The sequence below is a fragment of the Amblyraja radiata genome, chromosome 27 (genome assembly GCF_010909765.2).
Source record: "Amblyraja radiata isolate CabotCenter1 chromosome 27, sAmbRad1.1.pri, whole genome shotgun sequence".
NCBI lineage: Eukaryota > Metazoa > Chordata > Chondrichthyes > Rajiformes > Rajidae > Amblyraja > Amblyraja radiata.
Window position 1 is genome coordinate 29,865,087 of NC_045982.1, and position 257,797 is coordinate 30,122,883.

Below are 257,797 nucleotides of genomic sequence, written 5' to 3' on the forward strand. Positions count from 1 at the left end.
CAATAACAAATCAATTAATGAGTCATTGAGTCGTGCCGTGTGAAAACTGACTTCTCCACCCACCAAGTCCCCCGCTGATCATCAGGCAGTCATTTGCTGACACAAATCCCATTTTATTCACTTTACACATCTATCAATTCCCCCCACATTCTACCACTCACTTACACACCAGGGTCAATTTACAATGGGCAATTAACCTAACAACCCACACATCTTTAGCACGTGGGAGGAAACCCACGTGATCACAGGAGGAATGTAAAAACTTCACATAGACAACTGCAGATGTCAGGATTGAATGTGTAGGAAGGAACGGCAGATACTGGTTTAAACCGAAGATAGACACAAAAAACTGGAGTAACTCAGCGGCACAGGTAGCATCTCTGCAGAGAAGGAATGGGTGATGTTCGGGTCAAGACCCGTCTTCAGACTGGTTTGAGATAAGGGAAACGAGAGATGTAGACGATGATGTGGAGAGATAAAGAACAATGAATGAAAAATATGCAAAAAATAAACGATGACAAAGGAAACAGGAAGGTAGACAAACATTGCTGGAGAAACTCAGCGGGTGAGGCAGCATCTATGGAGAGAAGGAATCGGCGATGTTTTGGGTCGAGACCCTTCTTCATGGGGCTGACATAAGCAGTAACATACACTAGCAGTGGGCTGGGTTTGTTGAGGATGATGTCATCCCGATAACCTTGCCCTTAGAATTCTATCAAAAAAAACAATTCCCACATTTAACTTAACATTAAATCTAAAATAAGTCCATTCTAAATATTTATGGCCAGCTTTCTATCAGAGAAATTCTGTGGGAAATTAGCAGCATTTTATCAGACATTTGAAAACTATTAATAGGTTTTAGGGAAAGGAAAAATGAATATACAAATTACTAGAGAGGAGCTCATCAGAGAAACAAAGCAATATCAACTCAGAATTGATGAGTATTTAATCGACAGTTCAATGTTGAAATCTGGCCAATTTAGATGTAAATTATGTGCAAATTGCATTGTAGATCCATTTTCATTAATGCTTTCTATCCACTGTGGATTGTGAAGTAACTTCACACATTTGTTTTAATTTTTAAAGCAGAGATAGATAGATTCTTGATTTGTACGGGTATCAGGGGTTATGGGGAGAAGGCAGGAGAATGGGGTTAGGAGGGAGAGATTGATCAGCCATGATTGCATGGCGGAGTAGACTTGATGGGCCTAATGGCCTAATTCTGCTCTGATCACTTATGACCTTATGACCTCATGACTTGGTACAGATTGCTTGCCTCCTTTGGTAAAATTGTAAATCTGCATTTGTAACTTGCCCCATCTTTCCTGGGTGCAGTGCTGTACTGCACGATGCATTTGTCACGGTTGCAAGGAAGGTGCCCACCAATGGAAGTGATTAACATTCAATAGATGTGGACCAAGATACCATTCCTGTGACGTTGGCTCTGCAAGATCCTAGTTGAACATGTCCTCACGTTGAACAACCTTCTCCAGATCAAACATAAGGCAGCGGGCACTTGCATGGTCGCAGCCTACAACCATGGGATACATGGAGGGGTCTTTGTTTCAGGCCAACTTAGACCCACTCCCTCAGTGCCTTTTTCTCCGGCACCTTGACAACTGCAATCATAAAGAACTCAAAAACATTAGTGTTTGCTGCCAATGTCCATCCTGGTCTCACCTAAACATGGGTACACAAAATTGCTGGAGGAACTCAGCGGGTGCAGCAGCATCTATGGAGCGAAGGAAATAGGCGACGTTTCGGGCCGAAACCCTTCCTCAGACTCCGAAACATGGCTCATTTCTGAATCTTTGTTTCCCTTTTTGGATCTCCCCATCTCTATCTGAAGGGGAGAGGTTAGTCATTAACATCCATTACAAGACCACAGTGAGGTTGACAATATATCTCCCCCCCCCCCCCCCCTATCCCTCCTCCATTAAGAACGTCATTCCATTCTCTCAGTTCCTCCATGTCTGCTGCATTTTCTTTGATAATGGGACATTCCTCAAAGTGTCAATGAGGAGTCTTCCTTCTCTGTCATCTGTGGTTTTCTCTTCTGTCACAGTGGACGTTCCCTTGACTGCATTTCATCTATTTCCTGTGTCTTTGCTCTCAGTCCCGCTCCCCTAGGACAGAACAAGACCAGTGTTCTACTTGTCTTCACTTACACTCTGCGATCATTCTCCTTCCACAGTTCACCCCTTGCAGTCTGTATCAGCTTAAACAACTGGGAGGTCATGTTGCAGTTATCTATGACATTGGTGAGGCCTCATTTAGAATAATGTGTTCAGTTCTGGGCACCATGTTATCGGAAAGATGTTGTCAAGCAGGAAAGGGTGCAGAGAAGGTTTACGAGGATGTTGCCAGGACTCGAGGGCCTGAGCAGGCTAAGGCTCTTTTTCCTGGAGCGCAGGAGAATGAGGAGTGATCTTATAGAGGTGCATAAAATCATAAGAGGAATAGATTGGGTAAACACAGACTCTCTTGCCCCGAGTAGGAGAATCGAGAACCAGAGGACAGAGGTTTAAGGTGAAGGGGATAAGATTAATAGGAACCTGAGCGGGCACATTTTTACACAAAGGGTGGTAGGTGCATGGAATGAGCTGCCGGAGGAGGTAGTTAAGACAGGTACTATCACAATGTTTAAGAAACATTTAGACAGGTACGTGGATAGGACAGGTACGTGGCTAGGACAAGCATGGGCAGGTGGGACAAGTGTAGATGGCACATGTTGGTCGGCATGGACATTGGGCTGAAGAGCATGTTTCCACGCTGTATGACTCGATGACTCCACAATTCTACCATTAGACCAACCCCCCCCCCTTTTCTCTCAGATCTTTTCCTGCATTGTTCCCTTCCTGACTCCCTGGTCTGCTCTTCCACCCCCATCAACCGCTCCTCTCTTCCAATGTAATGATAGGAGATGCAACACCTGTCCTTTCACCTCTTTCCTTCTAACCATCCAGGTGATGTTACGGTTCGGTTGCTCTTCCAACAGTCCACTGTACTGTGTAGGAAGAAGGGACTCGACTTCTTTACTTCACCGACTTCTTTTTGCCAGAGATGCTGTCAGACCAGCTGAGTTACTCCAGCAATTTGTGTCAATCTATTGATCTCCATGTGGTACTCGCAACGTGGCCTCCTCTCCACTGGAGAATCCAAACACAGATTGGGCGATTGCGTTACAGGAGTGACTCTGAAATTGTACTTGCCATTTTAATTCCCCAATCCCCTCTGACCTCTCTGTCTATGACCTCCTGTGCTGTTACATTGAGGCACAATGCAAGCTTGAGGAACAGCACCTGGCGCGGAAGGTGGCACAGCGCCAGATATCCGGGTGCTGCCTGCATTTAATTTGTACGTTCTCCCCGTGACATGCATGGGTTTTCTCCGAGAACTTCAGTTTCCTTCCACACTCCAAAGATGTACAGGTTTATTGGCTTGGTATAAATGTAAATTGTCCCTAGTGTGTGTAGAATCGTATTAATGTGCGGGGATCGCTGATCGGTGCAGACTCGGTGGACCGAAGGGCCTGTTTCCCCGCTGTATCTCTTAAATGAAACTAAATTAAACTAAGCATCTCAATCTCCATACGGGCATGTTGCAGCCTTATCAACGATGAGGAGGAATCTCTTTAGCCAGAGGATTGGTTGAGCCTCCCCCTCCTCCCAGCCAGTTCCTCTTTTCTGCAACCCCAAACACAATCCAAATGCAACTGGATCAGATCCAGACCAAGACTGAACATCAAGGGCGGCACAGTGACGCAGCTGGTGGAGCTGCTGCCTCACAGTGCCAGAGATCACAGTTTCTGTCTGTGTGGAGTTTGCATGTTCTACCTGTGACCTACCTTCCTCCGGATGCTCTCGTTTCCTCCCGCACCTCAAAGACGTGTGAGTTTGTCAGTTAATTGCCTGCTGTAATTTGCCCCTAGTGTGTAGGGATGTGGGTGTGAAAGTGGGATAACACAGAACTAGTTTGAATGGGTGATTGATGGTCGAGATGGACTAGGTGGGCTGAAGGGCATAATTCCATGATGTAACTTTCAATCAGACAAACTTTGTTATGCAGAGGTTTGCTCCTGATAAAGCATTTAGTAAGTCAGTATGCACTGAAAATTTAGCACATCTGTGCAGGTGTTGATCAATTTCTAACCTTCTTTTTGTGGAAATGCATAAGTAAATATGTAATTTTATTGAAAATAGTTGCGTATCTCAGTAACAGCAATGAAGAGGCAGAATGTTCTAATTCAGTGTTTGGGGAGAGCCTTGCCAAAATGGAAGTGTTCCTCATGGAAGGTTTACTTTTCATGCTCGGTGAGATGGGTGAAATACGTAGCTTCAATCATGAGGCAGTGATTGTTGTGGGCACATTTCAGGTAGCTTTCTCCCTAAATGTGTTTTTCAATTAGCCAAGTGGACAATGATTTAAAGTGATTGCTAAATAATATTCAGGATTTAGTTAACGGCCAAACAATGTGGGGATATTTATTTATAGAGTCGTAGGGTCATACACCATGGAAACAAGCCCTTCGGCCCAATTTGCCAACATGTCCCAGCTACACTGGTTTGGCCCATATCCCTCCAAGCCTGTCCTATCCGTGTACCTGTTTAACCGCTTCTTAAATGTGTCAACTACCTCCTCTGGCAGCTTGTTTCATGCACCCACCACTATTTGTGTGAAAAATGTACCCCTCCGATTCCTATTAAATATTTTCCCCTTCACATAAAACCTATGTCCTCTGGTCTTTGATTCCCCTACTCTGGGCAAGAGATTATGTGCAATGTGCATCTACCTGGCTTACTCCTCTCATGATTTTGTACACCCCAGTAAGATACTTATATTTAATAGTGATTAAATTCAGCACTAGACCTTAGAAGTAGAAGTCCAGGACGAGTTGTAGCTTAATTTGCTGGATGGGAAAACATTGATGAAACATGCCTAGCAAAACTGAACATATTTTCCAATGGGATCTGCTCTCTCATCTCAACCCTTCACGATGTTTATAAATAATTTGGCAAGGAGTTTGAGAGATGTGCATTGATGCTTGCTGACAAAATGAAGTCAGGTGGCAGAGCAAATGGTGTAGGGACAAGGCTCAAGACATAGATAGATTGGATGAGTGGGCAAGACTCTGGCGTTCAGTGTAGGTCATTCCTAATCAGATTAAAGTTAGATGGCATGCGGTATTTCTATGTAATGCGAAGCTTGGAAGTATAAAAGAATGGAGAATCAGGAGTCTAGGTACATAAGCACTGGACACTTACAACAGCATGAAAACAAGAACATTGGCTGTTGCCTCAAGGGAAATGAAATACAATGGGGAATGGGGAGGCAAAGGCTCTTACAATGCTGTAGTTAGACCTCATCTGGAAATCTCTGGTCTCTGGTGGAACATGACATTAAATATAATGCTAGTAAGAGTGCTGTTATGGTCTGTAGAACCAAAGAGGATAAATGCCTAAAATATCCTGTTTTTAAATTGTCTGACAACAATCTTAGTGTCTGTAATAAGATAAAATATCTAGGGCATATTATTACAGAACAAATGACAGATGATGAGGATATTTATAGGCAACGACGCATGCTGTATGTACAGGCAAATATCCTCTTGCGTAAATTTGGTGCGTGTGCAGATGTGGTGAAGATGTCGCTATTTAGAGCATACTGCACACCCCTCTACACTGCACACCTGTGGTCGAACTATTTAAAGACAAGTATGCAGAGACTAAAGGTGGCATATAACGATGCCATGATAACACTGCTAAGGCAACCTAGATGGTGTAGTGCCAGTAATAAGTTTGTGGCTGCAGGAGTCAGTACTTTAGAAGCTATCCTAAGACACCATATGTATAAATTCATTTGCAGGATAAATGACTCTAAAAATGTGCTTATTGTGGCCTTGACAAACATAAGGGTTAGCACTACACGCTACGAATCCCAGTTGTGGAGACACTGGTATCGTTGTCTCGTTGTAGGACATTGATCATCTTTTAATCTGGATTTTTAACTTAAGTATTGTGGGTTTTTGTTAAATATAAATTATGATGTTTTTATGTGATATACCAAGATTTTATATATATTTATGATATTTGATATGCAATGCATTTTTAATGTAATGTTGTCCCTTGTCTGGACCTTGAGTCCGTAATAAAGTTTATTATTATTATTATTATTATTATTATTATTATTATTATTATTATTATTATTATTATTATTATTATTATTATTATTATTATTATTATTATTATTATCTAGGTACCAAGTCCTACGAAGGTTAATTTGGCTTTGACAGGATCTATAACACTTAAAGCAAAAAAGACAGGTTATGTTACCTTTCATATTTTACATTGAATGTATAGACAATAGACAATAGACAATAGGTGCAGGAGTAGGCCATTTGGCCCTTCGAGCCAGCACCGCCATTCAATGTGATCATGGCTGATCATCCCCAATCTGTACCTCATTCCTGCCTTCTCCCCATATCCCCTGACTCCACTATTTTTAAGAGCCCTATCTAGCTCTCTCTTGAAAGCATCCAGAGAACCGGCCTCCACTGCCCTCTGAGGCAGAGAATTCCACAGACTAATTAAGTATATTAAGGATGATCTAATCGAGGTAGTTAATATGTAGAAAGGAAGAACTGCAGATGCTGGTTAATACACAAAAGGATTCTGATTGTTAGTTAGTTAACATTATAGTTCATATGATTGAAACATTTCATGGAGGCAATAAAGGAAGGTTATTTATGTTCCCATATCAATAATTAGTTTTTTTTTGTTCAGAGTTCGGCTTACCTCAGCTTCCTTCTGTCAAATATTATATTAATATACAATGTCTGGTAGTTATTTTGTTCCACCTGGATGATTTGCTTGGGTTCTGCTTCACATCACACCAGCAAAATCAGGAAAGGAGTGTGTTGCTAAACAGCAAACATAGACCTGTGATCCCAGTCTTTGATGAATCACATTGTTTGGCTCCTGGGAGACTCGACAGTGCAGATCAATAGTGGAGATTCCAACTTTCAATATAAAGGATTGATTACTCATTTACGATGCCTCTTGCCTGGTGCCAGTTGCATCGGTTGGAAATGAGGACTGGTAGCCATTGTTGTCAATGATAACACTTGAACAAATGGGATGGCTTTCACGACTAAAAACAGGAGTCAAAGAACATTGATCCAAGGTAGATCAAAGCCGAATCCAGTGCCGCGCTGAATAATTCATCACGTAGAGAACAAAGTGAACAAGCAGCCAATTAGGAAAGCAAACAATGTGTTGAATTTTATTGAAAAGAGGTTAGAAAAGATGAAGAAGGAAGCTTTGCTGAGGTTGTACAGGACTTTGGTAAGACTGGGGCATTTGTTCAACTGTTTACTCTGTATATTGTGAAGGAGGAAATTCAGCGGGTCAGGCAGCATCTCTGCTGACAAGGTATAGGTGACCTCATGGGTTGAGACCCTTCAACGTGCTCTGAAGAAGGGTCTCGACCTGGAACGCCACCTATTCCTTTTCTCCTTTTCTCCAGAGATTCTGCCTGACCCGCTGAGTTATTTCAGCATTTTGTGTTTGTCTTTGGTGTAAACCAGCATCCGCAGTACCAGTGGGTGGTCCCAGCTGCTCCCCACTCATACAATAGTCCTCATGCCCTCCTCCTCTCTGAACACCCACCATCCCCCCCCCCCCCCCCCCACCAGACATCGCCTCAGCCTCTGTCTACTCATCTGCCTTCCTCCGACCCCAATCCCCACCCTTGTGTGTTCACCATCCCCCCTGACCTCCCCCTTTCTGATACGGAACGGTCTGTCCTCAGCAGTGGACTCACCTTTGTTCCCCTCCACCCCCACATCAACGAGTTCCAGGTCTGCCACGATGTAGAGCTCTTCTTCCGTCGCCTCCGTCTCGTGCCTTTTTCTATGGGAAGGAGTCCTCGCCCCCCCCCAGTGATGACCCCTTCTCCCATCTCCAACCGGATCCCCTCCTCTTGGACTCCCCCTGATGGCCCTTTACCTTCTATACACCTTTTCATTTCCAACTGCCGGCGGGACATCAACCGCCTCAACTTCCCCACTCCCCTTTACTCACTCTAACCTCTCACCCCCCCATGAACGTACAGCCCTCCGCTCACTCTGCAGCAACCCCGACTTGGTATTCAAACCCGCTGATAAGGGCGCTGCCCCCCCATTCGTAACAAGGACAGAGTTCCCATTGTCCTCACCTTCCACCCCATCAGCCATCGCATAGAAACATAGAAACATAGAAAATAGGTGCAGGAGTAGGCCATTCGGCCCTTCGAGCCTGCACCGCCATTCAATATGATCATGGCTGATCATCCAACTCAGTATCCTGTACCTGCCTTCTCTCCATACCCCCTGATCCCTTTAGCCACAAGGGCCACATCTAACTCCCTCTTCAATATAGCCAATGAACTGGCCTCAACTACCTTCTGCGGGAGAGAATTCCAGAGATTCACCGCTCTCTGTGTGAAAAAAGTTTTCCTCATCTCGGTCCTAAAAGATTTCCCCCTTATCCTTAAACTGTGACCCCTTGTTCTGGACTTCCCCAACATCGGGAACAATCTTCCTGCATCTACCCTGTCCAACCCCTTAAGAATTTTGTAAGTTTCTATATGATCCCCCCTCAATCTTCTAAATTCTAGCGAGTACAAACCAAATCTATCCAATCTTTCTTCATATGAAAGTCCTGACATCCTAGGAATCAGCCTGGTGAACCTTCTCTGTACTCTCTCTATGGCAAGAATGTCTTTCCTCAGATTAGGAGACCAAAACCGTATGCAATACTCCAGGTGTGGTCTCACCAAGACCCTGTACAACTGCAGTAGAACCTCCCTGCTCCTATACTCAAATCCTTTTGCTATGAATGCTAACATACCATTTGCCTTCTTCACTGCCTGCTGCACCTGCATGCCCACCTTTAATGACTGGTGTACCATGACACCCAGGTCTCGTTGCATCTCCCTATTTCCTAATCGGCCACCATTCAGATAATAATCTACTTTCCTGTTTTTGCCACCAAAGTGGATAACCTCACATTTAACCACATTATACTGCATCTGCCATGCATTTGCCCACTCACCCAGCCTATCCAATTCACCTTGCAGCCTCCTAGCATCCTCCTCACAGCTAACCTTGCCCCCAGCTTCGTGTCATCCGCTAACTTGGAGATGTTGCATTCAATTCCCTCGTCCAAATCATTAATATATATCGTAAATAGCTGGGGTCCCAGAACTGAGCCTTGCGGTACCCCACTAGTCACTGCCTGCCATTGTGAAAAGGACCCGTTTACTCCTACTCTTTGCTTCCTGTCTGCCAGCCAGTTCTCTATCCACATCAATACTGAATCCCCAATACCGTGTGCTTTATGTTTGTATACTAATCTCTTATGTGGGACCTTGTCGAAAGCCTTCTGAAAGTCCAGATATAACACATCCACTGGTTCTACCTTATCCACTCTACTAGTTACATCCTCGAAAAATTCTATAAGATTCGTCAGACATGATTTACCCTTCATAAATCCATGCTTACTTTGTCCAATGATTTCACCACTTTCCAAATGTGCTGCTATCCCATCTTTAATAACTGATTCTAGCAGTTTCCCCACTACCGACGTTAGACTAACTGGTCTGTAATTCCCCATTTTCTCTCTCCCTCCCTTTTTAAAAAGTGGTGTTACATTAGCTATCCTCCAATCCTCAGGAACTACTCCAGAATCTAAAGAGTTTTGAAAAATTATCACTAATGCATCCACTATTTCTGGGGCTACTTCCTTAAGTACTCTGGGATGCAGCCTATCTGGCCCTGGGGATTTATCGGCCTTTAATCCATTCAATTTACCTAACACCACTTCCCGGCTAACCTGGATTTCACTCAGTTCCTGCATCTCATTTGACCCCCGGTCCCCTGCTATTTCCGGCAGATTATTTATGTCTTCCTTAGTGAAGACAGAACCAAAGTAGTTATTCAATTGGTCTGCCATGTCCTTGTTCCCCATGATCAATTCACCCGTTTCTGACTGCAAGGGACCTACATTTGTTTTAACTAATCTTTTTCTCTTTTTCTCTTCACATATCGCATACAGCATATAATCCTCCAACATTTTCACCACGTCCAACGGGATCCCACTACTGGCCCCAACTTCCCATCTCCACCACTTTCTGCTTTCGGCAAAGACCGTTCCCTCCGCAACTCCCTGGTCAACTTGTCCCTTCCTACCCAAACCACCCCCTCCCCAGATACTTTCCCCTCCAACCGCAGGAGATGCACCACCTGTCCCTTTATCTCCCCCGTCGACTCCATCCATGGACCGCAACAGTCTTTTCAGGTGAGGGAGAGGTTCACTTGCACCTCCTCCAACCACATCTACTGTATCCGCTGTTCCAGGTGTCAATTTCTCTACATCGGTGAGACCAAGCACAGGCGCAGCGATCGTTTTGCTGAACACCTCCGCTCAGTCCGCCTTAACCTACCTGATCTCCCGGTGGCTCAGCACTTCAACTCCCCCTCCCATTCCCAATCTGACCTTTCTGTCCTGGGCCTCCTCCATTGTCAGAGTGAGGCCCAGCGCAAATTGGAGGAACAGCACCTCATATTACGCTTGGGTAGCTTACACAACTCAGAGATGTTAAGTCCACAGGCACCCGCGGTGGAGCTCTCAAATTCGGTCTCCAGCAAAGGCCGCCAACTCCTCGATGTTAGGCCGCAGTGCTCACAATACTCCAAATGCGGTCTGACCAGTGCCTGAAAGAGCCTCAGCATTACATCCCTGTTGCAGGTTTAGTTTGGTTTAGAGATACAGCGCAGAAACAGGCCCTTCGGCCCACCAGGTTTGCACTGACCAGCGATCCCCACACATTAACACTATCCTGCACACACTAGGGACAATTTACATTAATACCAAGTCAATTAACCTACAAAGCTTTATGTCTTTGGAGTGTTAGAGGAAACCGAAGATCCCAGAGAAAACCCACGCGGTCACGAGGAGAACGTACAAACTCCATACAGACAGCAGCCGTAGTCAGGATCGAACCTGGGTCTCCAGCGCTGCAAACACTGTATGGCAGGAACTCTACTGCGTGTCACCGTGCCGCCCAGGGTCTAAACACAATATTTATTTTGTTGATTTACTTATCTTTTTTATCTTTCGAGGGATTTAGCCACCTGCCTTTGTATAGCAGACTAACATTTTTTTAAATTCACATTGCTAGAAAATCCTTGAGGGACATTTTTCGTTATTGATTGTATATATTTGCCAACTTTTGCTCTTTTGTTTTGCGGGAGGAAATGTCATTTTTAGAAACCCATCAACTGGTTTTCTGTTGATTAAATTATGTTCCTGCAAGTCTTTATGCAGAAATTATTCTGAGCATAAATCTTCTCTGGAAGTAATTTACAGGTTGTAATCTAATAGACCTTCAGATGGTTTCCAGATAAAATAATGGATACCCCGGAGTGATTACAAGCTACAATCTAATCAAAATGTTCAACTGATGACATATATTGTTCAAGTGATTTACAAGCCCATCCAGACTTATAGTTGAGATCATTGTGTTGAAATTAGACCCAAGTCTTCATTGCTCTTTGTCAATGATAAACTGAGAGCTTTTATTTCCTTCCATTTGTCCATACAACAATGAACAGATAACCACTAATATTTAGGTAGGAAAGAACTGCAGATGCTGGTTTAAATCGAAGGTAGATACAAAATGCTGGAGTAACTCAGTGGGACAGACACAAAATTCTGCAGCACCCCAGCGGTATGAACATTAACTTCAAGTAGCCCTTGCTTTCCCTCTCTCTCCATTCCCTCCCCCTTCCCAGTTCTCCCACCAGTCTTACTGTCTCCGACCACATTTTATCTCTGTACCACCCACTCCCCTGACATCAGTCTGAAGAAGGATCTCGACCCGAAACGTCTCCCATTCCTTTTCTCCAGATAAGCTGCCTGGCCCACTGAGTTACTCCAGCATTTTGTGTCCACCACTAATATTTAATCAGCAGGACAGTAGAACTAGTCAGAGAACTAGGCTGGAGGAGGGACGGAGCGAGAGGGAAAACACCCTTGCTTTCCCTCTCTCACCATGCCTCCCCCATCCTAGTTCTATCTAGGTGTATGCTGCGCTGTCACCTTTCTCTCAGCTAACAATGAACCATTCTACATTTCCTTATCATATGCTTTGATCAGTCATTTTCACACCTTCTATATCACTAGTCTCCCGCTCCCCTGACTCTCAGTCTGAAGAAGGGTCTCGACCCGAAACGTTCCTTCTCTCCAGAGATGCTGCCTGTCCCGCTGAGTTACTCCAGCATTTTGTGTCTATCCTCGGTGTAAACCAGCACTTGCAGTTCCTTCCTACACAATGAACAGATAACATCAGGGATAAGAAATAATGCATTATATGAGGTGGAAAGGTTGTGTAGGAAGGAACTGCAAATGCTGGTTTATACCAAAGATAGACACAAAGTGCTGGAGCAACTCAGCGTGTCAGGCAGAAATTCCAGGATGGGTGACGTTTTGGGTAGGGACCGACTTCTTCGGACTAGAAAGGTTGACTGAAGAGAAGAGGTTTTGGCCTGGAAATCACACAATGTCCATGTTAGGATGGGCATGAAAAGGCTGTGGTTGCTCTCGTTGGAGCAGAGAAGGTTGAGTGGAGATTTCACAGCTTGCAAACCATGGAAGGTTCTCGACAGGGAAGATGGAACCATGCCCTTTACTGACCGGACTGTGAATTAAAGACACGGAATGAAGGCACAAGAATCTGCGGATGGTGCAACCTTGAGCAAAGGCAGCACAGTGGCACAGCCGGTAGAGCTGCTTCCTCACAGCGTCTGAGACCCCGATTTGATCCTGACCTCGGGTGCTGTCGGTGTTGAGTTTTCACGCTCTCCCAGTGGCTGCGTGGGTTGCTTCATTTTACTCCCATGTCTCACAGACGTGCGGGAATGTAGGTTAATTGGCCTCTGTAAAATACCGTGGTGTGTAGGGAGTGGATGAGAAAGTGGGATCACATAGAACTAGTGTGAATGGGTGATTGATCATCCCTGTGGACTCTGTGGGCCAAAGATACTGTTTCCATGCTGTGGTTTTCAATCAATTGAATGAAAACTCAACATGTTGGGGGAGCTCAACGAGTCGGGCAGCATCTGTGAAGGGAATCGTAGACAACATTTTGAATCTTCAGACTCCTTGAAGCACAGAATTATAGTGTTTGCAATAAGAACTAAAGGTGATATGAGGGATCCATTTTTTGATTCAGCCATGCGTTCAATCATGGTTTCCAAAGAAGAATCGAACATGTACCAGAGCAAGGTCACGGGCAAAATAACAGGCTATGCCTCAACTTGGATTGCCTTTGTTGAAATCTGGCACTCTCTCTGTGGGCTGACTGTCGCCTGGTCTTCAACAATTCCTGGACAAGATTTCGGCAAGAGCAAAGTGAAGTTCGCGCTTAACATCAGCTCAGCACAGAGGGAGAAAGGCTGATTGGTAATTCCGAGAAACTCAATCAGAAATTTGAGAATGTCAATAACCGAAAAAGCATAGTTTAGTTTAGTTTAGTTTAGTTTGGTTCAATTCAGCATAGTTTAGTTTAGTTTAGTTTAGCGATACAGCATGAAAACGGGTCCATCGGTCCACCTAGTCCACTCTGACCAACTATCACCTGAACGTTAGTTCTAAACGACACTAAGGAGCAATTTACAGAAACCTATTAACCTACAAACCTGCATGTCATTGGAGTGTGGGAGATTTAGATTTAGTTTTAGAGATACAGCGCAGAAACAGACCCTTCAGCCCATCGAATCCGCGCCGACCAGCGATCAATCCATACACTGGCACTTTCCTACACTCTAGGGACAATTTACAATTTTATTGATGACAATTAACCTGCAAATCTGTTCGTCTTTGGGGTGTGGGAGGAAACAGGAGCACCCGGAAAAAACCCAGGTGGTCACAGGGAGAACGTACAAACTCCGTACAGACAGCACCCGTAGTGAGGATCGAGCCCGGGTCTCTGGCGCTGTGAGGCAGCAACTCCACCGTTATGCCTGGATGAAGTCTAGAAGGGCAGGAAATGCAGGCAATGATGGCAGGTGGTCCTCTCTACAAGCCCGGACCATGAGTGATGATGTGATGTGAATTAAAAGCTTTTAATATTTAATTGATACTTTGATACCAGGTAGCACAAAAAATAGTTTATTTCTTGCTATTAACTATTCATCCCCCATTTTACATTCAATGCATTTTAATCAGTGTTCCATTGAATCTAATTTTTGCTGCTACAGCACTTAGCTACGTGTGCCAATTTGTCTCGAACAGCAGCCGACCTGACACCTTGAAAGAGGTATTTAGATAGTCCGATAACTAATTCTGCTCAACCCTGGAGTTGTGCATTTTCACAGCTGATGATGGACGACTTGCCCACAAATGCTGATAGCTCAGAAACCAAACAGTAGATCATTACAAAGCTCTTCTTCGCCTTTTCATTAAGGCCAGTTGCAAAATTATTATGGAAAGCACCCATTGAGTTTCTCCAGCAATTTTGTGTACATTAAATTGCTATGTTGTTTATTAATAAAGCCTTCATGAGCTGCCGCCAGATGTTCATTAAGAGGTTTATGTTGCTGACTAAGGTGATCAACCTGTGAGTGGAATATTTACCTATCCGGGTAGAGACTGTATAAACCCTCATCTCCAGCATTTGTGCATGGTGTGGTGAACTGCTCATCCTGATATTTTCTTTCAATTTATGGTGCACTATTGTTAATTTATTTTTTTATTCAGTTTAAGTTCAAGTTCAAGTTCCATTTATTGTCACATACACCAATTGGCACAATGAGATTTGAGTTACCATACAGCCATACGAATAAAAAGAACACAATACACAATAGAGTTTAACATGAACATCCCCACACAGCGGAATCAACATTTCCCACTGTGAGGGAAGGCAGTAAAGTTCAGTCATCTTCCTCTTTGTTCACCCGTGGTCAGGGCCTTTGAGCCCTCCGCAGTCACCGCAAGGGCGGTCCGATGTACAGGCCCTCTCGCCGGGATGATCGGAGCTCCGGGATCGGAACGAAAGAACACACTCAGCGGTTTGGAGTTTCTGAATTGGCCACTTCCAATCGGAGACTGCGGCTTCCGAGTCCACAGGCCGAGCTGGGCTTACAGGCAGCACCCGTAGTCAGGATCTAACCCGGGCCTCTGGCACTGTAAAGCCCCTGTCGCACTTTCCCGAGTTACTCACGAATTCTCCCGAGTTTTCCCCTTGATTCAAACTCGGAGAATGTCCGTAGCGAGTCCGTAGGAGTCCATAGCGAGTCTGTAGATATATTATAGCGGCTCGTTATGCCAGCTGTAGGTACTCGGGGCATCAGGTAAGTCGGGACATTTTTTCAGCATGTTGAAAAATGTCCACGAGTAAAAGCAATAGCCGCTTGTACCTACGGCTGGCATCTCCGAGTTTGAATCAAGGGGAAAACTCGGGAGAATTCGTGAGTAACTCGGGAAAGTGGGACAGGGGCTTAAGGCAGCAACTCTACCGCTGTGCCAGTGTGCCACGTCCAGCTTTTTAAGCAGTTTCTTCGGTCACGTTTTCCACTCCAATTCTATGGATTATAGGGTCTGTGATGAGGGGCAGGTGGGATGGGTGAGTGGGTATGTTTATTTATTTGTACACTTCTTTCATTGTTTGCCCATGGCCTTCGTAAAGAGGTTCAAGCAACTCAGTGCCTTCCCAGGTGCTCCGTCTCCATTTTGAGTACTCTAAGGATTTCCTGTGAAATGGCGAGGACGTTATTGATTGATTGAATGATACGGCACAGAATCTGGCCATTCAGCCCATCGAGTCCACTCTAACCTTAGATCACCCATTCACCCTAGTTTTATGTTATCCCCCTTGATGTAATTGTAAATCGTCCCTAGCGTGTGTAGGATGGTGTTAGTGTGTGGGGGTCCCTGGTTGGTGTGGACTCGGTGGGCCGAAGGGCCTGTTCCCACACTGTATCTCTAAAAACTGGGGGTAATTTTACAGGCACCAAATATCCTACAAACCTGCGTGTTTTTCGAATGTGGGAGGAATCTGGAGGACTCGGGATAAACCCGTGCATTTACAGGGAGAATGTGCAAACTTCACACAGACAGCAGCCGAGGTCAGGATTGATCTTTGCTTGCTGACTATGTGAGGCAGCAGCTCTACCAGCTATGCCACGAGGCCATTATATTTTGTCAAGATATATACTTGAGAATATCCTTGAGGTTGAACAGCTTCCCACTCTCCTGTAGACTTTAGACTTTAGGGATACTGCCTGGAAACAGGCCCTTCAGCCCACCGAGTCTGCACAGACCAGCGGTCACCCCATACACCAGCTAGGCCAATTTACAATTTTACCAAAGCCAATTGACCTACAAACCAGAACGTCTTTGGAGTGCAGGAGGAAATCAGAGCACCCGGAGAAAACCCACGCGGTCACAGGAAGAACATACCTACGTCACACAGACAGCACCCGTAGTTAGGATCGAACCCGGACCTCTGGCGCTGTAAGGCAGCAACTCTACCGCTGCACCACTGTAGTTTGCATCCAGTACAGCAGTAAGCTATGGGTAGGGGCGGTACTACGGTTAAGGTGCCGTACCGCGGTTACGTCAGAGCAACTGAGGTCACATCAAAGGTTTCATTATATATTTATTATTAGACCGTTGAAAACATTAGTGACGCAGTGGTGCTAGTTTCCGACAGGCACGGTGACGAACGCACCACACATCTCTGTCCTCCATGCAGCTGGCAAGCTCCTCTTTTGTCTCTACATGCGTCTTCCATCAACGTCTTCAGCATCGTCTTGATTGGCCGTCCCGGGTCACGTCGTCCATGTTTGTTTGCTGGCATCTCTGGGTGGCCAGCAAGCCTCATCCTTCTCCACCTGATCTTCTCAGTCAGAGGTGGAATCTCCCCATAGAGCTGGGCGTTGGTGATGCGGTCCCTTCAACTGACATTTTGAACCTTTCTGAGCATTCGGGTGTAGGTACTATCGAGGGACTTGGGCAGTGGTCGAGTGAGAGTCTATGCCTCACACCCGTACAATAATATGGTCTCTACAGTTGCATGGAAGAATCTCAGTTTGAGACCTTTAGACACCAAACTTCCTCCTCTTTATTTTCCCGTGGTCGGGGCAGCCCAACCATCCGTTGTCAGGGCCATCGAAGCTCCTGCAGCCAGCGGTCGAAGCCCCTGCGTCGGGGCGGTCGAAGCTCCTTTGAGCTCCTTGGAGCGCCCCAAAATCGGTCTTTATCCGGAGACCGTGAGCTCCGCGATGGTAAAACCTGCAAGCACCCACGGTTGGAGTTCTGAAGTCGATTCCTGGGAAAGGGATCATGGTCACCGTGATGTTAAAGTCCCGTAGGCTCCCCACGGTGGAGCTCTCAAAAGTCGGTCTCAGGCAAAGGCCACCAACTCCTCGATGTTAGGCCACAGTGAATGGGAAAAAAATCGCATCTCCGTCGCGGTAAGAGATTAGAAAAAGTTTCCCCCCAACCCCACCCCCACAACCCCACATTAAACAAGCTTAAGAACACTAAAAACACATACTAATAAAACACAAAGAAGGAAAGGACAGACAAACTGTTGGCGAGGCAGCCATTGCTGGCGCCACCTGGTGGTAAGGAGAGGTAAAGAATAGAGATCACAGGGAGAGGTAAAGAATAGAGATTCACATGGAAACATGAGAGATCGGAGATGCTGGCATCCATACCAAACCATAACGATACGTCATCTGTCTATTTCTCTCCATGGATGCTGCCTGGCCTGTTGAGTTCCCTGGCACTTTGTTCTTTGTTAGAGATACACTTGGTCACGCCTGCAAACCACTTCCAATGTCGTGGGAGAGGGCTGTCGGTGAAGGCTGATTTCAGCAATGAAACCCACCCCTACACCTATGGGTCAGCGTGGTCTTTGGCCAGAGGACCTGAAACCTTGTTCACCGAACTGTAGTGATCGCAGACCCCTTGTACGCTGTGCTATTGTGGGCAGCCTACAATGGGCATCCCAAAGCGCTGGAGAATTACTCCCAACACTGCAAATCTTCCAAAAGGAAAGGCTACCTAATATACCACACAATCAAGTCAAACTCCAGTACAATAGGTAGAGCAAAGGGGAAGAGACAGAGTGCAAAATACAGTTCTCAGTATTGTCAGAAACAAAGTCCAATGTCCACGATGAGGTAGAGGTGAATCGGACAGTACCCCAGCTTATGTAAGGCCAGATCGGAACCTGACAACAGAGGGGAAGGAGCTGTTTCTGAATCTGGTAGTGCGAGCTTTCACGCTTCTGCACCGTCTGCCCCATGGGAGCAGGGAGTAGAAGGAATGACCGGGGTGGGACTAGACTTTGGTTATGTTGGCTGCCACAGGAAGTGTCATGACCAGGGTCATCCTCAACATCCTCACCCAGTCGCCAAAGAGGTTCTGTGAGGGCTTGCAACGTGCAATTTACCCACCACCAAAGTGATTGAAAAATAAAAACACACATCACCTGTTGAATATTTATCATCAGTTGAATGTATCCTTCCATTAGATTCACCTTCCCAGTAAAGCATTAAATTGTTTGAACATTTTTTTTAAATGAAAAAGAACTATAGCTAAGATAGACACAAAATGCTGGAGTAACTCAGCGGTGGAGGCAGCATCTCTGGAGAGAAGGAATAGGTGACGTTTTAGGTCAAGACCCTTCATCTCCCCCAAGATAAGATGTTCCATACCAGGTTTTTATTATATCAACTGACATCTATTATAAACCTACTGACTCCCACAGCTATTTAGACTGCATTTCTCCCTACCCAGCCTCCTGCAAAGGCTCTATCCCCGATTCCCAATTCTTCCGTCCACACTGCATCTGCGCCCAAGACGAGGTGTTCCATACCAGTTTTTTTATCAACCCATCCCTTCTCTCCAGAGATGCTGCCTGACCTGCTGAGTTACTCCAGCATTTTGTGTCTATCTTCGGTGTGAACCAGCATCTGCAGTTCTTTCCTACACAAGATCCATAGCTGTTTGATTGCCTTTCTCACTGGTCCAAAAGACCTTCTGTAATTGTGTCCATGTATGGAAACAGATGCCCAATTAAATGGAAGATGTTTTTGCTTTAAACTGATTAATTAACTAACAGACATGTTGAGTCATGGTTTCAAAAGGATTTAGTTATCCTGATACTCTGCTCTTATAATGTTCTTGACTTAACGTCACTGCAGTCATTTCCTCCATGATAAATAGACCATCAGGTCACTTATATATCATCTCTATAGATCGATCACATCATTTGATTTCCTTTCCTTTTCTGTACAGAAGGCATTAGTTTAATTTAGAGATACAGCACGGAAACAGGCCCTTCAGCCCACCGAGTTCACACCGATCAGCGATCCCTGCATATTAACACTATCCTACACACCCTCGGGAAATTTTACATTCATTCCAAGCCAATTAACCTACAAATCGTTGGAGTGTGGGAGGAAACTGGAGCACATGAAGAAAACCCATGCAGGTCACGGGCAGAACGTACAAACTCCGTAAAGGCAAGAGCCCGTAGTCAGGGTCGACCCCGGGCCTCTGTTGCCATAAGCAGTGGCGGACTGGTCAGGATGTCAGCTTGCGCAATGGCAAGAGGACCCCTGATGAAGTGGGCCCCATATATCAAGTGGGCCCCTGATGAAGTGGGCCCCCTATATCAAGTGGGCCCCTGATGAAGTGGGCCCCCTATATCAAGTGGGCCCCTGATGAAGTGGGCCCCCTATATCAAGAGGACCCCTGATGAAGTGGGCCCCCTTTGTCTCCTGGCAACCAATATTTTTAGACCCAGTCTGCCACTGGCTATAAGGCAGCGACTCTACCGCTGCATCACCTAATGTGTCTGCGCTTCTAATGTTTCTGCCATGACCACTTAAATGATGAAACTTCACAGATAAGAAATGTGCAGCGTTATTTTCAATGTGGATTTGGTAGGCACGTGGGTATGCAGGGAATGGAGGGATATGCATCATGTGCAGGCAGAGGAGTTGAGTTTAGTTTATTGTCACGTGAACCGAGGTTCAGTGAAAAGCTTTGCTGTGTGCTAACCAGTCAGCGGAAAGACAATACATGATTACAATCGAGCCGCCCACAGTGTACAGATACACAATAAAAGTAATAAATAATGCTGTGAGAGACATTTAAAAGAGTGGAGTGATTGTGATTGCAGATCCACTTCTGTGACCAGCACACCAAGAGTCGCCTGGCATGGGCGCCATCTTGGATCTGTCTGGAGACCATGTTCAGCATGGACATTGTGGGCCGAAGGACCTGTCCTGTGCTCTACTCTTCTATGTTCTGTATTATATAAAACATGTTACTATCTTGAGACTTCAGGTGTTAAATGGGCTGATCAGTAGTATTGATTTCCTTTGACTTTGTTTCCACAGGGATGAAAGTAAGTGACAGACATCTTTTTAAACTCTATTTAAACTGAGTGATTGTAGATGTGTCAAGTCAGTGAGAGATCACCCTCCTTGTCCTAGAGAAAAGCTCCATCATCTACTCTGCCTCTAAACACAGATTTCTCGCCATATCGCCACACTGACTTTCCATTACTAACCAGACTTTTAAAATGCAAAGTACTGTGCTTGCTGGAAATTTAAAATAAAAACAGAAAATAGTGAAGATATTCAGTGCATCCATATTGTTCTGACCTCAACTTTTGCAGCACATAACCACTGCCCCTGGACAACAAGGGCTGGGACTTGTAGAAACAAGGAACTGCAGATGCTGGTTTATACCAAAGATAGACACAAAGTGCTGGAGTAACTCAATGGATCAGGCAGCATCTCTGAGAAAAAGGATGGATGATATTACGGGTCAGGGCTCGACTTCAGACTGAAAGTTTAATTTAGTTTAGTTTAGTTTATTGTCACCATATACCGAAGTACAGTGAAAATTTTTGTTATCGGTCCCATTAACAACTCCATTCCTAACTTTTGTTATTTTACTTCTCCCAATGCCATCTTCTATTAATGATATAAACTTTCCGCTCTATTATAGAATGTTTGGTTGTTCTTTCATTTATCTCAGCTTAGTAAAAAACGATTGTATCTCGAACCTCTCCTTTCTACTGTATGTTGAATGAAAAATCATTATCATGGCATTGAGTCAGAAAGTTATGCTGCAGCTTTTTAAAACTTCGGCTAAGCTGCATTGCGAGCGTAGTCACAAAGTGCTGGCGTAACTCAGCGGGCCAGGCAGCATCACTGGTGATGTTTCGGTTCGGGATCCTTCTTTAGACTGATTGTAGTGGGGAGAGTGGGGAAAAAACTGAAGCGAAGAAAAACAGGAATAATCGGAGCCTGCAATAGATGACCTTGGGCAAAGAGGTTCCCTGATACGCCAATCGTTGGCTCGAGACAGGCGTGAGCCCAAGTGGGATACATCGATGCAAACTGTGGAACTAGTTCACCGACCTTTACTGGAGGAAGGGAGAAAAGAGTTGGGGAGAGGAAGGGGAGAGGGGAGAGGGAGGTGTTTGTAGAAGTTACCTAAATGTTTCTCCAATTTGCGTGCGGCCACACTCTGGCAATGGAGGAGGTCTAGGACAGCAAGATCAGTATGGGATTAGGAAGGAGAGTTAAAGTGTTTACAACTAGTAAATCCAGTGGGGCTTTGGCATACCAAGGTTAAGTGTTCAGCGAAATGGTCGCCGAGTCTACACTTTGACTCGCCGATGTACAGGGGGCCACATCTGGAAGACTGCAGGTAGTAGATGAGGTTGTGAACCTCTGCCTCACATGGAAGGACTGCTGGGGTCTCTGGTTGTAGTCGAGGGTGGAGGTATAAGGAAAGGTGTTGCATCTTCTGCAGTTGCAGGGGAAGGTACATGGAGAAAGGGTGATTTGAGTGGGAAGGAATGAGATATCCAAGAGATCATCCATTGCTGAATGATCGGTCTCTGTGAAGTGAAGAAAAAACATCGTAGGAGACAGACTATCAACTGACGTCAATTACAAACCAACCGACTCCCACAATTATCTGGACTACATTTCTTGCAAAGATGCCATCCCCTAATCGCAATTCCTCAATCACCGCCGCATCTGCTCCCAAGATGAGGTTTTCGATACAAGGACATCCGAGATGTCTTCATTCTTTTGTGAACGTGGTTTGCCCCTTTCCATCATATATGGACCCTCACACCCATCTCCTCTGTGTCCCATAGTTCTGCTCTTGCTCCCTCTCCACTCCCCAGACGCAACAAGGGTAGAGTTCTCCTGATCTTTCCCTTTCACCCCACCAGCCTCTAATGATGTCCAACACATCATTCTCCGACATATCCGTCACCTCCAACATGATCCCAGCACTAATCACAACTTCCCATCTCCGCACCTGCCTGCCTTCTGCTGGGACCGCTCCCTTCATTGACTAGCTCTGCTCCAAGGATATACACCTGGTAAACTCCAGTAGTGCAGGAGATAGACACAAAAAGCTGGAGTAACTCAACGGGACAGGCAGCATCTCTGGAGAGAAGGAATGGGTGATGTTTTGGGTCGAGGCCTCTCTTCAGACTAGCCTCGCTGAGTTACTCCAGCTTTTTGTATCTATCTTCAGTTTAAACCAGCATCTGTAATTCCTTCCTACACATCCAGGATTGTCTTTGTCTATAGAACTGGTGCATGACAATGCTGAGAACTAGATTCCACACTCTGTATCTTCTCTTTGCTGCATCTGAGTTTGGCTTTATTGTAATGTATAATATGATCTAATTTGATTGGATATCATAGAAACATAGAAACGTAGAAAATAGGTGCAGGAGGAGGCCATTCGGCCCTTCGAGCCAGCACCGCCATTCATTGTGATCGTGGCTGATCATCCCCAATCAATAACCCGTGCCTGCCTTCTCCCCATATCCCTTGATTCCACATATCATATCATATCATGCTAAACAATAATCTGTCGTGGACAAACGACATTGATGGATGCTATACTTGATCTGTTTGAATAGCAGGCAAAGCAAAACTTTTCACAGAACCTCAGTACATGTGACTATAATAAATCTAAACCTAAACTAAGTCGGAACATCAATAGATAAAGAGCTAATGGCAAATCTATGACTTCCATATTTGTGTACACTTGTTCAGCTATTAAACTTGCTGCCACCTTCAAAGGAGATCTATGCTGGCTGAAAATTCCCATTAAGCCTTTGAAGTCAAGACACATTTAATGGAAAAATCATTCAGCGCTTGTACAATTCTACTGACAGTGGTTTACTTGTTTAAAAACTCTGACTTGGCAAAGTATGCAGAGCATTCCAGAACGTACATGATTCATTGGAATATGAAATAAAATTCCATTTAAAAGCAGCTATCAGTATCCAGCATAGCTTCATGAGGCGTTCCGCTGTCAGAGAACTGAATGTGAAGACGTTTTTTTCTTGTGGGAGGATCTAGAAGTCAATTCAATGCATTGACTGGAAAATAAAAGGTTCACACAGAGCTGACTCATGTGATAAGAATATGACTAATAGGAATCTGAGGGGTAACATTTTCACACAAAGGGTGGTGGGTGTATGGAACAAGCTGCCAGAGGAGGCAGTTGAGGCACGGACTATCCCAACATATAAGAAATGTTTGAAGAATGTACAGAGAAGATTTATGAGAATGTTGCCAGGACTAGAGTGTCTGTGCCACAGGGAGAGGTTGAGTAGGTTGGAACTCTATTCCTTGGAGCGCAGGAGGATGAGAGGTGATCTTATAGAGGTGTTTAAGATCATGAGAGAAATAGATCAGGTAGATGCAGTCTCTTGCCCAGAGTAGGGGAATTGAGGACCAGAGGCCATAGGTTCAAGGTGAAGGGGAAAAGATTTAATAGAAATCTGAGGGGTAACTTTTTCATAAGTGGTGGTGAGTGCATGGAACAAGCTGCCAGAGGAGGTAGTTGAGGCAGGGACTATCCCAACATTTAAGAAGCAGTCAGACACGTACATGGATAGAACAGGTTTGCAGGGATATGGACCAAATGCGTGCAAGTGGGACCCGTGTAGATGGGACATGTTGGCCGGCGTGGGCAAGTTGGGCCGAAGGGCCTGTTTCCACACTGTATCACTCTATGACTATGACTCTATGAGATACAATATAAAGCTGGCTAATTTTTTTAATTGAAATAAATGTTGTTCAGAGTAAAAAATATATATACAAAACCTATATACAGGACTGTGCTAAAATTCTTCCGACAGTCTCAGGGAAAATACATATATTCATTAGCGCTGTCTGGTAATGTTCACAGAAATGTCATTATACCTGGCACCCTTGCTACTCATGTGGCCCCCCTGCGGTGATATCCATTCGCTCCTTTGAGGGGACTCTCCACCACACTCTACCCCTCAACGTGCAGCAGCAGAAGGACCCGAGACTGTGGTCCTTCCCCATAGAGAATTGGCGTTGGCTGCACTGAGCAGTCCCTCAGTACGTACTCCTGCAATCTGGAGCGGGCCAGTCGGCAACATTCGCCGACGGACATATCGCTCCGCTGTGGGCTACACTGGGGAATGCATCAATGGGTTGTCGTGTGCAGTTGTAATGTAGGCTTAACCAACTGGTTATGATATGCAGCAGACCAATAACCTATGGTGTGCAACAGTTGATTGATCAATGGCCTAATGAAGAATTATCCAATGGACAATCTGCTGCTCTCCAATGTGTTGTGGTGGACACCGCAATTTGGCTGACACGGTGGTGCAGCGGTAGAGTTGAAACGTCGCTCCTTGACACCAGGCACGTGCCGTCAGGGTGGGCAAGGTAGGCACTGCCTATCCTGACTAAAATTATGAAATGGTAATTGTTAAATATAAATAGTAAAGGCATGGGAGAATTATGCCTATCTAAGAGATTGATCTCTTAGGTAGGCATAATTCTCCGTGCCTTTCATCCGCAGCACTTGTAACACGTGAAGGTCTGTGCAGCCCACGTGCCGTCGATGCTGCTTCAAGCCGTCAATGACAAGCGGGGCTGAAGGCAGCTGCAATTCTGCCTTTGCAGTACCGTGCATGCTCAGCAACCTACCGCGCATGCGCAGCGCAAGGTCCTTGGCGGGTTTTTCAAATATGGATTGTGATTATTTTAAGAATATCTTAGGAAACAAAGAGAGAAGAAGGGAGTTCGTGTACCGATAATGTGGCAAGTAAATTTCTTGGTGCTATATGTTTTTAAATACCATACTTCCCAGGGTCGGGGATATGTCAGTAACTTCACAACACTCCTACCCTCCCCGCAACTTTACCCCTGGCACAACCTCTCCGCACGCTGTGAAAGGAACTCCCGTTTTTCCCACCATCTCTCCATCTGCCTTCATCCTCCATCCCCCACCCATTCAGTAATTTAAAAAATGAAGGAGATTTGGAAGCCTTGGGCAAATTGAATTGTTACTTATTTTTATTTTTTATTTTTACGGAGAGAACAATCTGCGCATGCGCAGTTTAAGATTTTTTTTAAAAGCCGACTGACTGCCTACCTTGAGTAATCACTCACGGCACATGCTTGCTTGAGACGTACCAACCCCAGCTTGAAACGTCATCGATCCATGTTCTCCAGGGATGCTGCCTGACCCGTTGAATTACTCCAGCACTGTGACCTATAAAAACATATAAAATTCTTAAGGGATTGGACAGGCTAGATGCAGGAAAAATGTTCCCGATGTTGGGAGAGTCCAGAACCAGGGATCACAGTTTAAGAATAAGGGGTGGGTCATTTAGGACTGAGATGAGGAAAAACTTTTTCACCCAGAGAGTTGTGAATCTGTGGAATTCTCTGCCACAGAAGGCACTGGAGGCCAATTCACTGGATGTATTCAAGAGAGTGTTAGATACAGTATAACTCTCAGGGCTAGTGGAATCAAGGGATATGGGGAGAAGGCAGGAACAGGGTACTGATTTTGAATGATCAGCCATGATCATATTGAATGGCGGTGCTGGCTCAAAGGGCCAAATGGCCTACTCCTGCACACATTTTCTATCTTTCTATGTCTATGTTTCTATCTTTCTATGTGACAATTTCTTGTAAACTAACACCTGCAGTTCCTGGTTTCCGCACTCTCCAAGGTGTCCAGTCCAGTGTTAAGGTCGATATCAGGTGGCATGCGCAGTGTTGTTCTTGTTGTGCTTTGACATTGCAATCTTCCAACAACTGAGTGGCTCCATCTGTCATTTCGACCGGGACCTGTGTATCATTGAACCAGATGAGTTTTAATGATGTCCCCATAGTGAACTGATACCATTACAGAAGCTAATTATTCTTCTTTAATTCCAGATTATTTAATGAATTGAATTAATTAAATTCACCGGCTATCATCGTGGGATTTGAATTCATGTCTCCAGATTGTCATCCAGGTCTTTGCATCACCAGTCCAGTATCGTAAGCACTATAGTATGTCCTCTTCATCACTATATGTTGTTGCTTCGTATCTCCTTTGCAATTTTCATGTTCAGTGGATGTGTTGGATTTTAATCCCTTGGCAACTTTGATTGTAAAGAGACGCATCAAAACTCTCTTTTGATTTTGCTTTTCCTTTGTGAAATTAGCCCCACATATCACTAGTTAATTTTCTCTGTGTGAACAACTCTTTGCGACAGATTTGTGCTTTCCACATATTATTGAAGAAGTAATACTTCTGGTTATTTCCACTAACTTCCCCCAGTGTCATTTACTGTCAGCCTTTTCAGTTTTGCTCCATGTACCTTTTAAAGTTAAGTCATAACTTATAACCATGTTTAAAACATGATGTAATAAACAGCTAAGAATTCAGAAATTGCATTCAATCCAGGGACCGTTGCCAGAGGCAATAAATGGTCAACATTTGCTAATCTAATTTAAACTCTGAACAACTTGAAATAAAACACAGGGACCTGTAGTTCTAAGAATGGAATATATTTAATTAGAATGTCAGCACAGTAACACTGGCCAAATTACTATCTCCTCACGTTTAGTTAAGTTTTGATTTAGAGATACAGCGCAGAAACAGAGTCCGCCCCAACCAGCGATCCCTGCACATCCAACACACACAAGGGACTTGTACCTAGCCAATGAATCTACAAACCTGTACGTCTTTGGAGTGAGGGAGGAAACCGAAGATCTCGGGGAAAACCCACGCGGTCACGGGGAGAACGTACAAACTCCGTACAGGCAGAGCCCATAGTCGGGATCGAACCTGGGTCTCCCGCGCTGCAAGCACTGTAAGGCAGCAACTCTACCGCTGCACCACCGTCCCACCCTTGCTCCACTGTAACCATCTATTGGAGACTGAAAGTGAGTAGAGATATAGTCAAGACCAATGGAAAGGTTTTTATAACATTACAATTGGGAGAATTATTTTTGTTAGATCCCAACACTGATCCATAGAAACAGAAAAACATAGAAAATATGTGCAGGAGCAAGCCATTCGTCCATTCGAGCCAGCACCGCCATTCAATATGATCAGGGCTGATCATCCAAAATCAGTACCCCGTTCCTGCTTTCTCCCCACATCCCTTGATTCCATTAGCCCTAAGAACTAAATCTAACTTTCTCTTGAAACCATCCAGTGAATTGGCCTCCACATCCTTCTGTGGCAGAGAATTCCACAGATTCACAACTCTCTAGGTGAAAATGTTTTTCCTCATCTCAGTCCTAAATGGCTTACCCCTTATTCTTAAACGGTGACCCCTGGTTCTGGACTCCCCCAACATCGGGAACATTTTTCCTGCATCTAGCCTGTCAAATCCCGTAAGAATTGTATATGTTTCTATAAGATACCCTCTCATCCTTTTAAATTCCATTGAATATAAGCCCAGTCGACCCATTCTTTCATCATATGTCAGTCCCGCCATCCCAGGAATTAACCTGGTGAACCAACGCTGCACTCCCTCAACAGCAAGAATGTCCTTTCTCAAAACAGGAGACAAAAAATGCACACAATACTCCAGGTGCAGTCTCACCAGAGCCCTGTACAACTGCAGTAGGACCTCCTTGCTCCTAAATTCAAATCCTCTCGCAATGAAGGCTAACATGCCATTAGCTTTCTTCACTGCCTGCATGCTTACATTCTGTGACTGATGCACAAGGACACCCAGGTCTTGTTGCACCTCCTCTTCTCCTAATCTGCCATCTTGTTCTTGCCACCAGTGGATAACCTCACATTTATCCACATTATACTGTGCCTGCCATGCTTCTGCCCACTCGCCCAAGCTGTCCAAGTCACCCTGCAGCCTCACAGCATCCTCCTCGCAGCTCACACTGACACCCAGTTTTGTATCATCCGCAAACTTGAAGATGTTACATTTAATCGATGATCCACTTGTGATTCTCCTGCATGTTTTATTCTGCACCTCCTCCTCTGCAGATGTGCTTTCATTTGACTCTATTAGTTGTGACTAATCTTCCGTTTATATGACTTGTAAATGAGCCCATATGTTCCATCATTTCCATCAAAACCACGTTAACTACAATATAACTCATGTAAATGAGAGCTATTCTGGTGAGGCAGTGGGAACAGATTAGTGTGAAGGCAGAGACAAGGAACCGCAAATGCTGAAATCTTGCGTAGCACGGCTGGAGTAACTCAGTGGATCAAGGAACATCTTTGGAGGACATGTTTTCGTGGAGTCCTGAAGTCAGGACGTTTCTTCAGACTCCTGACTTCAGACTTCAGAGCCTGAAGAAGGCTCCCAACCCAAAATGGCATCGTCCCATGTTATCCAGAGATGCGTATTGACCCGCTGTTACTCCAGCACTCTCAGCTTGAAGGCAAATTAACTACTTGAAGGGTTTCGGCCCGAAACGTCGCCTATTTCCTTCGCTCCATAGATGCTGCTGCACCCGCTGAGTTTCCCCAGCAATTTTGTGTACCTTCTGCTATGATAGACTGGGTCACACAAGTGGATAGCCAGTGCTTCAAAAGTCAAAAGTGTTTTATTGTCATATATCCCAAAATGGAAAAATGAAATTCTTACTTGCAGCAGCACAATAGAATATGTAAACATCGTACTCTGTAAACACCATAAACAAAAAAAAGGTCAGTATATATATAAAACACAAAGTTAATAATGCAAAGACAAAGATAATGCCACAAATTCTATTTAGCTCGGAGCTTATTTGCAGGTTGTAGTGTTTAGTAGCCTAATGGCTGTAGGGAAGAAGCTACTCCTGAAACTGGACAGTTTTCAGGCTCCTAGATCTTGTTCCTGATGGCAGGAATGAAATGAGAGCAGGGCCAGGGCTCTGGTGTGGGGCTCTGATGATGCTGGCTGCCTTTGAGACAGCGACTCAAGTTCAAGTTCAAGCTCAAGTTCAAGTGAGTTTATTGTCATGTGTCCCTGTATAGGACAATGAAATTCTTGCTTTGCTTAAGCACACAGAAAAATAGTAAGGCATTTACTACAGTACAGATAAATGTGTCCATATACCATGATATAAATATATACACACATGAATAAATAAACTGCAAATAAAGTGCAAATAACAGAAAGTGGTTGTTAATAATCAGAGTTTTGTCCGAGCCAGGTTTAATAGCCTGATGGCTGAGGGGAAGTAGCTATTCCTGAACCTGGTTGTTGCAGTCTTCAGGCTCCTGTACCTTCTACCTGAAGGTAGCAGGGAGATGAGTGTGTGGCCAGGGTGGTGTGGGTCTTTGATGATACTGCCAGCCTTTTTGAGGCAGCGACTGCGATAAATCCCCTCGATGGAAGGAAGGTCAGAGCCGATGATGGACTGGGCAGTGTTTACTACTTTTTGTAGTCTTTTCCTCTCCAGGGCGCTCAAATTGCCGAACCAAGCCACGATGCAACCGGTCAGCATGCTCTCGACTGTGCACCTGTAGAAGTTAGAGAGAGTCTTCCTTGACAATCCGACTCTCCGTAATCTTCTCAGGAAGTAGAGGCGCTGATGTGCTTTTTTGATGATTGCATTAGTGTTCTCGGACCAGGAAAGATCTTCAGAGATGTGCACGCCCAGGAATTTGAAGCTCTTGACCCTTTCAACCATCGACCGGTTGATATAAATGGGTAGATCTCCTCTTGTAGATCCCTTCGATGGTGGGGAGGTTAGTACCCGTGATGGACTGGACAGTTTTCACCACTTTCACATCATTCATCTGCTGTGCCAGCACATGCTTGTATATGTAATATGGAGGTTCAGGGCACTTTGGTTGGGTCGGGTACAGATCTATTGAGACCAGGGCCATTCTGTGACATGATGCTGGATACACATCCCATCCAGCCCCGGGCTTTACACCAGTAGTAGGTGAGGAATCTTGCCGGGCATTATTTATCTCAGTTCAATGGCTCACCTGTACTAGGACGGTGTGAAAGGAACTGGTTCATTTTTTAAAATTGAATATTAATGAACCTAATTTTATTACATTAACTTTTTTAATTGTTTTATTAAATTTGCATTAATTCATGCTTTTTATTTTAGTAATGTTTCATATTCTTAGTTACTTAAATGATTTTAAATTGTATTGAACTATATGTTAACTCAAGATTATTAAAACAAGGTGAAAAGAAGCTAGTGCGATGATGAGCAACACACAGAGTGCTTGAGGAACTCACTGGGTCAGGCAGCATCTGTGGAGGGAATGGATGATGACATTTTCGGGCGGGACCCTTCTTCATGTTGGGACTTTTCACACTTGTCCCAGTACCATTCCCCAACGTTTTCTCCGCTTCATCAAATGAGTGCTCCAAGGCCACCTCCCGCTGAATGATTTTGTCAATTTTACTGCTAACGTCCACCCTGCCCCAGGAATTCACTCACACTATCACTGACACCTCTCTTCCCTGTCTAGGTTTCTCAATCTGCTTCAAAGGGGACAGACTACCGACTGACACCTACTACAAAACTGCTTATTCCCACAATTACTTTGGCCACCCTGGTTTTAGATCCTTCTGAAGAAAGGTTTCCAACCCTAAACATCATCTATCCATTCCCTCCAAAGATGCTGCCTGACCCATTAAGTTACTCCAGCACTTTACGCACTCTGTAAGATTCCAGCATCTGCAGTTCCTTGTTTCTCCATATGTTTTGTCGTGATCCTTACCAAGTCATGGATATTGACCAGAACTCCATGGAAGTACCCACCCTCTTTAATCTCACACTGTCTAATGTATATCCACCAACCAACATGATTTAGTACTAAAATATATTAATGGAATGGAATATTTCATTGCCACATGTGACAATGTGGCCACATAAACAGTGCAGACAAAGTTCGAATGTATCCCACGCCGGCTCCTCCTTTGTTCTCCCCCCCCCCTCAATAACATCAGAAAGACAGAACCTCTAACAGTGCTACACTCTCCCACTTTGCCACTCCAGCCCCAGGCATAGATGTTTATTCTCTCTGTACCTTAGACTGAGATTCAAAATGCCTGGTCCAAATTCAGGAGCACAGGGAAATAATCAGTTTAAGGATATGGGTAGGCCATTTAGGACTGCAATGAGGAAAACCTTTTCCTGCCACAGGAGGCAGTGGAGGCCATTTCACTGGATTGTATTCAAGAGAGAGTTAGGCACAGCTCTGAGGGCTAACGGAATCAAGGGATATGGGGAAAAAGCAGGAACTGATTCTGGTTGATCAGCCATGATCATATTGAATGGCGATGCTGGCTTAAATGGCTGAATGGCCTACTCCTGCACATATTTTCTATGTTTCTAATTAATAATTACTATAGAAAAAATATATATTTTCCACTACATAAAATTAAAAAATATGAATTCTGGGCATCTGTGTTTAGTGATATGCTTTCCTGCCATGTTTTTTTCTGAAGAAGGGTTTTGACCTGAAACATCTCCTATTCCTTCTCTCCCGAGATGCTCCCTGTCCCGCTGAGTTACTCCAGCATTTTGTCTCGAACTTCGGTGTGAACCAGCATCTGCAGTTCCTTCCAACACATGTTTTCTTTAACTGTGTAGGAAGGAACTGCTTTACACTGAAGACAGACACAAAGTGCTGGAGTAACTCAGTGGGTCAGGCAGCATCACTGGAGAAAAGGAATAAGTGACATTTCAGGTCGAGACCGTTCTTCAGACTGAGAGTCAGGGGAGAGGAAAACAGAGATATGAAAGGGCAAAAAGAAGAAATGAATGAAAGGTATAAAAAGAGCAAATCAACCGATGATCAAGGAAAGGTGGAGCCCACAATGGTCCATTGCTGGCTGTGGAAAAGGTGATAATGAGTGGAGTAAATAATCGGAATGGCAGTGAAACTAGTAGGCCAATTAGGGTGGGGGAAGGACGGAGAGAGAGGGAATGCATGGGGTTACTTGAAATTAGAGAAATCAATATTCATACCACTGGGGTGTAAACTGCCCAAGCGAAATATGAGGTGCTGTTCCTCCAATTTGCATTTGGCCTCAATCTGACAGTGGAGGAGGCCCAGGACAGAAAGGTCAGTGTGGGAATGGGAAGGGGAGTTAAAGTGTTTGGCGACCAGGAGATCATGTAGGCCAAGGCGGACTGTGAAGGTGTTCAGCGAAACGATTTTTTAACTGTATATCTCAGAAGATAAATCATAAATTGAAAATAATTTTAATTACAGATGTGATGGCTGTCCCAATATAAACTTTATTTGTTTGCGGTGTTACTTTAATTGGTAGAGAAGCTGTGTATAATAGCAAGCCAGATGGAGAACAGCATATGGACAAAGTGTCTGAGGAGAGAGGCATCATTTAAAAAGAACAAATTATTGCTCAGAAGCTGACAACTCCCCTAAAAAAACCCACAATTGGTAATTAAGACCAAACATTCAGCATCAGTCTTCCTCTCCTCAGCCATCATCACATTTTTTTATTAGTAATTTATCTAACCCAGCCAAGAGTAAACATTACATTGCAATTGTTCACAGCAGGGTTCCATACTAACTTTCCTGAGGGAGAATTTATTTACAGCCTTATTTCCCCAGGATATACTAATTGTTGTCATTTTAAATGCTCCCACTGGTGAGCTAAATAGCACCCTAGGTAGACGTTATTCATTGGCTGCAGATGGCCCTACAGACACTCATTTTCACTATTTTCTTTACAGGTTTGTTTTATTTTATTATTGTCATGTGCACTCATTAAAATGAGCGATGCGTTTTTTTATGGTCTCCAGCGAGTTGCAAAGTTCTCTGTTTAAAAGCACAAGAGTTCGAAGCTTTCTCTGGATTGGATTTTTGGCCTCCTGGTGATTGGATTTTGGATTCTTGTTTCAGAACCTTGTATCATCTCCCTGTGATGTCACCGGTTCTAAACAATTTGCTTTCTTTGTTGAAAAAATTACGCTTAATGCTTCGCTTTGCATCAAAACAAAGTCATTGCAAACGGTTCAAAAGTAGCCAGAAAGTGATCAGTCTTTTTTAATTGGGAAGGATTTTGGCAATTCTGTAAATCAGGATTCTGAATTATTGAGATGCGGATGCTGGAATCTAATGTGGATCCCACAGTGCTGGAGTAACTCAACGGGTCAGGCAGCATTTTTGGAGGACTTGGAGATGTTTCAGGTGTGATCCTTCCCAAAGACTGATAATTGCAGTGCAGGGGGCAAACCTGGAGAAGTGGTGGGGGTGGCACAAGGTTTGTAGCATGGAACTGCAGATGCTGGTTTGCACCAAAGACAGATACAAAATGCTGGAGTAACTCAACGGGTCAGGCAGCATCTCTGGAGAAAAGGTAATAGGTGATGTTTCAGGTTGAGGCCTTTCTTCCGACTCTTTTTTAGATTTTTAAGTCTATTTCCTGTGATGGAGATAGTGAGATTGAAAAAGGGAAGGGAGGTGTCGGAAATGGTCCAAGTGAATTTGATTGCAGGATGGAGGTGTAGAGTGACTGAATGTTTGGAAGAAGGGTCTCTGGCACTGTAAAAGGCAGCTACTCTACCGCTAGACCTGGGTTCGATCCTGACTACGGGTGGTGACTGTACGTAGTTTGTACGTTCTCCCCGTGTCCTGCGAGGGTCTTCCCAGAGTGCTCTGGTTTCCTCCCACATCCCAAAGACGCGCAGGTTTGTAGGTAAATAGGCTTCTGTAAATTGCCCCCTAGTGTGTAGGATAATGTTAGTGTATGGGTCATCACTGGTCAGTGGAGATTCAGTGGGCCGAAGGGCACTGTTTCCATGTTGTATCTTTAAACTAAACTAAAGTCCTTTTGCATAGGAAGGAACTGCAGATACTCGTTTAAACCAGAGATAGACACAAAAAGTTGGAGTAACTCAGCAGGACAGGCAGCGTCTTTGGAGCGAAGGAATGGGTGATGTTTCAGGTCAAGACCCTTCTTCCTCCTTCTGCCTGTCCCGCTGAGTTACTCCAGCTTGTTTTGTTTACATTCCTTGTGCAGCTCTCCCAACCTCTGACGACAGTACAAAATGGAGAGACGTAAAGAAGGCTCTGCACAATTGCTTTTACATATTTTCCATTTTCGTTACAAAGTCAAAATTGAGTAAATTGACTCAGAGCCTTGCTCTCCACACAAGGTTTGCACTTCCTTGGAGATTAATTCCGTTTTTAAATCATATCATAACCTTTAATGAAACTTGCTGCAGCTCCACCCCCGATTTTCCAGCACCCTTGATTCCAGAGCCTTGGCATATTATCCATTTTGCCAGACTAACAGAGGTCATGGTCTTGAGGGGGTCGAGATACCAGCCCATAAAGTCAGCTGCTGAAGCCGGCTAAGAGAGGCCGGCTGGAGTTACAGAGCCCCGACTACAGGTGGCAAATTCGATCCGTTGATCAGCTGCAGAAGTCCGGATGAGGTTGAGATCGGCCATCTTACCTGGCCTAGGCGCCAGATTTTCAGGGGAGAGGGACTGTCAGGGAAAATTTCAAGTGCGCTCTCGTAATTTTATCCGGATTAAAGGAGATGCCGGACCACCAGTTGCCGGAAATCTGGCAGACCTGCTCCATCATTGCCACTCAAGTGTTCAGACAACAGGATGGCCCACCCAGCAGCCTCATAATTTGTACACTTATTGACTCATTCAGGGTTCAGTGCTGTTGACCCCAAAGATCCTATAGCGAGCAAGATAGCCCACTCGACGAAATAGACGTAGTACGGTCATGGGCAGATTCATGGGTAATTTTCGGCCCCATTTCTATAACCAGCTTCTGTCTCCGCACCAAATATCCCATAGAGACTAGATATCAAAGATACTAGTGCGGAGACGATAGCTGGTTACGGAAACATCCTCGTAAAAATAAAAGTTCTTTGGTAAAAATCTTCACCTCATTTTCAGATTTATTATAATTAATAATAAATTATAATTTATTAACACAAACTGTTCCCCCGCAACATTGATTACACTGCGAGTCGGGTCCGGTCGGGTTACTGAAATGGATGAAAAAAAGGCCCACGTTCCGCTCCGTTGCGTACTACACGTCAGCCCATTGCATTTAGCAGGAGTAGTCTATCTTGCTCCGCTATCTTGTACCGGAAGTGGTGGCGCTGTTGAACGGCTGCCGTTTGTTTTTACTTTTATTTGGTGCTTTTTTTGTCTTGTTTAGTTAAATTTTTGGTTATTAGGTTGTGTTGTGTGTGTGGGGGGGGCTGAAACAGGGCTTTCTGTCTCTCCCTTCGGGGGAATGCGACTTTTTTCTGTCATATCCCCCTTCTCTGCCTCCGTCTGCGCTGAGGCCTAATGGCGGAGCTGGCGGCCTCCAACCTGCAACCGACCTCGAGGCTCCGGAGGTAGAGCCAGCCAGGACTCACCAAGCTGGCCGTCTTCGAGCTGTGGCGGCGTTCGGGCACTCCAGTGGCAGCGGCACGACTCGGTGCTCCAGTGAGGGCGGCCCGGCGCGGGGCTGAGACGGTGCTGGCTGAGACGCTCCGGTGGCAGCGGCACGACTCGGGGCTGGGACAGCGCTCCCGTGAGGGCGGCCCGGGGCGGGGCTGAGGCGGTGCTCCAGTGGCTGAGGCGACGTTCTGGCGGTGGCGACCTGAATGCGGGGCTCGGCCGCGGGCCAGTGGACGACATCGTCAGGAGCTCGCAGGTCACAGGCTGGTGCCTGTTTTCCAGAGTTCCCGCGGCAACAGCTGCGTCCGCTGGACTGGAGGGCGGCAGCTATGACCACCCCGGGCCGCGGAACTTGAACCGGCCCGTTCGCAGAGCTCCGTGAGCCGCGGGACTGATTACCATCGCCCGGTAGGAAATCGCCTCAGCGCAGAGGGAGAAGAGGAGGGAAGAGACAGTAACCCTAAGATTTTTGCCTCCATCACAGTGAGGAGGTGCCTGGTGAACTCACTGTGGTGGATGTTAATTTGTGTTTATTGTGTGTTTTGTTGTTTATTATTACATGTATGGCTGCAGGCAACGACATTTCGTTCAGACCGAAAGGTCTGAATGACAAATAAAATATCTAAGTCTATAGGATCTTTGGTTGACCCAGATTATTTGACCTTGCATATCCCCGTCCACTGTTCTTTCTGCCTTCTCCGTTAAAATACAGTTGGTATGTTTTGTTTAGATCCATTATAATCTGAGATGTGACGTACCTCTCGCGAAGTTTAATGATGTATTTCCCTCCTGCATTTCTTCTCACGATTATATTATTTTAAGAACTTCGCCCACCGGTATGATTGTATCCATTGAGTTTTGTTGTGTGAGTTCTGTCAACTTCCTGCGTCCTGCAGTGATCCATCAAGCCGCAACTTCTTTCCTTCACTGGTTTATTCCAACATATGGCAAAGAAGCCACCAAGATAGAATTCTAGGATTACCTAAAAATCACGTGTTGCAGTGATTATTATACTTTGAGGATACTTACATGTGACCTGTATCATTCAATTCCAAGGTTACACATCATGGATGGCCATTTTCTTGATGAAAGTAGTTATTACTCTTAGTTATTACTTCATGTATTAGCAATTACACTAATTGTACCAATAATAATACTCGACCAACTTGAGATGAACCTACTGCCCCATGTCAGCATATGATCATAAAATAATATCCTTTAGATTCTATCAATCAAAGTCGTATTGCACCAAAATGTAGACATAAGGAATTTCAGGTGCCAGTTTATAAGAAAAAACACCAAGTGCTGGAGTAACTCAGCAGTCAGGCAACATCTCTGGAGAACATGGAGAGGTGACATTTTTGGTTAGGAGCCTTCTTCACACTAAAAACACTTCAGACCTCAGTCTAAAGAAAGGTTCCAACCAGAAACGCTCTCTAGACCAGTTCTTCAGAGAAGCTGTCACATTCCACCAAAGGTCATTTATATTCAACAGGACTATGTAGGAAGGAACTGCAGAAGCTGGTTTAAACCAACGATAGACACAAATGCTGGAGTAACTCAGCGGGACAGGCAGCATCATCTCTGGAGAGAAGGAATGGGTGATGTTTCGGGTCGAGACCCTTCTTCAGACTGATTGTATTTCAGACTGAAGAAGAGTCTCGACCCGAAATGTCGCCCATTCCTTCTCTCCAGAGATGCTGCTTTTCCCGCTGAGTTACTCCAGCTTTTTGTGTCTATCTTCAACAGGAATGTGTTTAATGGCCATGTTACTCTGAAGACCATTGGTGTTCACAAAACCTATGTCCCTACCCTACATTCCTGCGGAGCACATTACTGATGGACTTCCTCGATCTTCTTTACCTCTGTTATATCCTGTAACACTCCCATGCCTGGCCATCGATGGACAATAGGTTAATAACTACAATGTCACAGCGGCAGAGTTGCTGCCTCACAGTGCCAGCGACCCAGGTTCAATTATAACTACGGGTGCTGTCTGTGTGGAGTTTGCACCTTCTCCCTGTGACTGCGTGGGTTTCCTCCAGGTGCTCCAGTTTCTTTTCACATTCCCAAACACATGCAAATTTGTAGGTTAATTGACTGGTAAAAATTGTCCCTAGTGTGTAGAGTAGAATTATGCATGGGTGAACTGGTCGGCACGGACTCGGTGGGCTGAATGGCCTGTTTCCACACTCAATCCCAAAAAGCAACCGTGGACATTATGACAGACTCCTAGAATCCTGCGACCTAAGAAAATATTTCAGAGGCTACCTGTTTGATTTATTTATAATCTCACCAGAACTGATTTGCTTAACAAACAAGAACATGTGATCCACAACAATATGGCCAACTGCATCATTGAACCAATCAGAATATTCTCTAAAGATGTTCTCTGTCAATACAGGTTTGTAAGTTAATTGTAGGCTTCAGTAAAAATTATATATTGTCCCTAGTGTATAGGATAGTGTTAGTGTACGGGGATCAATAGTCAGCGCGGACTCGGTGGGCCAAACGGCCTGTTTCCACGCTGTATCTCTAAACTAAACTAAATTAAACAAAATTAAAATGACCTGCTATTTACAGCACAGGCTACTCACAGTTGGACTGCTTCATATTCTTGTGTTTGTTACACTCACTACATGATCACACTTCATGGGAAACTATTAATGGCTTATTCGTTTAATCACTTTCATAAAAGTTCTACGTTACATTTTCTTTGGACATGGATTCCTGCCACAATCCAGCTGTGGTAACTTTTATTATCTTTAGTCTATCTATAATAATTGTTCTAAATTCTCTCAAACAAATAAAGCAGGTAAATGTGACCAAGGAGGATAGGAGAGTAGGAAGGAACTGCAGATGCTGGTTTACCGAAGATAGACACAAAAAGATGGAGTCACTCAACGGGTCAATCAGCATCTCTGGGGAAAATGAAAAGGTGACGTTTTGGGTCGAGACCCTTCTTCAGATGCTGTTCTGAAGAAGAGTCTCAACCCGAAACATCACATATTCCTTTTCCCCAAAGATGCTGCTTGACCCGCTGAGTTATTCCAGCATTTTGTGAATATTTAATCAGAATCAGAATCAAAATCACACTTTATTCACCATGTATGTTTTGCAACATACGAGGAATTTCATTGGGCAGGTCTGTCATACAATTAAAAGTAACAGATCACTTCAAAAACACATTTTAACATGAACATCCACCACAGTGACTCTTACATATTCCTCACTGTGATGGAAGGCAAAATAAAGTTCAAGTCACTTCTCTTAGTTCTTCCTCGGTCGTGGTCCTCAAGCCCCTGTTGATGGAATGATCTTAACTCCGTAGCCGGCGGCGTTTGGGCCCTCCGTGTCGAGGCAATCTGCTCCCGCATCGAGGGGGATATCAGCTCCCCCGCGCTGGATGATCGAAACTCGCCTCGGGGCTGGTGAACCTTCCGCGAAATTGCAGCTCCCGACTCGGCCTCACCCGAGACTGCGAGCCCTTGATGTTGATTCCGCAGTGGTCACGGTGGGAGTGATCCCAGGCAAGGGATCAGCTCCGATGTTAAGTCCACGCCCTGCGGTGGGGCTCACGACAGTCCGAGGTGGCCTCCAGCTCCATCGATGGTAGGCCGCAGAGCCCGGAGAATGTGATCCAAAAATTGATCACAACTCCGGGAAGGTAAGAACCTGAAAAAGTGTTTCCCCCGATCCCCTCCCCGCTACCCCCTCCCGCCATATAAAACAAACCGAAGAACATTAAAACAAAACGTTAAACAAACTAAAAAATAACAAAAAAAGTGAAAAGACAAACAGACTGCCGGCAGGGCTGCCATCTCCCCGGCGCCCCTAGTGGTCTCTTTTAAGCCATATTCTTTCCCGTGAATATCATATTTCACAGATTTGTGAAAGAACTAGGTAGATGGCATTTAGGATATCCATTTAATAGGATACCATTTAAATATATTAAAAAGATGAAAATTGCATTCATAAGTGTGAGTTTTTCTAAAATAATTCCTGTGGGTAAATTGGAATAAGCCACTAAAGGACCTGTCCCACTTTCCCGACTTAATTCAAAACCTCTGCCGAGTTTAAAGGACCTAAAAAAAAAATCAAGATCGTGGTAATCTACGAACTCCTCCGACCTTCCACGACTATGTTCACAAACTCCTACCAGTATGTCTCCGAATTCCCACGACTATTTCGATGCCCTCCTTACGAGTAAAAAGTTGCAATTTCTTTCATCCCGACCATTTTATTACTCGTGGACATTTTTTATCGGGCTGGAAAAAACGCCCCAGCTTACCTGATGCCACGAGTACCTATGGCTAGCATAACGAGCTGCTACGATATATCTACGAACGCCTACGACCTCCTACGGACTGGTTACGAACATTCTGCGAGTTTGAATCAAGGGGAAAACAAGTGGGACAGGCCCTTTAGTTGTGATTAACCAATGGAGATAAAAATAGATAGATAGATAGATAGATAGATAGATAGATAGATAGATAGATAGATAGATAGATAGATAGATAGATAGATAGATAGAAAGATAGATAGATAGATAGATAGATAGATAGATAGATAGATAGATAGATAGATAGATAGATAGATAGATAGATAGATAGATAGATAGATAGATAGATAGATAGATAGTTAATTGGTAGCTTTATATTAAAGATGTTTACATTCTTGCACATAAATATTTACAAAGGCAACATTAGATAGCCAGGCTGTGAAACATCAGAACCAAGGGGTGTGAGAGATGTAACCACCTCCAGGCACACCCCAATCTTTTAGTCTTCAAACACCTCCTGCAGTCAAAGAAAGACTGGTATGTGATGGTTAGGTGGTGGTGAGTGTGCAGAAATGTTTACTCTGCCCGTGAGACAACCAAAGTATAGAAATACTTAATGGGAATCATACAGAAGGGCAGGTTTAAATGTGCACACTTGAGTAAGAATCTCATTGTTCTATCTGGGACACATGACAATAACACAATCTTGACTCTAGGCTCTTGACAACATCACTGTCTGAGGTAATTCTGGTGCTTCAGGAGCTAAGCCAGCTTTGACAGTGGAGGCCCTTCTCTGAACTGTATGGAAGGATGTCTAGAGTTAAACTGGAGCCTATTGGAGAAAATAAATGAAGGAAACATGGTTGCAGATTTAGATAAGGATATTAGCTTTGTAGAAATGTTTAAATTTGTTCTCCAGAGATGCTGCCTGACCTACTGAGTTACTCTAGCACTGTATCTTTTTTGGTTTAAAACAAGGCCTTCCATATCAATACCAAAATTATCAGTGTCATAGGTTATGGAGAGAAGGCAGGAGAATGAGGTCAAGTGGGGAAGATAGATCAGTCATGATTGATTGGCGGAGTAGACTTGATGGGCCGAATGGCCTAATTCTTTTTTTTTTAATATATTTTTTTATTAAAGGTAATCAATTACAATGCTTCAAACAACTTTATATCAAATTAATTCAATTTGCATTAAGTAAAACACTAGTAATACTTATCTACTATTTTTTTTAGAAATAATGATAGAAAAAGAATAGAACAGTTATAAATCATTAAGAGAGTGATTAAATAATAATTCTACTCCTATCATTTAGGACCTTATGACCTTATTAACCAAGTGGTATACAGAACAAAACACAAAGTACTGGAGGAACTCAGCGGGTCAGGCAGCACCCAGGGAGGGAATGCTTGGGCAACGTTTCCGGTTGGGACACTTCCTGACCTGAAACGTCACCTTTCCATTTCCTCCGCAGATGTTGCCTTAGGTGTTGAAAATTCAGCACCTGCAGTTCCTTGTGTTTACCTTTAGAACATACTAGTGTAATAAACAATTTAGTTTTAGAGATACAGCACGGAAACAGGCCCTGCAGCTCACCGAGTCCGCACCAACCAGCGATTCCCGCACATTAACACAAGCCTACACACTATACACACAAGGGACAGTCTACCCGTTACCAAGTATACAAACCCAAGCCAATTAACCTACAAACCTGTGTCTCATTTGAGTGTTGGAGGGAACTGAAGATCTTGGAGAAAACCCATGCGGTCACGGGGAGAACACACAAACTCCGTACAGTCGGGATGGAACCTGGGTCTGTGGCACTGCGTGCTGTAAAGCAGCAACTCTACCACTGCGCCATCATGCAGCCCCACCATCACCATCATTCTAAGTACCAAGGCTCCCTGTTTTACAAATGACCTGACATGTCAATTACGCAAATTTTTTAAGTATTTTTCAGGTTAGTAATAATAATAATGGGTCACGTTATTCATATATGAATGGATACAATATATATATTTCATTATTACAGGCAGTGTTAGGATGAATATTCAATAAAATTTGATGATTAGAGCAAATTAATGTAATTTAACATGGGTTGCGATATAAATGGACATATCTGACTTATGGTGGAACTACTGTAAGACCGTTCTTGGGAACAGAACCTACACACTGTCTGGGCACTGCCTGTAGAAATTAAGGCCGCGGGAACTCCTAAACAGAGTTTACAAACATATGGCAAGACTCAATCTATAGTTTGTGCTGAAGGTCATCATTCTGTTTCTCTCTTCCCAGATCTGCTTGACCTTCTGAGAATTTCCAGCATGTTCTGTGTGGGTTAATTTTGCAAAGTTTGTTTGTGCCTATAAATGTAACCATTTGTGACAATAAAAGGCATTTGTTTCAAAGGAGGAGCAAGTTAATACCATACATGTTTTGAAATAGAACACTCTTCTTGTATAAGGGAATCGTGAAATGCTCACTTTGCAGCAGAAATCAGAATAATCTAGAAGAGGAACTTTTAGGTGCAACATGTACTTATTTTCGAGGTTAATTATTCAACCTTCTTCATCTATCTATCTATCTATATATTAAAACTGTGTGTGTGTGTGTGGGTGTGTGTGTGTGTATGTGGGGGTGGGTGTGTGTGTGTGTGTGGGGGTGGGTGTATGTCAGATTCCATTTTCAGATATTTTGTTTTTGGCCTTTGATTCCTTGGTCGGCCAAAACCACATGCTCAAATTTCGTTATTTTTTCCATTTCGGTAGAGATTTCACTTTTACATTCTCAGATCCACTCCTCATTCAATTTCGTCTTGTTTAAGTATCCATTTTTAATAAAATCCTTTCCCCCCCCCCCCCCCGCTTCTCTCTCTCTGTTCATTTGGCAGCCCGGCTCCCCTCCTCCCCCCCGCCCCCCCCCCCCCGCCATGCCAAGTACGGCGCGCCACGCCTCCCGCAGCTCAACTCCCGCCCGCCCGCTCCAACCCCCCCCTCCACCTCTCTCCCCCTATCCTCCCCTTCACCCCCACTTTACCTGTCTCCCCCATCCTCAAGACCTCTGCATTTGGGACGCTGATGTCGTTTCGTTGACGCGTGCTCGGCTGCCCGATCGCTTCCTCCTCTCCCCCTCCTCCTAATCTACACACCCCTTCTCGCTCGCAAGGCCTTTGAAAAAAACACGCCGTCACAAGAGAGCGAGTGATTATTGCATTCAAGAACCAGCCCTCACCTCTGACGACGCGCACCCCCACCCCTCAAATTCCCCCCCCCCCCATAATCGGGGTCTGAAGCGCCGAGGATGCGAGCCCATGGAGCTCAGAAATATCATGAGAGTTCTGCAGAAGCCTGCCCGCCGCGGCCTTGCTCGGGGTCAACGCCCGTCCACATCCTCGCTCGGGTCCAGCGCATGGTGGGGAGGCTGCTGCCGCGGGCCAAGCCCGGCTCGACGCCCGCCCACCCACCGCCTCGCTCGGGGTTCTCAGGTCGATCCCCGCCCGTGGCCTCCCTCGAGTCCATGTCCGCCGCCCAGCGCCTGGTGGGAAGGCTGCTGCCTGGGCTGGAGCAGAGCCTGGGCTGGAGCAGAGTCTGGGCTGGAGTGAGGGTCAAATCCGGGGTTTGGGATGGGGCCGTGACCGGGGCCAAAAAGAAGCCGCCCCACGCCCGCCAGCAGTCTCTCTGTCTCTGCCCTCTCTCTGTCTCGGCCCTCTCTGTCTCTCCCCTCTCTCTCTCTGCCCTCTCTCTCTCTCTCTCTGCCCCTCTCTCTGCACTCACACCCCCAGAAAACAGACCTTCATGGTCAGGTCAAGACCTCTGCACTTAGGACGCTGATGTTGTTTGGTTGAGCGTGCTCGGCTGCCCGATCGGTTCATCCTCTCCCCCTCCTCCTAATCTACACACCCCTTCTCCTCTCCCCCCCCGGGGCCTGAATCCTGCAGGCTGGAGCCTCCCCCACCCCCTTCCTCCGGCTGCCAGTCGCGTCGCTCGCAAGGCCTTTGAAAAAAACAGGACGTCACGAGAGAGCGAGTGATTATTGTGTTCAAGAACCAGCCCTCACCTCTGACAATGCGCACCCCCACCCCCCAAATTCTCCCCACTCCCTCTCCCCCATCCGCTCTCTCACCGCCCCCTCACGCTCCCTCTCCCCCCTCCTCCCACCCTTCCTCCCACCCTTCCTCTCCCCCTTCTCTCCCATCCCTTCCCCCCTCTCTCTGCACACACTCCCCCTCTGCACCTCTCTCCCCCCTACCCCTCTCCCCCTCCCTACCCATTCTTCTCCCCTCTCTCCCCCCTCCCCCCCTCTCTACCTCTCTCTCTCTCATCTCTCCCCCCTCTCTCCCCCTCTCCCCCCTCTCTGCCCCTCTCTCCCCCTCTCTCCCCCCCTCCCCCCTTTCACTCCCCTCCCCCCTCTCTCTCCCCTCCCCCCTCTCTCCCCCTCTCACCCCCTACCCACCTCTCCCTCTCCCTTCCCCCACCTCTCCCCCTCCCTTCCCCCCACCTCTCCCCCTCTCTGTCCCCCTCTCTCTGTCCCTCCCCTCCCTCTCCCCCCCTCCTCCGTCTCCCCCTCCCCTTCCCTCTCCCTCTCCCTCTCCCCCTCCCTCTCCCCCCTCCCTCTCCCCCCTCCCTCTCCCCCCTACCTCTCCACCCTCCCTCTCCCCCCTTCCTCCCTCTCACCCTCCCTCCCTCTCTCCCCCCCTCCCTCCCTCCCCCCCCTCCCCCTCTCTCCCACTCCCTTCCTTTTTCTCCCTTCCCTCCCTCTCTCCCCCCTCCCTCCCTCTCTCCCCCCTCCCTCCCCTCCTTCCCTCTCTCCCCCCCCCCCCCTCTACCGCACGTTCGGGGAACAGACCCAACGGCTCTGCACTTGGTCTAGTATACTTTTAAAATTCTGTGTGTGTATGTGTGTGAGTGTATGTCATTTTTTTGCCCTTTGATTCGATACTCCGCCAAAACCACACAAAAACGCCGAGGTTTTTACCATTTCGCTAACGATTTTACTTTTACATTCACTCATCCACTCCTCATCAAATTTCGTCATTTTTCTGTAAACATTTTTAATAAAATCCTTCCCCACCTCCACTCACCCATTTTTTCGCCTCCTGCTGGCCAGCGACCATAAAGGCTGCTGCTGCCCGGCTCTCCTTCAAAAATGCCGACATTTTTCCCATTTCGCTAGCAATTTCACTTCCTTCACTCCCCCCCCGGCCCGACTCTTTCATGCTGGCCGAAGCCAAAGATCGCTTGCACCCCCCGCTGCTTTTCGCCGTCCTCGCTGGCTTGCACTCTCCGAAAATCCCGCACGACGGGCGTATGCAGTGTCTTGACGTGTATGCAGCGTAATGACATTGTACCTGGCGACTTGATGGTGTACGCCTAGTGCGTGGCATTGCGCCATGACGTCAGGCCGCCCCTCGTTGCAACCACGCGTTGCGGGAACAGACCCAACGGGTCATCACTTGGTCTAGTAAAGTATTATTATTCTTGGACATCCATTGCATACACTTGTGTGTATGCACCAAAAACTGACTTTCAAGGCACGTTTCTAGATTCTTAATGCCATCTTATTTAATGCTTTGACATTTTTTCCATGCTGAATGACTAGAGCAGCCTTTGTAAAAACTGATTTATAATTGGTTATTTTATGCTGAAATATTAACCTGTACCAATGTGTTTACTCAATGTAATGAATTGGTTTCAGCCTATTTAGCAGCAAACTACCCTTATACTTTTCCATATTATTTAAATTTAGGGTATCATTTGCCAGTAATTTATCTTTGATGCACGATAAAATATTCAGAAATGAAACCATACCAACCATCCAATATTTAACTTCTACAAATTTCAGACAGGTTGAACTTACAAGTACACACTTAACCCTACTGTTTCCTATTGCTTTATAATGTCGAACAGATATCCTCTTATGATGCATAATTGAGTGCTTTTATCTGTTTTACTGGAACATTTTATTCTCAGTGCCATTGCAGATGCAATGCAGTTTCAGGAACTAGGTGTCCATCATGTCTGTGTGGACTTTGCACATTCCACATTCAAGATTCCCTGTACTTGCCACGTCTTTGTTGATATTAACTCCATAAGGTCAAAATGATGCAGTGGTACGTGACAGGTCTACCGTCTCTCACAAAGGCAGGGACCCAGGTTCGATCCTGACCTCGGGTGGAGTTTGCACATACTCCTGGTGACCATGTGGTTTTCTCCCCACATCCCAAACCATGTGTGAATTAGTAGGTTTGTCAACCACTTGCTTTTGGTCGGTAACTGAATGGTTGAATCTGGGGAGTGTCATCCTAAAGGATTCGAGGGTCTGAGCTATAGGGAGAGGTTGAGCAGGCAAGGACACTATTCCTTGGAGCGCAGGAGGATGAGGGGTGATCTTATAGCGATGTACAAAATCATGAGAGGAATAGATCCGGTAAACGCACAAAGTCTCTTGCGCAGAGTGGGGGAATCACAAACCAAAGGACACAGGGTTAAGGTTTGGGGAAATAGATTTAATAGGAACCCGAGGGGTAACTATTTCACACAAAGGGTGGCAGGTGAATGGAAGGAGATGCCGGAGGAGGTAGTTGATGCAGGTACTACCGCAACATATAAGAAACATTTGGACAGGTACAGGTTTAGAGGGATATGGGCTAAATGCAGGCAGGTGGGACTAGTGTAAATGGGACATGATGGTTGGTGTGGGCAGGTTGAGCCAAAGGTCCTGTTTCCACACTGTAGGACTTTATGACTCTATAGTTGATAAGAATGTGGGTTGCAGGGGAAATTAGTGGGGAATAGGATTGCTCTTTAAGCCAGCAGAGTCTCAATAGACCAAAATCACATCCTTGGCTGTGGTATTGAGATAAGGTGCAGTCAATATAACTGCTGCCTTCAAACCCCAATTATGTAAGTGCTGGTATGTGGGTGGATAGGCTACAGGGAAAAATAGCGGGGAACTGCGACTGGTCTGTGAGTTGAAGGCTTCCTTCCATAAAGTAATGTGTTATGTAAAAATGGAAAATCAACCAACGTTCCTAGGCCGAAAAGCTATTTGTATTCATTGTTGTTGTTAATGACTGTGCCAGTGAGGTGCTTATTTCGACCAGTCAGTAGACATTCCATCCATTAGTTCTTGTCGTAAATCTCGCAACATTAAGAAAGTTACTGAGTATATTATACCCTGCTGAGTATATTATAACTGTCATGGTGGCTGGTTGCAGAAATGTAGATCTAAATAAATATTTTTCAGTTAATTTATCAACGGAGTAGTCTGCAACTTGCAGAAAAACCTTCTGGGGGGGTTCCATCTTCATAATGGTGCCATCAATCATGGTCTTATATAGGAGCCAATTTCCTCTCTTGAAAATATATGGATTAAGCTGAACATAAAACATTGTCAGTACAGCATAGTAACTGGCCCACAATGTGCCTAGCATGATGCCAAGACCAACTCTGATCTGCTTGCACATAATCCATATCTATCCATTCTTTACATATCCATATGCCTATCTGAAAGTCTCTTAAACGTCACTATCATATCTGCCTCCACCACCATCCCCAAACAGTACGCACCACCCTCTGTGGAAACACTTGCCCCACCTATCTCCTTTAAACATTGCCCCTCTCACCTTAAAGCTATGCCCTTTAGTATTTGAATTTTTCCATCTTGAGGAAAGGGTTCCGATTGTCTACCCTATCTGTGCTTCTCAACTTCAACCTCTGTCGCTCCAGAGAAAACAATCCAGGTCTGTTCAACCTCTCCTTGTCGATAATACACTCTAATCCAGGTGTGTTCAACCTCTCCTTGTAGCTAACACCCTCTAATCCAGGCAGTATTCTGCTAAACCTCCTTTGAACCTTTACCAAAATCTCCACTTCCTTCCTATGTTGAAGGAAATGTTGTTTTTGACCTTTAAGATTCCTAAATACAAATCTGAATATGCAAATGTACAACAGCAACGTATAAACCTAAACAAGTAAAAAAAAGTAAATCCTGCGATAATAATTAAATGTAAAAATATTCACTCAGATCTGTGGTTTACAATTCATTTTTCTCTTAGATTTTATGCTCTCTTAATATCTTCTGACATTTCTTCAACATCTGCCAGATAATTGCGATATTAATGAACTGGGAAGATATTGTAGCGGCATCTGCTGGTGCTCGCAGGTAGTCGAACCCTGCGGTCAGGTGCCTCGGACATGTGACTTTGGGGAGGGGTTATGTTTTGCGCGCTTTCTGGGCGATGCCCCTTCAATCGCTCTGGACCAGCACTGTGGCTGAATCTGTTTATTGGTTTTGTTGAGATACTTCGTCAGTTTACTTGTTTTGTTAATAAACTCGTTTGCACAATCGACTCTCGTCTCATCCGCCAAAATATCATAAAATGCTAGCTCCACCCTGATATCTCTCATGAGGTTAACATCACTTGGAGGCAGATATGATTGTTGTGCCAGGACACCTCTTTATTAAAGGACTACCAGAGATCACGAGCCATCGGAATCAATGTTAATTCGCAATCTATGTCAGTGCAGAAGAAGGGTGTAATGAGGTGCAGGAATTCACCACAGGCATCATTACATTGTACATCAACTGCTGTAACTAAACCAGTATAATCTCCAAATTAATTTGGCAATCTGTCTCTTGTGCAACATTTCAGCTGAAGATGGCATTAACTAATGTCCCTCTCTCGGACAGATTTAGTTTAGTTTAGAGATACAGCGCGGAAACAGGCCCTTCGGCCCACCGAGTCGGCACTGTCCAGCGGTCCCCACACATTAAGACTACCTACACGTACTAGGGATTTTTTAAAAAACATTTGACACCAAGCTGATCAACCTACAATACTGTACGTCTTTGGAGTGTGGGAGGAAACCGAAGATCTGGAGAAAACCCACATGGGCCACGGGGAGAACATGCAAACTCCGTACTGACAGCACCCATAGTCAAGGTCGAAACCGGGTCACTGGCGCTGTAAGGAAGTAGCTCTACCATTGCTCCACCGTGCCGCCCAATGTTAATTTATCTACAGACTTCACTAACTGATGTAGATGTCGAATAACAACAGCAATTGTAGAATAGATCAAGTTTCTGAAATTTATTTAATGAAAGAGGATTTCAGCTGTAGTTTATTTCTAGATATATTTAATTTAGTTTATGGTCACATGTACTGCGGTCCAGTGTAAAGCTTTTGTTGCGTGGCAGCCAGTCACCAGAAAGCCAACACGTGATTACAATCGAGATACAAGATAAAAGGAATAACGTTTTGTGCAAGATAAAGTCCAGTAAATTCCTATTTTGGTTAGTCAGAGGTTCTCCAATGAGGTGGATAGTAGCTCAGGACTGCTCTCGAGTTGTTGAAAGGATGGTTCAGTTGTGTGATAACAGCTGGGAAGAAATGGGCTGGAAAATGAGATTTTAATCCAGTTAAATATGATTGTGACATTTGGGAATATCAAAGAGACGAAAAGGAGCACCGTGACTGGGAGCATCTTAGAGATAGTGAACAAACAAGGGAGCTCGGTGTACAAATATAAAGGTCCTTGTAGATGGCAGTGCAAGGAGATAACAAACATGGTTAAAGAGGAAGATGCGATGCTGGTTTTCATTAGTTTAGTTTAGTTATGCAGCGCGGAAACAGGTCCTTCAGCCCACCGAGTCCGCACTGACCAGCAATGCACGCACATTAACACTACCATACACACACTCGGGACAATCTTTACATTTACACCAAGCCGATTAATTTACAAACCTGTATGTCTTTGGAGTGTGGGAGGAAAGTGAAGATCTTGGAGAAAACTCACGCAGGTCACGGGGACAAAGTACAAACTCCGTACAGACAGCACCCGTAGTCAGGATTGAACCCAGGTCTCTGGCACTTTAAGGCAGTAGCTCCACCGCTGAGCCAACATACCGCTAAGTTGGGACATTGAACATTGGGACATTAGTTGGTAAATTTAACACATGAGGAACAAGGTTATGCATGAAATGTATAAAACATCAGCTGTAGTCTTGCATGTATTTCTGTTTGGCATGCTGTAGGAAAGATGTGATAGGTCAATAGGTCATAGGAGTAGAATTAGGCTATTTGGCCCATCAAGTCTACTCCGCCATTCAATCATGGCTGATCTATCTTCCTCTCCTAACCCCATTCTCCTGCCTTCTCCCCATAACCTCTGACACCTGTACTAATCAAAAATCTATCTATCTCTGCCTTAAAAATGTACATTGACGGCCTCTACAGCCTTTTATGGCAACGAATTCCACAGATTCCCACCATCTGCCTAAATAAATTATTCCTCATCTCCTCATCTCCTTTCCAAAAGAACATCCTTTAATTCTGAGGATATGACCTCTAATTAGACTCTCGCACTAGTGGAAATATCCTCTTCACATCCACTCTATCAAAGCCTCCATTCTGTATGATAGACTGGAAAGGCTGAGGAGATTCAGTGGTTCAGTTATGAGCAGAGATTGGAGAGGTGAGGTGTGTTTCCCCTGGAGATGAGGAGGTGAAGAGGGGGCGATTAAGATATATAAACTTATAAAGGGCCTGTCCCACTAACGCGACTTTTCAGCGACTGTCTTCGACCTTCAAGCTCGAGGGCACGCACCTAAAAAACCTCGAGCTGGATCGACCGTCAGCGATGAAACAGCGAGCTGGATCGACCGTCTGCACACACACGCACACACACAAACACATTGCAAAGGCGGGGGCCAGGGAAAACGGGGGAGCGCTGTCTGAAATTCACACCCGCAATGAACAGGAAGGTAAAAGACGGCTGGCAAAGTTACGGTAAGTCCTTTAGAGAGCGCGGGGGGGGGGGGGGAAGAAGGGGAGAGAGGGGAAGAGAAGGGGAGGGAATGGGAGAGAAGGGGAAAGAAGGGGAGAGAAGGGGAGAGAAGGGGAAAGAAGAGGAAAGAAGGGGAGAGAAGCAGTGGAGATGCTTTTAAGAAGCCAGACAACTTTTAATAAAGTTTAGCGGGCATTTAACATTACTGGTCGGTTTACTTACCTTTTTTTTCTCAACGAGCTTTACCTTCGATTACCTTCGATTGACTTTGATTACCTATGATAGCATTACGACCTACTACGACCTACCTCGACTAAACCTACGAGTAAAAAAAAATAGATTTTTTCCATGGCGACCTTTTTTACTCGCGGGCATTTTTAAGCTTGCTAAAAAAAACGCCGCGACCAAACTGAGGCCTCAAGTACGTGGGGACTACTCTTGAGCATGAAGGAGAGTTACAAAGACCTCCTAGGACCCTGTGTCGACCATGCTGCGAGTATGAGTCGAGGGTAAACTCTTCTAAACTCGCGGATTAGGCCCCCGCAGTGGGACAGGCCCTTTAGGTGTAGAGATCGGGTAAGCTACAGAAGATCATTCCTCATTTAGTTTAGTTTAGTTTAGTTTAGAGATACAGCGCGGAAACAAGCCATTCGGCCCACCAAGTCTGCGTCAATCAGCGATGCCCTCACATTAACACTATCCTACAGCGACTGGGGATAATATACACATGCACCAAGCCAATTAATCTACAAACCTGGATGCCTTTGGAGTGTGGGAGGAAACCAAAGATCTCGGAGAAAACCCATGCAGTCAGAGGGAGAATGTACAAACTCCATACAGGCAGCACCCGTGGACAGGATCGAACACAGGTCTCCGGCGCTGCAATTTAAAGCAATATTCAACATTTTGAGGAATAGTTGAGGAATACATTTCAGCGTGGAAAACCACGTGGTCTCGTCTGTACCGTGTGATGGGATACTTTATGTCCACTGGGCGACAGGTTAATGCGCAGCCTCAGTTGGTCTAGATTTTTACAGTGAAGATGTGATCAACCGCCAGAAAACAGCTGTCAAAGTCCAATAGAAATAGGTCAAGAACCTCAAGTGGTGCAGCTGGTGAAGTTGCTGCCTCACAGCGCCAGAGAGCCAGGTTCGATCCTGACCTCGGGTGCTATCTGTGTGGAGTTTCCACCTTCACCCTGTGACCGCATGGGTTTCCTCCAAGTGCTCCAGTTTCCACCCACATCCTTAAGAGGTTTGTAGGTTAATTGGCCTCTGTAATTGTCGCTAGTGTGTAGGTAGTGGATGCAAATGTGTCCTACATTCCGTGCCCTCAAGGTTGACTGCGGGAAGCACGCCCGGGACACAAAGGTTCCGCATGGTAGGCTGCTCTGGAAGGTTAGATCGCATGGGATCCAAGGAGAGATAGCTGAATGGATAGCAAATTGGCTCCATTTAAGGAAGCAGAGGGTGATGCTGGTAGGTTGCTTCTCAGATTGGAGGCCTGTGACTCATGGTGTACCTCAGGGTTCGGTGCTGGTCCCGTTTCTGTTGGTCATCTGCATCAATGATTTGGATGAGAACATACAGGGCAAGATTAGCAAGTTTGCTGATGATACAAAAGTGAGTGGTTTTGCAGATAGTGAAAATGGTTGTGAACGATTGCAGCAGGATCTGGATTGATTGACCAGGTGGGAGAAGGAATGGTTGATAGAATTTAATACAGAGAAGTGTGAGGTGTTGCATTTTGGGACATCTAACAAGGCCAGGACATACACAGTAAATGGTGGGCCTCTGGGTAGTGTTGTGGAGCAGAGGGATCTCGGAGTACAGATGCATGGTTCCTTCAAGGTCGAGACACAGGTGGATAAGTGGTCGAAAAGGCCTTTGTAACATTGACCTTCATCAGTCAGAGTATTGAGTATAAAAGTTGGGAGGTCATATTGCAGTTGTACAAGACGTTGGTGAGACCGCAGTTAGAATATTGTGTTCAGTTCTGGGCACCATGTTGTTGGAAAGATATTGTCAAGCTTGAAAGGGTTCAGAAAAGATTTACGAGAATGTTGCCAGGACTAGAGGGTGTGAGCTATAGGGAGAGGTTGAGTAGGCTGGGTGTCTATACCTTGGAGAGTAGGAGGATGAGGGGTGATCTTATAGAGGTGTACAAAATCATGAGAGGAATAGATCAGATTGATGCACAGACTCTCTTGCCCAGAGTAGGGGAATCGAAGAGTAACTTTTTCACACAAAAGGTGGTGTGTGTATGGAACAAGCTGCCAGAGGAGGTAGTTGAGGCTTGGACTATCCTATCATTTTAGAAACAGTTAGGCAGGTGCATGGATAGGACAGGTTTGGAGGAATATGGACCAAGCGCAGGCAGGTGGGACTAGTGTAGCTGGGACATTGTTGGCCGGTGTGGGCAAGTTGGGCCGAAGGGCCTGTTTCCACACTGTGTCACTCTACGACTCTTTGACTATGACAAAGGTTGAACGATGGATGGGACGACGGTTTGTTGGCCGATGTGTGGATCTGGACGGAGGCTACGGCTGGAGGCCCTGCAGCAGCCTGGGCTCAAGTGGATCGGTCACCGCTCCAGAGAACGAGCACACGGACCAGATATAGCCTGCAGCAGCACAGTGTGGTGGGGTAGCGGTGGAAGACACCTACAACTTTGTTGGCCAGGCCGTCCCTGCAACATTGCCAGGCCAACGGGCCTTTATGGCCTGCAGCACTTAAAGCAACTTGGACTTTGAAAATTGAGCCAAAACCTGTCAACTTCTGTGTATTGTCTAAGTGGACTACTTTCCGGCAACTCATGATTCAGCACCTCCTCTAACCCGGACAAAATTACTGGGGCATTGCATGTGGCGCAAACTGTTATGTGACTTCATCCTGAAGGTGTTAATGGTTTACTTCTTTGTTGGGTGTTAATTTGGTATTTAAGTTTGCAGTTGGTGGTTTTGAGCTACGGGAGGGGTTTAATTAGTGGGTCGAAGGTGCATTGTTGAATTATTATTACTTGACCTCTCTTGGTCCGGTAAAATGGACAAACCGGCAAGATTCTGGAACCAAGTGTGTTGGAAAATCAATGGTGTACCTGTACTTAATCTAAGGTTGTGCTTTTGTAGAGTAATACCTTCCTATACTGTCTGTGCAAACAATAATAATTTCACTGTGCTTCAGCACAGATGACAGGCTGTAAAGAACCATTGAACCATTGGTCGATGGTCAGTGAGGGCTCATTGGGCCAAAGAGCAGGTTTTCATGCTGTATCTTTCAATCAATTATAAATATATTGACCAACAAAAGCTCCCTCTAGCAACATGAAACAAACCACAAAGCAGCTTATTATTGATGTTTTATCTTTTCATCTGGAACTGTAATTCTAGGCTGACTAATGTTTTAAACACAATATGTTCTTTTTTTAAGGCATTCTGTTTGTAGCGATTGAATGAGAATCATAGAAATATGTTACGCAGAAGGTGGATATTTATCCCATCGTATCTTTGCCATCCAGTATCAAATATATTTAGACAACCCCCTTGCCAGCCTTTAGTTCTTAATATTTCTTGCACTTAGTGGGTTGTCCACTATGTCTTGGACATTCTAGTGCTGTCATCTACCTCTACAGTGTGTTCTGGGTTTAAATCATCCTTTGAGAGAAAAAAACTCTTCCTCAGAACCCTTTTAAATGTTCTCCCCATTGTCATAAACCTATGGTTTCTGATTACAGAGAATTGTTTCTTATTAAGTAAGTAAGTAAGTAAGTAAGTTTATTGGTCAAGTATTCACATACAAGGAATTTGCCTTGGTGCTCCACTCACAAGTAACACCATGACATACATTGACAGTTACGAGTGACTCAGAAAACACTAAACATTAATAATAATAAACCATTAATGATAAAACACCATTGATCATGCATGTGAACCAACAAAATATCAGATCAAAGGGAGGCCACAGATTTTTGGCTGTTGAGTAGAGCAACTACTCGTGGATAAAAACTGTTTTTATGTCTGGCTGTGGCAGCTTTGACAGTCCGGAGTCGCCTTCCAGAGGGAAGTGATTCAAAGATTTTGTGGCCAGGGTGAGAGGGGTCAGAGATGATCTTGCCCGCTCGCTTCCTGGCCCCTGCAGTCTATCTATCCTATCTACACCCCTCATTGGAATCTGACCTGTCTATCTAAGGAAATAACAAGATCAGATTTTAGTCTTAGTTCTAGATTTAGTTTTAGAGATACAGCATGGAAACAGGCCCTTCGGCCCACCGAGTCCATGCTGACCAACAATCAGCTCTTACGTTAGCACTATCCTACACACTTGGGACAATTTACAATTTTACTGGAGCCAATTAAATGCACTTCTTCGGAGTGTGGGAAGAAACTGAAGCAACCGGAGAAAACCCATGTGGTTATGGGGGGAATGTACAAACTTCATCCAGACAACGCCCGTAGTCAGGATCGAACCCGGATCTCTGGCGCTGTAAGGCAGCAACTCTACTGCTGCTCCACCGTGCTGCCATTTCATTCCCAGTCAGATGTGATGAACAAGATGGCGTCGCGTGCACAACGTGAGGCTCTGCGTCTCTACAGTTTTCACAATTTAGTAGTATTCTGGTTACTAGTTTCAGTACTTTTCACTCGGTACAGTTGTGCAAACACATCATATGGCCGTCAAGAACTTTTGGATCTCGGTTTTCTTTGTACAGTCAGTACATTAGACGACCTCCAACTACCACCGGAGATCACCAGGACACCGTGTTCTAGCGTGCCAGCTCCTCCGACAGAAAGTGCCCGGAGGCGGCGCAGAGACTGTAAACAAAGACGTGGGAAGCGGGGAGGCTATCGGGCTAGACTAAAGCTAAACCTTCACCAACCAGCTCTGCCCAGCATTTTCCTCGCCAACGTTCGGTCTCTGGTGAACAAAATGGACCAACTACGACTGCGGATCACCTCACATAAACGGATTACAGGCTGTAACGTCATGGTCTTCACAGAAACATGGCTCAACAACAACATCCCGTACAACGCCATTGAGCTGGATGGGCGCACTGCCTTCAGGGCCGACAGAACAGCGGAGGACTCTGGTAAGACCAAGGGCGGCGGACTGTGCATTTATGTAAACAACGCATGGTGCACGGACACTGTTATAACTGGTAGTCACTGCTCTGCTGACCTGGAATACCTGATGATAAAGTGCAGGCCCTTCTATCTGCCCAGGGAATTCATCGACTGTTATCACTGCAGTCTATGTACCCCCGGACGCTAATGCCAGGCTAGCAATGGAAGAGCTGCAAGCTGCTATCAGTAAACAACAAACTGCACACCCAGAGGGGGCTTTTATTGTTGCGGGTGATTTCAATCACTCCAACCTTAAAACTGTACTCCCCAGGTTCCATCAACATGTCTCCTGTCCAACCAGAGGAGACAATATTCTGGATTTAGTGTACACTAACATTACTGAAGCCTACAAAGCCCTCCCATTCCCCCATTTCCTGCTCCCCAAATACACACCTCTCATCAGACGTGTGAAACCAACTGTGAGGACAGTGAAGGTTTGGCCTGAGGGGGCTGTCTCTGTGCTACAGGAGCAGTTTCAGCAAACAGACTGGAGTTTGTTTGCCACTCAGACCACCTTTGACTCTCAAGTGGACATTGAAACATACACCTCATCTGTTTTGGACTACATAAAATCCTGCACCGACAACGTCACAACCCACAAACAAATAAAGACCTTCCCTAATCAGAAGCCGTGGATGAATAGAGAGGTCAGACTTTTGCTGAAGGCCCCCCCCCCCCCCCCCCCCAGACAACGCCAACCTTCCTGACAAGCTAAACTACTTCTATGCTCGTTTTGATCGGGACAATAAAACACCAGCCATCAAAGTTGCTCCACCCCCGAACGAACAACCCCTCAGTCTCTCCACCTCTGCTGTACAAGGCGCACTGAGCAAAGTGAATGAGCACAAAGCTACCGGGCCCGAAGGCATCCCTGGGCATGTACTCAGGGCATGTGCTGGACAACTATCCCTGGTCTTCACTGACATTTTCAATCTGTCACTGGCCCAGGGTGTCATCCCTACTTGCCTTAAGACCACAACCATCGTGTCAATGCCCAAACAGTCAGCTTCAGGGAGTCTCAACAACTTCCGCCCAGTGGCACTCACCCCCATCATTGCGAAGTGCTTTGAGAGACTGATCCTGGCTCATCTCAAATCCAGCCTCCCTCCCACACTGGACCCCCATCAGTTTGCCTATCGGCCCAACAGGTCAACAGAGGATGCCATATCTGCGGCCCTACACTCTGCCCTGACCCACCTGGACAATAACAATTCCTACATCAGGTTGTTATTCATTGACTTCAGCTCTGCATTTAATACTGTCATCCCCGCCAGTCTGATCACCAAACTCAGCAGCCTTGGCATCAACACCTCCCTCTGCAACTCGATTTCCTCACTAACAGACCCCAGTCTGTTAGGATCAACAACCTCACCTCCTCCACTCAGACACTATGTGCTCAGCCCTCTCCTCTACCCTTCACCCATGACTGCGTCCCTATGTATGGCTCCAACTCCATCATAAAATTCGTTGATGACACCACGGTGGTAGGACTGATCAGAGACAACAACGAATCAGCCTACAGGGAGGAGGTCCAGCACCTGGCAGCTTGGTGTGCCAACAACAACTTTGTCCTCAACACACAGAAGATGAAGGAAATCATCGTGGACTACCGGAAGACCAGAGGTGGCAGACAGACCCCCATCCACATAAACGGGGCTGAGGTGGAGCGCGTCTCCAACTACAAATTCCTCGGGGTACACATCTCTGAGGATCTGTCCTGGTCCCTCAACACCGCCAAACTGATTAAAAAGGCGCAGCAGCGCCTCTACATTCTGAGGAAGCTTAAGAAAGCTCACCTGTCCCCTCAGATCCTGTCCAACTTCTACCGCTGTACCATAGAAAGCATCCTGCACCACAGCTGACAGGAAGGCACTGCAACGGGTGGTGAAAACTGCCCATCACATCATCGGTGCCCCGCTCCCTGCAATGGATGCCCTCCACCGCACACGGTGTCTGAGACGGGCTGGCAAAATCATTAAGGACCCCTCACACCCCAACCATGGACTGTTTGCCCTCCTCCCATCAGGGAGGCGGTACAGGAGCCTCAGGTCTTGCACCAGCAGGCTAAGGAACAGCTTCTTCCAAAACACCATTACCCTGCTGAACTCACAGGCCCGGTGCTAGCAACCACCCCCCCCCCCCCCACTTCTCATCAGTATTTTTTATAGTTTATACAAATTACTGTTAAGCTCTATTCACCAGAATATAGCACATGTCAATCTTTTATCTGTATATATTTATTTGCCTATGTACTAGATCAATATATCCTCATTTGTATATATTGTTTTAATCAGCATTTTACACTCTGATTAGATGCTAAACTGCATTTTGTTGTACCTGTACTCGTATTTGTGCAATAACAATAAAGTTGAATCTAATCTATAAATCGAACCCTGATCTCTGGCGCTGTGATGTTGGGCTAAATCTATTCCTTGTCCAATTAAGATAATCAGAGAGCCACACTGCATCAACTGAAAAGCCAATATTGCTCTCGATCCTGCCGTTTTTTTTAATCTGATGAGTTAAATTGAAATGATTCTCTCGTTTGTGGGACAAACAATCTGTGTGTATAAATATATCTCTACATGTGAAGTTGACTCTGATTGCTGCATACATTACTTCAACTTTCATTTGCAGTCCGGAGTTAGAGTGTAAGTGGCATCGGCAACGGAGGTATTGCAACAATCCCATCAATCAGCAGGTGCTCTGAATTTACCACCTTAGACAGACGGACCACAAGGTCATATTTAGTGGAAAATAAGCCTTCCATTGTATCTCGTAGCTTTCTTCCTTTTTAATGCACTGTATATTAGAACTTCATCAGCTCATCTCCCCTTCCTGCCTCCGTTTCTTAACGTAAATGGTTTCTGTCAAAGTCTTCTGGGACTGGAATCTCTCTTTGGTACAGAGTCTAATTAAAGATGAAAGGTAATAGCCTTTGAATTTTGAAATGAACTGGCATAGCAGTCTAAACAGCAGTGTTCATCATATAATTTTATCCAGGGACATTTGATATAAGCTGAATTGAGCTTTGGGTCTGTTTTGAGATACAAGTCTTTTACAATAATCTTTTGTCATAAAGTTGTCCTTGTTTTGTTGTATCTCTAGACTTAATGCATGCTGTTTCCATTCACATTTCATAAACTCATAAGTTGTAGGTGCAGAATTAGACCATTCGGTCCATCAAGTCTACTCCCCCATTCAATCATGGTTGATCTATTTTTCCCTCTCAACCCCATTCTTCAACCTTCTCCACACCCCCCCCGACACCAAACATAGAAACATAGAAAATAGGTGCAGGAGGAGGCCATTCGGCCCTTTGAGCCAGCACCGCCATTCATTGTGATCATGGCTGATCGTCCCCAATCAATAACCCGTGCCTGCCTTCTCCCCATATCCCTTGATTCCACTAGCCTCTAGAGCTCTATCTAACTCTCTCTTAAATTCATCCAGTGATTTGGCCTCCACTGCCCTCTGTGGCAGGGAATTCCACAAATTCACAACTCTCTGGGTGAAAAAGTTTTTTCTCACCTCAGTCTTAAATGGCCTCCCCTTTATTCTAAGACTGTGGCCCCTGGTTCTGGACTCGCCCAGCATTTGGAACATTTTTCCTGCATCTAGCTTGTCCAGTCCTTTTATAATTTTATATGTTTCTATAAGAATCCCCTTCATCCTTCTAAACTCCAGAGAATACAAGCCCAGTCTTTTCAATCTTTCCTCATATGACAGACCCGCCATCCCAGGGATCAATCTCGTGAACCAGTACCAATCAAGAATCTATCAATCTCCACCTAAAAAATATCCATTGACTTGGCCTCCACAGCCGTCAATGGCAATGAATTCCACAGATTCACCACCCTCTGACTAAAGAAATTCCCCATCTCCTTTCTAAAGGTACGTCCTTTTATTCCCACTAGTGAAAACATCCTCTCCACATCCACTCTATCCAGGCCTTTCACTGTTCGGTAAGTTTGAGTGATGCAAGTTACTTTATGCAGAGCATTGCAAGGCAACGGCATGGAAACTATAGCCAGGTGTACAAATGAAGGGTAGAAGACCACACAAAAGAGCTTTGTAGAAGTAAATCTGGAGTAGGTGTAAAAATAAATGATGATTTAATTAGCAGAGTGGCTGAGGGGGAGAATTAGTAAAGGGCCTGTCCCACTTGGCCGTCATTTGTGTGTAATTTACGTTACGCGTCACGACGCACGACGCGCGCATGGTGCGCATTACGAGCGCATGGTGAATGATGACACAGGCAGTGACGCTCGGCATCGCAGGATTTTGTGATGTACAAAATCTTCACGCGCCATCTGCGTGACGTGCAAATGACGGGCAAGTGGGACAGGCCCTTTAGGCTGGGATTGGGAAAAGCAAACAGGATAGAATTAGTGTGCGGATGATTGTGGCTGGCATGCATTCAGTGGGCTGGAGGGCCTATTTCCACACTGTAACTATAAAGAAATAATTTATTTTCACCCATCAGAAAATTCTAATTGGTTATGAGATGAAGTGATTTGATACAACTTTTGCTCGGCCTTTTCTGAGGATCTTTACTGTGGGTCTAAAGCCACATATGGTGCAGAATAGCTGATGTAATTCAGCTATTTGTTCTACTCTGGAAAGGTCAAATATAAAGGGAAAGTATATAGATAATGGCATAGATTACAGAAGGATCTTGGGGTCCAAGTCCATAGGTCCCTGAATGTGGTAAAGAAGGCATATGGTATGTTTGCCATCATCGATCGGAGAACTGGGTACAAGAGGCACAAAGTCATGTTGCAGCTTTTGGTTAGGCACGATCTGAATTATTGTGTGCAGTTCTGATCGCCTCAATCCAAGGAAGGGAGTGAAGGATTTGGAGAGGGCACAGAAGAATGCTGCCTGGATTAGAGAGTATTAGGTGTAAGAAGAGGTTGGACAGACTTGGATTGTTTTCTATGGTACAGCAGAGGCTGGGGGTAGACCTGATAGAAGTATATACAGTTATGGGAGGCATAGATAAGGTAGAATTTTTTTCCCATGATAGAAATGGGGGGGGAGATGGCAACCTTCACGTGGTCCACCCTGTTTCGACTAATGCAATCAACCCGTCGTGCACAAACAAATAGATCAAATAGAACAAGTGGACTTACAACTTTAGGCTGTGCACGCCATACGCAAGAAGAAGGGTAGAAATGTCAATGACGAGAGGGCATGGCTTTAAGGTAAGAGGGGCAAAATTTTAAGAAGATGTGTGGGGCAATTGTTTTTCCACAGAGGTTGGTGGGTACCTGGTACGCACTGCCAAGGGTGGTGGTGGAGGCTGAAACGGTCATGGCATTTAAGAGGCTTTGAGATAGACACATGGTGATGTAGGGAATGGAAGGATGAGGATCACGTACATACTGAGGAAATTAGTTTAACGGCATCATGTTTGGCTTAGATATTGTGGGCAGAATCCCTGTTTCTGTGCAGTCCTGCTCCACGTTCTAAAGAATATAAATAAAGATTAATTAAACGGGTCCTTTATGACAATCGAACACTTTCAGCATGGAAACAGGCCCTACAGCCCAACTTGCCTACACTGGTCAACATGTCCCATCTACACTAGTGCCATCTGCCTATGTTTGGCCCATATTCCTCCAAACCTGTCCTATCCATTTATCTGACAAATGTTTCTTAAACGTTGAGATAATCTCTGCCCCAACTACCTCCTCTGGTAGCTCATTCCGTACACCCACCAACCTTTGTGTGAAAAAGTTACACCTGAAATTCCTATCAAATCCTTTCCCCTTCATCTTGAACCTATGTCCTCTGGTCCTTGATTCCCCTACATTTATCCGATCTATTCCTCTCATGATTTTATACACGTTCCTAGCTATTATTATTTGTTACTGTACATCAGTACACGTGACAATAATAAACCAAAAGTAATTAAGTAATTAACTGAAATGAATGTGGAGATAACCAGAGTTATTTGATCAATTAATCCTTTGTGGGACTCAAAACCGACAAAGTGAAAGATTCTATATTATTACTTCAGCAGCTTAACGACTATAATGCCGTTTCACTGAGTCTTCTTGGCAAGAACTGAAGAAATACTTGACAACAAGATGCTTGGTTCACAACTACCATTTAAATTGCACAGAAAGTAAGGTTTCGTACTGAGCCTCCTTGCTGTCTCTTACAATTACATTGCAATTGATTACAAACACAAATTGCAAGCAGTTGTATTGTCTAATTCCACCCAGTCTCATTGCAATCAGTAACACTTCCAGCTGGGCTGTGGCTGCAGACTAGGAATGCGGCTGAAGGCCTTTATCGAGGTGCCGCCGTCTCGGTGCCTCCAGGATGGTCGCGGAGAAGCTCGGGTCGACGGAGCACGGGGCAGGGGCCCGAGTCGGCACCACTGAGGCCACAGGAGAGGACCCAGCAGCGCTGTGGCGAGGTTGGGGTGGCAGCCGATGACGGCGCCGACCGACGGACGTGATGGACGCATGAAGAATGGACGTCGCTGCCGAGGAAAGGAACAAAGGAGGATCCGGCGTGGGGGAGGGGGGGGGCCGCCGTGAGGGAGGGGGAAGAACAACAGGGACTTGTGAGAGGGGGAGGGTAGAACAATGGACAATGGAGACCCGGCGTGTGGGGACCACCATGAAGGAGGGGGGAGGGGAGAAGAACAAAGGGGAAACTGGCTCGGGGAGGGGGGGGGGTGGATTTGGCACTTTGTAAGCGCACTTCATGGGCGACTATTGCATACGTTGGCATGGTATGCAACCTTGGCAAGTCATGCCAGCAAAGAATGTGACACATGTGACAATGAAGTTTTCATTCATTCATTCAGTTTACAAATTAAGTTTTAAATTCTCCATTTTAAAGTCAGAAATGCAACCCCATTTCCAGCACCCAACTTCAGTAAATTAAGTCGAGTTTATTGGCGTATACAGAAGCATGGTCAGGTGCAGGCACAATAAAAAATCTCCTAAAGCAGCATTATTGGCACATAGTCTCAGACAGCACACACAAACATAAATTATATATGAGTTTGTATAAATGTTCACACAAAGGGTGGTGGGTGTTTCATACAAAGCATGGTGGGAGCTGCCAGGTTTGAGGCAACGTTTTAGAAACATTTCGACAGGTACATGGATAGGACAGGTTTAGAGGGATGCGGGTAAAATGCAGGTAGGTGGGACTAGTGTAAACAGGACATGTTGGCCGGTGTGGGCAAGTTGAGCTGAAGGACCCGATTCCACGCTGTATGACTCTGTGACTCAATGACTCTTAAACATTCATTACTCATTCTAATAGGCAATTAAAATAAAAAGATTGCAAAAAACTTTAATGCAACAACACAATTCAAAAACTAGTTTATGAATTCTTTATTGTCACATGTGACAAGTCACAGTGAAATTCTTTGCTTGCCTACCCAAGGTATGCAAATAGTCGACACATAAAGGGCACGGACAAATTTACAAAGTATACACAGTATCCACACCAGGTCCCCCTTTGGATCAGTGGTCCTCCGGCCCCACCCCCTCACGGCAGCCCCACAACACCAGGTCCTCCTTTGTTTCTTGCCTCAGCAGCAGTGTCCTTACTTCCACGTGTCCGTCCTCGTCCATCGGTCGGTGCCATCATCGACTGCCGCACTGGCCTCTCCACTAATGCTGCCGGGTCCTCTCCGGACACCTTCGTGACGCTGACCCAGGCCGCAGTCGTGGGCTCCATCGACTCGCGGCATTCGGGCTCTGACCTCGGCCACGGGCTCCACCGACACCGCCGGCTGCGGGCTCCGACCCGTGGGGTCTCTTGCCTCCCAGTAGGCGTCTGCCACAGTGGCCCGCCTATAGTTGTAGGAAACTAGCTGTTCCTGAAGCTGTGGGCGTTGAGACTTCTGTACCTCCTGCCTGGTGGTAGCAGTGAGGAGAGAACACAGCCCAGATGAAGAGGAACCTCAATATGATGTTGCCCGCAGCGCCTCATGTAGATGCTTTTGATGGTGAGGAGGGCTGTGCCCATGTTAGACCGGAACGTTAGAGAAAGTGCAGCTCAGATTGGAAATATCAACGATTCTAAACTTGGGCATCTAAATAATTCGTCATTTTAAGCATCAAAAGGAATTGAGAACACTGTGATGCATTGTCAACATGTTGAACTAACGATTAGTATAGCATAGTTTAGTGATACAGTGAAGTAACACGCCCTTCAGCCCACCAAGTCTGCACCGACCAGCGATCCACACACGCTAACATCATCCTACACACACCAGGAAAATTTTTACATTTACACCAAGCCAATTAATTTGGCTACTAACCTGTACATCTTTGGAGTGTGGGAGTGTTCCGCCGACCAGAACGCAACCCTGTAGGCCCGACTCACCCCACAGGCCTCCCAGTAGAAGCCGGGCGGCAAGGCCTTTCTGGGCCAAAGGGGCCTCAGCGGCGGCAGCGTGAGCCTCAGCGGCAGCATGAGCCTTGGCAGCAACGGGAGCCTTGGCGGCAGCGTGAGCATTGGTGGCAACGGGAGCCTTGGCAGCAACGGGAGCCTTGGCGGCAGCGTGAGCCTTGGCGGCAACGGGAGCCTTGGCGGCAACGGGAGCCTTGGCGGCAACGGGAGCCTTGGCGGCAGCGGGAGCCTTGGCGGCAGCGGGAGCCTTGGCGGCAACGGGAGCCTTGGCGGGAACGGGAGCCTTGGCGGCAACGGGAGCCTTGGCGGCAACGGGAGCCTTGGCGGCAACGGGAGCCTTGGCGGCAGTGGGAGCCTTGGCGGCAGCGGGAGCCTTGGTGGCAGCGGGAGCCTTGGCAGCACCGGGAGCCTTGGCTGTTGGTGACAGTGGGGCCTCACGATCGACCTGCGATCAGTGGTCGATGAGTGTTGAGGGGTGGAGGGGAAGACAACGGGGTCCCGGCATTGGGGACTGCCGTGAAGAACAGTAGAGGACCCGGCGTGGGGGGAACCGCCGTGAGGGACGGTGGGAGAACAAAGGGGGACCCAGTGTGGGGGAGGGGGGGTGCACTCTAGTTTTAGAATCCTCTGCCCAGGGGATAAGTCTGCATTTGTTTGTTTGTTCGTTTGTTCCGGTGAAGGCGCTGTGCACACGACAGCCAGACAAACGTCGCTTGTCTTTTTTTTATTGGTTTCACTTTTAAATTCAAGTTTTCATATACCTTGTAACTGTGGACAGACCAATTTCCCTCGGTGGATGAATAACGTTCTATCGCATCGTATCGTATCGAAACCGAAGATCTTGGAGAAAACCCACCCAGGTCACGGGGAGAACGTACAAACTCCGTACAGGCAGCACCCGTAGTCAGGATTAAACCCGGGTCTCTGGCGCTGTAATGCAGCAACTCTACCACTGCGCCACCATGTCGCCCGTTTTTCAATCAGCCAAAAATGTTAGTCAATCAGGAAGCCTGCGTAATGGAGAAATGTGAAGCACAAAGGTGACAGAAACTGTTTGCAATTGAGAGACCAAACTGCAGGCAGTGTGAAAGCAGCAAGAGCTGAATGCATCATCGTGCAGAGCAGAACCACAAATTAGTTAGAATTAGAACTAGTCAGAATTAGAACTAGTCAGAACTAGAACTAGAACCAGAACTAGTCAGAATGAGAACTAGTTAGAATTAGTTAGAATTAATCATAGCAGAACGATGAATTAGAATCAGAGCAGCATAGTCGTGTCGAGCAGACCGATGAATTAGTGGCAACTTCAGGGCTGGGAAATTGATTACTTTCAAGCTTGCAAAAGGGAACAGAATTTGTCAGTGTCAGAAACATCAGCCTGAATATAAGCCCATGGAGAAATTGTCCTTTTTATTTATTCCACTGATTTAGATCCTATTAATATACAGAATCCGACTGCTGTTATCATTTCTACTTTCTTTCTATTGATTTTTTTTGCGGCTGTTCTCTGAGATTTCCAGGAACCCAGAAAGGCCAGCAGGCCTGAAGTGTAGCCCTATGCAGTTCACGCCCTGTATCTCGAAACTAAATTATAGGGCACAGGTCATCATTTCTCTGTGTAACATAAGATTCAATCATAACAGCCATGAATATGCCATGCCCAGCAGGTAAGGAACCCCCGTATACAGTCATAGAATCATAAAGGCAGCACAGAATAGGCCCTTCGGCCCAACTCGTCCATGTTGACCAAGATGCTCCATCTAAGCTGGTCCCATGTGCCTGCAGTTTGCACATATCCCTCTAAACCTTTCCTACCATGTGTAGTCACAGAAAATGTGGGCAAACCATTGGTGTTTGAGCTAAGATTAGATTTCTCAGCATCAAATGAGAAAATTAGATTGCTTTCTTTGGTGAAATTCTGATAATTTGGCACCCTTATGGGCCTGTCCCACTTACACAACTTTCTCAGCAACTTTGCCGGAAATAATCGCAGCAAGTCGCCGAAAATTTTCAACATGTTGAAAATCCAGCGGCGACCAGAACAAGGTACGATTCTTTGGGCGACTACTCACGACCATACAGGCTTCACCCCGCGACATGTCAACATGGTGTCGACTGTATGGTCGTGAGTAGTCTCCTAGTCACCCAAAGTAGTGTCTTTCTGGTCGCCGCTGAATTTTCAACATGTCGAAAATTTTCGGCGACCTGCAACAACCTATGACAGGTGCCAGAAAAGTTGCATAAGTGGGACAGGCCCATTAGGACCTTGTTCTTGTTGCAATTAAGTATTCCCAGGATCTCCTGTGATTGCAACTCCACCGTCATTCCTGCTAGGGTCCAATCAACTTTATTCAGCTCCTCCCTCATGCCTCTGTAGTTACCTTTACTCAACAGTAACACCAACATATATATTGACTAGCTCTCATGTATACTGCTATATAGTGGCGGCATATGCAGAATGTAAAGGAGTTAGAAAGTGATGGAGTATCTCCAGCAGGTCAGGCAGCATCTCTGGAGAACATAGATAGGTGACGTTTCGGGTCGAGACACTTCCTCAGTACTGCTATATACTGGCAAACTGTACTATTTCAGTGGGGACATCCATCCAACAAGGGAAGGGATATCACCCCAGGGGTCCACATGGGTGACAAGGGTGTTCTTGTTTAAAAATTGGTGTGAACATGGCTCAGTTTGACAATTTTTGTTTCGTATTAGTTTTAATTCTGAATAAAGTTTACTTTTGAAATAAAAAAAAAATACTTTCCAGATTCATCTGTCTCTGATCTAGACTTGAAATGTCCACCTAAACCTTTTGCCTCCACAAATGTTGCCTGACCAGCTGAGGATTTGCACCGTTCTGTTTTAGTGCTAGATTCCAGCATCTGCAGTCTCTTTTGTCTTACAGTCCAGGAAATAGCAGCTGCTATTTGCTAGATGTAATGGAGTTACATCTCTGGAGAACGTGGATAGGTAATGTTTCGGGTTGCGGCCCTTCTTTAGACATCTTCTCCAGAGATGCTACCTGATCTGCTGAGGTACTCCAGAACTTTGTGTCCTTTTGTGTAATAACCCGCAACTGTGGTTCCCTATTTCTACAGCTGTAATTTGTTTACTGCTAAAAAATTATAATTGAATACCTGAGGCCAGCCTGGTTCACAAATAGTACAGATAATTTATTGAGTTTACTCACTCTATGTGCAACTCCAAACTCATAGGGAAGATAGATACAAAATGCTGGAGTAACTCAGGGGAACAGGCAGCATCTCCAGAGAGAAGGAAAGGACTGAGCGTTTAGGAGCGAGGGAGACAGAGATATGGAAGGATAAGGTGCGACAACGAGAGACCAAAGGGGATGAAGATCGAGGAGAATGTAGAATAGATCATTGTTAGCTAGGGGAAGGTGACAACGAGGCATACAAAGATAACATTTAATCAGGAGGACAGTCCAACTAATCTGAGAACAAGGATGGGGGAGGGATGGAGAGAGTGGGAAAGCAAGGGTAGTTTGAAGGTAGAGAAGTCAATATTCATACCGCTGGATTGTTAAGCGCCTCGAATTGCAACGTCACCTATTCCTTTTCTCCAGCAATGCCGTCTGACCCGCTGAGTTACTCCAGCTTTTTGTGTCTACCGCTGGGTTGTAAGCTGCCCAAGTGAAATATGAGGTGCTGTTACTCCTATTAGCGTAGGGCCTCACTCTGACAGTGGAGGAGGCCCAGGACAGAAAGGTCAGTATGGGAATGGAAGGGGGAGTTAAAGCGTTTATCAACCGGGAGATCAGGGAGGCCAATGCTTTAACCTTTTAACTGGTTAAAGATCCCAGTGTCTTTTGTCTGCTAGTTATTCAAAAGACCATTCTTCAGACTCGTCCCAAAAAGTCACCCATTCCTTCTCTCCAGAGATGCTGCCTGTCCCGCTGAGTTAATCCAGTATTTTGTGTCTATCTTCGGTTTAAACCAGCATCATCTGCATTTCCTACCTACACATTTCTACATTGGATATAGATGCAATGGTGTCATTTCATGTGCCATATTTTATTAGAGTCATAGAATACAAAGCGGGCCAACCATCAAGCATCTCGCAACACTACAGTAATTCACTATTCTCCCCACATTCCTATCAATTCCTTTCTCCCCATTACAATTTTACCAAAGCCAATTAACCTACAAACCTGAACGTCTTTGGAGTGTGGAAGGAAACCGAATCACCTGGAGCAACCCCACGCAGTCACAGGAAGAACGTACAAACTCCGTACAGACAGCCCTGGACAAAACCCCCATAGACATAAAAAGTGAACACGCAGGAACTAGGTAGTGGAGGTTTTTCTCTTGCATCTCCAAAGATCAAATATTGGTTGGATTATGGTTTCTCAGATGCCAGACAAGGGGTACCTGGTGACCAGAGTTTAGGTAATACAGATCAGTTCAACACTGAGGATTTTGGAAGTCCATGAATCATTAGCTACTACTGTTTAATACAAAGAAGTCACAGTTATAGCGTGTTACAGCGTGGAAACAGGTCCTTCGGCCCAAAATGCCCACACCAACCAACATGTCCAATCTACACTAATACCACCTGCCTACGTTTGGCACATATCCCTCTAAACCTGTCCTATCCATGTACCTGTCTAAATCCAAATAATTAAAAGTGTTGCCTTGACCACTTCCTGTCTGCACTGTACAATGATTTTAGAAAAAAACGCTACCATATATCAGTATGAATTTTGGCCATCTTACTAACAATGCTCCTCCACTGAGCAGGCCACGGGGATTTTTCCCATCGATGAAAAATAAAAAAGTTATGAGTGTTTAAAAACCTTGAGATCCTCTCGCCTGTCAATCACCGCGATGAAGGTAACGCCTATTCCGGTGGGGGGGGGGGGCAGTACTACAAAACCCCGGATGCTTGGACATGACTCAGTCACTCTGCAAGTTTGCGAGGGAGAGGCCACGATTCTCATTCTAAGCTGTGAATCAACTGAACTGTGAGTCTGCAATGTACTTGCAATAAATGATTTGTTAGCCCTTAATGAAAATGAAATGAGCTGCTTCGCCGGCCCTCTGCTTGAAACTGCAATGGCAATGGAAATGAAATGAAAATGCAATGAGCTGTTTGGCCTGCCCTGTGCTTGAAACTGCAATGGCAATTGAAATGAAATGAAAATGCAATCAGCTGTTTGGCCTGCCCTGTGCTTGAAACTGCAATGGCAATGGAAATGAAATGAAAATGCAATTAGCTGTTTGGCCTGCCATGTGCTTGAAACTGCAAAGGCAATGGAAATTGCAATGAGCTGTCTGGCCCGCCCTGTGCTTGAAACTGCAATGGCAATGGAAATGAAATGAAAATGCAATGAGCTGTTTGGCCTGCCCTGTGCTTGAAACTGCAATGGCAATGGAAATGAAATGAAAATGCAATGAGCTGTTTGGCCTGCCCTGTGCTTGAAACTGCAATGGAAATGGAAATGAAATGAAAATGCAATGAGGTGTTTGGCCTGCACTGTGGTTGAAATTGAAATGGAAATGAAATTAGTTGTTTGGCCTGCCTGAAACCATTAATTTCGGCCCACAAGGCCCCTATTAGCTGAGAAACCAGTCCCTTTTGCTCAAAATGCCCGTATTAGCCCAGAAGGAGCATTTTGGCCCAAAAGGCCCGTGCCAGGCTAGGAATAGTCCAGAAAAAGTGCCTTTTACTGAGATTTCACTCAGATATTTTTTTAAAGAGCTCCTTCAGCCGTTCAGGCCTGTACTAGCCCAGGAGGAGTCCCTTCGACCAATCATTAAGTATTCCCCCTGCAAGTATTAAACCTCACCCAGTATTTTTCTTCCTCCCTTCATTGGCTCCCTGTGAGATCCAGGCCAGGATAGACTTTCCTCTTTCATTGCTGCGATCTGCAGAAAAAGATGAAAAATGTCTAATATTGATTCTCCACCCTCTCCCCCTTCTCTCTCTCACAGAGTCTCTCACCTGTTTTGGGCAGAATTTCTGGCAGTTTCTGAGCTTCCAGCCCATCAGGCCTGAGTGACTGGGCTGCCAGCTCAAGAATCCATTCGGCCCACATACTAGCCCTCTGGAAACCAGTACCTTTGGCCCACAACACCCATACTAGCGCTCCAGAAAGCCCCCCCCCCACTGGCCACCAATATTGGAATTGGTGGAGAGGTGGAATATTACGTTGGGGGGCCAACCCTCCAATCTGAACATTGGACCCAACGGGTCCCATTTCATCTAGTGGTTCTTAAATATTGCGATAATACCTGCCTCAACTACATCCTCCGACTGCTCGTTCCATACACCTACCACTATTTGCATGAAAAGGTTACCTCTCAGGTTCCCATTAAATGTTTCCTCCCTCACCTTAAACCTAAATCCTCTGGTTCTCGATACCCCTACTCTGGGCAAGTGACTCTGTGCATTTACCCGATCTATTCCTCTCCTCATTTTGTACACCTCTATAAGATCACCCCTCATCCTCCTGCGCTATAAGGAATAGAGTCCTGACTTGCTCAACCTCTCCCTGTAGCTCAGGCCCGCGAGTCCTGGCAACATGCTCGTAAATCTTCTCTGCACCTCATTTAAGAGGTAGATCGCATAATCTGCAGGATCTGCTCTGCACCCTTTCCAGCTTGACAACATTTTCCCTCTAACATGGTGCCCAGAACTGAAGATTATGCAACTGTAACATGCCTCCCAACTTCTATACTCGATGCTCCGACTGAGGAAGGCCAATGTGCCAGAAGCCTTTTTGACCACCCCATCTAACTCCGTACTTGAGCAATGTGCAGAAGATGGCAGAAGAAAACAACATGGTGTGAACATTGCATCAATCAGTCATCCACTGCCAGATAAATGACAGTGTAGATTCCCAACTCTGCCTGGAGTTTTGCATCCATTATCAATCTTGATAATGTGCCCATTAACTATGTTGATAGGTTGGAGGGGAGCCACAGACAATGTGCTCGCAGCTCAGCAGACAAACCATCTGCTAAAGGGTGCAGAAGGAGCAAGGCCTTTGTGCAAGGTGTCAGTAATGAGCTCCAGAAGAGATGTTGCACTGATTCTTGGACAGGCATTACCTTTGGAATCAGTAGAAGCCATTGCTATAGCAACGTGCTGGGTCACTGAATTCTCAATGACCTGCCGAGTTGAATAGTGGTTACACGGCATCAGAGTAGAGCATTAAAATATATCCAGACCGTAACTAAAAACTGAATATGTCGTAACCAAAAAAACAAAAATTATGGAACTACAACTGTGGCATGGTGGCGCAGCAGTAGAGTTGCTGCCTCACAGTGCCAGAGTGACTACGGGTGCTGTCTGTACGGAGATTGTACATTCTCCCCGTGACCTGCATGGGCTTGCCCCGGGATCTCAGTTTTTTCCCCCACACTCCAAAGACGTACAGGTTTGTAGGTTAATTGGCTTGGCATGAATGTAAAATTGTCCCTAATGTGTCGGATAGTGTTAATGTGCGGGGATCGCTGGTCGGTGCGTACTCAGTGGGCCGAAGGGCCTGTTTCCGCGCTGTATCTCTAAACTAAACTAAAAGACGAAAGACTGAACATGATTAGCCGACAAAAGACACTGGGATAAAACATACTGGACATTTAATTAACAACTTTCACACAGAACACACTGCTGAAAAACAGGCTTCCTTATCTATGTAGTGATACATAGTATCTACAGACTTAAAACATTAATTATTTATTTATCTGTAGATACGCCTGGTCTGCTGAGTGTTTCCTGCAACGTCTGATTTTATTTCAGATTTCCAGCATCTGCACTGCTTTGATCTTTCTTTCTTGTAGACACAAGGAACTGCAGATTTCTTTCTTGTTCACTTATTGTTTACAGATGTCATACAATGCTGGTGACTTTATTGTGGAGAGGATTTGACAATTAATCAAACCACGAGATTCTATGCTTTTCTTACAAGAATGTTCCCCTCATCCATGAGTTGCTGCCTCAAAAATGCAGCCACACCACCCTGTCAACGCACGCATTTCACCACTGCCATCGGGAAGAAGGTACAGGAGCCTGCAAACTAATGTCCAGATTCAGGAACAACTTCTTCCCTACAGCTCTTGAACACTACAACCACCAATGAGCTCTGAACTACATAGACTGTTATTGTTATTTTACGTGTGTGTGTGTATATATATAGGCACAAAATGCTGGAGTAACTCAGCAGGACAGGCATCATCTCTGGAGGGAAGGAATGGGTGACGTTTCGGGTTGAGCCCCTTCTTGACCTGAAACGTCACCCATTCCTTCTCTCCAGAGATGCCGCCTGTCCCACTGAGTTATTCCAACATTTTGTATCTATCTTTGGTTTAAACCAGCATCTGCAGTTCCTTCCTATATATATATATATACATACATGGGTGTGTTTGTATACAGATATTTTTTCTTGTTTATTATATTGTTTACATATTCTGTTGTGCTGCTGCAAGTAAGAATTTCTCTGGCACATATGACAATAAAACATTCTTGAATTTTGACTCCTCTTTTCAGCTTTTGAAAATATCAACTAGAATATCAGACAATTCAATTCAAAGCGAGTTATTGTCACAAGCACAAACAGGTGCAATTACAAATTGCAGCAGCATCACAGACACAGCCTCAGACATGGTGGCGCAGTGGTATAGTTGCTGCCTTACAGTGAATACACTGCCGGAGACACGGGTTCGATTCTGACTACGGGTGCTGTCTGTACGGAGTTTGTACGTTCTCCCCGTGACCTGCGTGGGTTTTTTCCGAGATCTTCAGTTTCATCCCACACTCCAAAGACGTACAGGTATGTAGGTTAATTGGCTTGGTAAATGTAAAAAATGTCCCTAGTGGGTATAGGATAGTGTTCATGTACATGGATCGCTGGCCGGTGCGTGGTCGTTGGACCGTTAGGGCCTATTTCCGTGCTGAATCACTAAACTAAACTAAACTAAACACACAAAAACACAAAAATGATATCTAAATCACATGTAAGTTAACTGCATTCTTTGTAGAAGTAAGAGGTCCTGATGCAGGGTGTTCAGCCGAAGCGTCAAAAATGCCTTTCCCCCCACAGGTGTTGCTCGACCCGCTGGGTCCCTCCAGCAGTTTGTTATTTGCAGATGCAGGGATCCTATGAATGTTACCACATCACCATTGATAAACTCAGGACTGTGACAGGGAAGAACTCTGTGGTTTCTGAAAGGATCGATTGTACCAGCATTTTTTTTGTGAACTGCAGCGGTAAGAGTGCAGAACAGTTTACGAGGATGTTGCTGGGACTTGAGGGCCTGAGCTATAGGGAGAGGTTGAGCAGGCTAGGACTCTATTCCTTGGAGCACCGGAGGATGTGAGGTGATCTTATAGAAGTGTACAAAATCATGAGAGGAATAGATCGGGTAAATGCACAGAGTTTTTTGCTCAGAGTAGGGGAATCGAGAGCCAGAGGATATACTGTAGGTTTAAGGTAAACGGGGAAAGATTTAATAGGAAGCTGAGGGATAACGTTTTTACACAAAGGGTGGTGGGTGTATGGAATGAGCTGCCAGAGGAGGTAGTTGAGGCAAGCACTGTCGCAAGTTTAAGAAATATTTAGAGAGGTACATGGATAGGACAGGTTTAGAGGGATATGGGCCTAACGCAGGCAGGTGGGACTAGTGTAGATGGGACGTGTTAGTCGGCTTGGACAAGTTGGGCCGAAAGGCTTGTTTCCACACTGTACAACTCTATGACTCTACAACAGGAAAGGTTTGAAGCTCTAGAAGTAGAAATGAGTGTTTGTTGTGAGATAAGGTATCATAAACATAATTTTCACTGCCTTTCTAATGAAGAAGAATTAGTTATCAGGATGTGACTGTTTTCACTGCAAAAATTGTTATGCAGACTGCGAAGCTGTAACTTTGATCATTTTAGATGCCAAAAGTGATTGCCAACATTATGCTGATTCACAGATTCGACACCAAAAACATCATCCAGATGAGCAGTCATCGTTACTATGAGTGATGGGGAGTCATGGTGATTTTGAAGATGGAAAATATTCATAAAATGTTTCTGATGAAGTCTGCCCATAATATTCAACACTTTTGAAGCATCTCCAAAGAATATCATGTCGGTATAACCCTCTGCAATCTATGTGTAGGTAGGAACTGCAGAAGCTGGTTTACGCCGCAGATACGCCCAAAATGCTGGAGTAACTCAGCGGGGCAGGCAGCATCTCTGGAGAGATGAATTGGGTGACGTTTTGGGTGGAGACCCTTCTTCAGACTTCTTCACATTTCAGAGTCTGAAGAAGGGTCTCAACCCGAAACGTCACCCATTCCTTCTAACCAGAAATGTTGATTATCCCACTGAGTTACTCCAGCATATTGTGTCTATCTACACTGCAATCTACGGCGCCTTAAACATATTGGTTTGGATTTTGATGGGCTTTGCATGTTGCTTTTAGTTTGACTGCTCCACAGATAAAGTCCCAAATTTGCTGGGCATTATTAATCAGTTAAAATGTTTTATTTAAACAGGGGAGGGCCATTCAATAAAGCAGGGGCGGGCCATTCAGCCCTTCAAGCTTGTTCTCTCAGCAAATGTCAAATGCTATCCCTATAATGACCTTCAAAGCCTCCATGGCCAGAAATCTATCAATCGAAAACTCCCTCACTGGTATCCACCTGTTACTTGCTGGGCTTTGTCCAACCACACCTCTCTTCCAATATTCTCCCCCCTACTAGGGTGGCACGGTGGCGCAGCAGTAGAGTTGCTGCCTTACAGCACTTGCAGCGGCGAAGACCCGGGTTCGAGCCCGACTATGGATGCTGTCTGTACGGAGTTTGTACGTTATCCCCATGACATGTGTGGGTTTTCTCCGAGATCTTCGGTTTCCTCCCACACTCCAAAGACATACAGGTATGTAGGTAAAATAGTAAGATTAAACGAGAACTTACCAGTTTGAAGTTTGATCTTTATTTTATGAGGAGTAACGTTGAGGGATTACGTGAAGACCCCGCCAGTACGCATGCGTGTCAATCTTCAAAGCAGCGGTGTGAAATCACAGACAACAGTTATTGAACTGAACATAGTAAGATAAGAGAACCATAATACCAGTTGACCTTTATGATAGAGGGCTGGGAACGGAGGGTACGTAATCCCTCAACGTTACTCCTCATAAAATAAAGATCAAACTTCAAACTGGTAAGTTCTCGTTTAATCTTACTATTTTACTTCGGAGTCACGTGAGTGACAACGTGAAGATTTTAAAGCTCTGTGATTTCATGCCGTGGAAAACGAGTCCAGGCGTCATACACTGCATCAGTAGGCCAATGATGAGTGAACATTAATATTGCATTCAGACATGACATTGATATAGACATGTTGATGCTATTAATGAACAAAAGTGCAATAGTAACCTCCCTCAACCGGGAGGAAACATACCTAACATAGAGTTGGCAAATACCCCCAATCTGGCAATGAGTTTGATCTGAATATTTGGACAGATCAATAGTTTGACCGCAATAGTTTGCAGCCGCTAGGATGTGATCCATAACTCTGCTGCTGAGGTATAGCGGTCCTGGTGGAGTGAGACTCAAAATGTCAATGTTCACTCCAGTATATGCCAGACCCATTTAATCCTCTGGAGAAGGTTTGTAGTGATTCCTTCTAACGAGGTTTATGTAACTAACAATATAGCTAGTCAGAGTCTATAAGACTCTTAAGGACCTTGACATACTGGTGTAGATGCGTGATTACACTCAACCCAAGGTCCATGGGATATGCAACATCTAGTTTGGTCTTATGTCCCTGTCTACTCTGCTTGACTAATCATGAACAAAACATGTTTATTATAGCCCACAGATATGATCTTCCTATCCAGTGCAGCAATGACTGGACCCGTAGCGCTGTACTCAATGCTATGGCACAACCACTAGTAAGTGAGTTTGACCAAGGACAGGGATGTTGCTGGTGCCCATCGGCGAAGTGACGTAGCACAATGTTAACAACCCATATCTCTGCGTCCCTAGACCTGGGAGGTTTTTAGTTGACGATACCCTTCATAATCTAGATGTCAGAGGGTGAGACCGGACAGAGTGGTTTATGTTCACCGCAGCCAAATGATGAGGAGGTACTTCAGGCACAGTAAATGGAATATTAACTTAATGTTATAATCCCATAAGACTGAATTTCAAGATGTCAGTCATCCGTGCCGAGTTAAACGTAAAGAAGCATAAACAATACTTCCCATCTCCTATGAGGAATGCTGCTATTTGATGCTATTCCTGCAATCTGCAGTGAGCACTCCCAATGCTTTAGGTTTGACAGCCCGAGCCGCAGGAACGGTCTCTCAGAGTCTGTAAGTCAATGAATTGATTATATCATGCAGAGGATGGTTTCAATATCACAACTGAACCAGCATCTTTGTGCCCAGAAATAACCATGTAAGGTTTTATGCTCATTCCCCACATTAGCGGGAACCATGCGTAAATCACCCAGGCAGGCACTATGAAAAGCCGGAAGCGGGAATTTTGCATGACCCATCTTATGAGGCCAAATGGAGGAAGACATAAAAGACCATTCCTTGTGTAGCGAGAATGCACCCTTCGCCACTGATATGCCTCGTATTTTTGCAATTGGTGATTGAGCCTGGATGCAAGCATCTCGATCGTTAGTGTTCCATCGATTCACAATGTCATTAAATACCTTGTGATCGCACATTCATTCTGTGTTGTCATTGATTTGCATGATAATACACCAGTGCTAAATGCGGTTAGGTAAAACTATCACAGGATACTTTGATTTGATTGTACCTTAGTGATTAACATATTCCACCACCAAAGTGTATCACCTAGGACTTGTGCATGCAGATTATGCATATTCACACACCCTTTAATGCACAGAACGCACCTGGTGTCCATTGGCAGTTGATACCATGACTGAACAATTGATAACTCGTGCTAATCCCATCTGCCTCCGTAACTAGAGATGGTATTAGTAAATTCCCTAGCTTTGAGCAATAGCATCAGTTTGTGAATGACTGAAGATTTACGGATGAGAGGTTTAGTGGAGCAACGCTGAATATTGTTCATCCACCATTGTGACTTTGATAGTTTCAGCTGCGAATAGCAGATGTCTAATCTTTTGTCTCAGAGCCGAATCCCAGACAAATAAATGGATTGATTGTATTCCAATAATCAATAGTTTCAGTTGGTATCAGCTTGATTTAAATTTAACTGGACAGGTTATAACCCCAATTTATCAAATATAGCTATGTGGCTGATAGGCTAATTTAGTAAAATTCAGTATGTTCAATATCATCCAGATTGGCCATAACACTTATTTGTTAGATCTGTGCAGTCAAAGCACTGATTGTAGTGATTTGGTAAATAATCTGGAAACTGAAGTTAGCCCATCCCAGGGTAAATATTCAAACCAGTGTAAATATTACCAACTTGTATCCGCGACAGGAGACATCATGATGTGGCTCCCTACCTTCACACCGCCGGATGGGGAACTTCCAGGAGTTGCCTCAATCAGCTTCATCCTTCCACATCCGAATGGGAGGACTTATGCAACCCTACCCAGGAGCTCCCTCAACCATGTGTGCATGATTTTGCACTTCTGCTCCTGGGAGGTCGAGGAGCTCGAGTACGGGGTTGGCGCATCTTTCAGGAAGGCCGTTCTGGGCTGTGGCCTAAAAAGACCTTTGTCCTGGTTGTACGGCCTTCAAGCTTTCACCAGCTTCAGTGTATCATGGTTTGCTGGTGGGTGCGTAGGGGTGCTGCTGCTGGAGATGTGAGGTCTTGCGTGATGATGTGGCCTTCATGAGCCCAACGGCCCTTGTCGAGCTTCTTGACTTGTTTCATCAGGTTGCCCAAATGGCAGTATCCCCCTGATAGCTGTTCACCGCAGGGACACTGAGCGAAATACAGTTCCCTGGTGCTGGGTATTTGGTAGTTGTTATTCACAGCCTTCTCCTACTGCTGGTTGTGTTGTTCCTACACCCCGAGCACACTTGTGGTATCTTCAGCCAAACCCCTGTCTTCAGAGTCAGCCCAGAAGTGACTCCTAATGCTCCCCTCTGTCGAGGGAGATGCATTATGCAGCCCTCGATAAGGTGCTGCCATGGGCGTCCTAGGGCCCCATGGTGACTAGAACTCCATATACCGGAGCATGTCACATTGGAGCATCAGCTCCATCAACCGCTCCATGCGGGATATGCGATCATAGTCACTCCCGCCGGCGGTGAGTCTTCACAGCCCGACTCGTCCGAGTTTTCGGGCCTGTCCGACTTCTGCTTGGCCTTCCCGCCAGTCTGTGGCGTCGATTCCGACTGTGCAGGTGCCAGGTCGGAGACTGCTGATCAATAGCGATCCAGGTGCAGCCTACCGCTGCTGACTGCCCGCTATTCCGCGGTCCTCCGCAGTCAGTCTGGATGCGGTCCATTCCTGAAACATTCTCATGAAATAGCACAAAACAACCTTTGAGTTAGGATTTTACCTGCATGTCCTGTTTTAAACCTTCCGCTGCAGGGGCAACGCTCCTACCGAGCCTGGTCTCCTGGTCTTAGTTGTTGCAGCTGGGGTTCCCTCTGTGGTCTTTGTAGAAAGGTTTCCATGTTGGGTATTTCTCCCCCGAGCTTTAAAGGGCTTTCTCACTGTGCGACCTGAAGCAAGACTTAACAAGATTTAACATCGTGGGAACCTTCTGCGATAGCAGTACGGCATTCGTGGACCACCGAGAACCTCAGTGGCGCTAACGGCAGGTAGTCGTGTGACTTGGTAAGGTCGGGAGAAAATTCAAACATTTTTGAATTTCTCCAAGAGTGCCTAGAGCACTTTTTGGTGAGCGTTGCAACATTGTATGAACGCAGTGGCCCGTGCGATATCCGTAATAACTCTTGCGGGTACCGTGGGAACTCCTGCGAACGGTGAGTAACTGAGCAGTTTGATTGTCAGTGCTTGTTTTACCTCATTGTTAAATAAATATATTTTTTACTATCAGATTGATGTCTGCAATTCTTCATTAACACATCACTACAAGATGAATGTCTCTAATGTTATAATCCCTCTCATGCTGAAACACAAAATAGTTGAAGGGAGGTGAAATAATCACATTTTCATTCTTTTTCATTTTTGAGTGTTCAGGTACCTCACTTGCTGAGCTATTTTACTCCAGCAGTTTGTGTCTCTTTTTGTCTAAAGCAGTTTCTAAGACTGGAGGAACTCCGCGGGCCAGGCAGCATCTACGGAGGGAAATGGACATGCGACCCTTTCTTCAGGCTGCCTTATCTCTCCCCCACCCCCCCCCCCTCCCCCCAACTCCCACCCCCACACACAAATGCTAGAGAAACTCAGCGGGTGCAGCAGCATCTATGGAACAAAAGAAATAGGCAACGTTTCGGCCCGAAAAGTTGCCTATTTCTTGTGCATGTGTCGGAAGGAACAGCAGATGCCGGTTTAAAGAGAGTGCTGGAGTAACTCGACGGCAGGCAGAATCTCTGGGGAGAAGGAATGGGTGACATTTCGGGTCGAGACCCTTCTGATATGCTGCTTGTCCCGCTGAGCTACATGTTGTGTCTATCTTCGTTTTAATCCAGCATCTGCAGTTCCTTCCTGGCCGAACCCGATTGAAAGATGAGAGGCTGGGTGATAGAGCACTGGGTCTGACAAGGATCAGGCTTCAGTAAGCAAAGTAAAGAGAGGTGGCAACGTTTTGGAAATGAAGCGGGTAATCCGAGTGATGGCGAGACGGTATCCTCTAATCATAATGTGTCGGAAAGAACTGTAGATGTTGGTTTGCGCCGATGATAGACACAGTAATACTGGAGACAGACATAACATCATGGACCTGGATAAAAGGAATGGGTGACGTTTCGGGACGAGACTCTGAAGAAGGGTCTCTAACCGAAACGTCACACATTCCTTCTCTCCAGAGATGCTGCCCGTCCCGCTGTGTTACTCCAGCATTTCGTGTCTATCTTCCATATGCTCTGTGATGGTCATCTCGGAGTCAAGTGGCAACTCTGGTCTGTAGACACGAGGAACTGCAGATGGAGGAATCACGAGCAAAACACAGAGCGTTGGACGAGCCTGACCCTTTGAGTTCCTCCATCACTTTGTGTTGAAGTCAGGTCTGGACATTGCTTGGCTCAGTCTCAGGCGCCGGCTAACTAGGAACGTTGCCTATTTCCTTCGTTCCATAGATGCTGCTGCACCCGCTGAGTTTCTCCAGCATTATTGTGTACCTTCGATTTTCCAGCATCTGCAGTTCCTTCTTAAACACAAATGCACCGAGTTCCTCCAGCACTTCGTGTTTTGCTCAGTATTCCAGCATCCGCTGTCTCCCGCGTCTCCAATAAAACAAAACTACTGTCAAAAGGGTGAAGAATAGGGGCAGAGATAGATACATTCCTGATTAGTGCGGCTGTCAGGAGATTATGGGGAGAAGGCAAGAGAATGTGGTTGAGAGGGAGTGCCCATCTGTTACTATTAATTGGACAGTTCGGTCTGTGAAACGCAACACGCCAGCCCCGACATCCAGCCCGGTGGTCAGTCCTTTGAAGATAGACACCAGTTGCTTGGCGCAACTCAGCGGGACAGGCAGCATCTCTGGAGAGAAGGAACGGGTGGCGTTTCGGGTCGAGAGCCTTCTTCAGACTGAAAGTTTCACCTCTCAGTAGATAATAAAATAAGACAATCATCACGGTCAATGTGAGACAAAGTCTTTATTCATATTTGACAAAATAAAAAGACGACTTCTTGCACATATTGAGAGAAGGTGCATCACACCAAACAACATTTGTCTAAAAAAAAACAGATTATTCTTCAGCTCATTAAAGAGCTCGGGTAAAAAAAACAATATAGTGTGTGAAAAAAAGTAACATCATTTGTGCCACGTGATTAACAACACTACAGTCCACGATGTTCATTCAAGATTAACGGGAAAGATCGGGAGACGGACAAGTCACTCGCACAAATAACAGAAATGCCGAGTACCGTGGGAACTCTTTATCTACCCCCCGTTATTTCGTTCGGAACTCGTGCTGGACCACGACCACTTCACTCGGGTGACATCTTGCTTCAGGTCGCACCGTGAGAACTGGCCATTACCTCCGCGGTCCCTATAGCAGGGCTTCTCCGCGATGTTCTCCAGTCGGGGCTCCCCCCCCCCCCCCCTAGAGCTGGGTATCCCCGCAGTAACTGCAGCCGGGATATCCCCGCGGTCCCTATAAAAGGGATAGCCGCGATTTGCAATGTCGGGGGGGGGGGGGGGGTATCTGCTCTGGGTGCCACCAGCACCAATATGAAGCCGCTGGTTTTCTGCCAGCGGCTCGGAAGGCGCATCCACCGCCGCCCCCTCCCCGCGGTCTCCGGAGCAGTTCTGCAGGTGCCCCCGGCACCAATATGAAGCCGCGAATCCACCGCCGCCCGCTTCCCGCGTTCTGCGGTCTCCCGAGCGACTTGGTCCGTGGGCAGGCATCCCCGTGACCGGGGTTCCCTGGAAGTTCGTGACTGGGGTTCCCCCTAGTCCCGACTTTGCCCCGGACTTTTAGCAGGACCTCTAAGTGGAGGTTCCTGCAAGAAGATGAAAAACCTGAAAAAGTTTTTTTTAAACTTACCTCAGGTCTGTTGCTGGCAGGAGAATCACGTCCATCCTGCCAGTCGTCACGCAATGCGATAGACGATATGGACACGCATGCATACTGGCGGGGTCTTCACGTAGTCACTCACGTGACTCCGAAGTAAAATGTCCCTAGTGTGTGTAGGATAGTGTTAACATGTGGGGATCGCTGGTCGGCGCGGACCTGGTTGGCTGAAGGGCCTGTTTCCGTGCTTTATCTCTAAACTACTACAATCAGTCTGAAGAAGGGTCCTGAACCGAAACATTGTTTGTCCGTTCCCTCCGCAGGTGCTGCCTGACCCACTGAGTTCCTCCAGCACTTTGTATTTTGTTCAGCATTCCAGCAGTTCTTTGTGTCTGCAGAAATCTATCAATCTCTGATTTGAGCAAACGCAGCCACTGAGGTTTCTAGGTGAAGAGACTTCTTCTCACTTTCGTCCTAAATGATCTAAGTTCTAGGAGCAGAATTAGACCATTCAGCCCATCGAGTCTCCTTCGCCATTCAATCATGGCAGATTCATCTTTTCCTCTCAACCCCATTCTTCTGCCTTCTCCCCATAAACACCCACTAGTCAAGAAGCCTTAAAAATATTCACCCTTTATTCTGAGACTGCGTTCCATAATTCCAGGCTCCTCGGACAGGGATGTGTAGGAAGGATCTGCAGATGCTGGGTTAAATGGAAGGTAGACACAAAAATCTGGAGTAATTCAGCATGACAGGCAGCATCTCTGGAGAGAAGGAATGGGTGACAATTTGGTTTGAGACCCTTTCTTCAGCCGGAAATGTCATCCATTCCTTCTCTCCAGAGATGCTGCCTGTCCCGCTGAGTTATGTCCCTGTCCCACTTAGGAAACCTGAACGGAAACCTCTGGAGACTTTGCGCTCCACCCAAGGTTTCCGTACGGTTCCCTGAGGTTGCAGGTGGTTTCCGGAGGTTGCAGGTAGTGGAAGCAGGTAGGGAGACTGACAAAAACCTCCGGGAACCGCACGTAAACCTTGGGTGGGGCGCAAAGTCTCCAGAGGTTTCCATTCAGGTTTCCTAAGTGGGACAGGGGCATTACTCCAGCTTTTTGTGTCTATCCTAGGACAAGGAAGCAGTCTCCCAGCTAACTAGCTTGTTAAACTTATAATAATTTTGTGTGATGAGATCTCCGCTCATTATTCTAAACTCTCTAGAGTTGGACTTACTGAAGATCATATATTGATATAGGTGGGAGCTTCAGGGAGGAAGTTACACCGCAGATGCTGCCAAATGACATGTAGACAACCAGCGGTGGGGAGCTATGGAAGTCAACCTTTATTATCATGGAGTCTAACGGGATACTTAACACAAAAGTAGCTTTGCAGAGCATTTTGTGCAATTCCGCAAACTTGGGCGAATGTTGCAAACTCAGTAAAACCCCTGTCTCACGGTGCGAGTTGACCCACGAGGTACCCCGAGTTAAAACTCGTGGTAATAACGTACGATTAACGTAGCTGTAACGTCGGAACTCGTGGACGCAACTTAGAGACTCGTGGCGCTAACAGCAGGTACCCGTGAAACTTGTTAACTCTTGGAAAAATTCAAACATGTTTAAAGTTTTCCAAGAGTAACATATACTGCTGAAGTTAAAAATTGAAACATTTAAACTCGTTTTAAGAACATAGTGGCCCGTGCGTTTACCTTAGTGTCTCGTGAGTCTACCGTGGGAACTCTTTAAAGTAACAATCTCCGGATGTGTGCCGGGCTGAACGAACGATGAACACATTGACCTACTGAACTTGTGTACATCACCACTGGACTACTTAACGTTTGTACATCACAAGAGTCATCTTTGTGTATAAAAATCTCACTGTGCCAACAAACTTTGGAGATGTCATCGCAGCCTTTGACCTATGGGGAGAAGGCAGGAAAATGGGATTAGGAGGCAGTGATCAGGCATGATTGAATGGCGGAGTAGAATCGATGGCCCGAATGCATGTCCCATAATGCATGCAATAATCCATGTCCCTCCGTTCCCTGCATATCCATTTGCCTATTGAAACGGTTTTTAAATGGCACGGTTATGTTTGCCTCTACCACACCCCTGGTGGCGCATCCCAGGTGCCCCGTACTCTCTGCAAAACCTTGTCCCACACATCTCTAATCTTTGCCCCTCTCGCCGCACAGCTTTGCCCTCCAGTATTTGAGTTCCTGCAAAGTGAATGTTTGCTTTTAATTGTATGACTGACCTGGCCAGTGAAATTCCTCGTATGTTGCAAAAAATACTTGGCGAATAAAATCTGATTCTGATTCTTCTGATTCTGATTTGGAGACAGACAGAAGGTATAAAAGCAGGACTGCTAGGGTTGTAATCTCAGGTTAGTCCGTGTGGCACACGGTAGTGAGGGTCGGAATAAGAGATGGGGCAAGTGACTGGGCTGCTGAGGAGATGGTGCAGACAGGAAGGCTTCAGCTGCCGGCACTATTGGGATCTCTCTGGGCCACAGGTAAGTAGTAAGTGATGTTTTGGGTCAAGACTCTTCTTCAGACTGTTTGTGGCAGTGGGGAGAACTACACAAGCGGAATATGAGGAGGCTCGGGACAAAAAGGTTGGTATGGCAATGAGAAGGTGAATTAGAGTAGTTAGTAACTGGGAGATCTAGCAGGCCTAGTCATTTGACAAATTATGTGAAATTACTCAAGGGTTGTGGCTGTGTTTGGTGATGTCTCCCTAAGCATAACACTAGAAGTACAGACAATGAAGGGAGGGAACAGCCCACAAACAAAACATAGTTGGATAATATCACACTCATGGATTCAATGCCTCAGCTGGGCACCTATTTCATGATGTGTGACCTATTCCTCTCTTTCCGATTCTCAAACCTAGTCCAGTACATCACACCTCCAATCAACTTACTTTAACGGAGTCCAAGGGGAATGGGCTGCATCGGGAGAGGACTAATATCCCTGTGGGCGATCTACTAGTGTTACTTTGGAGGGTTTAAACTTGTCGCCCCGATCAACTGGACTCTGACAACTTACATTCATTTTCCAGACACACTTTGTTTACTTGTGCAGAAGGAGAGCATTTAGGGGCGGCACGGTGGTGCAGCGGTAGAGTTGCTGCCTTACAGCGCTTCCAGCACTGGAGACCCGGGTTCAATCCTCACTACGGGTGCTATCTGTACGGAGTTTGCCTGCTCTCCCCGTGACCTGCGTAGGTTTTCTCCAAGATCTTCGGTTTCCTCCCACACTCCAAAGACATACAGGTATGTAGGTTAATTCTCTTGAGGGTATATGTGTAAACTGTCCGGATAGTGTTGAAGTGCAGGGATCGCTGGTCGGCGTGGACCCGGTGGCCCGAAGGGCCTGTTTCCGCGCTATATCTCTAAACTAAAAACTAAACTAAACTAAACTAAACTAAACTAAATCACAGCCCCAGTAACCAAACGGCTCAGAAATTCTACTCGGAAATGCCAGTTTTTGTAGTTTTTTGACCAATTAAATTGTGCATTCTTCATTGTTATATGTAATTACCAATCTGGATATTTTCTGATAAGTGTTAATAACTAACAAAAACTTATATTCGTATTAGGAGCCAATAGAATATACATGTGTAGGATGGAACCGCAGATGCTGGTTTACACCGAAGATAGACCCAAAATGCTGGAGTAACTCAGCGGTACAGGCAGCATCTCTGGAGAGAAGGAGTGGGTGATGTTTCAGGTTGAGAGCCTTCTTCAGAGGGTCAACTTATCTTACTCCAGCATTTTATATCTATCTTCCATAGAAGTTGCATTCTAAAAACTAATCCAAATATATTTTGATAAATATTAGTAACCAGTGAAAGCCATATGCTGTACAGCATGGAAACAGGCCCTTCAGCCCAACTTGCCCACAACGACTAACATATCCCATCTACACTAGTCCTACCTGCCTGCGGTTGGCCCATTTCCCTCTAAACCTGTCCTATCCATGTACCTGTTTAAATGTTTCTTCAACTTTGCGATAATACCTGCCTCAACTACCTCCTCCAGCAGCTAGTTCCATGCACCCACAACCCTTTGTGTAAAAAAGGTACCCCTCAGGTTCCTATTAAATCTTTCCCCTTTTCTTTTAAACCTATTTCCTCTGGTTCTCAATCCCCAACTCTGGGCAAGACACTCTGTACGTTTACCCGATCTATTCCTCTCATGATTTAGTACACATTTATAAGAATGGACAGGCAATGTTTCAGGTTGGGGCCCTTCTTCAGAGTCTTTTTCTAGACAGATGCTGCCTGATCCGCTGAGTTTATCCAACACTTTGTTTTTTTCTTAAGTCCAGAAGGTTCTTCAGGCAGGGGCAGGACAGGGAGTGTGGAACGTCTGATAGACTAAACTACATTTACTTTAATGTAAGAAACCTCGCAGCTAAGGCAGGTGAACTAGGGCATGGACTGTGGAATTTGAGCTCTTGCGGAAACATGTTTGAGGTATGGGTTGGACTGGCTGCTGAGTGCATAGTGAATAGATGAGAAAGTGGGATAACACAACTATTGTGAACAGGTGATCGATGATTGGCGTGGACACGGTAGACCGAAGGGCCTGTTTCTATGCTGTATCTTTTAATCAATCGATCAATAAAAAAGCAGTAGCATGGAGAGCAGAAAACTGTTCATTATAAGAGAGGGCAGCATGGTGGCACAGCGGTAGAGTTGCTGCCTTACAGCACCAGTGACCCAGGTTCGATCCTGACTATGGGTGCTGTCTGTACAGTGTTTGTACTTTCTCCAGGTAACCATAGGTTAATTGGCTTGGTGTCATTGTAAATAATCCCTATTGTGTGTAGGATAGTGTTAATGTGTGGGGATTGCTGGTCGGTGTGGACTCGGTAGGTCGAAGGGCCTGTTTCCGTGCTATATCTCCAAACTAAACTAAACTAAACTAATGGACCTGTCCCACAGGCGATTTTATTCGGCGACTGTCATGGTTGTAGCAGGTAGCCGAAAAAACGGCGACTGGACCCCCCCCCACGACAATGTCTACAACAACCTACCACCTAGCCGACGTCAAGCTACGGCAAGCTACCGACAATGGTCGACCCATTAGGACGTCCACCTACGACCACACCTACGACAACCTACGTCCACCAGCGACAAGCTACGACAAGGCAAGACAATTCAGTCGGTCAACCTGTTGACGTAGGTAGTCGCCAATGCAATTCACCGGTCAGCACCGGCCATAACCTACGTCATCTTGGCAACAACCTACGACAGCACCTACGTCAGGAGAAGTCAAGCTACGCTCATTGGCGTCAAGCCAACTGTCGCCGATAGTCGCCGAAAACTTTTGAACATTTCAAAATCCAGCGGGACCAGAAAAACGCTACGATTCTGTGGGCGACTGAGAAGACTACTCACGACCATACAGACGACACCTCGGCGACCATGTGGCAACAACCTAGCCCCCTGTAGTCGCCTAAAAAATCACCTAAGTGGGACAGGGGCATAAGATATATTCGGTGGGCGGCGCGACTCTCGTCAGCAGCGGCCTCTGCAGTCCGTCTGTGTTTTATTATTTTTTGTCTCGTTTTTATGTAGTTTTTGTTATTTTTTTTGTTGGGGTATGTGTGTGGGGGGGTGGGGGGGAGGGGGTAACTTTAAAATCTTTCCCCTGCACGGGAGACCCGACCTTTTCTTTGTCGGGTCTCCGTTGTCGTTGGGGCTGCAACGTGGAACGGCCTCCAACAGGAACGACCTGGGGTTCCAGCTGCGGAGCTGCCGACTACTCACCGTCACGGGGCTGGCCGAGTCCAGAGCGGGTGGAGCTGTGGTGGACGCTGCTGCCACCCGACCTCCGGAGATTCGGAGGCTGCAACTGCGGGTTTGGCAGACGGCGGCACCGGGAGCCCGCGGGTCCCTGCTGGGTTCCCGCTTTTCGGGGCTTCCGCAACGGCGACTTCTCCCGCCTGAGTTGCTGGGGTTGAAGAGCACCTGAGCGGGGCCTTACACCATCGCCCCGCGCGGCTTGGAATGGCCGCGGGACTTTGCGAGCGCCCGCCGGGGGCTCTAACACCAAGACCCGGTGCGCGACCTTGCATCACCCGGCGTGGCTTTAATGGCCGCGGGATAATCGCCATCTCCAGCCGGGGGCTTTGACTTTGACTCTGACTCTGACATGGGGGGGGAGAGTGCAGTGGAGAGATAAGTTTTTTTTGCCTTCCATCACAACGATGGGATGGATGTTTGTGTAAACTGTGTTGTGTCTCGGGTCTTTTTGTTTTGTAATGTATGGCTGCAGAAACGACATTTCGTTTGGACCTCAAGGGGTCCAAATGACAATAAATTGAATTGAAATGAAAATATCAATTATGAGAAATTGAATTAGGCGACTTTTTCTAAATTTTTATTTTATACTGCTTTTGAGATGTTGATACTATGAAAACCTTTCTTTAATAACTTTTAACCTGTTCAGTGCCACCCCTGAGTACACTCAGGTAATGGCCAATAGTTTAAAAAAACTTGGCAGTGAACAGGTTAATAGCATTAAAGATTTGCACATTATAAAGTGTGGGGGGAGGGGGAGAAAAAGATTAAAAGCAACCATTTAACCAGGTATCGTCTACGCTGATGAGGCCTTGTTGTGTGTCAGAGAGAACTGCAGATGCTGGTTCTTCCAAAGACAGACATAAAATGCAGGAGTAACTCAACAGGTCAGGCAGCATCTCTGGAGAAAAGGAATAGGTAATGTATCGGGTCGGAGCAAAGTTTAGGTCAGCTGTTCAAAGCAAGTCTGCTTCTCAATCTCAGCACACGAGTACTTTGGAATGGGATGCACGGCGTGTCGCAATGTGTAAGATAAATTCAACTCTCAGAGGCTTACAGGATCATCTATTACTCAGCAGGATTCCCTCTGTACCAAATTAATTAATCTGGAGACAGCATTGTCATCATCCAGCTGCAAATCTCCTGTTTCCACTCCGAGTTGGCATTTAATAAAATTCATAAACAACAAATCATCTCTCAGTAACACTGGGAGATGGCATTCACTGTCCAACCAAGGAACCTTTGAAAACCACTGCAGTGTGAACTTAATTTTCCCAAATCTTTTTTTTTCATGGAAAGGCGAAGAGAAACAAAAACTTCACAATTAATCTGCCAGCCGTGGTCTTTATTTCATCTCGTGTACAGGCCCGATGTTCCTCCACGATAAATAAAAAGTCACAGAGGCGGAAAGGTAGTGGTCTCATTTCACACTACATCAGGAAGCTGAGTGGCCTTCCAATCAGCCGTGACACCATTGTCAGGCCTGAGATGTAAACATTGATGAAAAGGTATCAAAATACGCTTCGAGCTGTCTTTTTGCTTTCATTTCTTATTGAATCTGGTGACAAAGAGTGGCATTTGCACAAGAAACAGACACCAGAGGAGGCCGGCACCCATTAACAAGCGACCCCATCTGTCCTTTTGAGTTACTTGTTTTTCTCTCTTCTCCTCTTCTCTTTTGCGGGAGTGTTTGAGTTTTTTTTAGCGAGTTATTGGATTCAGTGAGGATGCTGCATATCACCAAATATGTGTCTTGCTTGTTTTTAAATTGTTTCAATCAAACCCCTAATGGTAGGCACACAATTATATTGTAGTAAATAGAATATGTCAACTAGGATTTGTACTTTTTCCTTTTAACTTGCTAGATATCATTCCTTTAATGGAAAATGACCACAGACAAACAATGTCACCTCTAAATAGTTTGATGTGTTGAAGATCAAGGTTTGCAACCAAGGCTGGGGGAGGGATGGTGATTATTTGATAAACATAAATACGTCACCAATCCGAAATATGAAATGTATTTCCCTCTTTTCAGATGCTGTATGACCTGTGAGTTCCAGTATAATCTGCCCTTATTTCACATTTACAACATCTGCAGTTTTTACTTGGTTTAGTTTAGAGATACAGCATGAAAACAGGCCCTTCGGCCCACCAGGTCCGTGTCGCCCAGCGTTCCCCGCACAGTAACGCCATCCTACACACACTAGGGCCAAGTTTACAATTTTACCAAGCCAATTAGCCTACAAACCTGTACGTCTTTGGAGATTGGGAGGAAATCGGAGCACCTGGAGAAAACCCACGCAGTACACGGGGAGAATGTACAAACTCCGTACAGACAGCACCCGTAGTCAGGATCAAACCCCAGTCTCTGCCACTGGAAGGCAGCAACTCTACCGCTGTGCCACAGTGCCGCCCTTGTCTTAGGTTATGAGTAGGGGTTAGGGTAGGGTTAGGGATACTTAATTGTTGGTAAAACCCTTGCCCTATTGTTCTGAAAATAGTGAGAAATGTAAATCCTTCTTTCATTTCGGGGGTACCGAGTCTTAATAATTTTTTTAATAAGTTCTGACGAAAGGTCCCGACCCAAAACGTCACCTGTCCGTTCCCTTTCCAGGTGCTGCCTGACCCTCTGTGTTCCTTCCTCCAGCACTTTGTATTTGGCTCATTTTTAATATGCTTTGAATGGAAGGATACAGCAAGGAAACAGGCCCTTCAGCCCATCGAGTCCACGCCAACCATTGATCACCTGTTCACAGGGTTCTATGTTATCCCACATTCTTATCCACCTCCTACACACGAGGGACATTTTACAGAGGGCAATTAACCAACAAACCCGCATGTCTGTGGGGATGTGGAAGAAATCAGGGCACCCGGAACAAATCCCGTCACAGGGAGGTCATGCAAATTCCACACAGCCAATACCTGAGATCAGGATCGAACCTGGATCTCCGGTCCTGTGAGGCAACGGCTCTACCTGCGGAATGTGAGTGTTGAATGTCTGTACTTTGTATCTCGTGGCAGCAGGCCCGGCTCGCCCGCCACGGACCATAGACACGCTCACCGAGGACGAAGGACCTGGCCACCACGGACTCCGAACTCAGCCCCGATCCACCGCACCACCGAGACTGAGGAGGGAACCGCAAACAACAAACAACAGCGTTGGGGGACGGTCGAGAGCGAGGGGGGATTTTTAAAACAAAAATAATTTAAATCAATTATTTACAAAAGTGCTATTTACAACACAAAACAATACAAACAAACCCACCACCATAATACAAAATAAAGCAAATATTCTTAAACAATAACCCATTATTTCCCCATCCTTATTGAGGATACACTCCGACTCCCCCCCTCCCCCCCCCCACCCCCCGCGGTGCCCAGCGGTCCCGGAAATCCCCCAGAGCCCCTATGGACAGCGCATAGTCCCTCTCTAGTCGGGCACGGACGTACCTATGAAAAAGGGGCAGGCAGCCGGCTCGGGCACAGCCCTCTTCCGCCTGGCGTCATGACCCGCGGATGGCCAGCTTGGCCAACTGTTGACAGTGCAGGGGGACCATTGAGAGTGAGGTGGACATGGAGGTCAATGGCGTGTTCCTCATGGTCACCGACCCCGTCGACCTGCAGTGGATGCGCGAGTGCCAAGGTGCCTTCTCGGCCGCCTCCTCTGCCAGGATCAACTGGGGGAAATGTTCCGGATTTTCGGTGGGTCCCTGGCAGGTGGACTCCCTCCCAGAGGAGTTGTGGCCATTTCATGTGGAGCACCACGCCCCTCCTCTACTTGGGAGTCTACCTGAATTCCATCCGCCACCTTTGCTGGGATCATCCAGAAGAAGTTGGTGGACTTCTTCTGGGGCAACGGAAAGCACTGGATCTCTGCAGCAGTCCTGAGTCTCCCGATCGTGTGCATTCGCACCATGGTGCCTGCCCCTTTCCCGGGGTTATGTCCGTGCCCAGGTGGTTTTAGCGCTGTGCATGGGGGATTTCTGGGACCGCTGGGGGTGGAAGTCATCCTCAATAATGATGGTGGTACAGTTGTATAATAGTTTATTTAGTATTTATGTTTGACTTGTATTATGGTGGTGGGGTTTGTTTTTACATTTCATACTGATTTAAATTATTTTTGAAAAAAAAGAGGTAGACAGTTGACTTTTTTAAATTCTTGTTTTTTAACCTTGCAGAACAGTTGAGTCATTAAAATCACAAAATGAAAGGTACTCTCACAAAGTAACGATGTTTCTCAGTGTCTGCCTACAAGTAAGATGCGGATGTCTGAGGAAAATCACACCATTAACTGCCTGTTTCATGAATGATTCCTGGGTACTAAACTCTCCTGCCCGACACATTTCAGGCATACGGTGACAGATGTGGGTAAATAATAAAGCAACATTAATTCTAAGTCCATAGTTTGAACCTGCACCACATGGAACATTAAAATTTAAACCAAAGAGAAATAAATTGTATCTGTGTCACGTCTGTCATTGCCACAAGGTGATTTACAGCCATTCAGATATATTTTTTTTAATTAACATTGCCGTTGCAATGCAAGGCATACAGCAGCAAATATGTGCATACCAGAGTGTCACATACATACTATATGATATACTCAAACTATGTTGCCTTAGTGTTTAGTTTAGAGATACAGCACTGAAACAGGCCCTTCAGTCCATCAAGTTCGCACCGACCAGTGATCCTCGCACACTAACACTATCCTACACACACTAGGGACAATTTACACTTACACCAAGTCAATTAACCTACAAACCTGTAGGTCATTGGAGTGTGGAGGGAAACCGGCGGAAACCCACGCAAGTCATGAGGGGAAAGTACAAGGTAGACAAAAGTGCTGGAGAAACTCAGCGAGTGCAGCAGCATCTATGGAGCGAAGGAAATAGCCAACGTTTCGGGCCGAAACCCCATCTTCAGACTTCTGTCTACCTTCGATTTTCCAGCATCTGCAGTTCCTTCTTAAACAGGAGAAAGTACAAACCCCGTACGGACAAACGCCCGTAGTCAGGATCGAATCCGGGTCCCTGGCGCTGTAAGGCAGTAACTCTCCCGCTGCGCCACTGTGCCGCCTTTGATAAATTAAGGAGTGAACATATTCTTCAAATGGAATTGTAGGTCTTTTATATCCATCGGGTAGTGAGAGCATCAATTTAACATTAGGCGGTACAGTGACGCATCTAGTAGAGCCACTGCCTCACGGCACCAGAGACCCAGGTTCGATCCTGACCTCAGCTGTTGTCTGCATAAAGTTTTTATGTTCTATCTGCATCTGTCTAGGATTCCTCTGGGTGCTCTGGTTTCCTCCCAGATCCTGCAGATTAAATGTCCTCTGTAAAATTGCCCTTAATTTGAAGGGAGTGGATGAGAAAGTGGCATAACATAGAAATGACGTGAATGGGTGATCAATGCGTGGACACAGTGGGATTAGGGTCCTGTTTCAATGCTGCATTTTTAAACTTTATAACAATTTTAAACTAAACTTCTTCTATTTTCTGTTTTTGTTTCAGATTTCCAGAACTTGCTGTTTATAGATTCTGAATATCTTATAGTTATTTAACTGAAAGTAAAATATTAGGTTTGCATCAAGTTACTAGTTTCAGTAAATGCAATATTCTGCACAAATCCTATGTGCAATGTCAACACTTGATTTGCTCATTTAAAAGACACTATGAAGTTGCCATTACCAGCTAATGAAAATATTTATTTTTAACGTTTCCTAATAGGAACTAAATTTATTTAAATGCTTTGGAAACTCGCTTCTTGGGGGCATTTAGTGTCAATATTATGCATTGAAACTGTTGGAATAACGAACAAACGTTGATTCAAAGATGTGATCAAAATGACTGTGACAAAAGGCAGCACCAGACCAAGGAATATTGGGAGTTACAGGATATAGAGTCAAGAGTCACACAGAAACAGGTCAACTCATTCCTGCTGACCAATCTAAGTTAGTCCCATTTGTCCATGTTTGGCCCATATCCCTCTAAACATTTCCAATCCATGTAATGTCCAAGTGTCTTTTAAAAGCTAGTATAGTCCCTGCCTCAACTACCTCTCCAGGCAGCTCATTCCACACACCCACCACCCTCTGAGTGAAAACATTTACCCCTTAAATTCCTATTAAATTCTACCACTCTCACCTTTAACCTGTGTTCTCTGGTTCTTGATTCCCCTTCCCTGGGTAAAAAGACTGTGCATGCACCCTATCTATTCCCCTAAATGATTTTATACACCTCTACAAGATCATCCCTCAGCCTCATACACTACAAGGAATAAACTCCTAGCCTACCCAACTTCTCCCGTAAGAATGCTGTTCATCGATTACAGCTCAGCATTCAACACCATTATACCCTCTAAACTGATCACCAAACTCGGTAACCTGGGCATCGACCCCTCCCTCTGCAACTGGATACTGGACTTTCTAACCAACAGACTCCAGTCTGTTAGGTTAGACAAGCACACCTCTTCAACCCTCACCTTGAACACCCGCGTTCCACAGGGCTGTGTGCTGAGCCCCCTCCTCTACTCCCTCTTCACCTGCGACTGCACACCTATACATGGTACAAACACCATCATCAAGTATGCAGATGACACAACGGTGATTGGCCTCACCAACAACAACGATGAGTCGGCCTATAGGGAGGAGGTCCAGCTCCTAGCAGCATGGTGCGCTGACAACAACCTGGCCCTTAACTCCAAGAAGACCAAGGAGCTCATTGTAGACTTCAGGAAGTCTAGGGGCGGCACGCACACCCCCATCCACATCAACGGGACGGAGGTGGAACGTGTTTCCAGCTTCAGGTTCCTGGGGGGTCAACATCTCCGATTACCTCTCTTGGACCCACAATACCTCAACTCTGGTCAAGAAGGCTAACCAGCATCTCTTCTTCCTGAGGAGACTGAAGAAGGTCCATCTGTCTCCTCAGATTCTGGTGAACTTCTACCGCTGCACCATCGAGAGCATCCTTACCAACTGTATCACAGTATGGTATGGCAACTGCTCTGTCTCCGACCGGAAAGCATTGCAGAGGGTGGTGAAAATTGCCCAACGCATCACCGGTTCCTCGCTCCCCTCCATTGAGTCTGTCCAAAGCAAGCGTTGTCTGCGAAGGGCGCTCAGCATCGCCAAGGACTGCTCTCACCCCAACCATGGACTGTTTACCCTCCTACCATCCGGGAGGCGCTACAGGTCTCTCCGTTGCCAGACCAGCAGGTCCAGGAACAGCTTCTTCCCTGCGGCTGTCACACTACTCAACAATGTACCTCGGTGACTGTCAATCCCCCCCCCCCCCCCCCCCGGACACTCCTCCCACAGGAAAAACACTATGACTGTATGCATGTAAATAGATTTATTTATTGAAATCATATTCTGTCGCTCTTCCAAGGAGATGCTAACTGCATTTCGTTGTCTCTGTATTGTACACTGACAATGACAATTAAAGTTGAATCTGAATCTGAATCTGAACATCCTTGTAAATCCTCTCTGCACCCTTTATAGCTTAATGACATCCTTTCTATAGCAGGATGACCAAAACTGAACACAATACACTCACCAATGTCTTGCACAACTATAACATAACGTCCTGACTTTTATACTCAATATCCTCCCTGACTGATGAAGGTCAATTTACCACATTATCTACATGTGACAACACTTTCAGGGAATTATGTACCAGTACTCCTAGTTTGGCTTTAGACTAGAGAATAGCATGGAAACAGGCCCTTCGGCCAACCAAGAACACGCCAACCATCGTTAACTATCCTACACACTGGGGACAATTTACAATTTACAGAAGACAATTAAACTACAAACCTGCACGTCTTTGGAATGTGGGAGGAAATCGGAGCATCCAGAGAAAACACATGCGGTCTCGGGGAGAAGATACAAATTCCGTAAAGACAGCACCCATACTCAGGATCAAACCTGGGTTGAATCAAACGCGGCACAGTAAGGCAGCAACTCTACCGCTGCGCCACCGTGCCACCCCAATGTCTAAAGTCTACTCCTAGTTCCATCTACTATACAACACTCTCCACTGCCCGACCTCTCAATGTGAACCTACTGCCCTGAAATGTTATCATAGGAGATAGTTTAGTTTAGTCTACTGTCACGTGTATGAAAGTACAGATTAAAGCTTTTTTTGCATGCTAACCAGGTAGTAAGTTGCAAACTTACAAGGTATCCCGATAACCATGGCAATTACTGATATTATTTGAGCGAAATACAACTTGAAATGTTAGCCTGAATTTTCAGCTTAAGTTACTGTCCCTCGCTAATTAGTTCCACGATTCAGTCACATTATGGTCGATATACAGTAGAGTCATAGAATCGTAGAGTGTGGAAACAGGCCCTTCGGTCCAACTTGTCCACACTGGCCATCATGTCCCAGCTACACTAGTCCCACCTGCCTGCGTTTGGCCCAGGTCCCCCCAAACCTGTCCTATTCACGTACCTGTTTCTTAAACATTGGGATAGTCCCAGCCTCAATTTAAACGTTTCCCCTTCATCTTTTCCCCATAAACCTACGTCCTCTGGTCCTCGATTCACCTACTCTGGGCAAGAGACTCTGAGCATCTACCTGATTTATTCCTCTCATGATTTTATACACCTCTATAAGATCGCCCCTCATCCTCCTGCGCTCCAGGGAATAGAGTCCCAGCCTACTCAACCTCCCCGAAAGCTCAGACCCTCTAGTCCTGGCAACATCCTCGTCAATATTCTCCGTACCCTTTCCGGCTTGTAGATATGTGATCCTTTTAATTCACAGCTCCTATTAACAAATCTCTATCTGCTTCCTTGGTCTTTTTTCTTTGAGAACTGCCTTTAGGTCCAATTGGCACTGGCTCACCGAGTGATCTTTGCAACCCCCACAAAGGTGAAAGAGACTTAACCAATCCGCGGCAGAATCCCACATGTATGTGAAGTGGAATCTCCCAGTCCTGGACCCAGGCCAACTTACGGAAATGATCAAGATAAAGAAGCCTAGAAATAAGTCGTGGTTGCTTTTATCAACATCCGTACATCGTTCTCTTGAGCAAGTCTGTCCCACGTATTGATTTCTTTATTCATTAGTGTTTTTAACGATAAGATTTAACATCCCCGCACACACACTGTCCTACACACCAGGGACAATTTACAATTTTACCAAAGCCAATTAACCTACAAACCTGCACATCTTTGGAGAGCGGGAGGAAACCGGAGCTCCTGGAGAAAACCCACGCAGGTCACGGGGAGAAGGTACAAACTCCGCACAGGCAGTGCTCGTAGTCAGAATCGGACGTGGGTCTCTGGCGCTTCAACTGCGCCACCGTGCCGCCCAAGTCCAAGTGGGATTAATTCCCATCCAAGTAACTCAACCATAAAATTCAGGCTAGCATTTTACATCAAGCAGCAACTCAGAACAAATGGGGTTCAGAACCCCACAAATAAAGCTCCACCATTGCGTCCCGGTTACAATTCGATGCTTGGCACGACAAACAAACTAATCAAACCTACAGTCCCGCTGTTTCTTGTGCCTCCATGTTTGGAGTTCTGCCAGACTCAAGTATTGGGTGGGAGTGGAACAGAGGGGAGAGTGAGATTCACCTATAAAGCTGCAGGGAAATGAATCTGCACTCAGGCAGTCCAGAGACAGTGGCTGCTCCTGAAAGACTCCATCATTCACACGTGTCAAAAAAATAGTAAAATTAATGGGAATATTAAAAATGCTAAAAATTAGAACATAAAATACAGGAACATTTTACCGAGCTCCATTAATTAAACAAAGTGTAAATGATTGTGTTCTATTATTGTTTGACAGAATGATTAAAACTGTGAATAGCTTGTGATTAAAAATTTTAACCCCACAATTAATGTTTTAATCCTCAGATACCTCTAGTGATTTTTTAAGTCTATTCATCATCAGATTGCTGGCTTCACTCTAATGGTGGGATTATTATGTCAGCTGAGAATGGCCACTATATTACTTCTTATACCGCAGGTATTGGTCTTGACAAAACTAAATAGCTTTAAAATCAATTTTGGTGGATAGTTAAGAGGAATGCAGAATGACGAACATTGTTCATTCCCCAGAGCCAGATAGTAAACATATGATTTTAGAATGACCTTGTCTTCTACAAACATATTTCATGATACAATACCAATCATAGAACAGAGAACAGACACACAGTAATCAACAGACCAGGCAGCATCTCCGAAAAAGGTCGACACAAACTCAATGGGACAGGTAGCATTTATGGCGAGAAGGAATGGGTGACGTATCGGGTCGAGACCCTTATTCAGACGTCTCTGGAGAACATGGATGGATGTTGTTTTGGGTCAGGACCCTAAAACTTACATGTAAACCAGCATCTGCAGTTCTTTCTTAATCCATAGAGAAGTACAGTGCAAAACAGGGCCAATGTCCCACAATGTATGTGCCCTATATAATATTTAGATAAACTAATCTCCTTTGCTTGCACATGATCCATTTCTGTCCACTCCACTCCTTGCATATCCATGTACGTATCTAAAAGCATCTTAAACATCACTATCATACCGGCCTCCATCACAACGCAGCAGGTTCCAGGCATCCATCACCTTCTGTGTAAAAACTTGCCACACACATCTCCATTAAACTTTGCTCCTCTCAACTAAATGCTATATCCTCTAGTCTTTTAACATTTCCACCCTGGAAAAGGGTTCTGAGTGCCTCTCATAATTTTACACACTTCTATCAGGTCTCCCCTCAACCTCTGGCGCTCCACAGAAAACAATCCAAGTCTGTCCCATTTGTCCATTTGTAGCTAATACCTAGTTAATTTTATCTATCTTCCGTATTTAGAATTGTTCCCAAGTCTGACAAACAAGTCACAGTCTGAAGAAAGGTCTCGACCTGAAACGTCACCTATTCCTTTTCTCCCGAGATGCTGCCTGTCCCACTGAGTTACTCTTTGGCGGTCTGAGAAACGATTACTGGAGTTTTCAACAAAACTTTATTAGAAAGCTCAAGTTGCAGCATACAGGTTAATCAGACACGTCTGCCCACATCGGTGGTCAGCGCTGAACTAAACGCGCGCAAGGGAAAAACCGCGCAAAAATAACAGCCCCTCCCGAGTCCCGCGACCGCGGCTTCCGAACGCGGGGTTCGATATCTGCGTGCGCTAGCAGGCGCCGCTACAACTTCAGCTTTTTGTGTTTGTCTTAAGTCACAGACTTATCAACAGAAACAAAGAACTAAAGATGCTGGTTTATACCAAAGATCGACGCAGAGTGCTGGAGTAGCTCAGCAGGTCAGGCTGAATCTTTGGGGAACATGTATAGTTGATGTTTCAGGTCTGGATGCTTCTTTATTTCAGTCTGTCCATGTTCTCCACAGACAGGGCGGCACGGGGTACAGCGCCAGAGACCCGGAATCGATCCAGGCTACGGGTGCTATCTATATGGAGTTTGCACGTTCTCCCTGTGCCCTGCGTGAGTTTTCTCCAAGAACTTTGGATTCCTTCCACACTCCAGACGTACATTTTTGTAAGTCAATTGGCTTGGTAAAGAAGTAAAAAGTGTCCCTGTTGTTATTGTGCGAGGATCGCTGGTCGGTGTGGACTCGATGGGCCAAAGGGCCTGTTTCCGCGCTGTGACTCTACACTAAACTAAACAAAAGCTGCTGCCTCACCCGCTGAGTTACTCCAGCACTATGTGTCCTTTATTTGTGAATGAAACCAAGGGGCAGTCTGACATCCAGCGGAGAAATGCAGAACTGCAGGCTGGAAGCCAGCCGGGTTACTTCCATTTAGGGAAGATATGCAAATAAGAAGGACGAACACAAAGCATTATTTTTTTTAAAGTACCATAAGTTCATAAGTTCATTTATTGTCACATACACCAATTGGTGTAGTGAAATTCACTGGCCAGGTCAGTCATACAATTTAAAAAAGCAACAGACTCAAAAAACACATTTTAACATAAACATCTATCACAGTGACTCCTACACATACCAGTTGTTTAGACGAAAAAGAATGGCAATACATAAAGTTATACTTAGTTTCTAGGTAGTGAGTGCCTAAGAAGATGCGATCTAAGTTTTGTAATTGCGGCCCGTGTTGGATTAAAGAAGTGGTGATAGTGGTTGGGTGTGTGTGAGCAACTGCTACAAAGCATACTTACCTGGCAGGGGAGAATCGGTGGTCACGATGGCCGATCTCCCAGGACGAGGCTATCCCATTGCACTTCGGGTGTGCTGACGCCTGCGATGTCCCCAAATGCGGGATACTCTACTGCAAAATTTGTGGTAGTGGGGGACTGCGTTCGCGCTCTCCCCTGATTCTCAATTTAAAAACAGAATTAACTATTTATTGTAGTCTTATCATTTCATCACCCATTCCTCTTCTCCACGAATGCTCAACAAAAGGGAGGCTAGATAATCCGTGCAACTCATTGCCACAGTGTAGCCGTTAGCTGTGGAGGCCGGATCAGTGGATATTTTTAAGGCAGAGACATATTCATTATTGATTACAATTGATTGGGAACAAGGGGAACAAGGATTGCAGAGTGAATCGGTGACAATGGCAACAGCAACTGGAGCAGGAGTACAGGGTATCCTCAATACCCTGAGAATCAGCATTAAGTACCTCAGCGAGGGGCTTCCCTTCTCACGAGACCTGTTTGTGAAGAAGGTCTTGCTGGAGACCTGCAAGTTTGAGGCCAAGGACATCTACTGCCTCCAGGACTTCCCGGGTAACGGATACTTTGATGTTACCTTCAAGTATCCGACGGGATGGCAAAAGTTGATGGAAGACTTCAGAGAGAAGGGGAATGAAGCTCCGCTGTCGTTGCTGAAGGTGCAGCCGCTCTTCACCCTCCCCAACCAGAAGGAAAGAACGAGCACGGTGCACATGTTCAACCCACATGTGCCCGTAGTGGATGTCCTCACCTTCCTTGCTCGCTACGTCGAAGGAACAGGGAACTGCGTGGACGTGAAGGACCTGCATGGGATTTGGACGAGCAAGCGACAAGTCAAGGTAAAGCTGAGGGTGGACAAAGACAGAGCATTCCTCCACCCTCCCTCGGTGTTCGCGATTGGAGGAAACCGAGGATACATGAGTTACGTGGGGCAGCCCAGACTGTGCAGGAGATGTAACAAGCCTGGGCATGTGGTGGCCCAATGCAATGCAGTGGTCTGCAAAAACTGCAAGACAGAGGGCCATGAGACAAAGGACTGTCAGGCCAGCAAGAACTGCAACCTGTGTGGGGAGGCAGGCCACCTTTACAGGGCCTGCCCTAAAAGAGCCTGCACTTATGCACAGGCGACAAGAGGGGCGGCTTCCAGCACCCCTCAGGGTGGGTGAGACACCCCCCACCACTGCCAAGTCCCCAGCAGAAAGAGGGAACAGGGATGAGGACAGCCCAACCACCTCAACCACCTCGAGCCCCCAAGTGCCAAGAGACCTCCAGCACCAAGCCCAGGAGGGAGAGTCGATGGAGGACGGGGAAGAGCAGGAGAATTGGATGACGGTGACATATGGAAAACACCAGAGGGTTCAGCACAAGGAGCAGAGGCCGGAAGGGGCTGGTAAGTCCAAAAAAAAATCCCAAAATAAGATCTCTCTCCCTGACAGAAGGCAGCAACCTCTCCTCATCGGAGGATGACGCGACCGGGAAGTCCCAACGACGGAGGCAAAGGAGGAAAACCAGGGAGGAAATGAGAAGGGCAACGCCGATTGTCCCCCAGCCACAGGAGACCGAGAGCAGAGCAGCGGCCAAGGGGCTCCAGCCCCAGGACATCGGGAGCAGTGCAGCAGCTGAGGGGCTCCAGCCCCTGGAGACCGGGATCATCGCAGCGGCTGATGAGGCCCAGCTCTGGGCGACCGGGAGCATTGCAGCGGCCGATGGGCCCCAGCTCCGGGATACTGGGAGCAGTGAATTTGCCACCGTACCCCAGCTACAAGAGACGGAGGAAGCGGCGCACCCAGAAGGGGGTGGAACGAGCAGGCCCCCCCCAACGACATGGGTTACGCCACAGGAAACCCACCCTGTTGAGGATGCCTGGTACCTGAGTCCAGGAAAGGTGAAGCAATTCACCAAAGCGGTGGGCATGAGGAGACAGGAGAATGGTCAGTGACTCGAAAGACAATGGCCCACTGCAGACTGCAGGAGTTTGTGCTGAGAGACTCACTGAAGCTCGGTGCAGCCAACGCCAAGGCTCGGTGGGAGAGGGCCACAGACTAGGGTCCTTCCGCTGCTGGACATGGGGGGCACGGAATGGTGGAGACACCCCTCGAAATAAGGGAAGGTAGCCCACGCCATGGGGCCACATGAGTGGCATGGTTGGGCAACAGTTTCATGGAATTGAAAAAAAAAATGTATAAACTGTATTGAACAATTTGTATAGCCTCCGAAAATGTCGGATGAATTTATTTCGCACGAATCATGCATTATTACTTGAATAAAGTCTATTTTTAAATTATAAAAAAAGGCCGATCTCCCAGGACGAGGCTATCCCATTGCACTTCGGGTGTGCTGACGCCTGCAATGTCCCCAAATGCGGGATACTCGACTGCAAACTTTGTGGTAGTGGGGGACTGCGTTCGCGCTGTCCCCTGATTCTCAATTTAAAAACAGAAGTAACTATTGCTCGTAGTCTCATCATTTAATCACCCTCTTCTCCCCAAATGCTCAACAAAACGGAGGCTATTTAATCGCTGCAACTCATTGCGTGAAGGCCGAATCAGTGGATATTTTTAAGGCAGAGACAGATACATTATTGATTACAACGGGTGTAGAGGGTTGTGGGGAGTAGGCAGACATCAGCCAAGATCCAATGGCTCATTCTACTCCGACAATTTCTCTCAACTTGTGTTTTGTTGATACAACAATTACATTTTTACTTGCAGCAGTACAACAGAATATGTAAACATATCAAAGATCCTAGAGCGGAGCAACACAGTCCACTCGACGAAAAAGCCGTAGTAGGGTCATGGGTAATCTTTAGCGCCATTTCCGTAACCTGCTTCCGTCTCCGCTCTAGTATCTTTGCTTTGGTCATGGCGTCTTCATACATAAATCATATTTTTTTTTATCAGCTGCAGGTGATCATTTTGATATTCCTGCCTAGTCTTCCTTAACTATGAACATACAAAATATTGCCATTAGGGAGGAGCTCCAGAAAATCCTGCACCCACTCAAGCCGTCCTCTTCCCTCCGGCACGGACACGGATCGCCGGACCCCTTTTTCATTGTTAAACATCTATTTCCTTTGGGTTTTCTTTTTAATTTCCCCCTTACCATATCCGTACTTTTTCGTGAGCTGCCAGGACCGTTTGATGTCATCCTCGCCCTGCTCCTGGTCTCGGCCCGCACCGATCTGCCGGACATGCTGTGTGTGTGTGTGTTTGTTTGGCGGAGTCTGAGGGGAGAAGCGCCGGCACCAAGAGCGAGCGACAAACAGACGAAAGCATCGCTCATAGAGCAGAATAGGTGACATTTCGGGTCGAGATTTTTATTCAGACTGGCAAAGGGAAACGGGAGATATAGGAATATTTCCATTCATTTGTCCTTAGTACCGTCTATATCTCTTGTTTCTATTTCCCCATGTGATGTATATGTAATATAAATGCCAGCGCTCCTTGAGGCCAAAAGCAGAAGCTGGCAAATGTGCCTGTGCCTCGTGATTTAGGTCAGGTGACCTTCCAGAAGTTTCCGTTGGTTGTTCTGATTAAATCGTTCTTACAAGAGGGCGGACGTGTATTCATTGTGCCAGTCACAAGAGGGTCTTACAGTGGACATTACATGGTGTCAGAGGGAAAAAACAAAAGAGAAGAATGTCAAGCCACCGGGACCACTCTCCATGCAAGGGAACTTGGCCAAGGATTATAAGGACTGGATAAGGGCACTTCAGCTCTACGAGACGGCAACAGAACTGACGAGTAAGCCTGAAAAGACTTGGTGTGCAACATTCCTCCACGTGGCGGGGCCGGCAGCTCAGCAGCTTTATGAGACCTTTCGGTTTGCCCAGGAGGAACGTGACAAAATACAACCGCTGAAGAATATGTTTCGGACATACTGTGAACCAAAAATGAACTTAACTGTCACAAGATACATATTTCATACACGTAATCAGCGGCGAGGGGAGACCTTCTCCAGCTACCTGACTGCAGTGAAGGCTTTAGCTAGTGATTTCGAGTTTGGCATTATCCATGACTCGTTGCTGCGAGACAGAATTGTCTGCGGCATCACCAGCCAGCCGCTCTGGGAGAAACTACTACAATGCGATGATTTAACACTGGAAAAATGCAGTGACATGTGTCTGATCGCAGAAGCATCTGCCGAGCATGTGAAGCAGATTGCTCCAACCGCCATCAACACCGAAGACACTGTTGATTACGTGAAACGGGACAGCGCCAGTCGGCCTTGGGGCCGAGGCAGGGATTCGCGACCCAGTCAACCAGACAGAAATCCGTGATTCTGGTAAGGATACCGTCTCCCGGTCGTGCACCCGCGAGCATAAAGGTAACTACTGCCCTGCTCAGTACATGAGATGTCACACCTGCAGAGAGATTGGACATCTTTCCAGATCCCCCGACTGCCCGGTAAATAGAGCGCCCAACAGCCACCCACGTCCCTGACAACATGACCGGCTAATCAGACAAAAGGCCGGAGACTGGAGCCGTGACGTCCGCGACATCGAGTTCCAGATGAACGCTTCACCGCTGCCTGAGCCAGTGGACGACGATGTTGATACATTCTACATTGTCGCCGTGATTGACGCAGTGATTGAGTCGATGCGTGAATGGGGACAGATGTGCAGCATCAACAATGTGAACTTTGAGTTCAAACTTGACTCTGGCGCTCAAGTCGACATCCTGCCAGAGCACTTGTTCAGAAACTCTGGTCTTGCCTCACTAAACACGAACGTGACACTGAGGTCATACTCTGGACATACAATGAAGCCTGTGGGGCAGGCAAAGGGGAACGTCAAAGTAGGTAAGAAAGAATATAGGGTTGTCTTTCAAATAGTCAGGGGGAATGTGAAACCAACATTTGGGAAAATAACGTGTGAAAAGTTAGAGCTTCTTGTACGAAAGGAAGCGGTTGATGGCGTGAGTGCGAGGCCAACATACACTGCGAAGATCTTTGAGGAAAACTGCGAGATTTTCCAAGGGCTGGGAAGGCTAAAAAGACATGAGTACAACATAGTGCTGCAAGAGAACATGCAACCTAAGCAAAACCCGCCCCGCATTATCCCCTATAAGATCAGGGATAAGGTCAAAGCCGAATTGGAGCGCATGGAAAGCCCGTGAGCGAACCGACGGATTAGGTGAATTCAATGACTGTGGTGAGCAAGCCTAATGGCGAAGTCCGCACCTGCCTTGATCCACATGACCTCAATGCAGCCATTCGCAGGGAGCATTTCCCGATTCCGACATTCGAGAACATTGCAGCCCGCATGCCGAAGGCTGAATGGTTCTTGAAATTTGTCGCTACGAACGGGTCGACCGGGACTCCGCCATGGCTCAGGTGCAAGCGCACTTCCGCATGGACAGCAAGGGATATGAAATAGATTACATAGCATTCTCTGTGCCAGCTGTATCTGAAGTTATTGATCTCAGTAAAATTATTAATTAATTACTGGAATCTAAACATGTTAATCACACGCATGCAGGCTTTGATTTCCTCATCAAGGGCCAGTTCCTGCGGGTGCCACTGGGTAAGCACATGGAACTGGAGAACATTTCAACAGAAGAAGTGGTTGGGATTGAATATGTAGAACGATACAATGCCCCACAGCCAGAAGTGTGTTTGTTCCATGATGACCGGATCAGTGCTGTGGAAGCACAAGGTGATTGGATTCTTACAGGTTCCTTTGATAAAATGGCTCGTATCTGGACATTTGACGGCCGACCACTTGCAGCTCTTTCTGAACATACTGAAGTTGTCAAAGATGTTGCATGGATTAAGAAAAGTGTTCCCAGCAATTTGCTGCTCACTGCCTCCCTGGACCAGAGTATTATTTTATGGGAATGGAACTGTGAAAAGAACAAAGTGAAAGCATTGCACTCTTGTCGAGGACATGCAGCTAGTGTGGAATCGATTGCTGTGGACAACTCCAAAACCAAATTTTGCAGTGGCTCCTGGGACAAGATGATAAAGATTTGGTCAACAGTTCCCAAGGAGGATGAAGAAATGACAGAGGAGTCAGATAACAGGCCGAGGAAGAAACAGAAGACTGAACACCTGGGCTCAACAAGAACCCCGATGATGACTGTCTGGTCACAATGAGGCGGTTTCTTCAGTCCTGTGGTCTGATACTGAGGAACTGTGTAGTGCGTCTTGGGATCACACCATAAAGATCTGGGATGTGGAAACTGGAGCTCCAAAGTGTACTCTGACTGGGGATAAAGTGTTCAATTGCATCTCTTATTCCACTCTATGCAAAAGGTTAGCACCAGGCAGCACGGACAGGCACATTAGGCTGTGGGACCCATGCTCAAAAAATGGATCTCTAACTTCACACAATGGATGGGTAACAGCCGCCCAATGGTCACCCATGAATGAATATCAGTTGATTTCGGGTTCCTTCGACAAGCTGGTCAAGCTCTGGGATACAAGAAGTTGCAAGGCTCCGTTATATGATATGGATGCACATGAAGATAGAGTACTTTGTGTGGACTGGACCAAGATGGGGTTGCTGTTAAGTGGCGGAGCAGACAACAAATTATTCATGTTCAGATATCAGACTCCCACCACTGGAGATGGAGCATGAGAACAGGAGAATAACAGAAGCCAGAACACCATCTGTGGAGACCATAGGATCATGCAGTAGTATACTGCAATACTACTTCATTTCTCTTAAAGCAGCTTACAACAAATTGAATAAGATTTGTTTGTGTGCCACAAGGATAAGGGGGAAGTATTTTAGGACCGAGATGAGACGGTGAGGATGAAGAAGGGTTTTGGCCCGAAACGTTGCCTATTTCCTTCGCTCCATAGATGCTGCTGCACCCGCTGAGTTTCTCCAGCACTTTTGTCTACACACACGCACACAGCATGTCCGGCAGATCGGTGTGGGCCGAGACCAGGAGCAGGGCGAGGATGACATCAAACGGGTCCTGGCAGCTCACGAAAAAGTACGGAAATGGTAAGGGGGAAATGAAAAAGAAGGAAATAGATGTTTAACAAATAAAAAGGGGTCCGCCGATCGCAGCGTGTACGTGTCGGGGGGGAGGGGGGTGTGGAGGACGGCTTGAGTGGGTGCAGGATTTTCTGGAGCTCCTCACTAATGGCAATATTTTGTACGTTCAAAGTTAATAAGGAAGGATAGGCAGGAATATCAAAATGATCACCTGCAGCTGATAAAAAAAAAGATGATTTGTGTATCTTACGGAAACAGCGCTAAAGATTACCCCATGACCCTACTACGGCTTTTTCGTCGAGCTTATACTAGGAACAGTACCTCATATTCCGCCTGGGTTGCTTGCGTCCCGATGGCATGAACGTTGAATTCTCCCAGTTTTGCTAGCCCTTGCTGTCTCCTCCCCTTCCTTAACCCTCGAGCTGTCTCCTCCCATCCCCCTGCCCTCGGGCTCCTCCTCCTCCCTTTTTCCTTCCTTTCCCCCCCCCCCCCCCACCCCCTATCAGTCTGAAGAAGGGTTTCGGCCCGAAACGTTGCCTATTTCCTTTGCTCCATAGATGCTGCTGCACCCGCTGAGTTTCTCCAGCATTTTTGTGTACCTTACTATGTTTACATATTCTGTTGTACTGCTGCAAGTAAAAATTTAATTGTTGTATCTACAAAACACAAGTTGAGAGAAATTGTCGGAGTAGAATGAGCCATTGGATCTTGGCTGATGTCTGCCTTCTCCTCACAACCCTCTACAGCCGTTGTAATCAATAATGAATCTGTCTCTGCCTTAAAAATATCCACTGATTCGGCCAAAGATCTTATAGCGGAGAGCTCCGCTATAGGATCTTTGGATTCGGCGTCCACGGATCTTTGCACACAATGAGTTTACACCGATTATCTAGCCACCGTTTTGTTGAGGATTTGTGGAGAAAAGAAATGGGTGATGAAATGATTTTAATTCTGTTTTTATATTGAGAATCAGGGGAGAGCGCGAACGCAGTCCCCCACTACCACAAATTTTGCAGTCGAGTATCCCGCATTTGGGGACATCGCAGGCGTCAGCACACCCGAAGTGCAATGGGATAGCCTCGTCCTGGGAGATCGGCCATCGTTTTTTTTTTTTTTTTTTTTTTTTATTTCAAAATATACTTTATTCAATTGGTAAATATATACAATTTCTGAACCATTCAAACAAAATTCATCCGACATTTTCGGAGACTATACAAACTTTTTCCAGTACAATTTTTTTTTACATTTGTCAAATTTCACCAAACAGTCCCCCACCAGTGCCACTCTGTGGCCCCTGTTCAAGTAATAAATATATACAATGTGTACACAGTGCGAAAATTTCCATCTGACATTTCAAGTTCCACAAAAAATGTCCCCCACCCGTGCCACTCATGTGGCCCTCTGGTGTGGGATACCTTCCCTTAATTTAATTTGAGGGGCGTCTCCACCATACTGTGCCCCCCATGTCCAGCAGCGGAAGGACCCTAGACTGTGGCCCTCCCCCACCGAGCCTTGGCGTTGGCTGCACCAAGCTTCAGCGAGTCCCTTAGCACGTACTCCTGCAGTCTGCAGTGGGCCAGTCGGCAACATTCCCTGACGGACATCTCGCTCTGCTGGGTGGTGAGCAACGCTCGGGCAGACCAAAGAGCGTCTTTCACCGAGTTGATGACCCTCCAGCAGCACTCGATGTCAGTCTCTGAATGTGTCCCTGGGAACAGTCCGTAAATCACAGAGTCCTCTGTGACGGAGCTGTTCGGGATAAATCGTTCCAGGGACCCTTTCATACCTCTCCAGACTCGTTTTGCAAATCCACACTCTGCAAAGAGGTGGGCAACCGTCTCCTCTCCATAGCAACCGTCCCGGGGGCAGCGTGCGCTGGTAGTGAGGTTCCGACGGTGCAGGAAGGATCTAACTGAGAGGGCTCCCCTCACCGCCAGCCAAGCCAGGTCTTGGTGCTTGTTGGTCAGTTCTGGCGATGAGGCATTTTGCCAGACAAGCTGGGCAGTCTGCTCTGGGAACCACGCCACCGGATCCATCGAGTCCTTTCCCTGCAGTGCCTGCAGGACATTCCGTGCTGACCACTGCCCGATGGACTTGTGGTCAAAGGTGTTGGTCCGGAAGAACCTGTCAACAGACGTCAGATGGGGCGGCAATGTCCAGCTGACTGGTACATTGCGTGGCATCTGCGCCAGGCCCATCCTTCGCAACACCGGGGACAGGTAGAACCTCAGCAGGTAGTGGCACTTAGTGCCCACGTGCCTTGGCTCTACACTCCGCCTGATGCAGCCACACACAAAGGTGGCCATCAGGATGAGGGCGACGTTGGGCACGCTTTTACCCCCGTTGTCTGCCGACTTGTACATGGTGACCCGTCGTACCCGGTCCATCCTCGACCCCCAGATGAACTGGAAGACGGCCCGGGTGATCCCCGTCGCGTAGGAGGGAGGGACAGGCCACACTTGTGCCAAGTACAGCAGACCCGAGAGCACCTCACACCTGATGACCAAATTTTTCCCGGTTATGGAGAGGGAGCGTTGCTTCCACAGCTCCAGCTTCCTCCCCACCTTGGCTATCCGCTCCAGCCAATTTTTGTTACTCGACTCAGCCCCCCCGAACCAGATCCCCAGCACCTTCAAGAAGTCAGGCTTGATGGTGAAGGGGATGGAAGATCGGTCGGGCCAGTTGCCAAAGAGCATGGCCTCGCTCTTCCTGCGGTTCACCCTGGCTCCCGTGGCCGACTCAAACTGGTCACAGATGCTGATCAATCTGCGGACCGACCTTGGATCCGAGCAGAAGACGGCGACATCGTCCATGTACAGGGAGGTCTTGACCTGAATGCCCCCACTGCCTGGCAATGTCACTCCTCTTATGCTCGCATCCTTCCTGATGGACTCGGCAAAAGGTTCAATACAGCAGACAAACAAGACAGGAGAGAGAGGGCAACCCTGCCTGACTCCAGACCTTACAGGGAAACTGTCTGATTCCCACCCATTGATTTGGACTGCACTACGGATGTTGGTGTAGAGCAGTTTGATCCAATTTCGGATTCCCTCCCCAAAACCCATTTTGGAGAGCACGTCCCTCATGTACGTGTGCGATATCCTGTCGAAGGCCTTCTCCTGGTCCAAGCTGACTAGGCAGGCATCCACCCGTCTGTCCTGCACGTAGGCGATGGTATCTCTCAGCACCGCTAGGCTGTCTGAGATTTTCCTGCCAGGTACAGCACAGGTTTGGTCCGGGTGGATCACCCGTCCCAGAGCAGACTTGACCCGGTTGGCGATGGCCTTAGACAGGATCTTGTAGTCTACATTCAACAATGTTATGGGTCTCCAATTCTTTATATCTTTCATCTCCCCCTTCTGCTTGTAGATTAGGGTGATGCTGCCCTTCCTCATGGAGTCTGACATGCTGCCGGCTAGAAGCATGTCGTTGTACACTTCCAGCAGGTCCGGGCCCACCCAGTCCCACAGAGCCGAATACAACTCGGCCGGTAAGCCATCGCTTCCGGGAGTTTTACTCGAGTCAAAGGAGCGGATGGAGCCAGTCAGCTCCTCTAGGGTCAGTGGTTGGTCCAGACTCTCCTGCTTGCTGTCCTCCAAGACCTCCGTGATAGAGGACAGGAAGTTCTGGGAGGCGGTGCTGTCTGTGGCCTTTTGGTCATACAATTCCGAGTAAAAGGATTTGCAGACCCTCATCATGTCTGTCTGCGAGGATGCTACCGAGCCGTCCTCCTCCCTAAGGCTGTTGATCACAGAGCTCCCCCTGTGAACCTTATGGAAGAAGAAACGTGAGCACGTCTCATCCTGCTCCACATGGCGGACCCTGGATCGGAAGATGATCTTGGAGGATTCAGAGGTAAAGAACCGAGCTTGCCGGTCCTTCACCTCTCTAAGTTCCTCCCTCACATCCACCCCCCTCGACTGCAGAAGGAGCAGTTGTTGCAATTCTGTCTGGAGTTGGCACAATTCCCTCTGACTCTGTCTTGCTCTCTGAACTCCTTTGGCTATGAAGAACCTCTTAATGTTCGCCTTGGTTGCTTCCCACCAGAGTGTCGGGGAGTCAAAGAGGGGCCTCACCGTTCTCCAACGTGCGTAGTCCCTCTTTAGCTCCTCCACGTTCTCTGGGGTCAACAGCTTCACATTTAACTTCCACGTCCCTCTGCCTGCCTTCCGGTCCTCCTGTAGGTGACAGGAAGCCTGAAGGAGGCAGTGGTCAGAGAAGAACACCGGCGTGAGGTCGGTGTGTCTCACCGTGACGGCCTTCGTGGTGAAGACGAAGTCTATCCGGGATCGGGCCAAACCGTCCGATCTCGACCAGGTGAACCGCGGCTGGGACCCGCCTGCAGGGTCGCTGAAGGCGTCGTGCAGCTTTGCGTCTTTTACCGTTTCCATCAGGAACTTGGACGTGCTGTCCAGTCTGTTGTCGGCACTGCCGGATCGTCCAGCCGCATCAATGATGCAGTTGAAGTCACCGGCCAGAACGAGCTGCCGGGACGTGGCCAACAGCACTGGGAGCTGCTGGAGAACGGCCTGCCGCTCGCTCCGCACGGGTGGGGCATACACATTAATCAGCCGGAGCGGAGAACCACGGTACATTACATCCACCACGAGGAGACGCCCCGCAACCACCTCCCTGACCTCAGTGATGGCGAAGTTCCCTCCCCGCAGCAAGAACCCCAGGCCAGAAGCACGACAATCATTGCCCCCCGACCACACAGACAGTCCGTGGGGCCACCATCGCGACCACCTCCGATAACAGCGGAGGTGTGGCAACCCGCACTCCTGTAGAAAAGTCACATCTGCCTTGACCTTGGCCAGGTACTGCAAGGCATTAACACATCACGCAGTGCTCTTCACACTGCGCACGTTTAAGGATGCCAGTTTGAGCTCCATTGTCCTTTAGAGTCCGTTTTCCTGCTCCCTCATGCCCACCGCTTCGGTGAATTGCCTCACCTTTCCTGGGCTCAGATACCCGGCCTCCTGAACGGGTTGGGTTTCCCCTGTGGTAACCCGAGGTGTCGTTGGGGGGGGGCTGCTCGTTTTACCCCCTTCTGGGTGCGCCGCTTCCCCCGTCTCTCGTGGCTGGGGCTCAGTGACAGGCTTACTGCTCCCGGAAACTCGGAGCTGAGGCCCAATGGCCGCTGCACTGCTCCCGGTTGCCCGGAGCTGGGGCCCATCGGCCTCTACGATACTCCCGGTTGCCCGGAGCTGGGGCCCATCGGCCGCTACAAAGCTCCCGGTTGCCCGGAGCTGGGGCCCAATGGCCACTGCACTGCTCCCGATGCCCTGGGGCTGGAGCCCCTCGACCGCTGCACTGCTCCCGATGCCCTGGGGCTGGAGCCCCTCGACCGCTGCACTGCTCCCGATGCCCTGGGGCTGGAGCTCCTCGATCGCTGCACTGCTCCCGTTGTCCTGGGGCCGGAGCCCCTCGACCGCTGCACTGCTCCCGTTGTCCTGGGGCCGGAGCCCCTCGATCGCTGCACTGCTCCCGATGTCCTGGGGCTGGAGCCCCTCGACCGCTGCACTGCTCTCGGTCTCCTGGTGCAGGTGTACAATCGTCCTGCACCTTCTCCTTTCCGCCCCGATTTTCTTCTTGTGGGGTTTCCCGTTCGCCTCATCCTCCGACGAGGAGAGGTTTCTCCCTTCTGTCAGGGAGAGAGACCGTTTTTTGGTGGTTTTTTTGGGCTTGCCATCCCTTTCTGGCCTCTGCTCCGTGTGCTGACCCTTCTGGTGTTTTTTGGATTTTACAGTAGTCCAAATTTGCTCTCCCCCCTCCTCCATCGACTCTCCCTCCTGGGCTTGGTGCTGGAGTTCTCCTGGCACTTGGGGGCTCGAGGTGGTTGAGGTGGCTGAGGTGGTTGGGCTGTCCTCATCCCTGTTTCCCCTTTCTGCTGGGGACTTGGCAGTGGTAGTGGGTGTCTCACCTACCCTGGGGGTGCTGGAAGCCGCCCCTCTTGTTGCCTGTGCATATGTGCATGCTCTTTTTGGGCAGGCCCTGTAAAGGTGGCCTCCCTCCCCACACAGGTTACAGTTCTTGCTGGCTTGACAGTCCTTTGTCTCGTGGCCCTCCATTTTGCAGTTTTTGCAGACCACTGCATTGCATTGGGCCATCACATGTCCAGGCTTATTACACTTTCTGCAAACTCTGGGCTGCCCCACGTAAATTAAATATCCTCGGTTTCCTCCAATTGCGAAAACTGATGGAGGGTGGAGGAGAGTTCCTTCCTTGTCCACCCTCAGTTTTACCTTGACCTGCCGCTTGCTCGTCCAAATCCCATGCAGATCCTTCACGTCCACGCTGTTCACTGCTCCGTCGACGTAGCGAGCAAGGAAGGTGAGGACATCCACTACGGGCACATGTGGGTTAAACATATGGACCGTGATCGTCCTTTCCTTTTGGTTTGGGAGGGTGAAGAGTGGCTGCACCTTCAGCAACGACAGCGGAGCTTCATTCCCCTTCTCCTTGAAATCCTTTAGCAGTTTTTGCCATCCTGTCGGAAGCACAAATGTAACATCGAAATAGCCGTTACCCGGGAAGTCCTGGAGGCAGTAGATATCCCTGGGCTCGAACTTGCAGGTTTCCAGCAATACCTTTTTTACAAAGGTGTCCCGACTGAAGGGCATCCCCTCACTGAGATCCTTGACACTAATCCTCAGGGTATTGCGGATACCCTGTCCTCTAGTTCCCATTGCAGCTGCCATTGCTACGATTTTTTAAATCGTAATCTGCAGCTCCTGTCCTTAAAGGACCGCCAGGACTGTTCTAATAAGAACAGATCTCTTTCCCTGTTCTAATAAGAACAGACGCTCTTTATTTAGCTCTTTTACTGACTGATAAGAACAGATACTACACTTGATCTTAGCCAAAACCGGGGACAGGTGATCATGGTGTCTCCCCTGCCAGGTAATGTAACGTCAAAATAACCGTTACCCGGGAAGTCCTGGAGTATTGCTGGAGACCTGCAAGTTCGAGCCCAGGGATATCTACTGCCTCCAGGACTTCTCGTCCTGGGAGATTTTTTTTTTTTTTTAAATTTCAAAATATACTTTATTCAATTGGAAAATATATACAATTTCTGAACCATTCCAACAAAATTCATCCGACATTTTCGGAGACTATACAAACTTTTTCCAGTACAATTTTTTTACATTTGTCAAATTTCACCAAACAGTCCCCCACCAGTGCCACTCTGTGGCCCCTGTTCAAGTAATAAATATATACAATGTGTACACAGTGCGAAAATTTCCATCTGACATTTCAAGTTCCACAAGAGATGTCCCCCACCTGTGCCACTCATGTGGCCCCCTGGTGTGGGATACCTTCCCTTAATGTGATTTGAGGGGCGTCTCCACCATACTGTGCCCCCCATGTCCAGCAGCGGAAGGACCCTAGACTGTGGCCCTCCCCCACCGAGCCTTGGCGTTGGCTGCACCAAGCTTCAGCGAGTCCCTTAGCACGTACTCCTGCAGTCTGCAGTGGGCCAGTCGGCAACATTCCCCGACGGACATCTCGCTCTGCTGGGTGGTGAGCAACGCTCGGGCAGACCAAAGAGCGTCTTTCACCGAGTTGATGACCCTCCAGCAGCACTCGATGTCAGTCTCTGAATGTGTCCCTGGGAACAGTCCGTAAATCACAGAGTCCTCTGTGACGGAGCTGTTCGGGATAAATCGTTCCAGGGACCCTTTCATACCTCTCCAGACTCGTTTTGCAAATCCACACTCTGCAAAGAGGTGGGCAACCGTCTCCTCTCCATAGCAACCGTCCCGGGGGCAGCGTGCGCTGGTAGTGAGGTTCCGACGGTGCAGGAAGGATCTAACCGAGAGGGCTCCCCTCACCGCCAGCCAAGCCAGGTCTTGGTGCTTGTTGGTCAGTTCTGGCGATGAGGCATTTTGCCAGACAAGCTGGGCAGTCTGCTCTGGGAACCACGCCACCGGATCCATCGAGTCCTTTCCCTGCAGTGCCTGCAGGACATTACGTGCTGACCACTGCCCGATGGACTTGTGGTCAAAGGTGTTGGTCCGGAAGAACCTGTCAACATACGTCAGATGGGGCGGCAATGTCCAGCTGACTGGTACATTGCGTGGCATCTGCGCCAGGCCCATCCTTCGCAACACCGGGGACAGGTAGAACCTCAGCAGGTAGTGGCACTTAGTGCCCACGTGCCTTGGCTCTACACTCCGCCTGATGCAGCCACACACAAAGGTGGCCATCAGGATGAGGGCGACGTTGGGCACGCTTTTGCCCCCGTTGTCTGCCGACTTGTACATGGTGACCCGTCGTACCCGGTCCATCCTCGACCCCCAGATGAACTGGAAGACGGCCCGGGTGATCCCCGTGGCGTAGGAGGGAGGGACAGGCCACACCTGTGCCAAGTACAGCAGACCCGAGAGCACCTCACACCTGATGACCAAATTTTTCCCGGTTATGGAGAGGGAGCGTTGCTTCCACAGCTCCAGCTTCCTCCCCACCTTGGCTATCCGCTCCAGCCAATTCTTGTTACTCGACTCAGCCCCCCCGAACCAGATTCCCAGCACCTTCAAGAAGTCAGGCTTGATGGTGAAGGGGATGGAAGATCGGTCGGGCCAGTTGCCAAAGAGCATGGCCTCGCTCTTCCTGCGGTTCACCCTGGCTCCCGTGGCCGACTCAAACTGGTCACAGATGCTGATCAATCTGCGGACCGACCTTGGATCCGAGCAGAAGACGGCGACATCGTCCATGTACAGGGAGGTCTTGACCTGAATGCCTCCACTGCCTGGCAATGTCACTCCTCTTATGCTCGCATCCTTCCTGATGGACTCGGCAAAAGGTTCAATACAGCAGACAAACAAGACAGGAGAGAGAGGGCAACCCTGCCTGACTCCAGACCTTACAGGGAAACTGTCTGATTCCCACCCATTGATTTGGACTGCACTACGGATGTCGGTGTAGATCAGTTTGATCCAATTTCGGATTCCCTCCCCAAAACCCATTTTGGAGAGCACGTCCCTCATGTACGTGTGCGATATCCTGTCGAAGGCCTTCTCCTGGTCCAAGCTGACTAGGCAGGCATCCACCCGTCTGTCCTGCACGTAGGCGATGGTATCTCTCAGCAGCGCTAGGCTGTCTGAGATTTTCCTGCCAGGTACAGCACAGGTTTGGTCCGGGTGGATCACCCGTCCCAGAGCAGACTTGACCCGGTTGGCGATGGCCTTAGACAGGATCTTGTAATCTACATTCAACAATGTTATGGGTCTCCAATTCTTTATATCTTTCATCTCCCCCTTCTGCTTGTAGATTAGGGTGATGCTGCCCTTCCTCATGGAGTCTGACATGCTGCCGGCTAGAAGCATGTCGTTGTACACTTCCAGCAGGTCCGGGCCCACCCAGTCCCACAGAGCCGAATACAACTCGGCCGGTAAGCCATCGCTTCCGGGAGTTTTACTCGAGTCAAAGGAGCGGATGGAGCCAGTCAGCTCCTCTAGGGTCAGTGGTTGGTCCAGACTCTCCTGCTTGCTGTCCTCCAAGACCTCCGTGATAGAGGACAGGAAGTTCTGGGAGGCGGTGCTGTCTGTGGCCTTTTGGTCATACAATTCCGAGTAAAAGGATTTGCAGACCCTCATCATGTCTGTCTGCGAGGATGCTACCGAGCCGTCCTCCTCCCTAAGGCTGTTGATCACAGAGCTCCCCCTGTGAACCTTATGGAAGAAGAAACGTGAGCACGTCTCATCCTGCTCCACATGGCGGACCCTGGATCGGAAGATGATCTTGGAGGATTCAGAGGTAAAGAGCCGAGCTTGCCGGTCCTTCACCTCTCTAAGTTCCTCCCTCACATCCACCCCCCTCGACTGCAGAAGGAGCAGTTGTTGCAATTCTGTCTGGAGTTGGCACAATTCCCTCTGACTCTGTCTTGCTCTCTGAACCCCTTTGGCTATGAAGAACCTCTTAATGTTCTCCTTGGTTGCTTCCCACCAGAGTGTCGGGGAGTCAAAGAGGGGCCTCACCGTTCTCCAACGTGCGTAGTCCCTCTTTAGCTCCTCAACGTTCTCTGGGGTCAACAGCTTCACATTTAACTTCCACGTCCCTCTGCCTGCCTTCCGGTCCTCCTGTAGGTGACAGGAAGCCTGAAGGAGGCAGTGGTCAGAGAAGAACACCGGCGTGAGGTCGGTGTGTCTCACCGTGACGGCCTTCGTGGTGAAGACGAAGTCTATCCGGGATCGGGCCAAACCGTCCGATCTCGACCAGGTGAACCGCGGCTGGGGCCCGCCTGCAGGGTCGCTGAAGGCGTCGCGCAGCTTTGCGTCTTTTACCGTTTCCATCAGGAACTTGGACGTGCTGTCCAGTCTGTTGTCAGCACTGCCGGATCGTCCAGCCGCATCAATGATGCAGTTGAAGTCACCGGCCAGAACGAGCTGCCGGGACGTGGCCAACAGCACTGGGAGCTGCTGGAGAACGGCCTGCCGCTCGCTCCGCACGGGTGGGGCATACACATTAATCAGCCGGAGCGGAGAACCACGGTACATTACATCCACCACGAGGAGACGCCCCGCAACCACCTCCCTGACCTCAGTGATGGCGAAGTTCCCTCCCCGCAGCAAGATCCCCAGGCCAGAAGCACGACAATCATTGCCCCCCGACCACACAGACAGTCCGTGGGGCCACCATCGCGACCACCTCCGATAACAGCGGAGGTGTGGCAACCCGCACTCCTGTAGAAAAGTCACATCTGCCTTGACCTTGGCCAGGTACTGCAAGGCATTAACACATCGCGCAGTGCTCTTCACACTGCGCACGTTTAAGGATGCCAGTTTGAGCTCCATTGTCCTTTAGAGTCCGTTTTCCTGCTCCCTCATGCCCACCGCTTCGGTGAATTGCCTCACCTTTCCTGGGCTCAGATACCCGGCCTCCTCAACGGGTTGGGTTTCCCCTGTGGTAACCCGAGGTGTCGTTGGGGGGGGGCTGCTCGTTTTACCCCCTTCTGGGTGCGCCGCTTCCCCCGTCTCTCGTGGCTGGGGCTCAGTGACAGGCTTACTGCTCCCGGAAACTCGGAGCTGAGGCCCAATGGCCGCTGCACTGCTCCCGGTTGCCCGGAGCTGGGGCCCATCGGCCTCTACGATACTCCCGGTTGCCCGGAGCTGGGGCCCATCGGCCGCTACAAAGCTCCCGGTTGCCCGGAGCTGGGGCCCAATGGCCACTGCACTGCTCCCGATGCCCTGGGGCTGGAGCCCCTCGACCGCTGCACTGCTCCCGATGCCCTGGGGCTGGAGCCCCTCGACCGCTGCACTGCTCCCGATGCCCTGGGGCTGGAGCTCCTCGATCGCTGCACTGCTCCCGTTGTCCTGGGGCCGGAGCCCCTCGACCGCTGCACTGCTCCCGTTGTCCTGGGGCCGGAGCCCCTCGATCGCTGCACTGCTCCCGATGTCCTGGGGCTGGAGCCCCTCGACCGCTGCACTGCTCTCGGTCTCCTGGTGCAGGTGTACAATCGTCCTGCACCTTCTCCTTTCCGCCCCGATTTTCTTCTTGTGGGGTTTCCCGTTCGCCTCATCCTCCGACGAGGAGAGGTTTCTCCCTTCTGTCAGGGAGAGAGACCGTTTTTTGGTGGTTTTTTTTGGGCTTGCCATCCCTTTCTGGCCTCTGCTCCGTGTGCTGACCCTTCTGGTGTTTTTTGGATTTTACAGTAGTCCAAATTTGCTCTCCCCCCTCCTCCATCGACTCTCCCTCCTGGGCTTGGTGCTGGAGTTCTCCTGGCACTTGGGGGCTCGAGGTGGTTGAGGTGGCTGAGGTGGTTGGGCTGTCCTCATCCCTGTTTCCCCTTTCTGCTGGGGACTTGGCAGTGGTAGTGGGTGTCTCACCTACCCTGGGGGTGCTGGAAGCCGCCCCTCTTGTTGCCTGTGCATATGTGCATGCTCTTTTTGGGCAGGCCCTGTAAAGGTGGCCTCCCTCCCCACACAGGTTACAGTTCTTGCTGGCTTGACAGTCCTTTGTCTCGTGGCCCTCCGTTTTGCAGTTTTTGCAGACCACTGCATTGCATTGGGCCATCACATGTCCAGGCTTATTACACTTTCTGCAAACTCTGGGCTGCCCCACGTAAATTAAATATCCTCGGTTTCCTCCAATTGCGAAAACTGATGGAGGGTGGAGGAGAGTTCCTTCCTTGTCCACCCTCAGTTTTACCTTGACCTGCCGCTTGCTCGTCCAAATCCCATGCAGATCCTTCACGTCCACGCTGTTCACTGCTCCGTCGACGTAGCGAGCAAGGAAGGTGAGGACATCCACTACGGGCACATGTGGGTTAAACATATGGACCGTGATCGTCCTTTCCTTTTGGTTTGGGAGGGTGAAGAGTGGCTGCACCTTCAGCAACGACAGCGGAGCTTCATTCCCCTTCTCCTTGAAATCCTTTAGCAGTTTTTGCCATCCTGTCGGAAGCACAAATGTAACATCGAAATAGCCGTTACCCGGGAAGTCCTGGAGGCAGTAGATATCCCTGGGCTCGAACTTGCAGGTTTCCAGCAATACCTTTTTTACAAAGGTGTCCCGACTGAAGGGCATCCCCTCACTGAGATCCTTGACACTAATCCTCAGGGTATTGCGGATACCCTGTCCTCTAGTTCCCATTGCAGCTGCCATTGCTACGATTTTTTAAATCGTAATCTGCAGCTCCTGTCCTTAAAGGACCGCCAGGACTGTTCTAATAAGAACAGATCTCTTTCCCTGTTCTAATAAGAACAGACGCTCTTTATTTAGCTCTTTTACTGACTGATAAGAACAGATACTACACTTGATCTTAGCCAAAACCGGGGACAGGTGATCATGGTGTCTCCCCTGCCAGGTAATGTAACGTCAAAATAACCGTTACCCGGGAAGTCCTGGAGTATTGCTGGAGACCTGCAAGTTCGAGCCCAGGGATATCTACTGCCTCCAGGACTTCTCGTCCTGGGAGATCGGCCATCGTGACCACCGATTCTCCCCTGCCAGGTAAGTATGCTTTGCAGCGGTTGCTCACACACACCCAACCACTATCACCACTTCTTTAATCCAACACGGGCCGCAATTACAAAACTTAGATCGCATCTTCTTAGGCACTCACTACCTAGAAACAAAGTATAACTTTATGTATTGCCATTCTTTTTTGTCTAAATTACTGTTACCTTTCAAAACATAATGCTTTGTGTTCGTCCTTCTTATTTGCATATCTTCCCTAAATGATAATAACCCGGCTGGCTTCCAGCCTGCAGTTCTGCAGTTCTCCGCTGGATGTCAGACTGCCCCTTGGTTTCATTCACAAATAAAGGACACATAGTGCTGGAGTAACTCAGCGGGTGAGGCAGCAGCTTTTGTTTAGTTTAGTGTAGAGGTACAGCGCAGAAACAGGCCCTTTGGCCCATCGAGTCCACACCGACCAGCGATCCTCGCACAATAACAACAGGGACACTTTTTACTTCTTTACCAAGCCAATTGACTTACAAAAATGTACGTCTGGAGTGTGGAAGGAAACCAAAGTTCTTGGAGAAAACTCACGCAGGGCACAGGGAGAACGTGCAAACTCCATATAGATAGCACCCGTAGCCTGGATCGATTCCGGGTCTCTGGCGCTGTACCCCGTGCCGCCCTGTCTGTGGAGAACATGGACAGACTGAAATAAAGAAGCATCCAGACCTGAAACATCAACTATACATGTTCCCCAAAGATGCTGCCTGACCTGCTGAGCTACTCCAGCACTCTGCGTCGATCTTTGGTATAAACCAGCATCTTTAGTTCTTTGTTTCTGTTGATAAGCCTGTGACTTAAGGCAGACACAAAAAGCTGGAGTAACTCAGTGGGTCAGGCAGCATCTCTGGAGAAATGGAATAGGTGACGTTTCAGGTCGAGACCTTTCTTCAGACTGTGACTTGTTTGTCAGACTTGGGAACAATTCTAAATACGGAAGATAGATAAAATTAACTAGGTATTAGCTACAAATGGACAAATGGGGCAGACTTAGATTGTTTTCTGTGTAGCGCCAGAGGTTGAGGGGCGACCTGATAGAAGTGTGTAAAATTATGAGAGGCACTCAGAACTCTTTACCAGAGTGGAGATGTTAAAAGACTAGAGGGTATAGCATTTAGTTGAGAGGGGCAAAGTTTAATGGAGATGTGTGTGGCAAATTTTTACACAGAAGGTGGTGGATGCCTGGAACCTGCTGCGTTGTGATGGAGGCCGGTGTGATAGTGGTGTTTAAGATGCTTTTAGATACGTACATGGATATGCAGGGGTGGAGTGGACAGAAATGGATCATGTGCAGGCAAAGGAGATTAGTTTATCTAAATATTATATAGGGATCATACATTATGGGACATCGGCCCTGTTTCTGCATTGTTCTTTTCTATGGATTAAGAAAGAACTGCAGATGCTGGTTTACATGTAAGTTTTAGGGTCCCGACCCAAAACAACATCCATCCATGTTCTCCAGAGACGTCTGAATAAGGGTCTCGACCCGATACGTCACCCATTCCTTCTCGCCATAAATGCTACCTGTCCCATTGAGTTTGTGTCGACCTTTTTCGGAGATGCTGCCTGGTCTGTTGATTACTGTGTGTCTGTTCTCTGTTCTATGATTGGTATTGTATCATGAAATATGTTTGTAGAAGACAAGGTCATTCTAAAATCATATGTTTACTATCTGGCTCTGGGGAATGAACAATGTTCGTCATTCTGCATTCCTCTTAACTATCCACCAAAATGGATTTTAAAGCTATTTAGTTTTGTCAAGACCAATACCTGCGGTGTAAGAAGTAATATAGTGGCCATTCTCAGCTGACATAATAATCCCACTAATACAGTGAAGACAGCAATCTGATGATGAATAGACTTAAAAATCACTTGTATCTGAGGATTAAAACATTCATTGTGGGGTTAAAATTTTTAATCACAAGTTATTCAGTTTTAATCATTCTGTCAAACAATAATAGAACACAATCATTTACACTTTGTTTAATTAATGGAGCTCGGTAAAATGTTCCTGTATTTTATGTTCTAATTCTTAGCATTTTTAATATTCCCATTAATTTTACTATTTTTTTGACACTTGTGAATGATGGAGTCTTTCAGGAGCAGCCACTGTCTCTGGACTGCCTGAGTGCAGATTCATTTCCCTGCAGCTTTATAGGTGAATCTCACTCTCCCCTCTGTTCCACTCCCACCCAATACTTGAGTCTGGCAGAACTCCAAACATGGAGGCACAAGAAACAGCGGGACTGTAGGTTTGATTAGTTTGTTTGTCGTGCCAAGCATCGAATTGTAACCGGGACGCAATGGTGGAGCTTTATTTGTGGGGTTCTGAACCCCATTTGTTCTGAGTTGCTGCTTGATGTAAAATGCTAGCCTGAATTTTATGGTTGAGTTGTTTGGGTGGGAATTAATCCCACAAGCCTGTGACTAGGGTGGCACGGTTGCGCAGTTGAAGCGCCAGAGACCCACGTCCGATTCTGACTACGAGCACTGCCTGTACGGAGTTTGTACCTTCTCCCCGTGACCTGCGTGGGTTTTCTCCAGGAGTTCCGGTTTCCTCCCGCTCTCCAAAGATGTGCAGGTTTGTAGGTTAACATAGAAACATAAAAATTAGGTGCAGGAGTAGGCCATTCGGCCCTTCGAGCCTGCACCGCCATTCAATATGATTATGGCTGATCATCCAACTCAGTATCCTGTACAATTAACCTGTAGGTTAATTGGCTTTGGTAAAATTGTAAATTGTCCCTGGTGTGTAGGACAGTGTGTGTGCGGGGATCGCTGGTTGGCGCGGACTTGGTGGGCTGAGGGGCCTGTTTTCGTGCTGTATCTGTAAACTAGGCTAAACTTATAGGGAAGCATACTCACAATTGAATCACAATCTAGGCTTGTAGACTGCAGAAAAACAATGTTAAATCTTATCGTTAAAAACACTCATTAATAAAGAAATCGATACTTGGGACAGACTTGCTCAAGAGAACGATGTACGGATGTTGATAAAAGCAGCTGCCACTTATTTCTAGGCTTCTTTATCTTGATCATTTCCGTAAGTTGGCCTGGGTCCAGGACTGGGAGATTCCACTTCACATACATGTGGGATTCTGCCGCGGATTGGTTAAGTCTCTTTCACCTTTGTGGGGGTTGCAAAGATCACTCGGTGAGCCAGTGCCAATTGGACCTAAAGGTAGTTTTTCAAGGAAAAAAGACCAAGGAGATAGAGATTTGTTAATAGGAGCTGTGAATTAAAAGGACCGCATATCTACAAGGGGACTACAAGCCGGAAAGGGTACGGAGAATATTGACGAGGATGTTGCCAGGACTAGAGGGTCTGAGCTTTCGGGGAGGTTGAGTAGGCTGGGACTCTATTCCCTGGAGCGCAGGAGGATGAGGGGCGATCTTATAGAGGTGTATAAAATCATGAGAGGAATAGATCCGGTAGTTGCTCAGAATCTCTTGCCCAGAGTAGGCGAATCGAGGACCAGAGGACATCGGTTTATGGGGAAAAGATGAAGGGGAAACGTTTAAGTTGAGGCTGGGACTATCCCAATGTTTAAGAATCGGGTACGTGAATAGGACAGGTTTAGAGGAATATGGGCTAAACGCAGGCAGGTGGGACTAGTGTAGCTGGGACATGATGGCCAGTGTGGACAAGTTGGACCGAAGGGCCTGTTTCCACACTCTAAGATTCTATGACTCTATTTATTCTATATCGACCATAATGTGACTGAACCGTGGAATTAATTAGCGAGGGACAGTAACTTAAGCTGAAAATTCAGGCTAACATTTCAAGTTGCATTTCTCTCAAATAATATCAGTAATTGCCATGGTTACCGGGATGCCTTGTAAATTTGCAACTTACTATCTGGTTAGCATGCAAAAAAAAGCTTTAATCTGTACTTTCATACACGTGACAGTAGACTAAACTAAACTATCTACGATGATAACATTTCAGGGCAGTAGGTTCACATTGAGAGGTCGGGCCCTGGAGAGTGTTGTAGAGTAGATGGAACTAGGAGCAGACTTTAGACATTGGGGTGGCACGGTGGCGCAGCAGTAGAGTTGCTGCCTTACTGTGCCGCGTTTGATTCAACCCAGGTCTGATCCCGAGTACGGGTGCTGTCTTTACGGAATTTGTATCTTCTCCCTGAGAATTATCTCCATGTGCAGGCAAAGGAGATTAGTTTATCTAAATATTATATTGGGCACAGACATTGTGGGACATAGGCCCTGTTTCTGCGCTTTCTGAGATTTAATCAAGCCCAGGGGAGATTGACCAACTATATAACTTGCCCAGTTGAATCTTTTTATGTTCATCCGAGATGGCATAAAAGATGGCAGAAACCTGGTTTAACATTTCACGTGGAAGGTGATGAGATGTTGAGCAATCTGTCATGTTGCTTATCTCCAAGGGCCGACCTTGTGCTGTCACTGTGTCTGGGACTCATTCAGCCATTTTCTAGATTTTGTTCTGTGTTACTGTAATATTTTGGTGTTATGAATTACTGCTTCCAAATTCAGCTTATCCTCAAATGAAACAAAATTCTTGTTTTTCTTCAGTTATATTGTTATAAATTGGACCGAAGCAAATGTGAACATGTACTGTTTTAAATATGTTTCTAATCCCCTAGAATGACTTTGTGATTGATCCAAGTTGTGAATATCACTGACTTTTTACCTGGTTAGGTAAAGGTTTACCAGTGGAAAGGTTAGGTACTCCACGCCATCTACTGAGTTTCAGGAAACTAAAGCCCCTGTCCCACTTTCACGACCTAATTTGCCCTCGACTCATACTCGCAGCACGGTCGCCACGAGATCGTAGGTCTTCATAACTCTTCCTCACGCTCGTGAGTGGTCTCCGCGTACTTGTGCCTCAAGTTGGTCACGGCGTTTTTTGCAGCCTGATAAAAAAATGTCCACGAGTAAAAAAGTCGGCATGGAAAAAATTGATACTTTTTACTCGTAGGTAGGTCGTGATGGTAGTCGTAGGTCGGTGACTGGCCAGAGGAAAAAAAAAATGCAATCATGACATAATTTTATCATGTGATCATTTTCCACTCGTAGCTAGTCGTAGTTCAATCAAAGACTTTATTGTCATAAATTTTGTTGCATCTGGACCACTGTGCAACATAAAATAACAAGGATAAAATAGATAAAAAGATAAAATAGATAATAGTGGCGGCACATTGTATGGAATTCAAGAGTCTGATGGCTCGGGGGAAGAAGCTGTTGTAAAACCTGGCCGTTCTGCTCCTTGTACTGCGATACCTTTTGCCCGAGGGCAGCAGAGTGAACAGTCCATGATGAAGATGTGTGGGGTCATTTATAATGCTGTTGGCTTTGGACAAGCAACGTTTGCACAAGCAACGTTTGCACGCAATGTCCCGGATTGAAGGAAGAGAAGTCCCGATGATTTTTTCAGCCGTCCTCACTACTCTGCACAGACTTCCAGTCGGAGGCTTTGCAGTCCCCAAACCAGACAGAGATGCAGCTGGTCAAAATGCTCTCTATGGTGCCCCTGTAGAAAGTGGTGAGGATGGGATGGGGGTGGTGAGCTCTTCTCATCCGGCACAGAAAGTGCAAACGTTGCTGTGCTCTCCTAGCTAGTGATACAATGTTTTGTGACCAGGTCAGACTGTTCGTGATCTGCACCCCCAGGAACTTAGTGCTACTGACCAACTCCACATCACTGTCATTAATGTGAAGTGGTGTGTGAATGTGCCAGTTTCTCCTGAAGTCAACGATGACCTCCTTTGTTTTGTCAACATTCAGGATCAGATTGTTCGTGTTGCACCAGTCCACCAGTTGTTTCACCTCCTCCCTGGCCCTCGGATAAGGCCCACCACTGTTGTGTCATCTGCGTACTTCATGATGTGGTTTGTACTAAACCTGGCACAACGGTCGTGGGTCATCAGGATAAACAGCAGTGGACTCAGGACACAGCCCTGAGGGGAACCAGTGCTCAGAGATGATGTTGGAGGTGTTGTTTCCAACCCACACTGACGGGTGTCGGTCAGTGAGGAAGTCCGGTAGCCAGTTACACGAGGAGGTGCCGAGGTCCAATGAACCAAATTTCCTTACCAAGTGCTGAGGGATGATTGTATTGAATGCTGAACTAAAGTCCACGAACAGTATTCGCACATGTGTGTTCTTCTCTAGATGCGCCAGGCTCAGGTGGAGTACGGAGGATATGGCATCCTCTGTGGAGCGGTTTGGCCTGTAAGCAAACTGGAACGGGTCAAGTGTGGAAGGGAGTCTGGAGGCAATATGTTGGTCTTAGGTGTGGAAAGATGAGGTCGAGGGGGTCGTAGACATAGTCGTAGGAGGTCTCTTACTTCGGCAAGTCAACATGCCCTTGACATTTTTTTCCAACTCGTCTAGGGTATTCTAAACTCATGGATTAGGTCGTTCAAATGGGACAGGCCCTTAACTGGGCATTTTCTTCAGAGATCCATTTGGTTCTTCCCCTAGCAAAGATTGACACAAAATGCTGGAGTAACTCAGCAGGACATGCAGCAACTTCCCATAGTGAGCCGTTGTGAAGATTTCCATCCAACCCCCTGTGCTGTTCTGTGGAAAGTGCCAGGGCAAGATCCAGATTTCTCACTGCCCACTGAACCAACCAAGTTAAATCTGCCACATATACAGGAGTCCCACTCAAATGAATCACAACACGTGATGTTACATTTTGGAGTACTCTGGATATGCAAGTCATAAAAAGTACTGCACAGACCCGCTGCCCTCCCCATGAATGTTTAGTTTAGAAATACAGCACAGAAGCAGGCCCCTTGACACATCCGAGTCTACGGCGAACAGTGATCCCCACACATTAACACTACCCAACACACACGAGAGACAATTTTACATTTATACCAAGTTAATTAGCCTACAAACCTGTACCTATTTGGAGTATGGGAGGAAACCGAAGATCTCGGAGAAAACCCAAGTAGGTCAAAGGGAGAATGTACAGACTCCACCTATAGTCAGGATCAAACCCGGGTCTCTGGTGTTGTAAGGAAGCAGCTCTATCTCTGCAGCCCTTTAACGTTTGATTGAGGAAGGGAGATACATTTAGCACAATAATCTGCTGGATGATCTTGGCGAATAGAGCAATAGCAGTCAGCTGGAAAGGGATTGTCAACGATTTAGGTCAAAAGCCTGCAGGGATTGCACACTGGGCTAGTTTGCCAGTAGATAATGCTCACACTTGAATATCACTGTGACATTTCATTGCTGATGGTTTCTAATACTGAGTTACAGTACAGTAGTCAACAAATATTTTCTGTGCTATGGATTGTTGTTGTTCTTCAATAAACACTTGCAGGCTCAGCCTTGAGTTGTTAAACAAGATGAATCCAAAACTAAAGTCCTCTGTTACAAATATCTTAGAAACAACTTATTTTTTACTGCAATTTGGTCAGACTCTTGACAGTGCATTCCTACTTTCATTCACTCTATTTGTTGACATATTGCCATCTTGTGGTGAAAAGGGCATTCATTTTATCCATGAATCACTCCAGCTGTATTCATTACAAGGCAGATTTATTGAAATAGTTGCACCTTTTCATAAAGCAGTACAACAGACATGGGACCAAAGGCACCTTTTTTTGGAGGATAAAAGACAGTTTATAATTAGGCAAGGTTTATTTTTAAAATCTACCCCCTACCCCACTGCGAATCCTGTAGCATCAATTCCCAAGCAGGATGAATTATGCAGTTTTCTGTTTAATTGACATGGAGTTTTGAAAACTGATTATTCAGCAATTTCTCTTGGTATTGTTATAAACGTTCCTTTCATATCTGCCCACCGAGCAGTTGGCCCAGGTTAAATTCCCAGCCACTAGTTTACAGTATCCAATTTTTTGTTTTAAATGAAGAAATTGAGGTAAAATGAATCCAGTGGACAATTATTCAGGGCAGCTGGTAGAGCTGCTGCCTCAATGCCAGACACCTGGGGTTGATCTTGACTTTATGTGCTGTCTCCCTGATGACCACTTGGATTTCCTCTGGATGCTTCAATTCCCTCCCACATCCCAAAGACGTGCGGGTTTGTAGGTTAACTGCCCCCAGCTCTGCAAATTGCCCCTTGTGTGTAGGGAGTGGATGAAAAAGTTGGATCATACTAGCTCTATGCTAATGGGCGATTGATGGTCAGCCTGGATTCAGTAGGCCAAAGGGCCCATGTCCACGCTGCATCTCTAAACTAAACATCATTCTCTGCAGCTCAGATCACATAACGGGAAGTTGGAAAATTTGAGCAGTTAAAAATAGTCTGGAAATAAGGGAAAGCTAGATATAGTGGCGGTATGGTTGTATGTTGCTCATAAGACAGAAAAACAGCTCAGATTACCCAGTGCACCTTCTTTGATACCAGTTCCACATTTCAGATTGCACAAAGCACAGCTAAAAACCTACTTCACTATGTGGACTGCAGAGATTAAAAGATGCTCTTCCATGTGAAGAACAACCTAGGATAGTCACTAAGAGGAAATAAGAGAGTGTGCAACATGAAGGTGGGCTTAGAACTCAAGGAGTTAGCAGAGGTACTATGGGAGTGATCTGCTGGAGATAGGTAGTCAAGCATTGGAGAAGAGGTCAGGGGTTGGGGCCAGACATCAGATCATAGGGCAGCAGCAATGGACTCATAAGAAAAAGGATAGTGTAGTTTGCTTTAGGACAAAGTGAAGTGGCATTGTTAGCATTAAGAGAAGGGCAGCAGGATAGAGTGGCGTTGGAGGTTCTCCCATGGAAGCAGTCAGGACCTTCTTCAGTCTCAAGAAGTGTCCCGAAGATAGACACAAAGTGTTGGAGTAACTCAACAGGTCAGGCAGCATATCTGAAGAAAACAGATGGGTGACATTGTGTCAGGTCCCAACCCAAAATGTTATTTGTCTGTTTTCCACCATAGCTGCCACCTTTCGGCATTTACTTATTGCAGTCACTAAATTAATAATGCAGCTCTAATCTGATAAGAGAGGATGTTAAAGAAAGGAAACTTCTGTGCAAAAAAAATAATTACGTGAAACTCAAAGGCAGGAATAGCCTGTGTGTAATTGTTAACTAAAACTAGCAATGCTTTATACCCTCCAGTTGCAAAATCTATAATGTTTAATAACGTTTATTCACTTTCAAACCATATAATACAAACTTTAAACAAGTCACATGAATTAATTACAGTCATCTTTGCTTTCATCTTGTCGTATTCAACATTTCATTGAGCTGACGCTACAAAACAAGAGACAAATTAGTATGCTGCACTCTAACATTTGTTACACTATTCTTACCCAACCCATCCACCCAATAAATGTAATAATTGAAGGATGTTGGATGTTCCTTTAGGAGATGAGGATGAATTTCTTTAGTCAGAAAATGACTAAAGATCTGTGGAATCTGTAGAACTCATTTGCCTCTGAAGGCTGTGAAGGCCAAGTCAATGGATATTTTTAAGGCAGAGATTGATAGATACTTAATTATTACAGGTTATGGGGAGGAGGAAGGGGAGAAAATAATGTTAGGAGGGCGAGATAGATCAGCCATGAATGAATGGTGGAGTAGACATGATGGACCAGATGGCCTAATTGTGCTCCTATCACTTACGGACTCATTGTGTATTATGAATGGGGGGGGGGGGGGGGGGGGGGATGTTTCCACCCGTGGGAGAGTCTCAAACCAGAGGCCGTAGCTTCGGAATAAATGGAAGTACCTTTAGAAATGAGAGAAGGAATTTCTAGAGTCAGAGGGCGGCGAATCTGTGGAATTCGTTGTCAGACTGCTTGGGAGGCCAAGTCAATGGATATTTTAAGGTGGAGAGGACAGATTCTTGATTAGTACGGGTGTCAGGGGTAACGGGGCAAAGGCAGGAGAATGGGGTTGAGAAGGAACGATAGATTAGCCATGATTGAATGCCAGAGGAAACATGATGGGCCAAATGGGCTTAATCTGCTCCTGGAGGCGATGAGTTTATGAACTGCACGAAGGAGGAAGTTAAGGTCCTCGCTCAACTTAAAATCTGAGTTATGGCCCCGAGTAGAGTCGATGATGGTGACAGTGAATAAGAGAAAATGAGTGCAATTTATCCCAGACTAGCAGAGAGAATGGGTGATAGGAAATGAAAGGGAAATATCATTTGATTTCTAATCCAAATCATCCAAATTTCCATCTGAAAAGTGCTCCCTTTTCATGCAGATAATGTAATCTCACTAAGTGTAGCTAAATAACTGGATGCCCGCATTCACAAACTGGATCCTCACGTCTAGAAGAGATCATATCTGTATAGCACTAGATTAACATTAGCACCTTTGAAAAAAAACAAGCAATTATCCTTTGATTTTTCAGATAATTGATATTCAAGCAAGATTCCCATAATTTATTCCACTCCCCCATAAAATTCCCGTTTCTTCCCAAAGATGCCCAACCAGCTGTGAGAAGGTGAAAAATATACATTTTCTAGATGCGCTGGGACGCATCCTCAGTGATGTGACCTGGGGTCATAGGGTGTTTCGGGTCTCACAACATCAGACACCCTCGCCCAGGCGACCCAGCTAGGGTTGATCAGGCCCCGACTTGTGCACCAGCAGCAATCGCCCACGGATCAGCCATCTTAATAACTACTCTGCAAGGATTTGGAGACTCTGGGACTGGGCTCTGTGGGATGAGTCCTAGCCGGGCTCCTCCTGCGTCTCACCAGGTTCAAGGCCTGTGCGCTGCACCTCCAGCAGTCTGTTTTTGTCTCATAATTTAAAAATTGATAACCAAGTTAGTTATTTGAATGATGAGACACCTAAAGTTATTTTCAATGTCACTAATAAATGTAGAAAATTATATTAGACATGCATGAAGACTCACGAACTGGAGCAGCCGGCCTGACAGAATATCATATTAGTAATTTGCTGCAACTACAATCATTATAGTGTGATCAAGGCATATTTGAAAAATTAGGAGCATTACATTTAAGAATGTGATACTTACAGATAGCTGTTCAATACTTTTAAATGTCTGGTCATCCAGTTCAGTTAAATCTGTGCTGCTTATCTTGCTGGCCAGAATTTGGATGTCCTACAACAGAGAGGGGGGGGGGGGGGGGGGGGGGAATAGAACTCCTGTAGAGATTAAATCAACTTAAACCCGATTGTAGGATAAATTGGCAGAATAAAAGGGTGGCACAGCGGTAGAGTTGCTGCCTTACAACGAATGAGACGTGGGCGCGATCCAGACTACGGGTGCTGCCTGCACGGAGTTTGTACGTTCTCCCTACGGGTTTTCTCTAGGTGCTCTGGTTTCCTCCCACACGCCAAAGATATATGTTTGTAGGTTAATTGGCTTTGGTAAAAATTGTTTATTGTCCCTTCTGTGTGGAATAGTACTTGCATACGGGGATCACTGGTCAGTGTGGACTCAGTGGGCCGAAGGGCCTGTCTCCAGGCTGTCTCTAAACTAAACCAACCAGAACCCATTATTAAATGACCAAAGATGTTATAGATGTTCCAAACCCCTGCTGCTTCATCACCCTTTTATCCTCCATCTTCCCTCTTCTGCATGTCCCCTTCTGCCTATATCGCTGCCTCCGGCTTTACATTCCACATCTCTTCTCTCCTTATCAGACCCCCCCCCCCCGTCTCCTTTTTATCTCTAGCCCTCATGCACCCATCTGTTCATCAAACCCCCCTACCCGTATCCACCTATCACTTGCCAGGCAATGTCCGGCACCCATCTTTTTCCAGATTGTCCACCCCACCAAACTACAAACAGTCTGAAGTGTGCCAACGCCAAGTTGCCTGTCCATTCCCTCTGCAGATGCTGCTTGACCCACTGAGTTTCTGCAGTACTTTTGTGTTTTGCTTGTATTAAATTCCGTCGTCAGCTCACCTGTTTATTCTCTGTTTCTGTGGCATCAACGAGAGGGCTTCCCGTGAAGCTAAACACACGCTCCCCCATCTTTCGCACACGAGCCGCTGTCGCTGGCAACCTATGTTAGCAAGATACACAACAGATGACAGGTGAAACTTCTGAGGTTTCTTATGCAATCAGAAATATTGTTCATAATTCCTGAAGCATAGTACAGTAGCACGCGTTTCGGGTTTTGATCCCAATTACATAATCCCATGGAATGTAAAAAAGCTTCCAGCTCATTTGTTTCAATATTTAATAAACTGACCGTAAATCAAACTTGGGTGTTATCAGTGGTGTGGGTCCCCAAATATCAGAAGTATTTGCAGAGCTCTGCCCTTTGATCCGACTTGTCCTGTAGAATTGAAAAGACGATTAGAGCTAACCTGCACAAACATTTACAGTAAAAGATAGAGTTGGACACAGCGGTAGAGTTACTGCCTTACAGTGCTGCAGCGCAGAGTCCCGAGTGCTGTCTGGACGGAGTTTGCACATTCTCCCCGTGAACGCGTGGGTTTTCTCCGAGATCTTCGGTTTTCTTCCACACTCCAAACACGTCCAGGATTGTAGATTAATTGACATGGTATAAATATAAAATTATCCCTAAAGTATGTCGGATAGTGTTAATGTGTGGGGATTGCTGGTCGCTGGGCCAAAGGGCCTGTTTCTGCGCAGTATTTCTACACTAAAAACAAAACATTCCCCAGCTGAGAGGGGAAGGATTAAATAGGAACCCGCGTGGCAATGTATTTCACTGAGGATGGTAGGTATACAGAACGAGCCGCCAGAGAAGGTATTCGAGGAGGTGTGATAACATTTAAAAGACGTTTGGATAGGTACATGGATAGGAAAGATTTAGAGATATGGGTCAAACACGGGCAGGTGAGACTAACAGAACTAGTGCGAACAGGTGATCAATAGTTGGCATGGACTCAGTGAGCTGAAGGACCAGTTGCATGCTACATCTTTAAACTAAAACCTACACTAAAAATGCCAAAGAAAATGTGTCGTGTCTACGCTAAGATGTTTTTTAAATAATCCAGCCAAGCCAGTATTATCCTGGACAATATATTAATATTAATACAATAAAATCAATTGTGCAAATGAAAAGATGTCTGAGTCGTTCAGTTTTATTTAGATGTATTGGTCCACTTCCAGATCCAATCACCGTCTAGGCTGAACGCTCCTCTCCCCTCCACCCACCTCATCCCTCCTTCTACCCTCCTCTCTCCCCCTCCTCTCCCCTTCTCCCCCTTTTCCACTCCCCCCCACTCACCTCCCCTTCTCACATTATCCAACCCCCGCCCCCCCACTTTCCCCGACGCCCCCCATTTGTGGACCCAGCCTGTGACAACTAGATCCCACTAATAGTACTGCACAAAGGCCACCTCATCTGTTTTAGTAACATTGACTATGGGATAAATGCAGACTTTAGGAACAACAACCCCCCCTCCTCCGCCCCTCTCGCCTTGCTTCAAAATGGGTGGTGGGTATTTAGTGGCGGAGCAGGTGGATGGCACTGGTACATTGACATTACCTGCACCCAGTTGAAACGCCCGCTGCCTCTGGGGGTTTTGAGAGACCACTGGAAGAGAGATCTGCCTCTCGGACAACTCGTGGCCAACCGTTTAATTCCCATGCAGAATATTGGGGGTTTGGAGTCCAACCCCTGGGGCCCGTGTCCAGTGCCCTTCGGCCCACCGATTCCGCACCGACCAGTGATCGGGGGGGGGGGGAGGACAAGAGTGAAGCGGGGAGAAGGGAGGAATTATTGTATTAATTTAAATACAGGTGCACAACCTTTTATCCGAAAGCCTTGGGACCAGACACATTTCGGATATCGGACATTTTCGGGTTTCGGAATGGAAGATTTTTAGCGTAGATTAGGTAGGTAGCGCTGGCGGCTTGGAAAGTCTGGAGCGGCTGCCTCCTCCCCGGAGACCGGGGAATCATTGTAAATCATTGCTTAAATGTTAGTCAGTAAGTTTGGAGGGATTTTATGTGGTGGGGGTGAAGGGGGGAACTTTAATTCTTAGTCCCCTACCTGGTCAGAGAGGCGGGGAGCGGGCAATGCCTTTCCGGGTCGCCGTGCAGTACTGTGCCGCGGCTCCCACATCACAGAGCTGGGGCTGTGGCCGGCTGCGCTGGATTTAGATTTGTAGCGCCGCGCAGCCAGGGGTAGAGTTCGCCGTGGTCGGAGCTACAACCGGCGCCGCCCGTGGCTGGACCACCGCAGCCCGGACCGCTGTGGGCCGCGGCTCCCAACATCGTGGAGCTGGGGCTGCGGTGGTCCGGCCACGGGCGGCGCCGGTTGTAGCTCCGACCACGGCGAACTCTACCCCTGGCTGCGCGGCGCTACAAATCCAAATCCAGCGCAGCCGGCCACAGCCCCAGCTCCACGATGTTGGGAGCCGCGGCACAGCGGTCCGGAGCTTACTGCACGGCGACCCGGTAAGGCATTGCCCGCTCCCCGCTTCTCTGACCAGGTAGGGGACTAAGAATTAAAGTTCCCCCCAAAAGCCCACCAAACTAACTGACTAACATTTAAGCAATGATTTACAATGATTCCTACCCTCCCGCGCAATATACACTCACCCAATATACTCTCACCTTCTCTTTTTTGAATGGGGATTTAGTTCCCCTTTGTTGGAGGACCGACCGGAGGTTCCGCTGTCACCTCTGCAGGCCGCCCTCGGTGAACGTTTTCAAGGACCTTTCTTCAAGGACCGAAAAAATGTCCGCTATTCGGAGGTTTTCGTTATTTGGATCTTCGGATAAAAGGTTGTGCACCTGTATATTAATATAAGGAAATATTTTACAGTCCCTAATCTTAACCGGGCATCACCCACAGAACAGCATACGTCAGCGTGTGATAGAGCGCACGACATGATGAGACACCCAGATGTCGCCCCTGTATTTTGAACATTCCAAAATCCTGGGGCGGCAGGGAGACACCGGCGGCACTACACGCGTCACGACCCGACCATCTCTTTTTTGACTGTCGCCTAAAATGTAGCCCAGGTGGGACAGGCCCTTAAGATTGAAACCTAGTATAAGTGTCTATTTAATACTTAATATTAAGAGGCAGCTGATAGGGTGGACTGGGAATAAGGGACAGTGTAAAAATGAACAAAGGTTGATAGAAGTGTGGAACCCTAGTTTGTTTTCAATTTAGTTTGGAGATATAGCTCGGAAATAGGCCGTTTGACCCACCGACTCAGCGCCGACCAGCAAACCCCGTTAACACTATCCTACACACACTTGGGATCATTTACAATTTTTACCAAGCTAATTAACCGACAAACCTGTACATCTTTGGAGTGTGGGAGGAAACTGGAGCTCCTGGAGAAAACCCACACAGGTCAAAGGTTTTTTGTCACGTGTACCAATTCAGATAGTGATATGCGATTTACCCATACTGAAGAAGCAACACGACACACAACTACAAAAGAGTTAACATAAATATCCACCGCAGCGGATTCCCCACATTCCTCGCTGTGATGGAAGGCAATAAAGTCTAATCATCTTCCCTCATCTGCGACTTGGAGTTCTCTTGTCGGTCTCTAACCAGAGATCAGGAGCTCCACGATGTTAAAGTCGGCAGGCTCCCGCGGTGGAGCTCAAAGTCGGTCTCCAGCAAAGGCCGCCAACTCCTCGATGTTAGGCCGCTGTGCGGACGGAGATACGATACAAAAAAATAAAAAATCACAGGGAGAACGTACAAACTCCGTACAGACAGCACCCATAGTCAGGAACAACCCTGGGTCTCTGGTGCAGTAGGAACACAACTTTACCATTGTGTCACCCTTGTTAGATCATAACTATTAGAATGGCACATTGTTTAAACAGTATCAAGAGATACATGGAAAGATTGGTACTGTAGTTAGGTCACAGATCAACCATGAACTCATTGAATGTAGACAAAAATGCTGGAGAAACTCAGCAGGTGAGGCAGCATCTGTGGAGCGAAGGAATAGGTGGCGTTTCGGGTCATGACCCGTCTTCAGAATGATGTGGGGCGGGAAGAAGAAAGGACGAGGCGGAGACAGTGGAGAGCTGGGAAGGGGAGGGGAAGGAGGGAGAAAGCAAGGACTACCTGAAATTGGAGAAGTCAATGTTCATACCGCTGGGATGTGAACGACCCAAGCAAAATATGAGGTGCTGCTCCTCCAATTTGCAGTGGGACTCACTCTGGCCATGGAGGAGGCCCAGGACAGAAAGGTCGGTTTCGGAATGGGAGTGGAAGTGCTGAGCCACCGGGAGATCAGATTGGTTATTGCGAACTGAGCGGAGGTGGTCTCACCGATGTAGAGCAGTTAACACCTAGAACAGCGGATGCAATAGATGAGATTGGAGGTGGTGCAGCTGAACCTCTGCCTCACCTGTAAAGACTGCTTGGGTCCTTGGATGGAATAGAGGGGGGAAGGTAAAGCGACAAGTGTAGCATTTCCTGCGGTTGCAAAGGAAAGTACCAGGGGAGGGGGTGGTTTGATTTGGAAGGAACAAATTGACCAAGGAGTTACGGAGGGAGCGGTCTCTGCGGAAAGCCGAAAGGAGAGAAGATGTGGCCAGTAGTGGGATCCTGTTGGAGGTGGCGAAAAAGACAGAAGATTATCTGTTTTATGTGCTGGTAGGGTGGAAGGTGAGGACAAGGGGGACTCTGACCTTGTTACTAGTGGTGGTGGGGGGGGGGGGGGGGGGGGGGGGGGGGGGGGGGGGGAGAAGAAGGTGAGTGAGAGCAGGGCTACGGGATATAGAGGAGAACTAATTGAATGGTGGATGGGTTCTAGGGATTTATTGTGTTATTCCCATCTTCAGTTATTTATTGAGGAAAGGTGAAGCAGAATATCCCCACAGAAGCCTATAGCTGTACAGGGATAACACGAATGAAGACCCATATATAGTAGTTGCTTAAAGTGAGCAAAATGATGACAAAGCTCAGCATTGCTGCAGTAAAACTACAGCTAGGTTGTATTAATGACCAAAAATAAACCATTCTCAAACTGGTAAACTCACTAACTGTAATTATCAAAAGATAAAATATGACATTTCTCTTCTGTATGAGAAGTGCTGATGAATAATTACCTTCTAACCCGGCCATTGGTGGTAGATGATGAGGGAGGTCTACTTTTAGCCGAGGTGGTAACACCTTGCTTGGTCTATCGGAGAAGAGTTTAAAAATAATAGCTCAAATTCTTAGAACAAACTCATGAGAATAGGTTACATAGCCTAAAAATATGGCTTTTACGAGGCAAAGTTTGACATCTCCAATGAGATTACATTTCTTAAACTCAAACAAGAACCCCAGGGACCACCATTGTCCAAGTTCTATCAAAGCCTTGGGTTACAGAAGCACAGCAGAAGCTGGCTACTACAAAACCTGATCTCACCCGTGACCCTTCAAGGTCCATACTGCCAACACCCAAAAGACTTGTTAACACTTCACTGGAAAACTCACCAAGGTGAAGTTATCTCAAACAGTCAAGAAATTAATTCTATTCACAACCATGGTATCAGGAGCAAAATGTTTATTAAACTAGTAATTTCCTCAATCTACATAGTTTATGGATGCTTTCAAATAGTGATCGTCAAACGGGATCAAATATTTTGGGATATATTTTTGATTTTTTCATTTCATATGCAAGGGGATAGCTGGAGTCTCCTTGCAGAGTCTCAACCCAAAATGTTGACTATCCTTCCCTTTGCTGATGTTCTTTAGCTTCCGAGTTTTTCCAGCAATCTGATTTTTGCTCCAGATTGCGGCATCTGTAGCCTCTTTTGTTTCCATTTTACTATCTACTGAAAAACTCAATGTTTGTCGATTATGGTGTCAGACATGCAAAGGGTGTGACCTGCCAAGCAGACCCTCGAGGATGGGGATATTTGTTTGGGAGAAGAGTTTGTCTTGCTAGTGGATTCCAAGGTAATTTGGGAGATATAGATATCCTTTGAGCTGCTGTAGGTAATCTTGGAAGTGCAGGGATCACTGTTGTCTGATAGACAATGAGCTTAGTGCCCACAACTCAAAACACAGCACTCTCATTAACAAAAGATAGACACAAAAGGCTGAAGTAACTCAGTGGGTCAGGCAGCATCTCTGAAGAAAAAGAAGCGACGTTTTGGTTCAGAACTCTTCTAGTCTGAAGAAAGGTTCAGACTCAAAACATCACCTATTATTTTTCTCCAGAGATGCTGCTTGACCCACTGAGTTACTCCAGCAATGTGTCTATCTTTGGTGTAAACCAGCATCTGCAGTTCCTTCCTACTAACCCATAAACAAGTTGTAATCTGTACTCTTTGACATTTTTTTTTAAACCAGCAAGTTTGAGCAGTCTATTAACCTCTACAACAACACATTAATAAATGTAGGTGCAACTTTAGTCAATAACTCACTTGCATTGAGCAGATGCGATTACTGGCTATGAATGTACAAGCTACCTACAGAACTCAATCCCTCAAACCTGCTCAGCCGTTTAACAAAAGCACAGTCAACTGGTATGCAAAAAGGAACTGCAGATGCTGGCCTAATACTGATGATAGACAAAATACTGGAGTAACTCAGCTGGTCAGGCTAGTTTACAACTGTACCAACAGGCATGGAAAGCAGAGTAGCAGCATACCAAAAACAGACACAAATGCTGCAGTAACTCTGGGTCAGACAGCATCTCTGGAGAAAAGGTATAGGCGATGTTTTGGGTCAGAACCCTTCTTCAGACTGAAAGATAGTCTGATCTGGGGGGAAGGCAATGAAAAACCAGAGGTGAGAAAAGGATTCCAGCCCTGACTTGTTCTGGCCTTTTCAGTAGCCCTCCCCCCCAAATCTTTCAGTCTGAAGGACTGTTCTGACCCAAAATGTCACCTATTCCTTTTCTCCAGAGATGCTGTCTGACCCAGAGTTACTGCAGCATTTGTGTCTGTTTTTGGTATGCTGCTACTCTGCTTTCCATGCCTGTTGGTACAGTTGTAAACTAGAAAGACTGGTTTACGCCAAGTGACCCCCAGCCAGCCAATACACGATTCCCTACATCATCATCTTTTAAGTTCCATGAGCTCTGATGCAGGACGTTAGCAAGCATATTTTGGTTAGAGTTCTCATGTATTATGACAGCACCATTATAAAGGCACTCACCTTTCGGAACATTTTACTTGATGGAGGAAGTAAATTTGCTGCGTCATCGACATCGACACCATCATTTGCTGCGTCATCGACACGCTTTGTTTTCTGTTTACCTGGAGGGAATATAGCATTTAAAATGAAAACATCTACAACTATTTGTTTTATAAAAGAGAAAAGTAGTGACCTGTTCTAATCAATACAAATCAATAATCACTAACCAGCATATGACTTGGTTACTGAGATACATGTACCAATACTAATAATGCAAATTCTTGGGCAGGCAGAGAAACGCATTGCAATCAATCTTGTCAGTCTTCCTAAGTGGGTACTCCAAACTGAAGCTATAGCAATACATGTACAATCTATATGATAAACCAATCTAAATATTGTTTGAGTGTTTACTTTACTACCTACAGGTTTTCCCCATTTTGGATGATGCAAACCTCGACCTGTAGACAGGCCAGTTTGCCTTTGGTAAATAAATGCACATTAGAACACAAGATCAATAATAAAATAGGAATCAATCTAGAGTTTCTACAATACATACCTACATGGCCCAACCACAACATAAACATTGGGCGCCTTTCATTCAGTGAGATACTGGGTTGTGCATCTATCTCTTCTCTCCCCTATACACCTGAATGGACAGTTTTATTTTGCTGTGAATACACCAATTCATTTTCGATGCTATTCTAATTTGACCCTCAACCAACTCGAAATAAATGGGTTCAACTGCAGAATAGAAAAGGTGAATCGTCCCGTCTACAGCTCATGGTTTGCTTCATCCAAAATAGGGAAACAGAAAAGGGTGATGAAGGTAGACAAAAGTGCTGGAGAAACTCAGCGGGTGCAGCAGCATCTATGGAGCGAAGGAAATAGGCAACGTTTCGGGCCGAAACCCTTCCATAAGTAAGACTGAAACGTGGCGAACGTGGTTACAGGACTCTCAGTTGAGAAAGAATGGAAGATGGAAAATAAAGTAGAAATATTGCTTTAACATTTTGTGGTGAGAGTAATGGTGTGCTAACATGATACGATTAACCACTACAAGTTGAACTAAGAAACAAAAAGAAAAGTGGATATTGTGCTTCTAGGAGAGTATTGCAAATCTCTTGTTGAATGGAAACAAATGCAAATATTTATGCACATTTCTGAATAATGTGAATACCAAGGAACAGGAACATCAGCCTCCACATCTGGCCTAGGCACAACATTATTGCCAGGGATTACCAGGGGAGAGCTTTCATAATTTTGTTTGGATTAAAATGGTGTCGGAGCACCAGTTGCTGGGACATGGGAAGACCTGCAATTTGAGGCATGATATCCCGCATACAAATTTGAGCTGACTATCCCTACTCAGTCCTTGCCTATCCAAATACTAGTAGATCCTGTCCCTCAATTCTCTCCAGTTACTTACCCGCGACTGACGATAGGCTCACTGGCCTATAGCATCCTGGCTTGTCCTTGCAGCCCTTCTTAAATAATCTAAATTAAATTAGTGTCCTGCCAGTCATTTGGTACCTCCCCCATAGCTGAAGATACAAATATCTCTGCCCGAGTACCAGCAATTTCTTCGCTAGCTTCCCGCGATGTTAGGGAACAGACATTGCTAGCGCTAGTAGACAAAATGCTGCAGTAACTCAGCGGGACAGGCAGCATCTCTGGAGAGAAGGAATGGGTGATGTTTTGCATCGAGACCCTTCTTCAGACTGATGTCAGGGGAGTGGGCAGGACAGAGAGAATGTAGTCGGAGACAGCAAGACTGGTGGGAGAACTGGGAAGGAGAGGGGATGGAGAGAGAGCGAAAGCAAGTGCTATTTGAAGTTAAAGAAGTCAATGATCATACCGCTGGGGTGTAAGCTCCACAAGCAAAATATGAGGTGCTGGTCCTCCAATTTGTGCTGGGCCTCACTGGCAATGGAGGAGGGATAGGACAGAAAGGTCAGATTGGGAATGAGAGGGGGAGTTAAAGTGCTGTTAAAGGAGATCAGATAGGTTAAGGCGGTCTAAGTGGATGTGTTCAGCAAAACGATCGCCGAGCTTGTGCTTAGTCTCGCCGAAATACAGGAGTTGACACCTGGAACAGCAGAAGAGGTTGGAGGAGGTGCAAGTGAACCTCTGCCTCACCTGGAAAAACGGTTGGGGGCCTTGGATGGAGTTGAGGGGGGACAAAGGGACAGGTGTTGGATCTCCTGCCGTTGCAGGGGAAAGTACCTGGGGAGGAGGTGTTTTAAGTGGGAAGGGAAGAGTTTTGTGTCTACCTTCAATTTAAACCAGCATCCGCAGTTCTTTCCTACACATTGCTAGGGCTGGGTTTTTTTAATTATTAGAAAACGTTAGCTAGGCTCAGGAGAGAGTTTTTTGGATATAGGAAAAGCTGACAGATTTAACTAAGATATCCACAATTTCAAATTCACAGATAAGTCACTAATTTCCCTTGGGAGAAAACTCAATAGCCAGGAGACAAAAAAATGGCTTATGCAATTATAGGGGACTGGAGCTTAAAACAGTGGACAATTAATTATTGAATTGCCACCCAAAAAATACAAAATGCAGAAACCTTCAGCACACCGAGGTGCTTGATATACTGTAACTTAAAAGCCATTGCCCAAGAGCTGGAAATACGTATAAATTGAACAGTATTGCCGACCTACTGAAACCATCATTTTCTACAGTTCTGCAGCGACTTTTACACAAATAATCTAGCACTGCCCGAGAGAAACATGTTCCTAATTTGCATTACAAGAGTAATTTGTAAGCAGTCAGCTTTTCACTAAAGCAGAAAATTAAATAACCATGAAAAACATGATAATATGTAGTGTATTTCATTTAAACATTTAATTTACTTCTTGGCTTTTTACTAGAAAAGATAGATTCAGGACGGCATCCATAAGCTGCTTAGCCACACTACAATGGCAGAGCTGTGACATTATTGGCAATCGTTTGATCAAGCTTACGTTTTCTAGTAGTCTTCAGCTGTGTAGCATCTTTCAAAATCTCAGACTCTATAGCTTCCACTTCCAAACAGTCAGCATTAATACGTTTCTGCAGTAAACAAAGAAACAATAAAAATACAATTTCCAAAGGTGGAGTATATATTGCCCAGAAAGTTAAGATTCCATTCAGGATTAAAAAGCAAATAATGACATTAAGCAATAATATATTTGCTATTTTCAAAAAGAATAGCCAGGTAGATTTAGAATAAAGTACTTTACAATTGTTTCAAAAAGCCTCAAACTGCAATCTGTGGTTAACAAAAACACACCAATACTTTAACAAGGAAGGAATATAAATTAAAGTAGCCAAGATATTTCACCTTGTCCAGTCTACCCACAATTAATTTCCTTGTTAATATGTGATAGATGAACAGTAGTAGCACATTCAATCCCTAGTCTAGTCACAAAGGTTCAACCATGGTTAATCTGCACTTGAATCATTTACTCAGGATCTTGTCAGTTCGATAAAACCCCATTTTGACCATTTCAGTTGTTGCAGGATCTATAGTCGACAGAGGAAGGGAATCTCTTGTTGCAAGTTACCAAACTTTATTTTTAAGATTGTGTCTTTGTTCCCAATTCTGCCATGGGAAATGCTTCCACCATCCATCTCACTACTTTGAATAACCTGATAATTTGCTAAGCAAAAATCATGCAAGTTTTATTATAGAAACGCATTATCCAGACCAATCGGCAGATTGTGCATATACCTGCTAAAAACAGACATAATGTAATAAACATTGCCTTCATCATCCTCTCATATCTAATTTTTAATTACATTTTCAAAAGCAACTTCAGTCTGAAAAAGGCCTGACCTGAAACATTACCCATCAATGTTCACATTACAGATCAAGATGGCGCTCCTGAGAGGGCGACGTCGTGGAGCTCTGAGTCAACCTGCTTTTTTGTCTGTCTCTTGTTATTTTGTGCCATACTACGGTAACAGCATGGTCAGCAAACGGCGTCTATGACCGGGCGACCCTATTACGGCTGAGAGAGTGCAGTCCTTTTGGACATTTAGACCCGAGCACGTTTAACCCCTACCCTGAGCTAATACGCTACGGCGACTCAACGCTAGGCCGACACCCGGACAACGACAGGCCCAGGCGGAGACGCGGCAGACGGGGAGGGGCCGAACGACGACTCCGGCGCTTGGTTAGCAGTGGAAGGTTAGCCCTCCCGGTCATACTGTTTGCTAACGTCCAGTCTCTGGTAAATAAGATGGATGAGCTCCATGCTCGGTTCTCCACGCAGAGGGACTTACAGGACTGCTCCATGCTGTGCTTCTGTGAAACATGGCTGGGGGAAAGGTCACCCGACGAGGCGATAACACCAGACGGCTACACGGCCTTCAGGGAGGACCGGAGCACAGCGGACAGCGGCAAGACCCGCGGCGGAGGAACGGCCGTCCTCGTCAAACAAACCTGGTGTACCGACTGTAAGCTTATTTCTAAATCTTGCTCTGAGAATGTGGAGTATCTAACTGTGAAGCTACGGCCGTTTTATCTACCCAGAGAACTGCAATGTATTATTGTGAGTGTCGTGTATATTCCCCCTTCCGCCAAAGAAGAGGCTGCACTCAGGGAGCTACACAACATGATCAATGAGCATGAAAACAAATATCCTGATGCTGCTTTTATTATTCTGGGAGACTTTAATCATTGCAACCTCAAGAAAAACATACCAAAACTGTATCAGTTTGTGACTTTCCCAACTAGAGGAAATAAGATACTGGACCACTGCTACAGTAATATCAGAAATGCTTTTATAGCTGAACCAATACCCCACTTCGGCAATTCGGCTCAAGCCCACCTACACCAAGAGGCTTAAGGCACAGCCAGTCACAGTCAGAACTGTTAACACCTGGACGGGCAGTGCACAGGCTAGCCTGCAGGGATGTTTAGAGGCTACAGACTGGAACATCTTTAAGGTGGCCACAGATGACATTCATGAATACACAGAGGCTGTGAGTGACTACATCAGCTGGTGCACATCTATATGTGCCCCTCCCAGAACTGTGCGTGTGTTTCCAAACCAGAAACCTTGGTTCAATGGAAACATAAAACAGAAGATCAGGAAAAGGCAGGAAGCTTTTAAGTCAGGAGATCAAAGGGAGTACAAGAAAGCCCGGTACGAGCTACAGAAGTCCATCAGAGCTGCAAAGAGGGCTTATTCCCAAAAACTTGAAAGCTTTCACCTAAGTAACAACACACGCAGTATGTGGCAGGGAATCCAAGCAGACACAAACTACAAGAAAACAGTACCAACCACAGACCCCCAGGATGTCACCCTCCCAGACAGCCTTAATACCTTCTACACCAGGTTTGACAGACTGAACACAGACACCCCCTCAAAAGCCCCCTGCAACCCCACGGACACTGTCTTTCAGGTGACACCCACACAGGTCCTGAAAGCTCTGAGGCAGGTGAACCCCCACAAGGCTGTGGGACCAGATGGCGTCCCTCCTAAAGTTCTGAAGGCCTGTGCAGAACAACTCACGGGAGTGTATGTAGACATCTTCAATCTGTCTTTAAACCAAGCAGTGGTCCCCCGTATTTTTAAATTTTCCACCATTGTACCAGTTCCAAAAAAAACCAAACCCATCCACCCTGAATGACTTCAGGCCAGTGGCACTCACGCCAGTTGCCATGAAGTGTCTAGAAAAACTGGTTCTCACACATATCAATCACATGGTCCCAGGCACGATCGACCCCCTCCATGTCGCCTACCGCCCCAACCGCTCAGTGGACGACGCAGTGGCCATTGCTTTACACCACATCCTGCAACACCTGGACAGCAGAGGAACATACATCAGAACGCTGTTCCTGGATTACAGCTCGGCTTTTAACACCATTCGCCCGGGCAGGCTGACTGAGAAGCTGACAGACCTCGGCGTCCCGACTCCCACCTGCAACTGAATCTTGGATTTCCTGACTGAAAGACCACAGGTGGTGAGGATGGGAAGGAGGGTGTCTGCATAGCTCACCGTCAGCACAGGATCACCACAAGGCTGCTGTCTCAGTCCCAAACTTTTCACCCTGTACACACACGACTGTGTCTCCACCCAGGAAAATACCATCATTATTAAGTATGCGGATGATACCACCATCCTGGGCCTCATCAAGGGGGGGGACGAGTCGGGCTACAGGAGTCTGGTGAACGACATTCTTGCCTATGGTGAGGTGAACGACCTAAGCCTCAACACAGACAAGACAAGAGAAATAATAATGGACTTCAGAAAATATCCACCCCCCCTGCAGCCCCTTATCATCAAAGGGACTGTGGTGGAGAGGGATGACAGTTACAGATACCTGGGATTACAAGTAACATCAGATCTGAACTGGACTTTGAACACTGCTGCCACAGTGAAAAAAGCCCAGCAGAGACTGTACTTCATCAGGCTGCTCAGAAAAGCTGGTCTGCACTGTCGCCCTCTCACCCAGGTCTACAAAGGACTGATAGAAAGCATCCTCACCACACGCATCACGGTGTGGTATGGAAACACCACACAGACAGAGAGGAAGGCTCTGCAAAGAGTCATAAAGACTGCAGAGAGGATTATCAGAGCGGAACTCCCCTCCATGGACACAATCTACACACAGCGCTGTCAAAAAAGAGCAGAGAGAATCATCAGACACACTACATCCAGCTCACTCCCGGCTCAAACACAAAAACTGCACATACAACCTCAGGCACAGACGAGCGGACAGCATCGCCACAAACAGAACACGCTTTTTTAAGAGCTTCTTCCCTGCCACAGTGAGACTCTTGGCCAAAACAAAATGAACTGATGTCCTGACCTACCTCATAGCATATTATATTATATCATATTATATTGTCTCCTGGGCCTGTGCAATTTACAATGCAATCAACACTTTTATATAGGGTTTGTGCAATTAACAATGCTCTCACTTTCCCCTTTATATAGGGTTTTAGGCACTTTCTTTTTTATTTCTAGAGAAGTATATGTTTTTATAGATTATGTGTCTTTCTGTGTGTCTTTTTAATTTGACTTGACTCTCTGAACAACCGCACAAGAGTTCCTATGTGTAAGCACAAATGGCAAATAAAGTTTTTGGCCTTTGACCTCCAGTTACTACCTGACCAGCCGAGTTACCCCAGCACTGTCTTTTTTTTGTAAACCAACATCCACAGTTCCTTGTAGCTCTTCACTTTTGTTGTGCAGATATTTCAAACCCCAATGCATAGCAAATATCTTGGACAATGCCAGGTTAGCGCCAAACGAGAAAGTTCTTATTTACTTAATAAACCACCAAGAAGCTTCAGATCTTGCCTTATTGTAGCGGCATTATAATGCATTGAGAATTTATTTTTCACTGGTCACACGCAGGTTCCATGCAACAAGATCAGGAAAAGTCTTACTTGTTCAATTTCAGCCACAGCATCTGCACTTCCACCCAAAGCTAAGGAGGAAAAATAGAAATAAGAACTCAGGGGTACATAAAATTAGATCTATAAAAGAGCATTACTGACATATCCAAAAATGTAAGTGATAACATGTTCCATGAACACACCAGAGAGAATATCAAAGTTAAATTCAATTTTAAGATGCAGCGTTGCAAGTATTTTCATTAATTTTTCTCCATCAGTCTAAATAATTCGCTAAAATAATTTCCAGCTGCACAGAACTGCTCAATGTATGAAATTTAACAAAAAAGCAGGAAAGAGCAGGTTAGGCTGCATCTTTGGAAAGGGAAACAAGTAATATTTGAGGTCAAACATTATCTATTAAAGCCTGACCTGAGAAGCATTTTCTGCTTTCTTTCTAGCATATCAATTCTTCAGGTCATTTTGCCACCAATTTAATATTTAGCAACTAATTTGAACAAAGAATATGTAACAAGGCTAACATCCAATCTGACAGAAGAGTACAGTCAATTTGTGTACTCAAATCCTGAAGCAGTGGTTGAACGCAGGACTTGAGCAGAAGCCGGAATTCAGCTCTGATTAAACTTACAAGATTGTACTTTACAAGAGTGAAGAGGACTATAGTGAAGGGGTTGGAGGCGGTTTGAAGATCCACAGCAAATGGCATCTCCCTAGCCCTAAACTCATCTCTGGAACACCAAGCCAACAAGGATTTATTTATAGACTACAGCTCTGCCTTCAACATCATAATCCCATCCAAAGTCCTGAACCTAGGAATAAGCATCCCCTCTGCCATGAACCTCGACTTTCTGACCCAGACTTCAATTAGCGAGAATAGGGCAATAGGATGTGTGACACAAAATGCTGGAGAGAAGGAAGGAATGGGTCCGCTGAACTCTCGTCGGAGACAGGAGAACTTCTTCAAAGTAGACATACCTTGAGGAGATTTCACAGTGGAGCAGACAAAATGTGTAGGAAAGAACTGCAGATGCTGGTTTAAATCAAAGGTAGACACAAAAGGTTGTAGTAACTCACAGGCATGAGACAGGAAAAAAATGAAAAAAGAGGTGGGGGTCCATGTAGGGTTCCTAGGGGCAATGCCCCTGGCGGGGGTAAAAGGAGGCAGCGCCCCCTTTATGCTGATTTTTTTTAACTGTACCTTGAATTGGCACAATTTTCATGCCTGTTTACCCTTAATTTACACTTTAATTTTTTTTTAATTGAACCATAAAATAACACATTTTATTTGCTTGTAACTTCTTAATTTACACAGAAACTTTGTGATAATCATACCTTAAAATGACATCAACTCCTTGCTTGTTTACACTTAAGTCAACTTGAATATTTTATATTACATCTACACCTACTTGTAACACAATACCTGTTCCTTGCTTCTTTATTCTATTTAGAGAGATGCATTCTTTACACAGGAAATCTTTGATACGTTTTTTGATAATTATACCTTTAAATACCAATTTCCTTGCTTATTCACCCATAATTTATACCTGTACTGTAGCAATGTTACAAAATTTTGAGATTTTAAAAATCAAGTCTGTAACTTATCCATTCAGATAAAGCATAAAAATAAGTTTAATTTGACACCTAATTCACTTTCATATCTCAAGTATTTAAAAAGTTATGGCCATTTTCATACTGGGAAATGAGCATCTTGTTCCCTATTGATTTTCTATGGACATAACAAAAAAGCTGTGATCGTGAACAGTCAAAAGCCCATAACTTTCTTAAAAATTAAGAGAACTGAATGAAATTTTCAGTTATCATAGATTGAAGCATTCTGAAACAAATATAAAATAATCTTACTTGGATGACCTGAAATTAAAGCATATAATTAGTTAGTTACCTAATTGTAGCTAATTTCAGACTTCAATGACTAGATCTAAACACCTATCCATTTCTTAATAAATGATTAACATTTTTAAATAGCCTAAATGTCCAAATAATATTCACAAATAATTCACAATAAAACATGATTTTTAAATCTCATTTACATTAATTTATAGGCCAAATGGAAGGAATTTAGTGTTCAATTGCTGTAAATAAATGCCCATTTAAATCAGCTTTCCAGTGGGTCCCTGTGGAACGCGCTGGTTTAGAACGTTCACATTGCGGTAGATTTGTGCCCCAAATGCCGAGAAAAATACTGCGCGATATAATGGGCCCAAATTGAGCTACTCGCAATAGTAAATTTTGTATAAAAGGATCTTTAGAAGCCCTTTTGAATGTAAAAATATACAACCTACCTTCTGCTATTTTCTTTATGAGACCCTGCGGTTGCTGACGGTCGCGGGTTTAAAGATTGATTTTTAAACTACTATAACTATTATTCAAGGCCTTTAAACCTAATAATAGCTTTTGCGACGGGGTCTATCAGCGATTTTTCGTTAATAATTAACTAGGCTGAACATTTTCGATTGGAACAGCTTAGAGAAAATCGCGTTTTAAACCCGCCCCCTCTAAACGGCGCCAAAATCGCGCACAACCTCAGCGGCAGATATTCAGCGACGCTTCAGGTAGGCTTTGCAACATACCTATGTACTGTAATTTTTTAAAATCATACCTTACAATAACACATTTTACCATATTGAATTGGGTAAAAAAAAACATTGGATTGTCTATGACGTACAGACTCTTGAATGCAGTGTGAGCGTTTTAACGCGTAAAATACGACAAACAAATATGCTCACTTTAGTATACCTTTTAGCATTCTCAAGTGCATTAGCTAGGAACTTGCTGTCAGCCAACTCACAGAATACAAGCAGCAGTCTGCCGCATCCGTCACAGGACAATGTGGTAACTAAAACATCCACATCGTAAAATAATCATAAGTCAGTGGTTTGGAAGCATTATGCCAGAATGGATAAACTGATGTATAGGCAAGCTACAATCCACAGTTTAACTGGATGTCAAACAATGTGTTTCTGGTGCTATAAACCCAAATCAAAATTAACTTAAACCCATACCCAATGTAAAACATCCGAATTATCTATTCAAACGTATAGTCCCTCGTGGTTGCAAAAACCTGAATTTGTTCAGTTATATTCAGATAAACACAATTTCTCATATGATCCAGGTTGCTAGCGTAGAAATAATACTCAATTTAGAGATAAAGCATGGAAACTGTTTACAAATATATTTCAATACTGAAATCAAAACTTAGATTTTAAAATTTAGATCAATTAAAACAATAGAAAATGAACAAAATGGAAGTTTCATTTCTCGCCTCCAAACAGAAATAAAAAGCCTCAAAAACCTGGAGACATTTTCACTCAATTCTACCTACAGAGTAAATTTAGGACTCTGCTATGATTTCCAAGTTCCGGAAGGGAGAGATTAAATGTAGTTTATTTTTTAAGATCCTGCAAACTTGTGGTGAAGATTCACATCCCTAGTGGAACAGATCAGAAGGAAGCATTATTGATGTATTTGTGGATATTCCCCATACATAGCAATTATCTGGAATGCAATATCTTACCAAAGTAATGCAAGTTATTCATTTGTCTAACAGCCAGTGGGAGTTTCATAATTGCACGACTGTAATTGGCATCTAATTGAATGAGTAGACTGTTCAATGCTTTCTCCATTTCTCTTTTCCGCCGATCAACTGCGAAAGAACAGTGGATATAACATTAGTTACTAATAAATTAATTGTTTGCTATCATTCGGAATTGAATGCTGAAGAAAATTGTATTATTGTTTGAGAAAGCAAGCAGTTTTCCCAGTTATTGCAGTGCATTCAGTGGAATTCCATAGTGGGAGTATTCCTGCAACATCACCAGACACATACGCTGCAATTCTGAAACCATGGAGGTATTTTTAGAACAGCTAATGTTACAGAACAATTAACCATATACAAAGTCCTTGAAGTCTTCTTAAATAGAATAGCCATTCCTTGACTCAGCCATGCCACCAATTCTAGTTGCATGAGAAATCCTGTAGCCATTTCTTCCCTCGTGAAAAGATTATCATCAGAGAGACCAAAAAGCTTGCAGCAGAGTCTGGCAAAATGTTATGCTTGACATATAGTCAAAGAAATATCAAAAATACTGGGTTCAGATCAGTAAACAAGGCCATCAATATTACTTTTGAGAGGAAAACAAGCCACATTTGTGCTCTGAACTTGCTCCAGTTCTTTTCAAATATTTACACAGTAAACCTTTCACCCCCCAATAAGTTCAAGGAGAGCCCCGACTGCCGTATCATAACTAGTCAGCTCGGCAGGAAAGTGAGGTCGAAGAGCTCAATCACAAATCTCGCTCGGCAGCCAATTAGAATCAACAATTTTCTGCTTCCACTACGTTGCAACCTCCAGCAACCATCTGCAACCTCCGGGAACCGCACGGAAACCTTGGGTGGGGCGCAAAGTCTCCAGAGGTTTCCGTTCAGGTTTCCTAAGTGGGACAGGGGCATGACTACATTGGAAACGTAATGCTGTAGTCACTGCTTTAGCTTAGTTTAGAGACAAAGCATATAAACAGCCCCTTCGGCCAACCATCTGTGCTGACCAGCAATCCCCACACACTAACACTATCCTACACAAACAAGCCAATTTACTAAATTTTAATGAAGCCAATTTACCTACAAACCTGTATGTCTTTGGGGTGTGGGAGAAGACCAGAGCACCCGAGAAAACCCATGAAGGTGACGGGGAGAAGGAACAAACCCCGTACATACAGCACCCATGGTCAGGATCAAACCCAGGTCTCTGGTGCTGGAAGGTAGCAACTTTACCGCTGCGCCACCTCGTCACCCTTTCTTTAAGAGGTGAAAGTAACCTCTGAGAAGTTACATCCAAATTAATCTAATGCCTTAATATAGATTTTAATTTGCTGTTCTGATGCTTAAGAGAAGATTTTTTTATAAAATATATTGCAATTATTTGAAGCTTGGTACAGAAATGCCAAATGCAACTTACCTTTGCCCCTAAACTCAAAGGAAACACTATACTAATAATTTACCCCCAAAAGGGGCAAGGTGGAATGGTGAAGACTGGTTAGGAGAGACAAAATATTGTTGGAAGTCTATCCCTAATATAAAATAAGTTATAATTGTGTGCATAACACCAATTGAAAAAGTACGTGCAAAACCAAGTTATTACATAGTGGTTAAACTTCATGAAGAAATCAGCGAGCAAATTAGAAAACACTAAAACCACAGATTTAGGCTATCTGTAGAAAAACAATTAAAAGTTCAAAGGTACACAAAAAAGCTGGAGAAACTCAGTGGGTGCAGCAGCATCTATGGAGCGAAGGAAATAGGCAACGTTTCGGGCCGAAACCTTTGATGATCTTGCATCAGAATCAGAATGCTTTATTGTCATTGCATGTGTCACATACAACGAGATTACTGTGTCTCTCCATTTAAAAGAACGTCAACATTCACATACTCATATTTTTTACACTCCCTCCCCAAACCCACCCATGGATTCACATTTACATAAATTAACACTCTCTCCCACCCCCCCTCCTTCCCCATAACCCGCTCCCGAGACAGTTCAGTTCCAAGATTGCTGATGGGTAAAAGCTGTTCTTGAGTCTGGCAGTGCGTGACTTTAGCGACCTGTACCTTTTTCCTGAGGGCAGCAGTGTGAAAAGGTGGTGACAAGGATGTGTAATGTCTTTCACGATATTACAGGTCCTGCTGCGGCATCTGGAGTGGCAAATGTCCTCCAGAGGGGGCAGGGGGAGTCCAATAATACCCTGGGCAGTTTTTATCACCCTCTGGAGAGCTGCTCTGTCAGCTGCTGAACAGTTCCCAAACCAGGCAGTTATGCAGTAAGTCAGTATGCTTTCTACCGAACAGCGGTAGAAAGACTCCAGCAGTTTAGCAGACAGATGGGCCTTCCTCAGTGTTCTGAGGAAGTAAAGTCTCTGTTGTGCCTTTTTTACAACTACAGCAGAGTTCACAGACCATTTAAGATCCTCACTGATGTTGATCCCCAGAAATTTACAACTAGGCACCCTTTCCACCTCCTCGCCCCCTATCTCCAGTGGCCTGAGCTCTGCTCTATCAGAAGCGGAATCAGTTTGCTGAAAGTTATCATTCACTTTGACAAACTAAAAACAGTGACTGCAAAGTCAAACAGTTATGGCAACAATGAACATGAGTGACAGACAGACAATTGCTAGAGGAATGATCATAGGATTAACCAAGTTTAAACAAAGAAAGGCAGAGGATCAGGGTAAATTTGAAGATGTTGTCTGCACAGACTTTAGATATGATTGTTGTGAACTATAATACCTTCAAGGTCAAAATCTTTCAGAAAAGCCTGATGCTTTTCACGCTTCTTTAATTCCAGAGAATTATTTTTGCGACCGGTTACTTTCCGCTTTGAAGGCATTCTTTCCTGAAAGAGAAATTTAAAATAACCTGATACAGTAGTCATGGCAACCAATGTTCTGACTTTTACTCAAGGATTAATGAAACAGAGCTTCCCAAGAATACAAAAAGAAATTCTGATTTACTTTTATCAGCTTTAAAATTCAGATGTTAGAGCTTTGGGTCAATACTTATCAAATGTTAATCCTGTACTTTCAAAGATTAACATCAGTGAGCTTACCTCTCAAAGTCAATACCTAATACAGTTCACTAATTAATACAATTCCACCAGACATAATATAAACCAAAGATCCGGTAGCTCGCTATAGGATCTTTGGTATAAACAATTCCCATACAGCTGTTGCAAAGTTAAAGCAGCAACATTTTTGAATGATAGAAACCTTGCTGTTTCTAGCCAAAAATCCCATTAATATCAAGAATCTTGGGTCAGTAAGCACGATGCTGAAGTGAGAGAGCCCAGGAGCTCACACAGCAACAGGCAGCACATTAAAAATATATATTCCAATATACTTGAAAGTTACAATGTCCACTTTGGTTCTGAAAAGCATATTTGGGGGCACTGTGGCACAATTGGTAGAGCTGCTCCCTCACAGCCCAGGAGACACGGGTTTGATCCCGACCTCCAGGGCGTAGAGTTTGCCGTTCTCCCCACGGCCACGTGGGTTTCATCGGTGTTCTCCTGTTTCCTCCCAAGTCCCAAAGACTTGCAGGTTAATTGGCCTCTGTAAAAAGCCCCTACTGTGTAGGGAGTGAATGCGAAAGTGGGATAACAGGACTAGTGGGAACAGGTGATCAATGGCCAGTATTGACTTGGTGGGCCGAAGGGCCCATTTCCATGCTCAATGTGCAAACTAAAAAAAATCATAGCTCATTCTAAATAGTGAAAATGTAGAAACAGCAGGTATAAGAATAATTAAAATAATGGAACCGACTGAAAATCGTCAAACAGCCTAATGGACACTGAATTGCACATCAGCATGGTTTCACATGGCAGAAGAGGCTAAAGGTCTTAACTGACCAATCATTGACCCTGCAAGCCAATGCCAGATGCATGTCTCCTTAGAGGCTCATTTCCACTTGACATCAATATTGCAGACTCAGAATCCAATGTGGATCTTGCACGATAGCATGTTGCAAGCCACAAGAGGCAATTCTTCACCAATGTACATTCTCATCAATCAGTCACCCAACATTTCCCCCAGTTTACATCTTCCATATGTGTCGAGATGCCAAATTCAAACTGCCTCAGGCTGGCAGGTCCAATCCATTGGATTCATTTAAAAGACCAAACCAAATGTTGAATTACATAACATAAATTTATCAGTTGAATTTTACTGCAATCAATAGTCGATCAAGAGAGGTAAGATGGTTGGACTACAAGTGAGGCAAGTTTTGGAATTCAGATTGTAGCCATGCAGAAACTCGTCTTTGCATTTGTCCCACAAATACAACTTTTTGTAGTCTGTGATGACGAAACCAGAGACTGCAGGACCCAAGGACAAGAGTAAATTGACCGTACTATCGTGATGCTGGATATAATTCTAGTTGAAGGATTAAAAAGGAACATGGTAGTGATCAGGGGAGTACGGTTTGGGGCTTTTCTCTGCATCGGCTTTGTTGTCAGCCCAGTGCTATAGCTACATGTGTCGGAAAAGGGCAGGGAAAAATAAGATTATAACTGCTAAATAGTCAAAGTGGAAACAAATGCTTGAAAGACCCATTACAGGAATACAATGTTCATTAAAAATTAATTTGCACAAAATATTGTTAGGACCAGAAATATTGTTAGGATCAGCTCCCACAGATTTGAACGTTGTTGCAGTGGCAAAAGCTAAAATGCCACAGAGATCATTGCTGAGCCCCAACTGTTAACGATTAATATCAATGATTGAGATGGGAGGATCCAGTGCAATATATACAATTGTTCTGATTGAGGACAGCGAGAACCACAAAGAGAATGCAGAAAGGCCCCACTGGGATATAGAGGCATTAAGTGAATACATAAGGACATGACAAATAAATAATGTGCAGAAATATGGCTATCCATTTTGGTACAAAAATAGGGAGGCAGATTCACTATTGGCATTCACAAGATATTCAAGAGCATGAATCACTGAAAATTAGTGATCAGGTACTGCAAGTTAGGAAGGCAAACAGCACATTGAGCAAAGGCTTATTAACTGCAGGAAAGTCGATTAATCAAATATCAGTCCTGATCTTATTGAATAATGGAGTAGGTACAAGGTGATCCACGAACAACTTTCAATTTATCATGGTTCTACTGATTTATAGGGCATTGCCGAGATATTTCCAGTAGGGAAATATGTAGTTTTCCTTATTAGTTTAGATACATTGCAGAAACGGGCCCACCGAGCCCACACAGACCAGAGAGCCCCATCCACTATCACTATCCTGCACACTAGGGACAATTTACAACTTCACCAATGCCAATTAACCTACAAATCTGTAGGAAACCAGAGCACATGGAGTAAACCCACGAGGTCACAGGAAGAATGTACAAATCCTGTCAGGATCAAACCATGGCCTTGGGCGCTGTAAGGCAGCAACTCTACCACCGCACCACAGTGCCGATATCCATTAACAGATGGATAATTTTATATACTTGTATTATCTCACCTCAACCTCCAACACTTAGAGAAAACAATCCAAGATGTGTCCAATCTCTCCTTATAGCTAATACCCTCTAATCCAGGCAGCATTCTGGCAAACCTCCTCTTCTCCATCCTCTACAAAGCCTGCATGTTATTCATGCAATAGAATTACCAGAACTGCACACAATATTCCAAATGCAGCCGAACCAAATTGTTATAAAGCAGCAGCGCGATTTCCTGACTATGATACAATGCCGGCAAGCATGCACTCAGTTTTATTAAAGGTTATTCCTTTACAAGACAACTGTTCTTTTTCTCCAGAGATGTTGGGTGACCCACATTTACTTCAGTACTGAGTGTCTACGTTCAGTATAAACCAGCGTCTGCAGTTTCTTCCTACAGATTTTATTAAAGGTTTTCTGTTCAAACTAAAGATTCCTGCACATATGGGGCGTGGTCACTGACTATACTTTAACTCCTTCCACTGGCAATACCACCCCATTAGGGAGCAATTACAAACCATTGTGAATCAGAGCTGCACAGCACAGAAACAGGCCCTGCTGCCCACAGATCCTATAGCCCACATTAAGGTCATGTCCTGCACTTTGGGCACAGAAGGAAATGCAGCTGGTGGAATCTTGAGTTTAGATACACAGCACAGAAACAGGCCTTTCGGCCCACTGAGTCTGCACCATTGGCGATATCCCCACATTATTCTACACACTGGGGACTATTTACACATACACCAAGTCATTTACCCTACAAGCCTGTACGTCTTTGGAGTGTGGGAGGAAACCAGAGATCCCGCAAAAAACTCAGTCACGGGGAGAATGTACAAACTCCGTAGACAGCACCCGTAGTCAGGATCGAATCTGGGTCTCCGGCACTGCGAGAATGCAACTCCACCGCTGCGCTTGTTAGATCATAACTATCAGAGTGGCACATTATTTAAAGAGTAGCGATGTTATAAAACCTACCTTCAGTGGCGCTGCAGTTCTGCCACTGGCCGTGTGCGCGACTTTGACGCCTTTTGTGGGGGGGGGGGGGGAGATTAAAATGCAGGTTTGACTTGTCGGAGAGGGATTTCCTCGGGCTGCTAGTCGATGAAGAAAAATCGATCGGCTTCCGTTCCCGGTTTTATTTTTTTTAAACGCTGGACAATTTAATAGTTGGATTAAAGTAAAAAGCGGCTTCAAACGCCCTCAACGCCTACAACGTGACGGATCATAATATCAGGACAAAACTAAAAGTAAGTCGCCTATTGCACATATAATCTTGCTTCTTGGGGTGGCTTTAATCTAATGTTATTCGGGCCCCATACGAACCAGCAGTGACTTTGCCTGCTGATATGGGGTTTAAGTTCACAGCAACGTTCCAATCGATCGCATTCTAGAAACACCCACCTCGCAAGATGATATAAATTCTCGGGTTTTTTTGACGATCATGTCATAAGAGGATCTAAATCGTCTATTTTTTGTGTTATTGTCTATCCATAATCAATATTTTTATACTAAATATCCACAACAGTTTTAGCCACATGTATTGTGCAAAAAAAATATAATTTTGATTATATAGAGAGTGGATGTTTCTAGATTAATTTATGGGAATTAAACATTAAATTCCTTCCATCTGGCATGTTCATGACAGTGAGATTTAAAAATCATGCTATATTGTGAATTCTTGTGTGAATGGGATTAGTTTGTTATTTGGATACATAGGCTACTAAAAAAAAATTATCCTTTTCTTAAGAAATGGATAGATGTTTAGATCTAGTAATTGAATTTAGATTGTTTAGATGAAATTATTGATTTGATGAAACTGATGAATATAAATATTTTGTTGGGTATTTACTATTTGTTTTAACGTTTAACTATCATTTCTACCTTTTTTCTAAAACTGCAAATAATAACTTGTTTCTGTTAATGCTGTTCAGTGTTTTTTTTCCTTTACATTTTAAACAAATGTCTCCGAAGAAGAAATGCAAAATTGTCAATCCAAATGCCCAGCAAAAGAGACTGATTTAGACAGCATTCACAGAGATTACTCCAAATGTAATGATCTACAGGACATTCTTAATGGGAAAGTAGTGGGCAGAAAGGCATGTCATGCATGGTTTGGAGAGCAAAAACTTGTAGTGCCAAAATTGAAAAGTTGAGGAAAAACAAGGTGTACAGAGTTGCTTGTTGGTGACAATCTGAGGAGTATGATGATGCTACTGATTATGATATGCCAATGTACCAGCTAGCAACTGATCTTCTCCATAAAGACTTGGTCTATTGTTAAAAATTGTAATTTATTTACCTATCTGTTATGGACTTACAGCACATAATACAATAATATTATAGTTCTGATCTTGAGAATATCACATTTTTGAATTTTCAAGGCAGTCTTGGAGTTTATTACTATTCCCGTCACAACAGTCAATTTTGTAATTAGCTACAATTAGGTAACTAACTAATTATATGCTTTAATTTCAGGTCATCCAAGTAAGATATTTTATATTTGTTTCAGAATGCTTCAATCTATAATAACTGAAAATTTCATTCAGTTCTCTTAATTTTTAAGAAAGTTATGGGCTTTTGACTGTCCTCAATCACAGCTTTTGTGTTAAGTCAATGGAAAAGCAAGATGCTAATTTCCGAGTATGAAAATTGCCATAACTTTTTTAATACTGAAGATATGAAAGTGAATTAGGTGTCAAATTAAACTTCTTTTTATGCTTTATCTGATGGGATAAATTGCAGACTTGATTTAGGTATGTTACAATACTTACCTTCAGCGACGCTGCAGTTCTGCCACTGGCCGTGTGCGCGATTTTGGCACGTTTGAGGGGGGGCAGGGTTGAAACGCGGTTTTCTCCTACCTTGTCCTGGATAATATTTTGTTCGAGTGCAAGCTTTTGCTGAAGAATTGTTCCGATGGCCGTTCTGTGTCTTTTTAAAAAAAATTCTCCCGACAAGTTCATTGCTGGAGTGATTTTAAAATCAGCTTCTGAAGCCGTCAACGCCGACGGATTAAAAGAAAGTCGTTTATTGTTATGTATAAAAGTGTTTCTTAAGATGCCTTTAATTCACATTTTAAATTGCGAAACGGTGATTTTCCCCCCCGTATGAGCCAGCAGTATTTTTCATGCCGATACGGGTTTAAATCCACCGCAACCGCAACATTCCAATTGATCGCTTTCCAGAAAAACCCACTCGCAAATTGATTTGAATGGCCATTAATTTACAGATATTTAACATTAAATTCCTTCCATTTGGCCAAGGGGTCACAGCTTAAGGATAAGGGGGAAATCCTTTAAAACCAAGATGAGAAGAACTTTTTTCACACAGAGAGTAGTGAATCTCTGGAACTCCCTGCCACAGAAGGTAGTCGAGGCCAGTTCATTGGCTATATTTAAGAGGGAGTTAGATGTGGCCCTTGTGGCTAAGGGGATCAGAGGGTATGGAGAGAAGGCAGGTACGGGATACTGAGTTGGATGATCAGCCATGATCATATTGAATGGCGGTGCAGGCTCGAAGTGCCGAATGGCCTACTCCTGCACCTAATTTCTATGTTTCTGTTACATATGCTACATATTCATTGTAGCAGTCCCAACCTCCTGCACTACTTTGTATCAGGCACACTCACCACACACACACACACTGTGATTAGGTATGTAAGCACTTTCAGTATTACTACGCCACACAGATAAAGGAGCTGAATAAAGGAGTAAATTAAGGCAACTGAAACAACCTGAATTGTGTCGTTATTATCAGGATATCAAACACGAAGACACAACATGGTGGCAGCGGTGACTTTCGAGTAAAAAACCGCGCTATTGTGAATCGCTATTGTGAATTAGGAACAGCGGCTGCAGAGAAATTGATTTTTTTTTGTGCACCCGCCTAACAACACAAGATGGCGGCCTCCACAGCAGCAATGAGCCTCCACCCTACGATGAACTGGGACGCCGATGATGTGGTGGAGGCGTTCAAGAAATTCAAACAAAAGAGCCAGCTGGCATTCAAAAGCTTCCTGAAAGGAACTGCAGATGAAGAGAAGGTCAGTTATATTTTACTATGGCTCGGGGAGAAGGGTCTAGACATTTTTAACAGTTGGAGCTTAACAGAGCCCGACTGCAATAATCCGGGAATAGTCCTTGAAAGGTTTGCGAACCATATGGAGCCCAAATCAAACCACAGAATCCATCGGTATGAGTTCCAAGGGCTAAGACAAGACCCACAAGAAACAACCGACACTTTCCTGTCGATACTAAGGAACGTGGCCAAGAAATGCAGATTTGGTGATGAAGATGACAGAATTGTCGACCAGCTAATATGGGGGTGCGCCCACCAAGAGGTCCAAAAGTCCCTAATAGGGAAAGACACCCTCAACCTAAAAGACGCCGTAGATGCTGCCAGAGCTTTCGAAGCCACAAGGAAACAAATGTCCTCCCTCTGCCTTCAAGTTGGCTCATCTCAGAGCAGCACCAGAGTGAATATAGACGCTCTCTCAAAACGTGACCCTGGCTCCACCTTAAAGGCTCCAAAGCAGACATTTTCTAGGCATGCAAACAAACAAGCAAGCCAAAGAAGCTGCTGGAACTGCGGTACAGAGCATGCATTTGATGATCGCAGGGAGTGCCCAGCATACGGGACTACCTGCAACTCCTGTGGGAGGCCTAACCACTGGAAGAAAAGGTGTAGGTCAACAAAATCATACAGCACCAAGCCAAAGCAGCAATGGTCAAAGAACGATAGAAATACGAGAAGGAAACAAATACACGCACACGTCCAACAGGAAGAGGAGATAACCTCAGATACCTCTGAGGAAGAATTCCTTTCCGTTGGGACCATTGACGTCCACGAAATGGGAAACAACAAACCACATAGCAACAGAGATGAAGCATATACTATAATACAACTACAGAAAAAAGTGGGAAAGAAAAGAACAACGATTAATCTAAGGCTCAAAATTGATACTGGAGCCCAGAGCAATATCTTACCAGTCAATCTTTACGGAAAGATATTCCCTGAACACATGACAAAAGATGGCAGCGTCAGGAAAGGAATCCTTGTAAGTAGCGATGTAGTCCTAGCTGCATACGGAGGTTCCATAATCCCACAGCTAGGCAAAACAATCATAGCAGGAACATACAAAGGGAAAGAAGTGAAATGCCCCTTCTACATCACTAAATCGAAAGGACCTGCTATTCTCGGCCTGGACACGTGCCAAAGACTGAAGATTGTGTCAATCAACCATGGAATCAAGACAAACTCCTGCAGAATTGACAGAAACATACCCATCAAAAACCGGCCTCCCATCAGGAACAAAGAAGAATTGATGGACATGTACCCAGAGTGTTTTGACGATACCGTTGGTTGTTTTGAGGAATACGAATACCATATCACAGTAGACCCCAGTGTGAAACCAGTGATCCACCCACCCCGCCGTGTTCCCCTTGAACTGAAAGAGAGGCTAAGGGAACAACTAAACGAAATGGAAGAAAAGGGCATCATCACAGCAATAACTAAACCAACTGATTGGGTAAATTCAATTGTTATCAAAGAAAAGCCAAACGGAAAACTAAGGATATGCCTTGATCCCAGGGATCTGAACAATGCATTGAAGCGCGACCATTATCCAACTCCAACCCTTGAAGAGATCACACCAGCACTGGCCGGTTCCAAGGTGTTCAGCAAGCTGGATGCTAGCAATGGATATTGGAACATCAAAATAGACCGGAAGTCATCAATGCTCACCACTTTCAACACGCCATTTGGCAGATTCAGATTCAACAGGCTCCCATTCGGGCTGAAGGTGAGTCAAGATGTCTTCCAGCGGAAAATAGATGAAACATACAAAGGCTGTAAAGGGGCAATCGGGATAGCAGATGATATCCAAGTATACGGCAGAGATGAAAACACGCATGATTACAACCTCCATGAGGCTATGGAAAAAACTCGAAGAGCCGGCATAAAGCTCAATGCAGACAAATGCATAATCAAAGAAAGGGAGTGCAAATTCTTTGGACTGATTTACTCTGCAGAAGGAGTGAAACCGGACCCTACAAAAGTGGATGCTATCAACCACATGGAGGAACCCAAAGACAAGAAACAGCTAAGAAGTTTCCTAGGGCTCATACAATACATGGGAGTCTTCATACCTAAGCTTGCTAATCACACAGCAAATCTCCGTGAATTGATGAAAGACGACGCTGAATTTGATTGGTGTGCTTCACATAGCCAAGATTTTGGGAAATTAAAACAACTCATCAGCAAAGAAACGATCCTGCAGTACTATGACAGACAGAAACCTGTAACACTCCAAGTTGATGCCTCCATGAGAGGAGTTGGAGCAGTACTGACACAAAATGGCCGACCTATTGCGTATGCATCCAAAGCACTCACTCCTACAGAATCAAGGTACGCAAACATAGAGAGAGAACTCTTAGCAGTAGTCTATGGCTGCGAGAAATTTCACACTTACCTATATGGAAGGTATTTCGACATCGAAACAGACCACCGCCCTCTAGAACAAATCGAAAAAAAAAAACCTCACCAAAGCACCAGCCAGACTACAGAGACTATTACTGAGGCTACAGAGCTACGACTACAACATCAGATACAAGCCAGGAAAAGACCTGCTGCTAGCTGACGCCCTATCCAGACTATCAACACATGACAAACAAGAGATGGAAGGGCTGAGCATAAAGATCCACCACATTGTGAGTGTGACAAGCGTGAAGCTGGAACAGATCAAAGAGGAAACAGCCAGAGATGAAGAACTCCAGCTCCTCACCCAAATGGTAATACAGGGGTGGCCAGAAAAGAGACAACAAGTTCAGCCTATCCTCCGCGAATACTGGACCATCCGTGATGATATTTCGGTAGAGAATGGAGTCCTGATGGCCGGATCACGAATCATCATACCCAAGTCCATGAAAAAAGAAATCCTCGAAAAGATCCACCAGGGACACTTAGGAATGGAAAAGTGCAGACTCCGTGCTAAATCCGCTGTGTACTGGATAGGCATGTACAAGGACATAGAAAAGCTGGTATCTACATGCCACATATGCCAAAAATACAGGAATTCACAACAGAAGGAGGAAATGACACCCAGTGATATCCCAAGCCGGCCATGGCAAACCATTGGAGCAGACCTGTTCACAGAGAACCAGCAATGGTATTTGATTATGGCCTGCTACTACTCCAAATTCCCATTTGTGAGAAACATAAAGGACTTGAAAGCTAAAACAATTGTGTCAATTGTTAGAGGGTTGTTTGCAGAGCAAGGAATACCTGAGCAGATCGTATGTGACAATGGAACCCAATTCACATCTCGGGAATTCAGAGAGCTGGCCACCGAATACGGGTTCAAAATCACAACATCTTCACCACATTACCCAAAGGGCCATGGGTTTATTGAAAGGCAAGTACAGACAGCCAAGAAAACACTAATAAAATGCCGAGAGGCAAAGGAGGATCCAAACCTGGCACTTTTATCCTTACGGGCAACTCCACTAAAGGCTGACATGAAGTCTCCTGCAGAAATGCTAAATGGCAGGAAATACAAAACCACCCTGCCAAGCAAAATCCAACCCCCTATCGACCAAGAAGAAACAAGGGCAAAATTGGCAGCTGCCCAGGAGGAGGGGCTGAAACAATACAACAAAAATGCACAGTACTTGCCTAAACTATTTCAAGGCCAAAACGTACATGCTCAGGATCCAACAACAAAGAAATGGACCCCAGCACAAATCACCAGCAGGGCTGGAACCCCAAAATCATATATCATAGAGACAGAACCGGGCAGACAGTTGAGACGAAACAGAATTCACATCCGCCCGACACCTGAAATGTCAACACCTGCAACTTCAAAGACAACACCAGCAACTCCTAGGACACCACCCACAGCAGCAGCAACACCTGCCATTGATGACAACACATTCTCACAAACTGCTACCAGTGAGTCATATAGTCAACCAGCACCAACCAATGGCCAGGAAACAACTCAACAAGTTACCAATACATCGAGTGCAACACTGCAGGCAACAACCAGATCTACTAGATCCAGGAGCAACATCTTACCCCCAGCGCGTTATCGCTAGCACTGGAAGGGACAAGTCACGCCAAGACATGACTCTTGACTGGCTACGCACTACCTGAAAGAAAACAAGCTGCCATTATATATTTTGTTGTGTAGTATAGTAGAAAGCAGAATGCCATGAATGTGGGCAGAATAATCCCACGGTATCTGCTACAGGATTGCCACCCTCGCTCTGGCAATCCTCTAGTGTCACTAATTTTGTTCCTTTCTTTTGAGAAGGGGGGATGTTACATATGCTACATATTCATTGTAGCAGTCCCAACCTCCTGCACTACTTTGTATCAGGCACACTCACCACACACACACACACTGTGATTAGGTATGTAAGCACTTTCAGTATTACTACGCCACACAGATAAAGGAGCTGAATAAAGGAGTAAATTAAGGCAACTGAAACAACCTGAATTGTGTCGTTATTATCAGGATATCAAACACGAAGACACAACAGTTTCTAAACCCATGACAATGAGATTTCAAAAGTATGTCATGTTGTGAATTCTTGTGTGAATGTTATTTGGGTACTTAAAAATGTTAATCTATTCTTAAGAAATGGATAGATGTTTAGATCTAGTAATTGAATTTTTTAATTAGCTATAATTAGGTAACTAACTAATTATATGCTTTAAGTTCAAGTCATCTAAGTAAGATTGTTTCATATTTGTTTCAGAATGCTTCAATCTATAATAACTGAACATTTCTTTCAGTTCTCTTAATTTTTAAGAAAGTTATGGGCTTTTGACTGTTCTCGATCACAGCTTTTGTGTTAAGTCAATGGAAAAGCAATAGGGAACAAGATGCTAATTTCCGAGTATGAAAATGGCCATAACCTTTTTAATACTGAAGATATGAAAGTGAATTAGGTGTCAAATTAAACTTCTTTTTATGCTTTATCTGATGGGATAAATTACAGACTTGATTTTTTAAATCTCAAAATGTTGTAACATTGCTACTTGAATTTTTAAATCTCAAAATTTTGTAACATTGCTATAGACACATGGAAAGATTGGTACTGTAATTAAGTCACAGATCAACCATGAACAAAGTGTTGGAGGAATTCAGGCAGCATCTGGAGGGTAGTCCTCAGGCCAGGACCCTCCAGCTTAGCACCACAGAGCCATCAGGTTTGCCCAGAACAAGGACGGGCTAGCAGTGGGTGCCGAAGGCCAGGCGGGCCACCGAGCCCTCCAACACAGAGGGACCATTGGGACTCCGGTCAACACCTTCGTAACTCTAGATAGACACAAAAAGCTTCAGTAGCCAGCGGGAGAGGCAAAACCTGTCGGAGTTACTCCAGCTTTTTGTGTCTACCTTCGGCTTAAGCCCGTGTCTGCAGTCCATGTGTCGGCGCCCTATACGTGTTGACTCCGGCTGGCGTAATGTGTGTATGGTTATCAAAACAAAGATTCTCACTATCACGTGTGCTAATGAAGTATCAACCACTATCAGACACACAGCGGCCTGCGGGGATACGGCCGAGGGTCTGCCCGCCCGCCGCTACCTACCTCAGTCTTGTCTCTCTCCGCTTCACCACCTCCAGCCGCCTCCCGCCCGCCCGCGCCACAATTTAAATTTCAAACGCAACGGACAAACCGGGGCTCGGGACCCGCCCTCCTCCCCTGCCACCAACCAATCACAGCCGTAGGCGGGCCAAGCACTGACCAATCACAGCACGCCTGCATACGTCACGCCCAATCAAAGCACGCCTGTATACGTCACGCCCAATCACCGCACGTATTTCTACGCCTACGCCGATGCCGCGCCCAATCAACCGGGCTCACTCGCAGTGGCCAATCATACCCCGGTTCACTCTAAGATCTTTGGTTCGCCTCTCTCCCAAACCATTTCCCTGCTCACATGGTTTCCTATTGTGGAAACCAAAGATCTCTGCTCTAAGATCTTTGGTAGAAACTGATTGATTATGTTTCGGCAAGCAATGTTCTCATAATCAATCTTTGCATGAAAAAAATATTTTCCTCACACAAGCATTGTGTTTTTTTGTCCAAAAAATAAACCCTCCACTTCTGAGATATTAACATGTCAAGAGGAAGCAACTGACCATGTTCCACTAAGCCAACCATCAAGCAGCTGAGAAACTCTCTAGAATTTAGGAGATTGAGAGGGGATCTTATAGAAACTTACAAAATTCTTAAGGGGTTGGACAGGCTAGATGCAGGAAGATTGCTCCCGATGTTGGGGAAGTCCAGGACAAGGGGTCACAGCTTAAGGATAAGGGGGAAATCCTTTAAAACCGAGATGAGAAGAACTTTTTTCACACAGAGAGTGGTGAATCTCTGGAACTCCCTGCCACAGAGGGTAGTCGAGGCCAGTTCATTGGCTATATTTAAGAGGGAGTAAGATGTGGCCCTTGTGGCTAAGGGGATCAGAGGGTATGGAGAGAAGGCAGGCACGGGATACTGAGTTGGATGATCAGCCATGATCATATTGAATGGCGATGCAGGCTCGAAGGGCCGAATGGCCTACTCCTGCACCTAATTTCTATGTTTCTAAATGACAGCTTGTGGAAATCAACCAATCAGAGAGCTCCTTACATCCTTCCTGGCTTTCGCTCTGTGTTTTGGTTGTGAACTCACCTGGAACTGCTGACATTCTCTGATGTTTTTGCACATTTGAGAGATATGTAAGTATCTGGCTATTAAATATGATGTATATTGCGTTCAAATTAATGACTCTTGGGAATGAAACTAATGTTACTTGGTTGATATTGTCCATGAACTGGCGTTTATATCGACCTTTTTGCATACCATGTGCTGGTGGCCTGTCTCGTCACTGAACCTGTAGAGACGTGTGTAGTTCCTGTCGTAGAACCCCTGGAGATTTGTCCCTGGTCTCTTTGTCTCAGTGACCTGGATATGACACTGTCACTCAGTGACACTGTCTCCATGCTTCATACAGCATTTCCCAGAACTGGTCGTGAATAGCACGACGCCGCTCGTGTGGAATTTTGTCACTGCATTTTCGCTTACAGTTGTTGCATGGTGGTTTCATGTTGTGTTTCTCCCTTGCCTTTTCGAGTTTGCGACATGCAGGATCTGTATGAAGCCTTGCCTTCTTGGCAGGATTCTCAACTGCGTTCAGTCCTTGCATTTCCTGCAACTGAGTCCTCTGAGGCCTGTAATGTGTATTGTCTGGAAGAACGGGAACAGATTCATCATTGTTGTTACGCAAATTGACATCTTCCAATAAGGCTGGATTGCTGTTCTCTTCGTTATTCACCACATCACTGGACAGAGAGGGAAAAAAGGCACAACAACTGTAAATGTTTCTAGTTAAAAATGATAAATTTAGCTATCTATATTTCAACTGCAAAGATACTATTTCCCTCATATTTTGCCATTCATATGTATTATAAATATACAATTTCATTAAACATGTAAAAATTATATAGTCTATATATAGCACCCTAAGGAAAGGAGAGTAGTTGTCGGCGTGATGGGGTTACCAGCGGTTTGCCTACTGTATTAACTGGCGCAAACAATCAATGCGTCGCCAGTAACCCATCGAGCTAAGGTATCCATAGAGCTTGCCATAGAGGGAGTACAGAGAAGGTTCACCAGACTAATTCCTGGGATGTCAGGACTTTCATATGAAGAAAGACTGGATAGACTCGGCTTGTACTCGCTAGAATTTAGAAGATTGAGGGGGGATCTTATAGAAACTTACAAAATTCTTAAGGGGTTGGACAGGCTAGATGCAGGAAGATTGTTCCCGATGTTGGGGAAGTCCAGGACAAGGGGTCACAGTTTAAGGATAAAGGGGAAATCCTTTAGGACCGAGATGAGGAAAACATTTTTCACACAGAGAGTGGTGAATCTCTGGAACTCTCTGCCACAGAAGGTAGTTGAGGCCAGTTCATATTTAAGAGGGAGTTAGATGTGGCCCTTGTGGCTAAAGGGATCAGGGGGTATGGAGAGAAGGCAGGTACAGGATACTGATTTGGATGATCAGCCATGATCATATTGAATGGCGGTGCATGCTCGAAGGGCCGAATGGCCTACTCCTGCACCTATTTTCTATGTTTCTATGAACATTGTCATGAACATTATATAATATGAAGCATCCGACTTGATGTTGTTTAAGCTTCTTTTTTTTCTGGTTAATGTTAAATACAAATATTTTGCAGTATTCTACACGTGCAGTTATGTAGACCAAGCATGTTTATGTAATGTACTTGGCAAACAATGTTAATGCAATGTACTTGGCAATCAATGTACTTGGCAAACCGTTTGTAGGACATGTGCATTAATTAGAGACACATGTGGTATGGCCATTTGTGATTTAGAAACTCAACACTTTAATTTTCCAACATTTCCGTGTCTTTATTGGTGAAATAATTAAACACATCTTCACCCCCCCCCCCCCCCCCCAAAAAAAAATATTTTTTTATAAGTTCACTTTTTTTTTCCAGTTGTGTATTGTGTAGCAGAAAAGTACTGAAACTAACAAAAGATTAAGCACAACCAAACCAAGCAAAATAGAACACTTTGTCTAGGATAATATGCATTAAAACATTTCTTTAGTGGGGAGGGTTGTTGAATTTGTGCATTTCCATTTGTCTTGCCATTTTCTACACTTCATTTAACCTGAATATTGGCTGCATTTATGTTCATGTTCTTGTGCAATTTTTTTCAAGACCTCTTGCAATTTCAGATATTACTGCCCTTTTCACACATAAAAGTATGTGCCAATAATTTATCACTACATACAGTTTAATTCTTGCATTTATGAGATAATGTCTTGCCCTTTCCACACTGGATACTGTATCTGAATGTGTCATAAAGTTACAATGAAATGTTTTTGCCCATTCCAGATGTTACAACTCAGTAAATATCCGCTAATTTATATACATACAAGGTTAATGCTTTATTGCATTTCGTTTTAATTTTTCCTCAACTGATTACTATTTTCCTTAATGTAAAAATGTTATGTAGTTACAGCAAATTCATCTTAAATGCTCTTAAGATGGATATTATTGTAATGTACTGTTACACATATTAATATCACCTTTATGTCTTTATGTCTTTATCATACAAATTGGTTTGCGTAATTGTATTTCAGGATGTTATTTATTATACATACATGGTTTACAACAGTGCAATAACAGTATTATAATAACAGTGCAATTGTTTTTGTAGGATTCAGTTCTTACAAATGTCATTGATTAGATTTTTCATTGCTTAAGAAATTTTGCCCAATACTCTCTCCTTTCTCTTATCTATAATCTTTTAGCGTGTAAACTTAATTTTCATAATAAGATTGTAGAAATGTTTGATGTATGTCCCTGGATTTTAGCTTTTGAATTATAGACATATATGATTTCATGGTATGTTATGATTATCACATTATCCAATTTTGATTTCATTAAGCAGCAATATTTTATTTTTAATCATTGTTATCTCAAATTACTGTGCATATTAATGTATGCCATTTCACTGTAAACATGTACAATTCAGCCATTGGCTGCCATACATGATTCTAATAAAACCTGTATTGAATTGAATTTTTATTGGGGAATGATGAATTGTGTTATTTTGTATACTGATAAGTTATTTCAAATCAGTAGCATTGCAGTTTAACAATTATTAGTGGTGCCTACCAGTCAGTAGTTAGTGCACATGTATATGTAAGCTGTAAATTTGAAACTCCCTGAAAACCAGTTTCAGTTGGTGTACATGGTCACAGTTATTACAATTACAATAGACAATAGGTGCAGGGGTAGGCCATTCGGCCCTTCGAGCCAGCACCCCCATTCAATGTGATCATGGCTGGCTGATCATCCCCAATCAGTACCCCGTTCCTGCCTTCTCCCCATATTCCCTGACTCCGCTATCTTTAAGAGCCCTATCTAGCTCTCTCTTGAAAGCACCCAGAGAACCTGCCTCCACCGCCCTCTGAGGCAGAGAATTCCACAAGCCTCACTGTGAGAAAATGTGTTTCCTTGTCTCCGTTCTAAATGGCTTACTCCTTATTCTTAAACCGTGGCCCCTGGTTCTGGACTCCCCCAACATCGGGAACATGTTTCCTGCCTCTAGCGTGTCCAAGCCCTTGACAATCTTATATGTTTCAATGAGATCTCCTCTCATCCTTCTAAACTCCAGAGTGTACAAGCCCAGCTGCTCCATTCTCTCAGCATATGACAGTCCCGCCATCCCGGGAATTAACCTTGTAAACCTACGCTGCACTCCCTCAATAGCAAGAATGTCCTTCCTCAAATTAGGGGACCAAAACTCTAATTTTGGTCCCCTAATTCCCCGCAGTGTCCTGCAGGCACTGCGGGGAAATGACTCCATGGATCATGTGGCATGGTTCCCAGAGCAGACTGCCCAGCTTGTCTGGTGAAATGCCTCATTGCCAGAACTCACCAACAAGTACCAAGTCCTGGCTTGGCTGGCGGTGATGGGAGCCCTCCCAGTTAGATTCTTCCTGCACCATTGGAACCTCACGAGTACACGCTGCACTCGGGACGGCTGCTATGGAGAGGAGACGGTTGTCCACCTCTTTGCAGAGTGTGGATTTGCAAAACGAGTCTGGAGAAATTTACAAGGGTCCCTGTCACGATTTATTCCGAACAGCTCTGTCACAGAGGACTCTGTGATTTAAGATTCAAGAGTTTATTGTCATGTGTCCCTGATAGGACAATGAAATTCTTGCTTTGCTTCAGCACAACAGAACATAGTAGGCATTGACTACAAAACAGATCAGTGTGTCCATATGCCATTATATACGTATATACACACATGAATAAATAAACTGATATGGTGCAAATAACAGATAATGGGCTATTAATGTTCAGAGTTTTGTCCGAGCCAAGTTTATTAGCCTGATGGCTGTGGGGAAGTAGCTATTCCTGAACCTGGTCGTTGCAGTCTTCAGGCTCCTGTACCTTCTACCTGAAAGTAGCAGGGAGATGAGTGTGTGGCCAGGATGGTGTGGCGTGGATTTACGGACTGTTCCCAGGGACGCATTCAGAGACTGACATAGAGTGCTGCTGGAAGGTCATCAACTCGGTGAAAGACGCTATTTTGTCTGCCCGAGCTTTGTTGACCACCCAGCGAAGCGAGATGTCCGTCGGGGAATTTTGCCGACTGGCCCGCTGCAGACTGCAGGAGCACGTGCTGAGGGACGCATTGAAGCTTGGTGCAGCCAACGCCAAGGCTCGGTGGGGGAGGACCACAGTCTAAGGTCCTTCAGCTGCTGGACATGGGGGACAGTGGTGGAGACACCCCTCAAAGTAAGGGAAGGGATTCCATGCCAGTGGGCCACATGAGTGGCAAGGGTTGGAGAAAAAAATGGTGTGATTTATGTAAACAGTATTGAACGTTTTTATAGCCTCTGAGAATGTCGGATGAATTTTTTGCATGGTTCCTGTATTATATATATTTATCACTTGAATAAAGTCTAGTTTGAAATTTAAAAAAAAAGTCAGATTGGGAATCTGACCTTTCTGTCCTGGGCCTGCTCCATTGTTAGAGTAAGGCCCAGCACAAATTGGAGGAACTGCACCCACATTTCACTTGGGTAGTTGACACCCCAGTGGTGTGAACATTGACTTCTCTAACTTCAGATAGCCCTAGCTTTCTCTCTCCATCCCCTTCCCTACCCAGTTTTCCCACTAGTCTTACTGTCTCTGCCTACACTCTATCTTTGTCCCGCCCCTTTCCCTGACATCAGTCTGAAAAAGGGTCTCGACCCGAAATGTCGCCCATTCCTTCTATCTGAGATGCTGCCTCACCCACTGAGTTACTCCAGCATTTTGTGTCTACCTTTGATTTTAACCAGCATCTGCAGCTCTTTCGTACACATATACGTAGAGCATCATATGCATTTGTCCAGGGCCCTAGTGAGACCACACCTGGAGTATTGTGTGCAGTTTTGGTCTCCAAATTTGAGGAAGGACATTCTTGCTATTGAGGGAGTACAGGGTAGGTTCACGAGGATAATTCCAGGGAAGGCGGGACTGTCATATGTTGATAGAATGGACGGCTGGGCTTGTATACTCTGGAATTTAGAAGGATGAGAGGATATTGTATTGAAACATATAAGATTATTAAGGGATTGGACACGCTAGAGCCAGGAAACATGTTCCTAATGTTGGGGGAGTCCAAAACCAGGGGCCACAGTTGAAGAATAAGGGGTATGTCATTTAGAATGGAAATGAGGAATAACATTTTCACCTTGAGAGTTGTAAATCTGTGGAATTCTCTGCCTCAGAAGGTAGTGGAGGCCAATTCTCTGGATGCTTTCATAGTTAGATAGAGCTCCTAAAGATCGCAGAGTCTAGGGATATGGTGAGAAGGCAGGAACGGGGTACTAATTGTGGCTGATCAGCCTTGATCACATTTAATGACGGTGCTGGCTCGAAGGACCAAATGGCCTACTCCTTCGGAACAGTCCTATTAATAAGCGAGTTCGGTATTCCGAAAATTGCAAGGAATCAATGTCAAAGGTCACTCACGATAAACACCCCCGGCAACTGTGCCGCCGCATGCACACAGACCCGCGCCCCATCTGTAGCCCGGGTCGAACCCGCGCCGCCGATCCGCCACTGGACAATCCCCATCCCCCCCCCCCCCCGAGCGCCTCATCGCCGTCCGGGGGTGGCCGGTAATGCCCGCAGCGATCCCGGACCAACGGGTCACCGGCCAGCTGCAGCAGCGGCCCAGGCCCACAGCCAGCGCCAACTCCGCCTACCTCGTTGGACCAACCGACAGCCCTGGACAGACGGGACACCGGCGTGTTTACAGCAGCGGCCCAGGCCGACAGCAATGCGTGGAGAAGAAATGCCAAAATGCCAACTCCAGCTCAACTCTGCCTGTCTCGCCGGGTTAACAGACAGCCCTGGACTGACGGGACACTAGCCTGGAGCAGCGGTCCGCCACCGCAACGGGCCAGATCCCCACCAGTCCAGGGCTGCTGGTCAACCCGGCGGGACAGGCAGTCAAGCCAGAGCTTTTATTCTGCGCCGGCTGCAAGCCTGGGCCGCCATGGCAACGGACCGGCGCCCCGCCAGTCCAGGGCCACCCCGAACATCCCCGGTTGCCCCCGGATAGGGATGGGACACCCAGGAGAGGATGGGGTGGCCCAGCAGCAACTCAACAGCGCCTGCATCGCCGGAGACCCGGGCCCGATCCCGACCACGGACGAAACGCAGGTGTGCACCCACGCAGCAGCACAGCCGCCGAGAATGTTTATCGCGAGTGACCCATGACCTGGGCATGTGCAGTCGGAATACCCAACTCGCTTAATCTAGTCCCTCACTATCCTGTTTGCCATTTCTCACATTTGTGCACCAAATATTACGAGCCACTTTGCAGATGTTTTGAAGATCTTCACACGGGGTGGGATCTCTGTGAATTTTCCTGAGGTAATTCATGAAAGGTATTCGGTTTTAAGTGCCATGTGAGCGTGAGATTCACGCATTTCACGCAATTCTCACGCTGATCACAGAATTTCTCACGCTCAAAAAATTAATTGAAATTTTCTTTTAAAAATAAAGAAAGTTAAGAAGAATTCTTAAGGAAAACTTTTTTCACACAGAGAGTGGTGAATCTCTGGAATTCTCTGCCGCAGAAGGTAGTTGAGGCCAGTTCATTGGCTGTATTTAAGAGGGAGTTAGATGTGGCCCTTGTGGCGAAGGGGATCAGGGGGTATGGAGTGAAGGCAGGTACAGGATACTGAGTTGGATGATCAGCCATGATCATATTGAATGGCGGTGCAGGCTCGAAGGGCCGAATGGCCTACTCCTGCACCTATTTTCTATGTTTCTACCGGCCCGCGGTCCACATCCAGCCCGCGAAGGGGTCCAATCCGGCCCGCGGGATGATTTTGGGGGGGAGGGGGAAAGTAGTTTTGTTTCGAGTCTAACTACACATTCCCGTGCAGATGGTGTGATAGGTCCCTCACACCCTCACCTCCGGCTCTGTCCACACCGCATGGAGTTTTAACCCCGGCCCGGAGCCAGGAGCGGACCGGGTGAGTTGGTGCCGCCTCTGGAGCCGCGGGGATGAATCTCGGGCTATGGATCCGCACCGATGCCCGACCCCCGGGTCACTGACCCTCACCTCCCACGGACTCCAGCTGGACACAGCAACGTTGCCAGTTCGTGAAACGTTGATAGCAAAGTTGACTGGAGAGGACTGTTTCTAGAAGATATCGGTGTTACATTAGAAACATAGAAATTAGGTGCAGGAGTAGGCCATTCACCACTCTCTGTGTGAAAAAAAGTTCTTCTCATCTCGGTTTTAAAGGATTTCCCCCTTATCCTTAAGCTGTGACCCCTTGTCCTGGAGGTAATTTTGACATTCAATGATATAATCCTCATCTGGTTTTTCTCATCCTTCTTCCTCTCGGGTTTAGTACTATTTCTACCCCGCTTGAGCTTGTTTTTCTCTCTCTGACACTGAACGAAAGTTTCCCAGGGTTGAGACAGAAATGAATTGGAATTGTAGGCAGGGCAAGGCATGCTGGGAGTTGTAGTTCCGGTAGGGGGAGGTTGTCGTCAGTGCGCAGGCGCTGTCCGCTGGGCCTGCGGGATGTGGAGCAGTCGCTGACCGCCCGCCCTGATGTTGCCGTGTCCGTGTCCGCCCGGGTTGTCGTCCGTGTGGCCGGGTTATTAGTGCGGCGCGACTCGGCTGCTGCTGCTGCTGGAGCCGGACCTCGAGCTGTCCGTGTGGAGTTTGCAGGTTCTCCCTGTGACCGCGTTGCTCCAGTTTCCTGGTGTGAAGGTGAGTGGGGAACTCGGGGGAGGTTGAGAAATAGGGGCAATAACATATAACATGGGTTAGTGCAAGTGAGTGTTTTTTAATGAGGTATCTCTCATATATCCCCATCTCGGGCACATCTGTCACATTGCTCCCTCTCTGGCACATCCATGTCTTGGGCACCACAGTACAGAGTGGCTTTTAGAACATAGAGGGAACAACAGTACCAGTATAGAGTGATTTCACGAAAGGTCACTGGGTCATAGATCCTCACCCACGTGTCCTCACGGTCACCCCGACTGGCACAGTTATTTACAGCTCAAAAACCGGCCGTTTTCGCGGTTTTTAACGGGTGTGAAAGTGCGCGTTTTCAGCATCAATAACATGTACCGGAAGTGACGCTTGTACCCCAGTTGGATTTTGCGGTCATGTGGGCGAGGATCTATGATCCAGAGACCTTTCGTGAAATCACCCTATACGACCATGTCCTTCAGCCCGCAATGTCTGTGCCAAACATGGTGCCATAATAAACTAATCACATCTGCATACATTTGAGCCATGTCTCTCCATTCCCTGCATATCCATGTGCCTATCTGAAAGCCACTTAAATGCAACTATTGTGTCTGCCTCCACCACTACCTCAGGTAGCATGTTCCAGGCACCCACTGTCCTCTGAGTAAAGAAAAACTAGCCACACACATTTATAAACTTTGCAATTTTTACCTTCAAGTTATTCCCTGTAATTTTTGGTGAACAGTCTGGATGAAAGTTTGGATGTAGGATGAAAGTTTGCATGTAGGCTGGTATTTATGGTCCATTTCTAATTGTACGAGCCAAGGGTCAAAAGTGTTTAATTGTCCTATGTACTGGCTGCAGAGAAATTGTTATTTGCATCAGCTTTACAGGACCATTAACGCAATACCACCAGACAGACCGCCATCTGAAGAAGGGTCTTAACCCAAACTGTCACCCATTCCTTCTCTCCAGAGATGCTGCCTGTTCCGCTGAGTTACTCCAGTTTTTTTGTGTCTATCCCTGTGTGTAAACCAGCATCTGCAGTTCCTTGATACACCACCATACTCAAGAGCAGCTTCTGCCCCACTGTTGTCAGACTGCTGAATGATCTGTATCTTGGTATGCATCAATGGTTCAATTGTACTTTATTTAGTCACATGCTTCTAGGTACAGAGAAATACTTTGATTCATATTTATTTATGCAAGCCATACTAAACCTAAGCATAATCATAAATAAGTTCAAAGGTTGTAGTGTAAAAATATTATTCACCGAAACAGTACACAGAATTGCTATGTTTCCAGTGCCATCTTGTGCCCTTCATATTTCAAGATCTTAAAAGTATAGAGATCTCTCTAGGTCTTAATGGCCCATTGTCCTGGCGGTGGCAATGGGTCAGGGTAGCAGGGTCGGCCTGTCCTGGCAATGGTGTCAGTGTCCTCCAGCGCTGCTCTGTGCCACTGCAAGCCATGTCTGATCCGCACACTCGGCTTCAGTGAGGCCTCCAGTGGCACCCAATCCAAGCGATCCCTCAGCTGCTGAGGAACCTCTAGCGGTCCACAGACACCTCGACCCATGAAGGTGCCTTCCATAGCAACTGCTCTGTATGCGAGCACACAGCCAATCACTAGCACCGATCCTCTCCTTCATCCGCTGCCACCATCTTGAGTGGTGTGACAATAATAAATCAATTCCAATAACAGAATAAAAGATTCAATAATGCAATAAATTAATAATCAGTAATACTGGGTACTAGTATTAATACTATCAGTAATACTAGGTGAGAGAAGCCAAGGGCTATCTGAAGTTAGAGAAGTTAATGTTCATACTGCTGGGGTGTAAACTACCCAATCGAAATATGAGGTGCTGTTCCTCCAATTTGCGCTGGGCCTCACTCTGACAATGGAGGAGGCCCAGGACAGAATGGTCAGATTGGGAATGGGAGGGGGAGTTGAAATGCTGAGCCACCGGGAGATCACGTCGGTTAAGACTGACTGAGCGGTGGTGTTCAGTTAAATGATCGCCGAGCCTGCTCTTGGTCTCGCCGATGTAGAGAAGTCGACTCCTGGAACAGTGAATACAGTGGATTGGGTGGAAGGAGGTGCGTGAACCTCTGCCTCACCTGAAAAGACTGTTTGGGTCCTTGGATGGAGTCGATGGGGGAGGTAAAGGGACAGCTGTTGCATCTCCTGTGGTTGCAGGGGAGATTACCTGGGGAGGGGGTGGTTTGGGTGGGAAGGGATGAGTTGAGCAGGGAGTTTTGGAGTGAACGGTGTGCGGAAAGCAGAAAGGGGTGGAGATGGGTCGAGACCCTTCTTCAGACTGGCTGAAACATCACCCATTCCTTCTATCCAGGGATGCTGCCTGTCCTGCTGAGTTACTCCATGGTATTGGACTATTCTGTTCTCCAGATTATAAAAAAAATTAATATGAAAGCTGTGAAACGTGGAAAATGAATCGCATTTAAAGGGCCACCATATACTGAGTATCTTAAGGAAGAGAAATAATGGAGCTCCTCTTTTTGCTCTTTTTTCTAGGGGAAGTGTTTAGATGTGGAGATGATGCTTTCATTTCAAAAGTAGACTTAACACAAGGAAGTAACTCTTAGATCCTAGATACAAGGAACTGCAGATGCTGATCTCATCTACTGTATCCGTTGTTCCAGGATTGTTCTAGGACTCCTATATATCGGCGAGAGCAAGAGAAGAAAGGCGATTGTTTCTTCTCTCATTCCACCTTGGCCTACGTGATCTCTGGTTGCTAAACAATTTAATTCCCATTCCCATACTGACCTTTCTGTCCTGGGCCTCCTCCTCCCTTGTCAGCGTGAGACCAAATGCAAATTGAAGGAACAACACCTCATATTTCACTTGAGCAGTTTACAACCCAGCAGTATGAATATTAATTTCTCTAACTTCAAATAACCCATGCATCCCCTCTTTTTCCATCCCTCCCCCACCCTAGTCGTCATACTAGTTTCACTGTCCTGTTGAGTTTCATTGTCTCGTGTGTAACTCATTGTCATGCAGCCCACAGCCAATAATGGACCATTATGGGCTCCACCTTTCCTTGATCATCATTACATTTTTGCATTCATTTGTTCCATATCTCTCTATATTATTGTAGATGCCTCTCGTTTCCCTTTCCCCTAACTCTCAGTCTGAAGAAAGATCTCAACCCGAAATGTCACATATTCCTTTTCTCCAAAGATGCTGCCTGACCGGCTGAGTTACTCCAGTATTTTGTGTCTATCTCCATTTAAATGTACATTTTATTTATTTGTGGATTGCCTCATTATTTACTATAACTACAGCAATTTGATGTCACTATAATTCACAATCCAAGTTGTTATTTTGAAGATTCATAAGATCATGTGATAGGAGCAGAATTAAGACATTCGGCCGATCGAGACCACTCTGCTATTCAATCATGGCTGATCTATCTCTCCCTCGTAACCCCATTCTCCTACTTTCTCCCCATAACCTCTGACACCCATACTAATCAAGAATCTATCTATCTCTGCCTTAAATATATCCACTGACTTTGGCTCCACAGCTTTCTGTGGCATAGAATTCCACAGATTCACCAAACTCTGACTAAAGAAATTCCTCCTCATCTCCTTCCTGAAAGAACGTCCTTTAATTCTGAGGCTTTGACATCTACCCCTACACTCTCCCACAAGTGGAAACATCCTCTCCACATCCACTCTATCCAAGCCGTTGACTAATCTGTATGTTTCAATGAGATCTACCCCTCATCCTTCTAAACTCCAGCGAGTATAAGACCGGTGCCGTCAAATGCTTATCATATGTTAACCTACTCATTCCTGGGATCATTCTTTTAAACCTCCTCTGGACCCTCTCCAGGGCCAGCACATCCATCCTCATATACGGTGCCCAAAATTGCTCACAATATTCCAAATGCGGCCTGACCAGCGCCATATAGAGCCTCAACATTATGTCCCAGTTTTTGTACACAAGCTCTCAAAATAAATGCTAGCCAGTTCATTGGCTGTATTTAAGAGGGAGTTAGATGTGGCCCTTGTGGCTAAAGGGATCAGGAGGTATGGAGAGAAGGCAGGTACAGGATACTGAGTTGGATGATCAGCCATGATCATATTGAATGGCGGTGCAGGCTCGAAGGGCCGAATGGCCTACTCCTGCACCTATTTTCTATGTTTCTACCGGCCCGCGGTCCACATCCAGCCCGTGAAGGGGTCCAATCCGGCCCGCGGGATGATTTTGGGGGGGAGGGGGAAAGTAGTTTTGTTTAGAGTCTAAACTACACATTCCCGTGCAGATGGTGTGATAGGTCCCTCACACCTCCCACCCTGTGTCCATCGGTCGCTCTGTCCATACCGCGTGGAGTTTTAACCCCGGCCCGGAGCCAGGAGCGGGCCGGGTGAGTGGGGGCGTCGGTGCCGCCTCTGGAGCCGCGGGGATGAATCTCGGGCTATGGATCCGCTCCGATGCCCGACCCCCGGGTCACTGACCCTCACCTCCCACGGACTCTAGCTGGACACAGCAACGTTGCCAGTTCGTGAAACGTTGATAGCAAAGTTGACTGGAGAGGACTGTTTCTAGAAGGCGGCCTGACCAGCGCCATATGGAGCCTCAACATTACGTCCCAGTTTTTGTACACAAGCTCTCAAAATAAATGCTAGCATTGCGTTTGCTTTCTTTACTACCGATTTGATTTGCAGATTAACATTTTGGGAATCAGCACCAGAACTCATAAGTCCCTTTGCATCTCCTATTTCTGGATTCTTTCCCCATTTAGAAAATATTATCTATTACTTTAATAGGGCGGCACAGTGGCGCAGCTGGCACAGGGCACCTGGCCTTACAGCGCCAGGAGCCCAAGCTTGAACCTGACCTTGGGTGCTGTCTGTGTGGAGTTTGTATGTTCTCCCTGTTTTGCCTCACCACTTTCTACCAGCTATCTCCCTTAAATTCCATCAGTCTGAGGAAAGGTTCTGACACGAAAAGTAATCTGTCCTCCACAGATGCTGCCTGATCCACTGATTTCTTCTAGCAGTTTGATTTTTACCAAATTATTCTGTATTTTGCTATGAGAATTCAATGTTTCTTAAAGGGTGGCAAAGTGGCACAGTGGTAGAATTGCTGCCATACAGCACCAGAGACCCAGATTTGAGCCTGACTATGGATGCTGTCTGTCTGGAAATTGTGCTTTTTTCCCCCCCCAATGTTTCCATGTGTTTTCTCCGGGTGCTCTGGTTTCCTCCCACACTACAAAGATATGTGTGTTTTGTAGGTTAATTGGCTATTGTAAATTGAATGTAGGGTAGTGCCTGGGTGATCACTGGTTGGTGCTGACTGTTGTTCGGGCCTGTTCCCATGATGCATCTTTAAAGTCTAAAATCTAAAAGTCTAATGTTCCCAACCAATTGTGATTAATGTAGAAACAAGGAAATGCAAATGCTGGTTTACAAAATAAGGCACAAAGTGCTGCGGCAAATGCGAGCAGCACCTCTGGAGAACATTGATTGGTGACGTTTTGGGTCAGGATCCTTCAGACTGGTTGTCATGGTGGTGGGGAAAAAGCTGGAAGAGTGGAGAGGCATGACAAAGTCTGGCAGTAGGTGCACATAGGTGAGGATTTTATTTTATTTGGTAGGTGGTTGGACAAAAGCAACAGATGAAAAGATAAAAGGTATGAGATAAGGATATAAGATGCGCTAAATGTGAAGCCAGAGGCATGATTATGGGGGGAGGGGCGCAGGCGGACAAATGAGAAATGGCTGTGCATCCATGTAGAACACAGGGAAGAGAGGGAGGGGAAAGGGGGGGGGGGGGTTGTTTGTAGGTTAGTTACCTGAAATTGGAGAGTTCAATGTTCATGCTGTTGTGTTGGAGTTAAGAACTGTAAAAGGTGAACACTTGCATGTGTGGTTCATTACTTTGAGAGCTTGCCATCAGTGATTAAAACATTGAAAGGCAAAATCTAGATTTATATTTTGTGTGGTGTGGTGAAAATGTGATTATATTGTCTGTTTTATGCCAAAGGGATCAAATTAATGCCAGTGCATGATGGGGTGGAAGGAAGGAGAGTGCACCAACATCTAAGTTTGAATTTTATTTAGCGAATGCAAAGTCCTTTAGCCAAGCAGTTGCCTCTTGATCTGCTGTATGAAGGGTGACAAGTCCTCCTTTGAGTCTTTGTTGAGGGCATGCTTCAATGATGTGTTGCATTGTTTGCTGCTCTCCACAAGCACACCGTGGGGTTGGGCTGCTGCCCCATTTGTGAAGGCTGGCCAAGCAGGGGCCATGTCCAGTCCTGAATCTATTCAGCGTCGTCCACTGCTGCCTTGGGAGATTGGTGCCAGGGACCGGTAGGGTGGGGTCTGACACCAGATGTTTATTTGGGACGTCCTTGGACTCCCATTCCTTTTTCCAAGCTGATTGGATGGTGAAATCAGCTGGTGGTGGGTTCTTCCAAATTGGTCGTCTAGATGGAAGTCGAGCAGTGGGTGGGTTGAAGATGTCCATGTGAATTGGCAGGTGAGGGGAGTTTTTGGTCTTTTGGAGCATCCTTTGAGTGAGGACTACTTGCCGGATGTGTGGAGGGGCTATGTTGGATAGGACAGGGAGCCAGGGGAGTGGTGTTGGGCGGATTGTTCCTGTGATGATCCTCATTGTTGAGTTCAATTGGGTGTCCACATGGTGTGTGTGGGATGACCTGGACCAAACAGGGGCACAATATTCGGCTGAAGAAAATGCAAGGGCTAGTGCTGAAATGCGCAGTGTGGGGGCTGCTGCCCCCCACTTTGAGCCAGCAAGCTTACTGAGGAGAATGTTTCTGGACTTCACCTTAGCTGCTGTTCTTTTGAGATGTTCCTTGAAGGATAGGGTCCTGTCAAGGGTCACTCCGAGGTAGGTTTGAGTGGGGAATACTTCAGTTTGGTCCTGCTCAGATAGATGTTTGGTTCTCTTGTGGCTTCTGCATTATGGAGGTGGAACACACTGGAGACCGTTTTTGCTGGGCTTGGTTTTAGGCGCCAGGTTTTGCAGTACTCGTCCAGTTTAGCAAGGTCTTCATTGAGCACCTGTTCCAATGTACCAAAATCTGGTGCTTGGAAGGCCAAACAGATGTCATCTGCATAGATGAATTTGCGGGATTTGGTGGTGGGTAGGTCATTTGTGTAAAGGTTGAACAAGGTTGGGGCTAAAACTGACCCTTGCGGGAGCCCATTCTTCTGCGTTTGAATGACAAAACACAATGGAGGAGCTTTGCACTGAACTGATACCAAGTGTTTATCCTATAGTTGATGTCGACCATTTTATCTAATTTTGACTGCAACATTCCAACAATTTAAAACAAACTTTTTTTAATCTTTGTTTGAAGTGCTTTTAATAGTTCAAGAGATTACATTTAAATGGTAGCTTTGTTTCCTTAGTTTACCCCAAGCATACTTCATTAGTAATCAGGTACTTTACAAATGTAGTCACAGCTATAGTGTGTTTTGCAATATAGCATTTTTATGCTAAATTTTTGCATAAATCTTTGACATGTGCAGTTAATTAATTCAATTAATGAACACTTCATGATTTAATTGGTAATGGGTTGCTAAATAGCAACACACATTGGTCAGATAGAATCTGTGGGATTAATTTTTAGACTGGACCTTTTAACTCAAATCACATACTTTTTTCCCCCCACAATGGAAGAATTACCAGCTTTTGTTTATTTAACCATGCACTATAAAAAAAAATATCTATAGTGTGCCAATCAATACATTAGGCAAACATTTTCACATTGTTGAGCTAATTAAGCATTTTCCTTAATGGTGTTTAATCCCAAGATGCTTGATTTCATAGGTTGGATTTATTACTGCACAATTCTCTATTTAGGTTGCTACAAGGGAAATTAATGGCTCAGAAACAAGCATTGCTGGCTGTTCATCAATCCCTGGAGAAAAGCTTCAAGGCCATTGAGAAGCAACAAAGTTTGTGGGACAGTACGTTGTTGGAATGCACTCATCTCCTGAGCTCCTCGAGTAATCTGGCCGAGCAACTCCGGGCATGCAACAACGTTGACTTCAAGACGACACCCTTTCGAGAGTTTCCTGATCTGAAACACCGCCTCAAGTACAAACTTACCCAGGCAATGGAAATCAATTTGGAAAAACTTGAAGAGAAAATGTATGTTTCATGTTGAGCAACTATTGATAATGAAGCCTAAAGTGTCCTGTTTATTTGTGTAATGGTGAAATTAGACAAAAACTACCAAGCAAAGGTAGAAATAATTCATTGTCTCAGGTTCGACAACTGGCTTGGAATGAGTTACTGGCCCCAAAAGACTGGAGAACCTGAGAAAAATACAGCAGTTATAGGAACCTAGTTGTCATGTTGGATTTGGTGAAAGAAAATATTTTCAGTTTGAGCATTTTTTTAAATGCATAGTTCCTTGTTGCAGCCAGCAAGGTTGAGTCCAGAATAAAGCTATCTGGTTTTGTGGCAGATACTTGCCTGAATGGTAACTCTATGGAGCTCAACATCCAGCATAACACCATATTTTAATGGGCATTTTTCTCTTCAGAGGGTTAACCGTATTTTTGATTTGTCACATCTGAAAATCTGTTCCCCTACCTGACACCTGGATGAACACAAAGTTCAACAAGCCTCTTATAATTGCTGTATTTTGCTCAGCTTCCTGCCTTTTGGGGCCATTACGGTGCTCCAAGCAAGTGTGGTGCACAAAAGGTCAGTGTTCATCCCATCAGTTGTGGGATTTGCACTTCTCATGAAATGTCACATTGCCCCATGTACTTTAGTTCTGATTTCTTAGTTGCTGCAAACCTGCATTGGACTTGCTGAATCTAAAAGGCAATACTAATAACTTTGGTCCCAATGTGGAGTAGTTATTGCTCAGGCTATTTACTGACAGATTACTAATGCAGGATAATGTTTAGAACAAAACAGAAACTTTATTTTAGTACATCTCTTTGAGGAAGCTTTTATCATATTTGAGATGTAGAGAACTACATATAGATAATGTGCAGGAAGCATAGTGAGAATTTAAATTAAAAATCCAACTAAAAAAAGGCAATTGTTTGTCTGCCTTGATAGCTGAAAAGCATTTGTTGGCTTGAAAACTGAATCCTTCAAAATCGGTTAAATATTTGAGCAAAGACGCACATGATGATACAGCACCACCTAAACAATATAGATTGTTGATACAGGTCCTGCTCAAATGATGTTTCCACTGGACCTATAATCTGACTAGATTTAAGCACTGCTAGATTAAATTGTTTCACAATGCATGAAAACAGTGCTAAAGAAGAACTGTAATTGTTTAATTTTGAGCAGTTTCAAAATGTTGAAATGAATTTCTAGTGATGCAGAGTCATCGTATTTCTCATGAAGGGAGAGCCTAGAAGGAATGCTCCTTCTAAAAACTATGTTGTCACAAGTTCACAAGTTATAGGAGTAGAATTAGGCCATTTCGCCCATCACGTTACTCAATCATGGCTGATCTCTGCCTCCTAATCCCATTTTCCTGCATTCTCCCCATAACCCTTGACACAATTTCTAATCAAGAATTTGTCTATCTCTGCCTTAAAAATATCCACTGACGGTCTCCACAGCCCTCTGTGGCAATGAGTTCCCCAGATTAGAGAAGTTCCTCCTCACCTCCTGTCTAAAAGAGTGCCCTTTAATTCTGAGGCTATGACCTCTGGTCCTGGACTCTCCCACCAGTGGAAACATCCTTTCCACATCCACTCTATCTATGCCTTTCATTATTCTGTAAGTTTCATTGAGGTCCCCTCTCACCCTTCTAAACACCAGGCAGCAGAAGCCCATTTGTCAAATGCACATCATATGCTAACCCACTCATTTATGCAATTGTCCATGAGGCTTTTATTGGAATGAGAACGGGGAATTAACTGTGTGCTTTCCTCCCATCTTTTAAGGAACGTTCTACAGAGGGTGCGAGACACGACAAGTAACCAAGTGGCAACGTGCTTCCAAATGTATGAGCTACATGCTGACACAATTGGTTTAACTTCAGTACTTGAGCACTCCAGTCTCTACCCTTCTGTGGCAGATATGCTGGAATGGCTTCAGGACATCGAACGGTTTTACCAAAGCCAGTATCCTTTTGTGCATATCTAAAGTTCAGGGAGCTTTCTTCATGGCTGACACTGCTCCATCTGCTGTAATTTCACTAGTAACGTGGGTTTGTAAATTCCTATTTCTTAAAATGGAAGAACTGGTATAAACCAACTGTGAAGTCTTGATCATTGGAACAAAATCTGCAGATGGTACGATGCAGTGAAGACATTTAATGGTGGCACTTTTGTTTAGTTTGGGGAAACAGGCCATTCGGCCCACTGAGTCCGCACTGATCAGCGATCGCTGCACATTAACACTATCTATCCTACACACACTTGGGACAATTTACACTTATACCAAGCCAAATAACCTGTAAACCTGTACGTCTTTGGAGTGTGGGAGGAAATCGAACCTCTCAGAGAAAACCCACGTAGTCACGGGGAGAGGTTACAAATTCCGTGCAGACAGCACCCGTAGTCGGGATCGAACCTGGGTCTCTGGCGCTGTAAGACAAGAACTCTACTGCTGTACTGATGGGAATGATTTCCAGCCAGTAGCTCCCATCCCAAGATAGAAACAGGAACACCGGAATGATCTGTTTTACATGTACAGGAAAAAACTGCAGATGCTGGGTTAAATCAAAGGTGGACACAAAATGCTGGAGTAACTCAGTGGGATAGGCAGCATCTCTGGACAGAAGGAATGGGTGACATTTCAGATCGAGACCCTTCTTCAGACTGATCAGTATGAGAAGGGTCTCGACCCGAAACGACACCCATTCCTTTTCTCCAGAGATGCTGCCTGTCCCGCTGAGTTGCTCCAGCATTTTGTGTCTACCATATCACCAATGACACTCAGTGACCACAGTACAGAGATGACTTTTATCTTATTATTTTCGAGACACCTGCTCCTGTTTCATAGTGAACTATGAAGATTATACCAGCGACAGTAGTAATGGAGTTCACTCTCCTGCCCCCATTTTAAGTCCACCGCAACTTGTTTTACCAAGCAACCGTCTCTCAAGTTTTCCCTCTTTTTTCCTTAGAATGTTCTCATACGTACGTGAGGATGCTCTTCGTTGACTATAGCTCTGCATTCAATATGGTCATCCCCACCAAGCTCACCACCAAACTCCACCAGCTAGGCCTCAGCTCGCCGATATGCGATTGGATCCTGAACTTTCTGACGGAGCGACCGCAGGCAGTGAGACTGGGCCCGCACCTGTCCTCCACTATCACCCTGAGCACCGGCACATCACAGGGCTGTGTACTAAGCCCCATGCTCTACTCCCTCTTCACTCACGACTGTGTTCCTGCATTCGACACCAACACCATCGTGAAGTTTGCAGACGACACAACAGTGATTGGGCTGATCACCAACGGTGATGAAACAAAATACAGGGCGGAGGTGCAGAACCTGGCGGACTGGTGCACACGTAACAACTTGTCACTAAACACCTCCAAGACCAAGGAGCTGATTATTGACTTCAGGAGGTCCCATAATGGAGAATACGCCCCAATCTCCATTTACGGGGAAAGTGTGGAGAGAGTGTCCAGCTTTAAGTTTCTGGGCACTCACATTTCAGAGGACCTCACATGGTCCACCAACACCGCTGCGCTGGTCAAGAAGGCATAGCAACGACTGTTCTTCCTGAGGACATTAAAAAAGACTGGTCTGCCCCAACAGCTGCTGACAACGTTTTACCGCTGCACCACAGAGAGCATATTAACGTATGGCATCTCTGTGTGGTATCTCAGCTGCACGGAGGCGGAGAGGAGAGCTCTTCAGCTCGTCGTCCACAGAGCGCAGAGGATCATTGGGACAGAGCTACCAGCCTTGGAGGGCATCTACCACACACGGTGCCTCAGGAAGCATCCATAAAGACTCATCACACCCCTGTAACGGTCTGTTCGAACTACTTCCCTCCGGCAGACGTTACAAGGCCTTCTACGCCCGAACCTCCAGACTCAGAAACAGCTTTATTCCAAGAGCTATAGCGGCTCTGAACCGGCCCTGCTGAGTGCCCCCCACCCCCCCTGGACTGTCTCCCTCGCATGGTCACGACACACAGCTTATTTATTTATTTTACTTTTCTTTTTCATCGGTTGGAGCTGCATACTAAATCTCGGTGCACTGACGTGCAATGACAATAAAAGATATTATTATTATTATACTACATCTTGCCACTCCCAACCAAGAGCCTGCTTACCCAGGATAGAAAATGCAGGAAACACTCAGCAAGTCAGGTAGCATCTTCGCACTGACTTGCTGAGTGTTTTCTGTTTTTATTTCAGATTTCCAGCACTGGTAGTTTTTTGATTTATTTTCACTTTCTTGACAGGCTGAAAGTGGCCCTTCGGCCCACCTGGTCCACGCTGACCATTGATCACCCGTTCACACTTTTTATATGTTATCCCACTTTAACATCCACTCCCTGCACAATAGGGGCAATGTACAAAGGCCAATTAATTGAAATTCCAGCATGTCTTTGTGTTATGGGAAGAAACTGCAGCACCCGATGGAAACCTATGCAGTCACAAACCACGCACAGACAACACCCGAGTCATGATCGAACCTGGCTCTCTGGTGCTGTGATGCAACACTTCTACCAGCTAAGCCATTGTACTGTCCTGACAGAATATTTCATGTCTGTCTTCATTAACTATATAACTCAGCCCTGGCCTCTGCCTGTTATTAGTTTCTTGTCCTAAAGCTAAAAAATAAATTTAAGGTGGTTATGGAAGATGAAGGTAGTGATTGAAAGATTCATCTGGTTCTCAAATAATTAGTTATTCTATCACACCATTTTCTTTAACAATCACACAAGGTATCTTGACAGGAAAATTTTGCTTCAGAACATCAACTGTGATAATCTGCAAAATATTCAAGCTCTCCCACAATCCTGGAACAGAGTGTCAGAACAGATGGATCAAGACTTGATTCAAGGTAATTTGGACATTCCTTCATTCTGTTCCCATCTTCTTTAAGCTCCTATCACAGCAAAGGAATGGCAAGTTGGATGGGCAACTGCACCTGAAGCTAGTACTGCTACTTTGAATGGCATTGGGGATAAAATTAGGAGGACAGAAGTTCCATTGTTTTATAGACACAAAATGCTGCAGTGACTCAGCAGGACAGGCAGCATCTCTAGATAGAAAGAATGGGTGACGTTTCGGGTCGAGCCTTCTTCAGACCCATCATTTTATGTTTGAAGACTGTTCTGCAACGGAAAGAGAGGTCAGCCGGGATGATACAAACACGACAAGGGTGAGGATGGGTCAGAGGAGAGAGGCTCGGGCGAGGTAATGTGGGGGGATAATAGTTCGGAGGGAAGGGGTAGGAGAATAGCGTGGTTAGAATAGGGGGGATGTGAAGCAAGACCCAATGGTACCATTGTGGAGGTGGTACTTGAAGTGGCAGGTGGCAGTTCCCTGTTGGAAGGGGGAGAGGTACAAAGTGGTTTTGAGTCTGAAGTAGGGACCTGACCAGAAACGCCACCTATCCATGTTCTCCAGGGATGTTGCCTTGACCCGCTGAGTTACTCCAGCCTTTAGTGTCTAAGAGGACAGAAATTAGTTTAAATCTGAAACCAGTACCACAGAATTACACAATTTAATAAGGGACAGGCTTTTTTACGTAGATGTCATTTCCTTAAGTTGTGTTTAGCTGTTTCCTCATTTTGCTGAGATTAGATGATCTCTCAGATCCAGTGGGAATATAAAGTTGGGATGATTTCTCCACCACTTAAACTCAGCAATCTACAAGAAAACCCAAGTGTTCCAGCCTTTTAGGGCTGGCATATCTGATATATCATTATCATTTCACCATAACTGGGTGAACCACTGCATGGGCATTAATTGAAGATATATTTAAACATACCTAAACAGGTTAATTGTGGAACGAGCTGTCTGAGGAAGCTGTAGTGGTAGGAACAATTGCAATGTTTAAAAGGCATTGAGTCAAGTACACAGAGTAAAGGTTTAGAGATATCCGGGCCAAATGTAGGCAAATGGGACTGACTCAGATAAACATCTTAGATAGAAACAAAAAGCTGGAGTAACTCAGCGGGACAGGCAGCATCTCTGGAAAGAAGAAATGGGTGACGTTTCGGGTCGAGACCCTTCAGACTGGTTAGAGATAAGGGAAATGTGAGATATAGACGGTGATGTAGAGAGATATAGAACAAATGAATAAAAGATGAAAAAAAGTAACAATGATAAACAGGCCATTGGTAGCTGTTTGTAGGGTGAAAATGAGAAGCTAGTGTGACTTGGGTGGGGGAGGGATAGAGAGAGAGGGAATGCCGGGCAAAATGTTGTGCCTCTTTTCAAGCTGCAGGGAACTATATGCCGGTGAGCTTAACATCTGTAATTGGAAAGTTGCTAGAAGGTATTCTAAGGGATAGGTTATACAGCGGGACAGTCAGCATGGTACATGGGTGAGAGGTCGAGTCTTACAAATCTGATTGATTTTTTTGAAGACGTGACCAAAAAGGTCGATGAGGGCAGAGCTGTAGATGTTGTAAACATGGATTTCAGTAAGGCATTTGACAAGGTTCTGCATGGCAGGCTGCTCTGGAAGGTTAAACTACATGGGATCCAAGGAGAGAAATCTGAATGGATAGCAAATTGGCTTCATGGAGGGAAGCAGAGGGTGATAGTGGAAGGTTGCTTCTCGGGCTGGAGGCCTGTTACTAGTGGTGTACCTCAGGGTTCAGTGCTGGGCCCATTACTGTATGTCATCCACATCAATGATTTGGATGAGAACATACAGGGCAGGATTAGCAAGTTTGCTGATGATACAAAAGTAGGTGGTTTTGCAGATAGTGAAGATGGTTGAAAATGATTGCAGCAGGATCTGGATCGATTAGCCTGGTCGGCTGAGGAATGGTTGATAGAATTTAATGCAGAGAAGTGTGAGGTGTTGCATTTTGGGGCTACTAACAAGGGCAGGACATACACAGTGAATGGTAGGCCTCTGGGTAGTGTAAAGCAGAGGGACCTAGGAGTACAGGTGCATGGTTCCTTGAAGGTCGAGTCACAGGTAGATAAGGTGGTCAAGAAGGCTTTTGGCACTGTGGCCTTCATCAGTCAGAGTATTGAGCATAGAAGTTGGGAGGTCATGTTGCAGTTGTATGGGACATTGGTGAGACTGCATTTAGAATATTGTGTTCAATTCTGGGCATCATGTTATAGGAAAGATTTTGTCAAGCTTGAAAGGATTCAGAAAAGATTTACGAGGATGTTGCCAGGACTAGAGGGTGGTGAGCTATAGCGAGAGATTGAATAGGCTGGGTCCCTTGGAGTGCAGGAGAATGAGTGGTGATCTTATAAAATCATGAGAGGAGTAGATCAGGTAGATGCACAGAGTCTCTTGCCCAGAGTAGGGGAATCGAGGGCCAGAGGACATAGGTTCAAGGTGAAGGGGCAAATATTTAATAGGAATCTGAGGGGTAACATTTTCACACAAAGGGTGGTGAGTGTATGGAACAAGCTGCCAGAGGAGGTAGTTGAGGCTGGGATTATCCCAACGTTTAAGAAACAGACAGGTACATGGATAGGACAAGTGTGGAGGGATATGGACCAAGGGCAGGCAGGTGGGACTAGTGTAGCTGGGACATGTTGGCCGGTGTGAGCAAGTTGAGCCGAATAGCCTGTTTCCACACTGTATCACTCTATGACTAGTTGTGGGATTAGGAAATGTGGGTCTCTATCGTACCATTAGTAAATCCATTCCCAAATCAAAGTGGTTGACTAATAACTATTTGAATTGACCAAGATGTATCAACAAAACAAGTGCCCACTTGGCAGTGACGGCCATACACTCAAAATGCGGGGAGGGGTGAGGGGAAACTCAAAACATTTCACTTTATTAAAACCGAATTGGTTGAAAATCTTTAAACTGGGGGGAATAAGATATTTGCGTAGCTTTGTTTTGTGAAGAGTCACTGACATTGGCCTTTTTTATGATGCAGATACTCTGCTCAGGGTGGCATTCTTCCTGGAGTCTCGCCAAGGATCCTAATAGCTGCTCCTGTTCACTGGAACCCCTGGTTTAGTTTTCTCCTTAATGCCAAAAGAAGTGCCTTGTCGTGTGCCGAAGCAAAAGGTGGCCGTCAGATTGATTTTTACATGCTCTATCTTATCCCGAATGAGGTTTAATTGAGCCTCGACTGCAAGCATAGTTTGTACTTTACCTTGCCTTGAGAATCTGTTTGTCATATCCCTGTCTTAGTGTACCCCACTGTCTAGTACTTCCCCATCTCCTAGTCCTGCAGCAACCACTAAGGCAATGGGTATACATATCAATAATGCCATGTGGGTGGAGATATTTTAAATGGAAAATTGTTCTAGTCCTTGCTGCTCCACTGGCCATGTATTGCAATTCAAATGTCCACTGGAACATAGATTAAAGACCAATTTACCCAGAATAAAAAAAACAGCACGAAAGCCTTCACCATCCAGCCAGCCATTTCAGGAAGACTAACCACTGTCTATACTGTAAGCACAAGCTCATTATCCAGATTGAACAATATAAGGCATTCATCCAGTGTTTGGAAGAAGTTCCTCATCAGTGGCATCACATCAGTCCCTGGCTACAACTTTCCTCAAAGATGGTGGACAACCCTCAAAACAGAATTTCCTCGGGTCAAGGGAAAATGTGGCCACCTGCTCCACCAATACTTGAGCCCATGTGCAAATGTGGTGGTAATCTCAAACTCTGGAATAGATCCACCCACCCAGAAAGATCTGGTTCAGGGCCCCCCCTTGTTTTCCACTGGGGCTCAATCCTTCAGTCACGAGGATTGGAAGGAGAAAGAGGAGGGCAGACCATTGGCAGAATGAAAGTTCCCGGTGGCCTCCGCAGAGCTGTGCAAGAGTGGACCTGGCGGCTGCAGAAAATGAAGACTCAGCGGGCCGTCTGTGGCCTTGTGCGGCGACTGGCCTAGGCTCGCTGCTGCAAAAAAGTGTTGCTGCCAGCAGGGGGAAGCTTAAAAGCCTTGAAGACCAGAGGGTCGAGGAGGAAACTACTAGCGACAGCAGTAGGAGAGGGACTTCAAGGTAGGCAGCAGGAGGTGCCCCAGGGACACAGGCGGTCGGGCAAGGAGAGGGACTTCAGGTTGTGGGCCTGCAGCAGCCTGGAGCTGACCCGGATCGGGGAACTCCAGTGCTCTCAACATGTGGACTGGACTTTGTACTTTTTCTTTGTAAAGGGTGCCAGAATATGGTAATTGTGTATTTGTGGGTGGTGCAAAAGAATTTCACTGTGCTGTGCATATGTGACAATAAAGACCCATTGGACAATGCAGGGATTCCTCTTTGGTAAGCTCACTGCAATATGCTAGTAAGTGAACCCATAACTAACTGGCTTTACAAAAATTAAATTACATTTACTGCATATACAATCATCCACACTTCCTTGTCCTCTAGGAAATATTTGTAGAATGGAACTGTTCTGCGAGCCAGTGGAGACTTAATGATCTCAATGGCCTTCTTTTGAGAGAAATATGAATACAAAACTATTTGGCTTGGGGTTGACACTGGGCATCCAGAGAGACTTATACAAAATAAGGTTAGAAACCCCACCAGCAGAAGGAGGGGGTGCAGAAGAGGTTTACCAGAATGCTGCTAGATTAGAGGATATTGGCATTTGGGTTATGGAGGCAGATAGTTAGATAGACACATGGATATACATGGAGGGATATGAACCACCTGCAGGCAGAGATTAGTTTATATTGGCATCATGTTCGGCACAGACTTTGTGGGCGGAAGGGTCTGTACCTGTGCTGTACTTCTCTATCTTCTGTAATAGACTCGGGGTACTTTTAAGCCTAGTTGGTAGCATCCTGTTAGAAGGTTGTAAAATCTAATTTTTATGGGAAAAGGACACAAAGCGCTGGAGTCACTCAGCGGGTCGGGCAGCATCTATGGAGAACATAGATAGGAGACATTTCAGGTCAGGACTACAGTCTCAAACTAACAATGCAACACCAAGGAAATTCTACAGCTAGACGTTGTCCTTTAAAAGGCACACAGCCATCGGTCCTCGATACATTCTTGATTTCTTTGTGGGACCGAATTGCCTCCATTTGGCTGAGCACGAAGGATATCTTGGGGGGGAAAAATATATGGAAGACAATCTAGTGGGTTGTATGTCCATAAGAAGTAAGTCATCTTTCCTGTGTTTTAATCGATAGAATGTTCGGCTCCAACAGGTCGATGGATCTGACCCTTTGAGATTTCTCTATGTGTTGCGTGAAATTAGGTTTGTACACCCAAGTACAGTTAATGAAAACACATTTGCTCTTTTGAACCAGCAGAAAGCCATGAATCTCATTCCACTGCAACAATTAAATTAAATGGGTTTGCTTGCCTAAATTATTAGTGTGCTATGTTGACAGGGTTTTCAAAATCAAATTTTCCTCTGCTTTGGCAAGTTGCCCCAAGAGTTCTGTATTGAATGTCACTCATAATGAATTAAAATAAGCCATGGGGAATTTGTGGCTGGACATTTTGGATATATTTATGTCTAATAAATTCTCAGTGCAGGCTGTTAGAAAATAGTAACTGTATCTGTTCAGCAGTTTAACCATCATTAATGCCCCATTTGATTGATGTCAAGCCAATTTCAAATGTCGCTGCAGTAATGCATTGTATTTCTTTCATTACATTGTCATTAGCTTTTCATTTGAGTTTTTTTTAAACAGTCGATGTAGCATTCTGACAAGGAACAGTTACTTTGAATGCTATTATTTATTTTTGAAGGCTTGTGCAAGCTGTCTTACAAAAAATTGAGTTCACACATTCATCATGTAAAGCTCACCTTTGTGAAGCTGGAAAAACATTTGTGGTGGTGCCCCTTCAAGAGAAAGAAATGAGTTCGTAAGGTGGAACTCTGGTGAAGGTTAAAAAAAGGCATTCACGCCTCAGTTTGCTGTGATGCACCAGACAGCAATGTGGAACTGGCTGCAGAAATTAGTATTGACTGATTGAAAGGTACAGCGTGGAAACAGGCCCTTCGGCCCACCGAGTCCACATCGACAGTCGATCACCCGTTCATACTCGTTCTATGTTATCCCACTTCCACATCCACTCCACACACACTAGGGGCAATTCACAGAGGCCCATTTATTTACAAACCTCCACGTCTGGGATGTGGGAGGAAACCCACGGGGTCACAGAGAGAATGTGCAACGTCCACACAGACAGCATGCGAGGTCAGGATCGAACCCGGGTCTCTGGCGCTGCAAGGCAGCAGCTCTACCAGCTGTGATCGCTGGTAACCTCTAATTTCCAACACCAACTCCAGTTCTCTTTCGACTGCCATGATTGAATCAGCCTCCAATGCCTCCTTGCTACATTCCAGATCCTAATGGCTTGTTTTCTTCCTGTGCTGCTTTTGCAAATCCCTTCATTCTCTGATTTCTAATCCTTGGCCATAGGAAGTTTCAACGGGCAGGGTCTTGGACAGACATGTATGAGGTCAGAGGGTCTGTACTAGTTACAGCAAGTGGTTGAGTAGCATTGGTGGGTAGAAGGGACCAGCAAATTTAATGTCACGTTTTGATGAATCAAGCTGCCTAGACTTAGTCACATTTAGAGATACGACGTGGAAACAGGCCCTTCTGTAAATTGGCCCTAATGTGCAGGATAGAACTACAGAACAGGTAATCATTGGTCGCCGTGGGCCGAAGGGCCTGTTTCCACGTCGTATCTCTAAATGTGACTAAGTCAATTAACCTACCTGCATGCCTTTGGAATAGCAAGAAAATGTTCTCCTTTGTTCTTTCTATTTAGATGTGTATTTTCTTTTGTGTTTTATTACATGAAAGTTGTTTATATTCACACATCTCGCAAAAAAAACAATTTTTTGAGGGTTTTAGATATTTGCTTGGTCCAATGCTTTAACAAGGATAAGCAGCAGATGGCGCTATTGTACTATAAAACACATTGCAATACATCAGCGGCAAATTGCCAGACCCAAGTTATCATATGCATTTATGCAGTGTTTTTCACAATGTCAGAATCTGCTAAAGCAACTCAAACCAGAAATTACTTATTGCAATGGAGTCTCTGTTGTAATGTATGAATAGCTAACCTACATACACTAAGATCCCACAAGCAGCATTCAGTTGAATGATTGATTGAAGGAACAGCATGGAAACAGGCCCTTTGACCCTTTGAGTCTACACCCGTCAACCGTTCATACTAGTTCCACATTATTCCACATTCTCGTCCACTCCCTACACATCAAGGGGCAACTTACAGAGGCCAAATAACCTAAAAACCGGCACGTCTGGGTTGTTGGAGGAAACCAGAGCACCCACGCAGTGACAGGGAGAACATGCAACCTGCACTTAGACAACACCTGAGGTCAGGGTGGAAACCGGGTCTCTGGCGCTCTGAGGCGGAAGCTCTTATCAGCTGCGCCACTGTACCTCACTGTACAGTTGGTGTCCAGCAACTCTTATTCTCAGATGACGTTGGTTGAGAGAAATGTACAGTATTTGCCAGAAGATACCTTGCTCTTAAAAAATGTTTTTTTTTAAATTTGCCTGAGAAAGAAGAAGGTGCCTCATACAATATGACATAAGAACAATAGCAACTCAATCAGTGCAGTATTCGGCCAGTACAACGCTGAGGTCTTTAGCTTAGGCTATGATCACAGGTCTCTGCGATAAGAATGGCATCCACAACCTTCTGATAGTGATGTGAGAATATTCTACTGCAATGGCACAATTATAGGGCTTAATGACAACACAAAGTGCTGGAGGAACTCAGCAGGTTCAATGGTGCTTATTTGTAGTGGAGGAGTTCCTGCGAACTGACAGCCCCCTCCTCGCCCGGCCATCTCCTTGCCCAGCCATCTTTGAGTCTCATGGGCACATCCTGCAGCCTGCCTTGAAGGTGCTGGAGGCATTACCCTAGTTCACCCTCCTACCAGCCTTTGCTTCTCACGTTCGTGTCAGGCAGCATCTGTGGAGGGTATGGACAGACAACATTTCAGGTCTCCACATTGATGGGAACTGCAGATTGAACCAGTATGAAGAAGGGTCTCGACATTTAATGTTGTCTGTCTATTTCCCTTCCCTGATCCACTGAGTCCCTCCAGCTCTTTGTTTTGCTCAAGATTCCTGCATCTTCAGTTCTGTGTGTCTACATGGCTGAATGCACATTTAATATAATTGCAGCAGAAAAGTGAATAAAACGTTGCAGAAGAAAGTGCAGCTTTTAAATTCAAAATATATATTTTAGTCCTTATTAAATATCTATGGTGATGGAGATATGGGAAAGAATTTACCCCTCCCTCCACTGCAGTCAGAGTCAATGGCAAGTACTTCTTGATTAGATAACTCAGATTCAACTGAAATTAAACAGTGCTTGTTCTGCCACAACACCATGGCTTAACGTTCATTCTTAAAGCAGTACCTCCACTGTTTCTTAAACCATTGCTGTCAGCCTTGTGTGGAGACTGCCAATTAGAGATGTGTTATTATCTGCTCTAAAGCGCTGGGCATCCAGGGAGATTTTTGACCCATGGCATGGATACATTTTTTTTTAAAGAGAAAAGACAAACAAGCCCCAGTCAGACATAATTGTAAAACTGAACCATTTGAAGCATTCATTTCAGTTTCACAGGTACTCATTACATTAAAACACCAAGGGGAAGATGGCATCATTGCAATGCTGAATATTGGCCATTATTCTTCCAGAAGGCTGCATCATCTTTGTTGCATTGCCTTTGTACTGTGCAATAAATTATTTGTTGCTCCTGCGAGATGATATGTTACAGCAGGGAAAAGTGATAATAAATAGTTTGCGGCGGTAAAAGTCATAACTGATTCTAAGTCAGGTGTTCTCATAAACCAAAATAAACACAAAGTGCTTGAGTAACTCAACGTGTCAGGCAGCCTCTCTTGAGAACATGGATAGGTGCCGTTTGGGGTCTGGCCACTTCTTTAGATTGATTGTGGTGGGGGTGGGGAGAGAGCTGGTAATGCAACACTGACCTGACCTGAAACATCACCTAGCCATGTTCTCCATTCTAAAGAAAGGCCCCAACCCGAAACGTCACCTTTTCCTCAGAAATGCTGCCTGGCGCACTGAGTTACTCCAGCATTTGTGTAATTTGTTTGTAAAACAGCACCTGCAGTTCCTTGGTTCTGCGTTCTCAAATGTTAGGCCATTTAGGACTTAGATGAGGAAAAACTTCTTCACCCAGAGAGTTGTGAATCTGTGGAATTCTCTGCCACAGAAGGCAGTAGAGGCCAATTCATTGGATGTTTTCAAGAGAGAGTTAGATTTAGCTCTTAGGGCTAAATAAATCAAGGGATATGGGGAAAAAGTAGGAAGGGTACTGTTTTAGATGATCAGCCATGATCATATTAAATGGCAGTGCTGTCTTGAAGGGCCGAATGGCCTACTCCTGCACCTATTTGTCTATGTTTCTAAAATCCGTACCCATAAATATGCAGATCCAAAGAAAGCAATGAAACCTATAAACAGGGATGTACCACAGAAATCATTCTGTCAGAGGCCGCATTACTGCTTGCTTTTGCAATAAAACAGCAAGAAATTTCAGCATTTTGTGGATGGAGCCCAGTTCATCACACAAACCAGGAGCCCCTCATCGATTCCATCTTAACTTTACGCTGCCTTAGAAAAAGAAGGCAACATGATCAAGGGCCTTTTACATCCCTGTCATTCCCACTTCTCCCCTCTCCCATCGGGCAGAAAATGCAAAAGTTTGAAAACATTGATTCAGGAACAGTTTCTTCCCCAATGTTATTATACAGTTCCTAAAGGGTGTGACCCTGATTTTCCAACCTACCTCATTGTGTCCCTTGCACTGAACGCTTACCTGCACTTTCTCTGTAACTGTACTGCCATAATGTTGTAACACTTATTCTACACGCTGGTATTTTTCTGCCAGCACTACCAGTTGTGCTAGTTTAATTGTGCTCATATGCAGTATTATTTGATTAGATAGAAACATAGAAAATAGGTGCAGGAGTAGGCCATTCGGCCCTTCGAGCCTGCACCGCCATTCAATATGATCATGGCTGATCATCCAACTCAGTATCCTGTACCTGCCTTCTCTCCATACCCCCTGATCCCTTTAGCCACAAGGGCCACATCTAACTCCCTCTTAAATATAGCCAATGAACTGGCCTCAACTACCTTCTGTGGTAGAGAATTCCACAGATTCACCACTCTGTGAGAAAAATGTTTTTCTCATCTCGGTCCTAAAAGATTTCCCCCTTATCCTTAAAACTTCCCCCCTTGGCATACAAAGTTTTTCGATACACGTGACAACAATAAACCAGTACCAATACCAATGAGTTTCTGACTGCACTACGCCAGGTATAATGAAAGAGTCTTGAGGAAAGTGATAACAAAACATAGATATGCCCCAAATGTACATATGTTCATGTAGGTTTGTACAGCTGGCAAGTTCTTTTGAAGTCTTTCAAGTTACCAGTTGGTGCACAGAATGCCTGATGAACAGTTAACAAGTAAACACTAACTGTACTCAGAGTACGATCCAGACATAAATGTCTCCCTGCTACTGATTTAGTTAAATTTATTGTCACGTGTACCGAGGTACAGTGAAAAGCTTTTGTTTGCGTGCATGAGCACTAAAAACATATCACATCTTTATTTGAAGATATCAATCAGTAATAGAAGTAACAAAACATAAAACTGAGCAGTCCCCTCTATTTCAGCCCAGCTATTGTTCTTCATTTTATCCTCATACGACAACCCCTCGCTGTGTTTCTTTCATATTTTCTAAGGTCTAATCTCTGGAAATGGAGTTCAGTTCTCGCTCAAACTCTGCAAAAGTTTATAACACAATACTGCACTAAACTAGTAAAATTCATTCAGAAAAAAAACCATATAGGTATATATAGAGAGTACAGATTCAATGTTTTTCCTGTGGTCATAAGGTTTCCACTAGATCCTCTTGTATTATCACATATCACATAGATGCACAGTAGTAGTAGGCCCCTCTCGGTCATGACTGACCATGGGTGATGCATCCTGGTCAGATCGGATGCAAGCCTGGGCGATGTCATATGGAGGACAGGCTGTTGCCCATGCAGCATGTTACCCCCTCTCCACGTCGCTGATCGATCCAAAGGAACAGTAAGGCCGATACAGTTTGGCAACAGCGCCGTCGCAGGAGCTGCCAGAGTGAGGTTGTAGACAACGACGAACTGCCTTAGGGGCTCCGACTCTGGATTTTCTTGAGGTTTGCTCCTGGAGCCTTTTCCATGACTGGATATGGCCGTGGAGGTTTTAAATCAGAGTTTTCCCTCTCCTAGATGGACTGCCTTCCCAGGCTGACGAGCCCCATCTGCCGAGACTCATAGGGGCTGGAGCGTCTACCTTCCCGTGCAGGTCTATAGCACCTGCCCACTGCCCAGCACATAGATGCACATGTAGGTTAATTAACCACTATAATCTATCCCTTTAATACAGCAAAAATAATCAGAGAATTAAAAAGTGTGTGAGAGAAAATAAGTTTCAGGGCTATTGTAGAAGAAGAAAAAAGCAGATCAATTTCTTAAGACATGGTTGCCTTTTACTGAATTTCTGCAACAACAGAATGGTTAAACACAAATGTAAACCCGATGCCAGGGATGGGTGAGGGAGGGAGGGGGTGGGGGGAAGGTATAACTACTTCTTTTCTCTTCTTATTTCTTTTCTTTTCTTTTGCATTTCTTTGGTAGCTTAGGGGTCTTTTTCTTGCTTTCTCTTATTTTCTCTTTCTTTATTCTCTTCTTTTTTCTCTTTTTATTTCCTTTTTTCTCTTTTTTTTAATTTAGGTTTTAATGGTAAAAATGAAGCTGTACAATAATTGTATAACTGTTATGTCGATCGCCTTATCCCTGTACAATTGCTTCTAATAAAATCAATTCCAACAAAAAAAAAGAGGGAGAATGGGACTGATGGGATTGTTCGATGTGAGATGCAAAGACCCAATGGGGCAAATAATCTGCAGTTTCCATCAGTACGTTGTTCTCTCTCTCTCGAGAACCCGATTTGAAAACATATTGTTTTATGCCATGAAACCCTTCAATTGGCAAACCTTGTGAACAGAATTTCAAGTTTATTGTTATCTGCATAAGTACTATGAGGTCCAGGTCCAATAGAAATTTAACATGCTGCGGCAAATTCAGGCGACTGAATCATTCTACCACAACCAGAGCGCAGTGCTAAATTACTATCTACCTCATTGGAGACCCTTGGACTATCCTTGATCGGACTTTGCTAGCTTTACCTTGCACTAAATGTTATTCCCTTATCATGTATCTGTGATGGCTTGATTATTATCATCTATTGTCTTTCTGCTGACTGGATAGCACGCAACAAAAGCGTTTCACTCAGTGCCCGTGACAATCAACTACACTGAACTGAAACTGATAACAGAATTGTGGCTCCACCCTTATTTTCTTTAATTACCCTGTACTAACAATTAATAGTTCCACGGTGGGAACATTACTCTACAACTAACAATTAAGAATCATCTTTGAGGCATGCTCTCTTTCAAATGGTCCCAAAACAAGCTTTGCCGTAAAGATGGACATGTCAGGTATCTCTTGATAGAAATATGGGGATGGAGGTGGTGGGAGATTGTAGTTCATGATTTGAAGCAACAAAGGAGATAGCTTAGGGTAGAAGAACAACTTTCTGGATTTGATCTGGGCTTGATGCAGACTCTGATATTAGTATTGGTATTGGCTTATTATTGTCATATGTATCGCAATACAGTGAAAACCTTTGTTTGCATGCTATCTAATTAAATCAGATAGTATACATGAATACAATCAAGCCAAACATGTACAGCAGGCATATCAAAGTATAAACTACCAGAGTGCACAGTATATTTGTCAATATTGTAGCATTGCAGTTCGGTAGAGATAGAGAGATACAACATGGAAACAAGCCCTTTTGCCCACATAGTCTATGCTGACCATCAACCACCCATTTACACAAACCCCACATTAATCTAATCCAACTTTGTTCACTCCATAACATCACAAACTCTCCACAGATTCTACCTCTCACCTAATACAAGATGCAATTAACCTACCAACAACACACATCTTTGGGATGTGGGAGGAAACCGGAGCACCCGGAGGAAACCCATGTGGCCACATGTAGAACATGCAAACTCAACACAGATACTGCAGCACCCAAGGTCAGGATTGAACCTGGATTTCTGGCGCTGTGAAGCAGTTGTTCTACCAGCTGCGCCAGTGAGCTGCTCCTTAAAACATTAAGTTCCAGGGATGAAGTCCAATGTCCACAATGTGGTAGATTGGAAGATCGGAACTACACTCTAGCAGAGTGGATAACCATTCAAAAGGGAGGAAATACAATATGGTATGAAACTATCCTTCCTGTTTCGAGAACTCCCCAAATTGGAAAGCATAAATTGTGCACACGAGCTACTAAATAATTTAAACTGCCCAAAGTATGCAATTCATACGTCTACTTGAGTAAGCTCAGTTCTGTTTCTATAAAATATGGATGTGTGCTGTAAGTGTCTCATGAATATAGTAATCCCATCTCAGTTATGACTTCTGACATTAATTAGGCATCAATGAATGCCTCTGGGCCAATGCCGTGGAAATCTTGTAGCTATGAATTGTTGCACCCAGCAATGACAGACATGTTAACTGGTGCCTTTGCTGCAGACAAGAGGAGTCAGACCAGTAAGGACTTGTTTTCAGGCCCTAAGGTCTTAAGAGCAAGTAACAGCATTTAGGGTGTAACAATGGTGGAGCGGTAGAGTTGCTGCCTTACAGCACCAGGGTCCCGGGTTCGATTCTAACTACACGTGCTGTCTGGCCGGAGGGTGTACGTTCTTCCTTTGGCCGCGTGGGCTTTCTCCGGGTGCACCGGTTTCATCCCACACACCAAAGACGCACAGGTCTGTAGGTTAATTGGCTTTGGTAAAATTGTAAATTGTCCCTCGTGCGTTGAATAATGCGAGTAAAAATAGATCGTTGGTTGGAGCAGGCTTGGTGGGCCGAAGGGCCTATTTACGCACAGTATCTCTAAAGTCTAAAGGTCAATTCTAACCAGGTGGGCTCAGGCGGGGCGGCCATTTTGGGGGGGGGGGGGTGGGGGTGGCCGCTTTGAGGGAGAAGTGCTGCTGAGACAGGCGGGCGTAACAACTGAGCATTGCAGATAGAGAGGGAAGTAAAAATGGAGGAGGAATTGCATTACTACCAGGGAGAATGCCACAGGTTTAAGTTTATTATTGTCACCTGTACCAAGGTATAGTGATAAGCTTAGCTTTGCATGTTATCCAATCAAACCAGATCATACTATGCATAAATACAATCAAGTCAAACTCAATTGCAATAGGTGGAGAGCAGGGAAAAATAGCCAGCATTGTAGCTCACCAGTTTCAGAGACAAAGTCCAATGTCCACAATGAAGTGGATGTGAAACGAAGAGTATCCTAATTATGTAAGGAATGTTCAGTAGCCTGATAGCAAAGGGGAAGAAGCTTTTCCTGAGTCTGATAGTACGTGGTTTCTTGCTTCTGTGCCTTCCCTTTGGCAACATGGAGTAAAGGTAATGACCACGGTGGGCCATGTTGGCTGCTTTCTGAAGTTGTGTTAAGTGTGGATGGAATCAATGGTGGAGAGACTGGACATTGTGATGGACTGGGCCAGATCCACAGCTCTCCACAAGCTCTTGTGGTCTTGGGCAATTATTCCTAAACCAAGCTGTGATGCATCTTAGCAATACGCTTTCTACAGTGCATTTGTAGAAGTTTGTAAGTAAGTAGAGGCATTGGTGTGCCTGCTTGGTCATCGCTTCAATGTGGTTGATCCAGGACAGATCATTGGTAATATTTACACTTAGGAACTTGAAGCACTTGACCATTTCCACTTTGGCATCATTGATGCTGATTGGGGTATGTACTCCTCCCTGCTTCCTGAAGTCAATAACTAGATCTGTAGGAAGGAATTTCAGATGCTGGATTACACTGAAGGTAGACCCAAAATGCTGGAGTAACCCAGCGGGCCAAACAGCATCTCTGAAGAAAAGGAACAGGTGATGTTTTGTATCAAAACCCTTCTTCAGACTGCAGAGTTACTAACCCGCTGGGTTATTCCAGCATTTTGTGTCTACCAATAATAAGATCCTTTGGGGTGGAAGATTGCAACCTTCACGTGGTCCGCCCTGTTTCGACGAATGCAAACAACCTGGCATGCACAATCAAATAAGATCAAATAGGCTGTGCACGCCATACGCAAGAAGAAGAAGAAAATCAAGATCTTTCATTTTTCTGACATTGAGGGAGAAATTATTGTCCTGACACCATGTCACCATCTCTATCTCCTTGAGTTCCTTCTTGTCATTGTTCATGATCCAGCCCATCGCACTGGCGTCATCTATGAACTTGTAGATGGATTTGGAGCTGAATTTGTCCACACATTTGTGGGTGTATGGGAAGTATAGTAGGGGACTGAGAACCTATCCTCGCAGGGCGACAGTGTTGAGAGTTAATGTGGAGGAGGTGTTGTCACATACCCTCATTGACTATTGTGTGTGGATCAGAAAGTGAAGGATCCAGTGGCAGAGCTAAGTGAGAATGTGAATGGTGAGGAGGACACAAAGGGATGTCGATGGGATGTAGACAAGGTAAGTGATTGGGCGTGAATATGGCAGATGCAATATAATGATGATGTTATCCACTTAAGTGGAGAAGGCAGCAATTCTGAGCATTGGTTAAATGGTGAGAGAATGGGAAATGTTAATGTTCATGAAGACCTGGATGCTTTTGTAATTGGGTCACTGAAAGCTAATGCACATATTGAAGACAGTTTAGAAAGCAAATTATATTTTGGCCTTCATTATGAAATGATTTAGATACCAGAGTAAGGATTATATAAACCTTTAGTGAGAATACATCTCAGTTATAGAGCACCTGTCACACAAGAAGAGGTTGCATAGTCTAGGTCTGTACTTTTAGATTATAGAAGAATAAAAAGTGACTTCAACAAAATGCATTGATAGGGTTCAACAGAATAGGTACAAGGAGGATATTTCCCTTGGCTAGAGAATTTAGGGATTACAGTCTCAGAATAAGAGGTAGGCCATGTAGGATTGAGATGAGAAGATATTTTACTAAGTAGTTAAACTTTGGAATTCCCCATACAGAGGACTGTGCACCATCAGTCATTGATTGTATTCAGTATGGAGGTTGTTAAAGAAAACTTTAAAACAACACAAAGATCGGATAAAATAATCAAGACTTTATTCAGGGTGCCAAGTCTAGGAGATTGCTCAATGAACAAAGATTCATCTACTTATATACAGACTTTTCCGTTGATGTTTGGTTTATTGCAGAAAGGACTTTAGAACTTTTCCGTCTTCCAAATGGTCTTATAACAAATATACATCATGCACCTCCAACACAGCAGAGTAAATGCAGCCCAATTCCACACCTTTACAGATAAGCAAATGTCCTTATCATGTATCTATATGCTGTAAATGGCTCGATGGTAATCAGGCATTGTCTTTCCGCTGACTGGACAGTACGCAACAAAAGCTTTTCGCTGTACCTCGGTACACTGACAATAAACTAAACTAAACTGTAAAGAAGCCTGGAAGCTTCCTCTATGTGCTCCAACATTCATTAAAATCAGGACTGATCTTTAACCTTGACAACATCGTCCGATACTACATCTCTATGCCCTTTAATGTTCAAAATCAATCAATAATTTTGCTAACATATGAGCCAGTGAACTTGCTTCTCGGCTAGTAGTTCTTAACCTGGGGGTCATGACCCACTATGGGGGTCGTTTGGGGCTTTGCCGAGGGTCATGAAGGGGACACAAATATATCAATTTGTTGAGCCCATGTTTAGGAACCTAACAAAGGTACATACCACATACATTATTTTGTTCACGTATGCGCGTACTGGTGCCAAAAAGGTTAAGAACCACTGTTCTAGGCCATTGAGATTGGACTTCTGATTTGATTGGATAGCACACAACAAAAAGCTTTTCACTGTACCTCGGTACACACGACAATATTAAACCTAAATCTAACCTTTTAGATCTTTCAATTCACAACTTGAAGCTGGAAAAAGAATTTGCTTATGAATTCAGGAATTTCTTTTTAAATGTAGAAATCCTGGAACTCCTGAGGTGTTCCTCGTGATAATGTGCTGATGTTACTGTTATTGCTCTGTGCAAAATGCCGTTCCAAAACTAAAATAAAAACTTGTGTATTTAAGTAGTCAATTTCTTTCCATTCATTCTGGCAATGTTCAGAATCGTGGTTATTTGCTATGCACAGATCTATTGATTTATATAAAAATAATAGAAAGGGTTCCGTCTAGCTTGCATCATTCATGATCTAAAAGCACCTCAAAGTGCTGTATAATCAATTAGGTATTTCGGAAGTGCAGTCACTGTTGTAGAGTAGGCAATAAGAATACAGATGCTCCCCGATTTACGATACTTCGACTTACGATATTTCGACTTTACGATGGTGCAAACGCCGGGCCACGGCAGCGACTGCAGCTCACTTCCGGTCAGGTGATCAAATTGTATTAAATACATTTTCGACACAATATTTTTTTGATTTTCGATGGGTTTATCAGAATGTAACCCCATCGCAGGTCGAGGATCAGCTGTAGTGGAGTCCAGAAGAGTTGTTGGGGACCTTGAAAATGGATCCTCCTGACTCTTATGCGCTTATTTCCTAAGAGTGGCACAGTGGCGCGGTAGAGTTGTTGCCCTACAGCACCAGAGACCCGGATTCAATCCTGACTATGAGTGCTGTCTGTACGGCGTTTGTACGTTCTTACTGTGACCATGTGGGTTTTCTCCGGGTGCTCTGGTTCCTCCCACATTCTAACAACTTGCAGGTTGTAGGTTAATTATCTTCTGTAAATTGTCCCAAGTGTGTATGATAGAACTAGTGTGAATGGGTGATTGTTAGTCACATCAGAGAGTTGTTGCAGCTTTATAGGACTTTAGTTTGGCTGCATTTGGAGTACGATGTACAGTTCTGGTCTCCCATTACATTAAGAATGTGGAGGCTTTGACCAGGATGCAGAAGAGGTTTTCCCGGAATGTTGCCTGGAATGGAGGTTATTCCATATAATGGAGGTTGGGAAAACTTGGATTGGTTTCTCTGAAGTGTCAGAGGCTGAGGGGAGACCAGATAGAAATATATAATACTGTAAGGCAAGGCAAGGCAAGGCAAGTTTATTTATAATACAAGTTTATTTGTATAGCACCTTTCAACAACAAGGTAATTCAAAGTGCTTTACACAAAACATCAAAAGCATTGGAAAGAAACACATATAAAAGTACATTTAGATGTAAGACGATTATTAGATTATTCAGATAAAATAATTACAAAATTAAAAGCAATTAAATAAAATATTTAAAATAGAATAAAACCAGGAATAGAAGTTACAGTGCAGTATAGGTAATTAATAAATTGTATTGTTTACTGAAAGGCAGCGGCAAACAGAAAAGTCTTCAGTCTAGATTTAAAAGAGCTGAGAGTTGCAGCAGACCTGCAGTTTTCTGGGAGTTTGTTCCAGATATGTGGTGCATAAAAACTAAATGCTGCCTCTCCATGTTTAGTTCTGACTCTGGGGACACAGAGCAGACCTGTCCCAGATGATCTGAGAGGTCTGGGTGGTTCGTAGCTAAGCAGAAGATCAGAAATGTATTTTGGCCCTAAACCATTCTGTGCTTTGTAAACCAACAGTAGTATTTTGAAATCAATTCTTTGACAGACAGGAAGCCAGTGTAAAGACCTCAGAACTGGAATAATGTGATCTACTTTTTTGGTCTTAATAAGGACTCGAGCAGCAGCGTTCTGAATTAACTGCAGCTGTCTGATCGACTTTTTAGGGAGACCTGTAAAGACACTGTTACAGTAGTCGAGCCTGCTGAAGATAAATGCATGGACAAATTTTTCCAAATCCTGCTGAGACATAAGTCCTTTAACCCTTGATATATTCTTTAGGTGATAGTAGGCTGACTTTGTGACTGTTTTTATGTGGCTGTTGAAGTTCAGGTCTGAGTCCATGACTACTCCTAAGTTTCTGGCTTGGTTTGTTGTTTTTAGCATTACCATTTGAAGCTGGGTGCTAACTTTTAATCGTTCTTCCTTGGCTCCAAAAACAATTATTCTATGTAAGAGGCATAGATAGCGTTGGCAGTCAGAACCTATTCCCAGAGTGGAAATGGCAAAGACTAGAGGGCATAACTTTACAGTGAGATGGCCAAAATTTGAAAGAGATATGCAGGAAACATTTTTTACACAGCGATTGGTGGATGCCTGGAACATGCTGTTAGGGGTGGTGGTGGAGGCAAATATGACAGTGGCTACGCCATAGAGTGTGGCAGCCTCGCCAGCATCTGGATTGGTGCAGTCTTTCCTGCCGGAGACCGGGCAGAGCTTTTGCAGCAGCGCAGCACTGAATTACCATCGCGGAGCGGGTGATGCCTTACCGGGGATCACCATGTTGAATCTCCGGAATGTTGGGCCTGCCGACTTTAACACCGTGGAGCTGTGGTCTGCGGAGCTTCCAGCCGCGGGCGGCGCTGTCTTTAACATCATGGAGTCCTGTGATCCTTTGCCAGGGATCGCCAGTATTGGAGCTCCACCCAGCTCGGCCTGTGGACTTCGGAAGCCGTGGTCTCCAGTAAGAAGTGGCCGATTCGGAACTCCAAGCAGCTGAGAGTGTTCTTCCGTTATGACGCCGGTGCTCCGATCATCCTGGCAAGAGGGCTTGAACATCGGGCAGCTGTAGCGGCGACTGCGCAGGGCTCAAAAGCCCCGACCACGGGTGAACAAGAGGAAGATGACTGAACTTTATTGTCTTCCCTCACAGTGGGAAACGTTGATGCCGCTTTGGGGGATGTCATGTTAAATTCTATAGTGTGTTCATTTACATTTATTTGTGTGGCTGTATGGTAACTCAAATTTCACTGCACCAATTGGTGTATGTGACAATAAATGTAACTTGAACTTGACAGTAGTATTTAAGAGGCTTTTAGATAGACAAACACATATACAGGGAATGGGGGGATATGGATCATGTACAGGCAGAAAGGCTCAGTTTAACTTGTATTGTGTTTGGTATGGGCATTGTGGGCACGAAGGCATTTTCCTATGCTGTACTGTTCTATGTTCTATGTTCACACGAGACAAGCTCCCATGAACAGAGGCAATATAACAACCAGACAATTTGTTTTCAAATGGTTAAGGGGTAAACAGAAATCCCCTGTCCTTCTCGGAAGAGTCCCATTGGATGTTTATAGCCTCCCACGATGCCATCCTCACTGCCATCCAACTGTGCAGCATTTCCTCGGCAACGCAACCAAGAAACGCATGCATGAATGTCAAGACTAGACTTCAGAAAGCGTGGTGGAATACAGGCCTCAACCAGCATCAAATGGTGCTCAAGTGGAAATGGTTGAGTACTCCACGTTGCTACATGTGAATATTGCCAGCAATCTGTCCTGAAACAACTACATTGAATCTACAGACAAAAAATAATTCCAATGCCTCTATGAGAAGGTTTGGCATATCTCCAACAACTCTTACCAACTTCTGCTGGAGCATTGTGAAGAACGTATTATTGGGTTGCATTACAGCCTGGTTTGGGAATACCTCTGCTCACGTGCAAGAAATTGCAGAGAGTTGTGTTCATCACACAGACCTGACTCCCCAACATAATCTATACATTTCACACTGCATTGGAAAAGCAACCAATATAATCAAAGGCATCCCAGCCCAATCATTCCTTCTTCTCCCTGCTCCCATTGAGTAGAAGATACACCATTAATCTGCTGCTGTTATGGTTGATGGTAACTGGATGCATTATGAGGGACTTGGAACTGAGAACCTGATATTATTAACTAAACCAACGCAGTGGCTGTTCTTGTCCTGGATTGTGTTTGAGATCAAGAAGTGATTAAAGGTACACAAAATTGCTGGGGGAACTCAGCGGGTGCAGCAGCATCTATGGAGCGAAGGAAATAGGCGACGTTTCGGGCCGAAACCCTTCTTCAGACTGATAGGGGGTGGGGAAAGAAAGAAGGACAAAGGGAGGAGGAGGAGGAGCCCGAGGGCGGGCGGATGGGAGGAGACAGCTAGAGGGTGAAGGAAGGGGAGGGGAGGGGGGGGAGGGGACAGCACGGGCTAGCCAAATTGGGAGAATTCAATGTTGATGCCAAGGGGACGCAAGGACCCCAGACGGAATATGAGGTGCTGTTCCTCCAATTTCCGCTGGTGCTCACTCTGGCAATGGAGGAGACCCAGGACAGAGAGGTCGGATTGGGAATGGGAGGGGGAGTTGAAGTGCTGAGCCACCGGGAGATCAGGTAGGTTATTGCGGACTGAGCGGAGGTGTTCGGCGAAACGGTCGCCCAACCTACGCTTGGTCTCACCGATGTAAATCAGCTGACATCTAGAGCAGCGGATGCAGTAGATGAGGTTGGAGGAGATACAGGTGAACCTTTGTCGCACCTGGAACGACTGCTTGGGACCTTGAATGGAGTCGAGGGGGGAGGTGAAGGGACAGGTGTTGCATTTCTTGCGGTTGCAACGGAAAGTGCCCGGGGAGGGGGTGGTGCGGGAGGGAAGTGAAGAATTGACGAGGGAGTTGCGGAGGGAGCGGTCTTTGCGGAAGGCAGACATGGGGGGAGATGGGAAGATGTGGCGAGTGGTGGGGTCACGTTGGAGGTGGCGGAAATGGCGGAGGATTATGTGTTGTATTTGCCGGCTGGTGGGGTGAAAGGTGAGGACCAGAGGGACTCTGCCCTTGTTGCGTGTGCGGGGATGGGGAGAGAGAGCAGCGTTACGGGGTATGGATGAGACCCTGGTGTGAGCCTCATCTATGGTGGCGGAGGGGAATCCCCGTTCCCTGAAGAACGAGGACATTTCCGATGCCCTGGTATGAAATGTCTCATCCTGGGAACAGATGCGGCGTAGGCGGAGGAATTGGGAGTAGGGGATGGAGTCTTTACAGGGGGCAGGGTGGGAAGACGTGTAGTCCAGATAGCCATGTGAGTCAGTGGGTTTATAATGTATGTCGGGCCGGCTGGTGGGGTGAAAGGTGAGGACCTAATTGGTGATTGGTAATAAAGGTGATTGGTGTTACTCAAAAATGAAGCGTCAGTTATAGGAAACAGTTAGCTCACGGTAATGCTGCTCATATTTGTCTGCGTCAAGGGATGATAAATTCATGACTATATCGCAACAATTTGGGTTCTCCCTTCTTAGTCTGAAGATCGATTGGATCGGGCGCGCTCCAAGAGGCTGAGCGAGCAGAACGGACGCGGCCCGTAGTGGCACGGAGCGGCGGAGGAATGGGGAGGACATCGACAACATCGCCTGGCCAGGCCGACTCCTGCAACTCCGATCCAGTGCCAGCACCATGGCAACAGGCCTTTAAAGCCAAGTTAAGCCTCTACTCTTTTAACAACTTTGAAGATTCAACATGGCGCCAGAAACATGGCGGCCCTTACTATTTAGCGTAATCTACTCTTTTTACACTCTTTTACTTAAGTATGATTGTGCCTATTATAGTAAGCGTTTTACTGAACTGTATGCAAAAAAGGAATTTCACTGCACCTTGGTACATGTGACTATAAAGTGCCATGAAATAAAACCCACCTGACTTAGAAACAGCTTCTTCCCCTCTGTTATCTGACTTCTGAATGGCCCTTTCATAAGCTCGGGTACCGTCCCAATTTTCCAACCTACCTCGTTATGGACATTGGGCTTTTACTATAGAACCATTACGCTGCAGTGCTGAGAACTATTTTCTGGACTTTAGCATTTTCCTTTTCCCAATATCTGTTGTGCTTCTCCTTGGCTCAATTGTATTCATGTATAGTATTTCCTGATCTGGTTAGATAGCACATAAAAAAAACCTTTTCACTGTACTTCTGTACACCTAACAATAATAAACATAAACTTAAGCAGATACTACAGCTTATATTTACAGTGGAAGGTTTGAAACACAATCTCTAATACAGGCAAGAGGGAAGTTTCTACTGAGCTACAGGGAGCACAGGTGTGAGGAGTAACTAAGATATTTTTTAACCTGACCTTCTAACCTGTTCTCTTCTGCTGTTTTGACCATAATTTCCATTATTTCTAACTTGGTTACACTTGTCTCTGTTACACTGTTGTTAAACTGCTTCAGTCTTACTATCCAGCAGTGCCTAGTCTGATTGCACTCCAGATCCCTCTGAGCTGACCAGTGGATGAAAACTACTGCCAAAGATCAAGTTTACCACAGAATGCGTGGGTCGATTTCTGTCTCATCATATTTTAGTTTAGTTTAGAGATATAATAGACAATAGACAATACAGCGCGGAAACAGGCCTTTCGGCCCACCGAATCCACATCAATCAGTGATCCCCACACATTAACCCTATCCTACAAACACTAGGGACAATTTACAATTTTTACCAAACCAATTAAGCTGCTGACCTGTACGTCTTGGAGTATGGGAGGAAACCGAAGATCTCGTAGAAAACCCACGCAGCTCATGGGGAGAAGGTAAAACTCCATACAGACAAGCACCCTTAGTTAGGATCGAACGTGGTCTCTGGTTCTGTAAGGCAGCAACTCGACCGCTGCGCCACTGTGCCTAGCTTATGATAGGGTCGTTCAGAAGTCAGATATTGTTGGTTGTGAGGAGATAATTTTTTTTAAATTATTGGCCGTCCCTCAGAGTCCTTGAGAAGATGGTGAGCTAGCATCAACTGTTACAGCTCATGGTGACCCTGGCATTGTCATTGCTTCTCACTGGCCCATCTCATCTAAAATGGCCATTACAATTTCTCTTGGACCTTCTACAAAATAAAATCCTGAAAGATTGTGAAGATCACCTCCATAGTTTGCTGCAATGAGGAGAAGCCTGTTGCTAAGAGCCCAGGAAGATCTCCTCAGTGCTAAAGGGCCTGTCCCTGTGCTGTACTGTTCTATGTTGGGGGTTATGGGGAGAAGGCAGGAGAATGGGGCTAAGAGGCAAAGATAGATCAGCCATGATTGAACGGTGGAGGAGACATGATGGGATGAATGGCCTCATTCTGTTCTTATCACCTATGAACTTATGTTCTGTGTTGTCCATTAAAGAAAGAACTGCATAAAACCAATTCAAGACAAAGAGGCCTAACTTGTCACGATATGTGACATTTGGAAAAATAACACAATTTCATAATCTGACAAGAGATGCCCAAACTGTTTATTTTATGAGAGATTTTATTGACTGGAGGAGCCTGATGTCCGACAGGTTTTGTAACATCATGTCTCCCTTCTCCTCTTCCATTAAGCACTTTCACGTCAGGTTTTCCACACACAGTGGCTTTACAATTGGCTCAACCCTCACATTCTGAAGTATGCTTTATGGCGCTAAAGTGCTATGTTGAAGCCTTGCACAAAATTTGCTCATTCTGCGAGTGCCTTTCTGATTGACAATTAATACTAAGTGATGGATGGTTTAAGCAGGCTTGTTTCACTGGATATTACGCAAGGGCATGATCTCAATTCATTTAGCAACCACCAGAGAGGCTGGTTTGTGACTTTTAGATAGGCACATGGATATGGAGGGATAAGGATCACGTGCAGACAGAAGCAATTAGCTCAACCTGGCATCATGCTCAGTATGGACATTTTGGGCCGAAGGGCCTGCTACTGTACTGTACTGTTCTGTGTGCTATGTTCACTCATCTGTTAAGAGTTCCAGAAATGGATGACAAACTTTTTAAGATAATAATTTTATATTTTACCTTCTTGCCTTTTCTGAATGATGAATGATACTGTATTATTGTCACACGTGAAATGTCACAGTGAGATTCCCAAGGTATGCAAAGAATCGCCACGTATAGGACACCGACATAGTTACAAAGTATTCAATTTTGTGTCCAATGGTCCTGCTTTGTGCTCGGCGCCCCTTACCCCCCCCCCCCCCCCCCCCCCCCTCACGCCAGGTCCTCATGCTGGGTCCTCTTTGTTCTCAGTGACCCCTCCCACGCCAGGTCCCCCTTTGTTGTCAGAATCTCCCCTCCCCTCCCACGCCAGGTCCCCCTTTGTTCTTGACGGTGCGGCCGATCGCCAGCCCCCAAGTGGCCGGTCCGACCTCCGGCCCCTTCATTAACCTAGACCGCCCTCAGCTCCGACCCACCGGCCCCATTCTCGACCTCGACCATTGGCCCCATCCTCAACCGCTGCCGGGTCCTCTCCTGACGCTCCGCAGCGTCGGCCCAGCAACGCTCCGTGGGGACCCTACGCCCGGCTTCTCCGCGGCTCCTGGGCCTTTCCAAATCTGAAATTATGCCGTGGATGTGAAAAGCCAGCATGCCATTGCAAATCTGTCACCTAGATCATAGAGCCTAGAACAGTACAGCACAGGCACCGACCCTTTGGCCCACAATGTCCATTCCAAATATATTGCCAAGACTATTTCTTATCAGCCAGCACATAATCCTCATCTCTCCATTCCCTGTATATCAATGTGTATATTGTATTGTATATTCCCTGTATATTCAAAAGTCTCTTAAATGCCATGATCATATCAGCTTGCACCACGACCCCTGGTAGAACATTCCAGACACTCACCACCCTCTGTGTCAAAAACGCCCTGCACTGCTTCTTTCAACTTTGCCCCTGTCACTTTAAAGCTACAGTATGTCCTGTAGTATTTGATATTTCCATCCTGGTATAAAGGTCCTGCTGTCTAAAATATTTATGCCTCTCATAATTTTATATACTTAGTTTAGTTTAGTTTAGAAATACAGCGTGGAAACAGGCCCTTTGGCCCACCGAGCAATCCCAGCTCCGAGCACTGCCCAGCGATCCCCGCACATTAACACTATCCTACACACAGTAGGGACAACTTTTTACATTTATACCAAGCCAATTAACCTACAAACCTGAACATCTTTGGAGTGTGGGAGGAAACCACAGTCCTCGGAGAAAACTCACGCAGGTCACGGGGAGAACATACGAACTGCGTACAGACAGCACCCGTAGTCAGGATTGAACCCGGGTCTCTGGTGCTGTAAAGCAGTGACTCCACCACTGCGCCACCATGCAGCCCTTCTATCAGATCTCGCCTCAACCACTGGTGTTCCAGGGAAAACCATCCTAGTCTATCTAACCTCGCCTAGTAGCTAATACATGGGTGTCAGTGGTTATGGGGAGAAGGCAGGAGAATGGGGTTGAGAGGGAGAGATAGATCAGCCATGATTGAATGGCGGAGTAGATTTAATGGGCGAATGGTTTATTTCTGCTGCTATCACTTATGAGCTTACCTGGATTGTAGCTGACAACCTGGACAATCTGCACTGTGGAGGCAAAACAAAGTTCCCCACGTAACATCCCCATTTCAAAGCATTATTCAACATCCAACCCAGCAAGATTGGATCACAAATCGCAGCAAAGATCGGAGGTGATAACTGTGCCTGTTTAGGGAGGGATATTTTAGTCAATCCGTCCAGTCAGCAGTTGAACAGAGGTACACAGAACAAACATAGAACATAGAACAATAAGGGATAGGCCCTTCGGCCCACAACATCTGTGCCTACAATGATGCCAATCTAACTAATCTCAGCTTCCTACAGATAGACACAAAAAGGTGGAGTAACTCAGCAGGTCAGACAGTTTCTCTGGAGAAAAGGAATTGGTGACGTTTCGCTTTTCGACCCGTAACGTCACCTATTCCTTCCCTCCAGAGATGCTGCCTGTCCCGCTGAGTTCCTCCAACTTTTTGTGTCTATCTTTGGTTTAAACCAGTATCTGCAGTTCCTTCCTGCTCAGTTGCCTGCACATAATTCCATTGTTCCTGGCCTGTGCTTGTGTCTATCTCAAAGGATATAGGACAATGAGAGCATAGCATGGTGGCGCAGCGGTAGAGTTGTTACCTCACAGCGACAGTGACCCGGGTTTGATCCTGACTACGGGTGTTGTCTGTGTACAGTATGTCCGTTCTCCCCGTGACCGCATGGGTTTTCCCCAGGTGCTTCAGTTTCCTCCCCCATTCCAAAGACATACAGGTTTGTAGGTTAATTGGCTTCTGTAAATTGTACCAGCGACAACGAAGGGCCTGTCCCCACACTGCACCTATTGATGGATCACAATACATCGAGACTCAAGGGCCTGCTGATGCTGGAATCTTGAGCTAAACACAAAGTTCTGGAGGAACTCAATGGGACAGGCACCTTCTTTGGAGACAAATGAACAGGTGATATTTTGGATTATCACCATCCAATCAGTCTGAAAAATGTTCTTGGTCCAATACGTCTCCTGTCCTTTTCCCAACACAGATGCTGAGTTCCTTTAGTTTTGTTTAGTTTAGTTTAGTTTAGAGATACAGCGTGCAAACAGGCCCTTACACAACAACCAGTGATCACCCCGCACACTAGCTCCATCCTGTACACTAGGGACAATTTACATTTTTTTACTGAAACCTGTACCTCTTGGGAGTGTGGGAGGAAACCGGAGCACCCAGATAAAACCCACATGGTCACCGTTAGAACGTACAACGTACAAACTCCATACAGACAGCACCCTTAGTCAGGCTCGAACCCGGGTCTCCGGCACTCTAAGGCAGCAACTCTACCGCAGCGCCACTGTGCCACCTTAGTTCCTCTAGCACTTTGTGTATTGCTGAAGATTACATCCCTTTGTTCTCAGGCAAACAAGAGTTGCCAACGTTGGCAAGTCCTTTATTGTTATGGTCTCAGAAACATAAAACGGCATTATGTTTTTTTTTTTACTTGAATTGTTTTGAGAATTAAATTTAATTCAGTTTCACTCATATAGTTACAATAATTATTTCAGGTTAGCCATTCTTGCAAATGTGCACTGATGCACAAGGCCAATAATAATTTTACTGTTCCTACATTTTTATTACAGAAATTGATTTAATAAACTCATAAGGAAATATGACTTCTGGGGGGGATTAATATATCCCTCTGTCACTATTTCTGCTTCACTGCTGACAGAAATTCTGTCAGACAGGAATAACAAACAGCAGTCGGTAAAGAATTAACTTAAAAATATGGTGTAGCCTGCAATATGACCCAGTATTTTGAATGTCATTTAATATATATTAAATATTACTGGCACTAATCTTCCATTATCTGTGTAATTCAAGCAAATTAAACCAATTAACTATTTTAATAGGGACAAAATTGTAAACTAATATTCTCCCGAATTTGAAAAGAAAAACACTATCTTTTATTTATAGTCAGGATATTCAAACACGTTGGTTGTATATAGCTGGAAGAAGCTCTGAAATGGAATAGTGACTTTCAGTTAAAATATAAATATAATGAAACCTCACAAATTCACGACCTCTGTCACCCAGAGAGAAAAGGGCTGAGGGAAAACTATCAGCCTTCGGTCACATATTATCCTGATTTGGAAATATATTTCTATTCTTTGATTGTCTCTGCTTCAAAATACTGTAAATCAATAACAGCTCCATGGGTGTGCTTTCAACATCTCCTGTCCATAGCCTCCAAAGGGACCTGAACTGTTCAAGGATATGGTTTATTGTAACCTACTCAAAAGCAATTAGTGCAATGAATAGCAACCAGATTTGGGGCGGCATGTTGGCGCAGCAGTAGAGTTGCTGCCTTACAGCACCAGACACCCAGGGTCGATTCTGACTATGGGTTTAGTTTAGAGATACAGCGCGGAAACAGGCTCTTCGGCCCACCGGGTCCGTGCCGACCAGCGATCCCCGCACATTAACACTATCCTACACCCACTAGGGACATTTTTACATTTACCAAGCCATTTGACCTGCAAACCTGTACGTCTTTGGAGTGTGGGAGGAAACCGAAGATCTCAGAGAAAACACACGCAGGTCACGGGGAGAACGTACAGACTCCGTACAGTCAGCACCCGTAGTCAGGATTGAACCCGGGTCTCCAGCGCTGCATTTGCTGTAAGACAGTAACTCTACCGCTGCGCCACCATGACCGCCCTTTGTGCTGTCCGTAGGGAGTTTGCACATTCTCCCTGTGACAGCGTGGGTTTGCTCCGGGTGCTCCAGTTTCCTCCCACACGGCAAAGACGTACAGGTTTGTAGGTTGATGGGCTTCGGTAAAAATTGTACATTGTCCCGTGTGTGTGATAGTGCTGGTGTATGGTCCGCACGAACTCAGTGGGGAGGAGTTCCTGTTTCCACGCTGTATCTCTAAATCAAAAAAATCTAAATCTGCTAATCTTTAAAGTGACTGATGGGAACACAAGTAATTGCAAATGCTGCACTCTTGAACAAAACATAAAGATCTGGAGAAACTCAGCGGGTCAGGCAGCATCTTTGGAAGGAATGGACAGGCGACTTTTTGTTTTGGGACCCTTCTTCAGACTGAAGTGACTGATGTTTCTCAAAGCTACTGATTCTCATCACAATGTAGCTGCTATGACAACTGCCCTAGAGGCAGGTGCCAAAGACTTGCTCCATTGGAAGAACTGCTTGCTAGGGTCCTGTGTGTTGTGTGAGTGGGGAAAGGCTCCTATATGTTTAACTATTGTGACTTTTTAAAACAGGCAGGAGCCTTTTTGTGTCTACTGTGTCTATCTGCAGTGCATCTGCAGTTCCTTCCCACACATTTTGTCTGCACCACTGAGAAATCTGCTGAAGAAATACCTGCTTTGAAGAAGTTCTCCTCTCTCCGACGAGAGTTCTGCAACAAACTCTCTAGTTGCATTCCCAGTCTGAGAAGGGTCTTGACCCAAAACATCACCTATTCCTATTCACAAGAAATGCTGCTGGACCCGCTGAGTTAATTTAGAGATACAGCGGAAACAGGCCCTTTGGCCCACCAAGTCCGCACCGACCAGCGATCGCCGCACATTAACACCACCCGACATATACACTAGGGACGATTTCTTTACCTATATACCAAGCCAATTAACCTACAAACCTGTACGTCTTTGGAGAGTGGGAGAAAACCGATGATCTCGGACAAACCCCACACAGTCACGGGGAGAACGTACGAACAATGTAAAGACAGCACCCATGGTCGGGATCAAACCCGGGTCTCTGGCGCTGAAAGCACTGTAAGGCAGCAAATCTACCGCTGCGCCACCGTGCAGCCCCTATTTACTCCAGGTTTTTGTGCCTATCTTCGGTGTAAACCAGCATCTGTAGTTCCTTCCTGCACATGTGTAAGAAAGTAGTTAATGTATAGGCTATCCCCAAAGTCCATGCCACCTTGCAATGGCAATCATGATTTGCAAGGGAACGTTTGAAATTAACTAAGAGGCAGAACCTGGGCATTTCTAAGGAGACTCAAAGAAGCCGAAAGAAAGGTTAAAAGGGGACTCAGAGCATTAGGGCTGGGATACGAACTGAAATCTCTCTCCTGAACCTAGTAGGCAGCGAAAATGGGAGATGTGCACGAAGCCAGACTTGGACGTGTGCATTAGAGAGTTGGAGGAATCGGGGTGAAAGGGACAAGGAAATGTAAGGCAGTGACAGATTTTGAAAACAACACGAAAATTGTAAAATGGAGCGTAAAGCAGAGAAGTGAGCACAAGGGTGAAGAGCAAGTTCAAAGTGTCTATTTAGAAAATGCACCCATGGTAGGGACGCAGGAAAAGGAAACATTTTAATTGCAGCAATTTACAATCACTTTTCTCTTCCAAGAACTGGCCCGACCAAAACTATTCTTCAACTGTACTTACATTCCAGATCTGGTCACCATGGTGATCACATTGAGTAGGTTCAATGGGTCAATGGTACTTTATTGTCACGTGTACCCTGGTGAAATCAAATTGCATACAATTCAGAAAGATCTTACGATAATTAAGCACATTCAAACCTAAGTACAAGGGTGTAAGAGCAGTAGAGTACACAAGAGGTGCCACATTTCAGGCTCCATCAAGTTTCAAATGCAGAGCAGAGATATTGTTATAATAATTAGATAGACTCTCATGCAAGATCCATTGAATGTTGACTAGTTGCATCGAGTGAGGTGCCACACATTGCACACTAGACAGTACAAATGGTAAAAGGCCCCAGGTTCAATTCTTGTTCGTGCCCATTGAAGCTCAGCTTACCCGTAGTGCTCATTCCATGTGGCAATGTCAACTAGCGGCTAAAGAGAGAAGGGTCCAGGGGGTTTCCTAAACCATTTCCTTTCACCTCCCTTCAACAGAATTACTTGCCACTCTCTGCCGCACAGGTTAAGATTGAGCAAATTATTGGAGAGCACTAATACATGATTTGAATGAGAATGTATTTAAGAAGGAACTGCAGATGCTGGAAAATCGAAGGTAGACAAAAATGCTGGAGAAACTCAGCGGGTGCAGCAGCATCTATGGAGCGAAGGAAATAGGCAACATTTCGGGCCGAAACCCTTCTTCAGACTGATGGGGGGTGGCGGGGAGAAGAAAGGAAAAAGGAGGAGGAGGAACCCGGGGTTGAGGGATGGGAGGAGACAGCCCGAGGGCTGAGGAAGGGGAGGAGACAGCAAGGGCATGAACATTGAATTCTCCCAATTTTGTTAGCCCTCCCTCAGCCCTCGTGCTGTCTCCTCCCATCCCTTAGCCCTCGGGTTCCTCCTCCTCCTTTTTCCTTTCTTCTCCCCGCCACCCCCCATCAGTCTGAAGAAGGGTTTCGCCCGGAAACGTTGCCTATTTCCTTCGCTCCATAGATGCTGCTGCACCCGCTGAGTTTCTCCAGCATTTTTGTGTACCTTTGAAGGAGAATGTAGTTGGCATGGTTAGTAGGTTTGCAGATGGTATGGTTTGGACAAGCGAAGAAGATTATCTTCAATGTCCATTGAAGATAACATTGAAGAAGTGGGCCAAGGATTGGTAAATGGAATTTAAGCTGGACATGCGCGGAGTGTTGCATTTTGAAAAGTTAAACCGGGGCAGGACTTACACAGTAAAGAGAAGGTCCCAGGAGAGTGTTATAGAACAGAGAGACCAAGGAGTCAGTGCAAGTGCATAGTTTCCTGAAAGTGGCAATGCAGGTATAAAGGGTGGTTGGAGAAAGCCTTTCTCCGTCATTGATCCGAATCCTCAAAGCTTGTTTAGTTCAGATTAAATGAAGGGTGCGTGAACAAGGGTTAGTTCATGTGACCTCTTCGAATTGATGGTGAGTGTTGAGTGGACCACAGGGTTAGACGGCAAAGCTCATTCCAGAGGTCAACAGGCTCGTGCTACACCAGCAAGTGGAATGGACAGACATTATCCAGGAGGACATAATGGATGTCCAGTTGGGCAAACCGCCCTTCAATGTTGAAGTCTATGAGGTGTAAAAATGAACCTGAAACTTTCTGACTCACAGGCAAGAGTGGCATCAAATGAAACAAGGCGGACACTGTACAGATAGAGTAGCGGGTGTATAATTTATCTGCCACGTTATGAGTTTGGGGAAGGGAGAGACACAGAAGATACGACAAAAGCTATTGGCGTCACGGAGACTGAAAGAACTGTGAGAGTGTGTGTCCAAGAAACGCAAACATTATTCACTGCGAGAATGTCACATGGTATTTTTTAATAAGCCCTTTAAACAGAATATAATGTTCCATCTGGTGCAGATGTATAATTTCATGAACAACTCATGACATTTTCTTTTGGCTTTGTGGAGACATCGGTCTGTGTGATGAATTGGAAAGAATGAAATTAACCCGAGCAAAGATGTGGATAAGACGATTATAATGATCTGGTTGAATGGAGGTTGAATGGGGGTTGAATGGGTAGGTGTGGGGCAAAGGATAACGGAATCAGACTAATATTCTGTATTTAATCTCATTTACCAACACCGTTTGTAAGTAGTCAAGCGAGAAATAAACTGAGATGTAATAAGGAACTGCAGATGCTGGTTTAAAATAAAAGATATAAAGTGCTGGAGTAACTGGAAAGGGTGCAGAGAAGATTTATAAGAATGTTGCCAGGACGTGAGGGTCTGAGCTATAGGGAGAGGTTGAATGGGGCGGGACTCTATTCCCTTGTGTGCAGGAGGATGAGAGGTGATCTTATAGAGCCTCTTGTCCAGAGTAGGTGAATCGAGAACCAGAGGGCATAGGTTTAAGGTGAAGGGGGAAAGATTTTACTGGAATCTGAGGGGTAACTTTTTCACACAAAGGGTGGTGGGTGTATGGAACGAGCTGCCGGAGGAGGTAGTTGAGGCAAGGACTATCGCAACTTTTAAGATGCAATTAGGCAGGTACATGGATACGACAGGTTTAGAGGGATATGGGCCAAACGCTGGCAAGTGGGACTAGTGTAGATGGGACATGTTGGTTGGTGTGGGCAAGTTGGACCGAAGAGCCTGTTTCCACACTGTATGACTGTATGACTCTATAACTCATAAGGTCAGGTAGCATCTCTGGAAAACACGGATAGGTGATATTTTGGGTCGGGACCCTTCTTCCAGGAATGCTGCCTGATCCACTGAGCTCTCCAGCACTTTGTGTCTTTTCTGAGAGAGTAGCAGTGTACAATTTCTCTGCCACATTATCAGTTTTGGGATGGGAAGAGGCACTGGCGGTACAATAAAAGCCATGGGTGTCAAGTAGACTTTTTGTGTATTCATTTTGATGAGTGAAATGCCTGGATAGAGTGGATGTGGAGAGGATGTTTCCACTATTGGGAGAATCTATGACCAGAGGTCATAGCCTCTGAATAAAACCTTTAGGAAGGAGATGAGGAGGAATTTCTTTACTCAGAGGGTGGTGAATCTGTGGAATTCACTGCCACAGAAGGCTGTGGAGGCCGTCAATTAATATTTTTAAGGCAGAGATAGATAGATTCTTGATTTGTGAGGGTGTCAGGGGTTTTGGGGAGAAAGCAGGAGAATGGGGTTGAGAGGGAAAGATAGATTAGCCTTGATAGAATGGCGGAGTAGAATTGATGGGCCGAAGTTATTAATACAAAACTGGATCCAAACTCAAAATTAATAATACTTGGAATATCAGAGCAAAGTTTAACACTCACAACAAGCCAAAAATATTTCCTCGACTACAGTATAATAACCGGGAAAAAATTAATATTAAAATTTTGGAAAGGCCCTACAACCCCCACAATTAAAATGTGGATTGTGGAAATGTCGGAGACCCTATATCTAGAAAGAATTAGACTTGTCTTAATGGACAAACAAGAACTTTTTGATAAAATATGGGCTCCATTCATTAATTATCTGACGGGATAGATTGGCCCAGCACGAAAACCCAACTGAAACTTGAACTCAGGATTAGATGAAAAGTCATACTTTATAATCTACGAACCTATCTCCAAGGATGTATTATGTAATCCATTCCACCTTTTTTGTTTTTTTGATATTTGTAGCTCTTTATTCTCTCTTTCTCTCTTTTTCTATATAAAAAAAACACTAGAAGCAGAAGTAATCGACAATTGAAAATTTTAATAATGTATGACTGATGTATATGAAAAGTTTTTTTACTATAATATGTAACTATACTTTATAATATGTCTACTTCTAATAAAAATATTATTAAAAAATAAATAAAAATAAAAGAATTGATGGGCCGAATGGCCTAAGTTTGCTTTTGGACCTTATGAACGTGCTTTAAGTTCTCCTTTCACCTTGCACACTGCCAAGGAAATTGCATTGAGTTTGAGGCAAAGGAACAGCTATCACATTTATTATTTAGGCTTTACTCAGGGAACTGACTACACTGTTGGGTTAAAGTGTCAGCTACAATATTGTAACCTACTTTATCTTGTTCCTCACTTCCTATGTGGAACATATCCCTGGGGAACGATATTCCTCATATTTTCTTCCAACTTAGAAGGAGCCAAATGGTCTATAAAACCTTTGTGGGCTTTAGACATCCCCATCAGCTACATTATTTCCCTGTGCTCTATTTTCTTTCACCTGCCCCATCAACTTAACATTCACCTGCGCAAGACATAGCTTACAGTAAAGGGCCTGTCCCACTTTCCCGAGTTATTCACAAATTCTCCCGAATCTTCCCCTTGATTCAAAATCGCAGAATGTTCGTAACGAGTCCATAGGAGTCCGTGGATATATCGTAGCGGCTCGTTAAGCCAGCCATAGGTACTCGGGGCATCAGGAAAGTCGGAACGTTTTTTCCAGCCTGATAAAAAATGTCCACGAGTAAATAAATAGCCCCGAGTACCTACGGCTGACATAACGAGCCGCTACGATATATCCACAGCCTCCTACAGACTCGTTACGAACATTCTGCGAGTTTGAAAACTCGGGAGAATTCGTGAATAACTCGGGAAAGTGGGACAGGCCCTTAACTAATTAACCTGGGAGCTTGTCTTTGGGCTATAAGAGGAAGCCAAGGGAGCTGGGGAAATGCATAAGGCCTCAGGGAGAAAGTTCACTCAGACAGCATGGATGTAATGGAAAGGATGTAATGCTGAGGCTTTATAAGACACTGGTCAGACTGCATTTGGAGTATTGTGAGCCGTTTTGGTCCCCATATCTGAGGAAGGATGTTCTGGCACGGAGAGGGTCCAGAGGAGGTTTACGAGAATGATCCCGGGAATGACCGGGTTAACATATGATGAGCATTTGACAGCACTGGGCCGGTACTCACTGGAGTTTAGAAGGATGAGGGGGAACCTGATTGAAACGTACTGAATAGTGAATGACCTAGAGAGAGTGGATGTGGAGAGGGTGTTTCCAGTAGTGGGAGAGTCTAAGACCAGAGGTCATAGCCTCAGAATAAAGGGACGTACCTTTAGAAAGGAGAAGAGGTGGAATTCCCTTAGTCAGAAAGTGATGAATCTGTGGAATTCATTGCCACAGACAGCTGTGGAGGCCGTCAATTGATATTTTTAAGGTGGAGATGAACAGATTCTTGATTAATACGGGTGTTCAGGAGTTATGGGGAGAAGGCAGGAGAATCGGGTTGAGAGTGAAAGATAGATTGAATGGCGGAGTAGACTCGATGGGCCAGATCTACTCTAATGTGAACTTATGCGCAGCACCCAGCATCAGGATTTCATTCCCCTCTGCTTCACCCCCATTCCATAACTAGAGCTCTGCGGTAACAGCACTACCTGCTGCAACACAGATTACGATGAAACCAAATAGTAAAACTACTTGGAACCACAAGGAATTTCAGATGTTGGTTTACAAAACCCCCCCCACAAAATGCTGGAATAACTCAGTGAGTCAGGCAGCATCCCTGGAGGACATGGACAGGGGACGTTTTGGGTTGAGACCCTTCTTTAGACTGATTGTGGGGGGGGGGGGGGAGATAGCTGGAATAGAGGTGGGGGTGGGACAAAGCATGGCAAGTGATGGGTGGATACATTTGGGGAAGGGAGGGTTTAATTGGCAGATGGGTGGACAAAGACTCAAGATGAAAAGGCAGAAGGGTGTCAGACAAGGAAAGTAAAGGGCCTGTCCCACGAGCATGCAACTGCATGCGACAAGTGCGACCTAACGTGGTCGCTTGAGTCATACGGCCTCGCGGGGCCGGTCCCACTTTGATCGCCGGAGCCGTATGGAGTTGTGCGGAGCTGATCCCGAATACGCGCGTGGCTCCGGAAAACTGACAGTGTTAAAAAATTCCGCGCGGCAACGGCCTGCTGGCCCACAGCTGCATTGAGGCCGCACGCACCGTCTCGATGGGCGTACGCACCGTCTTGACGCCGTGCAAACTTCCCGCGGACTTCGCTCGAACTTCACGTCACTCACTCGACCTCCGTGCGGCCCCAGCTTCCGGTTTGGTCGCGCTCGCCTCATGCAGGCGCATGCTGGTGGGACCGGCCCTGGACGGGGATCACTCAACCTCCACGCGACCCCTGCACGGCCAGTGCTTCCGGTTTCGTTGCGCTTGCCGCATGCAGTCGCATGCTCGTGGGACAGGCCCTTAAGGGGCGTAAAATGTGAAGCCAGAGGAAAATATATAGTTGGGACAGGAGAATAGGAGCAGGTTATAGGAAGAAATGGGTGCTGTTGGAGGGATTTGTGTGCTTAGTTTAGTTTAATTTAGTTTAGAGATACAGCGCAGATACAGGCCCATCGGCCCACTGATCCCCGCACATTAACACTACCCTACACACACTAGGGACAATTTACATTTATAGAAAGCCAATTAACCTACAAACCTATACGTCTTTGGAGTGTGAGAGGAAACCGAAGATCTCTGAGGAAACCCACGCAGTCACGGGGGGAAAGTCCAAACTCCGTACAGGCAACACCTATAGTCGGGATTGAACCCGGGTTTCTGGCGCTGAAAGTGCTGTAAGGCAGCAACTCTACCGCTGCTCCACCGTGCCGTACCATTTAACCCTGTACCCTGAATCTGGTTTTCACGTTGGACCCAGTTGGCCCCTTTATTATGGCTCAGATAAGAACAGACACAAAGAACATCTTGTAGAACAGTTTGTTTAAGAAAGAACGGCAGATGCTGGAAAATCGAAGATAGAGAAAAATGCTGGATAAACTCAGTGGGTGAGGCAGCATCTATGGAGCGAAGGATAGATGCTTCACTCCGTAAATGCTGCCTCACCCGCTGAGTTTCTCCAGCATTTTTGTCTACCTTCTTGTGGGAGAGTGGTGAGTTCCTTAAACAAGTTGGTTTAATCAAGGCCTATACCGTATGTGTTTTTTAAATTAATAAAAATAAACTTTATTCAGAATAAAAAATATATACAAAACAAGAACTGTGCAAATATCCTCTGAATTTCTCCGCATATACATATATTAATTCACTTTATATTTGGTAGTGTTTCTAAAATCCATAATGTCACTCCGCACCCTTGCCACTCATGCGGCCCCCTGGGGTGATATCCCATCCACCGTTTAAGGGGCATCTCCACCACACCCTGCCCATCCCCCACCCCCCCCCCCCTCCCCCATGCCAAGAGCGGAGGGACCCTTGATTGTTGTCCTCCCCCATAGTGTTGGCTGTTGGCTACACTGAGCTTTAGTGCGTCCCTCAGCACGTACTCTTGCAATCTGAAGCGGGCCAGTTGGCAACATTCGCCGACGGACATCTCAATTTGCTGGGAGACCAAAAGTTTTGGGCGGACCAAAGAGCGTCTTTCACTGAGTTGATGAGCTGCCAGCAACACTCGGTGTCAGTCTGGATGCTTCTTTATTTCAGTCTGTCCATGTTCTCCACAGGGGTACAGTGCCAGAGACCCGGGATCGATCCAGGCTACGGGTGCTATCTATATGGAGTTTGCACATTCTCCCTGTGCCCTGCGTGAGTTTTCTCCAAGAACTTTGGTTTCCTTCCACACTCCAGACGTACATTTTTTGTAGGTCAATTGGCTTGGTAAAGAAGTAAAAAGTGTCCCTGTTGTTATTGTGCGAGGATCGCTGGTCGGTGTGGACTCGATGGGCCAAAGGGCCTGTTTCTGCGCTGTACCTCTACACTAAACTAAACAAAAGCTGCTGCCTCACCCGCTGAGTTACTCCAGCACTATGTGTCCTTTATTTGTGAATGAAACCAAGGGGCAGTCTGACATCCAGCGGAGAAATGCAGAACTGCAGGCTGGAAGCCAGCCGGGTTATTTTCATTTAGGGAAGATATGCAAATAAGAAGGACGAACACAAAGCATTATGTTTTGAAAGGTAACAGTAATTTAGACAAAAAAGAATGGCAATACATAAAGTTATAATTTGTTTCCTCACCTTCCTTGCTCGCTACGTCGACGGAGCAGTGAACAGCGTGGACGTGAAGGATCTGCATGGGATTTGGACGAGCAAGCGGCAGGTCAAGGTAAAACTGAGGGTGGACAAGGAAGGAACTCTCCTCCACCCTCCATCGGTGTTCGCAATTGGAGGAAACCGAGGATATTTAATTTACGTGGGGCAGCCCAGAGTTTGCAGAAAATGTAATAAGCCTGGACATGTGATGGCCCAATGCAATGCAGTGGTCTGCAAAAACTGCAAAACGGAGGGCCACGAGACAAAGGACTGTCAAGCCAGCAAGAACTGTAACCTGTGTGGGGAGGGAGGCCACCTTTACAGGGCCTGCCCAAAAAGAGCCTGTACATATGCACAGGCAACAAGAGGGGCGGCTTCCAGCACCCCCAGGGTAGGTGAGACACCCACTACCACTGCCAAGTCCCCAGCAGAAAGGGGAAACAGGGATGAGGACAGCCCAACCACCTCAGCCACCTCAACCACCTCGAGCCCCCAAGTGCCAGGAGAACTCCAGCACCAAGCCCAGGAGGGAGAGTCGATGGAGGAGGGGGGAGAGCAAATTTGGACTACTGTAAAGTACAAAAAACACCAGAAGGGTCAGCACACGGAGCAGAGGCCAGAAGGGGGTGGCAAGCCCCAAAAAAACCCCAAAAAACGGTCTCTCTCCCTGACAGAAGGGAGCAACCTCTCCTCCTCGTCGGAGGATGAGGCGAACGGGAAACCCCACAAGAAGAAAACCGGGGCGGAAAGGAGAAAGTGCAGGACGATTGTACACCTGCACCAGGAGACCGAGAGCAGTGCAGCGGTTGAGGGGCTCCAGCCCCAGGACATCGGGAGCAGTGCAGCGATCGAGGGGCTCCGGCCCCAGGACAACGGGAGCAGTGCAACGATCGAGGAGCTCCAGCCCCAGGGCATCGGGAGCAGTGCAGCGGTCGAGGGGCTCCAGCCCCAGGGCATCGGGAGCAGTGCAGCGGTCGAGGGGCTCCAGCCCCAGGGCATCGGGAGCAGTGCAGTGGCCGTTGGGCCCCAGCTCCGGGCAACCGGGAGCATTGTAGCGGCCGATGGGCCCCAGCTCCGGGCAACCGGGAGTATCGTAGAGGCCGATGGGCCCCAGCTCCGGGCAACCGGGAGCAGTGCAGCTGCCAATGGGCCTCAGCTCCGAGTTTCCGGGAGCAGTAAGACTGTCACCGTGCCCCAGCCACGAAAGACGGGGGAAGCGGCGCACCCAGAAGGGGGTAAAACGAGCAGCCCCCCCCCAACGACACCTCGGGTTACGACACGGGAAACCCAACCCGTTGAGGAAGCCGGGTACCTGAGCCCAGGAAAGGTGAGGCAATTCACCGAAGCGGTGGGCATGAGGGAACAGGAAAATGGCCAGTGACTCTAAAGGACAATGGAGCTCAAACTGGCATCTTTAAACGTGCGCAGTGTGAAGAGCACTGCGCGATGTGTTAATGCCTTACAGTACCTGGCCAAGGTCAAGGCAGATGTGACTTTTCTACAGGAGTGCGGGTTGCCACACCTCCGCTGCTATCGGAGGTGGTCGCGATGGTGGCCCCACGGACTGTTGGTATGGTCGGGGGGCAATAACTGTCGTGCTTCCGGCCTGGGGGTCTTGCTGCGGGGAGGGAACTTCGCCATCACTGAGGTCAGGGAGGTGGTTGCGGGGCGTCTCCTCGTGGTGGATGTAATGTACCGTGGTTCTCCGCTCCGGCTGATTAATGTGTATGCCCCACCCGTGCGGAGCGAGCGGCAGGCCGTTCTCCAGCAGCTCCCAGTGCTGTTGGCCACGTCCCGGCAGCTCGTTCTGGCCGGTGACTTCAACTGCATCATTGATGCGGCTGGACGATCCGGCAGTGCCGACAACAGACTGGACAGCACGTCCAAGTTCCTGATGGAAACGGTAAAAGACGCAAAGCTGCACAACGCCTTCAGCGACCCTGCAGGCGGGTCCCAGCCGCAGTTCACCTGGTCGAGATCGGACGGTTTGGCCCGATCCCGGATAGACTTCGTCTTCACCACGAAGGCCGTCACGGTGAGACACACCGACCTCACGCCGGTGTTCTTCTCTGACCACTGCCTCCTTCAGGCTTCCTGTCACCTACAGGAGGACCGGAAGGCAGGCAGAGGGACGTGGAAGTTAAATGTGAAGCTGTTGACCCCAGAGAACGTTGAGGAGCTAAAGAGGGACTACGCACGTTGGAGAACGGTGAGGCCCCTCTTTGACTCCCCGACACTCTGGTGGGAAGCAACCAAGGAGAACATTAAGAGGTTCTTCATAGACAAAGGGGTTCAGAGAGCAAGACAGAGTCAGAGGGAATTGTTCCAACTCCAGACAGAATTGCAACAACTGCTCCTTCTGCAGTCGAGGGGGGTGGATGTGAGGGAGGAACTTAGAGAGGTGAAGGACCGGCAAGCTCGGCTCTTTACCTCTGAATCCTCCAAGATCATCTTCCGATCCAGGGTCCGCCATGTGGAGCAGGATGAGACGTGCTCACGTTTCTTCTTCCATAAGGTTCACAGGGGGAGCTCTGTGATCAACAGCCTTAGGGAGGAGGACGGCTCGGTAGCATCCTCGCAGACAGACATGATGAGGGTCTGCAAATCCTTTTACTCGGAATTGTATGACCAAAAGGCCACAGACAGCACCGCCTCCCAGAACTTCCTGTCCTCTATCACGGAGGTCTTGGAGGACAGCAAGCAGGAGAGTCTGGACCAACCACTGACCCTAGAGGAGCTGACTGGCTCCATCCGCTCCTTTGACTCGAGTAAAACTCCCGGAAGCGATGGCTTACCGGCCGAGTTGTATTCGGCTCTGTGGGACTGGGTGGGCCCGGACCTGCTGGAAGTGTACAACGACATGCTTCTAGCCGGCAGCATGTCAGACTCCATGAGGAAGGGCAGCATCACCCTAATCTACAAGCAGAAGGGGGAGATGAAAGATATAAAGAATTGGAGACCCATAACATTGTTGAATGTAGACTACAAGATCCTGTCTAAGGCCATCGCCAACCGGGTCAAGTCTGCTCTGGGACGGGTGATCCACCCGGACCAAACCTGTGCTGTACCTGGCAGGAAAATCTCAGACAGCCTAGCGCTGCTGAGAGATACCATCGCCTACGTGCAGGACAGACGGGTGGATGCCTGCCTAGTCAGCTTGGACCAGGAGAAGGCCTTCGACAGGATATCGCACACGTACATGAGGGACGTGCTCTCCAAAATGGGTTTTGGGGAGGGAATCCGAAATTGGATCAAACTGCTCTACACCAACATCCGTAGTGCGGTCCAAATCAATGGGTGTGAATCAGACAGTTTCCCTGTAAGGTCTGGAGTCAGGCAGGGTTGCCCTCTCTCTCCTGTCTTGTTTGTCTGCTGTATTGAACCTTTTGCCGAGTCCATCAGGAAGGATGCGAGCATAAGAGGAGTGACATTGCCAGGCAGTGGGGGCATTCAGGTCAAGACCTCCCTGTACATGGACGATGTCGCCGTCTTCTGCTCGGATCCAAGGTCGGTCCGCAGATTGATCAGCATCTGTGACCAGTTTGAGTCGGCCACGGGAGCCAGGGTGAACCGCAGGAAGAGCGAGGCCATGCTCTTTGGCAACTGGCCCGACCGATCTTCCATCCCCTTCACCATCAAGCCTGACTTCTTGAAGGTGCTGGGAATCTGGTTCGGGGGGGCTGAGTCGAGTAACAAGAATTGGCTGGAGCGGATAGCCAAGGTGGGGAGGAAGCTGGAGCTGTGGAAGCAACGCTCCCTCTCCATAACCGGGAAAAATTTGGTCATCAGGTGTGAGGTGCTCTCGGGTCTGCTGTACTTGGCACAGGTGTGGCCTGTCCCTCCCTCCTACGCCACGGGGATCACCCGGGCCGTCTTCCAGTTCATCTGGGGGTCGAGGATGGACCGGGTACGACGGGTCACCATGTACAAGTCGGCAGACAACGGGGGCAAAAGCGTGCCCAACGTCGCCCTCATCCTGATGGCCACCTTTGTGTGTGGCTGCATCAGGCGGAGTGTAGAGCCAAGGCACGTGGGCACTAAGTGCCACTACCTGCTGAGGTTCTACCTGTCCCCGGTGTTGCGAAGGATGGGCCTGGCGCAGATGCCACGCAATGTACCAGTCAGCTGGACATTGCCGTCCCATCTGACGTCTGTTGACAGGTTCTTCCGGACCAACACCTTTGACCACAAGTCCATCGGGCAGTGGTCAGCACGGAATGTCCTGCAGGCACTGCAGGGAAAGGACTCGATGGATCCGGTGGCGTGGTTCCCAGAGCAGACTGCCCAGCTTGTCTGGCAAAATGCCTCATCGCCAGAACTGACCAACAAGCACCAAGACCTGGCTTGGCTGGCGGTGAGGGGAGCCCTCTCGGTTAGATCCTTCCTGCACCGTCGGAACCTCACTACCAGCGCACGCTGCCCCCGGGACGGTTGCTATGGAGAGGAGACGGTTGCCCACCTCTTTGCAGAGTGTGGATTTGCAAAACGAGTCTGGAGAGGTATGAAAGGGTCCCTGGAACGATTTATCCCGAACAGCTCCGTCACAGAGGACTCTGTGATTTACGGACTGTTCCCAGGGACACATTCAGAGACTGACATCGAGTGCTGCTGGAGGGTCATCAACTCGGTGAAAGACGCTCTTTGGTCTGCCCGAGCTTTGCTCACCACCCAGCAGAGCGAGATGTCCGTCGGGGAATGTTGCCGACTGGCCCACTGCAGACTGCAGGAGTACGTGCTAAGGGACTCGCTGAAGCTTGGTGCAGCCAACGCCAAGGCTCGGTGGGGGAGGGCCACAGTCTAGGGTCCTTCCGCTGCTGGACATGGGGGGCACAGTATGGTGGAGACGCCCCTCAAATTAAATTAAGGGAAGGTATCCCACACCAGGGGGCCACATGAGCGGCACGGGTGGGGGACATCTTTTGTGGAACTTGAAATGTCAGATGGAAATTTTCGCACTATGTACACATTGTATATATTTATTACTTCAACAGGGGCCACAGAGTGGCACTGGTGGGGGACTGTTTGGTGAAATTTGACAAATGTAAAAAATTGTGCTGGAAAAAGTTTGTATAGTCTCCAAAAATGTCGGATGAATTTTGTTGGAATGGTTCAGAAATTGTATATATTTTCCAATTGAATAAAGTATATTTTGAAATTAAAAAAAAAAAAAATTAAAAAAAAGATCTCCCAGGACGCTTCTCGGCCTATGCTTCTCGGCCTTTTGGCTAAGATCAAGTGTAGTATCTGTTCTTATCAGTGGTAAAAGAGCGCGTCTGTTCTTGTTAGAACAGGGAAAGTGGCTATCTGTTCTTGTTAGAACAGTCCTGGCAGTCCATTAAGGACAAGAGCTGCAGATTGCGAATTAAAAAAATCGTAGCAATGGGAGCTAGAGGATAGGGTATCCGCAATACCCTCAGGATTAGTGTCAAGGACCTCAGCGAGGGGATGCCCTTCAGTCGAGATACATTTGTAAAGAAGGTCTTGCTGGAGACCTGCAAGTTCAAGCCCAGGGATATCTACTGCCTCCAGGACTTCCCGGGTAACGGATACTTCGACGTTACCTTTGTCCTTCCGACAGGATGGCAAAAACTGATAAAGGATTTCCAGGAGAAGGGGAATGAAGCTCCGCTGTCGTTGCTGAAGGTGCAGCCACTCTTCACCCTCCCAAACCAAAAAGAAAGGACGATCACGGTGCACATGTTCAACCCACATGTACCCGTAGTGGATGTCCTCACCTTCCTTGCTCGCTACGTCGACGGAGCAGGGAACAGCGTGGACGTGAAGGATCTGCATGGGATTTGGACGAGCAAGCGGCAGGTCAAGGTAAAGCTGAGGGTGGACAAGGAAGGAGCTCTCCTCCACCCTCCCTCGGTGTTCGCAATTGGAGGAAACCGAGGCTATTTAAGTTACGTGGGGCAGCCCAGACTATGCAGAAGATGTAACAAGCCTGGGCATGTGGTGGCCCAATGCAATGCAGTGGTCTGCAAAAACTGCAAAACGGAGGGCCACGAGACAAAAGACTGTCAGGCCAGCAAGAACTGCAACCTGTGTGGGGAGGGAGGCCACCTTTACAGGGCCTGCCCAAAAAGAGCCTGTTCATACGCACAGGCAACAAGAGGGGCGGCTTCCAGCACCCCCAGGGTAGGTGAGACACCCACTACCACTGCCAAGTCCCCAGCAGAAATGGGAAACAGGGATGAGGACAGCCCAACCACCTCGAGCCCCCAAGTGCCAGGAGAACTCCAGCACCAAGCCCAGGAGGGAGAGTCGATGGAGGAGGGGGGAGAGCAGACTTGGACGACGGTGAAGTATAAAAAACACCAGAAGGGTCAGCACACGGAGCAGAGGCCAGAAGGGGATGGCAAGCCCAAAAAAACCCCCCAAAAAAGGGCCTCTCTCCCTGACAGAAGGCAGCAACCTTTCCTCGTCGGAGGATGAGGCGAATGGGAAACCACACAGGAAGAAAACCGGGGAGGAAAGGAGAAGGTCCAGGCCAATTGTACACCTGCACCAGGAGACCGAGAGCAGAGCAGCGGTCGAGGGGCTCCAGCCCCAGGACAGCGGGAGCAGAGCAGCGGTCGAGGGGCTCCAGCCCCAGGACATCGGGAGCAGAGCAGTGGCCGTTGGGCCCCAGGGCATCAACAGCAGTGCAGTGGCAGTTGGGCCCCAGCTCCGGGCAACCGGGAGCAGTGCAGCTGCCAATGGGCCTCAGCTCCGAGTTTCCGGGAGCAGTAAGCCTGTCACCGTGCCCCAGCCACGAAAGACGGGGGAAGCGGCGCACCCAGAAGGGGGTAAAATGAGCAGCCCCCCCCCAACGACACCTCGGGTTACGACACGGGAAACCCAACCCGTTGAGGAAGCCGGGTACCTGAGCCCAGGAAAGGTGAGGCAATTCACCGAAGCGGTGGGCATGAGGGAACAGGAAAATGGCCAGTGACTCTAAAGGACAATGGAGCTCAAACTGGCATCTTTAAACGTGCGCAGTGTGAAGAGCACTGCGCGATGTGTAAATGCCTTACAGTACCTGGCCAAGGTCAAGGCAGATGTGACTTTTCTACAGGAGTGCGGGTTGCCACACCTCCGCTGCTATCGGAGGTGGTCGCGATGGTGGCCCCACGGACTGTCGGTATGGTCGGGGGGCAATAACTGTCGTGCTTCCGGCCTGGGGGTCTTGCTGCGGGGAGGGAACTTCGCCATCACTGAGGTCAGGGAGGTGGTTGCGGGGCGTCTCCTCGTGGTGGATGTAATGTACCGTGGTTCTCCGCTCCGGCTGATTAATGTGTATGCCCCACCCGTGCGGAGCGAGCGGCAGGCCGTTCTCCAGCAGCTCCCAGTGCTGTTGGCCACGTCCCGGCAGCTCGTTCTGGCCGGTGACTTCAACTGCATCATTGATGCGGCTGGACGATCCGGCAGTGCCGACAACAGACTGGACAGCACGTCCAAGTTCCTGATGGAAACGGTAAAAGACGCAAAGCTGCACGACGCCTTCAGCGACCCTGCAGGCGGGTCCCAGCCGCGGTTCACCTGGTCGAGATCGGACGGTTTGGCCCGATCCCGGATAGACTTCGTCTTCACCACGAAGGCCGTCACGGTGAGACACACCGACCTCACGCCGGTGTTCTTCTCTGACCACTGCCTCCTTCAGGCTTCCTGTCACCTACAGGAGGACCGGAAAGCAGGCAGAGGGACGTGGAAGTTAAATGTGAAGCTGTTGACCCCAGAGAACGTTGAGGAGCTAAAGAGGGACTACGCACGTTGGAGAACGGTGAGGCCCCTCTTTGACTCCCCGACACTCTGGTGGGAAGCAACCAAGGAGAACATTAAGAGGTTCTTCATAGACAAAGGGGTTCAGAGAGCAAGACAGAGTCAGAGGGAATTGTGCCAACTCCAGACAGAATTGCAACAACTGCTCCTTCTGCAGTCGAGGGGGGTGGATGTGAGGGAGGAACTTAGAGAGGTGAAGGACCGGCAAGCTCGGCTCTTTACCTCTGAATCCTCCAAGATCATCTTCCGATCCAGGGTCCGCCATGTGGAGCAGGATGAGACGTGCTCACGTTTCTTCTTCCATAAGGTTCACAGGGGGAGCTCTGTGATCAACAGCCTTAGGGAGGAGGACGGCTCAGGTAGCATCCTCGCAGACAGACATGATGAGGGTCTGCAAATCCTTTTACTCGGAATTGTATGACCAAAAGGCCACAGACAGCACCGCCTCCCAGAACTTCCTGTCCTCTATCACGGAGGTCTTGGAGGACAGCAAGCGGGAGAGTCTGGACCAACCACTGACCCTAGAGGAGCTGACTGGCTCCATCCGCTCCTTTGACTCGAGTAAAACTCCCGGAAGCGATGGCTTACCGGCCGAGTTGTATTGGGCTCTGTGGGACTGGGTGGGCCCGGACCTGCTGGAAGTGTACAACGACATGCTTCTAGCCGGCAGCATGTCAGACTCCATGAGGAAGGGCAGCATCACCCTAATCTACAAGCAGAAGGGGGAGATGAAGGATATAAAGAATTGGAGACCCATAACATTGTTGAATGTAGACTACAAGATCCTGTCTAAGGCCATCGCCAACCGGGTCAAGTCTGCTCTGGGACGGGTGATCCATCCGGACCAAACCTGTGCTGTACCTGGCAGGAAAATCTCAGACAGCCTAGCGCTGCTGAGAGATACCATCGCCTACGTGCAGGACAGACGGGTGGATGCCTGCCTAGTCAGCTTGGACCAGGAGAAGGCCTTCGACAGGATATCGCACACGTACATGAGGGACGTGCTCTCCAAAATGGGTTTTGGGGAGGGAATCCGAAATTGGATCAAACTGCTCTACACGAACATCCGTAGTGCAGTCCAAATCAATGGGTGGGAATCAGACAGTTTCCCTGTAAGGTCTGGAGTCAGACAGGGTTGCCCTCTTTCTCCTGTCTTGTTTGTCTGCTGTATTGAACCTTTTGCCGAGTCCATCAGGAAGGATGCGAGCATAAGAGGAGTGACATTGCCAGGCAGTGGGGGCATTCAGGTCAAGACCTCCCTGTACATGGACGATGTCGCCGTCTTCTGCTCGGATCCAAGGTCGGTCCGCAGATTGATCAGCATCTGTGACCAGTTTGAGTCGGCCACGGGAGCCAGGGTGAACCGCAGGAAGAGCGAGGCCATGCTCTTTGGCAACTGGCCCGACCGATCTTCCATCCCCTTCACCATCAAGCCTGACTTCTTGAAGGTGCTGGGGATCTGGTTCGGGGGGGCTGAGTCGAGTAACAAGAATTGGCTGGAGCGGATAGCCAAGGTGGGGAGGAAGCTGGAGCTGTGGAGGCAACGCTCCCTCTCCATAACCGGGAAAAATTTGGTCATCAGGTGTGAGGTGCTCTCGGGTCTGCTGTACTTGGCACAAGTGTGGCCTGTCCCTCCCTCCTACGCCACGAGGATCACCCGGGCCGTCTTCCAGTTCATCTGGGGGTCGAGGATGGACCGGGTGCGACGGGTCACCATGTACAAGTCGGCAGACAACGGGGGTAAAAGCGTGCCCAACGTCGCCCTCATCCTGATGGCCACCTTTGTGTGAGGCTGCATCAGGCGGAGTGTAGAGCCAAGGCACGTGGGCACTAAGTGCCACTACCTGCTGAGGTTCTACCTGTCCCCGGTGTTGCGAAGGATGGGCCTGGCGCAGATGCCACGCAATGTACCAGTCAGCTGGACATTGCCGCCCCATCTGACGTTTGTTGAAAGGTTCTTCCGGACCAACACATTTGACCACAAGTCCATCGGGCAGTGGTCAGCACGGAATGTCCTGCAGGCACTGCAGGGAAAGGACTCGATGGATCCGGTGGCGTGGTTCCCAGAGCAGACTGCCCAGCTTGTCTGGCAAAATGCCTCATCGCCAGAACTGACCAACAAGCACCAAGACCTGGCTTGGCTGGCGGTGAGGGGAGCCCTCTCAGTTAGATCCTTCCTGCACCGTCGGAACCTCACTACCAGCGCACGCTGCCCCCGGGACGGTTGCTATCGAGAGGAGACGGTTGCCCACCTCTTTGCAGAGTGTGGATTTGCAAAACGAGTCTGGAGAGGTATGAAAGGGTCCCTGGAACGATTTATCCCGAACAGCTCCGTCACAGAGGACTCTGTGATTTACGGACTGTTCCCAGGGACACATTCAGAGACTGACATCGAGTGCTGCTGGAGGGTCATCAACTCGGTGAAAGACGCTCTTTGGTCTGCCCGAGCGTTGCTCACCACCCAGCAGAGCGAGATGTCCGTCAGGGAATGTTGCCGACTGGCCCACTGCAGACTGCAGGAGTACGTGCTAAGGGACTCGCTGAAGCTTGGTGCAGCCAACGCCAAGGCTCGGTGGGGGAGGGCCACAGTCTAGGGTCCTTCCGCTGCTGGACATGGGGGGCACGGTATGGTGGAGACGCCCCTCAAATTAAATTAAGGGAAGGTATCCCACGCCAGGGGGCCACATGAGTGGCACGGGTGGGGGACATTTTTTGTGGAACTTGAAATGTCAGATGGAAATTTTCGCACTGTGTACACATTGTATATATTTATTACTTGGACAGGGGCCACAGAGTGGCACTGGTGGGGGACTGTTTGGTGAAATTTGACAAATGTAAAAAAATTGTACTGGAAAAATTTGTATAGTCTCCGAAAATGTCGGATGAATTTTGTTTGAATGGTTCAGAAATTGTATATATTTACCAATTGAATAAAGTATATTTTGAAATAAAAAAAGAAAAAAAAGATGGCCGATCTCCCAGGACGAGGCTATCCCATTGCACTTCGGGTGTGCTGACGCCTGCGATGTCCCCAAATGCGGGATACTCGACTGCAAAATTTGTGGTAGTGGGGGACTGCGTTCGCGCTCTCCCCTGATTCTCAATTTAAAAACAGAATTAACTATTTATTGTAGTCTTATCATTTCATCACCCATTCCTCTTCTCCACGAATGCTCAACAAAAGGGAGGTTAGATAATCCGTGCAACTCATTGCCACAGTGTAGCCGTTAGCTGTGGAGGCCGAATCAGTGGATATTTTTAAGGCAGAGACATATTCATTATTGATTACAATTGATTGGGAACAAGGGGAACAAGGATTGCAGAGTGAATCGGTGACAATGGCAACAGCAACTGGAGCAGGAGTACAGGGTATCCTCAATACCCTGAGAATCAGCATTAAGGACCTCAGCGAGGGGCTTCCCTTCTCACGAGACCTGTTTGTGAAGAAGGTCTTGCTGGAGACCTGCAAGTTTGAGGCCAAGGACATCTACTGCCTCCAGGACTTCCCGGGTAACGGATACTTTGATGTTACCTTCAAGTATCCGACGGGATGGCAAAAGTTGATGGAAGACTTCAGAGAGAAGGGGAATGAAGCTCCGCTGTCGTTGCTGAAGGTGCAGCCGCTCTTCACCCTCCCCAACCAGAAGGAAAGAACGATCACGGTGCACATGTTCAACCCACACGTGCCCGTAGTGGATGTCCTCACCTTCCTTGCTCGCTACGTCGAAGGAACAGGGAACTGCGTGGACGTGAAGGACCTGCATGGGATTTGGACGAGCAAGCGACAAGTCAAGGTAAAGCTGAGGGTGGACAAAGACGGAGCATTCCTCCACCCTCCCTCGGTGTTCGCGATTGGAGGAAACCGAGGATACATGAGTTACGTGGGGCAGCCCAGACTGTGCAGGAGATGTAACAAGCCTGGGCATGTGATGGCCCAATGCACTGCAGTGGTCTGCAAAAACTGCAAGACGGAGGGCCATGAGACAAAGGACTGTCAGGCCAGCAAGAACTCCAACCTGTGTGGGGAGGCAGGCCACCTTTACAGGGCCTGCCCTAAAAGAGCCTGCACTTATGCACAGGCGACAAGAGGGGCGGCTTCCAGCACCCCTCAGGGTGGGTGAGACACCCCCCACCACTGCCAAGTCCCCAGCAGAAAGAGGGAACAGGGATGAGGACAGCCCAACCACCTCAACCACCTCGAGCCCCCAAGTGCCAGGAGACCTCCAGCACCAAGCCCAGGAGGGAGAGTCGATGGAGGACGGGGAAGAGCAGGAGAATTGGACGACGGTGACGTATGGAAAACACCAGAGGGTTCAGCACAAGGAGCAGAGGCCGGAAGGGGCTGGTAAGTCCAAAAAAAAATCCCAAAATAAGATCTCTCTCCCTGACAGAAGGCAGCAACCTCTCCTCATCGGAGGATGACGCGACCGGGAAGTCCCAACGACGGAGGCAAAGGAGGAAAACCAGGGAGGAAATGAGAAGGGCAACGCCGATTGTCCCCCAGCCACAGGAGACCGAGAGCAGAGCAGCGGCCAAGGGGCTCCAGCCCCAGGACATCGGGAGCAGTGCAGCAGCTGAGGGGCTCCAGCCCCTGGAGACTGGGATCATCGCAGCGGCTGATGAGGCCCAGCTCTGGGCGACCGGGAGCACTGCAGCGGCCGATGGGCCCCAGCTCCGGGATACTGGGAGCAGTGAATTTGCCACCGTACCCCAGCTACAAGAGACGGAGGAAGCGGCGCACCCAGAAGGGGGTGGAACGAGCAGGCCCCCCCCAACGACATGGGTTATGCCACAGGAAACCCACCCTGTTGAGGATGCCTGGTACCTGAGTCCAGCAAAGGTGAAGCAATTCACCAAAGCGGTGGGCATGAGGAGACAGGAGAATGGTCAGTGACTCGAAAGACAATGGCCCACTGCAGACTGCAGGAGTTTGTGCTGAGAGACTCACTGAAGCTCGGTGCAGCCAACGCCAAGGCTCGGTGGGAGAGGGCCACAGACTAGGGTCCTTCCGCTGCTGGACATGGGGGGCACGGAATGGTGGAGACACCCCTCGAAATAAGGGAAGGTAGCCCACGCCATGGGGCCACATGAGTGGCATGGTTGGGCAACAGTTTCATGGAATTGAAAAAAAAAATGTATAAGCTGTATTGACAATTTGTATAGCCTCCGAAAATGTCGGATGAATTTTTCGCACGGTTCATGCATTGTATACATTTATTACCTGGGCAGGGGCCACATGAGTGGCACGGGTGGGGGACTGTTTTGTGGAATTAGAAAAATGTATAAACTGTATTGAACAATTTGTATAGCCTCCGAAAATGTCGGATGAATTTATTTCGCACGAATCATGCATTATTACTTGAATAAAGTCTATTTTTAAATTATAAAAAAAGGCCGATCTCCCAGGACGAGGCTATCCCATTGCACTTCGGGTGTGCTGACGCCTGCAATGTCCCCAAATGCGGGATACTCGACTGCAAACTTTGTGGTAGTGGGGGACTGCGTTCGCGCTCTCCCCTGATTCTCAATTTAAAAACAGAAGTAACTATTGCTCGTAGTCTCATCATTTAATCACCCTCTTCTCCCCAAATGCTCAACAAAACGGAGGCTATTTAATCGCTGCAACTCATTGCGTGAAGGCCGAATCAGTGGATATTTTTAAGGCAGAGACAGATACATTATTGATTACAACGGGTGTAGAGGGTTGTGGGGAGTAGGCAGACATCAGCCAAGATCCAATGGCTCATTCTACTCCGACAATTTCTCTCAACTTGTGTTTTGTTGATACAACAATTACATTTTTACTTGCAGCAGTACAACAGAATATGTAAACATATCAAAGATCCTAGAGCGGAGCAACACAGTCCACTCGACGAAAAAGCCGTAGTAGGGTCATGGGTAATCTTTAGCGCCATTTCCGTAACCTGCTTCCGTCTCCGCTCTAGTATCTTTGCTTTGGTCATGGCGTCTTCATACATAAATCATATTTTTGTTTATCAGCTGCAGGTGATCATTTTGATATTCCTGCCTAGTCTTCCTTATTAACTATGAACATACAAAATATTGCCATTAGGGAGGAGCTCCAGAAAATCCTGCACCCACTCAAGCCGTCCTCTTCCCTCCGACACGGACACGGATCGCCGGACCCCTTTTTTATTGTTAAACATCTATTTCCTTTGGGTTTTCTTTTTAATTTCCCCCTTACCATATCCATACTTTTTCGTGAGCTGCCAGGACCGTTTGATGTCATCCTCGCCCTGCTCCTGGTCTCGGCCCGCACCGATCTGCCGGACATGCTGTGTGTGTGTGTGTTTGTTTGGCGGAGTCTGAGGGGAGAAGCGCCGGCACCAAGAGCGAGCGACAAACAGACGAAAGCATCGCTCATAGAGCAGAATAGGTGACATTTCGGGTCGAGATTTTTATTCAGACTGGCAAAGGGAAACGGGAGATATAGGAATATTTCCATTCATTTGTCCTTAGTACCGTCTATATCTCTTGTTTCTATTTCCCCTTGTGATGTATATGTAATATAAATGCCAGCGCTCCTTGAGGCCAAAAGCAGAAGCTGGCAAATGTGCCTGTGCCTCGTGATTTAGGTCAGGTGACCTTCCAGAAGTTTCCGTTGGTTGTTCTGATTAAATCGTTCTTACAAGAGGGCGGACGTGTATTCATTGTGCCAGTCACAAGAGGGTCTTACAGTGGACATTACATGGTGTCAGAGGGAAAAAACAAAAGAGAAGAATGTCAAGCCACCGGGACCACTCTCCATGCAAGGGAACTTGGCCAAGGATTATAAGGACTGGATAAGGGCATTTCAGCTCTACGAGACGGCAACAGAACTGACGAGTAAGCCTGAAAAGACTTGGTGTGCAACATTCCTCCACGTGGCGAGGCCGGCAGCTCAGCAGCTTTATGAGACCTTTCGGTTTGCCCAGGAGGAACGTGACAAAATACAACCGCTGAAGAATATGTTTCGGACATACTGTGAACCAAAAATGAACTTAACTGTCACAAGATACATATTTCATACACGTAATCAGCGGCGAGGGGAGACCTTCTCCAGCTACCTGACTGCAGTGAAGGCTTTAGCTAGTGATTTCGAGTTTGGCATTATCCATGACTCGTTGCTGCGAGACAAAATTGTCTGCAGCATCACCAGCCAGCCGCTCTGGGAGAAACTACTACAATGCGATGATTTAACACTGGAAAAATGCAGTGACATGTGTCTGATCGCAGAAGCATCAGCCGAGTATGTGAAGCAGATTGCTCCAACCGCCATCAACACCGAAGACACTGTTGATTACGTGAAACGGGACAGCGCCAGTCGGCCATGGGGCCGAGGCAGGGATTCGCGACCCAGTCAACCACAGACAGAAATCCGTGATTCTGGTAAGGATACCGTCTCCCGGTCATGCACCCGCAGGCATAAAGGCAACTACTGCCCTGCTCAGTACATGAGGTGTTATACCTGCAGAGAGATTGGACATCTTTCCAGATCCCCCGACTGCCCGGTAAATAGAGCGCCCAACAGCCACCCACGTCCCTGACAACATGACCGGCTAATCAGACAAAAGGCCGGGGACTGGAGCCGTGACGTCCGCGACATCGAGTTCCAGATGAACGCTTCACCGCTGCCTGAGCCAGTGGACGACGATGTTGATACATTCTACATTGTCGCCGTGATTGACGCAGTGATTGAGTCGATGCGTGAATGGGGACAGATGTGCAGCATCAACAATGTGAACTTTGAGTTCAAACTTGACTCTGGCGCTCAAGTCGACATCCTGCCAGAGCACTTGTTCAGAAACTCTGGTCTTGCCTCACTAAACACGAACGTGACACTGAGGTCATACTCTGGACATACAATGAAGCCTGTGGGGCAGGCAAAGGGGAACATCAAAGTAGGTAAGAAAGAATATAGGGTTGTCTTTCAAATAGTCAGGGGGAATGTGAAACCAACATTTGGGAAACTAACGTGTGAAAAGTTAGAGCTTCTTGTACGAAAGGAAGCGGTTGATGGCGTGAGTGCGAGGCCAACATACACTGCGAAGATCTTTGAGGAAAACTGCGAGATTTTCCAAGGGCTGGGAAGGCTAAAAAGACATGAGTACAACATAGTGCTGCAAGAGAACATGCAACCTAAGCAAAACCCGCCCCGCATTATCCCCTATAAGATCAGGGATAAGGTCAAAGCCGAATTGGAGCGCATGGAAAGCCCGTGAGCGAACCGACGGATTGGGTGAATTCAATGACTGTGGTGAGCAAGCCTAATGGCGAAGTCCGCACCTGCCTTGACCCACGTGACCTCAATGCAGCCATTCGCAGGGAGCATTTCCCGATTCCGACATTCGAGAACATTGCAGCCCGCATGCCGAAGGCTGAATGGTTCTTGAAATTTGACGCTACGAACGGGTCGACCGGGACTCCGCCATGGCTCAGGTGCAAGCGCACGTCCGCACGGACAGCAAGAGATATGAAATAGATTACATAGCATTCTCTGTGCCAGCTGTATCTGAAGTTATTGATCTCAGTAAAATTATTAATTAATTACTGGAATCTAAACATGTTAATCACACGCATGCAGGCTTTGATTTCCTCATCAAGGGCCAGTTCCTGCGGGTGCCACTGGGTAAGCACATGGAACTGGAGAACATTTCAACAGAAGAAGTGGTTGGGATTGAATATGTAGAACGATACAATGCCCCACAGCCAGAAGTGTGTTTGTTCCATGATGACCGGATCAGTGCTGTGGAAGCACAAGGTGATTGGATTCTTACAGGTTCCTTTGATAAAATGGCTCGTATCTGGACATTTGACGGCCGACCACTTGCAGCTCTTTCTGAACATACTGAAGTTGTCAAAGATGTTGCATGGATTAAGATAAGTGTTCCCAGCAATTTGCTGCTCACTGCCTCCCTGGACCAGAGTATTATTTTATGGGAATGGAACTGTGAAAAGAACAAAGTGAAAGCATTGCACTCTTGTCGAGGACATGCAGCTAGTGTGGAATCGATTGCTGTGGACAACTCCAAAACCAAATTTTGCAGTGGCTCCTGGGACAAGATGATAAAGATTTGGTCAACAGTTCCCAAGGAGGATGAAGAAATGACAGAGGAGTCAGATAACAGGCCAAGGAAGAAACAGAAGACTGAACACCTGGGCTCAACAAGAACCCCGATGATGACACTGTCTGGTCACAATGAGGCGGTTTCTTCAGTCCTGTGGTCTGATACTGAGGAACTGTGTAGTGGGTCTTGGGATCACACCATAAAGATCTGGGATGTGGAAACTGGAGCTCCAAAGTGTACTCTGACTGGGAATAAAGTGTTCAATTGCATCTCTTATTCCACTCTATGCAAAAGGTTAGCACCAGGCAGTACGGACAGGCACATTAGGCTGTGGGACCCATGCTCAAAAAATGGATCTCTAACTTCACACAATGGATGGGTAACAGCTGCCCAATGGTCACCCATGAATGAATATCAGTTGATTTCGGGTTCCTTCGACAAGCTGGTCAAGCTCTGGGATACAAGAAGTTGCAAGGCTCCGTTATATGATATGGATGCACATGAAGATAGAGTACTTTGTGTGGACTGGACCAAGATGGGGTTGCTGTTAAGTGGCGGAGCAGACAACAAATTATTCATGTTCAGATATCAGACTCCCACCACTGGAGATGGAGCATGAGAACAGGAGAATAACAGAAGCCAGAACACCATCTGTGGAGACCATAGGATCATGCAGTAGTATACTGCAATACTACTTCATTTCTCTTAAAGCAGCTTACAACAAATTGAATAAGATTTGTTTGTGTGCCACAAGGATAAGGGGGAAGTATTTTAGGACCGAGATGAGACGGTGAGGATGAAGAAAGGTTTTGGCCCGAAACGTTGCCTATTTCCTTCGCTCCATAGATGCTGCTGCACCCGCTGAGTTTCTCCAGCACTTTAGTCTACACACACACACACAGCATGTCCGGCAGATCGGTGCGGGCCGAGACCAGGAGCAGGGCGAGGATGACATCAAACGGGTCCTGGCAGCTCACGAAAAAGTACGGAAATGGTAAGGGGGAAATGAAAAAGAAGGAAATAGATGTTTAACAAATAAAAAGGGGTCCGCCGATCGCTGCGTGTACGTGTCGGGGGGGAGGGGGGTGTGGAGGACGGCTTGAGTGGGTGCCGGATTTTCTGGAGCTCCTCACTAATGGCAATATTTTGTACGTTCAAAGTTAATAAGGAAGGATAGGCAGGAATATCAAAATGATCACCTGCAGCTGATAAAAAAAAAGATGATTTGTGTATCTTACGGAAACAGCGCTAAAGATTACCCCATGACCCTACTACGGCTTTTTCGTCGAGCTTATACTAGGAACAGTACCTCATATTCCGCCTGGGTTGCTTGCGTCCCGATGGCATGAACGTTGAATTCTCCCAGTTTTGCTAGCCCTTGCTGTCTCCTCCCCTTCCTTAACCCTCGAGCTGTCTCCTCCCATCCCCCTGCCCTCGGGCTCCTCCTCCTCCCTTTTTCCTTCCTTTCCCCCCCCCCCCCCCCCCCCCCTATCAGTCTGAAGAAGGGTTTCGGCCCGAAACGTTGCCTATTTCCTTTGCTCCATAGATGCTGCTGCACCCGCTGAGTTTCTCCAGCATTTTTGTGTACCTTACTATGTTTACATATTCTGTTGTACTGCTGCAAGTAAAAATGTAATTGTTGTATCTACAAAACACAAGTTGAGAGAAATTGTCGGAGTAGAATGAGCCATTGGATCTTGGCTGATGTCTGCCTTCTCCTCACAACCCTCTACACCCGTTGTAATCAATAATGAATCTGTCTCTGCCTTAAAAATATCCACTGATTCGGCCAAAGATCTTATAGCGGAGAGCTCCGCTATAGGATCTTTGGATTCGGCGTCCACGGATCTTTGCACACAATGAGTTTACACCGATTATCTAGCCTCCGTTTTGTTGAGGATTTGTGGAGAAAAGAAATGGATGATGAAATGATTTTAATTCTGTTTTTATATTGAGAATCAGGGGAGAGCGCGAACGCAGTCCCCCACTACCACAAATGTTGCAGTCGAGTATCCCGCATTTGGGGACATCGCAGGCGTCAGCACACCCGAAGTGCAATGGGATAGCCTCGTCCTGGGAGATCGGCCATCGTTTTTTTTTTTTTTTTTTTTTTTATTTCAAAATATACTTTATTCAATTGGTAAATATATACAATTTCTGAACCATTCAAACAAAATTCATCCGACATTTTCGGAGACTATACAAACTTTTTCCAGTACAATTTTTTTTTACATTTGTCAAATTTCACCAAACAGTCCCCCACCAGTGCCACTCTGTGGCCCCTGTTCAAGTAATAAATATATACAATGTGTACACAGTGCGAAAATTTCCATCTGACATTTCAAGTTCCACAAAAAATGTCCCCCACCCGTGCCACTCATGTGGCCCTCTGGTGTGGGATACCTTCCCTTAATTTAATTTGAGGGGCGTCTCCACCATACTGTGCCCCCCATGTCCAGCAGCGGAAGGACCCTAGACTGTGGCCCTCCCCCACCGAGCCTTGGCGTTGGCTGCACCAAGCTTCAGCGAGTCCCTTAGCACGTACTCCTGCAGTCTGCAGTGGGCCAGTCGGCAACATTCCCTGACGGACATCTCGCTCTGCTGGGTGGTGAGCAACGCTCGGGCAGACCAAAGAGCGTCTTTCACCGAGTTGATGACCCTCCAGCAGCACTCGATGTCAGTCTCTGAATGTGTCCCTGGGAACAGTCCGTAAATCACAGAGTCCTCTGTGACGGAGCTGTTCGGGATAAATCGTTCCAGGGACCCTTTCATACCTCTCCAGACTCGTTTTGCAAATCCACACTCTGCAAAGAGGTGGGCAACCGTCTCCTCTCCATAGCAACCGTCCCGGGGGCAGCGTGCGCTGGTAGTGAGGTTCCGACGGTGCAGGAAGGATCTAACTGAGAGGGCTCCCCTCACCGCCAGCCAAGCCAGGTCTTGGTGCTTGTTGGTCAGTTCTGGCGATGAGGCATTTTGCCAGACAAGCTGGGCAGTCTGCTCTGGGAACCACGCCACCGGATCCATCGAGTCCTTTCCCTGCAGTGCCTGCAGGACATTCCGTGCTGACCACTGCCCGATGGACTTGTGGTCAAAGGTGTTGGTCCGGAAGAACCTGTCAACAGACGTCAGATGGGGCAGCAATGTCCAGCTGACTGGTACATTGCGTGGCATCTGCGCCAGGCCCATCCTTCGCAACACCGGGGACAGGTAGAACCTCAGCAGGTAGTGGCACTTAGTGCCCACGTGCCTTGGCTCTACACTCCGCCTGATGCAGCCACACACAAAGGTGGCCATCAGGATGAGGGCGACGTTGGGCACGCTTTTACCCCCGTTGTCTGCCGACTTGTACATGGTGACCCGTCGTACCCGGTCCATCCTCGACCCCCAGATGAACTGGAAGACGGCCCGGGTGATCCCCGTGGCGTAGGAGGGAGGGACAGGCCACACTTGTGCCAAGTACAGCAGACCCGAGAGCACCTCACACCTGATGACCAAATTTTTCCCGGTTATGGAGAGGGAGCGTTGCTTCCACAGCTCCAGCTTCCTCCCCACCTTGGCTATCCGCTCCAGCCAATTTTTGTTACTCGACTCAGCCCCCCCGAACCAGATCCCCAGCACCTTCAAGAAGTCAGGCTTGATGGTGAAGGGGATGGAAGATCGGTCGGGCCAGTTGCCAAAGAGCATGGCCTCGCTCTTCCTGCGGTTCACCCTGGCTCCCGTGGCCGACTCAAACTGGTCACAGATGCTGATCAATCTGCGGACCGACCTTGGATCCGAGCAGAAGACGGCGACATCGTCCATGTACAGGGAGGTCTTGACCTGAATGCCCCCACTGCCTGGCAATGTCACTCCTCTTATGCTCGCATCCTTCCTGATGGACTCGGCAAAAGGTTCAATACAGCAGACAAACAAGACAGGAGAGAGAGGGCAACCCTGCCTGACTCCAGACCTTACAGGGAAACTGTCTGATTCCCACCCATTGATTTGGACTGCACTACGGATGTTGGTGTAGAGCAGTTTGATCCAATTTCGGATTCCCTCCCCAAAACCCATTTTGGAGAGCACGTCCCTCATGTACGTGTGCGATATCCTGTCGAAGGCCTTCTCCTGGTCCAAGCTGACTAGGCAGGCATCCACCCGTCTGTCCTGCACGTAGGCGATGGTATCTCTCAGCACCGCTAGGCTGTCTGAGATTTTCCTGCCAGGTACAGCACAGGTTTGGTCCGGGTGGATCACCCGTCCCAGAGCAGACTTGACCCGGTTGGCGATGGCCTTAGACAGGATCTTGTAGTCTACATTCAACAATGTTATGGGTCTCCAATTCTTTATATCTTTCATCTCCCCCTTCTGCTTGTAGATTAGGGTGATGCTGCCCTTCCTCATGGAGTCTGACATGCTGCCGGCTAGAAGCATGTCGTTGTACACTTCCAGCAGGTCCGGGCCCACCCAGTCCCACAGAGCCGAATACAACTCGGCCGGTAAGCCATCGCTTCCGGGAGTTTTACTCGAGTCAAAGGAGCGGATGGAGCCAGTCAGCTCCTCTAGGGTCAGTGGTTGGTCCAGACTCTCCTGCTTGCTGTCCTCCAAGACCTCCGTGATAGAGGACAGGAAGTTCTGGGAGGCGGTGCTGTCTGTGGCCTTTTGGTCATACAATTCCGAGTAAAAGGATTTGCAGACCCTCATCATGTCTGTCTGCGAGGATGCTACCGAGCCGTCCTCCTCCCTAAGGCTGTTGATCACAGAGCTCCCCCTGTGAACCTTATGGAAGAAGAAACGTGAGCACGTCTCATCCTGCTCCACATGGCGGACCCTGGATCGGAAGATGATCTTGGAGGATTCAGAGGTAAAGAACCGAGCTTGCCGGTCCTTCACCTCTCTAAGTTCCTCCCTCACATCCACCCCCCTCGACTGCAGAAGGAGCAGTTGTTGCAATTCTGTCTGGAGTTGGCACAATTCCCTCTGACTCTGTCTTGCTCTCTGAACTCCTTTGGCTATGAAGAACCTCTTAATGTTCTCCTTGGTTGCTTCCCACCAGAGTGTCGGGGAGTCAAAGAGGGGCCTCACCGTTCTCCAACGTGCGTAGTCCCTCTTTAGCTCCTCCACGTTCTCTGGGGTCAACAGCTTCACATTTAACTTCCACGTCCCTCTGCCTGCCTTCCGGTCCTCCTGTAGGTGACAGGAAGCCTGAAGGAGGCAGTGGTCAGAGAAGAACACCGGCGTGAGGTCGGTGTGTCTCACCGTGACGGCCTTCGTGGTGAAGACGAAGTCTATCCGGGATCGGGCCAAACCGTCCGATCTCGACCAGGTGAACCGCGGCTGGGACCCGCCTGCAGGGTCGCTGAAGGCGTCGTGCAGCTTTGCGTCTTTTACCGTTTCCATCAGGAACTTGGACGTGCTGTCCAGTCTGTTGTCGGCACTGCCGGATCGTCCAGCCGCATCAATGATGCAGTTGAAGTCACCGGCCAGAACGAGCTGCCGGGACGTGGCCAACAGCACTGGGAGCTGCTGGAGAATGGCCTGCCGCTCGCTCCGCACGGGTGGGGCATACACATTAATCAGCCGGAGCGGAGAACCACGGTACATTACATCCACCACGAGGAGACGCCCCGCAACCACCTCCCTGACCTCAGTGATGGCGAAGTTCCCTCCCCGCAGCAAGAACCCCAGGCCAGAAGCACGACAATCATTGCCCCCCGACCACACAGACAGTCCGTGGGGCCACCATCGCGACCACCTCCGATAACAGCGGAGGTGTGGCAACCCGCACTCCTGTAGAAAAGTCACATCTGCCTTGACCTTGGCCAGGTACTGCAAGGCATTAACACATCACGCAGTGCTCTTCACACTGCGCACGTTTAAGGATGCCAGTTTGAGCTCCATTGTCCTTTAGAGTCCGTTTTCCTGCTCCCTCATGCCCACCGCTTCGGTGAATTGCCTCACCTTTCCTGGGCTCAGATACCCGGCCTCCTGAACGGGTTGGGTTTCCCCTGTGGTAACCCGAGGTGTCGTTGGGGGGGGGCTGCTCGTTTTACCCCCTTCTGGGTGCGCCGCTTCCCCCGTCTCTCGTGGCTGGGGCTCAGTGACAGGCTTACTGCTCCCGGAAACTCGGAGCTGAGGCCCAATGGCCGCTGCACTGCTCCCGGTTGCCCGGAGCTGGGGCCCATCGGCCTCTACGATACTCCCGGTTGCCCGGAGCTGGGGCCCATCGGCCGCTACAAAGCTCCCGGTTGCCCGGAGCTGGGGCCCAATGGCCACTGCACTGCTCCCGATGCCCTGGGGCTGGAGCCCCTCGACCGCTGCACTGCTCCCGATGCCCTGGGGCTGGAGCTCCTCGATCGCTGCACTGCTCCCGTTGTCCTGGGGCCGGAGCCCCTCGACCGCTGCACTGCTCCCGTTGTCCTGGGGCCGGAGCCCCTCGATCGCTGCACTGCTCCCGATGTCCTGGGGCTGGAGCCCCTCGACCGCTGCACTGCTCTCGGTCTCCTGGTGCAGGTGTACAATCGTCCTGCACCTTCTCCTTTCCGCCCCGATTTTCTTCTTGTGGGGTTTCCCGTTCGCCTCATCCTCCGACGAGGAGAGGTTTCTCCCTTCTGTCAGGGAGAGAGACCGTTTTTTGGTGGTTTTTTTGGGCTTGCCATCCCTTTCTGGCCTCTGCTCCGTGTGCTGACCCTTCTGGTGTTTTTTCGATTTTACAGTAGTCCAAATTTGCTCTCCCCCCTCCTCCATCGACTCTCCCTCCTGGGCTTGGTGCTGGAGTTCTCCTGGCACTTGGGGGCTCGAGGTGGTTGAGGTGGCTGAGGTGGTTGGGCTGTCCTCATCCCTGTTTCCCCTTTCTGCTGGGGACTTGGCAGTGGTAGTGGGTGTCTCACCTACCCTGGGGGTGCTGGAAGCCGCCCCTCTTGTTGCCTGTGCATATGTGCATGCTCTTTTTGGGCAGGCCCTGTAAAGGTGGCCTCCCTCCCCACACAGGTTACAGTTCTTGCTGGCTTGACAGTCCTTTGTCTCGTGGCCCTCCATTTTGCAGTTTTTGCAGACCACTGCATTGCATTGGGCCATCACATGTCCAGGCTTATTACACTTTCTGCAAACTCTGGGCTGCCCCACGTAAATTAAATATCCTCGGTTTCCTCCAATTGCGAAAACTGATGGAGGGTGGAGGAGAGTTCCTTCCTTGTCCACCCTCAGTTTTACCTTGACCTGCCGCTTGCTCGTCCAAATCCCATGCAGATCCTTCACGTCCACGCTGTTCACTGCTCCGTCGACGTAGCGAGCAAGGAAGGTGAGGACATCCACTACGGGCACATGTGGGTTAAACATATGGACCGTGATCGTCCTTTCCTTTTGGTTTGGGAGGGTGAAGAGTGGCTGCACCTTCAGCAACGACAGCGGAGCTTCATTCCCCTTCTCCTTGAAATCCTTTAGCAGTTTTTGCCATCCTGTCGGAAGCACAAATGTAACATCGAAATAGCCGTTACCCGGGAAGTCCTGGAGGCAGTAGATATCCCTGGGCTCGAACTTGCAGGTTTCCAGCAATACCTTTTTTACAAAGGTGTCCCGAATGAAGGGCATCCCCTCACTGAGATCCTTGACACTAATCCTCAGGGTATTGCGGATACCCTGTCCTCTAGTTCCCATTGCAGCTGCCATTGCTACGATTTTTTAAATCGTAATCTGCAGCTCCTGTCCTTAAAGGACCGCCAGGACTGTTCTAATAAGAACAGATCTCTTTCCCTGTTCTAATAAGAACAGACGCTCTTTATTTAGCTCTTTTACTGACTGATAAGAACAGATACTACACTTGATCTTAGCCAAAAGGCCGAGAAGCGATCGGCCATCGTGACCACCGATTCTCCCCTGCCAGGTAAGTATGCTTTGCAGCGGTTGCTCACACACACCCAACCACTATCACCACTTCTTTAATCCAACACGGGCCGCAATTACAAAACTTAGATCGCATCTTCTTAGGCACTCACTACCTAGAAACAAAGTATAACTTTATGTATTGCCATTCTTTTTTGTCTAAATTACTGTTACCTTTCAAAACATAATGCTTTGTGTTCGTCCTTCTTATTTGCATATCTTCCCTAAATGAAAATAACCCGGCTGGCTTCCAGCCTGCAGTTCTGCAGTTCTCCGCTGGATGTCAGACTGCCCCTTGGTTTCATTCACAAATAAAGGACACATAGTGCTGGAGTAACTCAGCGGGTGAGGCAGCATCTTTTGTTTAGTTTAGTGTAGAGGTACAGCGCAGAAACAGGCCCTTTGGCCCATCGAGTCCACACCGACCAGCGATCCTCGCACAATAACAACAGGGACACTTTTTACTTCTTTACCAAGCCAATTGACTTACAAAAATGTACGTCTGGAGTGTGGAAGGAAACCAAAGTTCTTGGAGAAAACTCACGCAGGGCACAGGGAGAACGTGCAAACTCCATATAGATAGCACCCGTAGCCTGGATCGATCCCGGGTCTCTGGCGCTGTACCCCGTGCCGCCCTGTCTGTGGAGAACATGGACAGACTGAAATAAAGAAGCATCCAGACCTGAAACATCAACTATACATGTTCCCCAAAGATGCTGCCTGACCTGCTGAGCTACTCCAGCACTCTGCGTCGATCTTTGGTATAAACCAGCATCTTTAGTTCTTTGTTTCTGTTGATAAGCCTGTGACTTAAGGCAGACACAAAAAGCTGGAGTAACTCAGTGGGTCAGGCAGCATCTCTGGAGAAATGGAATAGGTGACGTTTCAGGTCGAGACCTTTCTTCAGACTGTGACTTGTTTGTCAGACTTGGGAACAATTCTAAATACGGAAGATAGATAAAATTAACTAGGTATTAGCTACAAATGGACAAATGGGGCAGACTTGGATTGTTTTCTGTGTAGCGCCAGAGGTTGAGGGGCGACCTGATAGAAGTGTGTAAAATTATGAGAGGCACTCCGAACTCTTTACCAGAGTGGAGATGTTAAAAGACTAGAGGGTATAGCATTTAGTTGAGAGGGGCAAAGTTTTATGGAGATGTGTGTGGCAAATTTTTACACAGAAGGTGGTGGATGCCTGGAACCTGCTGCGTTGTGATGGAGGCCGGTGTGATAGTGGTGTTTAAGATGCTTTTAGATACGTACATGGATATGCAGGGGTGGAGTGGACAGAAATGGATCATGTGCAGGCAAAGGAGATTAGTTTATCTAAATATTATATAGGGATCATACATTATGGGACATTGGCCCTGTTTCTGCATTGTTCTTTTCTATGGATTAAGAAAGAACTGCAGATGCTGGTTTACATGTAAGTTTTAGGGTCCCGACCCAAAACAACATCCATCCATGTTCTCCAGAGACGTCTGAATAAGGGTCTCGACCCGATACGTCACCCATTCCTTCTCGCCATAAATGCTACCTGTCCCATTGAGTTTGTGTCGACCTTTTTCGGAGATGCTGCCTGGTCTGTTGATTACTGTGTGTCTGTTCTCTGTTCTATGATTGGTATTGTATCATGAAATATGTTTGTAGAAGACAAGGTCATTCTAAAATCATATGTTTACTATCTGGCTCTGGGGAATGAACAATGTTCGTCATTCTGCATTCCTCTTAACTATCCACCAAAATGGATTTTAAAGCTATTTAGTTTTGTCAAGACCAATACCTGCGGTGTAAGAAGTAATATAGTGGCCATTCTCATCTGACATAATAATCCCACTAATACAGTGAAGACAGCAATCTGATGATGAATAGACTTAAAAATCACTTGTATCTGAGGATTAAAACATTCATTGTGGGGTTAAAATTTTTAATCACAAGTTATTCAGTTTTAATCATTCTGTCAAACAATAATAGAACACAATCATTTACACTTTGTTTAATTAATGGAGCTCGGTAAAATGTTCCTGTATTTTATGTTCTAATTCTTAGCATTTTTAATATTCCCATTAATTTTACTATTTTTTTGACACTTGTGAATGATGGAGTCTTTCAGGAGCAGCCACTGTCTCTGGACTGCCTGAGTGCAGATTCATTTCCCTGCAGCTTTATAGGTGAATCTCACTCTCCCCTCTGTTCCACTCCCACCCAATACTTGAGTCTGGCAGAACTCCAAACATGGAGGCACAAGAAACAGCGGGACTGTAGGTTTGATTAGTTTGTTTGTCGTGCCAAGCATCGAATTGTAACCGGGACGCAATGGTGGAGCTTTATTTGTGGGGTTCTGAACCCCATTTGTTCTGAGTTGCTGCTTGATGTAAAATGCTAGCCTGAATTTTATGGTTGAGTTGTTTGGGTGGGAATTAATCCCACAAGCCTGTGACTAGGGTGGCACGGTTGCGCAGTTGAAGCGCCAGAGACCCACGTCCGATTCTGACTACGAGCACTGCCTGTACGGAGTTTGTACCTTCTCCCCGTGACCTGCGTGGGTTTTCTCCAGGAGTTCCGGTTTCCTCCCGCTCTCCAAAGATGTGCAGGTTTGTAGGTTAACATAGAAACATAAAAATTAGGTGCAGGAGTAGGCCATTCGGCCCTTCGAGCCTGCACCGCCATTCAATATGATTATGGCTGATCATCCAACTCAGTATCCTGTACAATTAACCTGTAGGTTAATTGGCTTTGGTAACATTGTAAATTGTCCCTGGTGTGTAGGACAGTGTGTGTGCGGGGATCGCTGGTTGGCGCGGACTTGGTGGGCTGAGGGGCCTGTTTTCGTGCTGTATCTGTAAACTAGGCTAAATTTATAGGGAAGCATACTCACAATTGAATCACAATCTAGGCTTCTGGACTGCAGAAAAACAATGTTAAATCTTATCGTTAAAAACACTAATTAATAAAGAAATCGATACTTGGGACAGACTTGCTCAAGAGAACGATGTACGGATGTTGATAAAAGCAGCTGCCACTTATTTCTAGGCTTCTTTATCTTGATCATTTCCGTAAGTTGGCCTGGGTCCAGGACTGGGAGATTCCACTTCACATACATGTGGGATTCTGCCGCGGATTGGTTAAGTCTCTTTCACCTTTGTGGGGGTTGCAAAGATCACTCGGTGAGCCAGTGCCAATTGGACCTAAAGGTAGTTTTTCAAGGAAAAAAGACCAAGGAGATAGAGATTTGTTAATAGGAGCTGTGAATTAAAAGGACCGCATATCTACAAGGGGACTACAAGCCGGAAAGGGTACGGAGAATATTGACGAGGATGTTGCCAGGACTAGAGGGTCTGAGCTTTCGGGGAGGTTGAGTAGGCTGGGACTCTATTCCCTGGAGCGCAGGAGGATGAGGGGCGATCTTATAGAGGTGTATAAAATCATGAGAGGAATAGATCCGGTAGTTGCTCAGAATCTCTTGCCCAGAGTAGGCGAATCGAGGACCAGAGGACATCGGTTTATGGGGAAAAGATGAAGGGGAAACGTTTAAGTTGAGGCTGGGACTATCCCAATGTTTAAGAATCAGGTACGTGAATAGGACAGGTTTAGAGGAATATGGGCTAAACGCAGGCAGGTGGGACTAGTGTAGCTGGGACATGATGGCCAGTGTGGACAAGTTGGACCGAAGGGCCTGTTTCCACACTCTAAGATTCTATGACTCTATTTATTCTATATCGACCATAATGTGACTGAACCGTGGAATTAATTTGTATCTTCTCCCTGAGAATTATCTCCATGTGCAGGCAAAGGAGATTAGTTTATCTAAATATTATATTGGGCACAGACATTGTGGGACATAGGCCCTGTTTCTGCGCTTTCTGAGATTTAATCAAGCCCAGGGGAGATTGACCAACTATTTAACTTACCCAGTTGAATCTTTTTATGTTCATCCGAGATGGCATAAAAGATGGCAGAAACCTGGTTTAACATTTCACGTGGAAGGTGATGAGATGTTGAGCAATCTGTCATGTTGCTTATCTCCAAGGGCCGACCTTGTGCTGTCACTGTGTCTGGGACTCATTCAGCCATTTTCTAGATTTTGTTCTGTGTTACTGTAATATTTTGGTGTTATGAATTACTGCTTCCAAATTCAGCTTATCCTCAAATGAAACAAAATTCTTGTTTTTCTTCAGTTATATTGTTATAAATTGGACCGAAGCAAATGTGAACATGTACTGTTTTAAATATGTTTCTAATCCCCTAGAATGACTTTGTGATTGATCCAAGTTGTGAATATCACTGACTTTTTACCTGGTTAGGTAAAGGTTTACAAGTGGAAAGGTTAGGTACTCCACGCCATCTACTGAGTTTCAGGAAACTAAAGCCCCTGTCCCACTTTCACGACCTAATTTGCCCTCGACTCATACTCGCAGCACGGTCGCCACGAGATCGTAGGTCTTCATAACTCTTCCTCACGCTCGTGAGTGGTCTCCGCGTACTTGTGCCTCAAGTTGGTCACGGCGTTTTTTGCAGCCTGATAAAAAAATGTCCACGAGTAAAAAAGTCGGCATGGAAAAAATTGATACTTTTTACTCGTAGGTAGGTCGTGATGGTAGTCGTAGGTCGGTGACTGGCCAGAGAAAAAAAAAATGCAATCATGACAACATTTTATCATGTGATCATTTCCCACTCGTAGCTAGTCGTAGTTCAATCAAAGACTTTATTGTCATAAATTTTGTTGCATCTGGACCACTGTGCAACATAAAATAACAAGGATAAAATAGATAAAAAGATAAAATAGATAATAGTGGCGGCACATTGTATGGAATTCAAGAGTCTGATGGCTCGGGGGAAGAAGCTGTTGTAAAACCTGGCCGTTCTGCTCCTTGTACTGCGATACCTTTTGCCCGAGGGCAGCAGAGTGAACAGTCCATGATGAAGATGTGTGGGGTCATTTATAATGCTGTTGGCTTTGGACAAGCAACGTTTGCACAAGCAACGTTTGCACGCAATGTCCCGGATTGAAGGAAGAGAAGTCCCGATGATTTTTTCAGCCGTCCTCACTACTCTGCACAGACTTCCAGTCGGAGGCTTTGCAGTCCCCAAACCAGACAGAGATGCAGCTGGTCAAAATGCTCTCTATGGTGCCCCTGTAGAAAGTGGTGAGGATGGGATGGGGGTGGTGAGGATGGGATGGGGGTGGTGAGCTCTTCTCATCCGGCACAGAAAGTGCAAACGTTGCTGTGCTCTCCTAGCTAGTGATACAATGTTTTGTGACCAGGTCAGACTGTTCGTGATCTGCACCCCCAGGAACTTAGTGCTACTGACCAACTCCACATCACTGTCATTAATGTGAAGTGGTGTGTGAATGTGCCAGTTTCTCCTGAAGTCAACGATGACCTCCTTTGTTTTGTCAACATTCAGGATCAGATTGTTCGTGTTGCACCAGTCCACCAGTTGTTTCACCTCCTCCCTGGCCCTCGGATAAGGCCCACCACTGTTGTGTCATCTGCGTACTTCATGATGTGGTTTGTACTAAACCTGGCACAACGGTCGTGGGTCATCAGGATAAACAGCAGTGGACTCAGGACACAGCCCTGAGGGGAACCAGTGCTCAGAGATGATGTTGGAGGTGTTGTTTCCAACCCACACTGACGGGTGTCGGTCAGTGAGGAAACATAGAAACATAGAAAGTAGGTGCGAGAGTAGACCACCAGGTCCGTCGAGCCCGCACCGCCATTCGCTCATGGCTGAACACTAAACAGACACACTTACCCACAAACAGTAGACACAAGACACAGAACACAAGACACTACCCTCCCCTTTATACCGCTATCACCCCTCTCCACCCCAAGAACCTCGTGATCTCCTGGGGGAGGCAAAAAACCGGATAAAAACCCAGGTCCAATTCGGGAAAAAAATCCGGGAAATTCCTCTCCGACCCCAATCCAGGCGATCGACACTTGTCCAGGAGATCACTCAGGTCTTACTATACTAACCATACCTAGGTCCATATCCCTGCCCTCTCCCCGTAGCCCCTTATCCCCTTGGCAGCTAAAAAAACATCTATTTTAGTCTTAAATATATTTAAAGTTTCTGCTTCCACTGCTCCCTGGGGCAGTGAATTCCATAAATTAACCACCCTCTGGGTGAAGAAGTTCTTCCTCATCTCAGTTTTAAAAGAGCCCCCCCTTATTCTGCAACTATGTCCCCTAGTTCTAGTTTCCCCGATCATTGGGAACATCCTCGGTGCATCCACCCGATCAAGGCCCCTCACGATCTTATATGTTTCAATGAGATCGCCTCTCATTCTTCTAAACTCCAAAGAGTAGAGTTCCAGCCTACTTAACCTTTCCTCATATGTCAATCCCCTCATTGCAGGAATTAATCTTGTAAACCTTCGCTGCACTGCCTCCAGGGCTAGTACATCCTTTCTTAAGTATGGACCCCAGAACTGTACACAGTATTCCAAATGTGGTCTCACTAATACTGTGTACAGCTGCAGCAAGACCTCCGTGTTTTTATACTCAATCCCCCTAGCAATAAAGGCCAAAACTCCATTGGCCTTCCTGATTGCTTGCTGCACCTGCATACTAACTTTTAGTGATTCATGTACTAATACCCCTAGATCCCTTTGCGTTGCATTACAACGCAGCTCCTCCTCATTTAGAAAATAACTTGCCCTATCATTTTTTTTCCCAAAGTGAATGACTTCACATTTATTAGTATTAAATTTCATCTGCCAAGTTGTTGCCCACTCACCTAGCTTATCTATATCCTTTTGCAGACTCTTCCTATCCTCCTCATCCCCTACTTTTCCTCCCATTTTTGTATCGTCCGCAAATTTTGATATATTACACTTGGTTCCCTCCTCCAAATCATTTATATAAATTGTGAACAACTGGGGTCCCAGCACCGACCCTTGCGGAACCCCGCTAGTTACCGGTTGCCATCCCGAGTATGAACCATTTATCCCCACTCTCTGCTTCCTATTTGTTAGCCAATCCTCTACCCATGCTAATATATTACCCCCAATCCCATAATTTTTTATTTTTAGCAATAGTCTCTTATGTGGCACCTTGTCAAAAGCCTTTTGGAAGTCCAAGTATACCACATCCACCGGTTCCCCTTTATCCACCCGGGTTGTTACTTCCTCAAAGAATTCGAGCAGATTCGTTAAACAGGACTTCCCCTTCACAAAACCATGCTGGTTCTGTCCGATGAAGTCATGTTTATCCAAGTGCCCCGTTAGTGTTTCTTTAATAATTGTCTCTAACATTTTACCCACCACCGATGTTAGACTAACCGGTCTATAGTTACCCGCCTTCTGTTTACTTCCTTTTTTAAATATAGGTGTTACATTGGCCATTTTCCAATCCACTGGGACCGTTCCTGCCTCCAGGGAGTTTTGGAAAATTATCACCAATGCATCCACAATCCC

General features: G+C 46.3%; 1 protein-coding gene, 2 long non-coding RNA genes, 2 other non-coding genes and 9 pseudogenes across 6 annotated transcripts; 8 read left to right on the top strand and 6 right to left on the bottom strand.

The window, feature by feature from the left end:
* Window positions 1-26,368: 26,368 nt before the first annotated feature.
* Window positions 26,369-192,581, top strand: LOC116988602 (uncharacterized protein C1orf109-like). 2 transcript variants are annotated; one of them, XM_033045478.1, is made up of 5 exons: window positions 26,369-26,425; window positions 181,821-182,111; window positions 183,884-184,063; window positions 186,853-186,971; window positions 190,000-192,581. In XM_033045478.1, exons 1-5 carry the CDS (start codon window positions 26,379-26,381, stop codon window positions 190,047-190,049), a joined length of 687 nt encoding a protein of 228 aa, XP_032901369.1. In that variant the 5' UTR covers window positions 26,369-26,378; the 3' UTR covers window positions 190,050-192,581. The 2 variants fall into 2 exon arrangements, with proteins under 2 accessions (XP_032901369.1, XP_032901370.1); XM_033045479.1 differs by lacking the exon at window positions 26,369-26,425 and adding an exon at window positions 173,728-173,960.
* LOC116988651 lies at window positions 99,839-100,002 on the top strand. The gene has a single exon (XR_004416014.1). It is a non-coding gene; the product is annotated as a U1 spliceosomal RNA (small nuclear RNA).
* Window positions 102,145-102,281, top strand: LOC116988652 (annotated as a pseudogene).
* On the top strand, window positions 105,187-106,486 carry LOC116988601 (annotated as a pseudogene).
* LOC116988685 lies at window positions 107,781-107,915 on the bottom strand (annotated as a pseudogene).
* Window positions 119,583-119,772, bottom strand: LOC116988655 (annotated as a pseudogene).
* On the bottom strand, window positions 128,947-131,736 carry LOC116988604. The gene is made up of 3 exons (XR_004416000.1): window positions 131,636-131,736; window positions 130,739-130,825; window positions 128,947-128,995 (listed from the first exon to the last, which is right to left on the bottom strand). It is a non-coding gene; the product is annotated as an uncharacterized LOC116988604 (long non-coding RNA).
* LOC116988603 lies at window positions 131,931-138,820 on the bottom strand. The gene is made up of 3 exons (XR_004415999.1): window positions 138,786-138,820; window positions 136,742-136,815; window positions 131,931-132,011 (listed from the first exon to the last, which is right to left on the bottom strand). It is a non-coding gene; the product is annotated as an uncharacterized LOC116988603 (long non-coding RNA).
* Window positions 192,582-230,884: 38,303 nt separating the features above from the next.
* Window positions 230,885-230,988, top strand: LOC116988663 (annotated as a pseudogene).
* A 5,413-nt stretch (window positions 230,989-236,401) lies between these two features.
* On the top strand, window positions 236,402-236,539 carry LOC116988675 (annotated as a pseudogene).
* A 2,287-nt stretch (window positions 236,540-238,826) lies between these two features.
* On the top strand, window positions 238,827-238,963 carry LOC116988653 (annotated as a pseudogene).
* Window positions 238,964-241,872: 2,909 nt separating this feature from the next.
* On the top strand, window positions 241,873-243,174 carry LOC116988605 (annotated as a pseudogene).
* Window positions 243,175-244,470: 1,296 nt separating this feature from the next.
* LOC116988688 lies at window positions 244,471-244,605 on the bottom strand (annotated as a pseudogene).
* Window positions 244,606-250,143: 5,538 nt separating this feature from the next.
* On the bottom strand, window positions 250,144-250,339 carry LOC116988660. Its single transcript, XR_004416016.1, has one exon. It is a non-coding gene; the product is annotated as a U2 spliceosomal RNA (small nuclear RNA).
* Window positions 250,340-257,797: the final 7,458 nt, after the last annotated feature.

Coding starts and splice junctions, on each gene's coding strand:
- LOC116988602 (XM_033045478.1), top strand. CDS start 26,379: ATGTCTCCAGATTGTCATCCAGGTCTTTGCATCACCAGTCCAGTATC. Junction 26,426..181,820: donor TGCATCACCAGTCCAGTATC/GTAAGCACTATA, acceptor TTCTCTATTTAG/GTTGCTACAAGGGAAATTAA. Junction 186,972..189,999: donor GGATCAAGACTTGATTCAAG/GTAATTTGGACA, acceptor TTTATGATGCAG/ATACTCTGCTCAGGGTGGCA.